This window comes from Tachyglossus aculeatus, chromosome 21, assembly GCF_015852505.1.
Source record: "Tachyglossus aculeatus isolate mTacAcu1 chromosome 21, mTacAcu1.pri, whole genome shotgun sequence".
Taxonomy (NCBI): domain Eukaryota; kingdom Metazoa; phylum Chordata; class Mammalia; order Monotremata; family Tachyglossidae; genus Tachyglossus; species Tachyglossus aculeatus.
In genome coordinates this window covers 60,226,965-60,484,065 of record NC_052086.1, presented here as the reverse complement: position 1 = coordinate 60,484,065, position 257,101 = coordinate 60,226,965, and the positions used below count along the sequence as shown (strand labels likewise).

At 46.2% G+C, this 257,101-nt stretch overlaps 2 protein-coding genes and 1 non-coding gene across 5 annotated transcripts; 1 reads left to right on the top strand and 2 right to left on the bottom strand.

Annotated features, from left to right (window-relative positions):
- Nucleotides 1-38,880: 38,880 nt before the first annotated feature.
- TTYH3 (tweety family member 3) lies at nucleotides 38,881-159,113 on the bottom strand. 2 transcript variants are annotated; one of them, XM_038763224.1, is made up of 15 exons: nucleotides 158,962-159,113; nucleotides 83,254-83,423; nucleotides 71,599-71,710; nucleotides 70,317-70,537; nucleotides 68,859-68,954; nucleotides 66,207-66,279; nucleotides 65,903-65,978; nucleotides 53,219-53,274; nucleotides 52,802-52,894; nucleotides 51,841-51,933; nucleotides 50,630-50,766; nucleotides 47,625-47,801; nucleotides 47,362-47,437; nucleotides 45,426-45,527; nucleotides 39,883-39,968 (listed from the first exon to the last, which is right to left on the bottom strand). In XM_038763224.1, the coding sequence occupies exons 1-14, from the start codon at nucleotides 159,082-159,084 to the stop codon at nucleotides 45,447-45,449; spliced, it is 1,584 nt and encodes a 527-aa protein (XP_038619152.1). In that variant the 5' UTR covers nucleotides 159,085-159,113; the 3' UTR covers nucleotides 39,883-39,968; nucleotides 45,426-45,446. The 2 variants fall into 2 exon arrangements, with proteins under 2 accessions (XP_038619153.1, XP_038619152.1); XM_038763225.1 differs by lacking the exon at nucleotides 45,426-45,527 and having other exon boundaries at nucleotides 38,881-39,968; nucleotides 158,962-159,111.
- On the top strand, nucleotides 62,672-62,809 carry LOC119943001. The gene has a single exon (XR_005455490.1). It is a non-coding gene; the product is annotated as a small nucleolar RNA SNORA7 (small nucleolar RNA).
- Nucleotides 159,114-185,851: 26,738 nt separating the features above from the next.
- On the bottom strand, nucleotides 185,852-256,641 carry IQCE (IQ motif containing E). Of its 2 annotated transcripts, XM_038763120.1 has the most exons (23): nucleotides 256,612-256,641; nucleotides 247,001-247,048; nucleotides 242,656-242,701; nucleotides 235,401-235,532; nucleotides 235,020-235,154; nucleotides 230,512-230,582; nucleotides 226,543-226,656; nucleotides 226,308-226,358; nucleotides 225,467-225,537; nucleotides 221,957-222,029; nucleotides 221,596-221,645; nucleotides 218,160-218,323; nucleotides 216,891-216,946; nucleotides 216,243-216,442; nucleotides 211,109-211,210; nucleotides 209,909-209,996; nucleotides 201,215-201,370; nucleotides 197,495-197,518; nucleotides 195,179-195,289; nucleotides 194,413-194,534; nucleotides 193,651-193,769; nucleotides 190,072-190,182; nucleotides 185,852-188,236 (listed from the first exon to the last, which is right to left on the bottom strand). In XM_038763120.1, exons 2-23 carry the CDS (start codon nucleotides 247,001-247,003, stop codon nucleotides 188,109-188,111), a joined length of 2,127 nt encoding a protein of 708 aa, XP_038619048.1. In that variant the 5' UTR covers nucleotides 247,004-247,048; nucleotides 256,612-256,641; the 3' UTR covers nucleotides 185,852-188,108. The 2 variants fall into 2 exon arrangements, with proteins under 2 accessions (XP_038619048.1, XP_038619049.1); XM_038763121.1 differs by lacking the exons at nucleotides 242,656-242,701; nucleotides 256,612-256,641 and adding an exon at nucleotides 205,383-205,406.
- Between the last annotated feature and the right edge of the window lie 460 nt (nucleotides 256,642-257,101).

Genomic DNA, 257,101 nt, shown 5'->3' with positions numbered 1-257,101 from the left:
AGCACTGGACTAAGCGCTTGGGAAGTACAAGTTGGCAACATATAGAGGCGGTCCCTACCCAACAGCGGGCTCACAGTCTAGAAGGGGGAGACAGACAACAAAGCAAAACATGTGGATCATCATCATCATCATTATCAATCGTATTTATTGAGCGCTTACTATGTGCAGAGCACTGTACTAAGTGCTTGGGAAGTACAAATTGGCAACATCTAGAGACAGTCCCTACCCAACAGTGGGCTCACAGTCTAAAAGGGGGAGACAGAGAACAAAACCAAACATACTAACAAAATAAAATAAATAGAATAGATATGTAAATAAATAGAATAGATATGTAATATCTATTACATTGGATATTACATTGGATATTACAGTGGATGGGTGTCATCAGAATAAATAGCAATAAAGCTAGATGCACATCATTATCAAAATAAACAGAATAGTAATAGTGCTGGGATAGTTACAAGATAATGTGGGTTGGCCACTGTTCCTATCCTACCTAGGGCTCATAGTCTTAATCCCCATTTTACAGATGAGGGAAATGAGGCACAGAGAAGTGGCTTGCCCACGGTCACAAAGCAGACATGTGGTGGACCCAGGATTAGAACCCAGGTCCTCTGACTCCCAGCCCTGTGCTCTTTCCACTAGACCATACTGTTTCTCATGCTTCTGCTTCTCAGCTACTTAACTTCCTCCGTTGGCACAGCAGTGCAAACACCACCAGGAAGGGGCTCACCCCCACTTTTTGGATGCAACTTAACATGCAAAACCACAATAATTTTTTTGTTCCTCAACTAAATAGTAACTCTGGAACCTCCTCTTCTTCCTGTTTCTCCTCCCGTTGATTTAGATATAATCCTGCTGGAGGCAGAGGGATGTACTAGATGACTTCTCAAGGTTACTTTCACCTCTAGGGCTATTTCAATGCCTCAACAGCAGCACACCCACGCTGGACTCCTTCAGCCTTACAAATAAATCCAGAGAACTTGCCATTTACAAAGGAGTTTTTGTCAGCCCCTCCTTCCTCGACCTCTCCCCTGGTTCCCCAGGGCGCACTACAGAAGCCAGAAGAAAAATAAAATCAAAATGCTTGGCCAGTGGACCCAAGCACCTGGACATGATTGGGAGCCGCCGTGAAGCGGAGAATAAGACAAGGAGCAAGAGTCAGGGCTGCCTCTCCCTCCTTGTGAATAATAATAATAATTATTATTATTATTATTATGGCTCTTGGTAAGCACTATGTTCTAAGCACTGTTCTATGCGCTGGGGTAGATACGAGTCAGTCAGGTGGACTCATTCCCTATCCCACATGGGGCTCATACTCTTAATCCCCATTTTACAGATGAAGTAACTGAGGCCCAGAGAAGTAAAGTGACTTGCCCAAGGTCACACACCAGATACATGGCGGAGCTGGAATGGTACCCAAACCCTTCTTACTCCCAGGCCTATGCTCTATCCACTAAGCCATGCTGCTTCCCACAGGCTCCTTGACTGATCCCGCTGTTAGGTAGGGACTGTCTCTATGTGTTGCCGACTTGTACTTCCCAAGCGCTTAGTACAGTGCTCTGCACACAGTAAGCGCTCAATAAATACGATTGACTTCTGTTTGTTCTGATAACTTGACTCTCCGCCTTTTAGACTGTGAGCCACTGTTGGGTAGGGACCGTCTCTATATGTTGCCAGCTTGTACTTCCCAAGTGCTTAGTACAGTGCTCTGCACACAGTAAGCGCTCAATAAATACGATTGATTGATTGATTGATTGATGCCCTGGGGAAGTTCTATGAGGATAGAACTACTGAGAGCTCACCTCCTCCAGGAGGCCTCCCCAGACTGAGCCCCTTCCTTCCTCTCCCCCCTCCATCCCCCCATCTTACCCCCTTCCCTTCCCCACAGCACCTGTATATATGTATATATGCTTGTACATATTTATTACTCTAGTTATTTATCTATTTATTTTACTCGTACATATCTATTCTATTTATTTTATATTGTTAGTATGTTTGGTTTTGTTCTCTGTCTCCCCTTTTTAGACTGTGAGCCCACTGTCAGGTAGGGACTGTCTCTATATGTTGCCAAATTGTACTTCCCAAGCGCTTAGTACAGTGCTGTGCACACAGTAAGCGCTCAATAAATACAATTGATGATGATGATGATAGGCTTACTTTCCAATAAGGGAGATCTGCATATCTGCAGATCTGCATATTATTACCACTGTGAAGCAGTGTGGCTGAGTGGAAAGAGCCCGGGCTTTGGAGTCAGAGGTCATGGGTTCAAATCCCGGCTCCCCCACTTGTCGGCTGTGTGACTTTGGGCAAGTCACTTCACTTCTCTGCGCCTCAGTTCCCTCATCTGTAAAATGGGGATGAAGACTGTGAGCCCCCCGTGGGACAACCTGATCACCTTGTAAATTCCCCAGCGCTTAGAACAGTGCTTTGCACATAGTAAGTGCTTAATAAATGCTATTATTATTATTTTTTTTATTATATCTCAAGGGGCTTCGAGATTCACAGCCGAAAGGCCTGTTCTTTCCTTACCAGCTGACCTGTTGCAATCCACACTGTTGTCGGCTTTCCCAGGCATACTGTGGGAGCATGGGATTCCAGCTCTGCCTCATTCTCACCCATGAACTCCTCCCTTGGACTCCGTCACGGTGTCTGGGATGGTTCCCAGGAGCCACCCGTGAGGCTCTCTCGCAGCTAGAACGGGCTGTGCTCAGCTGCTGGGGGCAGAGCCATGGGGAGGGGAAAGCAGAGGAAAGGAGGGCCGATGGGGAGCGGGACAAGGAAGAATGGGGCAAGGAATCGCTCCTTGCACTGGTTGAGACGGCAAACAAGACTCAAAAGAGAGGCCTTGAAAAACTCAGGGAACAGCCCCCTTTTTTCCACAATCGCTCAACTGCCTGGAACTGCCCTGGATTGATGGGGAGAGACGGCAGCAGGCACTTCAAAACTTGGACCACGAAAGAAGCCTCCAAATCCTAACCAGGAGTCAGTTCTACTGGCCGGTGAAGCAGAGGGCCAGCCAGAACAGTCCTTGGGAGAATCTCATATTCCCCCTCAACTAGTGAATCAGCCTCTTTCCTGACCTCCCTGCTTCCAGGCTCTCTTCTCTCTGGTTCATACCGTCCTCTCCTTCCTTGATCATTTTTCTAGAAAATCATTCCACTGAGAGCTCACCTCCTCCAAGAGGCCTTCCCAGACTGAGCCCCCTTTTTCCTCTCCTCCTCCCCATCCCCCCACCCTACCTCCTTCCCCTCCCCACAGCACTTGTATATATATTTGTACAGATTTATTACTCTATTTATTTTACTTGTACATATTTACTATTCTATTTTGTTAATGCTGCGCATAGAGCTTTAATTCTATTTGTTCTGATGACTTTGACACCTGCCTATATGTTTTGTTTTGTTGTCTGTCGCCCCCTTCTAGACCGTGAGCCCGCTGTTGGGTAGGGACCGTCTCTACATGTTGCCAACTTGTACTTCCCAAGCGCTTAGTCCAGTGTTCTGCACACAATAAGCGCTCAATAAATACGATTGCATGAATGAATGAATCAGAAAATCCTCGTCACTGGCTTAAATCAGCACTCCCCCTCCCCACCCACTATCTATCTTTGCTCTTCAACCATTACAGTTAAGCTCAGCACGCACTTCGCTCCTCCAACCCCAGCCTGCTTACTGTGGCTAGGCTCTCTCGCCATCGACACCTTTACTCAAACCTTCCCTTCTTAATGTAACTCCCTCCCCCTCGCATCTGACAGACCACGACTACCCATTTTCAAAATCCTACTAAAAATCACACCTCCAGGCAGCCTTCCCTGACAAATTGTTGCCAATTTGTACTTCCCAAGCGCTTAGTACAGTGCTCTGCACATAGTAAGCGCTCAATAAATACGATTGATGATGATGAAAACACTCATCTCCCCCACCCTATTTCCTTCCCTACTGCTTACCCCTAATAATAATAATAATGATGGTATTTGCTAAGCGCTTACTATGTCCAAAGCACTGTTCTAAGCGCTTGGCGGGGGATACAAGGTAATAAACTTGTCCCACGTGGGGCTCACAGGCTTCATCCCCATTTTACAGAGGAGGTAACTGCAGCACAGAGAAATTAAGTGACTCGCCCAAAGTCACACAGCTGACAAGCGGTGGGGCTGGGATTAGAACCCATGACCTCTGACTCCCAAGCCCGGGCTCTTTCCACTGAGCCACGCTGCTTCTCTGTAAGCACTCGGAGACTCACCCCACCTGCCCGCGTAGCATTTATGTATCTACTTTTATACTGGTTGCTTCCCTTCCCTGTAATTTACGTTCACGTCTGTCTCCCTCCACTAGATTGTAAGCTCCTTGAGGGCAAGTATTGTGTCTACTATCGCACACTCTCAACTGTTTAGTCCAGTTCTCTGCACAGAGTAAATGCTCAACAAATGCTACTGAATGACTGATTTCCTCCCCCTTGTCTTTGCCCCCAAATCATCTGGCCCTCTTGCTCTCCCCTGGCAGTTGTCTTCCCCTTGGGGCAACCCAAGTCACCCCCAGCTCTGAGAGGTGCAAATGCCAGTCAAGGACCTTTTATGCCAACTTTGCAAACACATGCCAGGTTTGCCCATCAGTCCCAGGAGCTGTATGGCACCGCAAACAACTTTGTCAAAAGCCTTTAGATCTGCCCAGCATAAATTACACCTGCTCTGAAAGTCTATCAAGCTTTTTTTTCCTTTCAGAGACGGCATTTCTTACTTGAGATGCCATCACCCCCGTGAATCCCATGTGGGATAGGGGTTGTGTCCAACCTGATTGACTTGTATCTCCCTTGGTTCTTAGAACAGTGCTTGGCACACAGTAAGCGTCTAACAAGTACCATTATTATTATTATCCTTTTTCCCTATCTGTAATTAATGCAATGTCTGTCTCTCCCTCTAGTCTGTAAGCTGTTTGGCACATGGTAAGTGTCTAACAAGTACCATTATTATTATTATCCTTTTTCCCTATCTGTAATTAATGCAATGTCTGTCTCTCCCTCTAGTCTGTAAGCTGTTTGGCACACAGTAAGTGTCTAACAAGTACCATTATCATTATTATTACCCTTTTTCCCTTTCTGTAATTAATGTAATGTCTGTCTCTCCCTATAGTCTGTAAGCTGTTTGTGGGCAAGGATCATGTCTTCCAACTCCAATCAATCAGTGGTATATATTGAGCACTTAGTTTATGCCAAGCATTCTATTAAGAGAGAGAGAACAATACAGTCTATTATATTGTATTGGACTAAGCACCCTCTCCCAAGTACTTAGTACAGTGCTCTGCCATTGATTGATTTTCCATTAGCATCAAACACAAACCACTCACACAGACCTATGCTCACAGAAAAGAGGCAGCAAGGAGTAAAAAAGCAACAGGAACAGAACGGCCGAGCAAAGATAATACTAGAAGAAAAGTAGGGAAAGGAAAATGAAATCAGAATAAAAAAAGAGTAAGAAGATATATCGTTTATCTAAACATAGTGAAGGACTGTCAATTTTATTCCACACAAAACAGAAACTCCTTACCATCAGTGCCCCCTCCTACCTCACCTCACTGCTCTCCCACCCAGCCCATACACTTTTTTCCTTCAATGCCAACCTACTCACTGAACCTCGATTTCATCTATCTTACTAACGGCCTAGAAGGTCCTTCCGCCCTCCCTCCTCATATCGGACAATTACTCTCCCCACCTTCAAAGCCTCATTGAAGGCACATCTCCTCATTCATCCAATCATATTTATTGAGCGCTTACTGCGTACAGATCACTGTACTAAGCGCTTGGCCCTCATTTCCTTTTATCCCACTCTCTTCCGAGTCATCCTGATTTGCTCCTTTTATTCACCTCTTCTTCAGCCCCACTGCACTCTCTGCCTCCCCCTCTAAACTGTGAGCTCGCTTTGGGCAAGGAATAGGTTTATCACCTCTGTTATATCGTACTCTCCCAAGCACTTAATGCAGTGCTCTGCACACAGTTAGCGCCCAATACATACGACTGACTGACTGGATTTTAAAATGAAGAGCTATAACTGCAGCCCAATAATTCAGAATTTCAATGTTGGCCCCTAAAAATGATGGAATGATTTTAATATATTTGCCAATATTGCCTGCTAGTTATTAGTCACTGCATGACTTTGGCATATACAAGAAGATCCTGCAATATATTTGCTACATTTATGAAATATATATGAAGAGGTGCATTTTTTGCATAATCCTTTTTACTTTTAAGATTTGGGGAAAGAGTTGGAGTAAGGGGATTCAGAACCCAAGGAGTCTCTCAGCATCTTCTTCCCCTCCCCAACATCCAGCTCATGATCAAGATCAGTAAATCAAGCCTTGGTGAGACTAGCGAAGATAGGTCCCGGGAGCCAAAAGCCTGAGCTCCCGTGGGTCAAAAAACCTCTCCAACTTTCCACCGGCCTGAGTTATCCATGATTCTACTCTTTGGCCCAAAGCAGAGGTGTCCTGCTGTCTGTTGTTCCTAGAGGGGCCCAGATTAGCCTGGTCATTATGGTTATCTGTCTCTCTATGACAGCCCATTTCTTACACAGCAAGTGATATGAACTAGAGGTCTATGCCAAGAGAAGATCTGAATGCACTGCTGGGTTGGATAGCAGCATGGCTTAGTGGATACAGCACAGGCTTGGGAGTCAGAAGGACCCGGGTTCTAATCCCGGCTCCGCCACTTGCCTGCTGTGTGACCTCGGGCAAATCAGTTGATTCCTCTGTGCCTCACTTACCTCATCTGTAAAATAGGGATTGAGACTACGAGTCCCGGATCACAGTGCAGAAATGCTCTGGGCATGTTACTCCCCTCCTCGAAAATCTCCAGTGGCTACCAGTCAACCTACGCATCAGGCAAAAACTCCTCACCCTCGGCTTCAAGGCTGTCCATCACCTCACCCCCTCCTACCTCACCTCCCTTCTTTCCTTCTACAGCCCAGCCCACACCCTCCACTCCTCTGCCACTAACCTCCTCATTGTGCCTCGTTCTTCTCACCTGTCCCACCGTCAACCCCCGGCCCACGTCCTCCCCCTGGCCTGGAATGCCCTCCCTCCACACATCCGCCAAGCTAGCTCTCTTCCTCGCTTCAAAGCCCTACTGAGAGCTCACCTCCTCCAGGAGGCCTTCCCAGACTGAGCCCCCTCCTTCCTCTCCCCCTCCCCATCCCCCCGCCCTACCTCCTTTCCCTCCCCACAGCACCTGTATATATGTTTGTACAGATTTATTACTCTATTTTCCTTGTCCATATTTACTATTCTATTTATTTTATTTTGTTAATATGTTTTGTTTTGTTGTCTGTCTCCCCCTTCTAGACTGTGAGCCCGTTGTTGGGTAGGGACCGCCTCTATATGTTGCCAACTTGTATTTCCCAAGAGCTTAGTACAGTGCTCTGCACACAGTAAGTGCTCAATAAATACGATTGAATGAGTGAATGTGGGACAGGGACTATGTCCAACCTGATTAGCTTGTAACTACCCCAGCGCTTAAAACATCATCATCATCATCATCAATCATATTTATTGAGCGCTTACTGTGTGCAGAGCACTGTACTAAGTGCTTGGGAAGTACAAATTGGCAACATATAGAGACAGTCCCTACCCAACAGTGGGCTCACAGTCTAAAAGGGGGAGACAAAACCAAACATACTAACAAAATAAAATAAATAGAATAGATATGTACAAGTAAAATAAATAGAGTAATAAATATGTACAAACATATATACATATATACAGGTGCTGTGGGGAAGGGAAGGAGGTAAGATGGGGGGATGGAGAGGGGGACAAGGGGGAGAGGAAGGAAGGGGCTCAGTGCTTGACACATAGTAAGTGCTTTAACAAGTATCTTAGAACAGTGCTTTGCACATAGTAAGTGCTTAATAAATGCCATCATTATTAAGTACCATCATCATTATCATCATCATCACATTCTAGACTGTGAGCCCGCTGTTGGGTAGGGACTGTCTCTATGTGTGGCCGACTTGTACTTCCCAAGCCCTTAGTACAGTGCTCTGCACACAGTAAGCGCTCAATAAATACGATTGATTGATTGATTGATTATTATTATTATCCTCAGAGGCAAGGCAGAAGAGTGCTAAACAGAGGAGGCCAGCTAGACCAGTTTTATGGGGTGTGGGCTCCCATTCCAACCCAAAATAACCCTTAGGCTATGCCTGCCTGCTTCCCCTCCCCTTCCTCCCTCTACCTGGACAGGGGACACAGAGGACGTCTCCACCAGCTAAAACTCAATCTCTTTGTAGCTGGAGTCCCTCGCCTGACCCGGCCAGAGCCCTGGGAACAGAAGCTCCCCTTGGGGACATTCCAAGAGAGGAACAAAGGCTTAGTTTTCATTTAACTACTTTCAACTCACAGTGCTCTCAGCTAATGGGGGACTGGACTAGAAAGATTGATTGAAGCCCACCAATAACCCCCAAACCTCATTTCAATCCCTTCCCCATTTTCCCCAGAGTGGTGACTAAGAAGCAAAATGGAATGATTTAAGTTCCAACTCCTTTTAATTTCCTCTATTGTCCCTGGGGGAAGTGACTCATGAGGAGGAGGAGAAGAAGGAGGAAGAGAAGAAGAAGGAGGAGCAAAGGAACCTAAACTGTCTGCATACTGGATAATCAGTCTCTGAAGAGGAAGGTGAATTGGTAAAACAAAATGTAAAATTGAATGGTAGATCCTCTATTCTTATTTTCAAGCCTAGATTAAATCATGTTCATGAGTATAATTCATTCATTCAGTCAGTCGTATTTATTGAGCGCTTACTGTGTGCAGAACACTACCAAGCGCTTGGGAAGTACAAGTCGGCAACATATAGAGACGGTCCCTACCCAACAATGGGCTCACAAAGCTGACCAGTGAATCTAAACTCGTTGTGAGCAGGGAATGTGTCTGATATATTGGACTCTCCCAAGCACTTAGTACAGTGCTCTACATAGTAAGCACTCAATAACACTGATTGGCTCCATTAGAAGAGGGATCCAAGCTTGGGAGAGCTGGAAATGGCGATGCTGAAAAGACCTGGCCCTGAGGAAGCAGACTGCAGAAAATAATGGAGAGTTCCCTTCCCACCATACCCCAGGCCCAATTCCCACTCACTTCTTGGCCTCCACATCCAATTCCCACTCCCTGCCATTATTCAGCTGTTTTTAAAAAATAAAACTGTAGCCCCCAGCTCAGCTCCTTCCTGCCAGCAGTGGGTCCAGGCCCTCTGCACAGATAAAAGCAGCCCAGTTGCAGTGCTTTCAACTGACTCCAACCATCAATGCCCGAGTCCCTTTCATCTCTCCCTCTCCCCTGCTGCAGGACGTCCTGTTTACCAGGCCAGGGCCAATTCAGGCAAAGCAGCTACTGGGGGTAGACCAACAGTTAGCGATACCTTGCAGACTTGCCGGAGCTCCATAAAACTGCGATCCAGGGAAAAAATCAGCTAAAGAGACCCATGCTGTCACTGTTCCGAGACTGGAGGGCTGGCAGAAGGCTGGAGGATGAGGAAAACTGCTCTTTAAGGACTGGTACGCAGAGGATTGACCAGAAATGGACATCTTCTCGGAGAGGGTTGAAACATTTTCTCCCTGTTAGGTCACACAGGGAAAAGTAGTGCAGAAATAATGATACCATTTTGGATTTCTATGATACCGTTCTTTTAAAGAACTCAAAGAACTTCCACAGGTAGTGGAAGTGGCCTGGCTGGTGGAAAAAAGCATGGGCCTGGGAATCAGAAGACCTGGGTTCTAATCCACTTGCTTGCTGGGTGATCTTGGGCAAGTGATTTAGCTCCTTTGTGTTTTCTTATCTGTAAAATGGGGGACTCAATACCTGTTCTCCCTCCTACTTAGACTGTGAACCCCCACCAGTTGATCAATTGTAATGAGGGCTTACTGTGTGCACAACACTTACTAAGCACTTAGGAAAGTACAATAGAGCTCTTAGACATAATCCCTGGCCACAAGAAGTCTGCCAACAGTCACAGGAGAGACAGACATTAAGATAAATTGCAGACTGTGTCTGACCTAATTATCTTGTATCTACCCCAGTACTTGGCACGCAGTGTGCACATTATTATTATTGTTGTTGTTGTTCTTTTGCACTGTACATCACAAACCCCAGTGAGAAGCTCGGAGAGATAGTAGCTTCCTGCTCAAGTCCGCGGGCCCTCAAGGACCTTTCTTCACTTTCATCCTTATGTCTCAAATTTCTTTTAATCTAGAAATTCGACATTGCCAGAGATTCACATATGATAATCCATAGAACTGGGGGACAAAGCTGGGCATCTGGAGTCCATTTCAAAGCCTACAATCCTGCTGCACTGTTATGTATGTTTGCAAGAAGCTGCCCCTTTTTCTAATCTGTTACTCCGTTCATCCATTCACTCATTCATTTGTATTTATTGAGCGCTTACTGTGTGCAGAGCACTGTACTAAACGCTTGGGAAGTACCGTTCTGGGGTGAGACATAACCCTGGGCTTCTCTGGGGCTCCCTCATTTCTCCCTCCACATCTCTGACTCAGTTCCCTCTCTGCTTCCCCTGTTGCCATGTCTCAGACTCAGTTTAGATGGGAAGTAGCCAGAACACAGAGGAACTCGATCAAGAGGACACAGCAGGGGGTGAGGAGCATCTGAAAAATGAGGCGGGGGCTGAACTGGAATTTTCTATGTTTTGACATTAAAAGAATGACCTGCAGAGAGCCTACACATTTATATGCAAATATGCACCGATTATTTTTGAGACAAAACCTTAAGCACAAGAATGTCCTGAACCCCAGTAATGGAAATTTGTTTAGCACTTCTATTATTTCAAAGTACTTTCACATTTATCATCTCATTTTAGCCTACACCCCCCTGTGAGTTAGAAAGAATCAGGCATTATTATCTTCATTTCACAGATGAGGAAACTGAGGCACACAGAGGTTAAATGACTTACCCACTACCGACCATCCAGCAGACCTAGATTAGGGCTACAATCAACCAATCAGCCATATTCATTGAGTGCTTACTGTGTACAGGGTAATAATAATGATGGTATTTGTTAAGCGCTTACTATGTGTCGAGCACTGTTCTAAGCACTGGGGGAGATACAAATGTAGATGACTTTTCTCTCAGTAAGTTAAAAATTGGGAGGCAACTGGACCAAATTTGGCAATTAAAAGTGGAGAATACAAAGGGAGACAACTCTAAACTCACTGCAAACATTCCCTTTCACCCAGGTACACAAAATATAAAACAAATTCCTCTTCTTTTTTAAATGATATTTGTTAAGTGCTGACAATGTGTCAGACACTGTAATAAAAGCCAGGGTACATACAAGTTAGTCAGGTTGGACACAGCTCATGTCCCACCTGGAGCTCACAATTTCAATTCCGATTTTACAGATGAGGGAATTGAGGCACAGAGAAGTGAAGTGACTTGCCCAAGGTCACATAGCAGACAAATTACAGAGCCAGGATTTGAACCCAGGTCTAGCAGCGCAGTCTAGTGGAGAAAGCCTGGGCGTCAGAAGGACCCAAGTTCTAATCCCACGTGGCTCAGTGGAAAGAGCACGGGCTTGGGAGTCAGAGGTCATGGATTCTAATCCTGACACTGCCACTTTTCATTCATTCACTCAATTGTATTTACTGAGCTCTTACTGAGTGCAGGGCACTGTACTAAGCGCTTGGGAAGTACAAGTTGGCAACATAGAGAGACGGTCCCTACCCAACAACAGGCTCACAGTCTAGAAGGGGGAGACAGACAACAAAACAAAACATATTAACAAAATAAAATAAATAGAATAGTAAATATGGACAAGTAAAATAGAGTAATAAATCTGTACTAACATATATACAGGTGCTGTGGGGAGGGGAAGGAGGTAGGGCAGGGGGATGGGGATGGGGAGAGGAAGGAGGGGGCTCAGTCTGGGAAGGCCTCCTGGAGGAGGTGAGCTCTCAGTAGGGCTTCGAAAGGAGGAAGAGAGCTATGTGGAGGGAGGGCATTCCAGGCCAGGGGAAGGATGTGGGCCGGGGGGTCGATGGCGGGACAGGCGAGAACGAGGCACAGTGAGGAGGTTAGCGGCAGAGGATCGGAGGGTGCGGGCTGGGCTGGAGAAGGAAAGAAGGGAGGTGACGTAGGAGGGGGAGAGGTGATGGACAGCCTTGAAGCCAAGAGTCAGGAGTTTTTGCCTGATGCGTAGGTTGACTGGTAGCCACTGGAGATTTTTGAGGAGGGGAGTAACATGCCCAAAGCGTTTCTGCACAAAGATGATCCAGGCAGCAGCGTGAAGTATAGACTGAAGTGGGGAGAGACAGGAGGATGGGAGAGCAGAGAGGAGGCTGATGCAGTAATCCACTCGGGATAGGAGAGATTGAACCAGCAGGGTAGCGGTTTGGATGGAGAGGAAAGGGCGGATCTTGGCGATGTTGTGCAGGTGAGACCGGCAGGTTCTGGTGATGGATTGGATGTGAGGGGTGAATGAGAGAGTGGAGTCGAGGATGACACCAAGGTTGCGGGCTTGTGAGACAGGAAGGATGGTAGTGCTGTCTACAGTGATGGGAAAGTCAGGGAGAGGGCAGGGTTTGGGAGGGAAGATAAGGAGTTCAGTCTTGGACATACTGAGTTTTAGATGGTGGGCAGACATCCAGATGGAGATGTCCTGAAGGCAGGAGGAGATGCGAGCCTGAAGGGAGGGGGAGAGAGCAGGGGCAGAGATGTAGATTTGGGTGTCATCAGCGTACAGATGATAGTTGAAGCCATGGGAGCGAATGAGTTCACCAAGGGAGTGAGTGTAGATAGAGAACAGAAGGGAACCAAGAACTGACCCTTGAGGAACCCCTACAGTAAGGAGATGGGAGGGGGAGGAGGAGCCCACAAAAGAGAGTGAGAATGAACGGCCGGAGAGATAAGCGGAGAACCAGAAGAAGACGGAGTCTGTGAAGCCAAGGTTGGATAGCATGTTGAGGAGAAGGGGGTGGTCCACAGGGGCTCACAGTGTCCACTTGTCAGCTATGTGACTTTGGGCAAGTCACTTAACTTCTCTGTGCCTCAGTTCCCTCATCTGTAAAATGGGATTAAGACTGTGAGCCCCATGTGGGACACCTGATCATCTTGTATCCGCCCCAGCGCTTAGAACAGTGTTTTGCACATAGTAAGCACTTAACAAATGCCATTATTATTATTATTATCCCGGCTCTGCCTCTTGTCTGCTGTGTGACCTTAGGCAAGTTACTTCACTGGGCCTCAGTTCCTTCATCTGTAAAATAGGGATCAAAACAGTGAGCCCCATGTGGGACAGAGACTGCATCCACCCCAGTGCTTAGTACGGTGCCCGGCACATAGTAAGAGTTTAACGAATAGCACAATAATTATTATAGGTCCTCTTGACTTCCATACTCATTCTCTATCCACTAGGCCATACTGCTTCTACCCTTCTCTCTTTCCCAGCCCCCAGCCCCGGACCCAAAGAGTAACCATTTTGTTGTGTTCTATAGAAACAGGGTTGGTTTCGGCCCCCCCACGACTCCCCAGCAAAACAGACACACAAACATGCTACTCCCCCTTCTTCCTCTCCTTCCCCCACCCCTCCCCTCCCTCTTTATCTCCCTATATCCCTCCCCCCATCCCCTTCTCTCCAAATTTCCCTCCCCCACTGGGGCTGGGTTGGGTGGAACTCCCTGCTGCAGTGTGAATACGCCTTGGATTGTACCCAGGAGTCCTGTTCAGTTTGTGCATGTCCTGCCCACTGACTTTATTCACACATCCCGTCTGTCTCTATACGGGCTGAAGAAGAGAAAGGAGCTCCACATAGGCCTGCCCATGGGTCTCTATTGTGAACTCTGGGGGTTGCCATGGAGATGCAGTGAAAGGGAGGACTCTTTTTTTTTTTCTCTAGGCTATTCTCTCATGGAGGTTCTTTTTAAGGCATTCCCAGTGGACTTGTGTGTAAAAGAGTCACTGGGATGTTAATAAGTGACCGGAGAGGTGGCTGGGAGAGGAGATGGTGGGGAGAAGGAGCCTGGGATGGCTAATGGCTGAGGGGCCCTTTCCCCTCTTAACCTTTACCTCCATTTTATTTCCCATAAGCAAAACCCGCATTGAGAGAGCGAGCGAGCGAGAGAAAGAATACGAACGTCATGTGGGACAAGCCGTGGCCATGGAGAACCCCCATCCCCACATACACAATTGGAATATCTACTACCAGGTCAATTTCCCAACCTTGGGAATACTCTGGAAAATGAATCCCGTTGGCCCAGCTCTGCAATGCGGACTAAGTCCTCAGGCTGGGAAGGATCTGCCACTTCACTTCTCTGGGCCCAAGTTACTTCATCTGTAAAATCGGGATTAAGATTGTGAGCCCCATGCGGGACAGGGACTGTGTCCAACCCGATTTGCCCTTATCCACTCTGGTGCTTATTGCAGTGCCTGGCACGTAGTAAGTGCTTAACAAATACCACAGTTATTATTATTAATGCCTCTGTGCCCCTAGGGCCACGTCTAAATCATTCCAGATAAAGAAATATTTCCTAGTTTAAAATAGTTCTATGAAAGGACAGTTCTTCCCGATATTTAACCTAAATTTCTCCTGCTGTAACATAAGCCCATTTCCTCTTTCCTTGAATTCTATGGAAATGGAGAAATTGGTCATCAGCCTCCACAAGCCCTCCAGAATCTTGCAGGCTATTAAACCATGCTGAAGCCTTCTCTTTTGCAGGCTAAATGTCTCTGTCTTCAACGGCAGCTGCTAGTCTGATTTGAAACCTGATTTCCAATCCCCAGAGAGGAAGCACAGACCCAGATCGGGGTGGAAGAGAATAAATAGGATGACCACTATGAATTTCATATTGCTTTCTCGCCAAGAAGCTCAAATTATTTGACATCCTATTTCCTTCCTCCCCACAAAAATAAAAACTGCCTTGGTATCTCTGAGGCCCAGAGATAGGAGGAGCCTTGCCAGAGATACCTCAGTCGGGCTGTGGTGGGAGGGCGGGGGGCAGCGGGCGGGGGTTTAGGGGAATCCAGGTTTCCCAACCCTGCGGTCAACACTCTGGAAAGATTTTCTTCTGGGGATTAGGAGCTGGGCTGAGCAAGGCGGAAAGGCCACCAGGAATCAGGACACTCCACACTCCATTACCTCTACTAGCCTATATTGATATCTGTCCCTCATCCCCCTCTCCATCCCTCCCATCTTACCTCCTTCCCTTCCCCACAGCACCTGTATATATGTATATATGTTTGTACATATTTTTTACTCTATTTATTTATTTATTTTACTTGTACATACCTATTCTATTTATTTTATTTTGTTAGTATGTTTGGTTTTGTTCTCTGTCTCCCCCTTTTAGACTGTGAGCCCACTGTTGGGTAGGGACTGTCTCTATATGTTGCCAGTTTGTACTTCCCAAGCGAATAGTACAGTGCTCTGCACATAGTAAGCGCTCAATAAATACGACTGATGATGATGATGATGATCTGTCTCCCCTTCTAGACTGTAAGCTTGTTGTGGGTAGGGAATGTGTCTGTTATATTGTACTCCCCCAAGCACTTAGTACAGTGCTCTGCACACAGTAAGCACTCCAAAAATGAGATTAACTGACCCCTGAAAGTGCCAATTACCCTATCAGGAAGAGGTGAGCTAAGATCCTGCCTTGCTCATGCCTAATCGGCTAATTTCATTTCCTGTCAGTCAGCTGGATGCTTCAGGGATAACCATTCTATTGCACTCTTCCAAGTGCTTAGCACAGTGCCTGGCGCCCAGTAGATGTTCAGTAAACATCACTGATTGATTCATAATGTGGACTCACCTCAGAAACAACCAGGTTGGGGACCACTAGGCCACTGAAGGGCACTTGAGTGGCATCAACTCCTGGTGCACGTGAGGAGAGCTGGAAGTGGGAAGTTGGTTTTGTTTTTTTTAAATAGTGTTGGTTAATTGCTTATGATGTGTCAAACTGTTCTAAGCCCTGGGGTAGATAGTAGCCAATTAGGTTGGACACAGTCCCTGTTCCACTTGGCTTACAGTCTAAGTAGGAAGGAGAACAGGAGAACTGAGGCACAGTGAATTTAAATGATTTGCCCAAGGACACACAACAAGCAATTAACAGAGCTGGGATTAGAATCCAGGTCTTCTGACTCCTAAGTCCACGCTGCTTCTCCAAGCAAGTTGTCATCATCATCATCAATCGTATTTATTGAGCGCTTACTGTGTACAGAGCACTGTACTAAGCGCTTGGGAAGTACAAGTTGCCTGTAACTTGCCCTGTTCCTGACCCTAGGACTGCTAGTTGGCTCTGTTCACCACCCGGGGGGTCTGGAGGAGGTTTGGAGAAGTTCTCTGAGAACATCAGAGAGAACAGTAAGAAGCATTTAACCTTTTGGCAGTTGATCTGAAACCCCCTCCTCTCCTGGCTGCCTGGCTGGTCCGAGAACATTGGGGAAATGGTGTCAGGAAGAGATATAATAATGACATTGATTAAGCACTTACTCTATGCAAAGCACTGTTCTAAGAGCTGGGGAGGTTACAAGGTGATCAGGTTGTCCCTCGGGGGCTCACGGTCTTAATCCTCATTTTTACAGATGGGGTAACTGAGGCCCAGAGAAGTGAAGTGACTTGCCCAAAGTCACACAGCTGACAATTGGTGGAGCCGGGATTTGAACCCATGACCTCTGACTCCAAAGCCCGGGCTCTTTGGATACACTCAACTCACCTCTGAATCAAAGTCCCTGGAGAAGGGCAGGGAAAGTGGTCAGATGGTTAGGGGGGAGTCCCAAACTCCCGCAGCCTTGCCACCTCCCAGGCTGTTTTCCATCTCAACCCTCTACCTTGTAGCAGCATGGTGTAGTGAATAGAGCATGAGCCTAGGAGTCATAAGGTCATGAGTTCTAATCCTGCCACCTGTGTGCTGTGTAACCTTGGGCAAGTCACTTCACTTCTCTGGGTTTCGTTTCCCTCATCTGTAAAATGGGGATTGAGGCTGTGAGCCCCACGTGGGACAGGGACTGTGTCCAACCCGATTTGCTTGTACCGCTTAGTACAGTGCCTTAGTACAAATGCCATCATTATTGTTGTCATAATTCTAGATGCTAATAGATTCAACATTTGGCATCTCCCTGTGCTGTCCCACTGAGTGGCAATAGTGACGGGGGAAAATGGAGAGGAGTAATCAATCAATCAACGATATCTATTGAGCACTTGTGGTGGGCAGAGCCCTATACTTAGCTTTTTGTCTTGTCTTATGCCGTCAAGTTGTTTCCGACCCATAGCGACACCGCGGACGCATCTCTCCCAGAACGTCCCGCTCTCCATCTGCAATCGTTCTGGTAGTGTATCCATGGAGTTTTCTTGGTAAAAATACGGAAGCGGTTTACCACTGCCACCTTCCGCATCTCCGTCCTCAACTCTCTCCCGTGCCGCTGCTGCCCAGCATGGGTGAGTTTTAACTTGTAGCAGGTTGCCTTCCACTCGCTAGCCACTACCCACGCTAGGAACGGAATGGGTAAGACCTCTGCTTGACTCTCCCCCCTTCCATAGCTGAGCCTGGTAGAGTACTGGCAACTCTCCAGGTGCGACCCTGAGAGGGGATACTTAGCTATTGGGAGACCACAATACAGGTAGAGTTGGTAGGCATGACCTCTGCCCTCAAGGAACTTATAGTCTAGTGTCATCCGAGAAGCAACGTGGCTCAGTGGAAAGAGCCGGGGCTTCGGATTCAGAGATCATGGGTTCTAATGCCGGCTCTGCCACTTATCAGCTGTGTGACTTTGGGCAAATCACTTAACTTCTCTGTACCTCAGTTACCTCATCTGTAAAATGGGGATTGAGACTGTGAGCCCCACGTGGGATAATCTGATTAGAACAGTGCTTTGCACATAGTAAGTGCTTAACAAATACCATTATCATTATTATTATTCTTATTATTCAATCACATTTATTGGGCAATTAACACTTTCTTAAGTGCTTGGGAGGAGTACAATATAACAATTAACAGACACATTCCCTGTCCACCCTATTCTGCCTAAAGGTGGGCCTCCACCCTTAGACCCCAGGGGCTGTGAATGCTGTGAGTAGCATGTTTGCCCTGCCGTCAACCCACTGGAGATGGAGGCCCTCTCCTCCACTAAACCATCACAGCTGTAGGTGAAGATGGGTGCCTTTCCCAGCTGGAAGCAGGAATGGGAGTGGTTCCTGGTTTGCAGCCTGTGGTTGCCCCTCTGGCCCCTGAAGCAGCGTGGCTTAGTGGAAAGGGCCCGGCCTTGGGAGCCACAGGACGTGGGTTCTAATCCCGGCCTCGCCATTTTGTCTGCTGTGTGACCTTGGGCCAGCCACTTAACTTCTCTGTGCCTCAGTTACCTCATCTGCAAATGGGGATTAAGACTGTGAGCCCTACGTGGGAGCTGATTACTTTGTGTCTACCCCAGTGCTTAGAACAGTGCTTGGCACATAGTAAGCGCTTAACAAATACCATCATTTAATATTATGACGTCCCCAGGAAAGATCAAAGATGGCAGCTCTGCTGGAGGGTGGGGAAAGCCCCACAGGAAGAAAGGGCACCAGCTCCGGCAGAATAGCTAGGCTGGCAGGGATCCAGGGGCTTTGCATGGTAAATAGAATGCAAATCAAACCATTGAGTATCAGCAGACAGGCCCGGTGGGGAGCCCCTTCGGCAAACACATGAGTTAGGGAAACACAGGAAGCAGTGTTGACTCAGAGAACTAGCCTAGGACAGGAAGTCTCCTTTCTCTTTGTTATCTGATTATTTTAATAATCGTTTCAAAAAACTCCTCAACTCGGGGCTTAATCACTCCTCATTTTGATCTAGATCTGGCTTAATCTTCCTGCCCTCCTCCTTCCCCCTCCCTCTTCGGTAGCTCATTCAGGCCCAGCTTGGCCTGTGAATGTGGAGGGAAGGGGCTGCCCATCCCAAGCCCCTTTGCTCTCTGCCCCGAGCCCAATCAATCAATCAATCGTATTTATTGAGCGCTTACTGTGTGCAGAGCACTGTACTAAGCGCTTGGGAAGTACAAGTTGGCAACATATAGAGACAGTCCCCACCCAACAGTGGGCTCAGGATCTGACTGAGCTGTGCAGAGGCAGGACTCTGCTCTGGTTTCTCCCTCCCCGCAGCTTGGGCCATAGCCCTTCACGTCCAATGCCCCTACATCTACTTTCCCCCCTTTCCAAGCCTTATTGAAGGCCCATCTCCTCCAAGAGGCCTTCCCCGACTAAGCCCTCCTTTCCTCTTCTCCCATTCCCTTCTGCATCACCCAGCCCCACAGCACTTCTGCGCACACCTGTAATTTTTTATTTTCTATTCATGTTTGTCTCCCCGTTTAATAATAATAGTGATGGCATTTATTAAGCCCTTACTATGGGCAAAACACTGTTCTGTGCGCTGGGGAGGTTACAAGGAGATGAGGTTGTCCCACAGGAGGCTCACAGTCTTCATCCCCATTGTACAGATGAGGGAACTGGGGCCCAGAGAAGTGAAGTGACTTGCCCAAAGTCACACAGCTGACAATTGGCAGAGCCGGGATTTGAACCCATGACCTCTGACTCCAAAGCCTGGGCTCTTTCCACTGAGCCACCCTGCTTCTCAGGCCTTCTGTACTTATTTTGCATATCTTATCGCTTCACCATGAATTTATGTGCATATTCCCTTTTCCTCCTTTCTCCCATCTTCAATTCATTTTAGTATCTATCTCCCCTGCTAAATTGTAATCTCCTCAAGGGCAGAGATCACCTAATTCTATTGTACTGAATTTAGCACAACACTCTGCACAAGGTAGGTGCTTAATGAATATCACTGATTGATCAATCATCCCTGGAGTCCCTGGTAGGACACTGCTCACATTATCTCTGAAGTCAACAGTGATCTTAGAAATCTGGGGAGAACCAAGTTTCCCACGATACTGTATTTTAGTATCTTCAATACCTTACAGAGGCCCTGTGAGGAGCACCCGGCCTATTAGAAATTGCATGGGCTTGGGAGTCGGATGTCCCGGCTTTGCCGCTGATCTGCTATATGTCCTTGGGCAAGTCACTTTACTTCTCTGTGCCTCAGTTACTTCATCTGTAAAATGTGTGAGTTTGTGTTGTCCAACCTGATTGGCTTGGATCCTCCCCAGCACTTAGTATAGTGTCTCACACCTAGTGATTGCTGAACAAATACCATAAAAAAGAGGAAATGTATCCACAGCAGCCTCTCAGAGAGCTCTACTGGCTGAGGTAAACTGAGGCAGATGTGCCTTTAAGTCACTTCCCTCCCCCACAGAGTTAATCATGGAAAGGCAGAAATAACTTGTCCAAAGCTCCCCAAAGAGTGCAATTGCAAAGACCTCTCTACCAGCCAGCCACCTTGTCAACAACCAAGAGCATCATCATGATCATCATCATCATCATCATCAATCGTATTTATTGAGCGCTTACTGTGTGCAGAGCACTGTACGAAGCGCTTGGGAAGTACCAATTGGCAACGTATAGAGACAGTCCCTACCCAACAGTGGGCTCACAGTCTATAAGGGGGAGACAGAGAACAAAACCAAACGTACTAACAAAATAAAATAAATAGAATAGATATGTACAAGTAAAATAGAGTAATAAATATGTACAAACATATATACATATATACAGGTGCTGTGGGGAAGGGAAGGAGGTAAGATGGGGGGATGGAGAGGGGGACGAGGGGGAGAGGAAGGAAGGGGCTCAGTCTGGGAAGGCCTCCTGGAGGAGGTGAGCAGAGCAGAAAGAAAGAGTCTCTGCTTGCATTTTAGGGCCCTCTGTCAACCCCAGCTGAACACCACTCTTCCCTTTTTGGGGGAAGAACCAGATTTCTATTCCCTTCCGGGCTAGACTGGGGAGGGCTTTTGGGTCCTTGCTTCCCAGAGCTCCAGCTGAACGCAAGCTCCAGAGAAGCAGTGTGGCCCAGTGGAAAGAGCATGGGCTTTGGAGTCAGAGGTCATGGGTTCAAATCCCAGCACTTCACAACTTCTCTGTGCCTCAGTTCCCTCATCTGTAAAACGGGGATTAAGACTGTGAGCCCCCCCCGTGGGACAACCTGATCACCTTGTCACCTCCCCAGCGCTTAGAACAGTGCTTTGCACATAGTAAGCGCTTAATAAATGCCATCATCATCATTATTATTATTATTATTAGAAGCAGTGTGGCTCAGTGGAAAGAGCATGGGCTTGGGAGTCGGATGTCATGGGTTCTAATCCCAACTCCACCACTGGTCAGCTGTGTGACTTTGGGCAAGTCACTTAATTTCTCTGTGCCTTGTTCCCTCATCTGTAAAATGGGGATGAAGACTGGGAGCCCCCGTGGGACACCCTGATGACCTTGTATCTTCCCCAGCGCTTAGAAAAGCGCTCGGCACAAAGTAAGCGCTTAACAAATACCACTGTTATTATTATTGTGGTTATTAAAGAAGCAAACTGTTGTGGGTCTGGGGGCAGCGAGGGATGGTCCCCTCCCTCCAAAACTGGGTCACAGACGTCCAGATCGCTCAGAGTGATCCTCTGGCTTCCGAGCGGAGGGCCCACCGGGCCCAGGCTGGGGCCCAGCGGCTGCAGTCTAGAAGTCTACAGGTGTATACCACCTGTATATATGTATATCACCTGTATATATGTCTATATGTTTGCACGTATTTACACTATTTATTTTACTATGTATATATGTTTGCACATATTTATGCTATTTATTGTACTTATACATATTTATTCCATTTATTTTATTTTGTTAATATGGTTTGTTTTGTTGTCTGTCTCCCCCTTCTAGACTGTGAGAATGTTGGGTAGGGACCTGGAATGCCCTTCCTCCGCACATCCGCCAAGCTAGCTCTCTTCCTCCCTTCAAGGCCCTACTGCGAGCTCACCTCTTCCAGGAGGCCTTCCCAGACTGAGCCCACTCCTTCCTCTCCCCCTCGTCCCTCTCCATCCCCGCCATCTTACCTCCTTCCCTTCCCCACAGCACCTGTATATATGTATATATGTTTGTACATATGTATTACTCTATCTTACTTGTACATATCTATTCTATTTATTTTATTTTGTTAATATGTTTGGTTTTGTTCTCCGTCTCCCCCTTCTAGACTGTGAGCCCACTGTTGGGTAGGGGCTGTCTCTATATGTTGCCATCTTGTACTTCCCAAGCGCTTAGTCCAGTGCTCTGCACACAGCAAGCACTCCATAAATACGACTGACTGATTGACCGTCTCTAGATGTTGCCAACTTGGACTTCCCAAGCGCTTAGTCCAGTGCTCTGCACACAGTAAGCGCTCAATAAATATGATTGAATGCCCAGCGGCTGCCTGTGGCAGCCTGGAAGCAGATGCTCTGGTTGGGGCCCCCCCCGCCAATCAATCAATCAATCCATCGTATTTATTGAGCGCTTACTGTGTGCAGAGCACTGGACTAAGCGCTTGGGAAGTACAAGTTGGCAACATATAGAGACGGTCCCTACCCAACAAGGGGCTCACAGTCTAATAAAAGTGGCTTACGGCCACCTCAGCGGGCCGCCAGGGGGCAGCAGCAGCAGCGGCGGCGGCGGCGGCGGCGGTCGCCCCGTGGAGGCGCTCAAACAGACCAACAGCGCCACCTCCTGAGCAAAACCGGTCCCACACCCTCCCCTTTCCCCCTCCACATACGACAGACCACCGCTCTCCCAACTTTGAAAGCACACCTCTCCTCCGAGAGGCCTTCCCCGATTAAGCCTCCGTTTCCTCTCCTCTCCCTTCTGCATCGTCTGGAGACTTTAAGAACTTAAAGGACTCTGTAAGTACTTTAAAACTTTAAGAACTTAGAGGGCTCTTTAAGCACTTACAAACTTAAAGGACTCTTTAAGCACTTACTAACTAAAAGGACTCTTTAAGCACTTTAAAACTTAAAGGACTCCTTAAGTACTTTAAAACTTAAAGGACTCTTTAAGCACTTTAAAACTTAAAGGACTCCTTAAGTACTTTAAAACTTAAAGGACTCCTTAAGTACTTTAAAACTTAAAGGACTCCTTAAGCACTTTAAAACTTAAAGGACTCCTTAAGTACTTTAAAACTTAAAGGACTCCTTAAGTACTTTAAAACTTTAAGGACTCCTTAAGTACTTTTTAAAATTTAAAGGACTCTTTAAGTACTTTAAAACTTAAAGGACTCTTTAAGTACTTTAAAACTTAAAGGACTCTTTAAGTACTTTAAAACTTAAAGGACTCTTTAAGTACTTTAAAACTTAAAGGACTCTTTAAGTACTTTAAAACTTAAAGGACTCTAAGTACTTTTTAAAACTTAAAGGACTCTTTAAGTACTTTAAAACTTAAAGGACTCTAAGTACTTTTTAAAACTTAAAGGACTCTTTAAGTACTTTTTAAAACTTAAAGGACTCTTTAAGTACTTTTTAAAACTTAAAGGACTCTTTAAATACTTTAAAACTTAAAGGACTCTTTAAGTACTTTAAAACTTAAAGGACTCTTTAAGTACTTTAAAACTTAAAGGACTCTTTAAGTACTTTAAAACTTAAAGGACCCTTTAAGTACTTTAAAACTTAAAGGACTCTTTAAGTACTTCAAAACTTAAAGGACGCTTTAAGTACTTTAAAACTTAAAGGACACTTTAAGTACTTTAAAACTTAAAGGACTCTTTAAGCACTTTAAAACTTAAAGGACTCTTTAAGTACTTTTTAAAACTTAAAGGACTCTTTAAGTACTTTTGAAAACTTAAAGGACTTTAAGTACTTTAAAACTTAAAGGACTCTTTAAGTACTTTAAAACTTAAAGGACTCTTTAAGTACTTTAAAACTTAAAGGACTCTTTAAGTACTTTAAAACTTAAAGGACTCTTTAAGTACTTTAAAACTTAGGACTCTTTAAGTACTTTAAAACTTTAAAAGTACTCTTTAAGTACTTTAAAACAAAGTACTCTTTAAGTACTTTAAAACTTTAAGAATTTAAAGGACTCTTTAAGTACTTGAAGACTTTAAGAACTTAAAGGAGCCCCTTCCTTCCTCTCCCCCTCGTCCCCCTCTCCATCCCCCTCATCGTACCTCCTTCCCTTCCCCACAGCACCTGTATATATGTATATATGTTTGTACATATTTATTACTCTATTTATTTATTTTACTTGTCCATATCTAATCTATTTATTTTATTTTGTTAGTATGTTTGGTTTTGTTCTCTGTCTCCCCCTTTTAGACTGTGAGCCCACTGTTGGGTAGGGACTGTCTCTATATGTTGCCAACTTGTACTTCCCAAGCGCTTAGTATGGTGCTCTGCGCACAGTAAGTGCTCAATACGATTGATTGATTGATTGATTTAAAACTTCAAGTACTCTTTAAGTACTTTAAAACAAAGTACTCGTTAAGTACTTTAAAACTTGAAGTACTTAAAAACTTAGTGCTCTGTACACAGTAAGCGCTCAATAAATCCGATTGAATGAAGAACTTGATATTCACCCCACCCTCAACCCCACAGAACTTATGCAAGCAACCATGTGCTCCCTCTGCCCTGAAACTCTGCCCCCCTCTACATAGGACAGACCCCCCACTCTCCCCACTTTCAAAACACACATGTCCTCCAAGAGGCCTTCCCCAATTAAGCCCTCATTTCCCTGACCCTCCTCTCCCTTCTGTACCATCTACGCACTTTAAGAATCTCTGTATGTTGCCAACTTGTACTTCCCAAGCGCTTAGTACAGTGCTCTGCACACGGAAAGCGCTCAATAAATACGATTGAATGAATGAATGAACTTGATATTCACCCCACCCTCAATGCCATGTAAGCAATCGTATTTGTTGAGCACTTAATGTGTGCAGAGCACTGTACTAAGTGCTTGGGAGAATGTAATGCCTGTCTACTTGTTTTGTTGTCTGTCTCCCCCCTTCCAGATTGCAGGCCCGTTGTTGGGTAGGGATTGTCTCCATTTGTTGCCAAATTGTACCTTCCAAGCGCTTAGTACAGTGCTCTGCACACAGTAAGCGCTCAATAAATACATTTGAATGAATAATATAACAGAGCTGGTAGACACGTTCCTTGCCCACAGCGAGCTTACAGTCAGCATGGCTCAGTGGAAAGAGCACGGGCTTGGGAGTCAGAGGTCGTGGGTTCAAATTCCAGCTCCGCTGTCAGCTGGGTGACTTTGGGCAAGTCACTTAACTTCTCTGTGCCTCAGTTACCTCATCTGTAAAATGGGGATGAAGACTGTGAGCCCCACGTGGGACAACCTGATCACCTTATATCCTCCCCAGCGCTTAGAACAGTGCTTTGCACGTATTAAGCGCTTAATAAATGCCATTGTTATTATTACTATAGAGGGGAAGACAGACATTAGTAGAAATAAATAAATGACAGATACAAAAGTGCTGTGGGGACAAGGGAAGGAGGAATAAAGGGAGAAAATCCAAGTATACGGATCTGCAATTTATATTAATGCCAGTTTCCCCCCTGTAGACCGTAAGCTCGCTGTGGGCAGGGACCATGTCTACCCACTCTGTTGTATTACTCTCCCCAGGACTTAGTCCAGTGCTCTGCACACAGTAAGTGCTGGTAAATAAATAGCACTGATTAATGGATTGATCTTGGTGATCAGTGCTTGTCCATGCCCAGAGGTTGGCAGGATGAGGATGGAGGTGCGGGGAGACCTCCCCTACGCCCTGGGAGAAAAGAATGGAGCAAGAGCAGTCAAGGAATATTTCCGGGAATGACGGGAAGATGCAGACTCTAGCCTTGGATGCAAGAAGAGGGTGAGGCCCCAGCTGACAATGCCACCAATCAACCGCATTTATCGAGCGCTTACTATATGCGGAGCGCTGTACTAGGCACTTGGGAGAGCACAATATAATGGACACATTCCCTGCCCACAACAAGCTTTCAGTCCAGAGGTGGAGACAGACTTTAATATAAGCGAGTAAATTATGGCTATGTACATAAGTACCATGGGGCTGAGGGACGAATAAAGGGAGCAAGTCGGAGTGATGCAGAAGGGAGTGGAAGAAGAGGAAAGGAGGGCTTAGTCAGGGAAGGCCTCTTGGAGATGTGCCTTCAATAACATTTGGAAGGTAGGGAGAGTAATTGTCGGAATGTTATGCCTGGAGCCATCTCCATCTCGTGTGACTTTGGGCAAGTCACTTAACTTCTCTGTGCCTCAGTCACCTCATCTGTAAAATGGGGATTAAGACTGTGAGCCCCCCGCGCCCCCCCCCCCCCCCCCCCCCGTGGGACAACCTGATCACCTTGTAACCTCCCCAGCACTTAGTGCTTTGCACATAGTAAGCGCTTAATAAATGCCATCGTTATTATTATTATTATCTCCAGGAGCCAATTCTGTGTTGTCCTGACTTGCTCCCTTTATTCACCACTCCCTCCCAGCCCTACATATCTGTAATTTATTTATTTATATTAATGTCTGTTTCCCCCTCTAGACTGTAAATTCCTTGTGGGCAGGGAACGTTAATATTTATTATTTTATTGTACTCTCCTAAGAGTTTAGTGCAGGGCTCTGCACACAGTAAGCGTTCAGTAAACGTCTGAATGAATGATGAGGGCAGAAAAAGAATCCTCACACCTAACTGCTAGACCTTTCTGGGGAGAAGACAATCCCTTTATTTCAGGGGCTTCCATACAGAAAACCCGTACATCCCTCCTCCACAGGGACAGACTCTCCTCACCTACGAGTGAAGCTTCTAGCGACTGGTCACACTCAGTATGCTTGGTATCACTAGCCTTGGGGTGACCAGCAGACTGCTCCCTATCAATCAATCAATCATTGCATTTATTGAGTGCTTACTGTGTGCAGAGCACTGGACTAAGCGCTTGGGAAGTCCAAGTTGGCAACATATAGAGACAGTCCCTACCCAACAGTGGGCTCACAGTCTAAAAGGGGGAGACAGAGAACAAGACCAAACATACTAACAAAATAAGATAAATAGAATAGATATGTACAAGTAAAATAAATAGAGTAATAAATATGTACAAATATATACACATATATATAGGTGTATATATGTATATACTTCCCTAGTGCTTTGGGGAAGTACAAAAAATGGCAGCTTGCCCCTTCAGCCACTGGATAAATGCCCGAATGTTCTCCCAGGTGGCCCAACCCCATCCTCCCATACGCCTCTGCCAAGGTACTGGCATAAGACCCTAAAATGTTCAGGGAAAATTATGAGGGATCCCTGTTCCTTGGGGAAAGTAGGAGGAAAAGTAGAATCGCTTCAGGAAGGGTCTCTATACACAGTAACACACAAGATGGCATTTTGGAATTATGATGAAAATAAAGAAACTCCAGTGGGAAGAACCTTACCGCCTCTCCAAGGCATCGACAGTATCATAAATAATTACAGTTCAGGCCTCTGCACACCAAATAGTTGATTATAAAAGGATAAAAACTCCTACTTAAACTGTGAGCCCTATGCGGGACAGTGATTGTGTCCAACCTAATTGATTTATATCTGTCCCTGTGCTTCGAACATTTTTTGACACACAGTAAGTGCTTAACAAATACCATTAAAAAAACCAATCTGATGAGACATTATCCAGCCCTGAAAAAACAAGTAAACAAATACGGCCCTTACCCTTCTGGGAATATACAATCAGGTATATAACATCATCAGGGACCAGTGTATAAAAAAAATTTAAGATAACAAAATAGAAACAAAAGAGAAAAACAAACGTACAAAATCTGTCCCTCCTCTCCATCCTAACTAACCTCAACCACGGGGACCCAAGTGCTTGGATTACTACATCAGCCTCCTCTCCGATCTCCCATCCTCCTGTCTCTCCCCACTTCAGTCTATACTTCACGCTGCTGCCTGGATCATCTTTGTGCAGAAACGGTCTGGGCATGTTACTCTCCTCCTCAAAAACCTCCAGTGGCTACCAACCAACCTATGCATCAGGTAAAAACTCCTAACTCTCGGCTTCAAGGCTGCCCATCCCCTCGCCCCCTGCTACCTCACCTCCCTTCTTTCCTTCTCCAGCCCAGCCCGCACCCTCCGCTCCTCTGTCACCACTAACCTCCTCACCGTGCCTCGTTCTCGCCTGTCCTCCATCAACCCCCGGTCCACGTCCTCCCCTGGCCTGGAATGCCCTCTCTCCGCACATCCGCCAAGCTAGCTCTCTTCCTCCCTTCAAAGCCCTACTTAGAGCTCACCTCCTCCAGGAGGCCTTCCCAGACTGAGCACCTTCCTTCCTCTCCCGCTCACCACCGCCTTCCCCTCCCCACAGCACCTGTATATATGTTCGTGGAGATTTATTACTCTGTTTTACTTGTACATATTTACTATTCTATTTATTTTGTTAATATGTGTTGTTTTGTTGTCTCTCTCTCCCCCTTCTAGACAGGTAGGGACCATCTCTATATGTTACCAACTTGTATTTCCCAAGCGCTTAGTACAGTGCTCTGCACAGTAAGTGCTCAATAAATACGATTGAATTAATGAATGATTTATACCCCATCACCTTCCTCTGACCTCCTCTGACCACCCTCTCTCTCCTCTCTCCAGTCCATACTTGAGAAGCAGCATGGCACAGTGGAAAGGGCCCGGGCTTTGGAGCCAGAGGTCATGGGTTCAAATCCCGGCTCCCCCAATTGTCAGCTGTGTGACTTTGGGCAAGTCACTTAACTTCTCTGGGCCTCAGTTCCCTCACCTGTAAAATGGGGATGAAGACTGTGAGCCCCCTGTGGGACAACCTGATCACCTTGTAGCCTCCCCAGCACTTAGAACAGTGCTTTGCACATAGTATGCGCTTAATAAATGCCATCATCATTATTATTATCATTACTCAACTCAGCTGAAGAAATCATTTTCCTAAAAAATGTTCAGTCCTTGGCTACCAATCAACCTATGCATCAGGCAAAAACTCCTCACTCTTGGCTTCAAGGCTGTCCATCACCTCACCCCCTCCTACCTCACCTCCCTTCTCTCCTTCACCAGCCCAGCCCGCACCCTCCGCTCCTCTGCCGCTAATCTCCTCACCGTTAGGCCTCGTTCTCTCCTGTCCCGCCGTCGACCCCCGGCCCACGTCCTCCCCCGGGCCTGGAATGCCCTCCCTCTGCCCATCCGCCAAGCTAGCTCTCTTCCTCCCTTCAAAGCCCTACTGAGAGCTTACCTCCTCCAGGAGGCCTTCCCAGACTGAGCCCCCTCCTCTCCCCCTCCCCACCCCCCTGCCTTACCTCCTTCCCCTCCCCACAGCACCTATATATATGTATATATGTTTGTGCATATTTATTACTCTATTTTACTTGTACATGTTTATTCTATTTATTTTATTTTGTTAATGTTTTGTTTTGTCCGTCTCCCCCTTCTAGACTGTGAACCCACTGTTGGGTAGGGACCATCTCTATATGTTGCCAACTTGGACTTCCCAAGCGCTTAGTACAGTGCTCTGCACACAGTAAGCGCTCAATAAATACGATTGAATGAATGAATGAATGAATGAATCTTTCCTTTCCTCAAAAACCTCCGATGGTTGTCCATCCATCTTTACATTGAAGAGAAACTCTTTACCCTGGGCTTTAGGGCACTCGATCAGCTCTTCCCCTCCTACCTCAATTTACTCATCTACTACAACCCAGCCCCCATATTCCAATCCGCTAAAGCCAACCTATTCACTATATCTCAATCTCTTTGTCACCCCTGACACCTTGTCCATGTTCTCACACTGGTTTGGAACGCCTTCCCCACTTCATATCCAACAGAACACACCTCTCTTCATCTCTTTAGCCCTACTGAAATCACATCTCCTCAAAGATGCCTTCCAGCAACAAAGTCCTCATTTCCTTGTCTCAGCCCTCCCTTCTGCATCAACTATATGCCCTTAGGTCTGTTCCCTTTAAGCACTTTGATCTTCACTTCTCTCCCCAGGCCCACAGTACTTATCAACATATCCACCTATAATTTATTTTAATGACTGTTCCCCCCTCTCATCTGTGTGGGCTAGGATCTTCTATTCCCATTCTTTTGTATTGAATTCCCCCCAAACTGCTGTGCACACTGTAAGTGCTCAATAAATTGATTGAATTTACATGACCTACAAGGAGTGGGGCCAAAGTATTTCAAATACCAGAAATAAAGTAAACTGGGTATTCGGAACTTGTGGGATTGAGGAAATAACCACTTTTCTTCCAGTTGCTCAGCATTTCTGTGGAAAGGGGTGAGCTGCTGGTCACTCTAGGATGGGGTGGGGGGTGGGAAATGGCAAATTAAGGGTTTGAATCCTGGGTAAGGGGCCTGGGCTCACCCCGTGGTCTTGGTAAAGGGTCGTTTGGGGGGAGATTGCCATAGCTTGCCACTCTTGGCTTCCAAGAGAAGGAAAACTGGCCAAAATATTTTAGCCCATGGAGCTTCCTGGGAAGCACTGTCCAGAAGAAGGAAACAGATTAGGCACTGACTCTTGGTCCCCTGATTTAGACCCCCCTCTACCAAGCTGGCTAAACCACTGTGGTGAGAGGCAGAGAGTGAGGCTTTAGAACTTAACTTTTCAAAGATAATTTTACTACAACCACAGTTGCAGCCACAGCACTTTGGGGTTCCACCTATTTAAACTTAAACTAGCACTGAAAAAAATCTGAAAGTGAAGAAATCCTTTAAGCCCCAACTTATTAATTGTGCCTGGAATATAAGACAGCACGTTTATTTTCTTTTCAATTGGGGTTCTGGAGTAAGCACGATCATTAATTCCAATTAGTTTGCATTTTAAGAGAACAAATGGTATTTTCAAAAATGGGACACTCAAACTATCAATACAGAAAACAGGTATTTTATGGGCCTTGTGTTTTTTAGGCAAGAAATACCAAATCAGTGTTTCATTAGAGAAGCAGCATGGCTCGGTGGAAGTCAGAGGTCTTGGGTTCTAATCCCAGCTCCTCCATTTGTCGGCCGTATGACTTTGGGCAAGTCACTTCACTTCTCTGTGCCTCAGTTACCTCATCTGTAAAACGGGGATTACGACTGTGAGCCCCACATGGAACAACCTGATAACCTTGGTATCTACCTCAGTGCTTAGAACAGTGCTTGGCACATAGTAAGCACTTAACAGATACCATTATTATTATCATGATTATGAAACCCTCTTTTGAAAAAAAAAGGCTGAACAATAAGAGATGACAGAGCACCCTAAACTTGAACCTATGCATGTATGTCTGTTTACTGTTGTATCGTACTCTCCCAAGCACTTAGTACAGTGCTCTGCACACAGTAGGGGCTCAATAAATACAATTATTTGAATGAATGCTCCTGAATATGTGACCATCTGAATGCAAGTTTGGTTCTGCATATGCTTGAGTGTGCATTCTTTCCTTCTACAACCCAGCCCGCGCACTTTGCTCCTCTAGCGCTAACCTTCTCACTGTCTCGCCTGTCTTGCCTCCCACCCCTAGCTCATGTCCTGCCTCTGGCCTGGAACACCCTCCCTCCTCAAATCCAACAGGCAATCAGCGCTTAGAACAGTGCTTTGCACATAGTAAGCGCTTAATAAATGCCATCATTATAATTACTCTCCCCCCTTTCAAAGCCTTATTGAAGGCACATCTCAGGCTTATTGAAGGCTCCTTTTAGACTGTGAGCCCACTGTTGGGTAGGGACTGTCTCTATGTGTTGCCAATTTGTACTTCCCAAGCGCTTAGTACAGTGCTCTGCACATAGTAAGCGCTCAATAAATACGATTGATTGATCTCCTCCAAGAGGCCTTCCCCGACGGAGCCCCACTTTTCCTCAACTCCCACGCCCCTCTACATCGCCCTGACTTGCTCCCCTTGCTCTTCCCCTCTCCCAGGTCCACAGCACTTATGTATGTATCGGTAATTTTATTTATTCGTATTGACGTCTGTCTCCCCGCCTCTAGAGTGTAAGCCTACTGTGGCCAGGGAATGTCACTGTTTATTGTTATAGTGTACTTTCCTGAGCACTAAGCACTTAGAACAGTGCTTGGCACATAGTAAGCGCTTAATAAATGCCATTATTATTATTACTGTGCTCTGCACATAGCAAGCACTCAATCAATACGACAATGAATGAATGAATTTATGTGCTCCTGGGTGTAGACAAATGAGCATGGCCTCAACCCCTAGAAGCCTTCTGGAGTGAGGCACTGCCAGCTCAGAGCTGGCAGTGACATGCCACCCCCTCCAGAACTCAGGTACCCCTTCTGACCTATGCAATCCTTCCAAGTGACTCAAGGATCCTGGGTTCTAATCATACTCCACCACCACCTTGCTCAAATTCCTTAGCTTCTCTGTGCCTCATTATCCTTACTTGTAAAAATGGGGATTCAATTCCTGTTCTCCCTCCTACTTAGACTGTGAGCCCTGTGTGGGACAGGGACTGTGTCTGATCCAGTTGTCTTGTAACTACCCCAGTGCTTAGTATAGTGCTGGACACAGAGTGAGAGTTTAATAAAAACCAGTTATTATTATTAGGGAGGAAGTTGCGTACCTACACATCTTCCTCCTTTCATGTGAAGCAGTGCGGCCTGGTGGAAAGAACACAGGCCTGAGAATCAGAAGACGTCCTTGTAATTCTGGATGTGCCACTCGTCTGCTGTTATGCCTTAGTTTCCTCGTCTGTAAAATGGGGATTAAGACATTAAGATTGTGAGCCCTATGTGGGACAAGGACTGTGTCCAACCTGATTATCTTGGATCTACCTCAGCGCTTAGTACAGTGCGGGAATTGTTGAAACGTCTATATTTCAGAGAATCAAACCGTCAGGAGTGGACACTCCATTGGGATACCCTTATATTTACCATTCTTCTGCATCTCAATGGTCAGAGGCTCAGCAGACTCCTCAACCAAATGGTACTATTTCCCATGGGTGGAATGTTCCCTACCTTCAGCCCCCCAAATTAAATCAAACAAATTCTCTGGCACTGCTTTTTGGTATCTGAGTACTGAGCCCCATCACCGAACAAATTGACACAACTTGGTGAGTCAACACAATCCTGTTCACCTTGGTGCCCTTCACAACAAAAATATGGTGCAGTAAATCACATAATACAAGATCAACTCTTGCACGTTCACATCTTACCGATTGCTCTTCTGCGTCCTTACGGTGAGGTAGCCAGGGCTGCAACCTAAGAATGTAAGAAATGTGATTATCCGGAGTGCCTTTGGTTCATCCAATCCACCATTTGGTCCTTCTTAGGCAGTAGCAACAGGTCGCTACGAGCAACTGTGTGATGGGTGCCCTCTTTGTCCTTGGCCTTAATGTTTTGGATGTACCAGCCAACATCCCTAAATTTTCATTTCTTAAGTCAACGAACATGGGAGAGGTTGGAGGAAATTCCGCAGGACAATCCTTCTTGTGAGTTATAAAATTTGAGCTAACTTACCAGCTTGAAAAGCAGTGTGGCCTAATGGAAAGAGCATGAGCCTGGGAGTGAGAGGACCTGGGTTCTAATTCCGGCCCCACCACTCATCTGCTGTGTGACCATGGGCAAGTCACTTAACTTTTCTGCACCTCATCTGTAAAATGGGCATTAAATCCTCCTCCCTCCAATTTAGACTGTGAGCCCTGTGTGGGACAGAGACTACGTCCAACCTCATTATCTTCTATCTACCCCAATGCTTAAAACAGTGTGACACATAGTAATTGTTTAACGAACACCATAAAAATGTGATAGGTGATTTGTCCAAGACCACTCAGCAAACAGACACGTTTGAGAGACACCCGCTTTCCAATTGTGTGAGCTGACGGCAACCAGGAAGACAATATGAGGATGTGCTCTAACTCCAGAAAGCAAACACCAGTTCCCGGGCCACCTCCTTACGGTGAAGGGGAGCAAGGAAGGTGGCTTAAGAAGAATCCAGGAAGAGTTTATTTTTTCCACTTGTTTATTTTAAAACATTAAACCCAAGCTGAATAGAAACCACGGAAATTACATTGAAGAGTTTTCGTTTTTACTAGTTGCAAAACAAAAAAAATTAAAAAAAATCCTAAACAAAAAAACAACCCAAAGAAACCCACAATAAAAAATAGCTACAGTACATCCATGAAACTACTGAAGTTAAAATAAAAAATACAAAACTGGGTTCAAGCCTCAATTTAACCCTCGTGATTTAAAAACTACGTTGGGGCAAGCGCAGGGACTTGCAAAAGGAACTAGAAGGTCCAAAGTCTCTTAAAAAAATTATATATATTTATATATTATATATAATGTATATAAAGTGGTATGATATACAACCATTATGGTTAGAGACAAAACAGAAAGAAGTACAAAAGGCCCAAGGGCAGGTTTACAGGTCAGTTTCCCTGGACACCCAAGCTGAGAGACCCCATTCTCCAAGGAGATTCCAGGAGTGGAGGGCAGATCCAGGCCGCGGGAGAAGGCCCTCCCCAGGCCTCTACAGTAGGAAATAAAATACCATTCGGAATTGCATAGTGAGGCGTGGGTACGGAGAGTCCAGGGAGCCTCCAGGACCACTCCAAAAGGGATACCTTTATCCATTCCCTAGGAACCCTCTCTCCGGTCCAGCTCCACAATCCTAGGAGAATCCCCTTTCCCGTTAATCGGCCAACTAATCAGTCCTAGGCCAGTGGGGTCCCAGAAGAGTGGGCTGCTGGGACCATCAAGAATGTCTCATTTGCTACTCCTCCTCAGGGAGCTTGGCCGGGACAAAAACCAAAGACCAAATACATACGTGTGTGTGCATGTGCGTGCATCCATGTGCATACAAGTGAACCCTAGCCAAGTCTGTGTCCCGGGAGGCTTCCTCCTTCGTAGATCTGGATTAGAGAAAGTGTCAATCTGGGGTCAGGAAGAGAGCATCGAAGATAATACACACATAAATCCACTCACTCCTGGCTGGAGAGGAGAGGCTCGTGGGAGGGGATTTTGGAACAAAAAACTACACAACTTGAGTGACGTGAAGGCAAGAGTCAGCTGATTTTCTGGGAACTAAAGCGTCTCATGTTTGACTACAGGCTTCCTGAGCCAAGAAAAGGAGTGAGCGGGAAGGGGGCTGGTGATCCGCCTCTCTGGGGGAAGTGACAAGTCTCTATGTTAGCTCTCAGCCCATAGGAGACCCAGGGGGAAAATTTCTCCCTGCTGGTCCACAAATGAGGACAAGAGTAAGAATCCTCTCTCTCTTCCTGGAGCTGGGAAGGCAAGCTCCCTGGAATAGAGCATAGGGCATGGTCTGGGAGTTAGGTTCTGGCTCCTGGGAGCCACGGTTCTGAGCTGTTCTGGATTCTTTGAGCCGGCCAGGACACAGTATGTGCACTTGGAAGTCACTCCGAACCAACCTATCCCAACCTTGCCCGTGATACCCCGAGTCACTCCAGACAGCATTTCTCCGTGGCCCTCCAGCCTGTTTGGAACCACATTCAGGTGGGATCGGGAGCTCTCCTCCTCCTGTCTTGTCTAAGCCCTCACCCCCGAGTCAGGAAACGTAAGACCAGGAGTTCTGGGAGCTACTACTGAGCTTATGATGCAACATGAGTCGATTGGACCTCTTCCTCTGGGAAAAACGGTGACTTCCCAGAAACCTTCCTCTCGGGTGGCCACCATTTCTCTCCTGCACTAGGCCGTGTCCGGAGTATCCCTGTGAGGGTGCCAGCTGCATGTGGGGACATTTGAGCACTTTCTAAAATGGGGAAACAGTCAGGGGGCTGGAAGGCAATTTGGGGGAAGAAAAAAAGAAAGAAAAAAAAACACACCCAAAATAAAACCAAAGGAGCAACCCATCCCCCTTTCTCAGGTTGGGCTGGACATATATTGAGAAAACCTCACTCCAAATGCTCAGATTTACATTTGAACCCTTTTTTTTTTTATCAATAAGTAAAATGAACGGTGTTAAAAGATTACAGACAGGATACAAACACTATAGTTAAGATTCCCAAGACAGCACGAGAGATTCACAGCCAAGTCTGGAGTTGGATTTCCTTTACAAGTACGATGCAGTCTTGAACACTGGACGTGAGAGCCCAACATGCTATTTACATTTCACATTGTGGACATGTTCATGTGCTTGCAAGAGATAGCAGTTCCTTCCCCAAATCAGAGGGCTTTTTTGTTTATCCTCTGTGTTCTCCATTTTTTGCTCATGAGGGTGAAGTGGAGCAAGAACTGAACATACCAGACAAAGCTGAGGACCGTGTTTGTGCTTCTAACAGAATGACACGCAGGCCCGAGGCTCAACCACAGAGAGCGTCCAAAATGCAGTGCGTGGCAGTGGGACTGGAGGAGGTGAGGGGAGCGGGGAGGCTGTAAAAATATTTGCTTGTGGATGCGATGACAAAGATCCTTCCTGACACTCCCTCTCAGCTTCGCTGGGCTTGGGAGCCGATGGGGGGGAATGGGGAGGGGAGGAGGGGGAGAGGGAGAGCCCCAGAGTCTTGGCACCTCAGGCGCTGGTGTCTCAGGCGGGGCCGTGAAAATGGGAGACAGATGCACAGAGAAGGAAATGCCCCTTGGCTCCCTCACTGACGGGTTCAGGGAGGAGTTTGAAAAAGCTCCTCCAGGCAGGGGGAGGTCGATTGGTTTAATATCTGAGGGCCCATGGTGGGCTAGGAGCTGAGAACTCACAAAAGTCATGAGCCCTGTCCTAAGAGAGCTCCAAACAAGGAGCTTGCAGTCTGAAGAGATGGTCCTCTGAGGTCACCGGGATTGCGGCTTTTGACCAAAGCCTGCGGCCGCCCAGCTGATCCCGACAGACTCGTCCTTCCTACGACTGTCCAGCTGGGCCCAAGTCCCAGATTCACTCACCTTTGCAGTCACTCTTTGCCAGTCCCTCTGCCCGGTGGTTAACAGCGTGGTCCAATAAATAAAAACGGTCTGGCCTTCCGTTTACAGTGTCGACGTTTTCCAGGTCAGGTTGCAGCCAGGCAGCTGGTCTTCAGACCGAGGGTGAACTCCTTATCAGGAACAGCCTTGGTTCCAGATGCCACCGACCCACCTTGCACCAGAGGTTTGGCTGGCCTGGTCAGGCCAGATGGTGACCGGAGACAGTTCACCTGCTGCCCCACCCCAACTCTCGAGACACCCGAGAGCCAAGATGGGGTTGGGGGGGTCCAGCGCTCATCAGTACACTTTGAGGTCAACGCTTGGGCTGGGATGACGGGCGACTAAGCCCGAGCAGGGGCCGGGTGCGGTTGCAGGACTCGAGACCGCAAGGATGTGCAGGACCCTTGCTTCCCTTCTGGGGCGGATGGGGCTGATTCCCCCTGCTCCATGCCCAGGGGCAACCTTTCTGCCCTCGATTCTCTCCCCTTAAAATGGCCCGTTCCCTGAAATGAGGGTGAGACTGAAGTTTGGGGTGGGATTCTCTCTTGCCTCATCCTTCATGTCCCAACCCTACGAGACAAGAAATTAGGGCAGCACCGGGAAGAGACTTGGATGGGGTTTTTTTAACCGACAATGAACAATTGACAGGGTGGGGCTTTACTGAGGGGAAAGGCTGGGTGGAGGGAAATTTATAATTGCTCAAAAAGATGGAACTGGGCTGGTCATTTCTGGGACAAATGGGAACGTGTTTGTTCATTAGCATCGATTATTCTCTTAGAAAGAGCTACAGTATCTATATCTATCTGTAAACTACTTGGGTCAATTTTACCCAGATGCCTTTACCTTGCTCTACTGCGAAGGACAGGGGACTGACAGATTCAGTGTTTCTGACGATCCTCACTGCCAGCGGGGCCTCCTCCTCTTTCTCTCACCTCAAGGTCAGCGGCCAACCCAAGACTAAAGTGGTTTGGTCAGACTCGGGGTTATTTAAGTTGAAGGGCCCTGCTTCTCTGGGAGAATCAGCTTCTCGTCAGTTAAATAAGCTCGAGGGCGGGGGAGTTGGCGGAAGGAGATCAGCAGCGAAGCTGGAAGTGGAATAAAAAAGAGCACTCTGCACTGAGACAGGGCTTTTCATTGCAGGACCCTTCCAGAGCACCTCAAAAGTAAATCCTGTCCCTTCCCTAGCCCACCTCACCCAAGTGAGGGAGGTGAAATAGAGAGGCCAGAGACACGTGCAATACGTCAGCGTGACCAGAACCAGAATGGATCCCACAGCCCTGACCGCTGTCCATCAGGTTGCCCATGGTAGCTTCGGCCAGCCCAAGAGCTGCACAGCAACAGTGCTAAGGAAATAGGGCAGCCTAGCTGAGCTGCTGGCACTTGTCAGGGGCAGACTAACTGCCTAGAGACCAAACTCAGGTCTCCATCTCCCTTTCCTGGGCAACTGGCTAAGTTGTGTGAACAGGGGACAGGTGAATTCCCCACCTAGATCCAGTGACTCCTCTGTCCTCAAATTTCTGGCGAGGATGAATCCTCCACTGAGGATAGTTAGTCAAGCCACCTCAATGGGGGATAGAGTAAGGAAGGAGATTCTGCTGCCCCATCCGTAAGCTGGGCCCCGTCGAATGAACCTAGGATAAGTGTGCAGCACCAGGAGGATAAAAAGGAGCAGCAGCAGGAGGGAGAAACAGCTAACTCCATTATTCACAGCTATGTTATGAACCTTGGCTCTTGTGTTTGTGTGTTTTTTTTTTATCCCAGAGTGTGTGTGGCCCTAGAGCAGAGACCGCTTGGATGCTGGGACCTCTCTAAGGCCGATACTTCTATTCCTAGATAGAAACTTAACTGAAAAAGGAACAAATAAATAAATAAATTCCAGCAGCTGATAGGTAGGAATCAGACACTGACTCCTTATGGTGGCCAGTGTTGACTGAGCCCTGTAATTTTAATTCGAGACGAAGGTTCCAGGTGCTTTCCCTAGATGTGGGAGAGGGAGGGGGGGTGAGAGAGAGAGAGGGGGAGGGAGAGAGGGAGGGAGGGAGGGAGGGAGGGAGGGAGAGAGGGAGGGAGAGAGGGAGAGAGGGAGGGAGGGAGGGAGGGAGGGAGGGAGAGAAGGAGGGAGAGAGGGAGAGAGGGAGGGAGGGAGAGGGAGAGGGAGGGGGGGGGAGAGGGAGAGGGAGGGGGGGGGAGAGAGAGAGAGAGAGAGAGAGAGAGAGAGAGAGAGAGAGAGAGAGAAAAGAAAAAAGCTGCTGAGTTTCGGGGAGGAATTTGGCACCTGGGAAGCTGCCACTCCTGTGGTCCTTGGAGGATCAGACTGGGCTCAGAAAGGTGATGCTGGAAAGGAGGCTGGAGGCAGGGGTGGAGCGGCACAGAGAAGTGGACCTCAAAGACCGAAGTGAGACACCCAGTAGGGGCAAGGGTCAACTGAGGGCCACTCACCCATGCTGAGATCCTGCCTTGCTTCTCCTGGAGAAGTCCAAGCCTGTTATCGAGATCACTTTCAAGGGCTGGTAAGGTAGAAGAGAAAACATCAGCTCAGTCTAGCCACAAGCCTGGGTCCGAGCCCTAGGGAAGACTCAACTTTTGGAAGATTGGAACCAAAGTAGCTGGGTGCCTGCGGGGGCCGGGGAGGGAAGATCACCGTTCCCGTGGACAGCCCGGGGGGGCCTGTTTTCTGAGGCTGTCTTCCTGCCGTGGATGTAAATGCAGGGGACTCAAAGCTCCTCCATCTTCAAGCTGATCCGGAACAAATTAGAGAAGCACCATAAGGGATAACTTGAGATTGGAGTCCTAGAGCAACTTACATCCAGTCCCTCTGCAGGAAGGATGTGGTGGAGGGAGAGGATGAGGATATGGGCTTGCAGTTATCCTGTTCCCTTTTCAGAACGAACACGCAATTGGGTGTTGGCCGAGGGGCCCCAACAGGCCGGTGAGCACTCTCTCTCTCTCTCTCTTGGCCATCTGACTGGAGCACTGCTCTTTCCCCAGGCTGCACCCAACATTCCCGACTCCATCTGCAGTGGGGCTGCCTCTCAGACTCCCAGTGGATGAGTCCCGAGAGTGAGACGGAGGACAGTTAGGTAGAAGCAGGAAGAGCGGGGCTGGCATGAAGGGGTGGGGGAAGAGGGAAGTTCTGCAGGCACAGGATGGGGAGAGACAGGCGCAGAGTTGGCACGTTCGCAATCGGGTCAGTGGGTGTTGGTGTTTTTAATGCACACTGCCAGAGTCGGGGCGCGGCTGGTTGGTAGCGAGGTATTTAGCTCTCATGCTGGAGGTGTACTGGAGGAAGACAAAAAAAAAAGAACAAAGCAATCAAGGGTTATGACGGGTCGACTGGAAGCGACTCCATGGCCTGAACAATCATGCCGTCTCCATTTAGACAGTTTCTCTGGCTCGGGTTGCCGTAGGGGGCCCTAACCCAGGCCCCGTGCCCAGGAGGACATCCAGTTACCATTCGAGCCTGGTCAAATGTCAGCACACCCACCGCGGTCACCGCCTTCCTCCTTGCTGCATCCGTGCCCAGTAGCCCCCTGCTCTCCCAGAGCCCTCGGGAGCCCTAAGGGTGCAAGGGAAGAAAGGCAAGAGGAAAACGCCCACACGACCAATGCTTTCACTCTGAAAATGCCTACAGACCACAACACAGTGCCTCCCACTCCCTATCCCTCCACCTGCACCGAGTCTCACAAAACATAGAGGACAAAAATCTTGATATTCATGGCCTAAAGAGGGGCAGGGACATAGGCACGACCTTGGCCCATATGCCTTCTCACTGCCTCATCAAGGCAGGATTGACGGATAACCAACCACCTATACAGGACACGCTCCAGAGACCAATGTTAATCTGCCTACGTCAAGGAAGTGAGCTTCTCCCTCCTCTTCACTTCAGGCAGGTTCCCGGATCCTGCCCAGAAACCCTAATCCCACAAGGAGTTTTTGGCAGACCAATAAATCTGGACTAGCCTTCAGCATTCCTTTCACCTGGGCTGGTCTTCTCAAGCCAGCAACTGAGTCAGGAGGGTAGGCAGAATCTTTCCCGTCTTTTTGCACCTCCAACTCAGAGTGGTATTAGAGTGTTTGACCTTGAGTGAGATCGAGGCTACTCTGGAGGACCCTTGGGTGGGGAGGGGAACACAAAATGGGAGCAAGACCCTCTGGGAATCTGCTGCCTCTAAGAAACCCTCCCTTCCCCGGACAACAGGGGAAAAACGAGCAGTCCATGAGGATAAGTCTGCATCTCTGGACCGAGTTCCAACCATGGAAGAAGGGATTCTCATAACCCTCCTGTGTCCTTTCCCTTAAGTTTTCACATGGGAAAGAAAGCCCAGAGATTAGGTGAGAGGAGACGTGTCTAACCCACTCAGGAGACAGAGATCAGTTTAAAATACGAAATCTGTTTGGAAACAGAGCTCAGCAGCTGTTCCCAGTCCATCCCTTCCTGAACAGGGTCTTGACTTTGGTTTCTAAGGCAAAAACCCAAAGCTCAAGTGGAACATTCCCATTGGCCCAGGGCACCAAAATGGCTTCAAATAAGCTCCAAGCTTGTTCCGGGACAAAGAGCCTGGAAATTCCCCAGTCAGACGCACATGGGTTGGCAATGGGGTTTGGAAAACCGCATGCCCTAAGACAGGCCCAATTTGTTCAGTCCAAGGAGGAGAAAACGAAGGTTGGGACAATTCAAGCTACCATGGGGTTACTGGATTTCAAGGGGAGAGGAGAGGGAGAAGAGAGGATGGCAGCTACTGGAGAAGGTAGCTATGGAAGAGAAGGTCCACTGCTTAATGTCGCCTTAGAGACCTAGAACAAGCACACAGGAGGTGAAAGGTTGGCATTGGGAAACACTTCTCAAAATCGACAGCTCACCATTAGTAGAGAAGGGGGACCTCCCTGTGGAAGCAGCATAGCCTAGGGGAAAGAGCATTAATCCCAGCTCTGCCAATTGCTTGCTGTGTGACTGTGGGCAAGTCACTTAACTCCTCTATGCCTCAGTTTCCTCAACCGTAAAATGGGGATAAAGCACCTGTTCTCCCTCCTAGACAGTACCCATATTCATTCATTCAAACATATTTATTGAGTGCTTACTGTGAGCAGAGCACTGTACTAAGCGCTTGGAAAGTACAATCGGCAACATATAGAGACGGTCCCTACCGAACAATAGGCTCACATTCTAGAAGACCTGGACAGGGACTGTATCCTAATTAACCTGTACCTTCCCCGTGCTTAGAACAGTATTTGGCAGGTGGTATGTGCTTAACAAATACCATTTTAAAAAAAGGATCTGTTAGACACTCTAACGGGGCTGGGTGAGAAGATCTCTCCTCTCCTCTTTGTGACTTGACTAAACAGTGCTGTGATGTGAGATTTCAGGTGTGCCTTGTGCATTTTGCCACACCACCAACTTGGATTTTACTGCATACTTGTGGGTAAAATACAGTGCCTCTGCACGCAGTAAGGGCTCAATAAATACAAATGATTGATTGAAATAAAAGAGGTTGACCTGTGTGGCCAGAAACTCTGAACTGAGGACCTGTGTTTCTGAGCACCTGTTCCAACAGAAGGGCTATCAGAGGGGAGTGGGACCTTTACAATAGTAATAATAATCGCATTTGTTAAGCGCTTACTGAGCACTGTTCTAAGCGCTGGGGCGGATACAAGCTCATCAGGTTGTCCCACGTGGGGCTCACAGTCTTAATCCCCATTTTACAGTGGGGAAGTCCTGGAAGGGCTTTAGGCTCTTGTGAGGGAGGGAGTTTCTTCAAATACTACATGGGTGGGGCAGAGGGTGAAGGGAGAAGAGACAGAGGGTGAATTCAGGAAGGAGGGCTCTTGGCCCCATCTCTCCCAGAGGCTCTCATTCCCCTGTGTTCGGTTTCGGCTCCAGAAATGGGAAAGGAGCCTGGTTGAATGGGGACCGGGAGGACCAGAGGGAGCAAACAGTAAGCTCCAGGTGCTCCAGCCCCTTCCTGGACAAGTCTGAGGGGTAGAGGTGCCCCAGATCGGAGAGAAAACAGGGTGGAATGAGAAGTCTATGAAACACCAACTCACAAATATCAGCTTTTAAAGAACGACATCTGGTTCTGCCAATTCAAGCCATCAGTCCGATGCCTCCCCTTTTTTTTGTTGGTGGGGGGAGGGGGAGCGGTTCTTAGTTAAAACTATCCCTCACCCTGAAGAAAGAAAAATTTGTCATCTTGTACGAAAGACATTACCTTCAATCCTCTAGTAACTTCCTGAGCTAAACCCAAGTTCTGGTTAAGGGCTTCTGCCAGGCTTGTGACAAGATAGACATCCTGCAAAACCCCGAATTACAGGATCTCTTTCTGGGAAGGGGTGGATTCTTCTGTTCCCTGAGGGAGAAGCCTAATAACTCTACTTTCTTCTCTAAAAGACAGTAAGCTCCAACTTTCACACAGCCACCTCTCAATCAACCAGGGGCCAATTACCACTGTGTGCAATGACTACCAAAGTCTCTGACAGCACCAGGTCCTGCGGAGGCCTGGCTTTTGGCCATTCCGCTGTTTGCCTGAATCTCTGCTAAAGGGTTTGCAAGGAACAGGAGAGGAAGCAGCTATTCATACTACCCCTGTGCCGCTTGTCCGTAGATAATCACGAGAGCGGGCTGCGATATCTATCTGCAAGACCAAATCATTTCACCTGTGGGGTGACCCCAGGCTGTACAACTGCCATCGTCTGCTTTCTATGCCAAGAGGCCAGGAGGCGGAGGAACCGGTTTCAAGTATCCAGACCCAACCACAATAAAGTTTGTAGACCTAAGGGGGCCATCAAGGCCTCCCACTTGCAAGCAGCTGCCCCACCTGACTGCCCGGGAGAGAGAAACTCCAGTTAGAGACACGCCATCCCCGTGTCTCTCCACACCCCGTCGTGGCTCATGCCCCACACTTGGCTTTCAGGTTAGAATGCTTCCTTCCTTAGAAAAACAATGACAGATAAAATGGACTCAGTCTTCAACATAAAGCAGTGTGAGAGTGTGTGTGTGTGTGTGTGTGTGTGTGTGTGAGAGAGAGAGAGAGTTGAAAGCTCCTTTGACAATGAGATACTCAACATTCCCCACAGACTGAGATTTGGATGGCTAAGCAGAGGCCCAGAAGCGGCAGGAGACCCTAGGAAGGGCCCTACTGAGACCTGAGGCTCGTAGCGAGAGTGGGAACACACACGGAACTGGAGATGGCACTGCCCGGAGACCTGTAGGGGGTAAGGAAGCGGCAAGAAGCACTCACAGTGAATGGTCAAGGGAGTGGGAAAGCGATGACATTCCGGAGAGCCTCAATGTCATGCAGCGGGCGGGCCGGACCCCGGTGCCCCACTCATGCACTGCCGGCGGTGCCACGGAGGTGAGGGGGAGGGAGCGCTGCCCAGCCAAGCGCCCCTCGCAGCAGAGCCAACCCACAGTGCAACCCAAGCAAGTGACACGAGACAGTGACATCCAGAGGGGAGCGAGAAGGGGGAGGGAGAGATGTGAAGGAACGGGTCTGATCTCTCGACACGTGATGGGAAACATGACGCAGACGACAGCTTGGTGTGGATGGACTGACCCTGCCCGGAGGGGGCCCTCAGAGCCTGCCCGCGCTCGGCTCCCGGGTCTTTCAGTTCACACTCAACTGACTCAAACCGAATCATGAGCTGCAGCGGCAGTGCCTGGAACAGAACCAGGTCCAGAACCAGAACCCTTTCTCTATTTCCCTGTATGGGAGGGTCGGGGCGGGGGGCAGGGGTGGGGAGTGGAGCTTGCCGGGGCCAAAGAAGCCAGGAGTCAGACAGGAGCACTGAGGTCTCTGGACCCTTTGCCGGGGCAACGCTCGGACGGACGAGCCTGCCGGGGTTCGGCCAGGAGGGAGGAGGGTGGGGAGGAGGGCGAGGGGGTGGATGGGGAAATCTTCCCCTGGCAGGGCCCAAGGACCTGGATGAAGAGTTTCTCTCCCTGGATGTACTGTAGGAGGAAAACCCAGTAGCCGCTGGATCGGCACATAGGCCTGGGCTGAACAAGTGGTGTACGTAGGAGGGTGTTCACGGAGCTGAGCGGTGTCCAGGTCTGGGAATAGGGGACTATGGATGGAGAGAGGGCGTTGTTTCCTTGGAAAAAGACACCGAGTTGCCAGTCAGGGCACGGGGCAGGTTGACATGTAGAAGGGCCACTGGGGGAAGGCGCCTGGGTTCCTGGCACATACAGAGATGCAGGAGTCCAGTAAAAGCCATCTGGGGGTGGTGGTGGCCTGAGGGAAGCCAATGGGCCCTGGCGACCAGCCGGCCCCTGCCCGATCCCTAAAGGGCAGCAAGTGGACTTCCCGGAAGAGGCTTAGCTCTGGAAGCAGGGGGAGTCATTGGCTGCGAGGCATTCACAAGGCCCGTGCACCTCTGGAGCCCAGAAGTCAAGACTTGGCCTGGGACTGGAGGGTGAGGAGGGAGGCGGTGAGGAGAGCCCCCATTCACAGGCTTCTTGGGGTGCCCTCAGAGGCCGTGGCCAGGCGGGCCTGGAGCAAGAGGTTGATGCTGTCTCCTTAGATGACAGCAGGAGAGGACCGGTTAGGTGTTCACCCTTGGTGGGAAGAGGCAGAGGAGGGAAGTGCAAGGGGAGGCTGAGGGAGAGGGGGTGGGGGGGTGGGGGAAGGGAAGTGAAGAATAAAGGCGCCGGCTGGGGGAGACGGGGCAGAAGTAGTGCAGGGATGGAGAGGGTTGGAGAGGTGGAGAAGGGGTGGAGCGAGACGGACCTTATTTCAGTACCTGTTCCATTTGAGGGCGCTGTTACCAGTACGTCCTTGAACTGTCCGAGGGCTTAAACTGCCAGCTCATATGGCTGCTACTGTCCATGGCAGCCAAATACAACTGTGACGTTGCAGGAAAGAGAGAGAAAAAGAGAGTGCAGCCTCAACGTGCATGAAAAACACAGTGCGAGCGACTGAACCGCTGCGGTGGTGTGGTGTGGAGGTGTCCATGACGGGGGGAGGGGGAGTGAAAGGGAGTGGAGGGCATGACCACACTACAGGAACAGCCCTGGGATGAGAAAGGAAGACAGGAGGACAGGAATGATGCGGGTGGAGAGATCAAGGAGGAAAAACAGGATGAACTGATTGTCCAGAGAAGGCAAGGAGCTCTCCTGCAGCAACTGTCTCTGCTCCCCACACGCTCAACCTTCTCTGGGAGAAGGCAGCGGGGATTCAATGGTTTGGCCCTGTCCCACTGTCTTCTCTCTTGGGCTCCTGAAGGGTGGTTTCTTTCCAGTCTCCCTCTCCCCGCCAAAGGAGAGCAGAGGGCCACCAAGCTTCTTCCTGGGCTACAGAAGGGAGGGAAGGTCACACGCGATCTCTGTCCTCCTCTTTTACAAACGGCATAACGGCTTCCCCCACCAAACCCAACCCTCGCCACCCTCCCCCGGCCCTGCCTCAGGCTCCTCCCGGCCCCGTTCCCCGAATACTGCCCAAGTAAAGGAGATGCCCAAGCCTCTGGCTGAGGCTAAGAGGTGACTGGCCTTTGTCTACACCTCTCCCTGCTGAAGGGGGCTTCTCTAAAGAGACGGTGGGCGTCCCCCTCTGTTCCACTGGGCTTTCTCTGTTCCGTGGGCAACGGTCTCCTTCAGGCTAATTCAGGCTCCCAGGCGTCACACACTTACCAACAACTCTTTAGCTCTCTCTCCCCCTTCCTCAGAGATCAGAAAAGAGGCAGGATTGCATCTGAACTGCTATCGTGTATCTACCCAAGCACACAGTAAGCCCTCTCTAAATACCATAATGATGATGATGGAGATTCACCTTCATATGGGTCTTGGTGCTGCTACATACTCTGGCCCCATCTCCTGTGGCTCTTCTGCCTCAGGAAAAGAAGTTCTCTTTTCCTGAATCAGAAGGACCCAGGAGTGGGGCGTACCGCCTGCTTAAGGGCCAACGATGAGCAGACCCGGGAGATGCCGAAGGGGCAGCTTCCTACCACACCGCAGTGCTCACACCAGCTGCGGAGCACCAAATCAGCTCTCAAAACCAAGAACAGAGTCTCCTTTGAATGCTTCCTTTAGCTGGCTGCCCGGTGACAAGCAAACCCAGCTAAAAGGACTGAGAATCCTGGTCGGCGCGGTCTGCTCTGAGGTCTCTGGTCACGGTGGGGAAAAGACAGCCCATTTCTGATTTTTAAAATACTGAGTCGCCGCGCGCTAATGGTGGTGCTGGGGGGAGGTTTGGGGAGCAGAGGGAGGAGGCAGGACCCCGGCCGTCACACGCTATCGTCACGGAGGGTGGCGTCTCGTAAGAGTCAGAGGCCTAAGGAAAAGCCAGATGGGTCTGTCTGCCTGCTGCTGCAGACCCTGGGTGCTGAGACCAACAGAAACCAAAGGAAATCAAGTCCACCACAATGAATTCAATTTGCTCCACCCTCTGCAACTGGCCCTGTCGATGGATTTTTGGAAGCATTTGGAAAATTCAATATTCAAATAACACTGTTCAAGACACACAAGTCACATGTAACATGACAAGATACCCAAAAGAAACTCTCCATCACAGGCAGGGCCTCCTTGTAGGCTACGGGTTCCCTCGCAGACCGCGGCCCGGTCCACCTGAAAGCCTGGCATACCTCAGCCAAAGGCGTGCCCCACGGCTGCCGCCGCGGGCCCATGCTGAGATGACAGTGGTTCGGCTTCACCTCCTAACCCTGTGGGCTTTGTTAGACTTACTGAAGGAGGTGGGGACTCTCGACCAATCAGAGGGGTGTTTTCACAGCGAGGGTTCTGGAAGTTGGCATTCTGGCTCCTGCAGAAAGAAGCGCAGGTGAGTGCCGTCTACACTGACCCATCATGTCCCTCCACTGCCTCCCCTACACCTTCCTGCCCACTGCTCCCGCCCTGATTTCCCCCCTCATACCGAAGGGACCCACAGGTAATCTCGTCCCCTAGCATGGGTTCAAGAGGAAGGAAGCGATGCGTTTCCCCCAACTCACATGTACTCCGTTACAGGAGCATTGCTGACGGTGTGGGCGGCTGCTGGGATACTGGTCTCGCTGCCATAGCTGCTCCCACAGCTGTACAGGCTGGGCATGTGGACCCTGTACAGGTTGTCATGAGTCTGCCTGTTGCTTTGAGTTGCCAGCTCTTCTTCCCCATCGTCATCTGAGCCCCTGGGGAAGACAAGGCGGGGAAGTGGGAAATCCACCAATCAACTGTATTGATTGAGTGCTTACTGCGTGCAGGGCATTGTATTAAGCGCTTGGGAGAATATGGCGTGACCGTATAAGAGGCACATACCTTGCCCACAGTGAGGTTACAGTCTTGGGGGCGAGACAGAAATTAATATAAATAAATAAATTATGGGTCGGTGCATAAGTGCTGTGGGGTTGGGCAGGGATGTTGAATAAACGGAGTAAGTCAGGGTGATGCAGAAGGGAGTGAGAAAAGAGGAAATGAGGGCTTAGTCAGGGAAAGCCCTTTGGAGCAGAGGTGCCTTCAATAAAGCTTTGAAGGTGGGAAGAGTAATTGTCTGCTGGTTACGAGGAGGGTGGGCGCTCCACGCCAGAGGCAGGATGTGGGTGAGAAGTACAGTTGGTAGGTTGGCAGTGGAGGAGTGAAGTGTGCAGGCTGGTTGTAGCTGGAGAGTAGCGAGACAGGGCTGGGTGGGGGCGGTGGGGGGGGGGGCAAGGTGACTGAGTTGTTTAAAGCTGAGGGTAAGGAGATTCTGTTTGAAGGGGAGGTGGATCAATCAATCAATCAATCGTATTTATTGAGCGCTTACTGTGTGCAGAGCGCTGTACTAAGCACTTGGGAAGTACAAGTTGGCAACATAGAGAGACAGTCCCTACCCAACAGTGGGCTCACAGTCTAAAAGTGGACAACCACAGGAGGTTCTTGAGTAGGGGGGGAACTTGGACTGACTGTTTTTGAAGAAAAATGATCTGGGCAGTAGAGTGAAATATGGACTGAACTGGGGAGAAACAAGAGGCAGGGAGGTCAGCAAAGCAATCAAGGAGGGGTAGGATAAGTGATTGGATTAATGTAGTAGCAGCTTGGATTGGAAAGGAACGAACTGGAATAAGGTTATTGGGAGCGAAGGAATGGCTCCGGGGACCTAGGGGGAGGCTGGATATTTGGACCCTGAGATCTGGCCCTAGCTACACAACCACAGTTCACAGGCTCCTTTGTGGAAGGGAGGCAGGAAAGGTGATCACCTTGTATCCTCCCCAGCGCTTAGATCAGTGCTATGCACATAGTAAGCGCTTAACAAATGCCATCATGATTATTATTATTGAACCCGAGTCAGGATTCTCAGCACTGGGCTCTTTCTGCTGGGTCAACGGGCAGGCCTAGTTCACAATGGAGCCGCCAGGTGGCCTCAGAATTCCAGCATGTATAGAATCCCTAATGGAAGACGCTGGGAAGCATATCCCAATCCATAAACTTCTCTGGATGGAGCTTTGGAGAGGGAATAAAAAGGGCTGAGGTCTTCAGCAAAGCGTCCTTCTGGATAGGTCAGTTCTGCTCCTGATACCTGCAGCGGGCTTAGGTGCGTAGGGATGGTGACCGTGGAAGGGGATGGGTACTGTCTTCTGCTTCCCACTCTGCTCTGGTTAAGGGAGGATGCCTACCATGGGACCTCTAGTTTACCCTATTAGTGGTAATACAGTGCTCTGCACACAGTAAGCGCTCAATAAATACGACTGAATGAGTGAATAGTGGAAACACACCAATGGACTTAACAAACCCAATATTCTGTTCTTTTCCAGGACATCACCAAACCAAGTGGGAAGCAGCATGGCACAGTGGATAGAGCATGGGCCTGCAGGTCAGAAGTTCATAGGTTCTAATCCCAGTCTGCCAACTTGTCTGCTGTGTGACCTTGAACAAGGCACTTAACTTCTCTGTGCCTCAGTTACCTCATCTGTAAAGTGGGACAGGGACTGTGTCCAACTCAATTTCCTTGTCTCCACCCCAGTGCTTAGTACAGTGCCTGACACATAGTAAGCACTTACCAAATACCAGCGTCATTATTGTTGTTATTACCAGCCGGGCAGAGTGTTGAGCAGGACACCCGATGCTTGGAGGGTGGACCGGGATGGGCGGAGAGGGGGGGACATCAAAAATTCGGGTTATGCTATCATCCAGGAAGGAGACCCGTGGGCAGGTGCTGGCTTCAGGAGGCAGTGTACAGGGTCGGGGACCAGCGAGATCCCCGTTTTAATCCTTGCTGCTTCTCTGATTTCCCTCTAGACTGTAAACTCCTTGTGGGCACAGAACACATCTACCAACTCTGTTATATTGTACTCTCCCAAGTCATTAGTACAGTGCCCTGCACCCAGGAAACAATGATTACCACTGACTAAAACACCCAGGGACCTGAAGTCACCCTCTGTCTCCAGGGTACAGTTTTCCAGCTCTAATAAAGGATTTTGCTTTTGTCCCTTTTCTCAACTCTGAGGGGAATCTGAACAGCTACATTCCTTATGAATACAAAGTGCTATTCAGGCTCCTTAACTGCCCCCCAAGAAGTTCTTTCCTACATTCATACAAAGGCAGCTTGTGAGGATGGGGGTCAGGTCACCATCTAACCCACAGTGATTACACTCCATAGACACTAAGACAGGAAGGGCAGTGAACACAGAAACCCCAAGTCATTCAAACCTCTGACTAACCAACGGCTTCAATCTTCTTTCCCATTTTTTGTTATCAAAAAATTGAAGGATATGAGATTCTCCTCTTGTATTCTCCCTGCCCCTTTCCAACGGAGGTGGTAAGGTGCCCTGAAATGGCCAAGGAGCAAGCAGCATGGAAAGTTGTTGATGGGCACAACCAAGTCCAAGCCCATGGTTCATTTGAGGAGCTGTGGAGGAGAGGCAGGAAAATCCCCTTTGCCTTTAGATCTTAGTTCTTCCTTGACCCTGAAGCAGATGCCATCATTGGCTTGGAGAAGGCAGGACCCCCCGCCATCCCCGGATCTGGCCCTCTCCTCAGTTACCTCTTCTGCTGCCAGGTATGAGGGACGCTGCACACGATGGAGCTGAACATGAGCGCCGTGACGAAGGAGAACAGCACCAGGTAGATGAGCCCCTCGACCCCGTCATAGCAGAAGCCAGTCAGTGCCTGGATGTAGTCCTGGGGAGCAGAACAGGTTGGGCTTTGAAGTCAATCACGGAACCCACCTTCTCCAAGTCCTCACAATCCCCAGGGCCACAAACTCAGGTTCGCAGACTTCACGTTAGATTTTGATTTTTTTGTTTCCCCCATAGGCGCCTATCACAGCTGGAGCTCACACCCTGGTGACTGCTCTCTCACACTATCAGCAACAACCCACTTTAAACAATCTCAAATAAAGGCCTTAATAGTGCAGATTTTCAAAGGGCTGCCTCTCTATCAGAAGATAAATTTCCAAACAGGAGAGAAAAAATGCCAAGCTGCCACTGCGAAACTGACATGAAACACAGACATTCAATGGGGACACAGTGTCAGGACTCAGGAAAGCTATGAAAGGAGCACAAATGCTCTTTCATCTAAGCCCCATGCAGGGGTCCAGACATCGTGAGCTAAATTCAGGTGATGGGCCAAACTCAAGCCCAGTTTAGTCTATAGGCAAGCGTGGCCTAGTGGAAAGAGTGGCACTTAGTAAATGATTAACAAATACCATTATTAGTTAGCACAGGACAGAGTCAAGAGACCTAGGTTCTAGTCTCGGCTCCACCCCTTGCCTGCTGCGTGACCTTAGGTAAGTCACTTCCCTTCTCTTGGCCTGTTTTCCCATCTGTAAGATGGTGATAAAATGCCTCCCTCTCAGACTGGGAGTCCCAGGTGGGACCGGGACTGTGCCTGATGTGATTATCTTGAATCTATCCCAGCACTTGGAACAATGCTTTGAATATAGTAAGTGCTTAATACATACCACCGTTACCACAAATCACTCTAATCATCCAATCGGGTTACAAGTGCCGACTCCCCACCCGACCAGCTCCTGTAACTCTGTTTCCCACAGTTTTTAGGAGGACCAAGAGGCTGAGTGTCCAACTATTAGACCCATCATTCTGCCAACAGCGACTTTTCTGGTGACTTCCCTCCAGAGAGCAACTGCTCATGATGTAGCACTAACGTATCCCCAGCCGCAGGGAACCCAGCTCTCCTGCCCATCTGCCGGGAGATCGGTCCCCGGCTCTGACCTCCCGCCACCAGAGTCCTCACCAAGTGCAGACTCCGGCAATCCACCAGGGCCGTCAGGTGCTGCAAGTTGATCTCAGTGGAGTTCAGAATTTCCTGGATCCGAATCAGATGATCCTGTGAGCAAAAGAAGGAGGCGCAGGTTAACGGGGGCCAAAGGGGAAAAGCGGACTCCTAGGAGCTCTTTGTTGGGGTGGGTAGGGAAGGGATGGTCAGTCGGTCAGATATTTTGGAACGCCCATAAACCCCACGTTAGACATCAGGTCTTGCACCTGCTCTGAAGGAGCTTACAGTCTTTAAGGGAGATGAGATTAGCATACACATATTTTCAAACATATACTGAAGCTGAGAACAGCTGTGAATGGAGCAAATGCCTTTAATTCCACCCTGACAATACGTGCTATTCATAGCACGTGAGACCCAACTCAACTATCCTTCCCTGCTCCTCTGAAGCCCCCCAGGTTACCCAACTGGGTTATGGTGAATTCCCTCAGACTTCCCCATCACCAGACCATGCGTCTCAGCACCTCCAAAGCCTGTGAAGACCAAGAGGCCCAGACTTATAAATGTATGTACACCTAAATGTGGATGTACATATGTGATAAGACTGGCAGGATGAATTCAAGGAGAGCAGGAGGTCACAGATCACGCTCGTGGGTTGGAGAGTGAGAAGTTTAATCGGAGAAGTTTCCTGCAGGCGGTGGGCCTTGATCTGCCCTTCAAAATGGAGGGGAAGAATGTCCATTTGAGTGGCAAAAGCAGTCAGGTGGTTCTTGGGTGTGGGCTCTGAGATGGGAAAGAAGAGGTCGGGACTCTGGGGAACCACAAAAAGGCTGGCTCAGCTGGAATGTAGTGGGCAAGCTGGGTTAACAAGCGTTAAGAGAGTGGACAAGGAGGGTGAAGCTGGCTGGGAAAGAGAGATTTCCCTCACACATTCCCTCCTTCCCTTTCGCCCTCGAAGGGTTCTCCTCACAACAGCTTTTACCTTGGAGGCGGGGAAGTCTCGGAGGGCTGACCTCAGGAGCTCTAAGACATCATCCTGCATCTCCACTAAGGCTTTGTGACTTCCAGACAGCTTCTGTTAATCAAGAACAAGCATTTCAGGACCATGCGTAGTACGCAGTGAGTGCTTAACAAACCCCCAAATTACTATTACTTCAGTCAAAGCTAGCCAACACAGACATGCTCTAACTGTACATCAGTAACTCCTCCCATAGTCTAAGGCTTCCCCCAAAACAGGACCTGGGGTCAGAGGTTCCAATCTGGGTACCACTTTCAATACAGCTCTCATAACATAGATGGGGATACAAGCTCAGCACCTTCTCGGAGGCAGAAATCCAGAAATTATCTGGCTGGAAACAAGAGGTGTGGCTCAGTAGGATAAATTGGACAAGTCACTCACCTGCTGAAAGGGGTTTGTGTAACCGGCAGTACAGACAAGGTAGTAACGAAGGATCTCTGCCAAAAGAAGAAAAAATTAGGAAGAGCCGATCTGTCATTTCACATATTTCCTTATCACAGTTATTAATTCGAGTTCAGGTTTGTCCCTCCTGCCTTTCAGTTAGTTGGCATGAGACAGAACAAAGTTGATAAACTTTCTGTGTTCATCAACTCAACAGTCTTCAAACTGAGGCCAATGTGCCAAGAAACAAGTAAATTTCCTTCCTCTTTCTGGCTAGATTTTATTTTTTAAATCAAGTCAACCAAAGAAAAGAGTGTCAAGCTTTTACATGAAAACCTTGTGTTTAAAAAAACCATCATGTAGCCTAAAAAAGCAACAAGATCTTACAGTACGATGGACAGCAGAAGCCCCGAGGAGTAGAGTGAATTTAAACTGCTTCTGGGGTTACTGGACAAATGCAAATCATTGTTCTAAGGCTAATAACTGATTCTCTTCTCATAACATGTCTAGGCTTTTAAAAAAATTGTTTTCCTTTTACTGAGAGCTCATTCTGATTCATGGATTGTACATTCACTTGGTATCCTGATAGAGGAGTGTCCTAGAACCAATAGGGTCATCATTCAATCAAAAGCACTTATTGAGCATTTACTGTGTGCAGAGCACTCTATTAAGTGCTTGGGAGAGTACAATAGACATGATTACTACCCTCAAGGACTTTACAGTCTGGTCGTGGAGGCAGACATTAAAACAGATTACATATCCAGTAAACAACTCTATCTTAAAGTATGCATATAAGTGCTGTGGGGGTGGAGTGAGTAGCTAAATGCTTAAAAGGGTAAGGATAAGTGAACAGGTGATGCAGGAAGAAGGAGAAATAGGGTGTAGAGATGAGAAGTAGTCAGGCGAGGCTTCCTGGAGATGTAACTTTAGGAACTTTGGAAATGGGGAGAGTAGTGGATATGAAGGAGGTAATGGGTGTAGATGTGAAGGAGCTACAGGTAGGAGGAGGACATGAACAAGGAGCTGGTGGAGAGAGAGATGAGAATGGGGCACAGTAAGCAGGATGATACTGAAGGGGTGAAATGTACAGGCTGGGTTGTAGTGGGAGAGGAAGGAGGATAAGTAGGAGGCAGGGAGCTGTTTGAGTGCCTTGAGGCCCACCGTGAGGAGTTTCTGCTGGGTGTGGAGACGGATGGGCAGCATCAGAGGTTTCTGAGGAGAGATGTGTGCAAAATAACTTTTTGGAAAGTCAAGCCAGGAAGCAAAGTGAAATGTAGACCGGAGGAAAGGGGGTCAGTGAGGAGGCCTTTAGCTCACTGCAGGCAGGGAACGTGTCTTCCAGCCCCCCCCCTCCCACCACCCCAAGCATTAAATACAATCTCTGCAGACAGTAAGCACTCAATAAATACCATTGATTGATTGTGGCTCATGCAGTACTTGAGGAGGGATATGATAAATGCAGTTTGGATCAAGATGAAGGGGAAGTTTCTGGAGCTGTGAAGATAGGATTTGGCAACTGGCTGAAAATGTGGGTTGAAAGAGGCGAGTCAAGGATAACATCAAGGCTGCGCGCTTGTGATATGTGGAGAACTGTGGTGTTGTCGAGAGTGATGACAAAGTTGAAGAGAGGGATTGGGAGGGGAGATGAAGAGGGTAGGTAAAACTTAGACAACATCATGCTTGCTTAGGCCTATCTGTGAACCTTTGACCTAGAGCCAGAGCATACTATTAATAGCACTATTATTATAGTTCCTCTTTGCTCTTGTCATAGAGCATTAAATCCCAAAGAACACGTGCTGATTTACAGATTAGTATCAGCACTGGAAACCAGAGAGGATGCCAGTATCATTTGCCCCATTCTACATATGGGAAAAATGTTCAAGAAACATTTAGTAACTTATTCAGGATATCACGACAGGAGCCAAGAGGAGAAACCTAGTTTCTAGATTCTCCCCCAGTGCTCTCCCCATTCAACCACTACATACCCTCCCACTCTCTGATACGCTTCCCTAGCATAACAATAAAATGGATTCCAGCCTCCACTTTTCCCATCGCTGTGTGCTGGAAGGCGGGGCTGGAGGTAAGAGAGCTGCGAGCTGCTAACCAAAGAAAAAGATAAAAGCCCAAGTCCCACGGCAGTAATAATGATCATCCGTCTAGATTGTGCGATGCCTCCAGTGAAGAGCGCAAAGCACTTTAACTAAAAACATCATCAATCATGAATAGGCGGCTTTCCCAAACGAGGCCAAGAGCTTGAGCTGAGTGGCAACCATACAGGCTTCGGCCATTGGCTTCAAATAATCAGCAATATACACCTGCCTCCTCCCCACGCACGCTTCTGAAGAAACAAAGTAAATGGTTGGGGAGGGCAGCCAATAGCAAACCTGGTGTCCTACAGAACAAAGAAGCCCAAGACTCCGTCTCTCCCCTTTCTGGATGATGCCGATGAGTGATCAGCAGTTTCCCTTCTTTGTGAATCTGATAGGTTCACAGAAGGGCCCGGGGAGCAGAAGCCCCTTAGGAGAGCACTCTTAATGCTTTACTTTGGGTCCCAAGAGCAAGTCCCTGTGATGGCCGTTGGACAAGGCACCCAGAAGTAAAGGGTAGCTTCCTGGGGGATTCTGGAGAGAACCCAAGCTACTCAGGACCCTCGAGTTTATGATGTCAAAGAGGCAGAATTGGCAGAAGGGGCTTCAGACCTCTGAGGCGAAGTTGCCCAATGAAGTTGGAACTCGGGGAAGGAAGAAGCAGTGGAGAAGGGGGCAGGATAAGGAATGAGTCTGCTGCAAGTGGCTAAGTATCCCCTTGAAGGAAAAACCAGGAGACTGGGAGATTCAGGAGAAAGGAAGGAGGGGCTGCCTGGAACAGGCTATGTCCCTCTAGGGTGAAGATGAAGATGAATCAGAGTCTAAAAATGGCCCATCCTCCCTTCTGCCAACATCTGCACTCCACTAATTAAAGCCCAGCTCAGTGCCTGAATTTTAACAAGCCCACTTCATTCTTTCACACTTCTTTGCTGTTCCTTGCAGGGTTTTTCCCCCCTCTATTCTGAGCTGGTGGAGCAAAAGCCACGGTTTACCCACTGAGGACTCCGGAGAGTAGGAGGTGCCCACTTCCAAGGAGATTCCCCACCTCCCTGAAAAGCCAAAAATCAGGATACAGACTCGTTACTACTTCCTAGAGTTACCCAGTCAGCCCAGGATTCTAGTGACTACCTCAAACAATAAGGAAGCCAGCACCAAAGGGCTTCCGGGGCACATGGCCATGAGAACCAGATCAATTTGGCCTATTTCTTTTCCCTATAAGAGACCTAATAAAAGGGATCAACGATAGGCTGAGGGGCTTGGAGATCTGGCATTCGAGGCTGAAGGCAGGGGTGGTGAGGAGCCACCAGATCTGCTTAAACATGATTTTAGCTGAGCTTTTTAAATCCCAACAGATCTGAAAACCACACTGCCTTCTCCTGTCTCTTGCTTCTGCAACCTGGAGAGAGCTCAAAGGTTAAAAGCAGAGGCCAAGTCCCAATCTGGCCAGAGATGATAAGGAACTTCACGGGGAGTGGGACTGGCGAGTCATCATCGATAATATTATTATTACCCTACAATAATAACAATAATAATAGTGGTGTTTGTTAAGTGCTTACTATGTGCCAAGTACCGCACTGGATTAAGGCTGGAGTAGATACAAGATAATCAAGTCGGACCCACAGGCCCTGTCCCACATGGGGCTCAAAGTCAGAGAAGCAGCGTGGCTCAGTGGAAAGAGCCCGGGCTTAGAGGTCATGGGTTCGAATCCCGACTCCACCACGTCTGCTGTGTGACCTTGGGCAAGTCACTTAACTTCTCTGAGCCTCAGTTACCTCATCTGTAAAATGGGGATTAAGACTGTGAGCCCCACGTGGGACAACTTGTTCACTTTGTATCCCCCCCCCCTCAGCGCTTAGAACAGTGCTCTGCACACCGTAAGCACTTAACAAATGTCATCATCATTATTATTAAGTGGGAGGGAGAACAGGTACCGAATCATTTTACAGATGAGGAAACTGAGGCCCAGAGAAGTGAAGTGGCTCACTCAAGGTCACAAAGCTGGCAAGTGCCAGAGTCGGGGGATTAGAACACAGGCCCTCTCACTATCAGGCCCATGCTCTTTCCCCTAGGCCACGCTGTCTTTGAGTGAGATGGGCAAAGTTCTCTGGGTGCCATTGTCATGAATCCTGCCTGCTCCTCTCTGGGTCATCCTGCTCGCTGGAGGGAGGGGGAAGCAGCATGGCCTCTCAGGTCCTCCGTGAAGGGAATAGGACCTGACAGCTGTTATTTATAATTCATTAGCCTGCTCTGGGGCTGCTCTTGCCAGCTGCTCCAGCTCTCCCTTCCCGAATCTCTCTCTCTCTGGGACAACTTATGTCTACAGCTCAGCACAGCCATTAAATTACAATTAGCAGAAGCTGAGCAAGGAGCATAGCGGTGCAGGCAAATGGGGAGGTCACCTGGGCGAGAGGAGCCTGGCACTGTGGGGAGGAGACTGGCATCCTCCCCAAAAGACATTTATGAAGCACACCCTTGTCCCTGGTGCTGTGATAAAAAGGAAATTAAACAGACCAGGTCACTGCCCTCTGGGCACTTAAAGCGAAGACTGGCTATTAATTTATCCTTGTTCCTGACCAATCTAAGACTGGATGCGCACACACACAACCAACTTCCTGAACTCTCTAAAGTCAAGTCTTGGCCAGAGCTCTGGAGAGGGGCAGGCAGTGATGTGGCCTTGGAGAGTAGTAGAGAAAGTCTATGGTTTGAGGACAGGTAGAATGGAGGGAAGGGGACTCTGTGTCTCGATCTTTTGGACAACTAGATCCTAACATAGGAATGAGAGGAGGCAAGAACACTGTAACCCTTGGAATAAGCAAAGGATCTGAGCGCGAGACGGCCCAGAAAAGTGGTTAGGATTTAAGGGATTCGAATGCCATGTTCACAGAAAAGCAAACGAGAGCAGACTGACTTAAAAATACAGTGAGAGACTTAGAGACAAGAATTCCTTGACTGTCAGGGTGGTGAAATACTGGGAGATGCTAGAAGTTTCATTTCAGCCCTCCATATCCTCCGATTATTTCCTGGGGATTGTCGGGGTGACTGCGGGTGGGTGTGTCTTCCCTTCTGGCCTAGCCAGTGTGAGAGGAGGGAATTAAAGCAGAAAGGGAGAAGCTGGAACAAACTTCAGTTAGATGTTCCCAAGTGCCTAGGAAGGTGGTCCTGCACCCATGAGGGCATCTGCAAAAGCTGCTCTTGACTAAACAACTAGGGGAACGATGATGTATTCTGGAAGCTTCCGAGGCTCCCACTATACCTACTCTTCATGACAGATGGCCCAGCCACAGCACTTTTGGGGCACAGACTTCCCCTTCATATTAAGAATGCCCTCCCCTCCCCACAAAGGCCAGCTGCACTAGTCCTTGGAACAGGTAATGTGAGAAGATGTGAAATATTCATGCCTGCTACACTTTTTTAAAAAGGATGTACGAGAAGCAGCGTGGCCTGGTGGAAAGAACATGGGCCGGGAATCAGAGGACCTGAATTCCAAGCCCGCTCTGCCTTCTGTCTTCTCTGAGACCTTGGGCAAGTAACTGAACTTCTCTGTGCCTCAGTTACTTCATTTGTAAAACGGGGACTAAGACTGAGAGCCCCGTTGGGTAGGGACTGTGTCCAATCCGATTTATCTTCTATCTACCCCAGGACTTGGTTCAGTTCCTGGCACATGATAAGCAGTTAAACCCCATTATTATTATTATTACTGGAAGGTTTAGGCATTTGCATGCTTGATGGGAGAGGGGGGGCTCATTGGGTCTTTCCCAGCTCTCCCAGTGACTTGACGTACATTTCTGCAGACATACTCAAGCTGGGGAAGCTGTTCCTGAAGAAAAAGAAGCACCACTCAGAGGGTGCTTGGCGAAAGCACGATGGGTTGTGCTACTAAGGATCTTGTGTGAGCCGGCCGGTGCCCGGGCTATGGGTTTACACTGCACCAGGCTGTTCACACCAGGGAGATACTCTGGCTCTGCAGCAGTTGCGGTTTAAGTGTCTCACCTTGCTTCGGTGCTGCGTTCATCACACACAATAATGATGGCCCAGTATTTTCCTTCTAAAAAGGAAAATCCATCCTGCTAATCGTGGAAGCAGAAGGTAAGAAAAACTACTCGGATTTTACAACTGTAATCGATTGCATGCATTTTTTTTGCTTCAATCTACAGCTTTTGCACATCACAACTGGAGGACTGAAGATTGAGTTTTACACTGTTCCGGGAAGAGCTCTACAGACAGCTGGCAACATACGCAGGCCTTCTATTGAGTCTCAGGCCTGGAGGCAAAAACATCAGGCAAAAACTCCTCACTCTCGGCTTCAAGGCTGTCCATCACCTCGCCCCCTCCTACCTCACCTCCCTTCTTTCCTTCTCCAGCCCAGCCCGCACCCTCCGCTCCTCTGCCGCTAACCTTCTCACTGTGCCTCATTGTCGCCTGTCCCGCCGTCGACCCCTGGCCCACGTCCTCCCCCTGGCCTGGAATGCCCTCCCTCTGCCCATCCACCAAGCTAGCTCTCTTCCTCCCTTCAAAGCCCTACTGAGAGCTCACCTCCTCCAGAAGGCCTTCCCAGACTGAGCCCCCTCCTTCCTCTCCCCCCCCGCCCTACCACCTTCCCCTCCCCACAGCACCTGTATATATGTTTGTACAGATTTATTACTCTATTTTCCTTGTACATATTTACATATTCTATTTTATTTTGTTAATATGTTTTGTTGTCTGTCTCCCCCTTCTAGACGGTGAGCCCGCTGTTGGGTAGGGACCGTCTCTATATGTTGCCAACTTGTACTTCCCAAGCGCTTAGTACAGTGCTCTGCACACAGTAAGTGCTCAATAAATACGTTTGAATGAATGGAGGGATATAGGATGAGGTGAGTTCATAAAGGGGCTGTTCGGTCAATCTCCTTACTCGGGAGCTACCGAGTGTACCTACTCACCATCCCCACAGCCCAAGTGCCAGTTCCTGAGACAAGGTTGTCTAGCGTTTAAGAAATACCGTCATTATTATTATTATTATCACAGGGTCAGACTCTAGGTCAAGCTTACATCTTGTTACTGTATCTTCTTCACCTTCAGGCAAACTCAGGGTTTTGACGTTTTCCCTTCTCCCTCTTCAGTCACCAACTCCTGCTGTTTTCGCTTCGAAATGCCTTCCCCAGTTATTACACCTCACCCCCCTGGGCTTTCTCTACTTTCTTCCTTTCCCTACAGCATTTTCCGGCCCCCACCTCGAGGCCGCAAACGACTGAGGGTGCTAATTTGGGTGAACCTCTGCTCGGAATTTCAGTCTTCTCAACGGGAGGGCTCTCAGGCTTTCTGACAACCGGACAACATGGCTCAGTGGAGAGAGCCCATGCTTTGGAGGCAGAGGTCATGGGTTCAAATCCCGGCACCACCAATTATCAGCTGCGTGACTTTGGGCAAGTCACTTAACCTCTCTGTGCCTCAGTTACCTCATTTGTAAAATGGGGATTAAGACTGTGAGCCCCCCGTGGGACAACCTGATCACCTTGTAACCTCCCCAGTGCTTAGAACAGTGCTTTGTACATAGTGACTTCAACCGAATCCCTTCCCTGTGCCACATCCTTACTTCTGGTGACTAGCAGAGGGAAATCTCTCTGGTTAAAGGGACTTAAATGAGAGTTGGTGGGGGGAGAAGAGCAAAGCAAGGCAGGGTGGGAGGGTACTGACAGAGAAAGGCAGGGTGTAAACACACTTCTCACTCAGGGGCAAGCCTCGCTCATTCAGAGGGGCCTTGAAAAGCGATTCCCATCTGCTTTCTCCTGGAGGGGCTCATCTCCAGTCCGTCGGGCCAGCTGGTCGTGAATGAGGCGGGGACGGGGCCAGCACCATGCAAACCAAAGGTTCAATGGGAACAAACCAGGGCTTGTTCGGAGATAGGCGCTTTCTCCGGGGCCAAGATTGGGCAGAGCCAATGCAAAGTAAGGCTTTTCACTCCAGCACAAAACCGAAGCAGCAAGCGGCAACAGAGCCCCAAACAGATATCAGGTCATCGCTTTGTTGCTCTGAGACTGCATGCAGCCTGTGATTCAATTTGGCTGAAACAAATCGTCTGATAAAATAGCCACGGCCTATGGAAGAGACTGACGAGTCTAGAAAACAAGTCTCCCGTCTCGAAAAATAAACGCTCTCTGCGCTTGGCATTTAACAGTAAGAGACCATTACGTAAGGCGATGTTGGCACCACTGATACCATCTCCGCGGGTGAATTCTGAGTGAGATGGAGGTTCACATGCCTGGCGAGGGGGAGGACAGAACCAATTGGAGGTTTCCTCCTTGTGCTGTTTGTGCCCATTTGAGGAGCAGACCGAAACAGAGACCTAGAGGGGCCTGGATTATCACCAAAGCATGTAATTAGATTTAATCAACCCATCAATTGGTATTTATTGAGCACTTACTCTGTACAGAGCACTATACTAAGCTCTTGGGAGGCTACAGTAGAGTTAGTTCACATGATCCCTGCTCACAAGAGAGGCAGCACGGTATAGTGGATAGAGCTAGGGCCTGGGACTCAGGTCATGGGTTCTAATCCCGGCTCTGCCACTTGTCTGCTGTGTGGCCTTGGGTAAGCCGCTTCACTTCTCTGTTCCTCAGTTACTTCATCTGTAAAATGGGGACTGAGAGTGTGAGGCCCGACGTGAGACAAGGACTGTGTCCAACCCAATTTGCTTGTATCCACCCCAGCGCTTAGTACAGTGCTTGGCATATAGTAAGTGCTTAACAAATAAAGTTATTATTATTATTGTTATTACAGCCTATTGGGCTGTCAAAATAATTCTTCCTCTTGTTATAACTCTGCCTTCTCCCCTGCCCAGAAAAACTTCTCCTCCCTTACTGACTCCCGTGCCTACTGCCCACACTGACTATTCCTGACTTGAAATTTTCTCAAGCTTCCAGGGGCACCACACCCTTCCCTTGTTCCTAATGACTTTGCCAACTACTCTGTTGGCAAAATGGAAACCATCAGGTATAAACTATTGAAAAATCTTCCCCTCTTCCCCACAGCTTTTCTCCTGCCTCACCAGACACCTCTCAAAAGGAGAATTCCTGCTGGCTTATGAAATCTAACCCCTCCACCTGCTCCTTCAACTCTATCCCATCACACCCTATAAAAGCAATTGTGCTACTAGTTTTCCTTCCTTGCCTGCCATCTTCAACCGCTCATTTGCTGATGTCTCTATCCCCTCTGCTTTCAAACATGCCCAGATGTCTACTCTCCTAAAAAAAGTCCCCTCTCAACCATTACTGGAGAGTGTCGAGATATCTCCAACAGGTTATTTACACTTGCTGCTTCCATTTTCTCTCCTCCAACTTTCTCCTCGATCCTCTACAATCTGTCTTCTTCCACCTCCGCTCCATTCAACCCTCTTTCAGGATCGCACCTGGAGAGTTGCCAGTACTCTACCAGTCTTGGCTACGGAAGGGAGAGTCAAGCAGAGGTCTACCCATTTCATTCCTAGCTTGGGCAGCGGCTAGCGAGCGGAAGGCAGTCTGTTACAAGTCAAAACTCACCGGTGCTGGACAGCAGCGGCATGGGAGTGAGTTGAGAGCGGAGACTTGAGTTTTTCATGGGAAAGAAGGCAATGGAAAACCACTTCCGTATTTTTACCACGATAACTCTATGAATACACTACTGGAATGATTACAGGTGGAGGTGGGGCATTCTGGAAGAGATGTGTCAATGGAGTCGCTGTGAGTTGGAAGCGACTCCACAAAGCAGACAAAGCAAGACTCCATTGAAACTGCTCTCTACGGTCACCAATGACCCCCCTCAATCAATAAATGAATCATATTTATTAGGTGCTCTGCACACAGTAAGCGCTCAATAAATATGATTGAATGAATGAATGAGTAGGACCTGACGCGCCAACACTGCCCAAAGTCCTGGGCCCCCTCTCCTGCCCAGCGACAGAGAAGGTTAGCACCACGGAGCTGGGCTTTTAGGAGTCACTCCTCAGCTTCCCAATGTCCCCCAACACAGCACTGGGAGAAGGGTACGCCAGCACAACCGTTTTGGGAATCCACATGGCCTAATGGAAAGAGCAAGGGCCCGGGAGCCAGAGGACCTGGGTTCTAATCCCAGCTCTGCCACTTACTGCTCTGTGACCTTGAGCAAGTCACTTCACTTCTCTGTGTCTCAGTTACCTCATCTGTAAAATGGAGATTCAGTACCTGTTCTCTCAGACTGTGACCCCCACGTGGGACCTGATTATATTCTACCACAGTGCTTAGTACAGTGCTTGGCATATAGTAAGCGCTCAACAAATTCCACAGTTATTATTCTGCGCTTGGCAGTGGGAGCAGTCCCTGGGCATAGTCATTGGGAAAACGCGATCAGGACAGACTGGCGGACTGGGCAGAGCAACCAGGCCATCCCCTTCAGTTTCATCATTACTGCCTGCAATCCCTATTCAGCTTACAGCATTGGCTGTTGCCCTTTGGAAGTGAAATCAGCAAACCTTGCTCACCAACAATCAAGACATTCAAGAGAGTGACCCACTTGGACCCCTCAAACCAGAAGTCAAAGCAAGGTTTATAGTCAGAGACACTTCAGATCCCCTGCAGACAGACAGACACCATCACCTCCCAAGCTCCATTTCCTAAGCAAATATTTCTCAACTACTCAACACTGAACTCCAGGTGAAAGCTCTCCTTGATAAGAAGCCACCAATGGGCACCTCCAACCCATTTATACCAAATATTAGAGAGAACTAATGAAAAATATAATAACGCATTACAATAACATGATAAAAGGCTTCCCCCAAAAGCCTGCAGGAATAAATGGCTTCAGTCACAAATATTGATTTACCCTGAATTCCTCTTCCTGCAAATGCCTCGCTGCTTCCACGCCCGACAAATGATCCCGAGAGCAGCCAGATTCTCTTCCTCTGGAGGAGCCCAGAGGATACTGGGGACAGAATCAGCTAAACCCACTGGCAGAATTCTTGGCACTGTTTTGAAGTTGGGGGTTCCAGTCAGCAAATACAAGCTGAGAATCATTGCTATTGAAAGAATCCCTTTCCTCTGCTCCAGTGAATGCTCTCTGTCCTTTCCCATGCCAGTGGGAGTGCAGCCCAGACTGATTTTACAGTGGAAATACAGTCATTCAATCTGACCAGCTGTCTCCGGCTGATCTCCAGACATTTTGCGTCTTCACGAGTCTCTTCCAGTAGTGTTTCTCCAAGTCCAGCAAGCCCTGGTCTTCAGGGGTTGGAGAATTCATGAGGCTCTTCAGCCAATTTAGTCTTACAGGCATCAGCTAAGCCTTACTCTTCCAGGAGGGAAAGAGAACCTGCGATCCAGGCGACCACTGAGTCATGACCTGATGCTGCTGCATCATCCCCTGGGAAAGGGGCCAACATTCTCTGAGGATCAGAGCTGGGGCTGGGGGACGAACAACATGGAGTGAAAAGCAGCGTGGTCTAGTGGATGGAGCAAGGCCTGGGAATCGGAAAGACCTGGGTTCTAATATCGGCTCTGCCACCTGTCTGCTGTGCGACTCTGGACAAGTCACTTAACGTCTCTGTGCCTCTGCTACCTCATCCGTAAAAGGGGATTAAGAGTGTGAGCCCCATGTGGGGCAGGGACTGTGTCCAACCTAATTAGCTTGTATCTACTCCAGTGCTTAGTACAGTACCCAGCACTTAGTAAGCGCTTAAATGCCATTAAAAAAAGGTTAACAAAACACAGCGAAATGAGAAGTCATTTCATAAAAATAAAGGTCAGGGAGAGTGCTTAAACATGAAAAGAAGCTATTTGGGATCATGCCTGATTTGATATTTAAGGGGACAAGGAAGAGAGAGAGGGTTATTCAGTAAAATTCACTATACTGTTAAAAGGACCCGCTCCAGCAGGTTTTATAAGAAGGCTGGAGCGTTCTCATCTAAGCAGGTCAGGAAGAAATCAGCCAAAACTACCTCAATCCATTCAACTAGCTGAACAGAGACAGGCCCAGCAGCCACCATGACGCTAGCCAAGCTTCTCCTTTCAATTCCATTACTAGATTCCCCAGGATACTCTCTTCCTATCACTATCAGTATTTACTGAGCATCTAATTTGCTCAGAGCACTCTACTACATGCTGTGGGGAATAACAGGGACAGTTCGTGCCCTCAAGGAGTTTATGCACTAATGGAAGACAGGCCTCAGAACCAAGGATCCTGACAAAAAGATGGGAACCGGGAAGCAGAGTGCTTGGGAGCTAACAGAAGAAGAGAAGCAACGTAACCAAGGGAAAGATCCCAGGCATGGAAGTCGGAGGACCTGGGTTCTAATCCCCGCTCCACCTCTTGTCTGGTGTGTAACTTTGGGCAAGTCACTTCACTTCTCAGGGCTTCAGCTAGCTCATCTGTAAAATGGGGATTAAGACCGTGAGCCCCACGTGGAACATGGATTATGTTCAACCTGATTAGTGTATATCTACCCCAGCACTTAGAACAATGCTTAACAAATACCATTAAAAAAGAAGAGGGGAAAAAAACGGTTACTGTTCTCAAGTTGCTAACAATGGTCTTTGCAGAAGAGTGTGTCAGAACCTAAGATTACACAGTAATAAAAACTGATCCATGTCTTAAAAAGCTCCTAGGTGTGACTCACCTGAACTGAGCACTGAGTGATCTTCCACCATTTTAGTCACATAGGTGTCAGGGTCAACGCAAAAGTCGCTAGAGCCCTTTGAGAGAGAGAAAGAAGCAAAAGGCAAATGAGAGGTAGCAATAATTTGTAGGAGCCCAGTTGCTTTTCCAAGAGAGCTAGACCCCCTAGAGGACCAGGAGCCTTCCTGGAATCAGAAGGCCCCGATGAGACTTCCGTGAATCAGCCTGGGTAGGGAAAGAGCTGGCTTCCTGTGTGCGGGAAAACTAGCTGCACTGAGTGTGATGCCGGATTCCGGGTGACTCACCACCGCAACGGCAAGCTCCAGCCCCAGCGCTCCCCAGCTGATGATCAAGGCGAGCACCCCCAGCAAACACACCCTGTGGACAGAAGAGATGGTGAGGAGGGGTGGGGGGCTGCCCAGCTCCGCCTCTGATTCCCACGTCCATTCTAAAGGCGGAGGGGACCGAGAGGGAGATTATCCAAGTCCAGAAATAACTGAATTAGGAAATGCAATCTGATTCCTGGCAGGGACCCAGGAAACAGGAAAGCGCATATTTATTAGCTGCTTCGATGGTGGCCAATTGCACCTCTGTTGAGAATTCTGATGCAGCTCCAGCTGCAGAGGTCAGATCTGGAAATCTTGCCTGGGAACCAAGTTTCCCTCTGCCCACTCCCTGTCTCATCCAGCCAGGCTACTGCTTGCTCGCCTCGCTCGCTGGGTGGGAGAATGACCTAACTCGGCTCCGGGGTGCAGATTCCAGCTGTTGAGAGCTGGGCCAGGAGATGACTCAGTCTCGGTATAAAAGTTGGAAGGCAGACATTTCCATTCTTCTCCCCTCCTGACCTCAGGAGTTAACCCTCAAAACGTCTGCCTGCTCCATGTGGACCTTTCCAACTGCTTAAAGAGCTTACAACTAACCCCAGACGGACGTACTGCAAACCCAAACCCGAGCCCCACCGCACACCCGGGCAAATCAAGGTTTCTCAAGCCACCACCACTTGTGTTCACCTAAGAGACCATCCAAACAGACGAGAGAATGAGGGAGGCCCTAGAACCAAAGCTAAACAGTATCTGGTACTAGCCTGGTTGCAGTAGGAACTAGGTACTGGGGGAGTTTTCCCTAAGCTAAATGCCACAATCAACAGCAGAATTAGAACTATATCTACCATTTCCATTTCTGTTTTCGGGTTTCTCTTCACTATATAATAATAATAACAATTACTGTATTTGTTAAGCGCTTCCTATGTGCCAGGCACTGTACTGAGAACCGAAGTAGATAAAAGGTAATTGGTTTGGACACAGTCCCTGTTTCACATGGGGCTCACAGTCTTAATCCCCATTTTATGATGAGGAAACTGAGGCACAGAGAAATGAAATGATTTGTCCGAAGCCACGCAGCAGACAGGTGGCAGAGCTGGGATTAGAACCCAGGTCCTCTGACTCCAGGCCTGTGTTTTTTGTTTTTTTTAATGGTATTTGTTAAGCGCTTACTATGTGCAAAGCACTGTTCTAAGCGCTGGGGAGGTTACAAGGTGATCAGGTTGTCCCACGGGGGGCTCACAACTTTATTCATTCATTAATTTTTTTTTTTTAATGGTATTTGTTAAGCGCTTACTATGTTCTTTCCACTAGGCCATGCTGCTTCTCAGGTAGTTCCTAACCCATCAGGGTTCCCACTCCTTGGCTTAGCCAGAGCCCTAACTCCCACTAGCCTTCACTAAAGTGTACCTGAAACTAGTTTTCAAGGACACTATACTGAATGGGAAGGAAGAAGGAGGGCTGAGAGTGAGGATAACCTGGAATAACTGAGGACAGTCAAGTCTCCAACCCCAAGTCCCAAGATTAGGAATGAGGCTATCCTGCTTCAGCCAGCTATACTTGACATCAGGGCCAAGCAAAATCAGAATGAAAAATAAAACCCTTAATCAACCAGGCCAAGCTTTGTAATGTCTTTTTCCTTACAGGAAATAAAGGTTGCTGGGGGCAGTCTCCACCTTGGTAGATTTGAACCTGAATGCACAAGTTCTGGGCATTTAAAAGGCCCGAAGCCCAGGCTACTAAGTCACCCTTGCCACTGGCAGTACTGCAGTCACCTTTGAGAGGTGCATTCCTTTATGACTGGAGGTGAAAGGTATCACAGAAGGCTAGTTAGTTGTTAACACTTGGGCAGTAGCTTGCCCCCACCTGACTTCTGCAGAGGAAAACGTTCCCTAAGTGACCACCCTCAGTTGCTCTCTGCAGTCCTCTGCTCATTCCCATTGATTCTCGCCTGTTCCGCCATCAACCCCCGGCCCACGTCATCCCCCTGGCCTGGAATGCCCTCCCTCTGCCCATCCGCCAAGCTAGCTCTCTTCCTCCCTTCAAGGCCCTACTGAGAGCTCACCTCCTCCAGGAGGCCTTCCCAGACTGAGCCCCTTCCTTCCTCTCCCCCTCGTCCCCCTCTCCATCCCCCCCATCTTACCTCCTTCCCTTCCCCACAGCACCTGTATATATGTATATATGTTTGTACATATTTATTACTCTATTTATTTTACTTGTACCTATCTACTCTATTTATTTTATTTTGTTAGTATGTTTGGTTTTGTTCTCTGTCTCCCCCTTTTAGACTGTGAGCCCACTGTTGGGTAGGGACTGTCTCTATATGTTGCCAATTTGTACTTCCCAAGTGCTTAGTACAGTGCTCTGCACACAGTAAGCGCTCAATAAATACGATTGACGATGATGATGATGAGGAGGACCATTCTTCTGCTCCCGTACACTTGGGCTGTATATGTTTTGAATTCCCAAAAAGCAGCACAGTCTTTCTCCCGCCTGTGGCTCTCTAAAAGGGCTTGTAAAGCCACAATCCTTTTGGCTTGAAGCCCAACCACTCATTCCCACCAGAGCCCAGTCCAGTTGAAACTGCTGGCAGCATTCTACCCTTGGCACTGTTCCATCCCCCAGCCCAGCACTTACCCCACTAGAATCGCCTTGGAGTTGCGGATGAGCCCAAACAGCACAAGCAAACATATGAGGACATTGAACAGGAGCAGGCCTAGGTACCCCAGCCACCTGAAGAGAGACGGGAGAGCAACTGGACTCAGATCTTTTTAAGGTAACAGTCCCTTACAGGGTAGGGACTATGTTGGTTTAACTCCTTTTGTACGGCTCCCAGCTGAGTGCCACCCAAGTAGGTGCCCGATAAATTTGATGATGATCTGGAAGTGAGGAGCCAAATTCAACTGTGAGACCTAATGTTCCCTTGGCTTCTTCAACTAGTAATAATAATAACGATGGAATTTTAAAGCGCTTACTATGTGCCAAGCACTGTTCTAAGCACTGGGGGGATATAAGGTAATCAGGTGGTCCCACATGGGGCTCACCATTTTACAGATGAGGTAACAGGCACAGAGAAGTTAAGCGACTTGCCCTAAGTCACACAGCTGACAACTGGCGGAGCCAGGATTAAAACCCATGACCTCTGACTCCCAAGCCCGGGCTCCTTCCACTGAGCCACGCTGCTTCTCTATACTGACAATAATTATAATAATAATTATGGTGCCTGTTAAGCTCTTAGGATTTGCCAAGCACTGTTCTAAGCACTGGGGTAGATGCAAGTTAATCAGGTTGGGCACAGTGGGGCCCACACTCTTAATCCCCATTTGACAGATGAGGTAACTGGGGCCCAGAGAAGTTAAGTGGCTTGCCCAAGGTCATAAGGCAGACGTGGCGGAGCTGGGATTAGAACCCAAATCCTTCTGACTTTCAGGCCGGTGCCCTCACAAGTCCTTCCCTACTGAGGTTGATCAACAGGCCCTGTCCCCGACATCTTTGGAGAGCCCAGTTCTCGAGTAACAGCTCTGTGAGAGGAAATGTATGCAATCCAACTAACCCAACCCCACACCCTAGGAAAGACCCCCGACAGCCTCAAAGAGACATCCACCTTTGTATCTAAATGCTGCAGAGAAGTAGGCCTGAGGGTGAGGGAGTTTATTCAATTATCAGCTGTGGGAAAGCAGTCATATTCTCCAAATAAAAATGGGAAAGCATCCAAGGGACTCAAGTCTTAGAGCTTGAGAACTCTGAACACACAAGGGTCAAGGAGACAGAGGCTTCAGGACCACTGGGGTGAACAAGCCAGGGGTTTGGTAGATTTCCTCAAAGTACGACAGCTGGCAAATCAACCGAGTGTCCTGATGAGATTCAGATCTAGGTGGATTCTGCAGTCAAAACAGGCCCAATCCCCAAGGCCCATGTCCCGCGATAGAATCCTGGCTGGTTTGCGGTGTCTTTTGGCAAAAAAACAACAGAAGGCCCAGTCAAACATCCAGGGGCTGGGCCTGCTGACCCAACCGAGCTGGGAGCTTTACTCTACCTGGAGACTAACCTGCCCTTGGGTAGACCAGAGAGGGACAGACCCTAGGAATGGCTCACCTGTACCAGTCATACAGGTCAATTTGAATGGCTACTTCCTCCAGGGAGATCTCCTTGTTCTTCCAGAAGGGAATATCGGCGGTTTGCCGGACCAGCTCATCCAGGAGGCCTTGGAGTTTCTGGACCACGTGAAGGTAGTCCGTCTGCTTCGAAAACAGTTTCCCCAAAGTCTGCAGGCTGGACTCAACGGTCTGGTTCACAGCTACGGTTGTGTCGGCCACCTGGGGAGAGCGGGAGATGGCACAGTCAGCTGACACGGCAGTCCCCGCTTGGGACTCAGACCTCCCAAGTCGGTGTAGGGTGAGATCCGTCAGTGGACCTGGAGCCAGTAAGCCCGGGCTCCCTCCTGGCTAAAACCCTCCCCTAACCACTCAGAGCCGGTCTGGTCAGCCCAGAACCTTTCACCTCTCTCTGAAAAGACCGACCGAGGGAAGAGGGCTTGGGGAGGAGCTTATTTGGATCAGCAGGATTCACTTTGCTGGCGAAATCCCGTGACTCGGCAGAGACTCTCTCCCCTGTGAAAACCCAGGTGGAACTAAACACGCACCAAGACGGCAGGAGCTGCAGTGCTGAGCACACTAGCTGGGGGTGGTGACGACTAATAAAAAGTATCTGAGACGAAAAAAACTCTGGGATAATAAGAGCCACCCGTCCATGAACAGTCCCTGGAGCACCCCACACCCAACCCAAAGGCCACTTGCTGCACAAAGGCTGGGGAGCAGCTATTGGATGCCTGTCAAATGGGCATGGCTACAACTCAGAGTAACAATAGTGCTCTGTTCCTGCCACTTTTTCATAGGGAGTGTTAATGGGAAGCTGGTGTACACACTGCCCTTACACACAAACAGACTCAAGACGTTGGGGAAGGGCTGGGAGAAAAGGATTAGGCAAAGCCTCTCCCTATAAATAGTAATAATAACAATAATGATAATGGCATTTATTAAGCGCTTATTATGTGCAAAGCACTGTTCTAAGTGCTGGGGAGGTTAAAAGGTGATCAGATTGTCCCACAGGCGGCTCACAGTCTTAATCCCCATTTTACAGATGAGGTAACTGAGGCCCAGAGCAGTTAGGTGACTTGCCCAAAATCACACAGCTGACAGTTGGCAGACCTGGGATTTGAACCCATGACCTCTGACTCCAAAGCCCCTGCTCTTTCCACTGAGCCACGCTGCTTCTCAAAGGCCACAGCAGCCCCGTCCCCTTGCATCTGGGCTACGGTAGAAAGAGAGGAGGAGCTGAGGGATTCTCCGAAGGGTTGTTATCCCCTCCCTGCACTCACCCGATCCTGGACTCCTGCCACTGTGCGGTTGGCATGTCGGAGTGAATATGTGAGTCGGTGGATCCCATCACTGGTCTCCCCATTGCCATAAAATCCGACGGCGATGCCAGCGCTGGGAGAGAAGGAGAGACAGAGAGAGAGAAAAAAAAAGAGTTGGTGAGTGGGTAGTGGGCAGGTTAGGGGAAAGCTCACAAGTCATCATCATCATCATCAATCGTATTTATTGAGCGCTTACTATGTGCAGAGCACTGTACTAAGCGCTTGGGAAGTACAAATTGGCAACATATAGAGACAGTCCCTACCCACCAGTGGGCTCACAGTCTAAAAGGGGGAGACAGAGAACAAAACCAAACATACTAACAAAATAAAATAAATAGAACAGATATGTACAAATAAAATAGAGTAATAAATATGTACAAACATATATACATATATACAGGTGCTGTGGGGAAGGGAAGGAGCTACAGCCCACTAAGATTGGATCCAGGCTAGGCCCACAGAAATCCAGCCAGGCTCAAGCTGAGCCTAGATGCTCTTCAACGCCTCTGCCAACCTCTGCCTCTTCCATTTAAGGCCCGATGGGCCTCAGTCCAACAACGGGACCACTGGGTAACTGAACATAAAGCACAAGCCCAGCAACGCTTCCTTCCTCTTCCCCAAATGGAGGTCTCAGCCTGCCTCCAGTCCCAGTGAGAGTCAGGAGAGGTTCTGGAACACGGCTTGGGCCGAGAAGGCCCGGATCGGAACAAGGGCTTATTTTGATGGGTCATACCTTTATCTGGTCTCTTCTCCCTTTTCTCTCTGAAAGGAGATGAGTGACCTGTGCTGAGGAGAGGAGTAGGTGGGGAAGGAGGGGTGGAAGTTTGACTGACTGACTGATTGGTAAGCCTGCCCAGCCACATCGGTGTCACACTGGAACAACAGACCTAGCCCTAAAAAGGTTTGATTTCCTACTAAACGGATGCATTGACTCTTCACATTTCCCTCTGCCTCCTGGATCCATTTCACCCACTGACTCAAGGCATGGTTAAATATCCATTCTCCCTCCTCCTCAGACTCGGAACCCCTTGTGGGACAAAGACTCTATCCAACCTGATTATCTTGTATCTGCTCAGCGCTTAGTACAGCGCCTGATTATCTTGTATCTGCTCAGTGCTTAGTACAGCGCCTGGCACAAAGTAAACCTTTAAATAAATACCATCATTATGATGGTTATCAACTTGCTTTCTATGGGATTTGCCCAAGGCTGGAGTTGCAAGCTATGAATCCTGTGTGGCAACATGAGCCTAAAGGGCAAATGCCCTCTCACCGAGCTGCCCCTGCAATTTATTCTCTCACTTCCCCATTCCGCCCCCTCCCCGACCCCATTTTCTCTCCTACTCGCCCCTTTCTCTGGGAACCTGTCAACCCATGGCTTTCACTCCAAGCACTGGACCCCTAGAAATGACCAAAGCTCGAGGCTGTGAAATGCCTGAGCTGAAACACTCCCCACAGCAGGAGTGCTGACCCACATTTTGGCTGCACAGGAAGGAGGGGGGAGGTTTACGATTCTAATGACACTGACAGCACGGAGCAATAGCTACTGGTCCCCGAGAACACATATTCCCGGGAATAGGAGGAGATTTATTCCATGATGCCAGGGTTCTTCCATCTTTCTTGCAATTAACACTAAGCCCAACTGGCTTGAAGAGAAAATGCTTTTTTCTTTATTTTATATAGAAACCAGCGGGGACTGAAGGACTGACTTCCATCTGGGTCACAAAATGAAGCTCTCAGCAGGGTTCTTGCCATTAGGCGTGTGAACTGCAAGAATTTACGTCAGAGAAGAACATAGGATTCATGCCCTCTCCCAGAAGGATAAAGGGGACCCCAATTCCCTAACCAAACTATCAAACACCTCCCCGGAACTAGCATGTGCAGAATGAGGCAGCATAGCTGGGGCAACCACAAGGCAGTTCTTCAGGGAAAGACAGCTGCAGAGCAGACTTCTTCAGGCCCAGTGCTGATGCTAGCAGATAAAAGCCCTTCCCCCTGCTTTCTTCAATATCAGAACAAAAGTAACAGCAGCCAACTGGGGAATAAATCCAAGCCAGAGGCCTGAACCCAAGCCCCAGCTCCCTCCCTCCCTCCTCATATTCCACAGGCAATTACTCTCCCCCTCAACCCCCCTACTTCAAAGCCTCACCGAAGGCACATCTCCTCCAAGATGCCTTCCCTGACTAGACCTCCTTTTCTCTTCTTCCACTCCTTTCTGTGTCACCCTGACTTGCTCCCTTTATTCAGCCTCCCTCCCAGCACTTCTGTACATATCTGTAATGTATTTATATTAATGTCTGTCTCCCCCTGTAGAGAGTAAGCTCCCTGTGGGCAGGGAATGAGTCTGTTTATTGTTGTAGCGTAGTCTCCCAAGTGCTTATAAGAGTGAATAATGAATGAACTCTCCTACTTCTATGCTCTGCTCCCACTGGCACCCAAGAGCTTGGAATGTTTTAGCGGCAATTGGGCAGTCTTCATTCATAGCCCTTTGGGCTTGTTCCCTCTCTCCTGGGATCAAGAGGCCCAGGTTTACAACATTCCTGCCCCCCCAGAGGAGAAAATGAAGCCGATGGGGAGATGGGAACATTTTGGCCTTGAAGAGCAATCCATTAAGACCAGGAAGCATGAAGAACAGGCCTTGGACAGTTCTGTTTCTGCTCACTGCTGTCATCAAATCAAATAAAGCTTTCATATTATTATCATATATAATCATATAATGTTTCATATTTATTATTAGAGAAGCAGCGTGGCTCAAGGGAAAGAGTGTAGGCTTTGGAGTTGGAGGTCATGGGTTCAAATCCTGGCTCCGCCAATTATCAGCTGTGTGACCTTAGGCAAGTCACAACTTCTCTGTGCCTCAGTTACCCATCTGTAAAATGGGGATTTAGACTTTGAGCCCCCCCCGTGGGACAACCTGATCACCTTGTAACCTCCCCAGCGCTTAGAACAGTGCTTTGCACATAGTAAGCACTTAATAAATGCCATTATTATTATTATCTTTACTAACAAGGGAGGGTGAAGCAGATCCACAACTCTATCACTTTAGAGACAGAAAACCTCCAAGTACAGTGATCTTCCAGGGTCACCAGAAGGGAAGTCACTACTCCTGACCCATGGACAGAAAGATTAAATAGCTCTAGTCATATCTGGTACCTCAAAGTCTCAAATCCTTGGGTCCTGACCCCTCCCCTAGGCACTGGACTCTTCTCCCTGACCTGCTGCTTTGTTACTCCTGGCCTGGGATAGAGGTGTGCAGACCAGAGCCAGGCGAACCAGAGTTTCTGGCTCCAGATTGGGGGAGTGGCATCGGGTGCTCCCAAATAAAGGCCCCTGGGCAATGGCACCTGAAAGCAGACATCAGGCTCATGAAATCGGTGTTTCTTCACCGTCCCAGTTTTCCTTGTGTTCTCGAGCTCGGCTGTAGGGCGAGATCGTCCCCTAAGGCTTCGAAATCAGGAGACGGAACCCACCACCTTGGAAAGAAAGTGCTGAGCACACAGAAATGCTCCTGTCCTCCTCAGCATCTCTCCCAGGAGTTACTTCCACCCAGGTCAAGGGCCGTGGCGGGCCTGTTCGCCCTCTCCCTGACTTCCTCCAGTCCTCACCCATGCCCTAAATATGTTGCCCTCCCACAGTTCAACCATCACATCACTGCCTCCTGGCAACCCTTCCTGAGCGGAGGCATTTCCGGGGATCTGCGGATTAAAGAACCCAGGAAAGGCCTGGGTGGCTCCTCCTCTCTGCAGAGACAGAGAAGTGAGAAGAGCCTGCACGGTGATTTCTCCTCGGGGTCTTAACACACTGCAGAAGAGGTACACCTTCTAATCCCGGCATCTTTTGACACGAAGAAGAATCCAACCACACCAACTCATCCTTAATTACAGGACCTTTAAAGCAGAGGCCTTCAGAAGCCCTGCAATTCTCAGGAGGAGTGTTAGCTTAATTTGCTTGTGTAATTACCACAGGCACTTCAGGACTGACGGAGAAATGCTATTTCGGGAGGCAAATCTCCCTGCCCTGCTTACCTCCCACCCTCCCTCTCCTCTAGTCTGGCGACTTAGCCTGCCCTGGGCACTGGATTTCCTCAATGCGACACTCTGCCAGAGACCCCTGGGACAGCAGGGAGGAGTGAAAGAAGGTGGAGACGGAGGACAGGGTGGAGAGGAACTGCTCCTAACAGTCATTCCCCCCTTGACTGGAGGTGTGCCACGCCAGCGGGTGGGTCACAGGTGTCTCCCCAAATTCAGGTGTGATGCTGCATTCTCTGAGACTGTTCTTTACTGCATCCTTAGACTTTTTGGTTGGCTCATCTCTACTCTGTTTGGGGTTTTCTACTGTCAAGGAAGCAGTGTGGTCTAGTGGTAAGTGCACAGGCCTGAGGGGCAGAGGACCTGGGTTCTAATATCGGCTCCATTTGTCAGCTGTGTGAGTTAATTAAATACCACCGCCCAAAATAAAAAAAGTTAAGCACTTCCTATGCTCCAGGCACTGTACTAAGTGCTGGGGTTCTCAGTGGCTCGGTTACCAGACCGGTAAAAATGGGGATTCAATAACTGTTCCCACTCCTCCATACACTGTGAGCTCTGTGTTGGACATGGTCAGCCTCCAACTAAATGTGCTCCATCTGCCCCAGTGCTTAGCAGAGTGCTTGACATGGAATAAGTGTATAGTGTAGAGAAGCAGCGTGGCTTAATGGGAAGAGCTCGGGCTTGGGAGTCAGAGGTCATGGGTTCAAATCCCGGCTCCGCCAACCGTCAGCTGTGTGACCTTGGGCAAGTCACAACTTCTCAGTGCCTCAGTTACCTCATCTGTAAATGGGGATGAAGACTGTGAGCCCCACGTGGGACAATCTGATTACCTTGTGTCTACCCCAGTGCTTAGAACAGAGCTTTGCACATAGTAAGCACTTAACAAATGCCGTCATTATTACATGCAATACTATTATGAAATTCATTCTCTTTCAAATCCCATCCAGAGAAATGACGCTGAAGATACACGAGACATTGATGGACCTGCTCAAAGCACTAGATGTGATTAGTTGAGCTCTCACAGCATGGAGAACACTATTGCTTTGTGGATCTTCAGCGTGGCCTGAAGCCGGATGCCACGTGCTACCTAACGGCATCCTGAAGGATATTCTTGCCTTCTTGACATTTTCTACTTTTTTGTCTTCTGTTGCACTGGTGGAGAAAGTACTAAGTTCGACGATGATGCTTAGTTTGAATGGTCGATGGAGATCTTTGATCCTGGGTAGGGTTCTTCCAACCCAGTTTTCTTCAAACCTATTGTTAGTCCACCCTGCCACTTTTTCCCTGCAGAGCCAGTTGCCTTGAATGTTTGCCTCTAAGGTCCAGCCAACTGAGCACAGTAACTTTTGAGGATGCTTGGAGCCTTTTGAGGCGGAAGCCTTCCCAGAGAGCTGGAAGTTAATTCCATCCCTGGCACCCAAGTCTCTTGTTGGCCCCTCCATTACGGCTGTATAAAATTCAACGAGTAGGACTGGACGTGCTCAATGCAGCCCTGCTTTACCGCACTGGCAATGAGAAATAGAACTGATAGCTTTGTTACAACTAGCTATGCCAGCATGGAGCAATCTTAGAATCGTGAGGAACGTCTCAGAACTGTTAAGTTTACTACTTTTAATACAACCAGGTCGTAAATTATCAGAAACTACTGCACAAACATGGGGAGTTTCAGCAAAACAGCTGGTTCCCCCCTGCCTCTCCTTTTCCAACTTCCACCATGCTGGCTCTCTACTGCTTGGCTTTCCCACGACACTTGCATGACTCCCTCGCTGTGGGTTATATAGAAGCCTGCTGCCCCGAGGGACAGTCCAACCCTTCCAGGAATCAGTACAGAGGCCTCTCAAGCCCTACACATTTTTTAAATGGCATTTGTTAAGCGCTTACTATGTGCCAGGCACTGTACTAAGTACCGTGGTAGATACAAGGTTGTCAGGCTGGACACAGTCCCTGTCCAACACAAGGCTCACAGTCTTAATCTCCATTTTACCGATGAGGTAACTGAGGCACAGAGAAGTGAAGTGACTTGCCCAAGGTCACACAACAGATGAGTGGCAGAGCCAGGATTAGAATCCAGGTCCTTCTGATTCCCAGGCCTGTGCTCTATCCACCAAGCCACGCTCCTTCTGCTTGTGTTTCTTGAGTACTTTCCGTGTGCAGAGCGCTGTACTAAGCGCTTGGGAGAGTACGAACTAACGAGTTTGTAGTTATGTTCCCTGTCCATAACGAGCTGACAGGCTAAGTCCCTAAAAGCCAGACTGCAATATTTAGTGATAGTGGGGCTGTAAGACTTCCTCCAGAAGCAGGTCTCAATGCACACAGAGCATGCAGCAACAGGAAGCAAGATATCCTGGAGAAAAGGAAAGGGACTAATTGTGGCATTTCTTAAGCACTCACTATGTGTCAGGCAATGTACTAAGGGCTCAGGTGCCAACAAGCAAATTGGGTTGGACACAGTCCCCGTCCCTTTAGGGGCTCACAGTCTCAATCCCCATTTTACAGATGGGGAAACTGAAGGCCAGAGAAGTGAAGTGCCTTGCCCAAGGTCACAGTGGCAGAGACAGGATTAGAACCCATGACCTTCGGACTCTCAGGCCTGTGCTCCATCCACCACACCATGCTGGATTCCATCCAGAGACTGAGCAAAGGGGAGCAGCTCCAGGTATAGAGCTGGGGCTGGTGTTCTCTTTCCATGGGGGGAGTTGAGTGGTTAACTGAGGACAGGTGTGAGCTGCCGAGAAACTGTCTTTGCATTACTAGACTGGAGAGCAGGCAGCACTGCAGTGCGGAAAGACCCAGAGGTTACCCATCGAACACGATGAGTGGCTACCTCGTTGCCTCCCCACTCCTGCTGGCAGACAAATGGGATGTCTTCTTGCCGACACAAAGGGACGGCAAACCCCTGGGTCTGGGGCGGAAGGAGTGGGCCCAGAGGCCCCATTCATCTCTAACTGAGCAAATCAAAAGTGCGCTGACATCTACCCTGGATGCACTTAAGAATTAGTAATGTTCCCCCGATGGCTAATAGGGAAGCAGACCACTGGAGGACATCATTGATGAGGGGGAGAGATGTGAAGGAAGGTTGAAGACTGGCATGTCAGAGCTGAGGGGACGGGAAGTTAGGAAGCATCACGTCTGAGCCAGCTGCAGGTGTGGATATCGTTCTGGCTTAATCAGGGGAAAAAGGGGTCGGGGGAGAGCTGTGGGTGAATTTGAAATTAACCTTCCAGGTGAGTTAGGAAGAAGTTAGGCACTGAACTCCAAGCAAGATTGTCAGGCTAAGAAGAATGCAAAGGGCAGAGACACGGATTCCAAACGGTCACCCTGAGACCTGTCTGCAATTTAGAAATGTAGTCTATTCCAGCTCAACAGAGTAACTCAAGCCCACTCTATCCCTGCGTGTTTCCCACCCTCTGGGTCTGCCTGGTGGGCTACACTTCTCTCCCTCATTCATTTGATCATATTTATTGAGCACTTTTTGTGTGCAAAGCACTGTACTAAGTGCCTGGGAGAGTACAGTACAACAACAGACAGACATACTCCCTTCCCACAATGAGCTCACAGTCTGTCCTTTATCCCGTCTCCCCATCTAGTCCGTAAGTTCTAGTTGTGGGCAGGGAACGGGCCTACCAACTCTTTTATATTATACTCTCCCAAGCACTTAGTAGAGTGTTCTGCATATAATAAGCACTCAATAAATACAAGATTCATTTGTATTCCTGGTCTCCCTGGCTGGTGGGCCAATGCGGCTCATCTTCTGGGAGCCATTTAGTAGATGGGAACAAATTCTTCTGCAGACTCCTAGGCCCTTTCTCCAGGTTCCTCCACTTTTCAGGAGCATTTCTTCAAACTGGACAAATTTTTTAGTACCTAGCCTGGGCATTGCCTGAAACTGACCAGGCCTGCCAGCCAAGCAGCAGTGCAAAAGTCCTTATGGGGCAGTTATAAGTGTCCTGGGCCAGACACGCAATCAGTGACACCGAAAATCAATCAATGGTATTTATTGAGCGCTGTGTGAAGAACACTGAATTCCAGAGGAGTCCTGCTTGGTGCCAGCCAGGGAAAGATCTTAATAATCTTTATTCATTCATTCATTCAATCGGATTTATTGAGCGCTTACTGTGTGTAGAGCACTGTACTAAGCACTTGGGAAGTACAAGTTGGCAACATATAGAGACGGTCCCTACCCAACAGCGGGCTTACAGTCTAGAAGGGGGAGACAGACAACAAAACGAAACATATTAACAAAATAAAATAAATGGAATAAATATGTACAAGTAAAATAGAGTAATAAATACGTACAAACATATATACAGGTGGTATACATATACACAGGTGACATACATATATACATATTATTGAGCACTTACTGTGTGCAGAACACTGTACTAGATGCTTGGGAGAGTACAATATAACAGGGTTAGTAGATACGTTCCTTGCCCACCATGGGCTGATCTTGGACTTTCATTAGGGCACCTGCCTACATCACACCTGGCACAGCCAGCTCTGGGTAACAAGGGTTGAAGGGCTTGTTCAAAGAAGGCTGGAAGGGACCACACAAAGGGATCTATTTTCTCATCCAAGCAATCTCCTCTATCTCTCCAAAAAGGTCACCCATACCCTTTTAATATGGCCAATTCCCCTTCAAACAGTCCACCTCCTTTTACAGATGATATGGCAAACATACAAACACACCTGCACCACCCCCACACCCCCAAAAAGAACAAAACCAATAACTGCTAGTAGCAGTGGCAAAATTATAAATAACAGCCAGTCAAGCTCCTCTAAAGAAAAGGTTAGGAACTGGGTTCTTTCAGGGGATTGGGGATGTGCAGGTGAAGCTTTTGGAAATTTAGTCGGGGAGACTTGTTGAGGGTGGAGGGGTTCAGGGCTCTTCTGTTTCTGACAGTTCATCTTCACAAATGCCTGTAACGCACCAGACAAGCCCCCGGACAACTGCGCTGAAATCACCGTTCCCCAAAAGGTTCCAGGAGCTTCAGTCTTCGCCTGGCTCTCTGCCTTTAGAGACAGATCCATGCCCAGCTTTTTGCACTCACAAGTCAATGTGCCACTCTGTGCCTCAGCAACTGTTCCTGCCCTCCAGCAGGCTCTCTAGCCCTCCTGCCAAGGCCCTGCAAATATAGACGCTGAAAATACCTTATTATAAGAGTTAACCCTAAGCAGGGCAGCCAGTATCTTCCCTAATGAGGATTTGTTGAGACTCTAAATGACCCGCTTGTGACAAGGAATGATTGAGGGGGTTTCCACTCTTCTAAATCAGGGGCGTCCTGGAGTTACAGGGCCAAAGGGCAGGGGAGAGGCAGGACAACTGCCCCATGCTACCTGCCCTAAGCAAGATCACGTGCTGACTTAGGGATCCCCAGTTCCATGGAGTCCCACCTCTCGGCCCTGCATCAGTGCTGCCGTCTCAGCCTCCATAGACCACCCCGACCAAGGCAGGCAATCCAGTCTGAGTCAGCGCTGGTGTGGGAAGTGGGCAGAACAGAGGCGAGCACGTAGGCTTATCCTGGTTTCTGGGACTGTAGAGCGTCCCAGCAGGAAACCTGGCCTGAGCCGTCTGCCAGAGCTGCAGTGGGCAGGGCGCTGAGTGACACCTCTCCCTGTTCTTGCTGAAGAGAAACAAGGAGGGGGTAGTCCTGGGATGGCCTAGGAGTGGTCCCCCAACACTTTGGCCCAGCTGGGGTTTCCATCATTACTGTCTGCCTCCCACCACCACCATCATCATCATCATCAATCGTATTTATTGAGCGCTTACTATGTGCAGAGCACTGCACTAAGCGCTTGGGAAGTACAAATTGGCAACATATAGAGACAGTCCCTACCCAACAGTGGGCTCACAGTCTAAAAGGGGGAGACAGAGAACAAAACCAAACATACTAACAAAATAAAATAAATAGAATAGATATGTACAAGTAAAATAGAGTAATAAATATGTACAAACATATATACATATATACAGGTGCTGTGGGGAAGGGAAGGAGGTAAGAAGGGGGGGATGGAGAGGGGGACGAGGGGGAGGGGAAGGAAGGGGCTCAGTCTGGGAAGGCCTCCTGGAGGAGGTGAGCTCTCATTAGGGCCTTGAAGGGAGGAAGAGAGCTAGCTTGGCGGATGGGCAGAGGGAGGGCTCCTCCACAGTGGCCATCCACACCATCCACAGTGGCATCTCAAGCCTTGCTCAGAGCCTCCTTTAGGTTTTTCTAAATGATATTTGTTAATGTGCCAGGTACTGTACAGTCCTCCAGACTGTACGCCCACTGTGGGCAGGGAATGTGTCTGGTATACTGTACTCTCCTAAGTGCTTTGTACAGTGCTCTCCATACAGTAAGTGCTCAGTAAATATGAACACCTGACTAACTCAATGTCTTGAACAGAGTTCGTAGGCAGAGTTAGCAGAGCTAACCATCTAGCCAGTGGACACGCAACCCAGTGGAGGAGCTACCATTCAGACTGGCTTCACACTTGAAGTCACAGGCAAACTGGGCTTCAGCTACAGAAAGAGAGGGATGAGAGGTCAGGAGATGCCACTCACTGGCTTCCTGAGAGGAGCAAACCTTAGCCACCCCAACTGGGTGAGAGTGTGTCTCATTACTGAAGTCTTTCAGGGAAGATTCCACATGCCCCCTTAATCACAGCATGGTCTAGTGGATAGAGCATGGGCCTGGGAATCAGAAGGACCTGGGTTCGATCCGACCTCTGTCACTTGTCCGCTGTGTGCACTTGGGCAAGTCACTTCACTTCTCTGTGCCCCAGTTTTCTCTGTGCCTCAGATTAAGACATCTTAGAGCCTCACATGGGACACTGAATGAGTCCAATCTGATTACCTTGTACCTACTCCAGTGCTCAGAACAGTGCTTGGCACATAGTAAGCACTTTACAAATACCATTAAAAAAAAAGACACCAGCCAGTGAAGACTTTTATACCAGGAGAAGATGGCATTGTAAGTTCCCGAAATAGGGAAATGGAAAACAGGGTAGACCGAAGAAACACCATGAGGCAAAGTCTCACATGATATAGCATAGACGCTGGGAGACAGCAGCCAAAGACAGGCCAGCCAGCTGAACTGCCATTAGGAATGGGGTAACTTTCTTGGAATAGAGGCTTTGGGAAGACCATGACACCAAGAGACAGAAACAAAATGAATGCCAGTCAGGTGGGTAACCAATGCACTACCTGCACACAGTTTGGAAGAGATTGCCAGTCATGCGGTGGTCCTATCCTATCCACAACACTTGCACCTGCCCACAAGTACTGTCATCTTGGAACCCAAAAGACAGGTACAGATGTGTATATACACATACAAACATATATGGACACACATACACATACACACACTGCAGCCAACCTCAAGCAGTTGTGCTGAAGTTTAAAGGCATTTCTCTTTACTCTCACAGAACAAGAAAGCTGTCTAATTATCCTTTCACAGACTTGAAACCCTTGGGGTTCAATAAAACCTTAAGCCTCTTAGGCCGTCCCAATCAAGAGGCTGTGCCAGCACAGAAAACGTCAAGCACAACAGGTGCCCACCCCCATCCAGAGGTAGTGAGGGTTGGGTGGGGGGCAGAAGGAGACTCTTACCTGCAGACCAAGGTGGCGATGATGACGCACCAGGCAGTACAGCAGCAGTCAGCATTGAGGTGCTCCTCGCTCTTCCGGCGACGACAGCACAGCCAGAAAGAGTAGAAGAGGAGAAAGAGGAGATCCAGAGCGAGGCAGGACAAGGCCACACCACCTAGCAGCAGCAAGCCCTGCAGGAAAAAGAAAGAGTAAACCCTGTTATGTTGGGGCCGGGGGTGGAGGGGAGGGTGGTGAGGTCAGGGGAGAATGCCAGAATAGGCACCCACAACTGCCACCTGCATCCCAGCCAGGAGACAGAACTATTGAGAGCTGGAAACACATTGGGTTAGGGAAATGTTGAGAGGAAATGTGAGTCGGGCATATTCTATTCATCCGGCTTCTCCCATTTGCCTACTTAACCCAGAGCTGTTCCAGGAGAATTCTACAACCTATCTTTGTGAAAAGTGCTTGGGAGTCTTCTATTGATACTATTCCTTTCCCTCTTCCTCCTGCAGTCTGCCTATCCTCACTCTTTCTTAGCTAAAGATTAAGAGCAATATCCAGAGAAGCTCTGCTCCAAAACCTGCATGAAACATAAAATATGGCCCGCTTCCTGAAATGGTCCCATATCATTTTCCCCACCTTGACTGATGCCGTCTCTCCGTGGTGTGTATGTATCATGTACCCTTTCTCTGTGTGCCTCACCCTCACCCATTTTTCCCAGCTTCCCTCCCTTGAACTCTCTCTGCCAAGGCTCTAGAGGCTGTCTTGGCAAATTCATCCCTCTCTCTGCCATGGCATCTTCAATCAGTGAATCAATCGTGTTTATTGCGTGCTTACTGTGTGCAGAGCATTGTGCTAAGCACTTGTGACAGAGAGAATTGGTAAACATGTTCCTTGCCCACAATGAGCTTACAGTCTAGAGGGGGAGACGGACATTAACATAAATGTCCTCCCTTCAAGGCCCTACTGAGAGCTCACCTCCTCCAGGAGGCCTTCCCAGACTGAGCCCCTTCCTTCCTCTCCCCCTCCTCCCCTTCTCCATCTCCCCATCTTACCTCCTTCCCTTCCCCACAGCACCTGTATATATGTTTGTACATATTTATTACTCTATTTATTTATTTTACTTGTACATATCTATTCTATTTATTTTATTTTGTTAGTATGTTTGGTTTTGTTCTCTGCCTCCCCCTTTTAGACTGTGAGCCCACTGTTGGGTAGGGACTGTCTCTATATGTTGCTAATTTGTACTTCCCCAAGCGCTTAGTACAGTGCTCTGCACACAGTAAGCGCTCAATAAATACGATTGATGATGATGATGATAAATGAATAAATTACAGGTATGTACACAAATGCTGTGGGGCTGAGGGAAGGGTGAATAAAGGGTGCAAATCCAAGTGTGAGGGTGAGTTTCAGAGTTTCTCTACCTCTTCCTTCTGCAGGGCTTCAGTCTGTTTGGTACAGTAGGAGTACCAAAAGCACATACTTTGGGAAGTAAAGCACATACCTTAGAGCAGAGGGGTCAGTGGGTGAAAACGGGTAAGAGCTCCCCAGACTTGGGGCATTCATCACCAAGCCTCTGTTCATGGTGCCACGACCCGCTAGAACAGAGATCCCAGAGCACGCTATTCAGGGAAGAAGACGGCTCACCCCAGGAGACTCCAAACACTCCAGTCCCTCTCCTTTGTCCCCTTAAGGGTGGGATGACTGCCACAAAGATACGAGGGAGTGCAGGCCAGGCCAGGCCTGGTCCCTGGAAAGCCTCCCTCTTCCCATCAGACACTGTGGGAATGGAGTCTCAGGAAATCAGGGGCTGGGCGGCAGTTGCCTTCCTGAGTTTTGGAATGGAGAAAGTTGTGGAGTTTCTCACTATAGTAAGTTTTGAGAGCGGTGAAAACTCCAAGACTAACACCCCCTCTCCCTCATATTCACTTCACCCTGTTCTCTTTGTAGCTTGGATTATATTCCTATATTGACTATTATACTGGACTTTCCTCCTCAGTCAATGGCATTTATTGAGCACTTACTGTGTGCAGAGCACTAAGCTAAGTGCTTGGGAGAGTACGAAAGAGTAGGAAGAGATGGTCTTTGTACTCAAGCTCACCATCTTCCCTCTTAGTATCTGACCCCATCATGGACCACGAGTGAATTGAGCCCTGTCACAAACAACAGTATGTACTGAGCATCTACAGCATGCAGAATAGTGAACCGAGCATACAAATGGGATAAAAGACATGATCCTAGCTCTCAAGGAGCTTACAACTTAATGGGGGAGACAGACACAGAATATGTTATCCACAGGAGTAGAAAGAGGATGTCAAGATAAATAGGTGCCTACTAAAGGTGGATTGTATCTACCAGCTCTACTGTATCCCCTCAAGTGCTTAGTATAGCGTTCTGCACAAAGTTGCTGCTCAACAAAGAGTACTGATCGACTGATAGGTGAATAAATATACACTCAGGTCTGCCCAAATATTTGCTTTCTAGAAGGCTGTTAGGGAAATTTAAAAAATGTTCTTTTGACAGGGTGTATCTATTTGGGCCCAGCCTGTTGCATTAGTGGAAGAAAGCTCGTGACCCTGACAGTAAGCACGTATGACTTCACGCGGCACCGGATCAGAGGAGAGCTACAGGGAGTGTTTCGCTTAATGCAGAGTTTGGCACTGATGCAGCCCTCACATTATAGGAGAACTGGGAATGTAGACATATTTCATCCTTCATGCCTGAACAAGGCACTTGAGAATGAAGTTCCCCTATGGTGCATGTGCAGATGAAAAGGCCAACACGGTGGCACCCACAGTCCTGAATGCATTGTATAAACTCAGTGACTGTCCCTTACTGTGTCGTGATATTTGCTGTTTGGAAGGCTTGGTGCCCTTTTCGCTTTTGCCTCCTCGTCTCAATCTTTATGAAGTTTCTACTCAAACAGACCCACTTCTTTCTCAATTGTAGTGTGCCACACTGGTCTATCTGGCAATTGGGTCCCTGTTTTCATCTGGTATAAAGCATTGCCAGGGGCTCTGATTTACTGTATCCTAAAAGCACGTTCTTGGCCTTCCTTGTTTTATTCCCAATTTTTCAGCTAACCAAGCTGCATCTGCCTGGGTTTCCCATTGTCATTCATTCTCTTTGTCATTCATTCTCTTCACACATTTCCGACCTGGCACGGTTGGGTTGAGGTCAGCACACTGATTTTGTTTTAGAATGTCTTGGCGACTCCGCCTTGCTGTTTGATGACGAATGTAATCTATAAGTGAAGCTGATGGAACTGCAGAGGTGTCAGATGGGGCAACTGGGGACAGATTGGGTCTCCCAGCCACAGAAAAGGTTGGATGGCATTATGACCCTGCAGTGCTTTAATCTTAAGCCCATTAAGAGGAAAACTCTTTTTCTCTCACTTCTCTCCCTGCATCCTGCACCAAATGACTCAGGGCCCTGGAAGCAAGGAGATAGTTAATAGGGTGGTTTTCCCGGTTGAGGCACATTCAGAAGTCTCACAGCCTCCTTTCACTGCTGAGGCTTAATTGTGCAGAGCAAGAGGGCCAGTTTAGAAGGAAGATCTCATTATGATTACAAAATCCACTCCATCGCATTAACTCACTCTTCAGTATCGTCATAAATAATTAACACCTGATAATCTAACTCATCTGTAGCCCAAATTAACAAGGACTCACTGTAACTGAGCCCTTCTGAGCAGGGTCTCCATTTCAAGACAACACATCTCAGTTCCCACTTCCCAACCATGGCCCAGATCCACTAATCTTGGGCTGGCCTCTGGAAATGGCTCTTGGAAATGACAGTCTCCTCCAGGCCTTGGGCCGAAAGAAGGCATGAATTGACGATTGGCCTCAGGGAATTTGTAGGAGGCAGGGGATGGGGTGGTTTGAGTGGGGGAAGGAAGAGAAAACAACCTGAGTTTGATTCCTAGTCACCCTGGTACTTTTCACTCTGAGTCCCACAGCCCTCAACCGGCTGCCGCTCTTCAAAATGCATCTGGCTCGTTTTTCCTGTTGACAAGTCAAATTAGTTCGACTGGCAGAGGCGAAGATGGTGTACGCACACACATAAACATCCCTTACCCGCCACCGTGCGGTTTGGGGATTCTGGATTCCGTGGTCAGTGACTTTTACGGGGTAGGTTCCCCATCCCTAAACACGGTGAATCATGTTTACTTGCCTGTAAAAAGCTTCAGGAACTTTGATAAGAGCCCCCAGGAACTGCCTGCAGTCACCCAGCACAAACTTGCTCAACACTAGTACAGGGATGGCCGTCTCACTCCCAAGGATGAGTTAATTAGGGCATTTATTATTTCCAAAGTGATGAGCACCGTACTAAGCTATGGGGAGGACGCAAAATGGAGTCGAGAGAGCTAAAGCCTCACCGGCTTCACCCTGACCCTGTGCTCCCAGGGGGATTCCCAAGTCCATCATCAGACTCGGCCCTATTGTCCCTATAATTTGAGGGATAAATGGGGAGCCATCCCACTCTCCAGGTTGTGACCCAACAGGCCTGCTACTTGGCAGATGGAGCAAATGATAAATGAAGCTGAACTCCAACAGCCTTACTGGACAACAGGACCCAAGCTGTTAATTCCTCTGGTCCCTGAAGATTCGATTTAAGACCCAGAAAGCAGACGGTTGTAGGAGTAAACAGCAGGATCTGGGCAAGGACAGAGACTGATCAAAGCAAATGCTTTTATTTTCCAACACGAACTCTGGGGCTTGGTTATCTGAGGCCTCTGGGTTCTCAGGCAATGAAGGAACCCACACATAACACGGGCCTGCGGCTACAGATGAATACAAATTGAGATTCAGCTCCCCAGATGTTCACTGGGGCCTCAGACCACTATGAAAATTGCTGCTTAAAACCATGAGATGGAAGGATGCTGTCTCTCTCCGTGACGTGCAGGACACCGACAAAAACAGAGTTCAAACAGTGCCTGTCACTTCTCAGAGCTTACCCAGCAGGTCTGGTTAGGTGGGAATGTGGTAGGGAGCTCTTTCTAGGGTAAACAAATGGGGCCGAAACAGAGTCAATAATAATAATAATAATAATAATGGCATGTATTAAGCGCTTACTAGGTGCAAAGCACTGTTCAAAAAGGACAATGGAAAATCCCAACATTTCCCAGGTGGTCCTTAGGGGAATCCACCCACTGCCAATTCTGGAGAATCGGGATTAGAGAAGCAGCGTGGCTCAGTGGGAAGAGCACGGGCTTGGGAGTCAGAGGTCGTGGGTTCTAATCACAGCTCCGCCACTCGTCTCCTGTGTGACCCCGGGCAAGTCACTTCACTTCTCTGTGCCTCAGTTACCTCATATGTAAAATAGGGATTAGAAGTGTGAGCCTACGTGGGACAACCTGATTACTCGGTACCCACCCCAGTGCTTAGAACAGTGCTTGGTACATAGTAAGCACTTAAATACCACAATTATTATTTCTTTCTTATTTCTTATTTCTTATTATTATTTCTTCTTATTATTATTTCCAAGATCCGCCCTTTCCTCTCCATCCAAACCGCTACCCTGCTCATTCAAGCTCTCATCCTATCCCGTCTGGACTACTGCACTAGCCTTCTCTCTGATCTCCCATCCTCGTGTCTCTCTCCACTTCAATCCATACTTCATGCTGCTGCCCGGATTATCTTTGTCCAGAAACGCTCTGGACATATTACTCCCCTCCTCAAAAACCTCCAATGGCTACCGATCAATCTGCGCATCAGGCAGAAACTCCTCACCCTGGGCTTCAAGGCTGTCCATCACCTCGCCCCCTCCTACCTCACCTCCCTTCTCTCCTTCTCCAGCCCAGCCCGCACCCTCCGCTCCTCCACCACTAATCTCCTCACCGTACCTCGCTCTCGCCTGTCCCGCCATCGACCCCCGGCCCACGTCATCCCCCGGGGCCTGGAATGCCCTCCCTCTGCCCATCCGCCAAGCTAGCTCTCTTCCTCCCTTCAAGGCCCTGCTGAGAGCTCACCTCCTCCAGGAGGCCTTCCCAGACTGAGCCCCTTCTTTCCTCTCCCCCTCGTCCCCCTCTCCATCCCCCCGTCTTACCTCCTTCCCTTCCCCACAGCACCTGTATATATGTATATATGGTTGTACATATTTATTACTCTATTTATTTATTTATTTTACTTGTACATTTCTATCCTACTTATTTTATTTTGTTGGTATGTTTGGTTCTGTTCTCTGTCTCCCCCTTTTAGACTGTGAACCCACTGTTGGGTAGGGACTGTCTCTATGTGATGCCAATTTGTACTTCCCAAGCGCTTAGTACAGTGCTCTGCACATAGTAAGCGCTCAATAAATACGATTGATTGATTGATTGATTGATTTCTACTGTCTGACTACTCACATGGACTCTATGCACTTTTGCTGTCCATGCAAGACGTTGCTTACATACTTTTTACTTCAGGTGAAATGCAGCAGGCCCTAATGGAAAGAACACAGGCCTTGGAGTCCGAAGACCTGAGTTCTAGTCCGGCTCTGCTACGCACCTGCTGTGTATCCTTGAGCGGGTCACTTAACATCTCTGTGCCTCAGTTCCTTCACCAGGAAAGTGGGGATTCAAAAACCTGTTCTCTCTCCTACTTAGACTCCAGGCCCCGTGTGGGACCTGGTTATCTTCTATTTATCCCAGTGCTTAGAACAGTGCCTGGCACATAATAAGCACTTAATGATTAGCAGGGTCACAACTTGTCTGTGCCTCAGTTACCTCATCTTTCAAATGTAGATTAAATCCTAATCCCAACTAAACACACTGTGTCCCACGTGGAACGCAGTCTATGTCCAAACCTGATTAACTTGTATCTACCCCAGGGCTTAGAACAGTGCTTGGTAGATATTGTTCACCTATAGAGTAATAATAAGAATTTATTATCAATAACAATATCACCAGTAAAAAAGGCCAAATTTCATTTTGCCATTCCCTTTCAACTCTTACAATTACCTGGGCAGTTTCACCATTCTGCTGGACCTTAAGCGATCCAGCAAATGTCCAGGTCTCTGTGAGAGTGCTAAAGCACCGCAGCAAGGGACTTTTTTTTTACTTGTTTTTTGTCCAAATCTTTTAGTATCCTTAAAATAATCACCAAGGTAAGAAACCTAGTTTAAGACTGAATTTATCCCTCTTCCTTTCCCAACCCCTGGAAAAATGTCATTGTCATTTTCACCACAGAGATAGCTGGGGTTGTTTCAGAAATTGTCTTGCCAATTCCCAGTTTAGAGAGGAACACACAGAATCAGCAACATGAAGACCTCAAACCCAAGAAATAAAAAACTCACTTCTTGGTGATGGTAGGAGTGAGTAAAGTGGCCCTCTCCCTCCCTGCCACTCTAATATGCCAACAGTTCCCTGAACTCACAAGTCACCAAAAGGAATAATAATAATAATGGCATTTGTTAAGCACTTACTATGTGCAAAGCACTGTTCTAAGCGCTGGGGGGGATACAAGATAATTAGGTGTTCCCACATGGGGCTCATAGTCTTAATCTCCATTTTACAGATGAGGTAACTGAGGCACAGAGAAGTTAAGTAACTTGCCCAAAGTTACACAGCTCACAAGTGGCAGAGCCGGGATTAGAACCCATGACCTCTGACTCCCAAGCCTGGGTTCTTTCCACTGAACCATGCCGCTTATTCCTTCCACCCAGTCTATCTTTCCCCACTTCCTCTACCTCATCATTTTCTAAGCCAAAACATAAGCCCACTTAGCCAGATAGCCATACATCTCAATTGTATTTATTGAGTGCTTACTGTGTGCAGAGCACTGTATTGAACACTTGGGAGAGTACAATATAATAAAGTTGGTAGGCAAGTTCTCTGCCCTCAAGGAGTTTACAGTTTAGAGAGGGAGTAACACAGTAATATAAATAAATAAATTACAGACAGGTACATTAGAAACATATATATATAATGTTTTTAAGAGTTTAAACATTTGAATGGAAATCAGATAAATGGAAGAAGTAAATTTCTTTTCTTGCCACCCTATTCCTCTACAGCCCCGTCTTCAGAGGAGGAAGACAAGTCACCAGGGCGAAGAGATGCTAGATAACCGGGTGAAGTATTTGAGTAGGAGGGCCACCATATCATCCCTTATTATCCCTCCATTATGTTGCCAACTTGTACTTCCCAAGCGCTTAGTACAGTGCTCTGCACACAGTAAGCGCTCAATAAATACGATTGATTGATCCCTCTGCAGTCAATGGTATTGACTAAGCATTTGTTATGTGCATAGCCCTGTCTTGGATTACACAGAGAAAGAACTCAATCCTGGTACTCACTGAGTTTCCCATCTAACGGGACAGTCTGAACAATTCAAGCATCGGTGGAGAAATAATTCACAAACTGTAAACTCGTTGTGGGCAAGGCATGTGCCTACCAACTCTGTTGTACTGGACCCCCCCCCCAAGCGCTTAGTACAGTGTTCTGCACAGAGTAAGTGCTCAATAAATAAAACTGATTGATTGACAGAGGAAAGGCCTGGGACGGTGAATCCAGAAGAAGGCTGCTGTAGTAATGAATGTATGGCCCCAACAAAAGGTGGTTGCCTTGCAAGGACCCTGAGGGTTTCCCACTCCTGGGTTCTGGCCTCTTTATTTATTTATTATGCTACCTGTTAAGTGCTTACTATATGTCAAGCACTGGTCTAAGCGCTGGGGTAGATACATGTTAATCTGATTGGACCCAGTCCCTGTCCCATAGGAGGCTCATGGTTTAAGTAGGGGGGAGAACAGCTATCAAATCCTTATTTTAAAGTTGAGGAAATTGAGGCAAAGAGAATTTAAGTGGCTTGTCCAAGGTCCCAAACCATACAACTGGCAGTGTCGGGATTAGAACTCAAGTCCTTTGACTCCGAAGCCCATGCCCTCTCCACTAGGCCACACTGCTCTCCTAAGAAGGGTACTCTGTGTCACAGTCACTTTACATATCCTGCAATAATAGAGGCAGAGCCATGGGGCAAAACAGTGCCCCATTTCTAAACAGGCCCCATTTAAAGCAAAGTGGCTTTAATATGGCATTTTAAAGGCGCCTGCTAGAAAACCAAACAATGCTTTTCCCCCAGTCAAGGGTCAACTTTGTTCTGACACTTGGGTATCTGGAAAGGCAGGCTATCCAAGAGGGCAGATAAGGGTGGGTTTGCTTTAAAGTTGCTTTGGAAAATTGAGCCAAAAGTCACCGAAGGATTGGGGTCAGACAGTGACCACTGGAGATAAGAACAGGAAGGAGAAAGGCTCATATAAAGACCACAGATACAAAAAAAAAGACATGTGGTCCTCAGGAAGAGGCCCTGTTTATGAAGATGGGCCAAGAGGTTCTACGGCTTCAGGATTTCAGCAAAACTCTCTTCTTTGGGTTTGCCAAGTTTCCTCTGTCCAGATGGCTTTGGGAGGCGAGCCCCTGACAGTTAACAATCCCAGCTGCAATGACCCTTTCTCTCCATCCCCCACTCCCTGTCCTCAAATCCCCTCTATCCCGTGAAAGGAAAATGAGCTCCGAATTGGTGGTGGAGAGGGATGGATGAGGGCCTCTCTGGGACTCGGGCAAAATGTCCTAGCCTATTCCATGATCAGTCCACGTCTTCCCACTCCTCAAGAATCTCCACTGGTTGCCTAAACACCTCCGCATGAAAAAGAAACTCCTTACCAGTGGCTTTAAAGCAATCACCTTGCACTCTCCTGCCATACTTCACTGCTCTCTAACAACCCAGCCCACACACTTCGCTCCTCTAATGCCAACCTACTCACTGTACCTCGATCTCGTCTGTCTCGCCGCCGGCCACTTGCCCATGTTCCACTTCTGGCCTGGAACATCCTCCCTCTTCATATGGATTCTCCCACCATCAGTCTTACTAAAGGCACATCACCTCTATGAAACCTTCCCTGACTAAACCCTCCTTTCCCCTTCTCCCACCACCTTCTACGTCACTCTTGCACTTAGATTTGCTTCCTTTATTCACACCACCCTCAGCTCCACAACATTTATAGTATATATAATATATATATATATATATACACGCATAGATGTATATATCCATAATTTATTTATAGCAGTGTGTGTCTCCCTCTCTAGACTAAGCTCGTTGTGGGCAAGGAACGTATCTGTTTATTGTTATAATGCACTCTCCCAAGTACTTAGTACAGTGTTCTGCACACAATAAGTGCTTAATAAACACGACTAATTGATTGATTTTATATCTCTCTAAATGCCGTGGGACTTCTTATTGATGTTTCCACTCTGGACATCTGGATTCTGTAATTTTATTTATTTATATTGATGTCTGTTTATTTGTATTGATGTCTGTCTCCCTGCCCCCCATCCTCCCGTCCCCCACCAGACTGTGAGCTCATTGTGGGCAGGGATTGTTCCTCTTTATTGCTGTACTGTACTTTCCCAAGTGCTTAGTATAGGGCTCTATACACAGTAAGCACTTAATACAATTGAATGAATGAGTGAATTCACTATGGGGATATGGAATTATCACCACAGAAGGGCTGAAGAAGTCCCGGGCTTATGACAGAGCCACAGTGAGGGAAAGGAAATCACCTGGAATGACCACTTAGGGAAAGTGTTTAAAAGGAGAACGGCCCCAAGTGCGTTTTAGCAGGTGCCAGAGGATCCTCCTCCAATTTAAGCCCTGAAGAGGAGTGACATTTCAACAGAGATGCTGGTAAGCGGGACATACCATTAGTTGATTGATTGATTGATCAATCAGTCGTATTTACTGAGTGCTTACTGTGTGCAGGGCACTGTACTAAGGGCTTGGGAGAGTATAACACAACAATATAACAGACACATTCCCTGCTCACAACACATTGATTCTGAGATGTCATGGCTAGAGGCAGAATGCTAGGAGGGATGGACCATCAGTCTGACCTAATATGGTACTATTCATATAGAATCTCTCCAGAAGATTCAGAAATATTCATTTTCAAATAATTATTCCAATCCATGGAGTGCTGTTTCAGACCATTTAAAATCAACCGGATTAAAAACACTCCCCTATACATATAAATATATACACACACGAGAAGCAGTGTGACCTAGTGGAAAGAGCATTTGTCTGCTGTGTGACTCTCGGCAAGTCACTTCTCTAGGCCTCAGTTATCTCAACTGTAACATGGGGGTTAAGACTGTGGGCCCCATGTAGGACAGGGACTGTGTCCAACCTGATTTGCTGGGATCCCCCCAAGGGCTTAGTACAGTCTCTGACATGTAGTAAGCGCTTAACAGATACCATAAAGATAGAGAGACAGATTGACAAAATGCTTCACTGAGAATGACATCTGTTTAAGCTAGTCGAATTAGCTCAGTAGGAGACCAGTTTGGGAATAACACTAGTAACGAGCCAATCAGTTGGATTCCTCAATTTTTAGAGAATGCTATTTTATAATGTCAGGGTCTTTCCCTTCAGAGCAACCATCTGTCTCAGTTACACTGACCTAATATGTCCCTAACCACATATGATGAAGAAACCTGAAACCTCAAACATAAGCAATGCTGCAAGACAAAGCTTTTCCACTGAGTGCTCAGTCCTCGAGGAACGAGAAAGCTTTCACTGAATGCTCGGTCCTCCAGGAACAAGAGACAGAGAGTATCAGACACTGAGACCTGGAAGAGTCACCTGATGCAACGTGACCTCCAAATGATGGCAGAGCTGGTTTCCTCCAGGGAAATCCCAGTGTCCAAAATTAAAAAGGGAACGCCAAGATCATTTTTCAAAAGGTAAGCTTTGGGTTAGGGCTCAAATATCTAGTAGTTTCAATGCAAAAATCAGTTTTTTGGGGTGATATTTGCTGAGCATTCATTCATTCAATCGTATTTATTGAGTGCTTACTGTGTGCGGAGCACTGTACTAAGCGCTTGGGAAGTACAAGTCGGCAACAGATAGAGACGGTCCTTACCCAACAACGGGCTCACAGTCTAGGGGGAGATAGACAACAAAACAAAACATGTGGACAGGTCAAAATCGTCAGAACAAATTGAGTTAAAGCTATATGCACATCATTAACCAAATAAATAGAATGGTAAATATGTACAAGTAAAATAGAGTAATAAATCTGTACAAATTGCTGTGGGGAGGGGAAGGAGGTAGGGCGGGGGGATGGGGAGTAGGAGAGGAAAAAGGGGGCTCAGTCTGGGAAGGCCTCTTGGAGGAGGTGAGCTCTCAGTAGGGCTTTGAAGGAAGAGAGCTAGCTTGGCGGATGTGTGGAGGGAGGGCATTCCATTTACTGAGTGCTTACTGTGTGCAGAGCACTGTACTAAGCGCTTGGGAAGTACAATGCAGCAAGAAAGAGAGACGACCCCTGCCCACAACGGGCTCACAGTCTAGAAGGGGGGAGGCAGACATCAAAACAAGTAAACAGGCATCAGTAGCATCTTTAGAAATAAACAGAACTGTGGATATATACACATCATTAATAAAAATAGAATAGTAAATATGTACATGTAAAATAGAGTAGTAAATCTGTATAAACATATATACAGGTGCTGTGGGGAAGGGAAGGGGGTAGGGCCGGGGGGATGGGGAGGGGGAGAGGAAAAACGGGGCTCAGTCTGGGATTCATCCCCAGCTCCTTCTGTCACAGACTGATCGCAGAGACACCACCACCCCTATCCTCATCAGCTGGCCACTAGGCTGGCTGCCTACCGGGTGGAGAGCGCTGTGCTGGACACCTACTATGCGCAGAGCCCTGTGCTTGCCCTGTACATATTTACTATTCTGTTTATTTGGCTAATGAGGTGCATATAGAGAAGCAGCGTGGCTCAGTGGAAAGAGCCCAGGCTTGGGAGTCAGAGTTCAGGGGTTCAAATCCCAGCTCCACCACTTGTCAGCCGTATGACCTTGAGCAAGTCACTTTATCATCATCATCAATCATATTTATTGAGCGCTTACTATGTGCAGAGCACTGGACTAAGCGCTTGGGAAGTACAAATTGGCAACCTATAGAGACAGTCCCTACCCAACAGTGGGCTCACAGTCTAAAAGGGGGAGACAGAGAACAAAACCAAACACACTAACAAAATAAAATAAATAGAATAGATATGTACAAGTAAAATAAATAGAGTAATAAATATGTACAAACATATATACAGGTGCTGTGGGGAAGGGAAGGAGGTAAGATGGGGGGATGGAGAAGGGGACGAGGGGGAGAGGAAGGAAGGGGCTCAGTTTGGGAAGGCCTCCTGGAGGAGGTGAGCTCTCAGCAGGGCCTCTTCACTTCTCTGGGCCTCAGTTCCCTCATCTGGAAAATGGGGATTAAGACTGTGAGCCCCACGTGGGACAACTTAATCACCTTGTATCCTCCCCGGTGCTTTGCACATAGTAAGCGCTTAAACGCCACCATTATTATATAACTATAATTCTACTTATTCTGACGGTTTTGACACCTGTCTGAGCACTTACTATGTGCTTGGCACTGTACTAAGCACTAGGGTAGGCAACACACGTTTATCACATTGGACACAGTCCATTTTCCCCCTGAGGCACGTTCTAAATCCTAAACTCTAAAAATTCTAAATTTTACAGAGAACAGACACAGAGGAGTTAAGTGACATGCCCAAGGTCACACAGCAGACACATGGCGGAGCCAATATTAGAACCCAGATCCTTCAGATTCCCAGGCCTGTGCTCTATCCACTGGGCCATGCTGCTTCTCAATCCTTGAACTTGTGACTTTATATAAATCAATCCATGGAATTTATTGAGCACTTACTACCGGCAGAGGACTGTCTTAAGCACTCCAGAGAGTACAGAGGGGTACTCTTTCTCACCGTACCTCGTTCTCGCCTGTCCCGCCATCGACCCCCGGCCCACGTCATCCCCGGGGCCTGGAATGCCCTCCCTCTGCCCATCCGCCAAGCTCGCTCTCTTCCTCCCTTCAAGGCCCTATTGAGAGCTCACCTCCTCCAGGAGGCCTTCCCAGACTGAGCCCCTTCCTTCCTCTCCCCCTCGTCCCCCTCTCCATCCCCCCCTTCTTACCTCCATCCCTTCCCCACAGCACCTATATATATGTATATATGTTTGTACATATTTATTACTCTATTTATTTTACTTGTACATATCTATTCTATTTATTTTATTTTGTTAGTATGTTTGGTTTTGTTCTCTGTCTCCCCCTTTTAGACTGTGAGCCCACTGTTGGGTAGGGACTGTCTCTATAGGTTGCCAATTTGTACTTCCCAAGCGCTTAGTACAGTGCTCTGCACACAGTAAGCGCTCAACAAATACGACTGATGATGATGATGAAGTAGCCATATCCCTACCCTCAAGAAGTTTACCATCTAATAGGGGAGACAAGCACTAAAATAAATGACAGGTGCTATAAATGTATGCACATCAGTGCTGTGGGGAAACCTAAGTATTTAGGGGCTACGGACTTATTGCATATTACGGACCCGGCAGGGAGGGAAAAGAGGATGGGGAGGTGAGAGAAGAGTCAGGAAAGGCATCCGGGAGGAGAGGTAGTTTTAGAAGGGCTTTGAAGATGGGGAGAGTAGGGGTCTGACAGATGACTGGGAGCAACTGGGGATGGGGGATGGCTGCTTGAAAGCCCCGCACTGGTTTGGATTGGCCAGTGGGCCTCAGTCTGGCCCAGCTACACAGTCTTCCCAGCTGGGAAGATTAAGCAAAAGCAGGTGAATCCAGGGCGGTTCTGGATTAAGAGTCTGGGGCAGCGCTTCACGCCTGCTATAAGCAGTTCACGACCGTTTCTCTTGACTGTTGAGGAAAGACAGGGGGACGGCATGACAAGCAGCGTGGCTCAGTGGGAAGAGCACGGACTCTGGACTCAGAAGTCACGGGTTCAAATCCCGACTCCGCCAACTGTCAGCTGTGTGACTTTGGGCAAGTCACTTAACTTCTCTGGGCCTCAGTTCCCTCATCTGGAAAACGGGGGGGATGAAGACTGTGAGCGCCCCGCGGGACAACCTGATCACCTTGTAACCTCCCTGGTGCTTAGAACAGTGCTTTGCACATAGTAAGCACTTAATACATGCCATTATCAAAAGCCATTATCATGATGAACTCGCTCCTGAGTTTCAAAGGAGGAGACAATCTTCAAGGTGGGGGCAACATTCAAGGTGGGAAAGAGAGGGGGCCCAGTGGAAAGAACACAGGCGTGGGAGTCAGGAGACCTGAGTTCTAACCCCAGTTCCACCATCGGCCTGCTGTGTGACCTTAGGCAAGTCACACCTTTTCTGCACCTCAGTTTTCTCATCTGTAAAATGGGCATTCCATTCCTCCTCTTTAGACCGAGTCCCGCGGGGAACAGACTGCCTAATCTGACTACTGTGGGAAGCAGCATGGCCTAGTAACAAGAGCATGGGCTTGGGAGTCAGAGGACCCGGATTCTAATCCTGGCTCTGCCACTTGTCTGCTGTGTGACCTTGGACAAGTCACTTCACATTTCTGTGCCTGTTCCCTCCCAACTTGTACTTCCCAAGCGCTTAGTACAGTGCTCTGCACACAGTAAGCACTCAATAAATACGACTGAATGAATGAAGACTGTGAGCTCCATGTGGGACAGGGACTGTGTCCAACCTGGTTTCCTTGTAATAATAATAATAGCATTTGTTAAACGCTTACTTTGTGCAAAGCATTGCTCTCAGCGCTGGGAGGATACAAGGTGATCAGGTTGTCCCATGTGGGACTCACAATTTTAATCCCCATTTTACAGATGAGGGAACTGAGGCACAGAGAAGTGAAGTGACTTGCCCAAAGTCACACAGCTGACAAGTGGCGGAACCGGGATTAGAACCCACAACCCTCTAACTCCCAAGACAAGGCTCTTTCCACTGAGCCACGCTGCTTCTCTTGTATTCATTCACTCAATCACATGTATTGAGTGCTACTGTGTGCAGAGCACTGTACTAAGTGCTTGGGAAGTACAAATCGGAAACATACAGAGACGGTCTCTACCCAACAACGACTCACAGTCTAGAAATCTATCCATTATCTACTCCAGATTTTAGAACAGTGCTTTGCACATAGTAAGTGCCTAACAAATACCATAATTATTATCATCTACCCCAGTAGACGGTACACAGAAAGTACTTCACAAGTACCACAGTTATTATTACCGAGGCTCTGCCATGCAGAAGCAGCGTGGCTCAGAGAAGCAGCATGGCTCAGTGGGAAGAGCCCAGGCTTTGGAGCCAGAGGTCATGGGTTCAAATCCCAGCTCTGCCAACTGTCAGCTGTGTGACTTTGGGCACGTCACTTAGCTTCTCTGTGCCTCAGTTACCTCATTTGTAAAATGGGGATTAAAACTGTAAGCGCCCCGTGGGACAACCTGATCACCTTGTAACCTCCCCAGCACTTAGAACAGTGCTTTGCACATAGTAAGCGCTTAACAAATACCATTATTATTATTATTATGAAGCAATGCCTATAGGACCGAGTGTTCCAACAACCCAGAGGGTCCACTGAGTCCACATACATCCCCCCGGCCCCGAAACATGCCTCGCCAGGAAGGAAGGTTTGGGCCCCTCTGCCAGGATCAGGCCCCACAATCCTGAGGTTTGGCTGGGAGCCAATGTTTCTCTGCCCATTTCGGGTTCTGGATATTCTCCCAGACTCCGGAGGTGAATTCGGAGAAATCTCTAGGAGGCCCAGTTGAGAAGACAACAGAAGCCGAGGCCAACACACCGGATGAGATCCTGCAGCAAACTCTAACCCCACTATTCTGGCCTGCTCTCATTTTTCTGGGATCATCAGCTGGAATTTCCTTTCTAAAGTTACACTCCTCATCCTCCACCTTCAAAGCCTTATTGAAGGAAAACCTCCCCAAGAGGCCTTCCCTGATTAAGCCCTTATTTCCTGTTCTCCCTCTCTCTTCTGCATCACCCTGGCTCACTCCCTTTATTCACCCCACCGTTCCAGCACCTCAGCATTTATGTACATATCTGTAACTTATTTATATTGTCTGTCTTCCCCTCTAGATTGTACATCTGCTGTGGGCAGGGAATGTGTCTGTTATACTGTTAATAATAATTATGGTACTTGTTAAGTGCTTACTATGTTGCAAGCACTGTTCTAAGCCCTGGGGTAGATACAAGTTAATCGGGTTGGACACAGTTTCTGTCCCATGTGGGGTTCTCACTCAAACCCCCATTTTACAGATGAGGTAACTGAGGCCCATCCAAGTGAAATGACTTCCCCAAGACCACATAATGGACAAGTGGCAGAACCAGGATTAGAACCCAGGTCCTTCTGACTCCCAGAGCCATGCTCTATCCACTAAGCCACACAAATCTCCCAAATTCTTAGGAGTGTGCTCACGGCCTAGTGGATAGAGCACAGGCCTCGGAGTCAGAAGGACCTGGGTTCTAGTCCTGGCTCCGCCACTTGTCTGCTAGGTGAGTTTGGGCAAGTCACTTCAATTCTCTGTTCCTCAGTTACCTCATCTGTAAAATGGGGATTACAACTGTGAACCCCATGTGAGACATGGTCTGTGCCCAGCCTGATTACCTTGTATCTACCCCAGTGCTTAGAACAGTGCCTGGCACATAGTAAGCACTTAACAAATACTGTAAAAAAAATAAATAAATCCAATTGATTGACTGATTGATTAAAAAGCCAATTTGGCAGAGACATCACCTGCCCTAACTGGTACCATGGTTTAACCTCCTAGCACGGAGATTGGCAAATGGCAATCTGTAATCCATGGCATGATGTCCTCTAAATTAAGGTGCAAATTTGTCTTCTACATTAAACTCACACAGAGATGAAAACGGTGAAAATATTTGCAAAGCCCACTGAAATCTTTTTTCCCTTCCATTTTCCTTGGTGTTTGTCTTGTATTAAATTGCAGGAAGGCCAAATCTACTTTTCGTTGAATTATGTTCAACACCTAAAACAATATGCTGTGCAGATGGACTTTATATGTATTGCTCTATTCTACCACTATCCATTAGCTGAGGTTCTTCTACATCCAAGAGGCCATACAGACTCGATGCTCTTTGTCCTGATCTCCCTCTCTAATTCCGCTTGACAGTCTCAGTGAACCAGAACGGTGAAAAGAATGAGGCTCACTGCTCCTCTGTCCTTTCCCTCTTCTCCCACAGTTTCTCAGAGTGACTCTCTCTTTCCCTCTCCCCAAACTCAGCTTCCACTGACAGGCCCCCACAGACTAAATCTTTATTAAATGAGGCTTAACAGAGAACTGGCAGCTTGTCAAATAAGTGGTCTCAATGAAAAAACGGATTTCCTTCCTGGGGCTTTTGCAGTTCCTGTTCAGGATTTGAACAAAATGAAGGCTCTGACGGTCACAGACATCTTCCATTTCATCTCCCCTTTTTGGACAACTTGGATCAGAAGGTGATGAACGGCAAAACTTCTTAAAATATTTCCTTCCCAACCTTCGGTGGAGACTGCTATTATTTGGAAGAGACAAACGTCCTCAATCAATCGTTATTTATTGAGAGCTTACTGTGTGCAGAGCACTGTACTATGCACTTGGGAGAATACAATAACAGAGTTGGTAGACACATTTTTCAGACCAAGGAGCTTCAGAGCCCTTCAACAGAAAGACTCTCTCCAAACACCCAATGTGACTGTGCTACAACTTTGATGGGAGGGAGAATAAAGTCGGGAAGAGTACTTTCCAACCCCATTTCTATAATCCTACAAAACCATTCCTCTGGTTTCCAAAGCAAATCAAGTTAAACATCAAAATCACCATCTTTACGCATCTCTTTTCATCAAGAACGTGAATCAATTGTTCTCGGTGAATGCCAATGCCAGGGCTGGTTTTGGCTGATGTTTGAGGCTCCTGAGGACTCAGATTCCCACTAATTCTTCTAACTGATTTTCCCAACCAAACTCCTGCTATTCCCCTTACACCTGGCTCTCAATGGATGCAGCTATGCTATCTTCTGGGCTATAGGGAAGAGGCCCCTTCCTCCTCCAGGTGAGATCGATTTTGCCTTCATGTCTCAAGTACAATTAAACTCTTTTCCGTCGACTGCTTTTGGGTTTTTCCAAGATGGTCTCTAGACTGCAGGCTCCTTGAGGGCAGGGAATGTGTCAACCAGCTTGGACTCTCCCAAGTGCTTAGTTATCAACGGTATTTGTTGAGCTTTACTATGTGCAGAGCTTGGGAGAGTACAACACAACAGAATTAGCAGGCACGTTCCCCGCCCATAAGGAGCCTACAGTCTAATATAGGGCTCTGCACACTGCAGGCGCTCGATACCATTGATTTATTCATCCATGGCCAATAGCACGGAATCATGAGCTTGTCATTATATCGCTAAGCATTTAGAGAACCCATCAACCACTGAGAGCTTCTTGGCTGCAAGCCCTCTGGCTGCATTTCCCTCTGCACCATGGGGAAAAAAAAAAAAGGGAGACTGAGGCCCAGGAAAGGACCCCGACAACCAGCTGCCCTTCACACAAAGCTGGAAATCTAAACCGTCCCTGAGTACTGGGTCAAGAGCACTCAGTGGAGAGGACTGGATGGCAGCCACGTCGAGATCGAGGAGAAAGTAATGAGGGCAGGCAGCCAGCTACCAGCTGGGGATGGGAAACACTAACATCTTTGCCAGGAAGGGGGAAGAAACCCAGTGCAAGAGGAGAAGCGCTTCCACCAAATCCAACAGGCAGAGGCACTAACCCCAGCTGGATTTACTTCCTTTGGTGCAATTGTGGGCCGGGCTTCTGAGCTGTAGGACAACCCACCTTCTAGGTGGATACAAAGACCTTCTGCCCCTGGATGGAGAGCAACAGTTCAGCCAGGAAGTGAGGTCCTGGAGAAGGCTCAGAAGATGACACATGAGCGAAACCAAAATAAAGGATATGATATCACCGTCTTGGCAGAAGAAGGAATAACTCCAACAAGGGAACAGCCATGGTTTTCCACGGTGTCATGCTCAGAGAGTTTGAGTGGGCCAGGACTCAAACAGCCAAGGGAAAGGACAAGGAGAACAAAATCCATGAGCTCTTGCTCTAACCCTTGGAACACATTTCCTCCCTCTGAAACCACCCTCGACATAAAGGTCTAAGACCAACACTGGAACCTGATAATACGGTAAGCGGACAAAGAGAACACAGGGTCTGTCTTCAGGGTAGGGAAGGGGAGAAGAGTGACAGGGGTGGTGTTGAAGATGCTCACTGCAGACCAAAAAAAATATTTTTCCCATCTCTTCTAATGTGTTACGTCTGGGAAGCAGGAATATGAGTTCTTCCTGCTAATACAATTGGATGAATGAATAATTACAAGCGAAGGGCTTCCAAATTTCCATGAAAAGGAAGTTTACTGTCCAGACTAGAAAGACTGGCATGACGCTCCCCATGCACTTGGAAGGAAGGGTTATAGCTGTCAGTTCAATCATATTTACTGAGCGCTTATGTGTGCACAGCACTGTACTAAGCACTTGGGAGAGTACAATGTAAGAGCAAAATGAGCTTATACTCTAGAGCTGAACTTCAGACATGCCAGCTGGCTGATAAGGAATTCTGTAGAGAGGTAAGGATCCCTGGGTTCTCACTTTAAACAAGCAACCTTCCCAACCTCAAGTCACTAAGGCAAGTCACAACTTCTCTGTCTCAGTTACCTCATCTGTAAAATGGGGAGTAAGACTGTGAGTCTCATGTGGAAAATGGACTGTGTCCAACCTCATTAGTTTGTATCTACTCCAGTGCTTAGAACACTGCTAGGCACATAGTAAGTGCTTCACAGATACCATTAAGAACAAAGCAAACAAAAAACCTCAAGACTTCAATCTCCCCATCCCCAAAATAGGGGCACAACCATTTACCTTTCTGTATCCTTCACAAAGGCACTCTGCAGTCACAAAGTAACACTTCTCTAGCCCTGCTGACCTATGGAGGAAAATCCTGGATCAACATACTCCTAGGCTCTAAGACATCATGAAAGAGGACCCGCTACTGTTATAATTTAACATTAGAAACAGCATGGCCTAATGGAAAGAACAGGGACCTGGGTTCTAATCCTGGGTCCTGCCAAATACTTTCTGTCACTTGACTTCTGTGTGCTTCAGTTCTCCCTCCTACTTGGACCATGAGCCACATGCAGGACAGGGACTGTGTCCCACCTAATTTGCTTGTATCTCCCCCAGCGCTTAGTAAATACTGTAATACAAACATGTCGAAGGGTCTCAGGCTCAGCCCAAGTGTATCTCTGCAGGGACTCACCAGTGATAATACAGAGAGGAGCAGCAGTTCGAACTAGAATGCAAGCCCTAGAGGAAAGGCCAGGTTAGTCAAGGGGGTTCATGACTGAGGGAAAGGGAAAAGTTTCCTTTACCGCTGGCTTCTTTAAACCCGGCAATCGGAGAAGGAAACAGGAAAGTCATGAATCATCTAGTGAAGAAATGGAAATGAAATGGCCCACCAACTCTGAAATAAAATACCCCGCTGGCCCGCACACTTGGATCAGACAAAAATGCACGGTTTCTCTCCAAAAGTCTCGCGTCCAAGGATGGGGGGAGGAGTGGGTGTGGGGGGGAGTGGAAGGGGAGGGCAGGGGAAGCTTCAGAGCAGGATGCTGAAGTACTTTGTTACCTTAGGGAAGAACAAGCAGAAACCCGAAACTGGGGGCCGGTTCTAGCAGTGACCCCCCCGGGCCCCAACCTCACCCATGGCTTTCCGCTTAAGCCTCCAGATAAGGACACTGGATAGTGCAGTTATATATCCAGAACAAGTTTACTTATTGCCTAGGACCTACAGGGAGCACAGTATGAGCATTAAAAAAAAAAGAAAAGAAGAGAAAAGGAAAGGAAAGAAAATCAGGGGAAGCCAAGACCTACCACAGTCACAGCTGGAGCTTGTATTTCTGCCTCAGTGACAGGGTGAGCTTCATTAACTGCTTCCCTTCTTAATATCTAAACAAGGATGAAATCTCTGCTGAGGCTCCTCATGGACAGGATGAAAGGCCTCCAGCCAGGTAAACTGGGGCTTATGCTGACCCAAAGGCTGGATCGGTTAAAGTCGGAGGGTGACCTTTCCTACTATGGATAGCTTGGTTTGGGGAGCTAGGAAAGGGCCTGGGTCTTGGGTCCGCACTTAGTGTAGTGCTCTAAGCGCTTAGTACAGTGCTCTGCACACAGTAAGCGCTCCATAAATACGATTGAATGAATATCTGTTTGGTCTCGGACCAATCTGCAGACCCTCTCAGACCTTTACACCCTGTGTCAATCCTTAGCCTATTTTCACTCCTTGATCTTTTCTCCTTCCCTTCTTCACCACTATAAGTAAAGTGCTCCCTTTTTTGTATCAGTAAAGGGTAGGGCAAAGTATTTAAGTGTCTGAGTGATACTCAAGATGAGATCAAGATCAAGATGAGCTCAAATCTCCTGGTGCTATTCCTTGCCCAACCTCTGGTAGATGGCTTGGAGAGAAAAGGGGTGACGCCATTGTTTTAAACGAGAAGTGGGATATCTTGGCTGCTGTCGCACCATCAGTTTAGCATCTTCTTTGAGCCAAAGAACAACTTTATTCCTAGGAGATATAAGGCCACACTTGTTTAAAAACTAACAAATGAACCCCAAAGTAGAGCAGGAGCAACTTTGGTTAAGACTCCCAGGTGTGTTTGCAGGTCTAGTGGCCTATAGGTGATGCCATCACCGAAGGCAGATGATCACCTATCCCCGGTTAGACTGTAAACTCCTTAAGGGCAAGTATTGTTTCTACATGCTCTATTGTGCTCTCCCAAGCCTAAGTACAGTGCTCTGCACAGAAAAAGTGCTCAATACATACCATCGACTGACTAATGGCAGAGTCCAGAGAGCCCACGAGGGAAAGGAAGCTGATCAGAGGTGGACCCACACTGGCAGAGGACAATTCAGGGTGAGTGCCACATCGGGTATTTTAGCACTAGAAGCACCCACGTGTTTAAAGCCCTGAGACAACAAAAGCAAACTGGAATTACTTTCCACTTCTGCCCAATGAAGATGCACCTTGACCCAGAGCGGGCTGGCAGTCTGCTGTAGGAAACCCATAAAGGTAACCTGGACATTTAAAATTTCTGCAGCTCAGGGCCCTTGCCCATCCTGCTCACGGCTGAGACACAAGCGGCTGGAACACAACATTATCTCCAGGTGTTTTAAAACCATCCCCTACCCCAATCATGCTTCCAGATGGCCTGGAAGACCGCTATTCCCTGGACTCCTCCCGATCATCCAGTCTTGGCAGAAACTGTGCTACTGAAGAAATCTGCTCATCCCAGTCTCCAAAATCATATGGAGGAAGGAGTCTCTGGGGGTGCCAAGCCTTTGCACTGGGGAACTAATCAGCCAGTTGTCGGAGGCTTTACAGCCCAACAGAACAGATGGGGAGGGAGATACAGAAGGACACTTACCAGTGTCCTCCACCTGAACCTTGAAGGTCTAACTCCAGTCTTAGAAAAATGAATTCAGCAAAGGGGGAAATTAGGGCTGAAACCCACGGTCCCTACAAGCCACTAATGATAATGATGATTGTGATATTTGTTACGCACTTATACTCTACTAAGTGCAGGGGAGGCGGTAGATACTCGTCATCAGGTTGAATACAGTGCCTGTCTCACCTGAGGGTCACAGTCTAAGAAGGCGGGTGAACAGGTAATGGATCACTGAGGAAACGGAGTAGTTAGACTTATCTAAGGTCACAAAGCGGGAAATTGGTGGAGCCAGGTCTAGAACTCAGTTTCTCTGACGTCCAGCTGCGTGCTCTTTCTCCTAGTCCATGTCTCTTTCCAGAAAGCAGTGCTAAAACTAGATGCAGGGTCCATAAGTCATCCAAACCACGGCCACTCTATTTTCTCTTTCCTAGCAAGTCCGGTACATCCATTTCAATTATTCAGGGGTTGGCTCAATCTTTTACCGCTTATTGGATTACCCAGGCCCTCTGCTTTCCTTCATACTCCTTTTGGTCATTTTGTTGCTCATCGGCATCTCACCAGAGGTCTGGCAATCCAGAGATCGAGCTTAAATCAAGATGAGCTCAAATCTCCTGGTGCTGTTCCTTGCCCAACCTCTGGTAGATGGCTTGGAAAGAAAAGGGGTGACGCTATTTGAATCATCTGTGGATTTCAAGGGCCTGGGCCTGGGCCCCGTGCCCTTCTGGGCTCAGACAGCTCAAAAAGGAAGGTCCAGAAAGGACTTCAGCAGTAAAGGAGTCTGGCCCTTCAGTCAGACGCACCGCCAACTTAGTGCTACCTTCGCGGCTGGTTGAATTGCCTCCCGTGTGTGGTTGTGCGGATTGGCTGCTCGGTTTCAAGGCTGCACGGCAACAGGCAATCTAAATGATGTGGGAGGACAGATGGATCGGGCCGCGGGAACCCCCTCCCCCGCCTCCCTCTCCTTATGCCAGACAGGTCATCCACTCCTTCACCCCTCTGCTAACAGATATCGATCCATCTCCTGCCCGAGGATCAGGACAAAAGCCAGAACCGGCAGTGCCCTTTCAATCTGGCGTGGTGCGGACTGGCTCAGAAAGCCAAGCAGTTTGCTCTGCTCATCAGTTTCTTTCCTTCTCTGCCTCCAAAGCAAAGAGGCGGCAGTGATTACCGCTTTCCTGCTCTGCCTCTGGGAAACCAAAAGCTTCGATGGAAAATGAGAGTCACCCTCACTGTCTCATTCCCCCTTCCCCTCCATGCCACTCCCACAGCACTTGACACTGCCAAGGCAGGGCCAAACCCTGAGAGACCCCAGTGAGAAGATTCCCAGGGAGCAAGAGAACTCATTCTTTTTTGATCGGTAGAGATACCACTGATACGTCCTTAGACTGTGTGCAAAGGACCGCTTCCTTATCAACACTTCCATCTTCTATCCACAGCACGGAACCCAAAAAAGCCCCATGAAACATTTTGTTCCAATCAGAAGACTATGGGGACCCCCAACTACCTTGCGAATGCCCTCGGACTCCTATTTGGCTAATACCAAGCATCAACAATCCAGGGCCTTGTCGTCACCCTGGAACCTAAAAAGGGAAGAGTGAAAGGGCAAAGTTTCTCCAAGTTTCCTTCCCGGACACAAAAGTCAGTGAATAGGTCCCAAGTCAGCAGATGGGCAGCGTTCTCCCCCACTGGCCTCCAGCTCCCTTGCTTGCTGGTCAGCTCAGGGTGGGTTGGCAGTACCCCAATAATGCCTGGCGACAGAGGTCAGGGCCCAGAGGAAATGGCTGGAGGTAAAAGATATGAAGCTGAACCTGCCATTTGGGTATCCAACAGTGTCCCTAACCTGCAGGCAGGGAAGGGCATGGAAGAAGGCCACACAGCCTAGCCTCTGGGGCCTCACCTAGGTTCGGTAAAGGGATGGTCTGGCCATCAAGAGGCAGGGCAGACAAGCCATCCTCACCCTGTCCAATGCATGATCAGAAAGACCAGGGTTCTGCATACTAGCCTGTCTGGGCTAGGGAAGGAGGCCTTTCTGTCTCCTCTCAAGACCTCATAATAGTAGTGGTAATAATAATAATAATGATAAATAATATTAATAGCAATTACAGTACTTGTTAAATGTTTACTATGTGCCAAGCACTGTACTAAGCGCTGGGGTAGATACAAGATTCTCAGGTTCCACTTGGGGCTCACAGTTTAAATAACAGGGAGAAAAGCCACTGACTCTCCACTTTGCAGATGAAGGACCTGAGGCACAGAGAAGTGAAGTGACCTACCCAAAGTTACGCAGCAGACAGGTTTTGGAGCCAAGATTAGAACCCAGGTCCTCTGACTCCCAAGCCTGGTCCCTTTCCACTAGGTCAAACTGCTTCTCTGTCCTCAGCCTTCCTGGGGAAGCCGTCCATGACCAAGTTCCCCTCCCTAACAAAACTGATAGCTCAGCACTTTGAACCTGAAAGTTCCAGCCCTTTTTCACCAGCCCCAGAAATAGTACCAAGTCCAATTACGGAGAGAAAATGCATTGTGATGAATACAGGGTCAGAGGGGGCCCCTCCTGCAGAATAAGAAGCAGTATGGTCTAGTGGAAAGAGCACGGGCTTGGGAGTTAGGAGATCTGGATTCTAATCCTGGCTCTCCAACTTGCCTACTGTGTGTCCTTGGGCAAGTTACTTGACTTCTCTGTGTCTCAGTTTCCTCATCTGCAAAATGGGGACTCAACACCTCTTCTCCCTCCTATGTAGACTGTGAGTCCCGAGTGTGACAGGGACAGGCTCCTACCCGATAATGCTGTATCTCCCCCAGAGTTTAGAACATAGTAAGGACATAATACAATAATAATAGTAACTATTACTTACTATTATCACTATTGTTAATAGTGAGGACACCATTCTCCTTACACAAAGTCCTCAGAGGCCCTCAAGAGGTCACTCCTTTCCCAAAGCGCTAAGCACACCTGCTGTAAGCACCCAGAGAAGGAGGTAGTCCGTGCTGCTGAAGCTGTCCCAGGACTTCCAACCACAGGGCCTCCACAGCTACCTCAAAATACAAAAATCCACAAAGGCAAGGGTCTCCTGCCCACTTGGTTCACCACAGGCTCCTGACTGGCATGAATAACTGAGGAGAAAGGAGAGGAGAACCCAGCCCGTTTCAGCAGCCTGTTAAGAACAACAATACCAAAAATGCTTGCCAGTTTAATAAAGCCTTTCATCAGGACACCTCAAAGCACTCTTCAACCATTAATTACACCCATTAGCTAAGCCTCTAACACCCCCACTATTATTAGCCATCCCCTTCTCCTTTTTCCAGATGAGAAATTGGAAGCATGGAGTGATTAGCATCAGAGATGGAGGAAAGACTAGAATCCAGGAAGCCAATCCCCAGTGCTTTGGTGGAGTCATTCAATTAGCCACCTCGCTAATTCCACAGTCCTCTGCACGGAGCACCACAGCCAGTGAACCCCAGGGGGTTGGGGTTGAGCCATGGCAGTGAAATCTTGGAGACAGGTAGGATCTGCCGAGTGGAGACTTTTTAACCTCAAACGACCCACAAACAAGGAGAAATCTCCCACAAATGAGATCAGTGAGATGGCCTGTCCCTAGATGAAGTAGGTGGGATTTTCAGGAGTTCAGAGTGGAACGGGGAAGAGGACTCTTGGGGTTGGGGCCAAGAAGATGGAAAGAAACAGAAAGAGGCCAAGAGGGGCAGGTGGGAGAGCAGGCCCAAGAAGCATGGGAGGATGGGGAAACCAGAGCAGCAGGCATCCACACACACAGATACCCAATTGCCAGGGCAGTCCAACTTCACCACTGAGGCTGTCACCATTGGACACAGATGCCAAAATACACTGCGGACAGTTTCACAAAGGTTTCTGTCTTGACCCCCGCCCCTAATCCAGTTCAACTCTGCCAGTGAGCCCCAGTGACCTCTAGGAAACGGTGGCCAGAAACACCCAGTTTTTGCCTCTCTTCCTTCCATTGCCCCCCTCCGCTGCTGCCCCTGTGCTGTGCCACCTCCAGCCAAATATGCCTCCTTGAGGAGTCCAGCTGCTTATGGTTCAGCAAGTGGGATGCGACTCAAAGATGATAATAATAATAATAGTTTGTCAAGTGCCTTCTATGTGACAAGCACTGCACTGAGCATTAGGGTAAATGAGATAATCAGGTTCCACATGGGGCTCCTGGTCTAAGTTAAAGGGAGAACAGGTACCGAAGCTCCAGTCTGTAGATGAGGGAATTGAGGCACAGAAAAGTTAAATGACTTGCCCAAGGTCATTCTTCAGGTGAATGGTGGTCGGAATTAGAACCCAGGTCCTCTAACTCCCAAGCCCATGTTCTTTCCGCTAGACCAAGCTGCTTCTCTACCACTGATTGACAGCCACACCCTGCTTATAATGGGAGAGTTGATCACTTTAAGCTAGAACTAACTCAATGGCTCCAGAACCTGAACCACTGTGGCTCAGGCTAAATCTCACGGTGGCAACCATCTCCCCTCCAACCTTTTTACAGGTCCAAGTCTCAGTCCCTGCTCACATGAAGAAAAATCAGACTCCAGCTCATATGTGAAGGAGGGAGGAGGAAATAAAAAGTCTACTTTTAAATAGCTAGGGAAGAAAATCCATGAGTGAAGACAAGGAAAATAACCAGAGGCCACAGGTCATCAAAAGGGGTTCCATTTGAAAATGCATCAAAACCATGAGGTAGCATTTTGAATAGGAAAGAGCCTGAACAGTTTCATCTTAATGAGGGACATCCTGTGACCTGAGCTTGGGACTAAAAATGAACATTTTCTAAACTGTGCCTTGGCAGCATGGAGGGATTTGGTGGAAGGGGAAGAGGTGGGGAGAAAAATATTGAAACCTAAAATGGGTTCTCACCAGAGAAGCCCATTTCTGAACACATAGGTTCCAGTAGTTTAACTTCTCTGAAAGCAGCATGGCGTAGTGGATACGGCATGGGTCTGCGCATTAGAAGGTCATGGGTCTTAATCCCGGCTCTGTCACTTGTCTGCAGCGTGACTTTGAGCAAGTCACTTCACTGTACCTCAGTTCCCTCATCTGTAAAATGAGGATGGAGACTATGAGCCCCCCGTGGGACGGGGACTGTATCCAACCCGATTTGCTTATATCCACCCCCGTGCTTGGTACAGTGTCTGGCACATAGGACGTGCTTAACAAATACCATCATCGTCACCATCAGAAGAAGGAGAAAAACACGTCATTTCCCTTCTCAGTGTTTTTTTTCTCCCACCTGTAAATTGGGACGGATACTCACCCTGCCCAGGAGATTGGGCCGGAAAACCCAAAAAGAAAAATACTGGGCAGGCCGGGGCATGCACACATGTACGTAAGCACACACAGACACGGTCGAAATATTTAATCACCTTTTCTTGCCCTCAGGGCCACCCCCGCCCACCACCTTCCTTCCTGTCTTCACAGTCTGGAGCCCAGCCTCCTGCAGGAGGGCAGGGCAGACGGAGGAGAGGAGCGACCAAGAGACCATTTTTGGAGGCTGTGGAGATTTGGTCCAGGCATGGCCCCGCCTGGAACAGTGAGGAGCCCAAGACTACTCTCTCCCAGCTCTAACGTACTTCCTTTACCATGACTTCTGCATTCTTTCTCGGTGTTTGCTCCCTCCCTTTTCTCCACTAGCTTGTCAGTCCTCTGTAGGCCAAGGACCATTTCTGAATCAACGTCCATTATTTCTCTCCGGTGACAGTACCGCAAGACTGCTGCTTTCTGGAGATCCCGGAAACCTAAACCCCAATGTCGGCATCTCATTCAGCCTTCTAGATCCCTTTGGGGTAGGCTAGGCAAGCCAAGCCGATCCCTGAGCTCCTGCTCCTAGCCACACATAGGACCCCTCAAATACCCCCAGTGAAATCTGATTCGTAAAAGCTGATTATGAAAGCTACCGCGACGTGGGCGAGTGGCAGTCGATCTTGCCATGACGTACACTGCTGCTGGGGATCCCTTTGAAGTGTCACCAGCCTGCTCCAGCTGAAAGGGGAGCCTTAGTCGCTTGCCAGCGGGAGCCCGGGGCCGCTCCTGGATGCCGCCGCTGGCCAAGGGCATCGGCTCTAATTAGGCTGTGAACAACTTGAAAGCAACTCATATGCAACCCTCTCATCAAACCTGTTATTCTTTTCCCCCTCTTGTCCTGGAAACCTGAAAGCCCCATCACTCAAACTACTAGAGAGGATAACAGGCTGGCTGGAATTGCGTTGCCCGACCTGGGCAAAAGAAGCAACCCACCCATCTTCTCCAAGCTCTCAGGGGGCTGCAGTATCCTCTCACGGTCACTCCCCCGTACAGTGGTCTTAGCACTCAGCCCCCACATAAGAGTTGAAGTTAACAGGTCAACTTCAGTGTCTCCCTCCTGGCTCTGAAGCATATTGACCACTGTAGAGAAACACTACACCCCGATTCTGCACATGTATGAATTCCAAGTCAATAGAGCACGGGTCTCAGTTACCTTATCTGTAAAATGGGGATTAAGACTGTGAGCCGCCTGTGGGACAGGGACTGTCCAACCCGATTTGCCTGTATCCACCTCAGCGCTTAGTACAGTGCCTGGAACATAGGAAGCGCTTAACAAGTACCATTACTATTATTACTATTATTATTAATACACAGTTGTCCTGCTAGAGTTTCCTTGAATGTGACCTTGGCCTGAGAGGGTCCCTACAGCTATCAAAGGACAGCAGGACCAATCGTAAGACCAATAAATCAACGGTATCTGTTGTAAACTCATCATAGGCATGGAGACTGCCTGCAAACTGTTGAATTGCAGTCTTCCAAGCGCTTACTACAGTGTTCTGCACACAGTAAATGCTCTATAAATACCACTGATTCACCACATACTGTGGACAGAGAACTATAGGTGCTGACAGGTTATTAAAGGCATTTCTCTAAATTGTCTGTGTAGGCAGGGATCAAGTCTTCCTAACTATTGTACTCTCCCAAATGTTTGGTGCAGAGCTCTGCAGAGTGCTCAACAAATGCTGCTGATCATCTAGTCTGAAGAACAATGCTTTGCACATCGTAAGCGCTTAATAAATGCCATTAAAAAAAAAAGCCAAATACTACTGTTCTATGAGAGGAAGGGAGCGGGAGAAAGAGTGAGGAGACAGGCACCGGAGATTTCACCTTTGGAGGCTGAGGAGCAGGAATTGCTGAGCTCAGCTACTTACTATCCTGACACTCCAGACTTCCTGAGCCCCTTACAGGAGAGTGATTATGAATTTTAATTGTTCCAGCCAGAGAGGAAAATCGCCGGAAGTTCCTGCAGATCAACAACAGGGGCTGAGACGTCTCTATAGCAACCACCACGTTCTCAACATGGCCTTCCTCCCACCACACTGAGGTGCAAGGCTCCATAGGGACTGAATCCAGCCACGAGTCCAGTCCTGGATGGCGAGCTTCTGCCTCTGATCCGACCAGCAGAGCTTCTGATCAGATGTGTTGCCTGCAGCTATCACCGCAACCCCAAACCCTTCCTGCTGGAAGGACAAGTCCAAGGCTCCGACTTGCTGCCCGCACAAGGGAAGGAAGCAGCATCTTGTAATTTCAGGAGCACCCTCCCCATATGTCTGCAGGGTGACAAATGCCAGATTATCCAGGGAGAGCCAAACTCGTTCAGAGTAGGGAATCTTGGCCTCCTCATCTCCTCCTGCTGTTTCCTCAGTGGAAAAGCTTTGGCATCCATGGGAACTTAGCCTTTGGAGAATCCTCCTTTTCAGGACCTGAAATCTAAAGATTCCGTACTACATTACTGCTGACCCTGCCCTCCTTTTCCCACCACCTCTGACTTTTATTATTTACACAGCTTGTTTATAAACAGAAAGGAGAGTGTTTGATCAGCACTGGACAGCCTGTGACTAAGTGGAATTTTCCATCTGTGGTTGAGTGGATGTAACTTTCCTGCAGTCTGGGAAGGCGAGATATCAAGCCCCCAAAAGCTGAAATGGAAAAACCTAAAAACTGCAGTTTCTTCTTTGGAGAACTCCAAATCCTCCACATATCTACTTTCTTCTTGCTATCTGTAGATTATTATAGTGTCTGTCTTCCCTGTTAGAGTGTAAACTACTTAAAGGTGGGGAATATATATAATAATCAGTGGTGTTTGTTGAGCGCTTACTGGGGGCAGAGCACTGTAATACTACTACTACTACTACTACTACTACTAATAATAATAATGCTAATTAAGTGCTTACTACGTGCTAGGCACTGTACTAAGTGCTGGTGTGAATACAAGCAAATGTGCTTGGAATGCTAAATACAACAGTTGGTAGATACGTTCCTTCTCACAATGAGCTTACAGTCTAGAAGCCTCTATTGTACTCAACCAAGTGCTTAGCGGAGTGCTCAGAGCCGATGCCTAATTAAAACTACTGATGGACTGCTTACCTTCTCTCCACACCGTGTGCCTTCCATCACGTATCTGGAATCAACTCTTCATTTCTATGGGTCCAACCTCTTGAATCCCTCCTTCAAATCCTTTTTAAACTTTATTCTGCCAACCTGGGAATTTATCCTATGTTCCAATTCACGCTGACACCCAAATAATTCTAGCATCTATCCCACAAGTCTTCAATGTTTAGTGCTCCAGGGCAGTAACCTCTCAGTCTGAGTATTAATGTTTAGTGACAACCACACCTCCAGCAGGATAATATAAACACACCCAGCAATATCTGCAGCCACCTCCTCCTCAAGGCACCTTTACCGGAAAAGCTAAAAACCATATTCTCTTGAAAAGGGGATTCTATTTCTCATTAAAAGCTCCCAGATGAGGCAGCCAGAGCATTCTCTCTCTCTCTCGCTCTCTCTCTCTCACACAATCAGCCCCATTACTCAAGAGGAACAGTTTGATCTCCAGGAAGGTCAGGTCAGAAACCGTCTCGACTAAGAAATTTCAGACAAATGACAAACAGCAGGGACTGCTGACAACTGCGTAATGTGTTTCTTGTTTTCACTGCAGACTAAAGTCACTCCAGGACACTAGGACTCCCCATTAACTAGTCTCTCCCCAACCCCCTTCAGGGAGAGTGCTCATTTCAAGACTGCCTCTAAATGACACTGCTGCTGTCCTTGTACTGGGCCTGCCTGATCCATCAAGCCAGCCCTTGGGTGAGAAGGCCGGGCAATGTTGACTGAAGCCACTAAGATGGGTTTTTCTTTTCAGAATTATTATGATGGAGGTAAAGGGATTCCCTGGAAAACCACAGTTCTCTCCGGATATCATAAGTTCCCCAGACCAGTGGAAAGAACAGATCGTGCTGCTCCATTTCACCAAGACGAAAGGCATACCTAGGAGCACTGAATTGACACAAAACAAGCAACTGAGGCCACTTGGAAGAGTCACTTACCTAGAGTGAATAACCAGGCTAGTTCAGACTCCCGATGCCCATCACTTCACACCGGTGTGAGGAGAGTTGGGTGGAGGGGACGGAGGCAGGTAACAATTTGCGTGGACTGGAAAACAACTCTTTTCTTCACCTAAAAGGACTTTAGGAGAAGCAGCGTGGCCCAGTGGGAAAAGAACGAGCCTCAGAGTCAGGGGACCTGGGGCCTAATCCCAGCTATGCCCAGTACCTGCTGTGTGACCTTGGGCAAGTCACTTAACATCTCTGTGCCATAGTTTTCTCATCTCTCAGATGAGCAGTCAACACCAGTTCTCCTTCCTACATAGACTGCCCCAAGCTAAACAGAGACTGTGTCCCACCTGATAATTGTGTCTATTCCAGTGCTTGGCACAAAAGTGCTTAACTACTACCATGGTTTTTGATATTACTACTACTACTACTAATAATAATAATGGTATTTGTTAAGCACTTACTATGTGGAAACCACTGTTCTAAGTGCTGGGGGGGGGATACAAGGTTATCAGGTTGTTCCATGTGGGGCTCACAGTTTTAATCCCCATTTTACAGTTGAGTGACTTACCCAAAGTCACACAGCTGACAATTGGCAAAGCCCCTCCCTAACTTACACCTACCCCAAAAGGGACTACAACAGAAAGGGCTGCTGTCCCTCTAGACTGTAAGCTTCTTGTGGGCAGGGACACCAACTCTGTTATATTGCATTCTGCCCAACTCTTAGTACAGTGATCTGCACACGGTAGGTGCTCAATAAATACAATTGATTTTCTCCAGCACAAGAGGAACAAGAGCCATCCAAGGCTTTGTCTTGAAGCTTCAGTAAAAGATAGGCCTGGAAAAGCGTGGCAAAGTTGCCAGTTCCAAATCCCTCTCCCCCAACAGCCCAGTCAGGAAAGGAAGCAGTGCTGCAGCTGCTTCAGCAGATAAACTGGACTGCCTCCCTAATGTTGTAGAAGTGTTAGAAAAAAAATGGGTTCTACCCCTCACGCTCAGATCCAACCAAGCTCAAACAATACTTCAGCTCAAGTGCTTCTCTGTACCCCAACCCCAAACCAAAGGCTTCCAGCCTTTTACATAGCAATATTTCTTTCCTAAATTTGGCTGGGGAGAGAGGGAAAATGGGAGGTTGGGGCCAGAAGTGTTTATCAGGTCTGACATCCTATCAAGCAGTCACAGCAAAAAACAATTCTACTGATGAATGGGCAGACTGGAAGGACTGGCCCGGCCCCACAGCTTCTATTTCAAACTCATTAATCCTAATCGGAGGGAGTCTGAGGGTAAAGTGACCTGAAACCTGATCACCCTGGACGGTGGATGGGCAGAGAAGAGGGAGAGGAAGAAAAAGAAGGGAAGGATGGGGAAAATGGAAGAGAACAAGAGAGGAATCAGAGAGGGAGCAAAGCAGCAGAGTGACCCAGTGCGTAGAGTACCGGGGCTGGAAGTCAGAATCCCAGGACTAATCCCAGCTCCGCCACTTGTCTGCTATGTGTCCTTGGGCAAGTCACTAAACTTCTCTGTGCCTCAGTTACCTCACCGGTGAAATGGGGATTAAGAGTGTGAGCCCCACACTGGATGTAGATTGCATCCAAACTGATTAACTCCAGAGCTTAGTACAGTGACTGGTAATAATAATAATAATAATAATAATAATGGCATTTATTAAGCATTTACTATGTGCAAAGTGCTGTTCTAAGCACTGGGGAGGTTACAAGGTGATCAGATTGTCCCACGGGGAGCTCACAGCATTCACCCCCATTTTACAGATGAGGGAACTGAGGCACAGAGAAGTACTCCCCCTTCTAGACTGTGAGCCCACCGTTGGGTAAGGACCGTCTCTATATGTTGCCAACTTGTACTTCCCAAGCGCTTAGTCCAGTGCTCTGCACACAGTAAGCGCTCAATACGACTGATTGATTGATCAAGTGACTTGCCCAAAGTCACACAGCTGACAAGCAGCGGAGCTGGGATTAGAACCCATGACCTCTGGCTCCCAAGCCCGTGCTCTTTCCACTGCGCCACTCTACCAAGTGCTTAACAAGCACCATAAAACAAACAAACAAGGGGAGATGGGAAGCCCTCATTTGTTTCCTTCAGGACTGCCTCCCTCGTGGCTTCAGCTTAGGCCGCAGTGTTCTGGCCTCACAGTCTGGTCCCTCAGCTGCATGAGTGTGCCCCAGGCACGGAAGTGCATCCACTACTTTGTCCCCGCTGCCCAGGGCTGGGTGGAGGCCACAGAGTGAAGATAAGACTGAGGTGGCACGGCAGTAAGCTCTGATTCACTGGGCACCTCCCACGCCTATACCTACTGTGCATGGAGAACTAAACGACGTACTTGGGAGAGTGGCCCCCCGGACCCCATCTCTGATGTTTCAAATGCCTGGGCCAACTGGGAAAAAAAAAATTTCTACTTCACCCCTGAGCAGCCCCTGTGAGTGGTTGTCTCTGGGGGCTTCTGGGGGCTGATTGAGCCACCTCACTATTCACGCCATGGTCTGCCTGGCAAGGCTTTTACCCCCCTGCCTCTGCTGAAGGAGCTAAGGAAAAGCAAATGGCCCCAAAGCAGGCAGCTGGAGGGAGAAGCATGAGCAAAACGTCTGGATAATTCATTCATTAATTCCTTCCTTCCTCTCCCCCTCGTCCCCGTCTCCATGCCCCCCATCTTACCTCCTTCCCTTCCGCACAGCACCTGTATATATGTTTGTACATATTTATTACTCTATTTATTTATTTATTTTACTTGTACCTATCTATTCTATTTATTTTATTTTGTTAGTATGTTTGGTTTTGTTCTCTGTCTCCCCCTTTTAGACTGTGAGCCCACTGTTGGGTAGGGACCGTCTCTATATGTTGCCAATTTGTACTTCCCAAGCGCTTAGTACAGTGCTCTGCACATAGTAAGCGCTCAATAAATACGATTGATGATTGATGATTAATTCATTCAATCGTATTTATTGGCCGCTTACTGTGTGCAGAGCACTGGACTAAGCGCTTGGGAAGTACAAGTTGGCAACATATAGAGACGGTCCCTAACCAACAACGGGCTCACAGTCTAGAAGGGGGAGACAGACAACAAAACAAAATATACTAACAAAATAAATAGAGTAGTAAATGTGTACAAGTAAAATAGAGTAATAAATCTGTACAAGCATAAATACAGGTGCTGTGGGGAGGGGAAGGAGGTAGGGCCGGGGGGGATGGGGAAGGGGAGAGGAATGGGGGGCTCAGTGTGGGAAGGCCTCCTGGAGGAGGTGAGCTCTCAGTAGGGCTTTGAAGGGAGGAAGAGAGCTAGCTCGGCGGATGTGCGGAGGGAGGGCATTCCAGGCCAGGGGGAGGACGTGGGCTGGGGATTTACGGTGGGACAGGCGAGAACGAGGCCCAGTGAGGAGGTTAGCGGCAGCAGAGGAGCAGAGGGTGCGGGCTGGGCCTCACACGAGATGACACCTTTCCAAAGACAACTTTCCGAGGTTGGGACATCGGGACGGCGTGTGTGACGATGTAGAGGGCCAAAATGGTTCTCCCAGATATTCCGTCGTCACCCACCAGTGCGGCTTACTAAGCGTCTGTGTGCAGAGTGCAGGAGAAGCGGCAAGGCCTAGCTGGTAGAGCCTAAGGCCCGGAAGTCAAAAGAATGTGAGTTCAGATTCCAGCTTTGTCTCCGGTCTGCTGGGTGACCTTGGGTAAGTCTCTTCACTTCTCCGGGCCTCAATCACTTCAACCAACAGTTGGCCTCGTGGAAGGAATGCAGGCCAATCTACCTACCAAATAATTAGCCAATCTACCGGCCAATCTACCTACCAAATAATGATAATCTATCAAAGGGATAATTAGCCTCAAACGGAGAGTCAATTGTTCTATCCCCTGCTGATTTGCCCTCCCAAGATCCTCTAGGAGAAAGCTGCTACACAATGGGAGAAACAGGAGAGATGAAAGAGGCAGACTGCCATGGTTACACTACCCCTTGCATGTTTAGACATTTGTCCTGGGCCAAGAGGACAGAGAAGCTGGAACCCCCTTCGACTGTTAAGCTTATTGTGGGCAGGGAATCGCTCTGTTATATTGTTCTATTGTACTCTCCCAAGCACTTAGTACAGTGCTCTGCACACAGTAAGCGCTCAATAAATACGATTGACTGACTGACTCTGTCTAGCTGCTAGAGAAAACATGCCAGATCCCCAGAAGCCCTCTTATTAATTATGGTACTTGTTAAGTGCCAAGTACTGTTCTAAGCACTGGGGTAGATACAGGTTAATCAGGTTGGACATAGTCCCTATCCTACATGGAGCTCACACTCTTAATCCCCCTGAGGGCCAGACAAGTCAAGTGACTTCCCCAAGGTCACTCAGCAGACAAATGGCAGAGCGTAGATTACAACCTAGGTCCTTCTGATTCCCAGGCCCATGCTCTATTCACTAGGCCACGCTGCCTGGAAGGCAATAGATTGTAAGCTCCTTGATGGCAGGGACCTGGTCTATCTTTACTACAGTTTCCCAAGTTCCGAGTACACGCTCTGCCCCCAGCAGATGCTCACTGAGTACCGATGATGCTAGTGATGACACCCCAGGACACCGTCCAACTTGCTGACTGCAGGTAATTCGACTCTGTGACTTCTCCAAGTTTAGTCGGAGTTGGTTAACCAGGATCACAGAAGCTGCTCCAGACACCTCCTAATCCTGGCTGAAAGTCCAGGCCTAAAAAGAGTGGTTGGCATGGAAGTGGGAGCCAAAGCCTGGGAGCCAGCCTCGCCCCAACACACTGGCCAATGTGACAGGTTCTGGTCCTTTGGCTAGTGAACAACACAGCAGGCTCAGAACCCCGAATTTCCTCCAACGGCAGAAAACGATTTTATTGTTCCTAATGCGAGATCTTGTACTTCCCAAGCGCTTAGTACAGTGCTCTGCACACAGTAAGCGCTCAATAAATACGATTGATGATGATGATGAAGATCGCCTCTGGCCACAAAATGGTTTCCAGTTTCCCCAGTTAGGTGAACTCTGATGGGTCTAGAAATAGAGGTTTTCACAGAGAAGGGGAAAAATATTCCTAGGTGGATGGTAAACGTCCTTGGAAAGTTTGACCACAATACAGTGTCTGTGCTGATGGTACCTAATTCACCCCCAAATAGGTTTATGGCTAAATACACTGTTGTGTGGAACCGCAGCTGTAAGACAGATTGTGGATGGTATTTAGGGGCAGGAAACCACAAAAACCACATCAGTGGCCGTTGGGAGGGGAAACTCAGGCAGGAATCTCCCTTCCCTGGAATCCCCCTGACTTGAGAGTTCCCTAAAGGAGGAAAGGAGATGTTCTCTAGGAGGCTCTTCCAGATCCATCACTCCATCAGTGGCATTTATTGAGTTCTTACTATGTGCAGAGCATTATGCACTTGGAAGAGTACAGTACAACAGAGTGACTTGCCCCCAATGAACTTACAGTCTAGATCCCCAAACTTCCCAGCTTCGGCAAAGCCCAGGCCATCTGCCTCAAATCTGCCCTCGCTTGGAGCCCCTACGGGAGGAGTTTTCAATCCACCCGGCTCGACTCTATTTCCCATTTTCCCTTTGCCACTCTGCTGCGGCTTCTCTGCCTGGAAGAATTCGCCCTAAGTATTTTTCTCCTCATCTCTCTTTCTCCCTATGCCCCTATTTCTTCCAGCGCTCTTTTATTTCACCTAAAACCTCAGGGTCTCAAAGGCAAAGACCCTTACTTCTGGCCAGCCAGAGGGAAAATCTAGAAGTAGGAGACTGAAAGGGTCGGGGGAAGAAGCCAGTCCTTCCCTTAGAGGAGGGAAATGTCATGACATTGGAAGAAACAGGCATGGGAGCCAGAGGAGCTGGGCTCTAATCCCAGCTCCACCACTAGTCTGCTGTGTGACCTTGGGCAAGTCACTTAACTTCTCTGTGCCTCCGGTTCCTTATCTGCACAATGGGAAGTCAGTACTTGTTCTCCCTTCCTTTAGGCTGTGAGCCCCATCTAGGACAAGGACTGTGCCCAACCTGATTACCTTGTATGTACCCAAGCACTTAATAAAGTGTTTGGTGCCTAGTAACAAATAAAATTATTATTATTATTATTATTATTATTATTATTATTATTATTATGGCTCTGTTAAATAGAACAGTACGGAATGGAAGTAGGAAAAGACACACTCCTTCCCTCTTCCCCCTGACACTGCAAATAGAATTGGGAACCTGACACGGATACACCCATTAAAAATGAAAAAAATCACTGCATCAGCTCTAGCTGGTTGGCATAGCTGATTTTGTATTTTGCTGCTTGGTATTTTCCAATCCTTGCACCATTCAAAGATGAAGTAAATTTGGAGCAGAAATTAAAAACCAAAAATACAAATGAACTAAAAACAAAATCCAGGCAACCCTCACTTCTACCCATGCCCACAGGAGACGAGGCCCAAGTCCCCAGGCTGGCTTGTTCCTGCTTCTCTATTCCCCACACATTCCAGGCCCAGGTGAACACAGCACAACTAGAAGTCTCTTTCAAAGAGCCACCCAAGATGTGGCCCAGTTGACAATTCATTTGCTCTGACAGGGGCTTGGAAGTGAGAGCTTCTGAGCTACTGAGAGCTCACCTCCTCCAGGAGGCCTTCCCAGACTGAGCCCCTTCCTTCCTCTCTCCCACGCCCCCCTCTCCATCCCCCCATCTTACCCCCTTCCCTTCCCCACAGCACCTGTATATATGCATATATGTTTGTACATATTTGTTACTCTATTTCACTTGTACATATCTATTCTATTTATTTTATTTTGTTAGTATGTTTGGTTTTGTTCTCTGTCTCCCCCTTTTAGACTGTGAGCCCACTGTTGGGTAGGGACTGTCTCTATATGTTGCCAACTTGTACTTCCCAAGCGCTTAGTACAGTGCTCTGCACACAGTAAGCGCTCAATAAATACGATTGATGATGATGATGAACGGAGCGTCTACTCCCACATCTTTTGTCACAGGCCTGTTTCCTGCACGACTGGGCTTTTTGTCCCTCCCCTCTTACCATTCCCTCACACAGCCCCTGTTTCATTCTCCTCCACTTCCTAAGAGAAGTCATGTCCCTCTGTGCACAGAGGGTCTGGGGTTTGTCCTCTATTCTGTGATTACAAATTCATTCAATCATATTTATTGAGCTCTTACTGTGTGCAGAGCACTGTACTAAACATTTGGGAGAGTAATAATAATAATAATAATGGTGGCATTTATTAAGTGCTTACGACTGGGCTTTTGGTCCCTCCCCTCTTACCATTCCCTCACACAGCCCCTGTTTCATTCTCCTCCACTTCCTAAGAGAAGTCATGTCCCTCTGTGAACAGAGGGTCTGGGGTTTGTCCTCTATTCTGTGATTACAAATTCATTCAATCATATTTATTGAGCTCTTACTGTGTGCAGAGCACTGTACTAAACATTTGGGAGAGTAATAATAATAATAATGACGGCATTTATTAAGTGCTTACTATGTGCAAAGCACTGTTCTAAGCGCTGGGGAGGTTACAAGGTGATCAGGCTGTCCCACTGGGGGCTCTCTGTCTTAATCCCCATTTTACAGATGAGGGATTAAGCGAAGTGACTTGCCCAAAGTCACACAGCTGACAAGCAGCGGAGCTGGGCTTTGAACCCATGACCTCTGACTCCAAAGCCCGGGCTCTTTCCACTGAGCCACGCTGCAATAAAACATGTGGCTTAGTGGAAAAACCACAGGTTGGGGAGTCAGAGGATGTGGGTTCTAATCCCGGCTTCACCACTTGTCTGCTGTGTGACTTTGGGCAAGTCACTTCCCTTCTCTGTGCCTCAGTTACCTCATCTGTAAAATGGGGATTAAGACCGTGAGCCCCACGTGGCACAACCTGATTACCTTATATCTACCCCAGTGCTTAGAACAATGTTTGACACAGAGTAAGCACTTAAATGCCATCATCATTATTATTATTCCCTGCCCATTGGCTTTAAAAGCACTCAATCATCTTGCCCCCTCCTACCTCACCTTGCTACCCTCCTGCTACAATCCAGCCGGCTTTGCTCCACTAATGCTAACCTTCTCACTGTACCCCAACCTGCCTCAGGCTTTGGAATGTCCCACCTCCTCATATCCGACAATGACTCTCCACTGCTTCAAAGCCTTATTGAAGGACCATCTCCTCCAGAAGGCCTTCCCTGACTAAGCCCTCATTTCCTCTTCTCCACTCCCTTCTGCATCACCCTTAACTTGCTCCCTTGATTCATCCTCCCCTCCCAGCCCCACAGCACTTATGTACATATGTGTAATCATTTATATGAATGTCTGTCTCCCCCCCGGGACTGTAAGCTCATTGAGGGCTGGGAATGAGTCCATTTGTATTGTCCCTTCCCAAGTGCTTAGTACAGTGCTCTGCACACAGTAAGAGCTCAATAAATATGACTGACTGACTGACAAGGGAAGAGGGAAAGACAAGGACTGGGGAAGAGATGAAAGGAAGTAGGATGCTCCCAATCTCTCCTTTTCACTGGTTATATTTGGAATTAGAATGTCAGAAAGTTACTTTATACTTCACAAAAAACACACAAGTGTGTTTGAATCCATACACAGTCACACGAGAAATGGCCAGGGAGCACAGAATCCTAGCACTCAGTAATATCCCCTTCTTCCAATAGTGCAAAATTTACAAGTAGTTTTGATTTAATTTCTAGAGCTCAAGGTCTCAGGCACTGTTGAGTTTAAACACTTCTGCACCCTGAAGGAAAATGACATCTGCATGAAAAAAATGGGACCTTTGTTTCCAGCTAATCTGCTTCACTCACCTTCTCTCCCTAGGTCATAATCCCGCTTGTGACATCACAATTATGCATCCTGGAAGTGTCCACAGGTGATGCTTAGGAAAAGAAATAACAAAGAAGAAAGAAGCAAGGAAGGCCACGACTGGCACTTCTCTGCCAATTTTTCGGGGGAAAGCTAAAGTGCCAACTTTTCCTTTTGTGTCCACGCAATTTAGAGAGAGAAAGGGACTGAAACAGAGGGAAGGAGAGAGAAAGTTTTGACATGTAGTCCAAGGAAAGCAGCATGGTCTAGTGGAAAGAACATGGGCCTGGGCGTCATAGGATGTGGGTTGTAACCCGGCAGCTGCCATGTGTGCTGTGTAACCTTGGACATGTCACTTCACTTCTCTGTGCCTCGGTTACCTCATCTGTAAAACGGGGATTAAGACTGTGAGCCCCATGTGCGCATGGTAAGCGCTCAATAAGCGCGACTGAATGAATGAGTAAATCATCAATTGTATTTATTGAGTGCTTACTGTGTGCAGAGCACTGTACTAAGCGCTTAATACATATACATGTATATCTGCATGTATGTATATCACATGTATATATGTTTGCACGTATTTATTACTTTATTTATTTTACTTGTACATATTTATTCCATGTATTTTATTTTGTTAATATATTTTGTTTTGTTCTCTGTCTCCCCCTTCTAGACTGTGAGCCCACTGTTGGGTAGGGACCGTCTCTGTATGTTGCCAACTTGGACTTCCCAAGCGCTTAGTACAGTGCTCTGCACACAGTAAGCGCTCAATAAATATGAATGAATGAATGTGGGACAGGGACTGTGTCCAACCTGATTACCTTGTAGGTACCCCAGTGCTTACAACAGCGCTTGGCACATGGTAGGCACTTCACAAATACCACATTATTATTATTATTATCATCATCATCAGTCGGGCTGCCCTCTCACCTGAATGGGAGAAAGACTAGCGGTTTGCTCAGCCCTACAGCCGGGAAGACGGAAGTCCCTGTCCAGTCCGAGCACCTAGTAGGCAGGAATCAGTCAATTGCTAGTAGTTACAGAGAGCTTCCCATGTGCAGAGCACTGTACTAAACAATTGGGACAGTACAAGACAGTGGGTGGACCCAGTCCCTATCCCATCCCAGCCCTGGAGGGAGAATCAAGCCCTCTCCATCTGGCTTCAAGATCCAGTGGGGGTGAGCTAAGCCTCTTGCCCAGTCCTGGAGGCACACTGAAAGGGCAAGAGGCTTGCCCTTCCATCCCCCCAATCTTACCTCCTTCCCTTCCCCACAGTACCTGTATATATGTTTGTACATATTTGTTACTCTATTTATTTTACTTGTACATATCTATTCTATTTATTTTATTTTGTTAGCATGTTTGGTTTTTGTTCTCTGTCTCCCCCTTTTAGACTGTGAGCCCACTGTTGGGTAGGGACTGTCTCTGTATGTTGCCAACTTGGACTTCCCAAGCGCTTAGTCCAGTGCTCTGCACACAGTAAGCGCTCAATAAATACGATTGATGATAAAAGGGCAGCCAGCTATCTTGCAACTCTATCTTCTGCTGACCTCCCCCCAAGCTCCAAGGGGCAGGTCGGACCTTGCCCCAAAAGCTGTGGGGGCGAAGCTAATGGTTTCACCTGAGCAATTTTAATTCCAGGGCGAGGTTGGAGAGATGGGGAGGGAGATCATCTCCTTTCCCCAACTGGAGTTAGCAGGAGGTGGGAAGGGGAATTAAACTACAACAACAACAACAACAACAACAACAAAACCCGCTTCAATAGGCACATCTGCCCTAGAATAACCCTCAATTGTTCTTTGCTCTAGCACCAACCATGGCGTCACCTAGGGCTGTGAGGGGCAACAAACCAAGCTCCCTGGCCTAGCTGGGGTCTTAATAGCTCCTTAGCCTGATGGAATGAAGCAACTTAGGTCAGGTGGCAAGAGAGGGAAAAAAACTCCAATCTAGAGGCACTGGGCTCCTGTCCCTTTCATCTTCCCCTTGTTCGATTAGCCGTCTCTGCGGGGCCAGGGGTGGGGGAGAAACCGACAGCTTCAGAGCTGACTGACAGGCCGGGAAACGCTTGACTAGCCCAGATTGCAGGAGCAGAGGTCTACGTGCCCTGAATACTGTGTGGCAAAGAAGCTTATTTACAGCAGGCACAGACTGACGGAGATCTCCGGGGATCCGGGGGGGAAATCAAACCGAGCACTACAGGGGCTCCTGCCTGGCCGCAGAGCCATCCCTCAGTCGCCTACGGAAAGCTCCGATGGAGCCGTGGACTATTCCCTTGCCCCGGGTGACAGGGGAAGCTGAAATGAGGAATGGAGTGGGCTAGTAAAGCCTGCTGTGGCAATCCCACCTGGACCTCGGGGGGTCTCAATAATAACTGTGGTACTGCTCTTAGCTCCGGGGTAGATACAAGTTACCTGTCCCACATTGGACTCAAACTCTTAATCCCTATTTTTTAACAGATGGGTAACTGAGGCCCAGAGAAGTTAAGTCACTTACACAAGGTCACACAGCAAAGAAGCGAGAACCCTTGACCTTCTGACTCCCAAGACCATGCTCTACCCACAGCACCATGCTGCTGCTTCTGAATGGGTGGGGGTTGGCAGACTGCTGCATTCATTAATGTGGGCTTCATAAATCCTTACAAGGCAGTGTTGGGAGATGCCCCTCCTCAATCAGCAGCATTTACTGAGCACTTACAGTGTTCAGAGCCCGACGCTTGGGAGTGTACAACAGAATTGGTAGACACGATCCCTGTCCACAATGAACTTACAGTCTAGAGGGGGAAGACAGACACTAATATACATAAATAATTTACAGATATGTTCATAAGTGCCGTAGGGCTGAAGGCAGGGTGAGTACCAAATGCTCAAAGGGGACAGATGCAACTGTAAGTACAGACTCGAGTGTACCTCCTGGTTACGCGAGGGCTTTGGGTAACAGATTCAGAAATCCTCTCTCCTATATTAGGAAGAGGACAAGGGGAGAGGGTAGTGGCTTCCCATATTCTGCAGTAAGGCTTTTTCATTCTGGGTATCACTCAGCTAACTTGTCTACCACCGCTTAGAACAGTGCTTTGCACATAGTAAGCACTTAATAAATGCCGTTATTATTATTACCACCACTGGCCTCATCATGAGAAGAAACAAAGCCTTCCCCCATCAAAATGACAGCAAGTCCCTTTTATCCTCCCACCTCTTGAGGTTTTTGGTACCTTTTTCCTCTACTGCCTTTGCTCAGAAAGGTTCCACTCTTACTCCCAGACCTCCTTCTCTGGCTTTGCTGAGGAAGGAGTCTGTCAAGGGCCTTGGACTTGGGTGATGGAGGTGCTAAGCAGGACCTGCTCAGGGTCCCATGTTTGGCCATTGAATTTCAACTACGATAAAATGGGGATTTGGGAAAACCAAAATTATTTCTAACTCCATCTACTTCACAGGCCCGTCAGCCAATAAGCTACACTGGCTCTCCCACCATCAAAATTCACAAAACAAAAAAACCAAAACCCTTGAAGGATGGGATGCCACGTGAAGGTTTAAAAGCCCTGGCCTTGGGTCTCTGGGGGTTGCTGGAACGGGCTTCACAGGGATAACCACCTCTCTGGGGTAGCAAGGTTACACCTTGAGGTGCTGTTGGGAGCTGGATCAGACCCCAGATTTTCTATCCATGCAGGGCTTTCTACTAACCCACTTCTCTAGGTTTCACCACATTCTCTCCTCTTTGCTTTATGGAAAATTTTGGAAATTCTCCCCTTGCTACCTCAATTTACTCCCCCCACCCACCCACCCAGCAGCAGTGGGAGCACCCTCAACCACCCCATTTTGTTTTTTCAAAAAGGAATAAAGATCTGCTAAGGAATAAGACAAAGCCTCCTTAGTGCTCCCAGCCCTCATGGCTCGGTAAAGGGAAACCAAAGGCTCAAAGCCAACTGACCCTTGCCTAAAGATAGGGCAGCCCCTTGCTTTTATCAGTCAGATTTCCCATTCGATCAAAGGTGTCTCCCACTACCTCTACTGTCCTTCTCAACCTTTATCAGTTGCTTTTCTCATTTTTTGGCAACCCTTCCCAAGTGGTTGACTACCAGTATGCTCACTGTGCAATCTGTGTTTCACTGTGCTGCTCTTGCTCTCTCCATGGAGATTACAGTGCTCTGCACATAGTAAGCGCTCAATAAATACGATTGATTGATTTCTTTTCTCACTATGACATTTGAGCACACAGGATAATAGAGAATAGATCCACTTCTAGGATCCATACCAGAGCACTGCTGGGTTGAGCACAGGACTGGGAGTCGGGAGACCCGGGTTCAACTCCTGGCTCCACCACCGGCTTGCTGTAAGACCTTGGGTAAGTCACAACTTCTTTGTGGCTCAGTTTCCTCATCAGTAAAATGGGGATGAATATCTCATCGGCCTCTCTTTTTAAAAAAACTGTGCAGTCCACCTCACCACACTCCTCAGGAACCTCCAATGGTTGCCCATCCATGTCCACATCAAAGACAGACACTCCCTACCATCGGCTTCAAAGCATTCATTCATTCATTCAATCGTATTTATTGAGAGCTTACTGTGTGCAGAGCACTGTACTAAGCGCTTGGGAAGTACAAGTTGGCAACATACAGAGACGGTCCCTACCCAACAGTGGGCTCACAGTCTAGAAGGGGGAGACAGAGAACAAAACAAAACATATTAACAAAATAAAATAGAGTAAATATGTACAAGTAGAGTAACAAATATGCACAAACATATATACATATATGCAGGCAATCCTTGGAATTGTTTGAATTAATAATAATAATAGTATTTGCTAAGCACTTACTATGTGCCAAACACTGTACTAAGTGCTGGGGTGAATACAAGCAGATTGGGTTGGACACACTCCCTGTCCCATGTGGGGCTCACAGTCTCAACCCCCATTTTACATAAGAGGGAACTGAGGCACAGTGAAGCGACTTGCCCAAGGTCACACAGCAGACACGTGGCAGAACTGGGATTAGAACCCATGACTTTCCACCTCCCAGGGCTGTGCTCTATCCACTTCGCCACGCTGCTTCTCATCTATGAGGGACTTCTAACTAGGACCAACTAATGTGTCATATAATAATGATAAATAACAATGATGATATTTGTTAAGCGCTGTGTGCAAAGCACCGTTCTATGCATTGGGGGGATACAAGGTGATCAGGTTGTCCAACGTGGGGCTCACAGTCTTAATCCCCATTTTACAGATGAGGTAACTGAGGCCCAGAGAAGTTAAGTGGCTTTGCCAAGGTCACACAGCTGACAAGCGGTGGACAGGCACTCAGGCAGCTCGCCCTCTCCCACCTCACCAACTCCCTAATACAACCTGGCCCACACACTTTCATTCCTCTAATGCCAATCAATTCCCTGTATCTTGAGCTCATCTATGTTGCCACTGTTCCTCGGCCCATATCCTCCCTCTAGCCTGGAATTCCCTCTACCTTAATGTTGGACAGACCAGGAGAAGCAGCGTGGCTTAGTGGAAAGGGCGAGAGCCTGGGAGTCAGCGGTCGTGGGTTCTAATCCCGCCTCGGCCACTTGTCAGCTGTGTGACTTTGGGCAAATCACTGAACTTCTCTGTGCCTCAGTTACCTCAGCTGCAAAATGGGGATTAAGACTGTGAGCCCCACCTGGGACAACCTGATAACCTTGTATCTCCCCCAGTGCTTAGAACAGTGCTTGGCACATAGTAAGCGCTTAACAAATACCATTTTTATTATCATTACCACCACTCTCCCCACCTTCAGATCATCATTAAAATCACATCTCCTCCAAGGCCTTTCCCAACTAAATCCCTATTCCCCTACTCCCTCCCGCTTCTGCACTGCCCATGCACTTGAATCATCATCAATCGTATTTATTGAGCGCTTACTATGTGCACAGCACTGTACTAAGCGCTTGGGAAGTACAAATTGGCAACATATAGAGACAGTCCCTACCCAAATCTTAAAGCATTTGAGAATCACCCCAGCCTCACAGCACTTACGGATTTATCCATAATTTATTCTAATGTCTCTCCCTCTAGTCTGTAAGCTCCTTGTGGGCAGGAAATGCTTCTAGCAGTTCTGTTGTACTGTGCTGTGCTCTACCAAGCATTTAGTACAGTGCTCTAAACACAGTAAGGCCTCAATAAATACCACTGATTGACTGATTTTAGTCTGGGACAGGGATTGTGTCTGATGTGATTATCTGATATCTGCCCTAGGGCTTAGCCCATTGCTTGGTTGACAGTAAGCACATAGTAAATGCCACATTATTATTATTTATTATTTAACAGAGAAGCAGCGTGGCTCAGTGGAAAGAGCCCGGGCTTTGGAGTCAGAGGTCATGGGTTCGAATCCCAGCTCCGCCACAAGTCTGCTGTGTGACCTTGGGCAAGTCACTTCTCTGAGCCTCAGTTCCCTCATCTGTAAAAATGGGGATTAAGACTGTGAGCCCCACGTGGGACAACTTGATCACATTGTATCCCCCCACAGCGCTTAGAACAGTGCTTTGCACATAGTAAGCACTTAAATGCCATTATTATTATTATTATTATTTACATAGCTCATTGTGGGCAGGGAATGTGACTACCAACTCTGTGATACTGTACTCTCCCAAGTGCTTAGTACAGTGCTTGGCACACAGTAAGCGCTCAATAAATAGGATTGACTGATTCAATAATACCAATGACGATGATGATCACAAAGCTCTTGGTTTGACCACAGCTCAGTGTTTCTTACAGAGCTTTGCTCAGGCTCAGGAAATTGGCTGGGTCGCACGGGATCTGTTGCCAATTTGTATTTCCCAAGCGCTTAGTACAGTGCTCTGCACATAGTAAGCGCTCAATAAATACGATTGATGATGATCTGAGCCCACAGGTCACACAAGCTGGCCCAGGTGCTCCAGAGTCCCACTTCAGCAGAAACGCCACTGCTTCACTACAGCCTAAGTAGCCCAACCAGACCAAGGGTGACCAGAATCTCAGGCCATGGCAGGAGCAAAGTTACCCCATGGAGGCTTCCAGTAGCGAGTTTCTGGCCCTTTCCAGCCAGTTCCAGCTCAGCTCATTTGGCACCACTGTGACTGCTACTTGGAAAGCCTTGGGGATTTCCTGCCAGGCGGCAATCTACTCTCCAAAGACCAAAAAAGAATAAAAATCCAGGCAGAGAAGAACCACTGAGATACTAGGATCCTTTCCTTCCAGGGCTCTTCTCATGGACTGAAAAAAGAACGGCTGTTGGACTAGTGATAGTAACCTCCTGATTGCAGGAGGGCTAGAGATGAGAAATCATAAACTAGACTTTAGGAAAGGAGGAAATTCAAATGGAGAGGAGGGAGGAGGAGGGAAAGGGAAGTGAAATGAGAACAAAGGGCTGACTGATGCAGTCTAATTGGGTTTCGTCACCAATGCATAGGGTGGAGAGGTTCTAAAGTGACCAAAACAGTCATCCTAAAAAATACAGCAATACAATCTGCAAAAAAAATACGGTGTTTTAGAAAGGTGCAATAGGAATGTGTGTAAGATAAAATATGCCCCTCATTTACCTAATCTCCTTCGCCTTTCCTTTTTCTCCCATTGCTACCTCAGCTCTCTACTGAGAGGCAACGAAAGGGGGAGAGGAGGAGAGGGAGCTGGTCAGAGGGGATTTGGGACACCCCTCCCCCTGACCTCTTCCTCTCATTTACGGTCACAAAAGGGCTGGCAAGTGTGCCACATGCCACTAGAAGCTCGGCATGGTTTTCAGGTTCTCTCAACAATGCCCCTATTTCAAAAGAGAGAGTGTGTGTGAGCGCGTACATGCATGCTTACGCACAGTATAAGCTTTATCCCTGAAATGTGTAGCACCCAACAGGACTGATGGAAATTTAAGACTCTCAAAGTCAGCTTCCTTAGCTTACAATTCAGAATTGTTGCCATTAGCCTCTGCAGGGAACATGTGACACCCAGCAAAGAAGACTTCTCTTGAATAAAGGACTTTTTGGTTGCTAGCTGGAGTGCAGGATTCCAAGCCTGAGTACCCTACTACTGACAGAGAGCAGCAGGAGTCGGGGGAAGGAGGAAAGAGGGAGGGAGAAGGAGGAAAAGGGTCTAACCCTGAGTCCGGGCTCTAGCGCTGCATCTTCCTGAGAAGCTGGCCAAGTCATTCAGCTAGAAATAATGGGGGAAATAGAGTTTCCATGTGAATCTGGCTACCATGGCTTAAGCGCTAAATAAACTCCACTGATTGATCGAAAGGGACCTACATTCACCACCTGGACTTTGAGAAAGAAACACTGGCTTCATCTTTCAGAAGTCAGGGAGAAAAGCCACACGGAGACCTAAGGAAAACCGAAAGGCTGAACAGCACGGTGGCTTGCAGGGCCGCTGCAGCCAATAACCCTCCCAACCCCCTAAAACTGCAAGGGGAGGTGGCCGTCATCTGCCTCGAAAGCAGCTCAAGAGACTACAAGTGGTCTGTGCACAGAAATGCTGGCCGTCATCCACGCTGGGAAATGTGGGTAACCTCACCATAACTCTGAGTTAATATTTAAAGGATTGCTCCACACTGAAATGATCAAGATTAAAGTGCCATCGTCCAACTGTATTTATGAAGCACTCACAGGCGCAGGGCTTTGTGCTGGGCCAAGTCCAGTCCCAGATCTCTTTCCCCAAAAGGCTCTGTAGCGTCATCTGGTCTCAAGATCACTCTCAGAATGAATCTCGTCAGGTCGGGCCATTCTCAATCTATCGTATTTATTGAGCGCTTACTGTGCGCAGAGCACTGTATTAAGCGCTGTGAGAGTACAATACAAAAAAAAAAAGGACACACTCCTTGCCCGTACAGAGCAGCGTTCAACACTTAAATAAAACCCCAGCATCAGGATCTGATTCTTCAGAAAGCAAAGTCTAGTTCATGGACAGAGCGGGGTGACTAGATGCCCCACTTCAGGAAGGAGGAGTGAGGTGAGCTGGTTTCCGGACTGGCCTCGGTTTTCCCATCAGTAAAGCAGGAAGGAAATTCTTGGTGTGTTGGCTTGCACGCCCCAATGTGAATTCAGAGATACACGTTCAAATGGCTCGGCTGACATTCTTCAGTTTCACAATCCGAAAACAGCCCTTCCGCAAGCAGCCAGTGACGTCCCAGTAAAGGTATATGAAGGGGACCAAGTGTCGAAGCCCGAGAGTTTGGGTGGGACTTTATAAAGATGGGTGTCACACACATTTCTTTGAATTTGAATTCCAGGAAGTACAAGGCAAAGGGTTGATCTCCAATCTCAAAACAAACAGAAGGAGCTTCACTCCCAGGTCTCTGAGCAGAAGGTGGCAGGAGCGGAGGGTGGGCAGAGAAGGACAGTCACATTTATAAACTTGAGAAGGTTGGACACTTAATGTTTAATGGATCTGAGGAGTGGGAGGTCAGGGTTGTGGGGGGAGGAGGGGAGAGGAATCATCAGGTTGTTCTAAGCACCTTGCCAGCCACACGTGCTTAACTGTTCAATTGTCTATTTGTGTCTTTTCCTTATGATTGGGCGTGCCCTGAGGACAGGTGATGGAGCCTTCTGCCAAATCACAGATGAGCCTCCTGTCTTTTCAGCCGAGAACCCACACAAGGAATTGATTACAGTGACGGTGGTTTGCACGGTGCCATCCACATTCTCCCATCCCTGCCAGCCATGTAGTTGCTATGGCACACAGCGCGGGAAGCCAGTAGGTGGGCACTACCTTTTATTCTATCTTTCTGTGAATTTCCCCCAGCCTCAAGAAATGGGCATTGTTCAACTGTTTCAGATGATGATGATGATGAATTCCAAGACTGAGAATCCTGCCTGGAATCTACTACTCTATACTACTGCTCTGCCTTGTCCTCTCCCAAGCTTTCAAGTAAGGGACTACCCATGTTTAGGTATCAGAATTAGGAGATGGTACATTCATTTCCCCTGTCTTCCCTCCACAACCTTAATCACGGAAAGTTGACAGGCACTCTGCATTACCTTGGCAAACTAGATTCCCCAATCTTAGCCTTGGTTCCCTCAACTATAAAAATGGAAAGCACGTGCCCTCTGCCCACTTTAAGGTGGGCACAGTGAGGATAAATGACACGAAGCCGACGTACACCCAAAGCTCTCTAGAAGGACTCACGTAGAAGCAGTGGGCTTTATTACTCCTTCTAGAAGTGTGTGACCTAACAACAAATTCCGAATTTGTAATGCAAGGCTTCTCCATAGATGTGGGCGACTGCCCAGATAGGTAGGAAGGTTCCATCCCAGAACTGTTTCTCACAGACTCTGGGAAAAGGGCTCCCACTGTCCTTTGGGAGCTCCATTCAGAAGCGCTTCTTCCCAGGCCCAAAGCAGGATACCAGACTCCTGCCCAAGGTGACCAGGACAACTTGAAGAGCTAAATCAAGAGGTACAAAAGAGCCAGCACTTTATAGTCACCCAAAACACCTAAACTGCCCAGCCTTGAGCCTGGCAGAGCCAAGCAGCCAAGACAGTCAGCTGTCGCGGGGTGGAAGACGTTCTTCCGAACACTGACTCTGTGGCTGGTGTTCGCTCAGCCCTCTTCCCTTCCTTACCCCTGGCACCTAACAATTACGGTTCAGGCCGAGGCTCCCAGAGAACGGTCAGCAATTGAAAACAGATTTCCACTAAACCGGGGCTTTGATTTCATGAATTCCATTACCGTGAGCTCTCTTGGAATTTTCTGGAGCGGATTCCACCGTAGAGGGGAAAGAAATAAGGGGAAAAAGAAAGCAAAAAATGGAGCTGACACAGTCTCTAACAGCCAACCACACTTCTTCCTTCCCCAGCTTCTAGAGGCTGGGGCCCAGGGATTCCAGAGCCAATGCTTTTTGCCTGTCTGCTCTGCCCCGGGATCACTGCCAGCCAATCATTCAGAGATCAGCTGGGAACAGACTGGCAGAAGGGTTTTTCTAGTTTCAAATCGAATGCAAGCCCTCATTTCCCCTTCTGCATTGCCTATGCAACTGGATCCGTTCCTCCCCCAACCCTCAGCATTTATGTACTTCTCCTTATTCTCTCCTATTTCCCTATCTGTAATTTACTTTAATGCCTGCCTCCCCATCTAGTCTGTAAGCTCCCCGACGGGAGGGATCATTTCTACCAACAATATTGCACTGTACTCTCGGGCACTTAGGACAGTGCTCTGCACATAGTAAGTGCTTGGTAAATACTACAGATCAAGTGCACGCTCGCTGAGAGCAAACAAGGGGGCTAAATTTGGTTGGAAAACCCAAAAGCCTTGAGTGAGATACAATGACGATAGAGCGTGGCCATCTAGATCTATTCCAGGTTGAAGATTCCAGCCAGAACACACTCCTTTCCACTCAGTGGACAGTCCCAATACGCGGAGAAGGTCTTAGGGATGTCCAGTTCAACTGATTACCCTACTGCCTTTTCAGTGCCAGCTGTATGACAGGACACCTGGAAGTGAGCAGGTACTTACATGTTCAAGGGTTGAGTTGTTGCCCAGACGGGAAGCAACTCAGTACCAACAGTTCCAGGGAATGTGTCTGTTATATTGGACTCTCCCAAGAGCTTAGCATGGTGCTCTGCACACAGTAAGTGCTCAATAAATGATTGATTGAGTGATTCCAACCGGCAATTTCCCCTTCGATTCCAAGCTCATCAGGTGAGAGAGACTGGCCGAGAAACAGTCGGGAAGGCTTTTTCCACTTGGTGTGCGTTTGAATGCATCTATTTTAGTCTCTGCTTTTTAAGGGGTCTCCTGGTGTAAGAATACCTTAAAATACTTTTTCATTTTGAAGCAAGGTTGCAAAAGACTGGCCATCACCCTCCGCTTCTGCGCTGTTCCTACGGATGGCCCAGGTGACATCTACTGGCATTACTCAGCTCAGCGAACAGGGGATGGGGTGGGGAAGAGATCCCTTCTCTCACCCTAGTCTCCAGCCCCTACTCCAGGCTGCATTGTAAAACCTGTTTTCTTTCTTTCTCTAACGCCGGAAAGTTTCTACCTGAACTTTGCCCTGGCTTTGCAGGTTCAACTCATGACCTGGAATTTACCCACCAGAGCTGATTCTATCTGCAGGGACCGGTGGGACAACACAACCAGAAGACACTATTTAGAGTCGATACTACTTTAGCACCTTCCCTCCGAGGATTTCAGAAGACTTTCCAACACAAACAACCCCTGAGCCCCACAGCACTTAAATATCTTTAAATTATAGACAATTTTGTTTTATATTAATGTCATCTTCCCATCTAGCCTGTAAGCTTGTTGGGGACAGGGAACATGTCTAGTACAGTGCTCTGCACAGAGTAAGTGCTCAGTAAATACCATCCATCATGGATGATGAGTTACCATTCATTCATTCGTATTTATTGGGCGCTTACTGTGTGCAGAGCACTGTACTACGTGCTTGTGAAGTACAAGTCGGGAAGGTCCCTACCCAAAAACGGGCTCACAGTCTAGAAGTCATCATTAAAAAATATTTACTAAGCACTCAGCCTCTAGTAAGGCACCAAATATCATCAACCCAATGATATAAAGGGAAAGCAGAGGCACCTACGTTACCCACCCCCATATACCCAATGAGTCAGGGGCACACCTAGGAAAAATACTCATGACTAATAATAATAACAATGATGATGTTGATGATGGTGGTGTTCGTTAAGCGCTTATTATGTGCCAGGCACTGTACTACGTGCTGGGGTGGATACAAGCAAATCAAGTTGGACACAGTCCCTATCCCATGTCGGGCTCACAGGCTCAATACCCATTTTACAGATGAGGGAAAATGAGGCACAGAGAAGTGAAGTGACTTACCCAGGGTCGCAGAGCCAGGATTAGAACCCATGACCTTCCGACTCCCAGGCCCACGCTCTATTCACTCTACCATGCTGCTTCTCATTTAGGCGCTTACTATGTGGCAGGCACTGTACTGAGCGCTGGGGTGGATACAAGCAAATCAGGTTGGACACAGTCCCTGTCCCACATGGGGCTCACAGTCTTCATCCCCATTTTACAGATGAAGCAACTAATAATAATAATAATAATGGTATTTGCTAAGGGCTTACTATATGCCAAGCACTGTTCTAAGCGCTGGGGTAGATACAAGGCACAGAGGACTGAAGTGACTTGTCCAAGGCCACACAGCAAACAAGCGGCATAGCCAGGATTAGAACCCATGACCTTCCGACTCCCAGTGCTCTATTCACTATTCCGTGACTACTCGCTCCAGCTCTGAGATCACCAGAAGGCCCACGGTCCCGTAAGGGCCTTTATCTGCCCTGAGCAATACCTCCTCAGTGGTTCCGGCAGTGACGCTGACATTTTCGGTGGTTTCTGCACCCACAGGCACTCATCTCACTCAGCATCGCCTCTCCCACTTTTCAGACAAAAAGTGCACAGTTTTCCAGGAGATTGAGGGAAGGCGGAGAGGGGGAAAAAAAAGGAACTCACAACATCGATTAAGGATGAAGATGAATCTACTCAGCGTACACTACCTTGGTTGCAAAGGTTGCCTAGGTTCTGGGAACTGTCCAGTTCCACCCGGAGGGAGAGAATATTTCCCCGGAATGTCTGATCCTTGGTTTAAAACCACCTTCCAGAAAGCTGCACGAGAGCTCCGGTCAGATGAGTGGAATCCAGGCCCACTGCCTCGGCCGGCACCTCTCAGAATGGCCATACAACCAATCCGCTCTCCTTCCGCCTTCGTCCCCCTCTCCATCCCCCCATCTTACCTCCCTCCCTTCCCCACAGCACCTGTATATATGTATATATGTTTGTACATTTTTTTTACTCTATTTATTTATTTAATTTATTTGTACATATCTATTCTATTTTATTTTGTTAGTATGTTTGGTTTTGTTCTCTGTCCCCCCCTTTTAGACTGTGAGCCCACTGTTGGGTAGGGACTGTCTCTATATGTTGCCAATTTGTACTTCCCAAGCGCTTAGTACAGTGCTCTGCACATAGTAAGCGCTCAATAAATACGATTGATGATGATGATCTGCAGAACAAATTCCTCCCCCAAGCCCTGGGAACTTAGGCCATGTCTAGGGATTCTCTTCCTAGGGTTCTGCCCAGCCCTAGGCCAGCAGGAACAACCAGTCGGAATCAATCTGGTGGCACCAGCACACAGTTCTCCCATCAGCTATGAGAATGTTCCTGTTCGGATGAACGGTCGTATGGAAACCGTGTTTAACCTTTCCTCTACGACCAGGAAAGGAGAACAGGAGTATCCACAATTCCATGGCTCATTCCATTCCTCATTAAACACTGTAGGCTTAAGGAAAAAAAAAATAATATGCTCTTTTGCTGGCACAGTCAGAGTCACTTTCCAAATATCCAGATGGTGGGACCAATGTGCCATTTTGATCAGAAGCACAACGCAAGCCAGCATGTGGCATCACCATATCCCTGAAGTGCCAAGTTGGGAGCTGTTTGTTTCTCAGCAAATGGAAACTGATTCTGCTGGCAGCCTAGAAAAAAACAGCTGAGAACACTTCGCTTTCACCCTGGCAAGGTGAGTTACAGCTCAACTATAAACACATAAACCTAAGCCAGTCAAAACAGAACCACCCCCTACCCCCACAACACCAAATAAAAGTACACACTCACACACATTTACCTCTCCTGCCAAGCTCTGCAGAAAGCTGCAGGAGTGTGGTACTGACCAGAAAGGGCAGTATCACTGCATTCCGCTCCACTCCACCTCCTGAAAAGGGGCTAGGGGGTAGAAGAGACCTATAATCATCTTTTAAATACCAGTCCCTGAAGCAGCAGCACATCAGCCTATTGACAGGGCCAGGGGAGGTTTCTCAACAGATCAAACCAGCCCGCATCTCCATGGAAAAGAAAAATCCATCCTCCCACATTTCCACAGAAAATAAAATTGATCCTGTGGTACCAATGAACGAGTCGCTATCAGGCTCAAGCCACAAGATCCACCTCTTTGCTACAAACAATCAATCAATCGTATTTATTGAGCGCTTACTATGTGCAGAGCACTGTACTAAGCGCTTGGGAAGTACAAATTGGCAACACATAGAGACAGTCCCTACCCAACAGTGGGCTCACAGTCTAAAAGGGGGAGACAGAGAACAGAACCAAACATACCAACAAAATAAAATAAATAGGATAGAAATGTACAAGTAAAATAAATAAATAAATAAATAAATAGAGTAATAAATATGTACAACCACATATACATATATACAGGTGCTGTGGGGAAGGGAAGGAGATAAGATGGGGGGATGGAGAGGAGGACGAGGGGGAGAGGAAGGAAGGGGCTCAGTCTGGGAAGGCCTCCTGGAGGAGGTGAGCTCTCAGCAGGGCCTTGAAGGGAGGAAGAGAGCTAGCTTGGCGGAGGGGCAGAGGGAGGGCATTCCAGGCCCGGGGGATGACGTGGGCCGGGGGTCGACGGCGGGACAGGCGAGAACGAGGCACAGTGAGGAGATTAGCGGTGGAGGAGCGGAGGGTGCGGGCTGGGCAGTAGAAGGAGAGAAGGGAGGTGAGGTAGGAGGGGGCGAGGTGATGGACAGCCTTGAAGCCCAGGGTGAGGAGTTTCTGCCTGATGCGCAGATTGATTGGTAGCCACTGGACATTTTTGAGGAGGGGAGTAATATGCCCAGAGCGTTTCTGGACAAAGATAATCTGGGCAGCAGCATGAAGTATGGACTGAAGTGGAGAGAGACACGAGGATGGGAGATCAGAGAGAAGGCTGGTGCAGTAGTCCAGACGGGATAGGATGAGAGCTTGAATGAGAAGGGTAGCAGTTTGGATGGAGAGGAAAGGGCGGATCTTGGCAATGTTGCGGAGCTGAGACCAGCAGGTTTTGTTGACGGCTTGGATGTGAGGGGTAAATGAGAGAGCGGAGTCGAGGATGACACCAAGGTTGCGGGCTTGCGAGACGGGAAGGATGGTAGTGCCGTCAACAGAGATGGGAAAGTCAGGGAGAGGACAAGGTTTGGGAGGAAAGACAAGGAGCTCAGTCTTCCCTCTGAAACAGGTGTGACCATTTCCAGTTTGATGCTGATGAGATCAAGAGTTCACTGTTTTCCAGGAAAATAGCTCACGCATGCGGTCACCAGCCTTCTGGAGTTCCCAATGCATGAATTTGGTCAAAATCTACACTCCCTGTCCCAGTCTCCGAAGAGTCCTGCCTCATTCTGTGCCCTAGTCCCTCATTTCCCAGTTGCACAATCTGCCTGATTTTCCCTTCTCCCTAGAGAAAAGATCTTTGGGCTCCAGACGGACCTAAAAACAAAAAGGACATCATCCTCTGGGCCCACGTGAAACTCTACAAGGGTCTCTGGGTCTAAAGTGACCCGAACCCACAGTTCATTTCCATCACCACTGAGAGGTCCCCTGAGGTTCCAGGGATGCTGTTTATGCAAACAGTGAAGGTGTGGAATGTCGAACAAATGCCTGAGGAATTTACTGGAGCTGCAGTGACATCTCCCCTGCAAGGCAAGTGACTGCAAGTAAGTAAATTCTAAAATGAACTGGTCCCAGAAAAGAGCACACTAAGGAATATGTTAATACGTTTTGTTTTGTTGTCTGTCTCCCCCTTCTAGACCGTGAGCCCGCTGTTGGGTAGGGACCGTCTCTATATGTTGCCAACTTGTACTTCCCAAGCGCTTAGTACAGTGCTCTGCACCCAGTAAGCGCTCAATAAATATGACTGAATGAATGAATAACTCAAACAAGACTTTTTAAAATTAAGCTCTTTACGCCCATAAATACAAGTCAAAGACTTTAACTCCCTATTTTCCCTAAAATGCTATCTGCCAAGTCCCTTGAATGATGCCAAGAATCCCATGGTTCTGAGTTCGACAGTCACCAGCCACTGGGCCCACTCAGTGATGAAGGTTCCTGAGAATTAAAGGAACACCGTTGCAAAGCAACATGTAATTAGTTCTCTTTACCTGACCCAAGCCAAGTCGGTCATAAGCTTTAGTTCCTCATAGAACCGAATCTGTGTTGGCTCAATTCAGCTCTTATCCAGTCATAACCTTCTTAAGCCCAAGTCTTTTTTTGGCTCTGACTTTATCTTTTTATAGAGTAGCAGAAATGCCCAAGTTCACATCAGAGCACAATTGCTACAGTGTAGGTGGCCAGGGCTGATCATGGACAATGATGAGAGTTTGAAGATTCCCAATCTCCAAGTATGTCTAGACCTTGCTGATCTCACCCACACACTAACCACACAGGAGACACCCTTCCTATGACACCTGAAGAAAAGCCCAGAGAAGACGGCTCCTGTCCTTCATCTGTTATACTGTACTCTCCCAATTAATGATAGCATTTATTAAACACTTACTAGGTGCAAAGCACTGTTCCAAGTGCTGGGGAGGTTACAAGGTAATCAGGTTATCCCATGGGGGGCTCACAGCCTTAATCCTCATTTTACAGATGAGGTAACTGAGGCATAGAGTGACTTGTCCAAAGTCAAACAGCTGGCACCTGGCCAAGCCAGGATTTGAACCCATGGCTTCTGACTCCAAAGCCTGTGCTCTTTCCACTGAGCAACGCTGCTTCTCTAAGTGCTCCCAAGTGCTTAGTGCTGTGCTTTGCAAACAAGAAGCGCTCAATAAATACTATTACATGAATGAACAGGGAAGTCTGGCCAAGGGACAGAGTAACTCAACATAGAATGAGGTACTCTACAGTTTATTCTAGAAATCGCTTCATGAAGACTAACTTCCTGATAAGTTTCCTTAATGATGTGTTAAAATAATGATGTTTTAGACTGTGAGCCCACTGTTGGGTAGGGACTGTCTCTGTATGTTGCCAACTTGTACTTCCCAAGCGCTTAGTACAGTGCTCTGCACACAGTAAGCGCTTAATACGATTGATTGATTGTTACTCAACTATTCTCCCTCTTCATCTGACCCACTCCAAACCTTCTCTCTCCTCCCTCATCTGCTCTATTCCAAAACTACTTATTTCTTCAGATATGCACATGCGCACACACGTCCCCCCCCCACACAATGAATGCCAGGGCAAACTCTAAAAGCAGGGAGAACATAATTGTAACAGACAAGCTAGCAACTTGATTCTAGTGGCCACCTGGATTGGCAAATGAGACGAGTGAACCATCCAATAAGTGAAATTCCTTTTAGTTTTGACAGGAAGCCAAAGTAAGGAGGAAAGGAAGAAATGTGAAAATAGATCATGAGGCTTCAGTTAACTAAATGCCCTGACTAGAGGGACTCTTGCTAAGTCACCCATAACCACCTCTGCCATAAGGCAGGGGTGTCCAACAAGTGACCCCCTGAGGTGTTAGGCCAATTTTTTTTTTTACTTAATTGGTTAGCACACATATAAGTGTGAGGCCAGTACGACCAAGTCAGAATTGAGAAGAGCCCAGACTGAATACACCTTACAGTTCTCGAGAAGACTGTACCAGTCTTCTCACTGACTCAAAATCGATCACTGGTTAGCATTAGGCTTTGAGCAGCCCGCTTGTGTACTAACAAGTGGCCTGAGTTGTTTTTAAACTTTTTTACTACTGCTAAAAAAAATCCATCATTTTGAATAGTTAACAGGCTATATACGCCACTATTTTAATCAATAAAAACTTCACCGGACCTGTACGCGAAGCATGACTTGGTGGGTAGCACACGGGCATGGGAGTCGGGAGGACCTGGGTTCTAATCCTGGCTCTGTCACATGTCTGCTATGTGACCTTGGGTAAGTCACAACCTCTTTGGGCCTAACTTACCTCATCTGTAAATGGGGATTAAGAGAGTGAGCCCCATGTAGGACAAGGACTGTGTCCAACCTAGTTAACTTGTATCTACCCCAGAGCTTAAAATAGTGCTTGGCACATAGTAAGTGCTTAACAAGTACCATTATTATTACTGTATATTCATTTCTGATCATGTGAGCCCATTACTTTAAAAAAAAACTTGCACGCTCTTGGTCTAAGGAATCTCAGGAGGTCCTTTTAAATGATACTGGTTTCATAATCTGCCTCAAACGTTTCCCTGGGTCTCCAAAATTACTCCAGCTCTTTGGGCATTATTGTCACCAAGGAAAACTGCTATGTACTTTGCTGAGTTTTCAGGCTCCTTGGAGGAAAATACTTGAGAGAATTGTTCAGGAAGCCAAGCTATGGGAAACCCTGATTGGGGCAAATAAAAGATCCTTCGTGGCTTCATGCTGCAGGCAGATTCTGCTGGGTCTCAATTGTACTCTCCCCTTCCCCATTATTCTCTCTGGTCTGCAGTATCAAAAAATCCCTCAAATTCACACTGGATGTGGTGAGGGGAACAACCGTGGTACCATAAGCTGTTGTAATGCTGTGGGAGAATTTTCACTGGGTATTTCACAAACAGTCATGGCAGGCAGAGGAATTTTGTTTTTCGCACTTTCTCAAAAGAGGAACTTGAAACTCAACAAGAGGGGCAAATGAGTGGCAAGGTTCCCAGGCCTCCCATCACCAGATCGTTTAGACATGTAACCAGGTTTTCTTGATTACATCTAGGCTATGAGCCCCTTGTGGGCAGGGAATGTGTCTACCAACTCTGTTATATTGTTCATTCCTAAGCACTTAGTAAGAGCTCTGCAATTATTCCATCTCTGTACACAGTCAATGCTCAATAAATATGAATGACTCTCTCCCTCCCTCAATTACAAATATTCTGCACTTTAACCTTGTGACTTTAGCCCCTCTACTACCTCTTCAAAATCCAGATAGGTGTTAAAAAGAGGGAAAACAAGGAATCTGCGGAGAAATGAAGAGTTCCTTTTCCACAGCAACCTCAGATGAAGCCCTATACTTCTTCATAGCAAAGGCCAAAGGGATATGCTCTGTCCTGCAAATCTATACTGGCCTATTAAAGGCATCAGACCACGTCACGAAGAATTTAGGTGTTGGGCAAATGTGCACTTTCACAAAAATGGAGAATCCAACTTACCACTATTCTATTGCTTACTTTCATGCTACACAGATACCAGCAGATCTAGGGCATTGAAGAGCACTGCTCTGGGAATCTCCCACCTACTTTCAAAATCCATCCATCTCCTCTAAAACCAGACGTCAGTGGGAGACTCCATCACCCCCAGCGTGAAGTGTAGGCAGAGCCGAGAAACAGTGTCCCGGCTGCTAGATCCTTCTCAACCTTCCTGCAAGGCTGATGTCAACTCTTTAAAGAAGGCTGATTGTGCAAACTATCACTCCCAATTCCGAGGAGAAAATTTTTCCTTCAGGCCAAGTCATTTTTTCCTGTGCATAGAATTAGCCTCCACCCGACAGGCAGCTGCTCGTCTTCCCAAAAGACAGCATTTAACCCTCCCCCAAAATAGAACTTTTCAGCACCCAAACAACCCTCGTCCAGAAACCTGAAGGTCTCTTAGCCCACCACAGCCATCTGTCATACCACAAACATAGAGATTCCTAGCAGTTCTAGTCTCTGAAAAAAGGAAGTGATGGCAGAAAAGGAAGCAATGCATTAAAAGGAACATCTGAAAATGCTTCCTCAGGAGTCTGGTTAGGAACAGTTGTCCCAAGGAATAACTTAATAGTGCACACAGTGCCAAGTTTAATCAAATTATTTTACCTCCCTTTGACTTTGACCTCTTGGGACAAAAAAACAAAACAGAGGTCTGCATTAAAGTTTCAAAACCAACAGAACGATTTATTGGACAGTGGCTGGTACAGACAAAATATCATGACTAAGATGACTCTCTTATAAGTGCCTATCCTTGTCACATACATAAGATTTGTGTGTTTGAACAGGTCAGTTCACTGTTACCAAAGCACACCTGGTGATTATCCACACTAGTCAATTTGGGGTTGGGTGTACGGGAAGTAAGCATCAGAGATGGAAAAACAGCTTCCATCTACCAGTGCTGACAGATGGATACGCATAGGAGCAGCTTACTGAATTCCCACCCTTTCCCCCAATCTTTATTTCCATGACAAAGATAACAAGGCAAAGAAACAGAATCTGAGGTACAATCCATCAATGCACAAACAGGACATGAACATAAAGCTTAGAAAGCAGTGGGAACCAGGAGACTCCTCTATGGACAACACACCTCTCACAACCCTCAGTCATACTCATTAGCCGCAGGTGCTGAAAATCAAAACGGCCATCTCCTAGGGCAAAGTCTAACTCCTGTATAGCTTTGTGAGGGGCACAATTTCTGTGAAATTGATGGCACAGCAGCTTTTTAGTGGCATTTGTTAAGTGCTTACTATGTGACAGGCACTGTACTAAGCTCTGGGGTGGATATAGGTTAGATACAACTCCTGCCCCACATGGTGCTCACAGTCTTAATCGCCATTTTACAGATGAGGTAACTGAGGCAAAGACTTTACCAAGGTCACATAACAGGCAAGTGGTGAAGTCAGGCTTGGAACCCAGGCCCTTAATTCCCAGGCCTGTGCCTTTTCCTCTAGGCCATGTTGTTTCCTCAGCTATTCTGAAGGAAGGCCTCGGTATGCATCCATATGTTCACACACTCCCTCTGAAGGGAGGGATTTCAAACGGGAGGCAACACCTTTAAAAGTTTACATCTACGGAATGAAAGAGTTCTGGAGACGTAAACTTCAAGTTTAAGCTTACCTTTCTAGGACCAGGAGTTAACTGCCCAGGGAGGTTTGCACAGTTGGAAAACCCTTCAAAGTTGCAACTCTGGCACCAAAGAACGGGGTGAAAGACAGGCACCTTGAGGCAGAGTTCCTTACACACATTTCAGGGTTATGGACTAGTCAATGTAAAGCTGTCTAGATTCCCACCACTAATTTCTACTGTCACATCTAATGGGGTACAGTGGCATGTAGGGAAACTGTTTATGGATTACTTTAAAAAAACAAACCCACCTTTAAAATACTGACATTCAACTGTTTCTCTCCCCCCACTACTAAATGATAAGCTCCTTGAGGGCAAAGATTGTGTCTACTTACTCCACTGAACTGTGCAAAGCGCTTAGTACAGTGCTCGGCCCAGAGTGCTCAATAAATACAACCGATTGATCTGTTCCCCTGTTCATCTTCTGAATCAAAATTAACATTTTTGAACAATAATTTGCATCTGACAACAGAATGAAGATCTGCCACACTAGGTTTTCCAAACTGGATAGAAGGCTGGATGGAAGAAAGGAAGATGGCAGATCATCATCATCAATTCCAACCGAACAGACTCCCAGATGCTCTATGATAATCCAACTGGAGCCTGTGGCCACTAGCCCAAGGAGACAAATGTCCTGATGGCGCCATGACTGCAACAGAGTCGTGATTCTCAACGGAACTGTTACATTTGATTGAGCTGAAATCAGTGGCACCCAATAGCCCTGCAGAGCCTGTGATTTTGATTTGATTTTGTTCTCTCCAGAGGACCAGAGGCAATTCCATGAGGCTCTGGGGCGTCTCTCTCGCCCACCCTTAAGGTCTGGGTCAGAGAACAACTGAGACCATTTTTCAGGCCTCAAATAGGATTGCAAAAGCCACGCAGTTCCCAACCTTATCTCTTCTTCAAAAAGGTGCAGCAATGTCACAATTCCCAAGTGCTTGCCATCACGGGAAATAGGGTGATGACTGCTTCAAATGTAAAGTGCTAGGTCTGGGCCACCTGAATGTCCCCAGGTCTGTTTTAGAGCTTTGTACAGTGCTCTGCACATAGTAAGCGCTCAATAAATACGACTGAATGAATGAATGAATCTCCCAGCTCTGGAAGATTCCCAAATGTCAGGTCAGAGGTAAGGCCTCCTCTGCCGATTCAGCCAGGTGTACAAATGGAAAGTTCAAAAGCCAAGACACCTACAAGTCGCAAAGCAAGCCCTGGTATGCGGGGGACAGCTTCACAATCCCATGTTTGCATCCTCCTATAATGTTAGAGGGGAATTTATAACAAAACAAAGCTATTCCCCGGCCACGACTCTCTAAACTCCCGGGCCGCACAACCTGACGACGGAGGCTCTGAGAAATGGTCCCTCACTAGTAGGAGATGGTTTCATCTTTCAAGCAACAACGCCGATTAGATGCTTAATGCCTTTAACTCTAGTTCTTTATTCTGGGTGACACCACCTGGTAACCATATACTCAATGGATCATTCTAGAGAGCTGGAGCAAAGTGGCCTTGGGGGAAAAAGACACAGAAATCCATCCCAGGAGGCGGCGACTATTCTGTTGACTCCACTTGCACATAGTTAGCGCTTAATAAATGCCATAATTATTATTATTATTATTATTATTACTTCACCTTTAGCCAGCCAGAGGGATGAAGGATGAAGCTTTTGCACCAAAGTAACCTATCCCCTTCCTTTCAGCCAACTCAGCTGTCTCAATGGTAATGGTTCCACGGCAGAGATGCCAGAGAGGGTGCTTCTCGATTAATAGTGATGATATTTGTTAAGCGCTTTCTCCGTGTCAAGCACTGTTCTAAGCCCTGGGGTAGACACCAGCTGATCAGGTTGGATGCCGTCCCTGTCCCACATGGGGCTCACAGTCTTAATCCCCATTTTACAGATGAGGTACCAGATCCAGAAGTGAAGTGACTTGCCCAAAGTCACACAGCAGACACTCGGCGGAGCCGGAATTAAAACCCAGACCCTTCTGACGTCCAGGCCCGTGTTCTATCCACTAGGTCATGCTTAAGATCAGACGCCAAGCAGCAAGATCAGAGCAGGGGCCGGGGCAGAGCTCCCTGTTCCTCAGCAGGAGTGCAGGCCCCGCCATTACAGCCCCCACCCCTTGCACACCCGCCCCCAACATCCTCACGTCCCCCAAAATGTCTGCATTTCAGATTGCTGCGGAGTAACAACTGGGCAGTAGCCAACTGTTCTTTTTCTCCCCAATGAGTGCTGTGGCCACCAGCCAGAAAGGCCCACATGTTGGCAGCTGCCTTGCAACACCACCAGCAGGGAAAAAAAAAAAAAGTCAGAGTAGCCAGCACTAATTTCCTTCCCTAAGGTTCCAGAATCAACCCAGCACACGCAGCTTAGTGGCTAAAGCCCAGGAATGGGTATCCAGAGTTGGAGGTTAAGTCTGCCGTGCTCCGTGACCTTGTATATGTGTTTGGGGGGAAGGGATTATCGCAACAGCGGAGGCCTCCTGTCCCTGAAGACACTCTGTCCCACAAAGAAAATACAAATGCTGCTTAAAGAACCATTCGAGTGGGCTGGGAAAAGAACTTTTAGGTAAAGAAAGAGCTCCCGGCTCCTTTAAAATCCACCAAAGCTTCCCTGCCCTGGAGCCAGTTGGGAGCAGGACAAAAACACGTCATCCTGAACTGCCTGGACACACGTGTTTCTAATTTTCGGGCTAGCAGAGCCTGGCCCACAGGGCTGGGAGGCAAGCGTCAGTACGGCCGAGGGAATCCTGAGCCGCGCGGCTCTCGTGCAAAGGCCCCGGCTGATGCCTCCTGCGTATCAGCTCTTTGGCCACCCTCTCTCCCCACAACGGCAAACCGCCTCATATGGCCAGACATCGGGTCTGACTTCATCACTCGACTCCTGGCCTTTTCCCTGAGCGAGTCCAACTGGCCTCTAGTCAGGAGCTCTAACCCTGATTCTGTTTATTCAGCACAGGCACTGCCCCAAGTCTGCAAACACACGGTGAAACATGAATAGAATTTACATGGGGCCAGAACCCTCCTCTCTTCAAATCAGTTTAGTTGGACGCAGGGCTACAATCGTATTTACTGAGTGCTTACTGTGTGCAGAGCACTGTACTAAGCACTCGAGAGAGTACAATATAAGAGAGTTTTCCTGCCCACAATGAGCTTACAGTCTAGAGGGGGATACAGATATTATATAAACTGTGAGCCTATGTACGACAGGGACTTTGTCCAACCTGATTAGCTCATATCTACTGCAGAACTCGGCACAGTGCCTGACATCATAAGCACTTACGTACCATTACAAAATAAAGAGATAAAAATTCACATCTGGGATGAAGGGCACAGGTAGAACAATGGGGGATAAGACTGGCCTATATCAGACCTCCTCACGGAACCAAAAGTTCAGGACAGCTCCAGGCCTAGAACTCATTCCACCACACACCACCCTTTGGAAGCCAGGCTCTCCTTGCAAGGAACACGTCCATACCAACTGGCCCCCTGTTTGACCCTCATTAGGAATCTCATTAGGAAATCCTAGATTAAAACAAATAATTGAACTCAATTGAAAACCACTGAGCTTTTAGGCACCCCAGAACATTCAGGGGCCATAAACACTTGGAATACACAAGGCTCAGGCCGCCCCCTGACCTGTTCTCTGGGAATTTCCCTCTAAGACCACACGATCTGGGAAAAGATTCTGGCTGAATTAGGGATTCTGGTGCTCTGCCATCACACTTTTAGCAACTGCTGCGGGAGTACAGAACATCACGGAAAGGGCTCCCTGTCTAGAATAAGCAGCTTGAGACTTCTGACCATGCAGTTCATCATCATCAATTGTATTTACTGAGCCCTTACTGTGTGCAGAGCATTGTACTAAGCGCTTGGGAAGTACAAATTGGCAACATACAGAGACAGTCCCTACCCAACAGTGGGCTCACAGTCTAAAAGGAGGACTTTTAGAACAACCCCTTAGCGTTTGCTTGGGTCATATCCAAGCAGCACCCAGGCCCTGAAGGAAAGCTTCCTGCCAGATCCACTACCGTGGGAAGATAACCGGGGATGCCCATAAAAAAAAAGAAAAAAAAAAAAAGATTCTCACCTACGAGTGGAAAGAGCAAGAAGGCTTAGCTGGTGCTATCAAAGACTGAGTCTGCTGACTTCCTCTTTTCCCCCCTCCTTTCCCCTCCCTTGCTTCAGCTTATCTCTGCCTGAACAATAAGACCTCTCTTTGCTGAACACTGCAGTATGACTCAGATGAGGCTAGAGAGACTGTTCACATCTCCAGATTCAACTCTTTTCTGCCAGTAATTCACCCAGGAGGAAGAAGCATCGCTGAAAAAAGCTCGACAGAGAAGCTCTAGAAAACCTGGGCCTCAACCCTGAGCAGGGTTAGGACGCGGGCAACCACTCCAATCACCTTCCTTTGCACTCAAAAATTTACTTCTGGTTCCCAACCACTGCTCTCCACCTTCCCCTTTATCAGAGCCTCCTGACTCTCATATAGCTGCACAAGACTTTCCACGGTGACACGAAGGACAAGTAGTGGCACACACCATCATCACTGGGCTGCAACCAAGTTGTCCTTGCCTTCTGCCTTATAGGGGGCTGGTCTTTAATTCTGGCAGGATGCCAGGCCGTGGAAATTGAAATGAGTACGATGGGATACAGGTGTACGTGCAGACACACACACACACACACACACACACACACACACACACACACACACACACACACACACAGAGCAAGGAAGACAGGGGGCAATAAAGTGATAAACCACTTACGACATACACACATATTTCCAAAGCCTAGTGCCCGCAACAGGGTTTAAAAACCACACAGTGTGGATGGCCTTGGATTTTGGGGGGTAGGGACGGGAGAGTCAATGTCACAAGGAACACCAGTTGCTTCAAAGGAATCCACCCCAGTGGGAGGAGTCCACAATGGGCAAAACTGTCTCAAGACAGAGGAGGAAAGGAGGTGCTCAATAAAGCCTCCCCACCCACTCAAAGGTCACACAATCTAACCAATCACATACAGTATGACAGGTGCTTCCCTTGCACGGCTAAGTGTCCAGTACTCCGTCTCCTCCGTCAAGAGCCCACGTTACTTCCAGGAAGGCTGCCTACATTTTATGTGAAATGACTCCAAGTCAGGCAAGGGCAAAGTCTTCCCACTCCGCAGGGCGTCTAGTTTCCTGGGGCCCCCAGGACTTTCTTTCTGAGCCAACTAGGGGTTTCGCATGACAGTTCCCAGCTTTAGAAAGCAGAAGTCTGAACTTTCCCACAGGTCTCATCCGGAAGCAGGATGCTACTTTTTCCCCCAACCCAGATGGCCAACCGGGACAATTTGGCCTCCACCCCAGTCATCCGCTGGCAAGTTTTCAGTCGGCAAGAATGAAGGAGTCATGTCCTAAAATGAGTGATGTGAGGATAACTCCCTTACCTCTTCTGCTGATAACTAACCCACTGAAGAGCCTCACGGGAGCTGATGTTAGGTCTTCACCACCCCCATCTTTCCTACAACCCAACAAAGATCACTGAGGCAATCCTTCATGCCTGAAATTACAGCCAACAGCCCCAAAGGGGAGAAGGGGGAGGGAGGGAGGGATAGAGAGAGAAAGAGAGAGAGAAAAAGAGAGAGAGTGTGAGAGAACTAAGCTTCTGCCTTCTCCATCCACTGCTGCTTCCACCCACCTCGGGAGGATACCGGGGGAAACCTTTCAGTTTGTGAATTTGGAATAGGAGCAGACACTCATTTCAAAAGTTTAAATTATTCAGTGCCTAATTTTACAGACAAGAGACTACGAGAACCCTGGCTGCAAGGGGAATAGGGAGGAGGAAACGATGTAGAAGCTGATCTCAAATCCCGACGGGAACTCTTTCTTTTCTTCTCAACTTCTTTTCCAGGACCTATGAAATTCAGTTCACTAAGGGGAGGGAGAACAGCTGGGAAATCAATGGTCAAAGCAAAACCACCAACTTAACTTCCTTCGCAACATACCACGGGCGGCCCACGAAGAGAAGCGCTAATACAAGCCCCCTACCCTGCTGCTGTCCGCCATTCTGCCAGGAATCATTGGATTCCCCGACAGCCCAAGGCTGAGGAGACTGAACATGAATCGACAGAATAACAATATCAAATAACCAACGGAGCAATTAAAAAGCATTTTTTTAGACCTCCGGTAAACAACTTTCTTTCAACCAAGACAAATCCATCCATTCCTTTAATAAACAAATAAAACCGCAACAAAGGCAAGATGGGACTGGGGCAATAACCCCAGCAAGAAATGAACAGAAGGGGCCTGACCTCAAGACAAAGAACAATGGATAGAAAAAAAAAATCTAAGGAGACCAACAGGATCATGCATTATTGGGGAGGGGTCAACCTGTTGGTAAATAGGCATTGGTCTTGCGAAAAGTAATCCCAATCAATCAATCAATCGTATTTATTGAGCGCTTACTATGTGCAGAGCACTGTACTAAGCGCTTGGGAAGTACAAATTGGCATCACATAGAGACAGTCCCTACCCAACAGTGGGCTCACAGTCTAAAAGAATCCCAGCAACCAGGTCCCCTACTGTTGTTTACTACATCACAGAAGCAGCGTGGCTCAGTGGAAAGAGCACGGGCTTTGGAGTCGGAGGTCATGGGTTCGAATCCCGACTCAGCCGCATCTGCTGCGTGACCTTGGGCAAGTCACTTAACTTCTCTGAGCCTCACTTACCTCATCTGTAAAATGGGGATTAAGATTGTGAGCCCCACGTGGGACAACCTGATCACCTTGCATCCTCCCCGGCGCTTAGAACAGTGCTCTGCACATAGTAAGCGCTTAATAAATGCCAACATTATTATTATTAGAAGACAAAACTGTCCCACAGCTCACAGCTCGGCATAAAGTCAGTGTAGATCTTGGAGAGGGTCACTTACAAACCCTGGATTCTTCACGATGAAATAAAGAAAAAAAATCAAGTACCACGGCCAAAGGAACTGCAGCAAAATGGGCTTCAGTGTGAAATCCCTAATGGGCCCATTTCCAACAACCCACACTTCCTCTTTTTTATTCTATTTTTCTTAAAGGAAGCGAAAAGTCTCTCTGTGGTTAATCTGTCATCATACCCAACGTCACCTGCAAGCAATCCTCTGTACACAATTCCACTGGGTCTTACGACAGCAGAAACTAGGAGGGCAAAATAGTGATTGCCAAGGTAAGGACCTCGGCTACGTGAGCCAGCAGAGCCACTGCAGCAGGGCCTTCCCCTCGCTAGAAAGCTACAGGGGACCCCCACAGCCCCCCTAGGGTCCTTTACATGAGACGGTAGGTTAGACAATTCGAGGGATGGAATATTAAGCACGGAACAAGGCTGGCAAATATCGGAGCTGTTTCTCTGCAGCCACCAGGCTCCGAACAGCCACTTAAATGTCACTGTCCCTCTCTTTTATCACGCGACAGCATTTTGTTCACACACTGATTACAGGCTGTCCAACCACAGTCCTGAGGACACAGATTTACAGAAGGGGAAACAGGAGACCGAGTGGTAATTACTCAGCCACAGCGGAGCGGAGCCGAGGCTGTTTACTGATCGCTTTTGGGCACAGCATCACACTAAAACGCTTGGGAGGGTGCGATACAGTTGGTAGACATGAAGCCTGCTCTCAGGGAGCTTAAGTCCTGCTAACGCCCGGACGGAAGCCCACCTGTAGGAGCTCAGGATAGCCAGGTAGCTCCCTCTAAGTCTTTCAATCGTTCATTCAATTGTATTTATTACTCTATTTATTACTCTATTATTTATTTATTATTTATTTATACTCTATTACTCTATTTATTTATTATTACTCTATTTACTATTACTCTATTTATTTATTTATTATTACTCTACTATTACTCTATTTATTTACTATTACTCTATTTATTTATTATTACTCTAGTTATTATTACTCTATTTATTTACTATTACTCTATTTATTTACTATTACTCTATTTATTTATTATTACTCTATTTATTTATTATTACTCTAGTTATTATTACTCTATTTATTTATTATTACTCTATTTATTTACTATTACTCTATTTAGTTATTATTACTCTATTTATTTAGTTATTATTACTCTATTTATTTAGTTATTATTACTCTACTTATTTATTTTACCTGCACCTACCTATTCCATTTATTTTATTTTGTTAGTCTGTTTGGTTTTGTTCTCTGTCTCCCCCTTTTAGACTGTGAGCCCACTGTTGGGTAGGGACCGTCGCTATGTGTTGCCAACTTGTGCTTCCCAAGCGCTTAGTACAGTGCTCTGCACATAGTAAGCGCTCAATAAATACGATTGATGATGATTTATTGAGCGCTTACTGTGTGGGCAGATCACTGTACTAAGCGCTTGGGAAGTACAAATCGGGCTGTCAATTACTACATGCTGAGTCCCGTCCTGAGCGCTTGGAAGAGTAACACAGAGGAAGCCCCTTAGAAATGGGTTTTCCCTCACTTGCACGTCCTGGTGAATTCCCGCTACCGCTCCCGGGGCATAAGGGCAACAGTTGGGTCCCTAAATAAAGACAATGAGGGGGGGTCAACTGGCTCACAAGGCACTGTATTTTGTACCCTCTGGTTTTGCATCCTGCACAACCAAGGCCTGAAAAGCCACCCAGTAGCCCTCCTTTCCTCTCCCTTCCAAAATCTCAGGAGGTGAAGTTTCCCTCGAAGGCGGGCGAGAGGAGAATGGGGGCGGTTGTCAGAAGGAGGCTTCTACAAGAAGGAGCACTAGTCGAGCCCCTGGCTAGTGAACGGGATTCACTGCGGCCCCCCTGGCTCTGATCCCTTATTTTCTGTGCTGGGGTGAGGCTTTGGCACTGGGTCGGTCATCATCAATCATATTTATTGAGCGCTTACTGTGTGCCGAGCACTGGACTAAGTGCTTGGGAAGCACAAGTTGGCAACATATAGCGACGGTCCCTACCCAACAGTGGGCTCACGGTCTAAAAGGGGGAGACAGAGAACGAAACCAAACATACTAACAAAATAAAATAAATAGATATGTACAAGTAAAATAGAGTAATAAATATGTACAAACATATATACATATATGCAGGTGCTGTGGGGAAGGGAAGGAGGTAAGATGGGGGGGATGGAGAGGGGGACGAGGGGGAGAGGAAGGAAGGGGCTCAGTCGGGGAAGGCCTCCTGGAGGAGGTGAGCTCTCAGTAGGGCCTTCCGGTCATCCGGTCTCTCCCAGCCTTTGTGAGGATCCAGGAGGGCCACCGGCCTTGCCATCTCTCCCTCACGCTCACCTGTTGTGAGAAGCATTGTGGCTTAGTGGAAAGAGCATGGGCTCGGGAATCTATAATTCTATTTATTTTGAGGGTACTGACACCTGTCTACTTGTTTCGCTGCCCGTCTCCCCCTTCTAGACTGTGAGCGGCGTGGCTCAGTGGCAAGAGCACGGATTTGGGAGTCAGAGGTCATGGGTTCTAATCCTGACTCCGCCACTTGTCAGCAGTGTGACCTTGAGCAAGTCACTTAACTTCTCTGAGCCTCAGTGACCTCAGCTGTAAAATGGGGATGAAGACTGTGAGCCCCACGTGGGACAACCTGATCACCCTGTATCTCCCCAGCGCTTAGAACAGTGCTTTGCACATAGTAAGCGCTTAACAAATACCATCATTATTATTATTAATTGGCAGAGCCGGAATTTGAACCCACGACCTCTGACTCCAAAGCCCGGGCTCTTTCCACTAAGCCACGCTGTTTCTCAAATACCATCCTTATTCATTCATTCAATCATATTTATTGAGCACTTACTATGTGCAGAGCACTGTACTAAGCGCTTGGGAAGTACAAGTTGGCAACATACAGTCGGTCCCTACCCAACAGTGGGCTCACAGTCTAGAAGGGGGAGATCCACAACAAAACAAAACCTATTAACAAAATAAAATAGAATAAATATGTACAAGTAAAATAAGTAGAGCAATAAATACATGCAAACAAATACAGGTGGTATACATACATACAGGTGGTATAAATAGATACGTATTATTCATTCAATCAATCGTATTTATTGAATGCTTACTGTGTGCAGAGCACTGTACTAAGTGCTTGGGAAGTACAAGCTGGCAACACATAGAGACGGTCCCTACCCAACAGCGGGCTCACAGTCTAGAAGGGGGAGATGGACAACAAAACAAAACATTAACAAAATAAAATAAATATGTACAAAATAGAGTAATACATACAAACATATACACAGGTAGTGTGTATATATATACACATATATATACACACACACACACACACACACACACACACACACACAGGTGATATACATATATAAAGGTGGAATACACATATACATATTAGGAGTAGTAGTATTACCTGCAGGTAGTTTTGTTGTCTGTCTCCCTCTCCCTTCTAGACTGTGAGCCCACTGTTGCGTAGGGACCATCTCTATATGCTGCCAACTTGTACTTCCCAAGCGCTTAGTACAGTGCTCTGTACACAGTGAGTGCTCAATAAATACAATTGATTGATTATTATTAGTAGTAGTAATATTACCTGCTGGTAGTCCATGTCTTGGGGGTGGAACTGGCTAATATACATATATACAGGTGATATACACATACACAGGTGGTACACATGTATACATATTATTATTAGTAGTAGTAGTAGTAGTATTACCTGCTGGTAGTCTGTGTCCTTGGGGTGGAACTGGCTGATATACATATATACAGGTGGTATACATATATACATACTATTAGTAGTAGTAGTAGTAGTAGTAGCATTACCTGCTGTTAGTCTGGGTCCTCGGGGTGGACCTGGCTGATATACATATATACAGGTGGCATACATATATACAGATTAGTAGTATTACCTGCTGGTAGTCTGTGTACTCGGGGCAGAACTGGCTGAGTTACATATATACAGGTGGTATACATATATACAGATTAGTAGTAGTAGTAGTATTACCTGCTGGTAGTCCGTGTCCTCGGGGTGGAATTGGCTGATATACATATATACAGGTGGTATACATATATGCAGATTATTATTACTAGTAGTAGTAGTAGTAGTGCCTGCTGGTAGTCTGTGTCCTCAGGGTGGAATTGGCTGATATACATATATACAGATTATTAGTAGTAGTAGTAGCAGCAGTATTACCTGCTGGTAGTCCGTGTCCTCGGGGTGGAATTGCTTGATATACATATATACAGGTGGTATACACATATACAGATTATTAGTAGTAGTAGTATTACCTGCTGGTAGTCCGTGTCCTCGGGGCGGAATTGGCTGATATGCATTTATACAGGTGGTATACATATATACAGATTATTATTAGTAGTATTGACTTCTCTGAGCCTCAGTTCCCTCATCTGTAAAATGGGGATGAAGACTGTGAGCCCCACGTGGGGCCACCTGATCGCCTCCCCGGTGCTTAGAACGGTGGTTGGCACGTAGTAAGCGCTTCCCTAAATGCCATCATCATCATCATCATCGTCATCATCATTCTTCTTCTTCTTCTTACCTGCTGGTAGTCCGTGTCCTCGGGGCGGCACTGGCTGATATACATATATACGGGTGGTATACATATATGCAGATTATTAGTAGTAGTATTACCTGCTGGTAGTCCGTGTCCTCGGGGCGGAACTGGCTGATATACATATATACGGGTGGTATACATATATGCAGATTATTAGTAGTAGTATTACCTGCTGGTAGTCCGTGTCCTCGGGGCGGCACTGGCTGATATACATATATACGGGTGGTATACATATATGCAGATTATTAGTAGTAGTATTACCTGCTGGTAGTCCGTGTCCTCGGGGCGGCACTGGCTGATATACATATATACGGGTGGTATACATATATGCAGATTATTAGTAGTAGTATTACCTGCTGGTAGTCCGTGTCCTCGGGGCGGCACTGGCTGATATACATATATACGGGTGGTATACATGTATGCAGATTATTATTAGTAGTATTACCTGCTGGTAGTCCGTGTCCTTGGGGCGGAACTGGCTGATATACATATATACGGGTGGTATACATATATACAGATTATTATTAGTAGTATTACCTGCTGGTAGTCCGTGTCCTCGGGGCGGAACTGGCTGATAATACATATATACGGGTGGTATACATATATACAGATTATTAGTAGTAGTATTACCTGCTGGTAGTCCGTGTCCTCGGGGCGGCACTGGCTGATATACATATATACGGGTGGTATACATATATGCAGATTATTATTAGTAGTATTACCTGCTGGTAGTCCGTGTCCTCGGGGCGGAACTGGCTGATAATACATATATACGGGTGGTATACATATATACAGATTATTAGTAGTAGTATTACCTGCTGGTAGTCCGTGTCCTCGGGGCGGAACTGGCTGATAATACATATATACGGGTGGTATACATATATACAGATTATTATTAGTAGTATTACCTGCTGGTAGTCCGTGTCCTCGGGGCGGAACTGGCTGATAATACATATATACGGGTGGTATACATATATACAGATTATTATTAGTAGTAGTAGTAGTGTTAACTTCTCTGAGCCTCAGTTTCCTCATCTGTAAAATGGGGATGAAGACTGTGAGCCCCACGTGGGGCCACCTGATCGTCTCCCCGGCGCTTAGAACGGTGGTCGGCACGTAGTAAGCGCTTCCCAAATGCCATCATCATCATCATCATCGTCATCACCATCCTTCTTCTTCTTCTTACCTGCTGGTAGTCCGTGTCCTCGGGGCGGAAGTGGGTGTCGGTGGGCTCCCACTGGAGGTTGAAACGAGGCAGCCTGTGCAGCAGGTTCACCCACCAGGGCGGGGAGTAGGTGACGGCGGCCATGGGGCCCGGCCGGGGGAGCCGGGGGCGGGGAGCGGCCCTCCGGCACTACTGCTGCAGCCGCCGCCGCCGCCGCCTCGGTCAGAGGCCGGCGCCCATGTGCGGGGGCGGGGGCCGGTGGTCGGGGTCGCTGCTCAGCGGGGCGGGCCCCCTCGCCGCCCGCCCGCCGCCGCTTCGCCCCCCGGGCCCCGCATCCCCCCTTCCCTCCCGCGGGCGCCCCGGCCCCCTCGTGCTCCGCTCCGGCCGCCGCTCCACCTCTTTGTTCGCCTTGGCCGCCGCTCTCCGGAGAGCCCGCCCACCGCGGGCCACGCCCCTCCCTCCCCATTGGCCAGCCTACCCTTAAGCCACGCCCCCATTGGACCGACCGCGCCCAAACCACGCCCCCTCCCACCCCCATTGGCCCGCTGCCCTGAAACACGCCCCTCCCGCCCCCATTGGCCCGCTGTCATGAAACCACGCCCCCCACCCATTGGCCCGCGGCCCTGAAGCCACGCCCCTCCCACCCCATTGTTCCGCTGCCTTGAAGCCACGCCCCTCCCATCCCCATTGGCCCGCTGTCGTGAAGCCACGCCCCCATCCATTTTCCGGTGCCCTGAAGCCACGCCTCTCCCATCCCATTGGCCCGCTGCCCCCCCCAAACCACGCCCCTCCCACCCCATTGGCCGCTGTCCTGAAGCCACGCCCCTCCCACCCCCATCGGCCCGCTGTTATGAAGCCACGCCCCCACCCGATTGGACCGCTGTCCTGAAGCCACGCCCCTCCCACCCCCATTGGCCCCCCTGCCCCCAAACCACGCCCCCTCCCATCCCATTGGCCTGCTGCCCCCAAACCACGCCCCCTCAGCCTTCCCCCCGTGGCCACTCGCCTCCCTCCTCAGCCCCGTGGACTGGTTTCGACGCCTCCAGAAGGCGCACCTCCTCCACGAGGCCTTCCCAATCCATCAATCAATCAATCGTATTTATTGAGCGCTTACTGTGTGCAGGGCACTGTACTACTACTAATAACAATGATGGCATTTGTTACGCACTTACTATGTGCCAAGCACTGTTCTAAGTGCTGGGGGGGGGATACAAGGTGATCAAGTTGTCCCACGTGGGGCTCACAGTCTTCATCCCCATTTTACTGATGAGGGAACTGAGGCTCTGAGAAGTTAAGTGACTTGCCCAAGGTCACACAGCAGACATGTGGTGGAGCCAGGATTCGAACCCATGACCTCTGACTCCAAAGCCCGGGCTCTTTCCACTGAGCCACGCTACTAAGTGCTTGGGAAGTACAAGTTGGCAACATAGTGAGAAGGTCCCTACCCAACAGTGGGCTCACAATCAATCAATCGTATTTATTGAGCGCTTACTGTGTGCAGAGCACTGTAGTAAGAGCTTGGGAAGTACAAGTTGGCTACATATAGAGACGGTCCCTACCCAACAGTGGGCTCACAATCAATCAATCGTATTTATTGAGCGCTTACTGTGTGCAGAGCACTGTACTAAGCACTTGGGAAGTACAAGTTGGCTACATATAGAGACGGTCCCTACCCAACGGTGGGTGCACAGTCTAAAAGGGGGAGACAGAGAACAAAACCAAACATACTAACAAAATAGAATAGATATGTACAAGTAAAATAGAGTAATAAATATGTACAAACATATATACAGGTGCTGTGGGGAAGGGAAGGAGGTAAGATGGGGGGATGGAGAGGGGGATGAGGGGGAGAGGAAGGAAGGGGCTCAGTCTGGGAAGGCCTCCTGGAGGAGGTGAGCTCTCAGCAGGGCCTTGAAGGGAGGAAGAGAGCTAGCTTGGCGGAGGGGCAGAGGGAGGGCATTCCAGGCCCGGGGGATGACGTGGGCCGGGGGTCGACGGCGGGACAGGCGAGAACGAGGTACGGTGAGGAGGTGAGCGGTGGCAGAGGAGCGGAGGGTGCGGGCTGGGCTGGAGAAGGAGAGAAGGGAGGTGAGGTAGGAGGGGGCGAGGGGATGGACGGCCTTGAAGCCCAGGGTGAGGAGCTTCTGCCTGATGCATAGGTTGATTGGTAGCCACTGGAGATTTTTGAGGAGGGGAGTAGCATGCACAGAGCGTTTCTGGACAAAGACGATCCAGGCATCGGCGTGAAGTGGGGAGAGACAGGAGGATGGGAGATCAGAGAGGAGGCTGATGCAGTAGTCCAGACAGGATAGGATGAGAGCTTGAATGAGCAGGGTAGCGGTTTCGATGGAGAGGAAAGGGCGGATCTTGGCAATGTTGCAGAGCTGAGACTGGCAGGTTTTGGTGACGGCTTGGATGTGAGGGGTGAACGAGAGAGCGGAGTCGAGGATGACACCAAGTTTGCGGGCTTGTGAGACGGGAAGGATGGTGGTGCCGTCAACAGTGATGGGAAAGTCAGGGAGAGGGCAGGGTTTGGGAGGGAAGACAAGGAGTTCAGTCTTGGACAGGTTGAGTTTTAGGTGGCGGGCAGACATCCAGATGGAGATGTCCTGAAGGCAGGAGGAGATGCGAGCCTGGAGGGAGGGAGAGAGAGCAGGGGCAGAGATGTAGATTTGGGTGTCATCAGCGTAGCGATGATAGTTGAAGCCGTGGGAGCAAATGAGGTCACCAAGGGAGTGAGTGTAGATCGAGAACAGAAGGGGACCCAGAACTGACCCTTGAGGAACCCCTACAGTAAGGGGATGGGAGGGGGAGGAGGAGCCCGCAAAAGAGACTGAGAATGAACGGCCGGAGAGATAAGAGGAGAACCAGGAGAGGATGGAGTCTGTCAAGCCAAGGTCAGATAGCGTGTTGAGGAGAAGAGAGTGGCCCACAGTGTCGAAGGCAGCTGAGAGGTCGAGGAGGATTAGGATAGAGTAGGAGCCGTTGGATTTGGCAAGCAGGAGGTCATTGGTGACCTTTGAGAGGGCAGTTTCCGTGGAATGTAGGGGACAGAAGCCAGATTGGAGGGGGTCGAGGAGAGAGTTGGCATTAAGGAATTCGAGGCAGCGTGTGTAGATGACTCATTCCCTGCCCACAGTGAGTTTACAGTCTAGAGGGAGAGACAGACATTAATATAAATAACAGATATGTATAGTAATGGAAGGGGTGAGTAACGGGTGCAAATCCAACTACAAAGGCAACACAGAAGGGCATTGGAGAAGAGGAAATCAGGGCTTAGCTGGGGAAGGTCTCTTGCCGGAGATGTGTTTTTATTAAGGATTTGATGGCGGAAGGAGCTTTTGTCCACTGGATATGAAGGACTTTAGGCCATGGGAAAAGCAGAAGAACAGTATCAAAACCTCTAAAAAAAATTTTCAAAGACCTTACAAAAGCATTTGATCCGATCAGTAACAGTAACATTTATTAAGTGCCTTCTGTGTGCAGAGCAATACATAGGTGGGAATTAGAGATGGTTAATCAATGATATTTGAGTGCTTAATATGTGCAAAGCACTGTAGTAAGTGCTGCCCCTGTCCCTGGGAGGGCTCACAGTGGATCTGGTCTCTGGAAATTACTTAATTTAACAGGCCCGAAAAGTTTGCTCAGATTCTGAAACTACATCATGGTGGGATGGCTTGACAGCATCAGAGCCATCCGCCAAGCTAGCTCTCTTCCTCCCTTCAAGGCCCTGCTGAGAGCTCACCTCCTCCAGGAGGCCTTCCCAGACTGAGCCCCTTCCTTCCTCCCCCCCTCGTCCCCCTCTCCATCCCCCCATCTTACCTCCTTCCCTTCCCCACAGCACCTGTATATATGTATATATGTTTGTACATATTTATTACTCTATTTATTTATTCTACTTGTACATATCTATCCTATTTTATTTTGTTAGTATGTTTGGTTTTGTTCTCTGTCTCCCCCTTTTAGACTGTGAGCCCACTGTTGGGTAGGGACTGTCTCTATATGTTGCCAATTTGTACTTCCCAAGCGCTTAGTACAGTGCTCTGCACATAGCAAGCGCTCAATAAATACGATTGATGATGACTGATGATGAACTATCAGATATGATCCATGGCCCATCACCAATACGCCAAAGCAAGGGTACATAGCTGGAAGATGCAACAAGAGACATGGGTGCAGGTATGAAAATACATCCCTGCTCCTCTGGGAGACTCTTTCAACTCTTCAAATTTGGAGTAACATCCGAAGCCCTGGAGACAGCTATTCAAGAATTGCTGCACGCACATACTGTACTTCCCCAAGCACTTAGTACAGTGCTCTGCACACAGTAAGTGCTCAATAAATACGACTGAATGAATGAATGACTGCATCCTAGGGACACCCCCCCCCCAAACTGAGAGTCAGGTGGGGCGGATAGACCAGCGTGGCACATTGCAACTAAGAAAGGAGTGGCTCTTGTCGAGCAGAAGCTTCAGAAGCATCGTGAGATAAGGAGGCCGAAAGCAGCACCAGTGTGAACAAGCATGTCAACACAACCAGGGACACTATTTATACACAAGGCAGTCAGACCTATAAGGTCTCACACTGGTCTTTTCAGCCACAAACACCCTCCACCCCCATTAGTTGCACCTTCTTCAGGCATGACAGCCATAAAGAGTTAACCGCGTGCCTGTCACCAAGGTTTTTGTGAAGACAAAAAGTCACAGATTGACTTTTGCCATTAAAAATGTTTCAGATCTGAGATTCTGCCCAGTTTCAGCCCAGCTTGTCACCGTCACGAGCACAAGATCTTACAGAGAAGCTCTTGCCCTTGATTCTTGCTCCCTGTCACGACTTCCCAAGCGTTTAGTACAGTGCTCTGCACACAGTAAGCTCTCAATAAATACAATTTATTGATTGATTGACTCTTCCTCCCTTCAAAGCCCTACTGAGAGCTCACCTCCTCCAGGAGGCCTTCCCAGACTGAGCCCCCTCTTTCCTCTCCCCCTCCTCCCCATCCCCCCCGCCTTACCTCCTTCCCCTCCCCACAGCACCTCTATATATGTAGTTTGTACGTATTTATTACTCTATTTTACTTGTACATCTTTATTCTATTTTATTTTGTTAATATGTTTTGTTGTCTGTCTCCCCCTTCTAGACTGTGAGCCCGCTGTTGGGTAGGGACCGTCTCTCTAGGTTGCCAACTTGGACTTCCCAAGCGCTTAGTATAGTGCTCTGCACACAGTAAGCGCTCAATAAACACGATTGATTGATTGATTGATACATTCAGAACCTATAAATTCAGAGTTGCACAAGAGACATAAGAACTCACAGAAGGTTGGGGAAACAATTCAGACCCAGCAGGCATTCATTAAACATCGACGATTAAGGCATTCATTAAGCACAAACTCTTGACCAATGGCTTTAAGACACCCTACCAGCTCTTTTTCTTTTACTCTCTTACATTTCATCCCAGCTAACTCTTTGCTCCTCTCCTGCCGGCCTATCCACTGTGCCTTGTTCCATCCCTCCTACCTGCAACTTTTTATTTTATTTTGTTAGTATGTTTGGTTTTGTTCTCCGTCTCCCCCTTTTAGACTGTGAGCCCACTGTTGGGTAGGGACCATCTCCATATGTTGCCAATTTGTACTTCCCAAGTGCTTAGTACAGTGCTCTGCACATAGTAAGCGCTCAATAAATACGATTGATGATGATGATGCAACTCCCTACCCCTTCACATTTGCCAAACCGCAGCTCACACCATTTTCAAAGCCCTTCTGAAAGAAATATTCCTTTCAGGGGAACTTGCTGGGTTATTTTTTCTTCTCCCCAGGTGATTTCTCCTGTCACTCCTGCACCAATTACGTCCTGCACTTAGGCCCCCTCACCCACCTGTAGCAATTCCCTATATAATGACTTGCACACCATTCTACTTAAGCACAATTACCTACATCATCATCATCATCAATCGTATTTATTGAGCGCTTACTATGTGCAGAGCACTTTACTAAGCGCTTGGGAAATGCAAATTGGCAACACATAGAGACGGTCCCTACCCAACAGTGGGCTCACAGTATAAAAGGGATATGTACAAGTAAAATAAATAAATAAATAGAGTAACAAATATGTACAAACATATATACATATATACAGGTATACATATATACAGGTAGACATGGATGTGGGGAGGGAGGGCATTCCAGGCCAGGGGGAGGATGTTGGCCGGGGGTCGACGGCATTTTCCTTTCTCTTTTATCTGCAAATTATTTTGTGTTCGCCTCCCCCACTAGACAGATGCAAAATGAAGGCAGAAATCATGAAGTGCAACCATTTTATGTGCCCAAGCACTTAGTTACTGTTATGTACCCAGTAGGCGTGCAATAGATATCACTGATTGACAGACCTAACCTCTCCAGATTCAATGTTTTCTGTAACTTGGGACTCTCTTTTGCACTAGATTTCAGGCTCCCTGTCCTGGGCAACAGTGAAATCCTCAGCCAGCAGGAAGAGGAAGAGAGGACCCTTCACATTGGACTTCCCACTGCCAAACTCGGTCCTGAGGGTTGTCTATGGTGGGATTTTGTAAAATGCTACATACCTCCCTAGTCTCCCGCTACTCAAATCCACTGCCCTACTTTTATCCACCCACCTCCTGAATGGTGTCTTCAAATTGTGACTCATAGCTCTTCACTTTAGACTTTAGGCTTTGAAGGTTATTCTTCCAAATCGCGTGGCGTTGAGCTTTTATAAAAAGGGCATTTTGGGTAATCATCATCATCATCATCAATCGTATTTATTGAGCGCTTACCACGTGCAGAGCACTGTACTAAGTGCTTGGGAAGTACAAATTGGCAACATATAGAGACAGTCCCTACCCAACAGTGGGCTCACAGTCTAAAAGGGGGAGACAGAGAACAAAACCAAACATACCAACAAAATAAAATAAATAGAATAGATATGTACAAGTAAAATAACTAGAGTAATAAATATGTACAAACATATATACATATATACAGGTGCTGTGGGGAAGTGAAGGAGGTAAGATGGGGGGATGGAGAGGGGGACGAGGGGAAGAGGAAGGAAGGGGCTCAGTCTGGTAATGAAAACTTATGACCATTCTCTTCGTGCCACTTTCCTCCTTGGTTAATTACCTATACTGGTCCACCCTTGATGGTCCACTCTGTTCAATTTGTCACCCTGCTTAGAAGCAGCGTGGCTCAGTGGAAAGAGCCCGGGCTTTGAAGTCAGAGGTCATGGGTTCAAATCCCGGCTCCGTCAACTGTCAGCTGTGTGACTTTGGGCAAGTCACTTAACTTCTCTGTGCCTCAGTTACCTCATCTGTAAAATGAGGATGAAGACTGTGAGCCCCCCGTGGGACAACCTGATCACCTTGTAACCTCCCCAGCGCTTAGAACAGTGCTTTGCACATAGTAAGCGCTTAATAAATGCCATCATCATTATTATTATTACCTTGCATCCCCCCCTCCACAGGGCTTAGAACAGTGCTTGGCACATAGTACGTGCTTACACCAACATTATTATTATTGTCTGTGCCTCATTTACCTCATCTGGAAAATGGGGAGGAAGACTGTGAGCCCCAAGTGGGACAACCTGATCACCTTGTAACCTTCCCAGCGCTTAGAACAGTGCTTTGCAAATAGTAAGCGCTTAATAAATGCCATCATTATTATTATTATTACCTTGCATCCCCCTCCAGCGCTTAGAACAATGCTTGGCACATAGTAAGCGCTTATACCAACATTATTATTATTATTATTGTCTGTGCCTCACTTATCTGGAAAATGGCAATGAAGAGTGTGAGCCCCAAGTGGGACAACATGATCACCTTGTAACCTCCCCAGTGCTTAGAACAGTGCTTTGCACATAGTAAGCGCTTAATAAATGCCATCATTATTATTATTATTACTTATCAGTCACTCACTGTGCCAGCACCCTAAGTCTTTAAACTTGGGAGACATCACTTTCATTATCTGCTTCCTACCTTCTCTAACCTCTCTGTTTCAGTATCCAGTCCTTTTTTCTTTCTTGTAGAAGAATTTAGACATCTCCTACCTTTTCTTTAATCTGGTATGTCCTTCTCCTTAGTAATAATGGCATTTATTAAGTGCTTACTATGTGCACAGAACTGAATCTCTCTCAAACCTGCCCTCAATTTCCCTACCCATTTCTCTTGGAAACAAGGTCTGTTGGTTTTTCTCTTCTTTGCCAGTGGAGTACAGGAGAATCAAAAGATAGAAAATCAAAAGAGCAGTTTATTAAAATAGTCTCTAAAAGATTTATATATACTTCTGTAACAGTTACCCACACAAAATGTTCAAGGAAAGAAGGCCAAGAGAGGTCTAGTGGCAGAGAAAGTGAAATTCAGTGGATTAGTAAGTAGCCAGAGCCACTGAAACAGCAGTGACCAGTAGCACTGGGAAGAGCTGAGTTGGTAAAAGTTGAGTATTTTAGACTGTCTTTTAGTCCTTTAGACAGTCTTTTAGACTGTGAGCCCACTGTTGGGTAGGGACTGTCTCCATATGTTGCCAACTTGTACTTCCCAAGCGCTTAGTACAGTGCTCTGCACACAGTAAGCGCTCAATAAATATGATTGATTGATTGATTGAGGAGAGTTCCAAGCCTTTAGTGTCTAGCCAAACTTGAACCTCAACCCATAAGGTCGTTTCTGAATGGCGGGAGCAGGTGGACAACTGCTGATGCCAAGCCCAAAGAAAGCTCCCATTAAACCAAATTACTGGACAATCAACAAATGTAAATAGGAACACCATAATCGAGTAAATAAAGCAAGGCTTTTTTAAAAAAAAATACTCAAAAGTAGCAAACAAAAGCCAAGTCAAATAAACAGGTCTTACAATGAGAGGGGAAGCCCTTGTAACACAGCCTAGCCGCCAAAAGGTGCAAAGTTCAAAGGGCGAGAAGTGTCTTTCCAGGGAAAGAGTCTCTTCCTGGCATGGGAAAGGCAAGTCCTGGAAGTTGAGGACAAGAGTGGCCTTGAAGATCATGAGGGTCATTTGAATTAAAATCCTGTGGGATTTCAAAAGTGGTTTTTTGTAAATTATTTTTGGGGGGGATTTTGTGGGGGGGGTTTTCAAGCCAGCACTGATTTTTGTAGTCAGTAATGACCTGAGAAGGCAGCCAAGCCTAACTTTGGAGCTTCTTCTTCTCCAATGCCCAGCCTCATACTAGAAATGTGCCTCGTGAAGTCATTCCTTAATCATACCATTAAAACCCAAGATAGCATGTAATCTGAGAACCTAAGCCTCACAGGGATGGAAGACTTTAAAGTTGGACAAAGGTACGCTGACCTCGCTCATGCATGTTGACTGGTACTTCAATTTTGGGGTTCATATCCTCACCTCTAGACTGTAAGCTCATTGTGGGCAGGAAATGTGTCTGTTTATTGTTGGACTGCACTCTCCCAAGTGCTTAATACAGGGCTCTGCACACAGTAAGTACTCAATAAATACAATTGAATGAATCTCTCTCCATATACACATGTGTATATATGTATATGGAGAGAGATTCATATATATTCATTCATTCATTCAATCATATTTATTGAGCATATATATATATATATATATGTATATATATATAAAACATATGTAAACACTTACTAACAACCAAGCACTGTGCTAAATGCTGGGGTAGATACAAGATAATCGGATCAAACACAGTCCCTCTCCCACATGGGACTCACAGTTCTACAATTATCCACGGGAAAAGCCTCTTAGGATGAACACAAAAGTTTAGGCTTTTCCAAAGACCTAGAGCATTTTATGATGGCACAGGAACAGGGACAGGATTTTTAGACTGTGAGCCCACTTTTTAGACTGTGAGCCCACTGTTGGGTAGGGACTGTCTCTATATGTTGCCAACTTGTACTTCCCAAGCGCTTAGTACAGTGCTCTGCACACAGTAAGCGCTCAATAAATACGATTGATGATGATGATGATAGGCATTTTACTAGCAAACATTTATTATGGATCCACAGACCAAATGGCCCTCTGTAAAGAACAGAGATGAGACTCCAGGAATTTAGAACTTAAAAGGAGATCCAAAAGCCAAGATAAGAGTAAAACAATTTCCTGTGATCTTCCAACCATTTCTGCAAATGGAGTAAACAAGGATACCCCCCCTCATTGATTTCAGTTCTGTAGAACTAATCAAATACTCCCTCTGACCCCAAGAATATTTGTTGTCCTCAAGGAAGTGATGGCTACCCTGTTTGACAACCTCTGGATTGGTTTTGTATTTCAGCCCTATTATTAATAAATAACAATAGGAAATACCTTTGGATTTCTAGAGCACCCTTCATGAGTGAGTCTTCATGCTAGGCCAATGAGGTTACGGCAAATATTCTTCTTTTCATCATACAGATGAGGAAATTGGGAAAGAGAGGTTTTGCAGCTTGCCCTATGCCACCAAGTCCTAAATGTTGGAAATGAAACAGAACCAACATTGTTTAGGTGAATTATCCTAGATGCTAAAATTTTCAGAAGTCTATGTGGCTTAATGCAAATTGAAATTTGGGGGTTTATAATAAAAAGTTCATCCTAATAGAGGTTGCATGATAATGAAGAAAAGAATAGCCTACAAGTCAGTAGAATTGGGTTATAATACTCTACTGTGGACTTACTGGGTGGCATAGGGCAAGCTGCAAAACCTCTCTTTCCCAATTTCCTCATTTGTACGATGGAAAGAAGAATATTTGCCTTTGCCACATGGCCTAGCATGAAGATTCACTCATGAAGGGTGCTCTAGAAATCCAAAGGTATTTCCTATTGTTATTTATTAATAATAGGGCAGAAATAGGAAACCAATCCAGAGGTTGTCAAACAGGGTAGCCATCACTTCCTTGAGGACAACAAATATTCTTGGGGTCAGAGGGAGTAAGGAGGGATTGAGTTGGGGAGATTGCCTTGGTGTAGCAGAGATCTCAGTGAAAAATGCATTACTAGAGAAGGCAAAGATTATATTTTCAAAGGCAGTGAAGCTTATGGGAATAAGAAAAGCAGTATAGTCTAGTGGAAAGAGCATGGGCCTGGGCGTTGGAGGACCTAGGTTCTAATCCCCGCTCCGCCACTTCAATCAATCAATCAATCGTATTTATTGAACGCTTACTGTGTGCAGAGCATTGTACTAAGCGCTTGGGGAAGTACAAGTTGGCAACATATAGAGACGGTCCCCACCCGACAGCGGGCTCACAGTCTAGAAGGGCGAGACAGACAACAAAACAAAACATATTAACAAAATAAATAGAATTGTAAATATGTACAAGTAAAATAGAGTAATAAATCTGTACAAATATATATACAGGTGCTGTGGGGAGGGGAAGGAGGTAGGGCGGGGGGGAGGGGGAGAGGAAGGAGGGGGCTCAATCTGGGAGGAAGGAGGGGGCTCAGTCTGGGTATTGGTATTGACCAAGAGGCCTTGGGCGAGTCATCTAAGTTCTCTGTGCCTATCACCTTATCATCATCATCATCATCAATCGTATTTATTGAGCGCTTACTGTGTGCAGAGCACTGTACTAAGCGCTTGGGAAGTACAAGTTGGCAACATATAGAGCCAGTCCCTACCCAACAGTGGGCTCACAGTCTAAAAGGGGGAGACAGAGAACAAAACCAAACATACTAACAAAATAAAATAAATAGAATAGATATGTACAAGTAAAATAGAGTAATAAATATGTACAAACATATATACATATATACAGGTGCTGTGGGGAAGGGAAGGAGGTAAGATGGGGGGATGGAGAGGGGGATGAGGGGGAGAGGAAGGAAGGGGCTCAGTCTGGGAAGGCCTCCTGGAGGAGGTGAGCTCTCAGTAGGGCCTTGAAGGGAGGAAGAGAGCTAGCTTGGCGCATGGGCAGAGGGAGGGCATTCCAGGCCAGGGGGATGACGTGGGCCGGGGGTCGACGGTGGGACAGGCGAGAACGAAGCACGGTGAGGAGATTAGCGGCAGAGGAGCGGAGGGTGCGGGCTGGGCTGGAGAAGGAGAGAAGGGAGGTGAGGTAGGAGGGGGCGAGGGGATGGACGGCCTTGAAGCCCAGGGTGAGGAGTTTCTGCCTGATGTGCAGATTGATTGGTAGCCACTGGAGATTTTTGAGGAGGGGAGTAATATGCCCAGAGCGTTTCTGGACAAAGATAATCCGGGCAGCAGCCACTTGCCTGCTACATTCACGCATTCATTCAATAGTATTTATTGAGCGCTTACTATGTGCAGAGCACTGTACTAAGCGCTTGGGAAGTACAAATCGGCAACATATTGAGACGGTCCCTACCCAACAACGGGCTCACAGTTTATGTGGCCTTGGGCAAGTCATTTAACTTCTCTGGGCCTTAGTTAACTCATCTGTAGAATGGGGATTAAGCCTGTGAGCCCTATGTGGGACAGGGACTATGTTCAACCCAATTGTCTCGTAGCTACTCCAGAGCTTAGGACAGTGCCTGGCACGTAGAAGCACTTAACAAAATACCATTAAACAAACAGACAGAAATAAAAAACAAGGAGGGAATTCCAGAGAGAACATTTCCGTGCAAGCATAGGAAGGAGTTATTCAGGCTGGTGCTGTAAATCCATGGTAACAAAATGATCATCAAAGGCAGCACTCCTTTTCCCAAGCTTTGCCCAGTCCCAAGAAACACAGGAGCACCAAGACTATAAAATAATGCTGGAAAGCAAGACAGAACAAGAAACAAAATGGTCAGAACTCTGATGGCAGAAACCAGAACAATGGAAATTTTAAATACATCACATCTGGACTCATTCCAAAGTGTTTCACATTTTCCATGGAGATTAAACCTGTAAAAAAACAAAAAAGCTTCTGGATGTTTTCACTACACAGGCATGCATATAGGTAATGGGCTTGGTCAATCCATATGCAGTAATGTTTAGATTACTAACTAGTAATGTTTGCAGTATAGTCTAGCTATAACTTTTCCCCCAGACCTAAATGTTGAACACTGACCTTGATTTGTTGGCAACAGTATATGCTGAGCGCTTAGGACTCCACTCCATCCTAATCCTCCTTGTCCTCTCAACTGCCTTTGACAATGTGGACCGCCCTCTTCTCCTGTAAACACTATCCAACCTTGGCTTCACTAACACCGTCCTCTCTTGGTTTTCTTCCTATTTCTCTGGCCGCTTCTTCTAGAAGCAGCGTGGCTCAGTGGAAAGAGGCCGGGCTTTGGAGTCAGAGGTCATGGGTTCGAATCCCGGCTCCACCATATGTCTGCTGTGTGATCTTGGGCAAGTCACTTCACTTCTCGGAGCCTCAGTTCCCTCATCTGTAAAATGGGGATGATGACTGTGAGCCCCACGCGGGACAACCTGATCACCTTGTATCCCCCCAGTACTTAGAACAGTGCTTTGCACATAGTGCTTAATAAATGTCATTATTATTATTATTATTATTATTCTCAGTCTCTCACCAGCTCCTCTGCCTCCCACTCTTGTGTGGTTTCCTCACATTCAGTTTGAGATCCCCCTTTTTTTCCCTCTACACCCACTCCCTTGGAGAATTCATTTGCTCCCACACCTTCAACTACCACCTCTACGCAACCTCAAATTTACCTCTTCGGCCTCAATTCCTCTCCTTCTCGGGCAGTCTTGCATTTCCTCCTGCTTTCAGGACATCTCTAATTGGATATCTGGCCAACACTTCAAACTTGACATGTCCAAAACAGAGGTCCTCCTCTTCCCATCCAAACTCTCTCACCCCCTCACCTTTCTCATCAAGGTATAATAATAATAATAATAATGGTGTTTGTTAAGTGCTTACTATGTGTCAAGCACTGTTCTAAGTGCTGGGGGAGATACAAGGTAATCAGGTTGTCCTACGTGGGGCTCATAGTCTTCATCCCCATTTTACAGATGAGGTAATTGAGGTACAGAGAAGTTAAGGGCCTTGCCCAAGGTCACACAGCTGACCAGTGGTGGAGCCGGAATTAGAACCCGTGACCTCCGACTCCCAAGCCCAGGCTCTTTCCACTGCCATCCTTCCCTTTTCACAAGCCAATAACTTCGACATTATCCTCTGATTCATCTCATTCAACCCGCACATGCAGCCCGTCACCAAATCCTGTTGGTTCTACTTACACGACATCTCTAGAATCCATCCCTTTCCTTTCCATCCAAACTGCTACCATGCTGGTCCAAGTGCTCGTCATATCCCTTGTCGACTACTGCCTCTAGCTTCTCCCCACTCCAGTCCATACTTCATTCTGCTGCCCAGACCATTTTTCCAAAAAAAATTCTGAATTTGTCTCCCCACACCTCAAAAATCTTTAAAGATTGCCCATCCATCTCCGCATCAAACAGAAACTGCTTGCTATCAGGTTTAAGGCGCTCATTCAGCTCTCCCCTTACCTAATTTCACTACTCTCCCACTACAACCCAGCCCACAAACTTGGTTCTTCTAACACCAACCTGTTTACTGTGCCTCGATCTCATCTCGTTCACCTTGGACAACTTGCTCACGTCCTCCCTCATGCCTGGAACTCCCTTCCACTTCATATCTGACAGACCGCCCACATCTTCAAAGCCCTACCAAAATCATCCGTCCTCCTAGAAACCACTTAAACTGGAATCCCGCTCTCCTCATTCCCCAAACAATGCTCTAGCTATTGGTCCATCAGCAGGAATGTATGCTCAGAAAATTTGAAATCACACTGATGCCCAGTTCCAAACAGCTTAAGGACCATTTCAGTGTATAGGCAGCAATCTCAGCAGTGAAACCCCAGGTGTGAAGGCCCTTGGAGAAACAAATAAACTCTATGTAACTAGTTCTACTCAACTTGCTTACTTTGAAACAAACAGCAACAAAATTTTGTTAAAGAGCCAAGAACCCCTAGAGCTTTACATTTCCTAATGGCTCCGTGCAGCCGGCAAAGAGTCGGAAAAGCTACAAGGAGCCTGGGCTGAGAGACTGAGCTGCTGAAATCTCTAGAATACACCATGGCGGGGATGGGGCCAAAAATCTGAAGTTTAGATCTCACTTTAAAACTTTTAAAAATAACTAAGCGTTTTTTTCCCCTTTGAAAGCGAAGCAAAATAAAGATGTCTAAGAATAAGTGCTTTCAGGTCTAAAGATGCACAACACAGAGGGAAACTAAACTCCACCTTCAGAATCATGCTGTACAGGCGAAGCCACTGCTCAGTGAACACTTGATAACCTAATGATGAACAGTGGATGCAACAACTTTTCCCTCCATTTCAACACATCAAAATTGTAACGGATCCCTTTGAGGTTGGGGCACGGATTTAAATTTAGATTGGAAGTTCAATTGTCTCCTCTTATTGCACTCGTCTCTCCCAGAGTATCCCAGCTCATTTCCAAGTAAACCGTCTGCAACTCCCACGGAGAAAGGATGACAAGCTTCTTTGTGAGCCAAAAATACCCTTCTACTGGGCACCAGGGAGAGGGTCGGTGCCCTGAAGTAATTAGGAGCTCAGCCATACTTGGATGGAGTCCACACCCCAGATGTTTCTGCTTCAGCAGACCCCTAGAAGAAGAAGAAAAAAAATGCCTCCAGTCTCTATTGAGGTTTTTCGGTCCCTCGGCCTTTGTCGGCAATAAGCTGATTTTGGAGTGGAGACAGCTGCAGTGAACACTTGGCAATGACACTGAGACCTATCTTGATAGCCCTGATCTAAATTACCACAGTAAAGTTTTTCAATCTGTTTGTAAAGCAAAAAAACCCAATGCTCTCACAAAGGTATAAATGTCACCTCATCCACCCGAGGATTTTGAACCTCTCACAGACTAAGGGAATGAGTTTAAGCAGACCCCGGTCGTTGGCTTCCTAACCGATCCTGCTCCCCGCTGCTGAATCAGCTATTGAAATTAGAAAGAAAGGATTTGGAGAGAAAATAAGAAACCCTATGGTAATGCGTGGAATCAGGCCAGCAGATCTAAATCCCGGGAAGACAGAGTTGACAGAGCCATCCAGTTTAAGCAGCGGTATTTCCTGAAGCTTGCTCCTGCGCCAATCCTCACTCACTCAATCAACAGTATTTGCTGAGCTCCTAGTGGATTTCAGAGCCTTGTATCTTAGTGCTGGAGAGAGTACAATAGTAGTAGAAGACACTATCCCTCCTAAAGGGGCAGTTGGATGGACGTGATCTGCTGAAGAGAAAAATGAATTGGGGAAAGTCCCCGGAAGGAGCGGGGGAAGCAATGTGGCACTGGAGAAAAAGCACAGGACGAGAGTCAGTAATAATAATAATAATAACAATAATAATAATGGCATTTATTAAGCGCTTACTATGTGCAAAGCACTGTTCTAAGCACTGGGGAGGTTACAAGGTGATCAGGTTGTCCCAAGGGGGCTCACAGTCTTAATCCCCATTTTACAGATGAGGTAATTGAGGCCCAAGATTTGCACCCTTTATTCACCCCTCCCATTACTATACATATCTGTTATTTATATTAATCCCCATTTTACAGATGAGGTAACTGAGCTGAGCTGAGCTGGTCACACAGCTGACAAGCAGCAGAGCCTGGATTTGAACCCGTGACCTCTGACTCCAAAGCCCGTGCTCTTTCCATTGAGCCATGCTGCTTCTCTTAGACCTCACTTTTAATTCCGGTTCAGCCACTTGCCTGCTATGTGACTTTGGGCAAGTCAATAACTTCTCTGTTCCTAGGTTTCCTTTTCTATCGAATAGGGATAAAATATCTGTTCTCCCTTCCCCTTACATGTGCAGCTCCATATGAGTCAGGGATTGTGCTGGATCTGATTTGAGAGACACTACTCCAGTGCTTTGCACAATGCTTGGCCCACTGTACGGGCTTAGCAAATATTTAAGTTATTATTATCAGTATTACTATTACCTCGAAACACCTTGGAAGATGAAGAGAACTATGCTCCGGCGGCTTTGAAGGGGGAGTTCCCAAGTTTTCACAATGCAAAAACAGACCAGGTTCACCTTACTTTCTCCACCTGCAAATGATACTTCATAAGGAAAAGGTAAGGTTTATCATCAAGCTAATCAAATTAAGAAAGGTCCAGAAAAAAATGCCCGCTACACACCCAAATGTATTTCATTGATGCATTAAAAACCAACCACAACGTTCACTTAACTTGTTCCTTAACCCTGGCACTCTCTAGCTGCAAGACTGTTTTAGTTAGGTTACGGTCCATATCAATATTTAATATTGCATTCAAGTTAGCCAAAGAAAGTGTCCAGCAATTTATTTTTATGAGGTGGATCGGCAGAAAGATGAGGCTGACTCTAGGTTCCGGTTTCTATATTCTGAGACACAGTTGTTCGGGGGTTGGGTCCAGAACGATTGCAGATGAGGGCGGATCGTCCTGGGAGAGATGTGTCCATGGCGTCGCTATAGTTCGGAGAGGACTAGACAGCTTAAGACAAGACCACCTGACCAAGTCGTTTAACTCGCAGCAATTACACCTCCTTTTCTTGCATTTGTCTACCTTAGAAATTCAAATTTACATTATTGAAGTTGAGAGGATGATAACTAAGGAATCAGGCTACACATTTAGAGGAAAAAGCTCGTTAGTTTCCCATCTGATGCTGGACTCATCTTCTATCTCTGAATTTGGTAGCCTGTTCTGACAGCTCTAGGGTTCTCCCTTTCTCCTACCCACAACAATGGTCTTTTTTTTTGCTTCCTGCAGGCACTGAGAAACTGACTTATTCTTTCCAGTCTTCTCAGTGCTGTGGCTGAGCGGGCTCTCCCAGTTCCTTGGCTCATTGGTCCACCGGGCCTCGCCACCTGGTTTGGCCTAATGAGAGCATTTGTTCCCTTTTCATCCCCTTGGTAGCAAGAACTAGGAAGGAAGAGGAAAAGCTCTAAGGGCTGGATGTGGCTAATTCATGGCATCATTCTTGGATTCTGAGCAGCATTTCATGTGGTTGGCCTGAATTTCCTCTGGTCTTTCCTTTGAACTTCCTGCTATTATGCTACTGAATTAATGAATGGGTCGTAACCCTTTATGCAGAATAGCACCATGGAAACAAGGAAAACTAAAAGACCTAAGCTTCTCTCCAATTTATTAGGTCAATATTACTTAATTTGTACCCCACTCAGGGTTTAAATCAAGGAGTATGCTATGGAATATCTAAGCAGCTATTTTTATCTTTTGGGGGAGGTACCCTAAAACCGGCAAGGAAAGAGAACATTAAATGCCTGCGTCCCTTTTACTTCCCCTGCTGTTAAAACTCTGACTCCCATTAGAAACACTGTAAAGAACATAAGGAATGGGAAATTTGGACTTTCAAAGAATTTATATATTAAAAAGCTCTGAAATGGCTATTCTGGGCTACACCTAAAGACTTTGACAGATCTTTGAAATAGCCATTTTTTGTTTCGCTTGCATCAGATTGTATTTTTCTTTTCAGTCTATACAGACACTGGAACATCATTAAAAACCAGCAGTAAGAACAGAATGGATTTACCCTGGGAATCTGAGCAGAGTCCATTCAATCATGGCCTGCAATTAAACAGTTATTTTTACATGCTTTAGGAACTAAGAAGCCCTAGAAAACCCATTCTTTATCAGAAGGAAGCAGGTAAAAGGATCCAGAATTTCACTTTTTGATAAAAAGAACTGAGAGGTGGGGATTTACTGTGCTCCCATTTAGAATACTAAAATGGAGCTCCTCTAGCATGCTAAACAGAGTACAAAATATACATACAAACAATGCATCTCTGCTTTTTACATCTACAGAGGAGGGAAATTAATTGTGATCACATACTAACCAGGAAGGCAGCAAAGCCTGGGAACACCAGGTTGTCAGGAGACTCGGCTCTTCTCCTCTCTAGTGGAATGACAAGTCAATCGTCCTCTTCTAACCTCAACTGCTTCATCTGTGAAATGGACATTGCACCTGCCCTCAGCAGCAGACTTACTTTTCTGCTGTCCTCTAGATCAGCAAGATGCCATTCCGTTCTTGGTCCTCTTCCTAAGTAGGGTGAGAGTGAAGGTGGGTAGGAGATGAAGGGGTGAGAGGTGATGGGGCAGGTACCACTGGGGAACGGCAAGGTGACAGAGATTTAATCCACAATCCCATGATGTAGACTGACCTCATTTCCTTAAACTGCAGCCTGATGGAAGTGATGGTGATCCCTAACTTTCGGGTGACACCACCTGAACACTTTTGCACTGTATCAAAAAGACAACCTTTACTGAACTACAAGAACCCATCAGATAGAATTTCCAAATGGGAAGGCCTTGCGAAAAACTAGATTTGAAGCTCGAAACTGAATGCCTGATAAAGCTTCCCGTCGATCAGTTTCGCAAGATTCCTCAGAATCCGCCTCGAGAAAATTATAAAAGCAATGATATTGCCTAGGCTGCAATTTACCTGGGAACAATTTAGAAGCTAACCTATGAGGGTCTGAACCAAATACGGTTAGAGATTTAAAGGGTTCAACAGAAGCAGCTTAATGGAAAGGGAAAACAACAGGTTTTTGACTAAAACTGCCTTCTGGAAGCCGTTCTCTGAAATCGAATAGTAGATAAAGCAAGAAGTCAAAATCCATCATCCACTTTTTTCATTTCTATTCACACTCTGCTTGATTCCTAAGGTGATGTTTTCTTTTCCATCCTGAAATAAGTAGTTAGGTAGAATTTATAGAAATCTCATTCTTTGTGTTTCAGTTTCATTTCATTTATGTGCATAGAAGACAACATTAAAAAAAGAACAATGTGTCAACACACGCATCACGACTCTTTCACTGCCAGGAAGATGAACTAACGTCCTGCCTGGATTTAAGTGCATCTGTAATAAGAACAAAACAATAGAAACCCTGGAATATAAAAAAAAAATCTAAAAGGAGGCCAAGTGAAGCATCTGGACAGGAGGAGTAGAAGTAACAGTACACCTGGAGGTAATTTTAAATGACTAGCTTTTAGGGCAATCAAAACAATCACTCTGCCAAACAACTGTTATTTATAGAGTTCACAGTAAAAGGCGCTGAAGTGAAATAAAACTCCCTTCAGTCCAAAAGGCTCTTGGGTAAATTATGTATTAAAAGTTTTAAATAAAAAACATACAAGACCGTAAAATGCAATATTCTCCCTAGTGACCCAAGTGAACAGTTTTCACTTCTTCCTTTAAAAACATGTCTACCAGTGGTGGTAACTTTAACTTCACCGTGGGCAGAATAAAATTGGAAAAGGAATGTACCACATTTACCAAGACAAAGGCACTTGAGATTCAACCCAGTTATGAGGAAAGTGAAGTCCCAGATGCGGGCCAAGAACATATACATCACCATCGTTCATGTGTACAGACTCTTGTTTTCTCAAGTCTAATGTGAATCCCTAAAGATTAAGGAAAACAAGCAATGTTAGAGTAGACGGTGCCTCCGCAACAACAGAATGGAAGCCTGGCAATTAGATTAGACAAGCTGTAATGCCGTTTAATTTTCACTCAGACCTTGAAGCCTTTACAAGGTTATCAGAGGGTTCTGCAGGGTATATTGATTTCTCAGAAATGGAATAGGGCTGTATCAGGCCTGTTTCGAAAGATCTGAACTCTACTGGTATATCCTTTCCAAAAGTCAAACGGGATTTTTGCAAGAAGTGAGGGAAAAGAGGAGAGAGCTTTTCATCTCAGTGTAGATTACATACCCATTTCTTCATCCTAACCTGTTTTCCTATTCAGAAAAATCCTGGGCTTGGGTCGAATGAAATGCAAGCAGCCACAGTTTTAATCAGGGTCATTAATATCTTTTGTTGGGTTCCACTTTATTGTGGAAAAAAATTAGGATCACCAACACTTTGAGGTCCTTTTCCCTGATCATCGTGAGTCAATAAGGGAATTAATGCAGCTAGAATAGTCCCATCTTGGAAAAATGAACTTGAGGTTTGATCTGAAAGGAAAACTTGAAATTTTGAGTAGCTGAATGGCACACTTTACAGTAATACAACCCATGAACTTAGTGCTTTCACCACTTTCAGAGAGACGTCTCTCAACCCTCTATCATCAACTGTCAAGGAGAGAATCTAACTTTATCCTTCATGCAGTAGCATTGCCTTACTCAGATTAATCTACTTACTGCTCTTCAGTGGAAAAAAATGACTGCATCTCTGCGATAGATTCCTAATATGTGCTTAATAGTTTTTAATTACCATTTACTTCAATGACAGAGTCCCCTTTCTACTCCATGTGTCAGCCAAGCATTTCCTGGCAGAAGCAAGGCTGGGAAGCCACTCCATTTCTGCCTTGGTACCAGGATACACCATTTATTCTGTACTATCCCTTTCTTCCCACAGTATCCCTTCTCTAAGTCAAATGGTCCACTAATTCATAATTTCTCACACTTATTTCAGAGAGCATCGCCCCCTCCTACCTCACCTCCCTTCTCTCCTGCTCCAGCCCAGCCCGCATCCTCCGCTCCTCTGCTGCTAACTTCCTCACTGTACCTCGTTCTCGCCTGTCCCGCCGTCGACCCCCGGCCCACGTCCTTCCCCGGCATGGAATGCCCTCCCTCCCCACATCCGCCAAGCTAGCTCTCTTCCTCCCTTCAAAGCACTGAGAGCTCACCTCCTCCAAGAGGCCTTCCCAGACTGAGCCCCCTTTTCCTCTCCTCCTCCCCCCTGCCCTGCCTCCTTCCCCTCCCCATAGCACCTGCATATGTTTGTACAGATTTTTTGCTCTATTTTTCTTGTACATATTTACTATTCTATTTATTTTATTAATGATACGCATATAGCTATAATTCTATTTATTCTGATGGTATTGGCACCTGTCCACTTGTTTTGTTTTGTTGTTTGTCTCCCCGTTCTAGACTGTGAGCCCACTGTTGGGTAGGGACCGTATCTATATGTTGCCAACTTGTACTTTCCAAGCCCTTAGTACAGTGCTCTGCACACAGTAAGCGCTCAATAAATACGATTGAATGAATGAATGAATGTGAAGCTAAAGGAAAAGCTTATCCTCAATTAGAAGCTAAAGGAACAGCCGATCCCCAATAATTCCAACAGTGCTGTTTTTCTGTCTCGTGCGCAGACAACAGCTCAGCATCCAGATGCAAAGAGGAAGAGCCAATACTAATGCCAATCCCAGTACGAGTCGCAGTGGGTGTGGAGGGCTTCCGGGAATATCCTCGGGAAATCGTGGAGAAAGGGCTTCCATTGAAGAGGTTAAATAAAAACATTGCCCTACAGTCACCCACTTACTGCTTTGGCTAAGAATACCAGCATGAACCATGATAAGATACAGAACCATCTCAGGCTCCTGAAATCAGGGAGGCCACTGAATTATCAGGATCCAACATAACAAAAACGGCTGATATCAATTTAAAGGAAAAGGGTTGTAATGATCATAAAAACCCTCAATCTCCCAAACTTCACCTAGAATTAAGCTTTTCAGCTCTAACTGGCTTAGAGGATATCTAAATACCCAAGAAAGCTAATCAAATCCTTCTAAAGTCAGTCTACTTACTGCACCTCGATCTCACCTATCTCACCGCTGACCTCTCCCCCACATCCTGCCTCTGGCCTGGAAAGCCCTCCCTCTTCATTTCTGACAAATGATTCCTCTCCCTACCTTTAAAACCTTATTAAAAGAACATCTCCTTCAAGAGCCCTTCCCTGATTAAGCCCTAATTCCTTTTTCTCCCACTCCCTTCTGCATTGCCCTTGCACCCCTTATTCACCCCTATGGCATTTACGTATATATCTGTAATTCATTTATATTAATGTCTGCCTCCCCCTCTAGACTGTAAGTTCATTGTGGACAGGGAACGTGTCTACCAATTCTGTTATATTGGACTCTACCAAACACAGTACAGTGTTCTTCACACAGTAAACACTCGATAAATGATTGTTTGATTCTAAAATGAACCACTCTGCAGATCAGGAGAAACAAAGTGGCCTATTTAAAGAGCACAGGCTTGGGAGTCAGGGGCCCTGGGTTTTAATCCTGGCCTCACCGCTCACCTGCTGTGTGACTGGGCAAGTCACTTCTCTGTGCCTCAGTTCTCTCACCTGCAAAACTGGGATTCAATAGTCTGTGAGACTCCTGTCACTTGATTATCTGTATCAACCCTGGCATTTAGTTCCATGTTGGGCATACGGTAAGCGCTAAACAAATACCACAATTATTTTATTCAAGGGGAGTTGAATAAATTCATGGAAGAACCATCTGCAAAGAGAAAGTTAGAGATGAAGAAGTGAAAAGTTGAACCCCCTTTCTCCTCTCCTCCTCCCCATCCCCCCAGCCCTACCTCCTTCCCCTCTCCACAACACCTGCATATATGTTTGTACAGATTTACTACTCTATTTTACTTGTACGTATTTACTATTCTATTCATTTTGTTAATGATGTGCATCTAGCTTTACTTCTATTTATTCTGATGACTTGACACCTATCCACATGTTTTGTTTTGCTGTCTGTCTCCCCCTTCTAGACTGTGAGCCCGTTGTTGGGTAGGGACCGTCTCTATAGTTGCCACCTTGTACTTCCCAATCGCTTAGTACAGTGTTCTGCACACAGTAAGCGCTCAATAAATACAATTGAATGAATGAATGAATGAAAAAAGTTAGGCACACTAGGGCAACCATCTTTGTTTCTCCAAGTAGTCTACTGTCATAGCAAAGAATGAATCCTGGGCTGGATGGAGTATTAGTTTGACCCAATAACAGCATTTCTTATGCTTTTATACACTTTATACTTTGAGGAGATTGATGCGAGCTGCAGCGATGCCTGCCTCATGGGGGTAATGTGGGGTGAATCTATACCCCCTCTGATGTGTGTCCTGGACTCCTACCCTTGTTTTAGCCCAGCTTTCCAATCAGGCCTAATAAAACCAAAAATGGTGGCCTTCTGCCCTGTGGGCATTTCTGAAGTCTGTCTTCTCAATAAATCAGTGGCATTTATTGAGCATTTACTATGCGCAGGGCACTGAACTAAGTACATTGGAGAGTAGCCCTTTAACTAAAACTCCTTGCATTCAAAATGAAAAGTTGACACTTATGGTAACAATATGACCCCATGTCATCCTGCACATCAACCCTTGTCTGGATAATCTATCTTTTTGAGAAAATAAGCAGTTTGGGTCACTCCTTGCCCAGCACAGCTACCAACATCAGACAATTAACTTGTCCTTTAGAGACTTCATCTTTCAGACCTGACAATTCAGTTCCCTGACAGGGATTCTTTAGCCCCTCAAATCTTCTCCTTAATCCAGATGATGTTGAAAAGATCTTCTACTCCCTAGAGATTTCCATAAGTGCATATGTTAAGACAGGTAGCCTTCTTGGGGAAAAGAAAAAAGCACGGGCACCTCTAGAGTATGTAATTATACGATTCAAGGGATTATTTTAGGGAGCGGTAACAGTAAGGAACATTCCGCCTCAATAAAAGGGGGAAAAAAAAAACCTAGTTAAGTGCCTTCTTCTTCAAGATCCACAACTCGCGCTTCGGTCTGTTTCAATCTCCTTTCTAGCCCTGAATTTGCTTCTTTCCTTCAATTCTGCCTGTACTCAGCGAAAGGAACTATGCAAGAAACACGATTTCAAACCTCCCATCTGTCCTGCAATCCCACAACCCCGCTTGCCACCTTGACATCTTCATTTAGAAATCCCATTAGCACCTCAACAGAACTAATCGCCTTTACTCTCCTAACTTTCCCATCTCAGGTGATAGCATCAGCACCCTCCCAGAAGCCTAAAACTTTGGTGTTATCTGACTCCTTGCTGCCTCTCAACTCTCACATTGAAGTTACTGACTGCCACTTCTTCCTTCACATTTCCCAGACCCTCCCCTTCCTCTCCACCCAAAGAGCTCTTCTTTTGGCACAACCTCTGGTCACAGCGCAGCATCCTTGTCTCCCCGCCTTAAAATCTCTACAACATGCTGCTGCACGGATCGTCTTCTTGAAGTGTCGCTCGGCCCTCAGGTTTCCCCTTCTCAAAATCCTCTCCTGGCTTCCTGTGTTGCCACAACTCGAACAAAAACTCTGCACAATCTGCTTCAAGGCTCTCCATTAACTCACCCCATCTTTACCTTCAGTTATTCCCTAACCCACTCTTTTTCTTCCTCTGAAACTAACCCTTTCATTCCTCACACACAATTCTCCTGCCTTCGCCCCCTCGCTCACACTATTCCCCCTGCTTGGAACTCCCTCCCCAAATCTGTCGGGTTACAGCTCTCCGCGTGTTCAAAACCCTTCCCGATTAATTCCCAGGACTCGAAGTCAAATAAATCTATTAGTCATTTCTCATACTTATGTACCTTATCGTAAAAATGATAATAACAATAGTGGTATTTGTTAAGCACTTACTATGTGTGAAGCACTGTACTAAGTGCTGGGGTAGGTACAAGATGATCAGGCCCCACAAGGGGCTCACAGTCTAAGTAGGAGGAAGGTACTGAATCCCCATTTTGCAGATAGGGAACCGAGGCACAGAGAAGTGACTTGTCCAAGGTTACATAGCAGGAAAGTAGTGGAGCCAGGGATAGGACATACGTTCTCTGACTCCCAAGCCCGTGCTCTTTCCACTAGGCCAAGCTGTTTCTTATATTCATTCATTCACTCATTCGTATTTACTGAGTGCTTACTGTGTGCAGAGCACTGTACTAAGTGCTTGGGAGGTACAAGTTGGCAACTATAGAGACGGTCCCTACAAAACAACAGGCTCACAGGCTAGAAGTGGGAGACAGACAACAAAACAAAACATGTGGACAGGTGTCAAGTCGTCAGAACAAATAGAATTAAAGCTAAATGCACATCATTAACAAAATAAATAGAATAGTAAATATGTACGAGTAAAATAGAGTGATAAATCCGTACAAACATGTATAAAGGTGCTGTGGGGAGGGGAAGGAGGTAGGGTGGTGGGGGATGGGGAGGAGAGGAAAGAGGGGGCTCAGTCTTGGAAGGCCTCTTGGAGGAGGTGAGCTCTCAGTAGGAGTTATATCCACCCCCAGCACTTCTGTCTGTCACTTGGACATTCAATTATTTATTTTGATACTCTATATGCACGTATTTTTATGTTTTTGTATTTTTTTTCATGGCATTTGTTAAGTGCTTACTATGTATCAGTCACTATACTAAGTGCTGGGGATGATACATGCTAATCGGGTTGGACACAATCCGTATTCCACATGGGGCTCACAGACTTAATCCTCATTTTACAGATGAGGTAACTGAGGCACAGAGAAGTTAAGTGACTTGCCCAAGGTCCCACAGCACACAAATGGAGGAGCTGGGATTAGAACCCAGGTCCTTCTGACTCCCAAGCCCGTGGTCTATCCATGCTGCTTCTCAGGGGGTTTAGTTCCCCCATTAGACTGAAAGCTCACTGTGAAAAAGGAATGTGGCACTTGTTTGTTCCACACTTACCAAGCACTTAGTATATGGCATTGCACCTAGAGAGTGATCAAAAAATACTACTACTACTAACAATATACTACTCTGTATTCAACGCTAGATATTCACTCCATCAAATTGGTTACATGAAATTATATGGGTACTTCAAATAACCATAAGAGTGCCTATTATGCTGAATCAAAAAGGATGTTCTTGATATGACAAAAATAAAAAAAGTAACTTTTTCACTTTGAATTCTAACATATAGAGCTGAGGTTCTGTAATTAATTTACAACAAACTGAATTTACACAGTCCCTACAACACCTTCAAAGCTGTGTTGAAATTTCAAGTAATGAAGCTATTTTTACATACAGTACTTAAGATATTTAGTGGCGCTAGCCTGCTAAACATGTTCAGAAAATATGCTATCAAATTAGAAATGTCGATGAAAACTGCATTTCCTTTCCCCAATCTATTAGTTCTTCAAGCTAATGAAGAGCCTTTGAAGAGGTAGGTCATTTACAAACCTCTTCCGACTTCATTGTTTAGATACCTAGAAATAATGAAATATATTTGACAGAACATTTTTCCAATCTAACAGCTACTTGTTGTTCCTGTCACCATCCACATTTTCATTGTGACCAGACACTTTGGATTCTAAAGGCGGCCCAGACATCTTAATGTTGGGAGGAAAGCTCTCTCCCTATAAATCAAAAATAATCTCCCTGCCATTGAGGTTTTCAGAGTGAAAAAGCAGATGTAGAAAGAAGTTGGACAAAATAGTCTTTGAAACAAGGAAGAAAAAAGTTCCAGGGAAGGGGAAAGAAGCAATACCTTGGGATGGTGATTTAGATGGGGTACTTAAGATTTAATTGAATCCTCAGAGTTTCATTTGGATCGGTTTGGGTTTTTCATTTCAGTTCCTACTGGCTGGAGGAAGGAGGAGGAAGACCAAACCAAGGAGATATGGATGAATAAGTAAAACTCATAAAGAAAGAGGTAAGGGGGTGGGGGTGGGGGCTTTGTGTGTGTGTGCATGCACGCGAGAGGTACTGGAATGTGAGGCAGTGAGAGGGTAGATGACAAAACAGAATAATAATAAAACCAGTATTTATTCAGTGCTTACAATGTGCCAAAGCATCATGTTAATTATTGGGCTAGATAAAAGATAATCCAATTGGACGTGGTTCCCATACCACTCGACCTCTGGATCCTGCCTGGGTTTTAATCTTGGCTCACTGGTTGTGGTCACACTTCTGTGGAGGGGAAGGAAAGGAGAATGAAAGACAAAGAGCAAATTAGCATCTCATTCACGAGGCCTACCATTAGGAAGGAGAAAAATAAAAAGAACACACCTTTATCTACTTCGAGCCAGAAGGAAATGTTCATTTGCAAGGAGTTTATAGTAAAATTCTTACCATCATGCCTAAGCAGCTGGAGGAAAAGTGAGGCTTTAATAACGTTTTGCTTGTGTCGTAAAGTAGGCACAGCTAACCATTAAAAAATGTAGTTCATTTTAGAGAATGACATAACAGGTCCTGATGTCGTAGCTGTTCTCACCAAGTAGGAAAACCCTTTTCAGATCAGACGACTGGATTTCAAAGCAATCTGACAGACTCAGCTGGCTGCAGTCAGTAGCGCTCACACACCCCAGTGCTGCTTAAGGTTAAATGGCAACTTTCACTGTGAAGCAGGAGCAAAATGATTCACCGCGAGAAGTCAAGGGCACTGTTTATGGCAACATGGAGAAGACACTGTTTTCATGCACATGACCTACGCCTGCTTTCAAGAAAAATGATTTTCTCAACAGCAGCTCCCGTTCAGATGGTCAAACCGAAAGCAGTGTTTAGCGGGCCTGCTCGTACCACGCTATGCCCATCTAAAGCCTTAAAAAAGAACAGCTGGAGTGCAGCTTTTATGGTTGATAATTTTTTTAAGGCCAAATGATCATTTCCTCTAGTAACGAATCCCACTCAAACTCAACTATTGGGAGTCCTATCCTTTCAGTGCCGTATCCTGGGGCAGATAATTGGTGGTGCAAACACCCGTAACTGCTGAGTATGAATAGATTTGTACTATCCCTCTGGATTCAACTCTGCCAAATTCTATTTATTTCTTTGGATGAGGACATTGCACACCTGATTCACCTTTACTTGTCCCCCAGTCTTCCTGTCACAGGTACTTCTGGGCTTCCTGGGCAGGGGCTGGTTGCTTTGAAAGGGGTGGGGTGTGGAAGTTCCAGTTAAATGGAGGGAGGTTTGTTATGAATGTAGGAATTGATAGTTCTAGGCTAGGTACCTAGTAGTAGTAATGGTGCACGCCCAGGGTGATGCCCTGTACTTGGAGCTTGGAAAATACAACAAGAATACAAGAAGAACAGGAGATGGTCCTTACCCACAAGAGGCTTACAATCTATGCACACAGGTCTCATTAAATGTCATCTGATGGGGATGATGCTAAATCCAGTTACTAACAATGTAAAGGAAAAAGGAAGACCAGTGAAGATGCCCTTTGCATAAGCCAATCACCCTACATAACTACATATTTTAAAGAACTGTCCGTGTGTGTGCCCAACAGCAAAGCAGTAGATCATTAGTTCTGGAATGAAACAGAGTTTTAATGTAATTTATGGCAAACAAATAAAGTCCTTCCTGCTTTCCCGTAGAGTCTAGGCAGGCAAAATTTGTATAGTAAAAATCAGTGCAGATTAATGTACTCTTCTTTTCCTACCACGTTAAATTATTTTTCCAGGTTTGGAAATTTCAGAGAATGAATTTTCCAAATTGTACTTGGTTCTCTTCACACTAACCTCATATGGAATGAAAATACATTTTTTAATTGGTGAAAATAAGTTGCAGGTGGAAGAGTCGGAATCTAAGAGTGGGGATGCTTTTTCTTCATAGGCAGATGTGGAGAGATGATAATATCATCTGAATCGTCTGAATGTACTTCGTCCACGGGTGGAGAGGCCACAGGCTGCAATCGGGAGTGGAGGGAAACGGCTGAAATAACCACAAAGAAAACAATATTCAAAAATACCAAATATGCCTCTGTGATACATACAATTCTCTTCTGGGCCACTGAGTTTCCAGAATGGCTTTCTCACATGTTTCTGACATACCGTCATCAATATCTTTCTCTTTACAGATAAGAATGAGAGTAATGACAAACCCCTCATTGGCCATACTTAACTGGTTTTATCATCTTGAAATCTCAAGGGATCACAAGTAACCAAATAAAGCAAGCTGGAGTTACAGCAACTCATACTGAAAATAAGATTGATTAGCAGGCCTATCTCAAATGGAAGAAATGACCTAGTTAAGGATCAGGCTGGCCATCAGCCAGTGGGAATGGGGATGAGATAATTTCTCATAATGACTCCTATGTGGTTCAAAGTGCTCTTTGACAATCTCAATTTCAGTAGCTTTTTATTCATCATCATCATCAATCGTATTTATTGAGCGCTTACTATGTGCAGAGCACTGTATTAAGCGCTTGGGAAGTACAAATTGGCAACATATAGAGACAGTCCCTACCCAACAGTGGGCTCACAGTCTAAAAGACACTCCCATTCCCAAATGCTGCAGTTCTGAAAATTTTCACCTGTGCTTAAAAGACTATGCTCCAGCAAGCTTGCTGGGAATAAAGATGATTGAAATGTTAAGCAAGTAAACCACACAGGGGGTGTCTGCAAATCAGCAGTTTATGCTGCTATAGATGGGTCTTGGGAGGGTGTACTTTCACCCTCAGACTTAGTAAAAGATGTTATCCTAATTGGGACAAAAAAATCCAGGCAAGTGAGAGACAACTTCTTCTGAACAAGAGAGAAAGGAAATCATTCAGCTGGGCTTCAGGTGCTGTCGTCAACCTTTTCTCTTTAATTTTCAGGCAAGTTTAAGGCATAGGATTAAAGTGGATTCTATTGAAATTCAATATATCAGACTTCAAGACATCAGGTTGGGTGTTTTAGACTTTCGCAATCACTTCCACAACCAGATTTAATGAAACCTTGAATATTACCCCCATTTTTATGTTGTTCACAGACACATCTCATAGGGTGGAGATGTTGTAATCATGGATCCTCAACCTAAAGGTGAAGAGACATTATCTGCTTTAAATCTATTCTCATTTAAACAAAGAGTAAAGGGAAACACAAACACAGACAGTGTTAGATGACGCAGGGATGAAATTGAAAATTGATCGAAAATCTGAATCTCCAAATACAAAGTCTAACAGAGTTAACAAGGAGAAGGTAGGTTTGGTGAACAATTACTCAAAGCTATTAAAGTTCCACAAGTTATAGTCAGGTCTCTGAGGCTATATTATGAAGATGAAAGTCAGTTCAGACTTCAGGCCTTGAGCCTCAGCATTATTTTTTTCTTAATTCCCCAAGCCTTGCAAATCAATAGATATGACAGGAGCTAAGAGCTTCAAGACACAACTTTGAAAGGACTAGGACACTGGTTCAAACGGAAGAAAGGCTGGCAAAAGACGAAAATTTTCAGACGGCACATGCGCTTAGGACAGTGCTGAGCACATAGCAAGCACTTAACAAATACCCTTATTATTAGAGATTAGGTTATTCACGCTTTTTTCTTCAGGGCTCATAGCTGAGTGGATCAGATACTCAAGAACTGAAGGAATGATAACCAAGAAGGGAAAGGCACAGCATAATGCCCAGGGGTGACCAGTTAATTCATCCATGTATCCTGGAATTCACCCTCTACCCAATGACCAATTGAACGATATCACACTCCAGGAAACTCTGGAAAAAATCCGCTCTATCCTTGACAGTAGCTAAAGGAGCATATCCATTGTCCATTACTCTGATACTCACTGGAAAAGGACTGTACAGACGGTGGCTTCACTTTTGTTGGTCTTATTTTCTTCTCCTCTGCAGCTGATTCCTTTACAATCTCTTCACCTCTCAGTTTACTATCTTCTTTACCTAGAATATATTGTAAGACCAAAGCTTTGGAGCTAAACAATGAGGGAAAAATGTGATAACCCACTAGAAGTGCTATGCCCCTTATCTCTTCTCCACAATCCGAAGCTAGATGGTCTAAGCTTCTTAAATAGATAACTAAAATCCTTTAGATTAGAAACAAACTACACAAAACACCTTACTATCCTCCTGGAGTTTACTCTTTAAATATTTGGAACCTACTTGGTACAAACAACTTACTTTAGAGCATTCCTGTATAAAATCTTTCTGAATCTCCATTCCCTGACATCATCATCATCATACTGAAGCAGCAGGGCTCAGTGGAAAGAGCCCGGGCTTGGGAGTCAGAGGTCATGGGTTCTAATCCCAGCTCCGCCACTTGTCAGCTGTGTGACTCTGGGCAAGTCACTTAACTTCTCTGTGCCTCAGTTCCCTCATCTGGAAAATGGGGATTAAGACTGTGAGCCCCATGTGGGACAACCTGATCACCTTGTATTCCCCCCCAGTGCTTAGAACAGTGCTTTGCACATAGTAAGCGCTTAACAAATGCCATTATTATCATCACAGTATTTATTGACTACCTCCCATAGGCATTCCTTCTATCCTGCATGCAAATAGAACCCTTGAAGTTAGAGTTCCTGATCCAACAGTACCACAAAATCCAACACTTTCCCAGAAAAAATGAAAAGGTTCATCACTGTTCAGCTTTAGGTCTGCTCTCCTGTTCACACCAAGTCACTAGAGTGCCTTTAAGACCAACATTGCTGTTTAATGTATTTTTAAGAAGTCAAATCCACAGGTGAAAGTTCTAAAATTACCGAATGTCACTGGGGAGAAGAGAGAATTCCCGTTCATTCCAAGATGTAAATTTGGCATTGCTGTCAAACTCCATAATGTAGTCTACAGATTTTGGGCATAGACAGTAATGAAAGGGGAGAGGATGATGACATTTTACTTAAAAACAGGAAAGCCATAAATCCAAAGTTGGGAGGGGGAGGGAATATCAACCAGGACTAAAAATAAAAATGCAAAATGGAATGAAGGCTGACACCGCTGGATGAGACAAGCTGTAAGTATCTGCCCCTCTTAATAATAATAATAATGATGGCATTTGTTCTATTTATTTTACGGCATTCTATTATTTATTCTTATTATTATTTATTATTATTTATATTATTATATTATTTATATGTTGCCATCTTGTACCTCCCAAGTACTCAGTACAGTGCTCTGCACACAGTAAGCGCTCAATAAATACGACTGATTGATTGACTGATTTGTTAAGCGCTCACTATGTGCGAAGCACTGTTCTAAGCGCTGGGGGGAACACAAGGTGATCAGGTTGCCCCACGTAGGTCTCACTGTCTTAATCCCCATTTTACAGGTGAGGTAACTGAGGCTCACAGAAGTGACTTGCCAAAGGTCACACAGCAGACATGTGGCGGAGCCGGGATTAGAACCCATGACCTCTGACTCCCAAGCCCGGGCTCCTTCCACTGAGCCATGCATAAGTGATGTTAATGGAATGGACTTTCACAATATTATAACCTGTAGAGATTTCGGAATATAATGGGACTCTTTTCTTTTCCCTCCAGTGAAAATTCAAAAGAAGGTGCAGATTGAATTGTAATGGCCTGGAGCCATGCTCGGGAAGAGCTTCACATGAGATTTGCTGCTTTAAAGAATTTAAGAAAACTCTCAATTTTGTGAGCACAGGTCATCCAGGTTGTTGAGGAGCTGTGCCCTTCCCAATACATGTGGGGAGGAGAGAGGCACTAGAACGTGCCCGACAATAATAATAATTGTGGTATTTGTTAAGCGCTTACTAGGTATCAGGCACTGTATCAATCAACTGTATTTATTGAGTGCTTACTTTCTGCAGAGCACTGTACTAAGCGCTTGGGAAGTACAAGTTGGCAACATATAGAGACAGTCCCTACCCAACAGTGGGCTCACAGTCTAAGAGGGGGAGACAGAGAACAAAACCAAACATACCAACAAAATAAAATAGAATAGATATGTACAAGCAAAATAAATAAATAGAGTAATAAATATGTACAAACATATATACAGGTGCTGTGGGGAAGGGAAGGGAAGGAGGTAAGATGGGGGGATGGAGGGGGGACGAGGGGGAGAGCACTGTACTAAGCCCTGGGGTGGATACAGAGAAATCAGCTTGGACACGGTCCCTGTCCCAAGTCAATCAATCAATCAATCAATCGTATTTATTGAGCGCTTACTATGTGCAGAGCACTGTACTAAGCGCTTGGGAAGTACAAATTGGCAACACATAGAGACAGTCCCTACACAACAGTGGGCTCACAGTCTAAAAGGGGGAGACAGAGAACAGAACCAAACATACCAACAAAATAAAATAAATAGGATAGAAATGTACAAGTAAAATAAATAAATAAATAAATAAATAAATAAATAGAGTAATAAATATGTACAACCATATATACATATATACAGGTGCTGTGGGGAGGGGAAGGAGGTAAGATGGGGGGATGGAGAGAGGGACGAGGGAGAGAGGAAGGAAGGGGCTCAGTGTGGGAAGGCCTCCTGGAGGAGGTGAGCTCTCAGCAGGGCCTTGAAGGGAGGAAGAGAGCTAGCTTGGCGGAGGGGCAGAGGGAGGGCATTCCAGGCCCGGGGGATGACGTGGGCCGGGGGATGACGTGGGCCAAGTGAGGCTCATAGTCTCAATTCCCATTTTACAGATGAGGTAACTGAGGCACTGAGAAGTGCAGTGACTTACCTAAGGTCACGCAGCAGACAAGTGGCAGAGCTGGGATTAGAACCCATGACCTTCTGACTCCCGGGCTCGTGGTCTACCCACTAGGCCACGCTGCTTCTCAACAGGCTATTTGCCTTCACTGGAAGAGTCGTGGCTTTCAGAAGGGCTTGGGCAGCCACCAGTGCTTGAAATGCCTAGTTCTATGCAACACTATAGGCTTTGCCGTTTATTGGCTCTGGCACACCACGTTGTCTACTGTTTGGGCAGTGTGCCCTGGCATGCTAACCTTCACCTCAAGAGTCACGGGGTAAAGGCTAAAGAAATCCCTCAGCATTTAAATTGAGTTGGAAAAGCTGAGAGTTGACTGTCTTCTGGATTCATTCATTCATTTAATCGTATTTATTGAGTGCTTACTATGTGCAGAGCACTGCACTAAGCGCTTGGGAAGTACAAGTTGGCAACATATAGAGACGGTCCCTACCCAACAGTGGGCTCACAGTCTAGAAGGGGGAGACAGAGAACAAAACAAAACCTATTAACAAAATAAAATAAATAGAAAATGTACAAATAAAATAGAGTAATAAATACATAGAAACATATATATACAGGTGATTCCCCTCCCAATATGTCCGTCCAAATTCTAGACATATAGTTCTGAGTTCACTTTGAAAGTGGGCACTATTCTAGTTTCCAGCTAATATATCAAAGCTCCAGATGATGGAGGGAAATCAGATTACCAGGAGATGCTGTTGTGAAAGTTGAAGAGGATGGTTTCAGGTAGACAGGTGCAGAGGCCTTCTCCTTACTGGAATTCACAGAACTTATTCTTTCACTTGCATGACTGGAAACAGAAGGCCTTCAGAGGACAAATTGTTCATTAGTCTGTGATTCAGAGAAGAGCTCTCACTAGCCTGTCTGTGTGGGAAGACAGCAAGTCTGCTGACGAAGATGCAGTTATTCAAGAGGGACAACTCAAACTGCAGCAGACAGAGATTTCTGAGGGTGGGCTGTATACCTCATCCTTCTCCACCTCCTCCTATAGTCTTTTCTAATGCAGTGAGGCTTTTAAACTTTTGGGGGCACGGATCAAATTCAGGGATTGCTACTGAAAAAATTCAACGCACTGCATATGGGAGTCAGCTCTAGGGTTTTGTTGGTGTTAAGCAACAGAAACAGCATTGGCATCCAAAAGGCACAGGTCTGCCCTCAAGAAACTTACATTTAAAACACATTATTACTAATAATAATTGCATTTGATCTGCTAGGACACGAGACAAGGACATTGAGTAAGACAAAGAACCAAGCCCTTCGGCATATAACCTTCAGCTTATTCTTCTGGCCTGATACTGTATGTGCTGACATTTGTTCATTTTCACTTCCAACAGAAACAGCTTCCCCTTTGCCATCTGTGGGTCTCCACCTTCTGACAGACATAGAACTAGCTCTTTGCCAAAATAAACCTTAGCCTTTCTGGTGAATAGTATCTGCTTAAGGCTTACCTCTGCCCAGTGCGGGCTAAATGAGCCCTGAAAATTGACTGGATAACTATAACAGCCTCTTCGTTCTCCGTGCAGGCAGCAGCCAAGCTGGAAGAACTATAACCGTGGGACGTACAGGAGCCCTGAAATGTAGTCATATAAAAGAAGGAAAAAGAGTGTAAATACATATTTGCCAGGCTGCCACTGAGCTGTATCACCTGGGTGTTAGAAAATGGAGCACAATCAATATTCCCTTCGTACAATGGACTGTTAGGTGGTCTGGGCCTAAATGCCATCCGGTTTATTGTTTGTGTCTGGTTCCAAGTGAGGGCAGATTCCCCTTTACTGACAATGAGTCCCATTACTCTCTATTGGCTCTCAGTTACCTCTAGACAAAATACATCTTGGCCTTTCTAGTGGGAAGCAACTGCTTCTGACTTAGCAATACTTGAGACTTTAAGACTTGAAAGGAATGAAGTAAAAGCCCTATATTTAATACAGATGGAACTGGAGACAGGTAGGGGAAATGGGAGGTTTTATCTATCAGCAGCAAGAAGACGGGCAGTTTTAATCTCCAGACCCCACGTGCAACTTAACCTCCAAACTACCTAAGTTTTAGGTCCACACCTGAGGCAAAATATGTTGCAGGTTGCAGCCAAAGAGCCTCCTGGGTGTCATAAGAGGGAAACGTGAAAAATGTCCAGTTCGTCCCCCAGTGATGAAATGTATGAAAAGAAGAAATGGAGAGACAGATGTAGGGTCTGTGTCCCACAGTCTTGATGGTTACCTTATTTGGAAGTCCACACACAGTGGGAGATTTTGGAACAAGTGTATTATTTGATAACAGCCTCTGCCGTACTAAATGTCCCCTGAAAGCTGCCTGAAGCACTTCAGCCGCCTAGCAGGGAGAGAGAGAAATGAATGTTAATTCCCTGAAAAGCTGGCAGCTACAAATTAAAGCAGACTCCTGCCGGGAGAAGTAGCCCAGCAGAAACAATGACTTCTCACAGTACTGCACAATCGGTGAAGTGTTTAAGAGACACCTTCTTTGCCTTATTCAAACATATATTGTAAAAGAAAGGTTCCAGTACACACTGTAGAAGAAACCCAAAGATGTTCAACCCCTAAAATTAACTGAATGCAGGAATCTGGGAATTTGAACAGGATGGCAATTAAAAATTCTAGCTGCTAAAATAGCTCATATTTTTCAGATATCCATATGCTCATGTTTTTAAGTTAGAGTTCAGTTCCCAAAAGCCTTAACTAACTTCTTCACATACATTTCTTACAATTAAGAGGTCTTTAAGGATGGGCAAAATACAGTCCATCTTCCTCTATTCTGATGACTAGGTTCATGACAAACCCTGGAATAAGGAAAACCTGCATTTTGATTCTCACACCTTGACCAGTGCCACATGTATTTTCACAATCATTTTTTTCTGAAAACATAGCCTGCTGTATCCAGACCCAAACTGTCAGAGAATGAACCCTAATTCTGCCATCACGTCCTATCCAAAATGGGAAATGAAACGTGTTTTGGAGAAGTCATTGTATGTACTCTTTCCTTAAATTTTTTTAAAGTTATTTTTATTAGAATTGTGTAAGGGAATTTCACAAGCCCTGTAATCATATCATGAAGCACATCAAGAACAGAAAGTGGGTAAGTGTAACACTGCCTTGACTAATTGATTGTTAAATCCCTAGTTCTCCTCTACATTTAGAAGATGACATTTCTGACAGTGATATTTAACCGTGGACGAATTGCCAATCTGTTTTTATTGTCTGTTGCAAAATTCTCAGAGTTTCAAGAGGGACCTGCAGACTACCCTCACTTTGAAAGAATAACAGACAGTGAGACGCAACCAAGCCACAGACTCAGCGTCGAATTAGAGGTCTAGACATCTGTCACAGCTGTCATGTAAAAAGGAAGGATTTTAAGTAAAAACAAATAAAAGAAAGGTGAGAGAACTCCCAAGTAAAAGGGAACATGAGAGCTGAAAAAGCGCAAGAGGATCAGCCCACTATGGTCAAAGAGATGAACAGAATAGGAGGTGTAAGCACGATCATCAAGAGCCACAAATATTGGGTTTCTACAGATCACAGTACAAGGTATTAAGCATTCACTGGTACTTTAAGAGCGACCTGTCTCTATTTGCAAAGAGCTCGCAATCTAATAGAAGTGATGAAACACACAAACCACATAAATGTATATAGGTGTACACACACATATACATACAAGCACAAGTATGTGAAAGTGATGTGCAAAATTAGAAATATTTAAAGGTTGTTTCAAACATTTCAAATGTACGATGTAAGCTTTACGTTCAGTGATGAGGAAGAATGTAGTTAAATAAGCATCATCTACCTATCTACACCTATAGATAGATGATGGATAGATTAATTATAGATAGGTATCAATGAGATGACGGTAAAATGGGCACCATGGATTGAGCTGGCAGATAGGAAAGTGGATTGGTAAATCAGGGAAAGTTTCACGGAGGTGTTGAAGCTGAAGATTTAGCAGCATTTCAGTGACTCGGGACAGATGGCAATCCCAAGTGGATTCCAGCCTCTGATTGTAGCCAGCAGCCTGACTATTACAACTCTAGAGCAAAAAATAGCCGTGTATTTGGGGTTGAAACAAGATACCTTTCCAAATTATACGAAATGGTAGAACCACCCTGGTTGACTCTAAGATGAATTCTGCCAAGATCTCCTCAACAGAGGTGGAAGCAAGAAAAAATGGGGGAAAATGAGGGGAAACCCAAAGCTCTTAAAGAACAGGAAATAAGCCCTTTTCCTCTCTCCTCCTAGAAAAAGGGGTCTGGTGCTATATAAAGAGGCCATCTGGGCCAGCTACATTGTCAGAACAACTACTTTCATTCTTCCTCATCATTAAACATAAAACTTACATCACGCATATGAAATGTTTGAAACAACCTTTATATGTTTCTGATTTTACATGTCACTTTCTCATTTTAAATGTAATGATGGGATCAGTTTTAAATTAAAAGTGAGAGGACAATAAGACCTCCTTAAAACTCTCCAAATTAATAAAAAAGACCTGTCACTTCATGATATTGCTGCAATAACCCACACTTACCTCATCCAGCTCAACCTCCTTTTTCTGAAATTGACCAAAAAAAATCTAAATTAACATCAGTATGTCTTATGAACTTATAAAATCACAATTTCCCCAGCAGCTTCCATATTTTTTCTTATCACTAAAAAATCAACAAGAGGTTTGAAAAACTCAACTTCAGAATCAAAATAAACTGACAATATGCACAACATCATTTTTTTTCCCTAGAAGCTCAAAGCCTTTCACATATATTATCTCATATATCTTCACAATATCCTTTTGGGGCAGGGATAGAGTACTGGCAGATATTATTATTTCCACCTTGTAGATGGGGAAACTGAAAAGGTAAAAGATTTGCTCAAATGAAAGAGCCAGAAATATACCTTTAGTCTAATGCTCTTTTCATTTCTTTGGCTATCTTATGAGAGGCTTGAGCTTTATTAATAGTATATGCAAAAAACTTCACATATTTGGATAAAAGCCCAAAGAAGTCACAAAGTAAAATTTTTTCACTAAATAACTGTAAGCAACTATCAGCTTAACATGATTATGGCACGTCTCATGAGAAAAACATCAAAATGATTTAATCTGATTTACTCTTTAGGTAATCTTTATTTGCAATCAGGTGCATTGTGAGGGAGCTATTTATGCTTAATTCTATTTTATAAAAACGAGGAATTAGTGCCTGGTGACTCTGAAGCAACCTGGCAACTTCTATACCCCAACCTTTTAATATTATAGAGCCACAACCAGAGGCTTTGTGATACACTCTTGGAGATGCTGTTGAAGGTAGTTTTCAAATTTCTAATTTTATAAGATACATAAAAAATGCTGAAATGAAAACATTTTCAAATATTACCCTTGCTTAGAGTCCTAACTGACTTTATGGGTAAAAATTTTGAGGTGAATTTGTACGCGCCATATCTTGTGGTACAAACTTGAGGGTTGTTTTGAAAGAAACTTTCCCTACTTCATACCTGAAAAGAATAACTTTTTCAAACTCTACCATTTGTATGCAATAGATCTTCAGTTTTATATGAGTTTTAGTTGATGATTCGTTCTCTTGTTTTTAGCGGGAGCCTCAGAGCCTACCGAGGATTTAGCAACAAGTGATTTTTTTTTTAAGTGACATACATGCCAACTCTATGGGGATATTAGGGGCAACTGCACCTGCAGTTTTATAGTGAGGTAGTGTTGCCTAGTGGAAGGAGCACAGGATCAAGAGCCAGAAGACCTGGTTATAGTCCCAGTTCTGCCACTTGCCTACTACATATGACCTTGGACACGGCAATTAACTCTGTGCTTCACTTTCCATAAAATGGGGATAAAATACTTGTTCTCCCTCTTAGACCATGTATCCCACGTGGGACAGGGACTGTGACTGATCTGTTTGTCTTGTACCTACTCCAGTACTTAGCAAAGTGCTTGGTACAAGATAAGCCTTTAATAAATGCCATTACTGTTACATTTGTTGAGCTGGATTCCCGAACTTGTTGAGATGAGCTGAGAATTTTTAAAGCGGCCTGAAAAGTCCCCAAATGATGGCTTTCTGGTCTGTCGGCTTTTTAAAACCTGTCTCCTCTCCCAGTCCCATCCTCACCACTGCACTCTACATTTAAACTTGGTACCCAGATTCAGGAATCCAACCACCACTCAAAGAACAGGCTATTTCAAATTTACCACCTCATTTATTTTCTGTTTACTCCACTAAATCACAAGCTATCAGAACTTGAATTTTTTTAATGCAGCTACATAACCAAATGGGGGAAAAAACAAAAGCAAAAAATCCTGCCCCACACCTCCTTGCCATTCATCCACTCACTTCTGTTCCAGGCCCGTAATGGAAATAAAAGGGGAACAGGGGGGAAGTGAAAGGTCAAGACACTGATAAAGATTCTGGGGGTATGTAAATGCAAGAGATAAAGGAACTGCTACTAGTGTCAGGAATGGCAAATGGATAGCAAATAGGCTAACAAGGATGCGAGGCATTTCCTGACCCTTTCTTCCCCTTCCTTTTATGGGCCAGGAGGCTTCTCTACACTCTCAGAGGTGACTATAAGCTCGATGTGGGCAGGGAATGTGTCTCTTTATTGCTGTATTGGTCTCTCCCAAGCACTTAGTAAAGTTTTCTGCACACAGCAAGCTCTGCACACAGCAAGCACTCAATAAATACAATTGACTGAATGAATGAATGATGACAGATAACCCCTGAAGACCTGCCCAGGAAAACAAATTAATTCCACTTTATTTCCAAGGTTCTTTTGTCCCAAACTCAGGCACCAAAAAGGCTACCTGACTAAGACCTCATTTTCTCTAGCCACTCTCCCCTCTGCGTTGCCTATGCACTTGGCTGTGTATCCCTTTAGCCCTTTGATACCTCAGCCCCGAAGCCCTCATGTACATATCCTTATACATTACTATCTCCCCTACCTGCAATTTATTTTACTCTGTCTCCCCCTTAAGATGGTAAGCTTCTTTCTGAAAGGGACTGTCTACTATCTCTATGCAGATGATTCCCAAATCTACATCTCTAGCCTTGACCTCTCTCCTTGCCCGTAATCTCGCATATCCTCCTGCCTTCAAGACCTAACTACTTGGATGTCCTGGTGACACGGCAAATCAAAAATGTCTAAAACTGAACTCCTCATCTTCCCACACAAGCCCTGTCTTTCCCCTGTCTTTTCCATCACTGTACACACCACGATCCTATCTCACACGGCAGGGAATGTGTCTGCTAACTCTATTGTATTGTACTTAGAAAGGTGCTCTGCCCATAGTAAGCGCTCAATAAATACCACTGATTGATTGATCACACGTTACATTATGGCTGAATTCCACTTTCCCCATGTGGTAAATATGTGACACTTAAAGGTCTGCTTTGCTTTCCTAGTATTTACACTGTACACAAACTTTAACAGCTAAGCAGCATCTCTAGTGTCTACTTAATTACCCTATGGGCATATTTTGGACTCTCCTGTTCTCTCTCCTCTACGTTAAATTATTGTGCACTAATCCAGTTAAGCGATACTTACCAAATAACAAAACCTGTCCCTATTGCAGAACAGCAAAGGTAAAGTTCCCACCTCTCAAGTGTAAAATGCAGTTTGTTTATTATCTAGGGGCCTAAAGAAATATTCAAATGGAAGGCTATTTGTCCAGGAATTAAATAAAGATTCTTTATTTCAAGTGTTTATTATTTATTAAGGTATTCATTATTTATTTAAGTAATTCTTTTTTGCAACGTTTCTCTCTCTCACCAACAACTTTTTCCACATGCACTCTCTTCTGCCTGGAACTACCTTTCCCTTCACAACTGGCAGACCACTGCTATTCCCATCTTCAAGGACTTTCTAAAATCACATCTTCTTCTGAGGCCTTCTCTGGATAACCTCATCTCCCCACCATTTTCCCCTCCCCGACTGCCACTTTGGCATTTCCACATTATCTGCATCCCTGGGTATTCACACCTCTCTGCTACTCTTCAGTACTAATCTGAATGCCCTATTGCTTCTTCCTACCTGCAATTTATTTCTGTGTCTGTCTCCAAACTCCTTGAGAATAGGGATTAGGTCTGCTAACTCTACTGTACTCTCCCAAGTGCTAAATTTACAATTCTCTAACAAAGTAAGCACTCAGTAAATACTACTGATTTTTTTTTGCCGTCGGGTAACTTCAGAACACCCTAAAACAGAGTGGCTAGATGATTCATAGGATCCCTTAGTTCTTTTAGAGAAGTTTCACCTTGCTCCTGTATGCCTTCCAGTGAGCCTGAAGGATTCTGGCAGCTTTATCCCTTCTTGGATCTTCATTTTCCTCTTCAGAGCACTCAGATGTGGGCAGAGAGGGCAGATCACTTGAATTTTCTGCAGGACCTTCTTTTGTAAATTCTTCTTGGACCTGTAAGAATTTAAGGCTTACAAAAATGGGCCTTGGGGATAAGTGGGTTGGGGAGGGAAAGGACCAGAAAAAAAGGACAGATCAGCATCAGGCCTGCTGGCAAGCCATTACTTGGCCCGGTTGGCAGGACATTTCTGTCTTGCTTTCTAATGGAATGAGGAGCTGTATCCACACTGTTCAGTTGAACACTTGAAAAAAATATTTGGTGAGAGGCATAGGAAAGAGCGTAAATTGGATCTGAAATTAAATTTCATTAAAATGTCTCAATTCTCTTCTGGCAGTAACCTTTCTGTTGGAAAAAAAAAATTACATCATCTGAGACATTGCCAGCATAATAATAATGCTTTACGGTTGTGTCTTTTTTTGTCACATCTCAAAGTGGCTTCCTGACATTATCTAATTTGTTCTTCCTACACCCCCAAGGAGATAAGTAGATGGCAAATTGGAAGCTTAAACACCAAGAGGTTAATCAGTTTGCTGAGTTCACATAGTAAGTTAGCAGCATTAATAGGAACAGAATTTAGAATGTCTGCTTTCCAATCAGCTGTCCTGTCTGATCAACACAATATTCTTACTTAATTTCAAACTCTGGGCCAGATCTTGACAGGTGAGCTAGATTATTCCTGAGTGAAAAATGGGAAACAAAGAATGTAAATTGCATCCTTCACACCACATGTAACTTGCATTCTGGTCTCCTTGTACTCCCCAAATACATCACACCTTTGGCATGATTTTCCAGCAAAATTCCATTCCCTGTGTTTTAAATAGCAGGAAAAAAACCCCCCAGAAATGCTTGTACATATCTATTCTATTTATTTTATTTTGTTCGTATGTTTGGTTTTGTTCTCTGTCTCCCCCTTTTAGACTGTGAGCCCACTGTTGGGTAGGGACTGTCTCTATATGTTGCCAATTTGTACTTCCCAAGCGCTTAGTACAGTGCTCTGCACATAGTAAGCGCCCAATAAATACGATTGATGATGATGATAATGATGATGGGGTTGCAAATAGGGTTAAAGTCCCATATTCTTTTTTCATTTTACCTTAACCTGGTAGTCATAAGAAAATTAAAAAGATAAAATAACACACAACTCATTGGGTTACAGAGAGAACAGCCCAAGTTTGCATCCAGTGAGTCAAGCATTAAGTATCATCATTCCCCTAACATGGGAATCCTGTCTTCATTTTTATAGTGCTTAACTTCATACAAGTAATGACCATAAAAAAGAACCTTGCATCTCATATTATAAATACAAATCACTAAGTTCAGCGGAAATACAAAATGTTAGAAAAAGACCTCAGAGGGGAAGCGCTCCAAGAGCTATTAAAAAAAAAATTTTACCACCAGGCAAAGCGCCTAAGCCAGACAGTTTGACGACTGACTTTAACAAACCTCTGCCCAGAAGTGATTAGTCGGCTGTTATTAGATATGTGCGACCATCACACATTATTACCTTCCAAATTCTCTTAACTGGCCCTCGGTATTCCTACTCCGTCACTCCCTCTTGGCGCTAGAGTTAACGCTGACTTCTGCCCTACTGAATAAGGAAACAAATGCCTAGTCCATTTGCTGCCAGTGAGATTAAAGCAGATAATCACAGTCACAACTGATTAAAAATCGGGATGGTTTTACCCACCAGACTCTCATGTGGAAACTTAAGTTTATTTAATATGCTCCTCAACCTTGAGCTGGAGGAGAGAATGGAATGTTTACTCACACTAACCCGGGCATAGTTCTATTCATTTTGACACACTGTATATATTTCAAGGCCTCGAGGCGATGGCTTTAGATCTGACAAATGGGTCACTTCGCTCTACTCAACTCACATAGTATTACTAAAAGCTAACTAGAAACACTCGAGAAGCATTTCTTGTGCCTAGAGGAATGTGCTGGTTCTAGCCACTGATCCCACCTGTCCTTCAATACTATGTCAAAAATTATTAGTTCTTCATTTTAGAAGTAATTAGAAGCTGTTAAAATTCGTCACTTTAAAAAAAAAAAAAAAGCCCTTGGAAAATGTAATTGCTAGAATGTAGTTCATAGAAGGTAAATCTTACAAACTGAAAGAATGCTCTGAACCCTGAAGGAAGAAAAATTAAACTGCCCCTGACACAAGCCAACGGATCTGAATATCTGAAATTAGGGTTCACTGCTATCTCCTCTGATGCAGTTGCAGTCTGTTAAGCATAAGGTGGGAGATGCCAACATCTTCCCCGGATTTTCCTCTCTTTCAGAAGTTGGAATGCATTTCAACCACTGGAGAGATCGGGTTTGTGGGATATGGAAAAAAAGCCAAAAGAAAAATGAAGGCTTTTTAAATCTAAAAATACCAATCACATTTCCCAAACTAATCAATTCAGTCCTGCTTGCTGATTTCAGGATTCCCTGAGAACAAGATAAATCAAGAAGATGAACTGCTAGGAATCCCTGCTGATATGGAAATTTAACTGAGTAAATGGTGGTCTTAATTCCCAAATTACTAAAGTAAACATAAACTTAAAACATAAACATTAAAACAAAAAACTTTTGGGGAGACTTCAATGAAAATTGAGCTCACATCTAGAGATGTTCTTGTACTAGTAATGTTGGCAGGCCTATTCCTAGGCAAACACTCTGCCTTTTAAGTAGCTCCACTGTATTTTGAGTCTCCCCTCTTTTGACTATAATCTACTTTATGGTATTCATACTACACCTAAAACTGAGTAGGGTGTGTGGATATAAATAAGCCTGAAGGAGGTATACTACTGGCCCCTGAAAGAGCTTAGAATAAAGAAGAAAATAAATTCCTGCCTCTATTTGGATCCAGCACATAGGAATAACAGTGGAAATTCATAGCTCTAAGTATATAATTTACTACTGAGAGAAGACAGTCTATCTCTTCTTTATCCACCTAAATAAGCATGCTGACAAGGCAAGAAAACAAGACAGACTTGTTTGTCTCTACCTCTACTGAAGACTTACGGAAAGTCTTAGGGGAAAGAATTTAAGAAGTCTGCAAAATACCAGGACAAACTTTGATCTAAACTACAAATCGCAAGTAAAAGACATCTCCAGTTATGTTGTGCTTTGAAAAACGATGGTTTCCTATTAGGCAAAAAGAACACGGAATTTTTAGTGAAATGATGAAATGAACACTTGTTGTGCCTAATAGGTTTTTGGGTGGCCTAAAATAACTAACAACTCAACTGGTTAACAACTTGGCAGGCCAAGACTTATGCTATGATAAACCATGTTGTTATTCAACCATAGAAAGTAATGACTCATGTTAAACTCACTCACAATTCCAATAGTTAATTGCTCCTTTACTGACTTCCCCGCGCACTCTAGCATCTCACCGCGATGAAAATTTAGCTCACATCTAGAGATGTTCTTGTACTAGTAATGTTGGCAGGCCTATTCCTAGTCAAACACTCTGCCTTTTAAGTAGCTCCACTGTATTTTGAGTCTCCCCTCTTTTGACTATAATCTACTTTATGGTATTCATACTACACCTAAAACTGAGTAGGGTGCGCAGATATAAATTAATCTGATCTGAAATGTGAAAAATATGGAATAGTTTTTATTCTACCATTCATGTTATGAGGTGCCCTGGGGTTTCCTCTTTGCCACCAATCCAATATTTGGGGCTCTCTCCTAATACTGGGGAATAATTCAGAGCAAATGTCAGATGCAAGCCTCTAGCAAACAGGGATTTCGGGAAAATGATAACAGACATACAGAAAACAGCTAATTACCCCTAATCACTGGAAAAGCCACTGAGCATTATTCAGGTTGCAATATAACATACTTAAAAAACAACCACAAAAACATACCTTGGGGATTAGAACATATAACGTTCCTTATTTAATATGAAAAATGTTTTCAAGAAGGGATGAGAAAAGAATTACTTTGCTTAAACAGGTACTTCTGCATTTACTTGGAAAAAATGGAGTAAAATTCGAACTAGAATTGAGGTAATAAGGCTTTCCAAATTCTCTAATTTTTTGCCCCTGTTTTTTAAATATCCATTTCCACCTGAGGAACTCGGCGATTCCATGTCTGTAACAGAAAGGAGAAGGAATCCTAATATAAGTAAATAAATCTACCTGACTAGGAGAAAAGAAAATTAGTCACTGCCAACTGACAATTCAATAAGAAAATCTTCAGCCTTGTTAAAAAAGAAATGTATTTTCATTTACATGGGGTGTGCTGCTATAGTAACTGAATAGCTTCTTCAAAAATAATTGAAATCTAATGACTGTGGCACAAGAACTCATGGAATTCTTTTTTTCCTCCAAGTGTTGTGCTTCAAATATCTGTGTTCTCAGACCTACTTTTCAACATCATTAAAAGTATCGTTTTGCAAAAACACTCGTACTTAAAATGACCAGATGTTTCACATTAGGTGGGATGGACCAGAAATTTTCCCTGCAGACCTTCCATCCAAAATCCATAAGGTTCTGCTTTCACTATGCTGGCGGCAATGGCTGAGGCTGAGGTTGCAGTATAGAGAGACAGCAGAAGATGCATCAGAGTTTTTCTCTTTGTTGGTTTTCCTTTCCCGCCATTTGGGCCTTACCCTCTAGACACCCCCACTGTTTGTCACCCACGATACCTCCCAAAAATCTGATCACCTTTCACGTATTTCTTCCACTGGTACAGTGGATATAGCGTGCTGGGAGTCAAAAGGCCGTGGGTTCTAATCCTGGCTCTGCCACTTGTCTGCTGTGAGGCCTTGGGCAAGTCACTTCTCTCTGGGCCTCAGTTACCTCATCTGTAATATGGGGATTGAGACTGTGAACCCCATATGGGACAGGGACATATGGGACACGTCCCATACGGAAATCCCAGGGTTTAGTACAGTGCCTGGCACATAGTAAGTGCTTAACAAATACCACAATTATTAATATTATTATTATTAGAGAAATGAATTTCTCTTTTAACCCATGTATTCACTCAGTCACTAAATAATCTTCTCGATTCTATCAACACATCTCCAGAATTCAATCTTTTCTCTCCACACACACTGCTTCCACACTGATTCACTCCCTTGTCACAGCCCATCTTAATACTGTATTAGTCTCCTCACTTGACACCCCCAAGCCTCACATCTCTCCAGTCCCTTCCTCTCTCTGCTACCTGAATCATTTTTCTAAATATTATTTTGTGCACTTCGTCCTCCTCCTCAAGTGTCTCCAATGGTTGCCCATCCCTCTCAACATCCATCAGAAACTCAACGCACTCAATCAGCTCTTTCCCCCTTACTTATTCTTGATCCTCTCCCGCTTACAACAGTCTTTGTTTCACTCCTCTGATACCACCTCACTCACTGTCTCTTACTCTCATCTCACCCACCAACGGTCCCTTGCTCATACCCTGCCTCCTGCCTGAAACTCCCTCCCACTTCCCATCTGCCAGATCATCATTCTCCTCATCTAAAATCCTATCTCCTCCAGAAGCCTTGGTTGACTTAGATCTCATCCCCCGCACCCCAATTTTCCACTAGATTCTAAGCGCCTTGAGGTCAGAGATCATGTCTACCAACTCCACTGTATTATACTCGCCCAAGTGCTCTGCATACAATAAGCCCTCAGTAAATACCACTGCTTGATTGACTGATTTTCCCTCCTACTGTCTCACCTGTGCATTAAGACCCACCCCTTGAGCACTTGGTATACACCCCATCCCAACAGCATTTACTTATAGTATGAATATTTACCTCTATTTCCGTATCGCACAAGCCGGTAACCTTGGCATTGTCCTTGATGTACCTCTCTTACTCAACCCACATATATACAGTCTGTCAGCAAATCCTGTCAGTTCTACCTTCACAACACGGCTAAAATCTGCCCTTTCCTCTCCACTGAAACTGCTACTACCCTGATCCAAGCACTTATCCTACCTCTCCTTGACTACTTCATTTGACTCCTGGCTAACCTCTCTACCTCCTGTCTCTCCCCACTCCAGTACACACTTCATTCTGCTGCCTGGATCAGTTTTCTTAAAAAAGTTCCATCCACGTCTCCCTACTCAAGAACATCCAATGGTTGCCCATCCACCTCCACTTCAAGCAGAAGCTCCTTACCATCGACTTTAAAAGCACTCAAATCAGCTTGCCCCCGCCTACCTTACCTCACTGATTTCCTACTTCAGCCTAGCCCATTCACTTCGCTCCTCCAGCGTCAGTTTGCTTACTGTTCCCTGATCTCGTCCATCTTACGGCCAAACCCTTTTCCACATCCTCCCTCTGCCCTGGAACTCCCTCCCCATCCATATATGCCAGACCATCACTGTCCCCACCTTCAAAACCTTATTAAGCTCACCTCCTCTGGGAAGCCTTCCCCATTAAGTCCTCTTTCCCCCTATTTCCTCTCCCTTCTTTGTCGCCTATGCACTTAGATCTGTACCCTTTTAGCACTTAACATTCACCTCACCCTCAGCCCCACAGCACTTAAAAACACATCTGTAATTTACTTACTTATTTTAACGTCTGTCTTCCCCTCTAGACCATAAGCTCGTTGTGGACAGGGAACTTATCTACCAAGTCCTGTACTGCACTCCCCTAAGCATTTAGTACAGTGCTCTGCACTCCAGCGCTTAGAAGTGCTCATAGTAAGCGCTTAACAAATGCCATCATTATTATTATTATTATTATAAATACCACTGACTGTTGCAGGATTTGGTGAAAAACAACTCCAAGCTGACCCCCTTCGTAATTTGGAAAACTCCAATCATGTTTCCTCTCAACTTTCATCTTTACAGACTGCAGAAACCTAAAAGCATCTCCTTCCTCTGACCATTTTATTTGCTACACTTCACCTCTTGGCTCCAGCTCAAATGTGACTGCATTCATTCTCCTCCAGTCTAGACTGATAGTGTTGCCCAAGATCATATTCTCGGAACATCAGTCAGGACACGTCTCACCCACTGGCTTCTTGTATCCCTCCAAATCCAACAAAAATTCCCCACACTCGGTGTCAGTTCTCTCAACCAATTTGTCTCACCTTACGTACGTGTTCTCTGTATCATCATCAATGGTATTTATTGAGCACCTATGTGCAGCTCACTGAATTAAGCACTTGGCAGAGTGCAATACAACAGAATTGGTAAGAATGTTCTTTGCCCTCAGTGACTTTACCTTAATTCCCCAGGTCGCACTTTTCACTCCTCTCGAACTAACTCTGTAACTATGCCTTGCTCTTGCCTCTCCACCCTTCATCCCCTTGCCCATGCTGGTCTCCCAGGCTGCAACTCCATCCTTCCACAAATTCAGCACTACTCGAATTTGATGCTCTTCCAGAATCCCAACACCTACAACATATTTTTCCCAACTAGTTCCCAGAACTCCTAATCACACAAACCCACCAGCAATCTCCGGCACTTAAGCACTTATTTATATCCACTCTGAGCACTTTTATATACATGCTGTTTACTGTATATTCAATTATTTCCTTGAATTACTTCATTTGTAAATGTTTTTCATATATGCCTCCCCCATTAGAGTATAAGCTTCTAATGGGCACTTGTTTGTTTATACTTTCCAAGTACTTAACATAATCGTTGTGGGCAGGGACCGTGTCTGCTAACTCTGTTGTAGTGAACTCTTCCAAGTGCTTAGCACAATGTTCTGCACATAGTAAGTGCTCAATAAATGCCACTGATTGATTATGCATTGACCCAATGGGTGCTCAATAAATAATAATAATGGTATTTGTTAAGCGCTATGTGCGAAGCATTGTTCTAAGCACTGGGGGGATACAAGGTGATCAGGTTGTCCCATGTGGGGCTCACAGTCTTAATCCCCATTTTACAGATGAGGGAACTGAGGCACAGAGAAGTTAAGTGACTTGCCCAAAGTCACACAGCTGACAATTGGCGGAGTCGGGATTTGAACCCATGAACTCTGACTCCAAAGCCCGTGCTCTTTCCACTGAGCCACGCTGCTTCTCTAATAATATGCTATGACTACTACTACAACTAATACTACTACTATGACTAGTAAAATTGTGCCTTTCATTTTGTTTTTTATGCGTTCCCTGATGAGAACCAGTACTTTGCTGGCTTTCTGACTGTCAGCAATTTACTCTCCCAGAAAGAAGTGCAGCAAATCAATGGTCTAGAAAATACACGGTGAAAAGTTATAAAAAGGGATGCAGATTTTGCAGCTAAAGTAGAAATTCTGCAAGCCCGATGACTTTAAGACCTACATGTAGAGTTGTGCTAAATCTTTATGAAATTAACTCTTTACTTTTCTGTACAATTCTTTACATTCAAGAGGAGAAAACCCATTTTTTCTTATGCTTTTTGCCAGGGATCTGCTCATAGTAACTGCACATGGTGTTGTGTTTTTTTTTCAAAAAACCAAAACATAAAGCTTAAAATGCTATGTATACCAAAACATAGAGACTGTTCTGTGGGACTGTCAAAGAAATTGGTTTTCTGGCCATGGATATTAGATTAATGTAACATAAATGGATTTGGGTTTATAAATCAAGGGTTAAGGATGCTGGAGAGCATCTCGGTGTCTGAATGAGGTGAGTGAGGGGAAAACAGAGTTATACCTCAAGGGCTCTTTCCATGGAGTCATCTGCAACTGTTCTGCTTTCTTTGAGCTCTGGCATCTTCATGGTAAGACTCTGGGCTTCATCTCTAAAGGGAGAAGGCACAAAACAACTGTAGCTCAAGATCAGAATTTTTCTTTTGGCCTGTGACATTGAAAGAATGGTTCAAAGCAACAAACACTTATTGTCTTGAATGAAAGCACTGGGGATGACCTAAGATGAGTAGAATCTAAATGGCTTTAATGATATGTTGAAGCTGACATAATAGCTTGGTGTCCAGAGCAAAATGATATAGCAGCGGGATGTTTTGGCTGGTGTAGGGCCAGACTCAAATGTTCATTTTAGCAAGTTTGAAGCAAAAAGGAATGGAAATTGGGCTCAACTGCTATGTCCCACTCTGTGACAGGAAATGCAACTTGTTCATCATGTTGTCCCTCATAATGTGACAATGACAATGGTGACACTGCCTTAAACACACAGCTCCCTTATTTGATCTTGTCTATAAAGAAGTGACTCAGTTCTGGTTTTCACTATATCAGACTAAACTATTTATCATCATCATCATCATCATCAATCGTATTTATTGAGCGCCTACTATGTGCAGAGCACTGTACTAAGCGCTTGGGAAGTACAAATTGGCAACATACAGAGACAGTCCCTACCCAACAGTGGGCTCACAGTCTAAAAGGGGAGACAGAGAACAAAACCAAACATACTAACAAAATAAAATAAATAGAATAGATATGTACAAGCAAAATAAATAAATAAATAAATAAATAGAATAATAAATATGTACAAACATATATACATATATACAGGTGTTGTGGGGAAGGGAAGGAGGTACGATGGGGGGGGGTGGAGAGGGGGACGAGGGGGAGAGGAAGGAAGGGGCTACACAGCAGACGGGCGGCGGGGCGGGATTAGAACCCAGGTCCTTCTGACTCTCAGGCCCGGCCAGGTCAGAGTTGGGTGTGAAGGAGGAGGGCAGAGGCGGGGAAGCGGGGAGACGGCTCCCCCCTGTTTATCCCCTGTTCTTGTGAACTAAATATTAGCAGGAACCCATGTCCTTCTAATGATGCTAAACGCAAAACACTGTTCAAATTCCCTATTAAATATCAGACCACCCTCTTTTATGGATTAAGACTTCAAGGATATCAACATCAACTTGGTACGCTAAGAATGTTGATCATTTTAGCTTACCTTAACGACTCTTCATTTCTTCTCTCTTTCTCTGTTTTGTTCTCCTTTTTCAGCTCCTTCTCCATGACGGCTTTTGCCTCCAGTAACATCTTTATCTCCAAACTGAATGTTCAAAATCAGAAAAATCCCAGTGCTTTTACAACAGATGCTCAGTTATAGTTTTCTAATTTAATCACTTATCATCTCCCACCTTGACACATCAGCTTCCCCACTGATCTCCCTGCCTCCTGTCTCTCCCCACTCCAATTCTTGTTCTACTCTGCAGCCCAGATCATTTTTCTAAAAAAGGGTTCAGTCCATGTTTCCCGTTCCTCAAAAACCTCCGGTGGTTGTCCATCTACCTCTGCATCAAACAGAGCCCTCTGTCAGCTCACCCCCTCCTACCTTTTCTTGCTGATTTCCTACCTCAACCCAGCCTACTCCTCTGAAGCCAATTTACTCAATGTAGCTCGATTTTCTCTACCTTGGCACTGACGCTGTGCCCACCCTCTAACCCGGAACCTCCTCTCCCTTCATATATGACAGACCACCACGCTCCCCACTTTTGAAACATTATTAAAGTCGCATCTCCTCCAGAGGTCTTCCCCGATTAAGCCCCCCTCTCCCCTTGTGGAAGCACCACGGTCAAGGCCCTGAATCTGTCCCCCCTTTTTCTCTGACCTTTCCCCTCTGAATTGCTTCGGCCCCAGGTCTGCTTGACCACTCTGGGTGTGCCTGATGACTTGGTTTACTCAAGCCAAGCCTAGTTGATTGATTGACTCAAATAGCTTGGCTATTTGATTGACGCAAAGCGAGTAGCCAAGCTCAACCTGAGCCAAACACATTACGACACATCCTAAACATGATGAAACGACCCCTCTGAACTAATCAAGACCCCGGGCCACGCTCATCAGTAGTATCAGACCACCTAGAACAAAGCAAGTCCGGGGCTGAACAGAAAATGCCCGAGGGATTTACTGCTTTCTATCCTATGTATTCTTCTGATCATTATGAATGCTTTACAATGGTATGTAAAGAAGCTCTGTATTACTTGAAATTGAGCTGGCCTTGTCTAGCAGGAGTATATATGTTTGTACGTATTTACTACTTTATTTCTTGTGCATATTTATTCTATTTATTTTATTTCGTTAATATGTTTTGTTTTGTTCTCTGTCTCCCCCTTCTAGACTGTGAGCCCACTGTTGGGTAGGGACTGTCTTTATATGTTCCCAACTTGTACTTCCCAAGCGCTTAATACAGTGCTCTGCACACAGTAAGCACTCAATACGATTGAATGAATGAATGAAAAGGAGAATCTCTGCCGCCTCTCCCTACTAGAGCTGGAAGAAGTGCTAGTAATAATAAACTTGTTTCTGACATACCCTTTTAAACATAACGCACAGGCTGTGAGGTTTTTCCTCCACACCCTTCTGCGTCACCTATGTATTTAGATCTGTAACCTTTCAGCATTTCAAATTCACCTCACCCTCAGCCCCCTACCACTTATATAAATATTCATAATTTACTTATTTATTTATATTGTCTGCCTCCCCCTCTAGACTGTAAGTTCCTTATGGCCAGGGAACAGGCTTACTAACTCTGTTACATTGCACTCTCCCAGGAGGTTGGTACACTGCTCTGCACACAGTAAGCACTCAATAAATACCAATTATTGATAAGCTAATGACCCTAGGTACTATTTGCTACTTCAATGTGACTTTATGCCCAAATAGCTGACAATCCATTCAGGTATGCAGAGCAAGGTGGAAAGTTCATTAGGCAAGTGGGAGCTGGAGGGAAAATGAGGTGAGTTGCTATTAACAACAGTTGATGGAAATGAGTTCGGCCAAACCCAGCCAACTACCCTGGTAGGCAAAGAACAGGCAAGCAATAGGAAAGTATTGTGTTAGGCATGGCTTCACGTCCTCCAACAACGACAGCTAGCATATGCACGAACACACATTTACAGCTAACACACACAGCTAAAACTTGCACACAGCTAACATTCACACAAATGTCTCTAAAAAACAAAGAATCAGTACCCATCCACATACTGTTCATATGCTTAAGGAGATCTGAATCTGGTAAAGGGAGGGTGTGGAAAAAGCCAGGATGACAATACTACTACTATTAATAGTGATATTTGTTGAGCACTTAATTTGTATGAACTGCTGAGATGGATAAAATATAATCAGTTCGGACACTGTCCCTGCCCTCCATGCAGCCCAAGGTCTAAGGATAAAGGGGATATGGAATGGGGGGATGCGGGGAAGGGGATGTCTCCCACTTTTGCTACTGGCTAGTGTTGGATCAGGAGCGCTTCAGACCCCCTCGCCTCTCACATCTTACGAGTGCTAGACCCTCTGCTCCCTGAGGATGGTATAGCCATCCTCTGCACTTAAGTCAGTTCATTTACTCAGTTATACATTTAATTATTTACTTTAATTACTCTATTCAAAAATGCCTTTCTGCCTCCCTCATCAGTATGTAAGGTCCTCGGAGGCAGGAATGAGTCACTTGCTTGCTCTGTTTTCCAAGTGCTTAGTATAGTGCATTACATCCAGTGGGTGCTTAATAAATGCTAGCTCTAATTACCACAACTACTACTACTACACTACACTACTACACTACTACTACTACAGTGCTTTGCACATAGTAAGCACTTAATAAATGCCATCATTATTATAATTATTACTACCAAAATGGCTGCTGCCGTGGCAGGATTGAAAATAGAAGATAAAAATGCTCAAAGCCCCTGAATTTTTGAGGGCAAACCTCGCAGTGGGATCGGGAATAAGGACCTGACCCAGAATCTTGACTGTCCAACACCAAAATGGTTACCAGCTGTAGGGTACCAGAAAAGTGGAACTTAAAACTCTCTGTTCTCTGCCTCTCCATGCCAAAGGGATGGCCACTTTAGCTTCAGCTCCGCTGATTCTGCTTCACTACGGGCATATCCCTGCATCCCTACAGCTATCAAACCTCAAGCTCTACAGGCAGATGGATTTTGTTGTTTGCACGCGGGAACTTACTATTTGCGAGAGTGGGGACGCTGGGGTGTGTGTGTGTCTGTATGCGTGCACGCACGTGTGCCATATGTACGGCGTTTGTGTGAGTCAAGTGTTCAGGGGGGGTGTGGAGAAGATGACTGTCTGCAGTTGGCTGTTGCTATGAGTGCTGCAGTACGTGGGTGTGTTTCTGCGCTGGATCTAGTACTAGATATGGAAGAGGGTGTGTGACTGCCGGGTGGGATGGTGGGGCTAGTGGGAAGGTACAAAACTAGAAAAGCAGAAAGAGAAGGATGGAGTCAGGAGAGAAACAGAGGAAATGGGGAGAAAGCCAGTAATGAGAAAAAGAACATATGATCAATCAATCAATCAATCGTATTTATTGAGCGCTTACTATGTGCAGAGCACTGTACTGAGCGCTTGGGAAGTACAAATTGGCAACCTATAGAGACAGTCCCTACCCAACAGTGGGCTCACAGTCTAAAAGGGGGAGACAGAGAACAAAACCATACATACTAACAAAATAAAATAAATAGAATAGATATGTACAAGTAAAATAAATAGAGTAATAAATATGTACAAACATATATACATATATACAGGTGCTGTGGGGAAGGGAAGGAGGTAAGATGGGGGATGGAGGGGGGACGAGGGGGAGAGGAAGGAAGGGGCTCAGTCTGAGAAGGCCTCCTGGAGGAGGTGAGCTCTCAGTAGGGCCTTGAAGGGAGGAAGAGAGCTAGCTTGGCGCATGGGCAGAGGGAGGGCATTCCAGGCCCGGCGGATGACGTGGGCCGGGGGTCGATGGCGGGACAGGCGAGAGCGAGGTACGGTGAGGAGATTAGCGGCGGAGGAGCGGAGGGTGCGGGCTGGGCTGGAGAAGGAGAGAAGGGAGGTGAGGTAGGAGGGGGCGAGGGGATGGACAGCCTTGAAGCCCAGGGTAAGGAGTTTCTGCCTGATGCGCAGATTGATTGGTAGCCACTGGAGATTTTTGAGGAGGGGAGTGATATGCCCAGAGCGTTTCTGGACAAAGACAATCCGGGCAGCAGCAGGAAGTATGGATTGAAGTGGAGAGAGACACGAGGATGGGAGATCAGAGAGAAGGCTGATGCAGTAGTCCAGACGGGATAGGATGAGAGCTTGAATGAGCAGGGTAGCGGTTGGGATGGAGGAAAGGGCGGATCTTGGCAATGTTGTGGAGCTGAGACCGGCAGGTTTTGGTGACGGCTGGCCCTCTGCTCTGGCCCAGCAGCCCTGGGGGCTGCAGCATATGGAAGTTACTGATTGTGTGCTTGGTGAGATTACCCAAAAGGTAAACTACTTCTCCCATTAACTGAGTTTCAGCCTGGAGCCACGCCACAGGCCTACAAAAATTACCTGGGCCCTCTCCTGCACACCGATGTTATTGAATGAGTTTTTAATGCAATTCTGCTAATATTACATTTTCCCCAATAAAGTGCTTTGCACATAGTAAGCGCTTAACAAATGCCATTAGTATTATTATTAATCATTTCCATAGTTCAAGAGAACCTTAGCAAAGCCCTGCATAATAACAATGGTCCTAGTTAAGCACTTACTAGGTGCCAAGCACTGTTCCAAGTAGTGGGGTAGATAGAAAAAAAAATGATGTGCATCTAGCTTTATTTCTATTTGATGATGACACCTGTCCACGTGTTTTGTTTTGCTGTCTGTCTCCCCCTTCTAGACTGTGAGCCCGTTGTTGGGCAGGGACTGGCTCTATATGTTGCCAACTTGTACTTCCCAAGCGCTTAGTCCAGTGCTCTGCACACAGTAAACGCTCAATAAATACGATTGAATGAATGAATAAAAATCAGATTGGACACAGTCCCTGTCCCACTTGGGGCTCACACTCTTAATTCCCATTTTCAGATGAGATAACTGAGGGGTAGAGAAGCTGTGTGACTTGACCAAGGTCACACAGCACACACGGGGCGAGGCCGGGATTTGAACCCAAGTCCACCTGACTCTCAGGCCATGCTGCTTCCCCTTTGTCCGGTAAATGGAAGCGCAAGCTTAAGAAGCTTCAATACTAAGGTGACTTTTTCCCGATCCAGCAGAACCCCTTAATTCGGCAGAATTCCCTTACAGGCAGTATGAAAGTTCCCTCTCTGACGGACAGACAGACCTACTTTTTCTCAGCAAGCTGAGTCTGCAATGCCTTCCTTTCTCCTTTCAGTTTTTTCACGAGCCCTCGGAGGCGCTGACCCTCTTCAAAGGGCTCAGGTCCCCTCTGCTCTGGTCGCGCTGTGGTTGGAGTAGACTGAACCAGGGGAGCTGATGTGGCCCGAAACACAGACTGCAATCTTGTGTTCTCTTGCTCACCCACTTTCTGGAAGCAAAGACACCCATTTTTTTGTTATTATTTCCCCTTTTATTCTTACCCTTTTGAAGAAGCCTCGGGTAGGACGAAGTGAAATGAGGAAATCTGCCTCAAGGAGACGGGGAGAAAGGTTTGAGGCAACATTCTGATTAGCTACTTAAAAAACTGGGAGTTTTGAGTCAAAGTCGTGGTCCCGTAACCTCAGACCGTATACTTTTTTTCTGATTGTTCACCTGACCGGTAATACCCAGCACTTGAACTTATTCCTACTTTTAGTTATGTTCCCGATCACTGTTTTTCACTCTGGGTCCTTTCTTGGGTTTGATTGTTCCCTTTATGAAACGGGCCCTAACTACATGATGTACTTTGACCATCATGCAAATGTGGACTTTAAAACGGCTTTTTTTATACCGATGGCAATGACGATGATGGTGATGTCATAAGGCGGGTCACTTACTTTTTCCAATTCTGAGATCCGTCGCACTAGCCTCTGTTTGCTCCAGTCACGGTAACCTAAAAGAAACAAAGGGGGTCCATGAAGAGTACCAATGGGAAAACATCTATACAGAATTCTCCATGACCCTAAACTTTTCTTCAGAAGCTTCTTTAGGGTGGGACCATTTCCAAATACTGAAGCTCTCCCTCGAACCATTCCGGAACACCAGGATGATTAAAGGCAAAGATCTGATCTTGCGGTTGTGAGGTTACATTTAGTATGTTCTTCTCGACTCATATAACGCTGTAAAATCTGTATTAGATTAGCTCTTTCATCCGGTACCTGGGACCTGTTGAACCTACACTGTAGGGTAGACACTGTTCATAATGTTCATTGTATTTTATTCTGCATCTCCCTCTCCCCCAATACGTCATATGCTCCTTGAGGGTAGGGGCTGTGTCTTTTACTTCTAAAAATACTGTAGTATTTATTGAGCATCTACAGTGTAAACAAGAAGGAAAAGGTTTGGTCCCTGTCCTCAAAGAGCTTACAGACAAAAGGGGAGATGACCGACATAAATTAATTACAAATAAAGGAAAACCTAAATACAACTAGTAATAATCAATCCACGGTATTTATTGAGTGCTTACTATGTGCAAAGTACTATGCTAAGTGGTTGGGAGAGAACACTATAGTAAGTAGATACAATCCTTGCCCTCAAGGAGCTTAAAAATCTAGCTGGGGAGATAGACATTAAAATAAATTACAGGTAGGGGAAGCAACAGAGTACAAGGATATGTGCATAAGTGCTATAGCAAGAGTATGGAAAAAGTACCTGCAACAAATATTAAAATTTTTCAGATTATGAGCCTCCTTGAGGGATAGGGGACCATGTCTAATTCTCATCTGGGTATTTTATTTTATTACTACAGAGTTCAGCATACGGCAAGTGCTTAATAAATACATACCATTACAACTACTTAGAGTTGAGGAGCAGTGTGGCCTATTGGATAAAGCCCGGGCTTGGAAATGAGGAGGACCAGGGTTCTAATTCTGACTCTGCCACTTGTCTACCGTGTGATCTTGGGTGAGTCATTTAACTTCTCTGTGCCTCAGTTACCTCATCTGTAAAATGGGGATTAAGACTGTGAGGCCCATGTGGGACAGGGACTCTGTCCACCCAATATGCTTGTCTCCACCTCAGCACCTAGTACAGTGCCTGGCACATAGTAAGAGCTTAACACATATTATTATTATTTTCCCTCTCTTGATGCCTTTTTGAGACTATACCTTTAGCTTTGCTGGAAATAGGAGAATTGCTCAGCACTTTGTCCAGATCTTCTTTCAAGCTCTGGTTCTCATCTTGCAATTCTCTAACATTCCTGGCTAAATGCATGACGGCGGCCTTCATCGTCTTCTGCTGTTTCTGTGTGGTTGATTTTTCTGGAGAGGACCTAGGGGAGAGAAAAATCAAAGCAAATAAAACAAACACTAAACGGGGGTTATTCTACAAATATAAATATTCGGCAAATATTCCACAAATATAAATCGACAGGGAGACTGGAGAAGGAGTAAGATCAGAAAATGCCTTTGTAAACGAGGCAATCATTTAAGGGAAAATTCAGTAATTGGATGACCTTCTGGCCATGGAAGTTTAACGTTTAATCCAGGAATTTTGATCAAAAGCTGCAGACAACTTTTTTGGACCTATTTCCGGGCAGGGATCGAGAGACACCCGGCAGAGAGTGAAACTGAACGCTGAAGCCAGAAGTGGTCAGAATTCTGTTTTGTCGCGAGGGAAGGTGCAGAGTCCAGAGGACTTGAATTGGATACTATAATTTTCCCTTCATCATCATCATCAATCGTATTTATTGAGCACTTACTATGTGCAGAGCACTGTACTAAGCGTTTGGGAAGTACAAATTGGCAACATATAGAGACAGTCCCTACCCAACAGTGGGCTCACAGTCTAAAAGGGGGTGACAGAGAACAAAACCAAACATACTAACAAAATAAAATAAATAGAATAGATATGTACAAGTAAAATAAATAGAGTAATAAATATGTACAAACATATATACATATATACAGGTGCTGTGGGGAAGGGAAGGAGGTAAGATGGGGGGATGGAGAGGGGGACGAGGGGGAAAGGAAGGAAGGGGCTCAGTCTAGGAAGGCCTCCTGGAGGAGGTGAGCTCTCAGTAGGGCCTTGAAGGGAGGAAGAGAGCTAGCTTGGCGGATGGGCAGAGGGAGGGCATTCCAGGCCCGGGGGATGACGTGGGCCAGGGGTCGACGGCGGGACAGGCGAGAACGAGGTACGGTGAGGAGATTAGCGGCAGAGGAGCGGAGGGTGCGGGCTGGGCTGGAGAAGGAGAGAAGGGAGGTGAGGTAGGAGGGGGCGAGGAGATGGACAGCCTTGAAGCCCAGGGTGAGGAGTTTCTGCCTGATGCGCAGATTGATTGGTAGCTGCTGGAGATTTTTGAGGAGACTGGAGATTTTTGAGATTTTTATTTTGAGATTTTTATTATTGAACTTGACCTTCCCGTTCACGCATCCATAAGGTCCATGAAAATGCTCTCGGGAAGCACAGCAGGGACAGCAATCACCATTTTATGTGCTTGTTTCAGCCACAGAATCACTACACCCCACCAACTCCACTACATCCTCAAAATGCCTCTAAAGCAAGTGAAAGTGTTCCGGAGAGAATGGGACAGTGGCACTGCCAGTCCCCAAGGCCACTGCAAAAAATGGGCTACGTTACCTTGGATGCCCACCCTTTGCAAGGATAAGGTATATGAATTGTTGGCAAGGAGAAAATACATTTTTCCTCTACTTTTATGTCTGGGCTCGCGTTCCTTTGTGGAGTTCAGATGTGGATCTCTATGTAGGCACAGAATTGGGCTCATTATTCATCCGGTATGCTTGGAAAGATCTTATGAGATTATAATAATAATTATGGTATTTGTTATACGCTAGGTGTCAAACACCGTTCCAAGCACCGGGGTACACACAAGTTCATCAGGTTGGACACGGTCCCTGCCCTACAAGGGGCTCACAGTCTTAAACCCCATTATACAGATGAGGTAACCGAGGCCCAGAGAAGTAAAGTGACTTGCCCCAGGTCACACAGCAAACACGTGTTGGAGCTGGGATTAGAACCCATGACCTTCTGATTCCCAGGCCTGTGCTCTATCCACTAAGCGACACTGTTTCGCAATGCTTTGGACGGTTCAAGGTTTGCATGAAAAAAACCTTAAAAAGGAAAATAGGAAAAACTGCAGAGGAGAAACAGTAACCAGGCAAAGGACTTGCCATTCTCAGTGGCTTTACTCTTGTTATAACTTGCTGGTTAATTCTCTGGACCAATCACAAAGGTAATTTACCAGTGGCAGCGGGGAAGAAAGTAGTGAATAAAAAGTTATCCTGGGCTGATTTATTTCTATTTTGGAGAAACTAAAATGAAAAAATAAAACTGTCCAATGGTGGCTTAAATTTCTTTAATATGACAGGTCTGATTATGGAATGACAGCTTACAATTCCGAAATAACACTGAAGCAAGCACTGTACTAAGAGCTGGGGTAGATACAAGATAATCAGGTTGGACACAGTCCCTTTTTCCCCCATGTGGTTCAGAGGCTACCTAAGAGGAAGAGGAGTGAATCCCCATTTTACAGATGAGAAACTGAGACACAGAGAAGTTAAGTCCCCTGCCCCAGGTTACAAAGTAGGCAAATGGCAGAGCAGGGATTAGAAACCAGATTCTCTGATTCCCAGGCCCATGCTCTTTCCACGACACCTTCTGCTTCACCTATGCACTCAGATCTGTACTCCTTGAGCACTTGTTATTCACCCCACCCTAAGCCCCACAGCACTTGTGTACATATTCATAATTTATTTACTTATATTAATGCCCGTCTTCCTCACTAGACTAGAGTTCCTTGTGGGAAGGGACCATATCTATCAACATTTTTGTATTGTGCTCTCCCAAATGTTTAGTACAGTGCTCTGCACTCAGTGAGTACTCCATAAACGCCACTGACTGACTGATTGGTGCTCTTCTGGTCTCACATAATGTTCAAGACACAACCAGCAATCGGCGAGCAATTATGGAGACTACACCTAACTTGGGAAGAATCTAGATACGATATTCTAGTTGTTATCATTAATAATGATTATGGCCTTATGAAAGTTAGGGACTCACCATCAGTTTCCATGGTATTTTCCTACAGAAAATGATCGATCAATATTACCTGGATGTGTGTTTTCCCTATGTCCTCTTAAAAGGACGCAGTGCTAGAATTAGGAAACGCTTCTGATGTCTTTCTGGGTACTGAGCAAAAGGGTGTTACAAGAAACATTTGGGTGCCTGTATGGGTTTCTGAATTCAGAGTGGTACTACAATGCAACTCAAATTGATTTTCTTTAACATAAGGTTCAGCAAGAACACAATTCCCACACCACAGGAGATCAAGCGCTTTAGTACAGTGCTCTGCACACAGTAAGCGCTCCATAAATACGACTGAATGAATGAATCTGAATAAATAAGACTGACTGACTGAATGAATCTGAATGCACTTACTGAGTGCCCACTGTGTACAGAGCACTGTATTAAAAGCTTGGGGATCAAAAGTAAGCAGTGCAGGTCCTGTTTCCTTCCAGTTCAAGTATTTTAGGCACCATGGACCAATGTGTACACGTAAATGTGCCATTAAAAAGATTTACATACCTCCTTCCTGCAGCTTCAGAATTTGCCAGAAGAATCCGAAGACGACGGATCTATAAAATATCAAAATCAGAATATTAAGAATTGCTAAAAACAGATCAAACTACAGAACTAGCGTGGGAAAAAATCTCCTTGGAGAAAGTCCATTGTGACAGAATCTTGAGCACTGCTTAGTTTCAGGAAGTAACGGACAAGTTCCCGCAACTAATTCTCACCTCCTGCCAAAGGAAACTAGAATGGTACAATCTCCATTACAATGGAGACTCGGTCCTTTCTTATTTACTAGGATTAGAATCAGAACCTCTTTCAAACTCCATAATTTCTGCCTCCTGTTGCATTAGACAAAGGCGCATATTAGACCTACCTCTTCGTGGTAAGTCTCCAGAGTAATCCGCATCTCTTCCAAGTTAGTTGTCTTTACATCTGTCTGGAGTTTGCTAAAAAATCCAAGGGAAAAGCAATTACCTCCACAGTACTGATTATGCAGAACCGAGCCCAGTACTCCCATGGGCTTTGTAATAGAAACAGCACAGACAGATTCATAGATGCCATTTGATATTAAGTGAAGGGATGAAATCCTATCCACTGTCGAGGGGGTAGGTCTCTTCTTGAAAGAGGGCCAAGAAAAATAAGGGTGGACAAGGGGGTGAATGTAGCTACGGAGAGGAGAGGTAGATTTGGAGGAGCTGACACCTAATAGCTTTAATTTGGTCAAAAAAGTAGCTTAGGAAGGTCAGTGGGGTGACGGGGGAGAAGGGGACACTGGAAGTTTCAGGAGGGACTAGTTGTGATGGAGGGCAAAGGGTATAAGAGTCAGCGAGGGAGGAGAAGTATTACTCCTGGGTGGAAAAGAGGGCAGTCGTATTTATTGAGCACTTACTATGCTTTATCTTACTGATTGAGCGCTTGGGAGGCCCTAATATAAGTCGGTTGACTGGTTCCCTGCCCCCAAAGAGCTTCCAGTCTATCAATCAATCAATCGTATTTATTGAGCGCTTACTGTGTGCAAAGCACTGTACTAAGCGCTTGGGACGTACAAGTTGGCAACATATAGAGACAGTCCCTACCCAACAGTGGGCTCACAGTCTAAAAGTCTTGGAGAAGCAGCGTGGCTCACTGGAAAGAGCCCGGGCTTTGGAGTCAGAGGTCATGGGTTCGAATCCCAGCTCCGCCAACTGTCAGCTGGGTGACTTTGGGCAAGTCACTTCGCTTCTCTGCGCCTCAGTTCCCTCATCTGTAAAATGGGGATTAAGACTGGGAGCCCCCCGTGGGACAACCTGATCACCTTGTAACCTCCCCAGCTCTTAGAGCAGTGCATTGCACATAGTAAGCGCTTAATAAATGCTATCATTATTATTATTATTAAAAGGGGGAGACAGAGAACAAAACTAAACATACTAACAAAATAAAATAGAATAGATATGTGCAAGCAAAATAGAGTAATATGTACAAACATATTTATTATGTTTATTATTATGTTATTATGTTTAGTCTAGGGAGAAGTAGTGGCTGAACTCAGATTTCTGCCAGCAATGCCCTACAGCATAAGAGCAGCATGGCGCAGAGGATAGAGCATGGGCCTGGGAATCAGAAGGTCATGGATTCGAGTGACCTTGGGCAAGTCACTTCACTTCTCTATGCCTTGAGACCTTGAGCCCCATGTGGGACAGGGGCTGTGTCCAACCCCATTTGCTTAGTACGGTGCCCTGCACACAGTAAATGCATAACAAATACGCACTATTTGTTAAGAAGAAGAGAAGCCGCGTGGCTCAGTGGAAAGAGCCTGGGCTTGGGAGTCAGAGGTCCTGGGTTCTAATCCCGGCTCCGCCACTTGTCTGCTGTGTGACCTTGGGCAAGTCACTTCACTTCTCTGGGCTTCAGTTCCCTCATTTGGGGGATTAAGACTGTGAGCCCCACGTGGGACAACCTAATCACCTCGAATCCCCCCCAGTGCTTAGAACAGTGCTTTGCACATAGTAAGTGCTTAACAAATGCCATCATCATTATTATTATTAAATATCATAATCATTATTAATGATTATTATTATAAGAGCAGGAGGGTGGCAACGTGCAGTGGAGGTTTGATGCCCTCTGATGAGCAGAGGGTGGGCTGGGAGCCCGTTAAGTAGGGATTGTCTCTGTTGCTGAATTGTACTTTCCAAGTGCTTAGTACAGTGCTCTGCACACAGTAAGTGCCCAATAAATACGGCTGAATAAACGAAGTCCTGCAGGTTCCAATCCTGGATCCTGAGTGGCTGCAGCTTTGCAGTTCCTGGTCCCACATCAATTTGGGATTGTGGTAGAGGCCAAAGTGGTCCTCTGCAGGGGAGGAGTCCGGGATCAGTATTACTTAACATTTTCATCAATCGCTTAGATCACGCAGGTAACATTAAGCTCAGAGTGCATGAGGTGGTGGACAGTACTTTTTCTACGGAATCAAAATTCAAAATGAAATCGGTAAACTTCAATAAGGATAAATAAGGATACTCTTTTTATTTATTTATTTTACTCGTACATATCTATTCTATTTATTTTATTTTGTTAGTCTGTTTGGTGTTGTTCTCTGTCTCCCCCTTTTAGACTGTGAGCCCACTGTTGGGTAGGGACTGTCTCTGTATGTTGCCAACTTGTACTTCCCAAGCGCTTAGTACAGTGCTCTGCACACAGTAAGCGCTCAATAAATACGATTGATGATGATGATGATAAATACAGCGTCATGCAAATGGGGAAGAAAAACACAATCTACAGATACAACCTGAATAACTGCCTCTACATAAGAGAAAGATCTAAGGTTCTCCCTGGATAATAAGACGATGTGAGTTGGAAATATAGAATTGTGGTTTGAAATGTCAGCACAATTCCAAGGAGGACAAATAATAGGAAGTACATCTTGGAGGAATTGAGACCATTTTTCTGTTATACTCAGTGATGATCAGACCATTACTAGAGTACTGGATCCACTTTAAGGATCAACACAACTCAAGAGGAATGTGGGGAACTTCAAGAGTGCATAGAAGAGAGCAATAAAGATGACTACAGGGTTGGAAAATCAAACCTAAATGCAAAAGAAAAAGGAATTAGGATGATTCAGTCTTGAAAAGAGAAAACTAAAGGGCAGTCTAGTAAAGACTCTGACATCGAGATTGGAGCTATCTCAGGGAACAAAACAAAGAGAGTGAAGCAAGAAGGAATTAAGGTAGCTATAAAGAAGAATTTCCTGGCTAAGGAGAGAGGTTATGTAACCAATCGACAAATCAATGGTATTAAGTGAGCACTTATTGTGTGCAAAGCGCTGCACTAAGTGCTTGGAAGGTACAATACAGCAGAGATGGTAGGTTCTCTACAAGGAGCTTACAAGTCTAGATGGGGAGACAGACATTAAAATAAATGACAGCTATGTACATAAGTGCCCTGGGACTGAGGGTGCAGAGAATATCAAATGCTTCTGGGGACACAGCCAAGTGCATAAGCAATGCAGATGGGAGAAGGAGTGAGGAAAATGAGGGCTTAGTGGAGGGAGGCCTCTTGGATGAGATGTGATTCTGATGAGGCTGGGGTTGTGAAACAAGTAACCCTCTTCTGAAGTTTTTAAAAACAGCCCAAGATAGGCGAGATTGTCCAATTGTCTGTATTTTATTTACCTTTCCTCTGTGTCCGTCCTTCCCAAACTAGACTGCAAACCCCATGTGAAACAGGATCGTGTCTGAACTGTTTTGTTTTAATCCCCAGTGCTTAGCACAGTGCCCTGGCAGCAGAGTTCCCACTTAGAAAATACCATAAATGTGGTTTAGATGATTCCTTCCCACCACTATGATTCATTTCTAAGGCTCTTTCTTCCCTCCTCCACAAAATTTACGAGTCAAACTTTTCATACTTGATAACATTATCCTTTTCCTTGCATTGTTGCTCCAATTTGAGAATCCTCTGTTTCAGTCCGTTGATGACCTGCAAAAACAATGTAAATCAACTGACGGTGCCTTACATTTCTATCCCACCTATGTCTCTTGGGAACTCAGGCACCCTCTCTTCCCCTGATGTTCCAGTAATCAGTCAATCAGTGGTATTTATAGAGTGCTTACTCTGTGCAGAGCACTGTACTAAGCTTCCATCTAATCAGACACACTGCAATTAGCCAGTCATGTACTGAAACAAAATTAAACATGGGCGTCACACTGACCACAAGATTATACAAGAATACGACATCTGATTTTAGGGTAAAGTTAGCATAAAGAAAGCAGTTTCTCTCTATACAGCAGTCTCTACAGACTAACAGGATAAAGGGTTAACAGTCTCCACTTTGCCACACCTTGACTTTACATGTGTGAAGTAGTTCTTAAACCAAGCTGAGATGATGGAAAGCTACTAACGACTAATTTAATTCTCCTTAGGAGGTTCTTACACACCCCACCCCGGGGGGAAACTTGTGACGTTTGATAAGGGCACAGACAACAGCCAAGAAATTTCTTGGCTCCTACTGCTATGACGACAGCTTTAGGGAATTTTCTCTAAGGAATACGGAAAGAAAATAATTTAAACAACTCGGTGGAAGTTCATTCCCAACTGCCCCTCATTCTGGAAAGCTTTATGCCCTTCCCTTAACTCATCACACCCCTTCTTACATTCTATTTAAAGGAAAACTTTCTCCTTCTTGGAATGGTAGCTTTTGAGAAGGTTTCAATGGGGAAGGCACCGGTCTCTCTGGAGAGCACACTTACCCAGCTAGTTTCCGATCTTTTCTCTGCCAGAGTCCGGGCAAATTCTGAGCCCTGCAGCACAGTAATAGAACAACAAAACGAAGACACAATTCATCTTCTGATCCTTTTTCAGGTCTCTTTTCAGCATATTTTCTGTGACTTTAGATGTAGACTTTTACATCCCCTGAAAATGTGAGGTTGGCATAATGACACCGGAAAACTACCAGTCCCTCCGGTACAGGACTACGCAACTTGCCCGGGATGGATCCAAAAGCTGCTCAATCTGCCGATCCTTCCTGTTATTTTCCTCCTCTAATCTCCGGAGCTTTGTTTTCACCATGTCCACGTTGTTTTTCTCAGAGTGCAACATCTGTAGAGGAAAAAAAAAAAGCTCTCTGGTGAGTGGGTGTTGTTTTTTTTAAAGTAACTAGTCAAAAACCAAGGGCAATTTTGAGTTTTTACTCTTAATCACAGTTTAGGAAAGTTGGGAAAAGATGGTCATCAAGCTGGAAAGGATCAACAGGAGGGGGTGATTAGAGAAAATGATTTTTTTTTAAAAGGGCTAAGAGTGGGGAAAAAAGATGGAAGGACAGGAAGCAGAACTTCTCTGATACTTAAGTTCCCTGAATCGGCAGAGTAACCAAGTTACAAGTCTATTTTCTTTGAAATCAAATGCTTTGCTGTGGCTACTACTGCAATCTCCAAATTTCTGCGGTCGTGCCCTTTTAAAATTAGGCCGACCATGAGATAAGATTTTACTCTGACGGTACCTAGGCAAATAAGAATTTAATGAAAAACATGTAAAATATAAATTGCCCAAAGGGATCATTACTCTTTCGATTATTTTGCTGGGGTCAACAAGTGGGCAACCTGTGGAACCGCACATGAAAACTACTGGTCAGGAGTGATTTTCTCCAGGAATCCAGGATGCTTAGTCCAGGGGAGCTCAATTATCCGGTATTTTGAAGAGTCTGAAAATTCAGCTCAGTGAGAGGGACCTCTGTCTTGCACTGGAAACTGCTGCTACATTCTAGTTCGCAACACCTTTGCCCTACACAGTCCCACAGAGCCAGATTTTTCAGAGCATGAGAATGTAGGGGAAGCAGGTACAGAGTTCACACAGTCAACCTAGGGGACACTAAACCAGAAAAGCTGCCCTGGAAGTCCATCATCATCATCACCATCAATCGTATTTACTGAGCGCTTACTATGTGCAGAGCACTGTACTAAGCGCTTGGGAAGTACAAATTGGCAACATATAGAGACAGTCCCTACCCAACAGTGGGCTCACAGTCTAAAAGTTCAAATACCATCATTATTTGATTATTATGATCTATAGAAAATTGGGGTGGGAAAGGGAACTATTGCTTGCTTTGCCACTGTTTGTTTGGAAAGCTAATGAAGAAATCTTCCTTCTACGGTACTCTTGTCAGCATATACCACTTTCCTCCCTTGACATCATTACTTTGTCTTGGTTAACCTCCAGTTAATCTTCTTCATTTGGACCATTTATTGTCCTGCATTACACCTCTCAGTGCCTCATGGGACCTCTCAGGTTTCCTGAGGATTCAGCTTGGGTCCTTGCTTTCACTAGACATGTTGCAACCAGATCTGGAAATTAAACACCATTTTAATTTAATCTAATTTAATTAAAATTGAATTTTGCTATGTATGAGCTGTTGTTCTCTACTCTACTGTACAGCCCAGATAGAGAAGCAGCGTGGCTCAGTGGAAAGAGGCCGGGCTTTGGAGTCAGAGGTCATGGGTTCAAATCCCGGTCCGCCAATTATAATAATAATAATGGCATTTATTAAGTACACCATTCCCTCACCAAAAGTCCCCATGGTTAACTAAAGCCTGGTCATCTAAAAGCTGGGAGAAATGGAGTTAGGCACTCAACAGTTTCTGTTATACTGGGTGGATAGTTTTCAGAGAATTGGTACTCCGCACCAGTACGCCTTCCTACAGATACTAATAATAACGATTGTGGTATTTGTTAAGCACTGTACAAAGCGCTGGGGTGGATACAAGCAAATCGGGTTTGCAGTCCCTGTGGGGCTCACAGTCTCAATTCCCATTTTACAGATGAGGTGACTGAGGTCTACAGAAGTGATCACCCAGCAGACAGGTGTGCCACACCCTTTCCCACCTCTCCACTTTCTTTTCAGTGAAAATCCTGTCCCTTCCCTTTTCACAAATTGCTAACTTCATTTCCCCTTTGTGGCCCTGACTCTTAGAATGTGAGCCCCATGAGGGACAGGGACCATGCCTGATCCCCATCTATGTATTCTCTTCCAGCACTTAATACAGTGGTCTGCACGCAGGAAATGCTTAATAAATGCTATTACTACTACTGACTAAATAGTAATCAGGAGAAAAATATGAAGACTGGGTGTTAACGGCACACAGCACTTTGTGATGAGGCCAGGGTGACAAATGTCGGAAGGGGCCCACAAATCCTTTGGTTACTTAAAACTGCACACAGGTTTCCTTTACCCATCACGGACGATGGGCAAAGTATTCCCAGCTGGCACACCACATTTGATAAGGCCAAAGGTTTATGGGATTTGAGGAGTTAGGCAGGACCAAGGGTTAGTTACACTGAACGAAATCCAAGATGACTTTTGTAAAATAAACAAAAACAGCTGTTTCAAGTGGGCTGCTCTGATTTGTATCTCCACCACTCAATGACTTAATATTACCAAGGGAATTTAATTGTAACTTCACAATTTACCTATGCACCGGTGTCTTTAGGACTTGAACAAGACACAGTCTTTTAGACTGCGAGCCCACTGTTGGGTAGGGACTGTCTCTATAGGTTGCCAACTTGTACTTCCCAAGCGCTTAGTACAGTGCTCTGCACACAGTAAGCGCTCAATAAATACGATTGATGACAATAAACTTATGGTAACGGTGAAATCTGAGCAGCTACGACTAAGTGCCCAAGGAAATACTGAGGAATTACTTATACTGCTTCAGAGAAGGAGGGGCATCCCAGACTCAGATGACTTGAAGCATTTAGGTCATCCAAAGTCAAAGAGAACCCTAGTGACTCAATACTGTAGACTGTGGTGGCCCTATCGAATGTACAAAAGTGAGTGCAAATCCCAAAAGTGCAGTTGGGGAAACTGCGGTGGGAAGTGACTTACGATGCAGTTGGCTACTTACAAGTGAGGCTGGTGAGGGGAAACCCACACAAGCATCCAAACCCAGAAATCTCTTCACTGAACAGAAAATCTGGCTCAGAATTTATACTAACTTTAAGACGCGTGTATGTCAATAATTGATAAACAGAATTATTTAGTATCCACAAACCCATTACACCATGCCCAGGAGGCACATTCAAATCTTCAACCGATAAGTCCTTCTATCATTTCCATGCTCACGAGGCTATTCAACTAGTCAGGATTTAGTCAGTTATGCACAGGGCAGTCCAAACAGCAAATTGAGAAAAATTCATAGAACGTGCAGATGCCTTACTGGCACTGAAAATACCTGACCTCACTAGTTAAGGTTAACTAATATTTTGGTATTCGTATTTTTTGCTTCAGTTCAGCTCAGTATGCCTTTATAATATTAATCTGAGCTAGTACAGCCTGGATAATTTTGTGTGATTGTATCCTCATGCAGGCCTTCTGCTGGCCTGGGAATCCTCCTGATTCATTCATTCATTCATTCAATCGTATTTATTGAGCGCTTACTGTGTGCAGAGCACTGTATTAAGCGCCTGGGAAGTACAAGTTGGCAACATATAGAGACGGTCCCGACCCAACAGTGGGCTCACAGGCTAGAAGGGGGAGACAGACAACAAAACTACCAGCAGGTAATACCTGAACCCAGTCTCCAACTGATTAGCATCCCCTGTCCAGAGGTGATTATGGCATAGAGAGGCTGAAATAATAATAATAATAATGGTATTTATTAAGCATTACTATGTGCAAAACACTGTTCTAATCACGCAGACATGTTGACAAATGGGAAACCCAGGGAGGGCTTGGAGGTAGGGTTGGTGTAATGCATTTCCAAAACTGTTTATCTTGCTGCGTGGCACAAGGCCAACTAATTTTTGTTCTCTTTTTTTTTTTCCTCCCAGTGCAGATTTTCTACAGAAAAATCTCATTAAGAAAGTGTCTTTCAGCCTTGGCCAGATGCACCCACTGACTTTCATCCTTTGATATGGAAGGTTTTCACTGTTCACGATCAGTAAAGACAAGAGAGACATTACCTTCTTCAATTCAATGATCTCATCATACATATCTTCTTTCTCTTTGTACATGGGGGTTCCAGGTATATGACCTAGAGAAAGACACACCAAGGACAAGAAAAACCCTTCATGGCAAGAATTGGTGGGAAGGGTGTGGGAAATAACTGGATTTTTAAAAATCCACAATCGTATGCTAATAAAATAATTCATAACAGAAGGGAAAAGAATAAATCACTGTAAAAATATTTTTCTATATAGCTTTAAGTGCTACACACATTTTGCAGAGAATTGATATTCTTCTCACAATAGTTACGGGAATTTAATTTTTATAGATGCAGCAAGAGAAATGATAAAACTAGTGTTAGAGAAAGATAAAAATTTAATAAAAACGAAGGTGAAAACACGCAGTGCAATTACAGTTGAGGGAGAAGAGGAGGAAAGTGCAATAAGAGATGTGGAAGATTGGGTTTAAAAGTTTTTAAATATAATAAAATCCCTCAAACAAAGGCTGAACCTTGCTTCCTATATGATGCCACATACCTAACAGCTACTAAACATTTAAATCTAAAACAGAACTACCAACATCACTAAGAGGTTCATAAATGGGGGAAAACTATTTTTCCAAGGGGATTATGAGAAGACAATGACAAATGCATTTAATTTGAATTAGCCAGATTACTTGCATATGGATACACAGATGAAAAGGCAGATAAAAGATGAGATGAATAGGAATAGAGAAGTTAAACAATATTAGGAAAGGAAGTTTCTCTGCTCTTTTATCCACAGAGGAGAGGGAATGGTGCTGTGGGGTGGGATTTGGGGGAAAGGAGACAGACCTGGACCAGAGAAACTAGTGTAGGGGGTGGGGACGGGGGAATCAATCAATCGTATTTATTGAGCGCTTACTGTGTGCAGAGCACTGTACTAAGCGCTTGGGAAGTACAAGTTGGCAACGTATATTGGGGGGGGCATCCAATGGCAGGTGGCAGTCTCCCCCCTCCTCCTGTCTGACAATCAGGAGTGCAGCTGGCCTGTCTAATCTCTAGAGCCTTTCATTCACTCATTCAATCGTATTTACTGAGCGCTTACTGTGTGCAGAGCACTGTACTAAGCGCTTGAACCTTGGAAAGGGTCCAGGAGTTTGGAATCCATCAACCAATCAATAGTACTTATTAAGCATCTACTGTGTGCAGAGCCCTGTACTAAACACTTGGGAGAGCACAGTAGATGTGATCAAGGATCTTATAATCTAGCAGGGTAAACGGACCCTAAAGAAAATTACTGACGGGGGGATGTGTTACAGTAAATGTAGTGAAAATTACTGACAGGGGGATGTGCTAGAGGAAATGTAGTGAAGTGTAAGCTTGCTGTGGGCAGGGAATGTGTCTGTTGCATTGTTATACTGTACTCTCCCAACCACTTAGTACAGTGCTCTGCACACAGTAAGTGCTCAATAAAGACGATTGATTGACTGACTGTCTGCTTTGGGGGGCCGTGAACTCTTCGGTGGTTAGGAGGTGTGGTTGTGTTGATATGGGAGTCAGAATTAAACAGGAAAGGCCTCCTAAAGGAGATGAAATTTGAAAAAGGTTTCGAAGATGTGGGGAGCTGAGATCTGTTGGATATAAAGGTGAGCCCACTCTTTTAGACTGTGAGCCCACTGTTGGGTAGGGACTGCCTCTATATGTTGCCAATTTGTACTTCCCAAGCGCTTAGTACAGTGCTCTGCACATAGTAAGCGCTCAATAAATACGATTGATGATGATGATGATGAAAGGGAGCTATAATATTTACTGAGTATCCACTGAGCATAATGCAACGTAAAATGTGTTTAAGAAAGTACACATCCCTTGCCCTCAAGGAGATTTCACTCTAACCAAAGGGCTAGACATAAAAGTATTTACAATTAGAGAAGTCAAAATAAATAATTGAAATATACGGGGAGGTATTGAGACTCCTTTAGGAAGCGCTATACAAGTGAGTATCCCAATAGCTGAAAAATGCACCCCTCCTCCTCTCACTGCAGCTCTGCTCCCTTGTAGTCTCCGTAAGCGCATTTATTGGGCGTTTACTTTGTGCAAAGGAATGTACTAAGCACTTGGGAGAGTACAATACAGTAGGCAGCTACAACCCCTGCCCTCATGGAGCTTACAGAGATGGTTTCAGAGCCCAGTGGGTGGACATTGGTGGGCCCTCATCCGCTGGACCCCAAGGTCAGGCGGGGCAAACAAAATCTTGGAGGACAAAGGGAGAAGTATGGGTACAGCTCCCAAAGGACGGTAGAGCAGCAAACTCCACTGGGGAGTTGGTTCGACTGAGTGTCAGATCTGCTTCAGAGAAGCTCTGAAGATCAGAGTGTCAGATGAGAGAAGCAGCGTGGCTCAGTGGAAAGAGCCCGGGCTTTGGAGTCAGAGGTCATGGGTTCAAATCCCAGCTCCGCCAACTGTCAGCTGTGTGACTTTGGGCAAGTCACTTAACTTCTCTGGGCCTCAGTTACCTCATCTGTAAAATGGGGATTAAGACTGTGAGCCCCCCCATGGGACAACCCGATCACCTTGTAACCTCCTCAGCGCTTAGTACAGTGCTTTGCACATAGTAAGCACTTAATAAATACCATTATTATTATTATTATTATTATTATTATTATTATTATTATTATTATTATTATCTGCTCCAGGTGAGATGCAAAGATTGTTTGCCTGGCATGATGAGAAACCTGTATACACTGTCCCCTACTACAGTTACTTATTTTAGTGCTCCTCATTTTGTTTCATCTTTATTAGGCTCGCATTTATTCTTATTGTTCTATGTATGTCTTCCCCTACGTAAGACTGAAAGCCCCTTGTGGGCCTCAGTTACCTCATCTGTAAAATGGGGATTAGGACTGTGAGCCCCCCCATGGGACAACCTGATCACCTTGTAACCTCCCCAGCGCTTAGTACAGTGCTTTGCACATAGTAAGCACTTAATAAATACTATTATTATTATGCTTATGCTTATGCTTATTATTATTATTATTATTATTATCTGTTCCAGGTGAGATGCAAAGATTGTTTGCCTGGCATGATGAGAAACCTGTATACACTGTCCCCTACTATAGTTACTTATTTTAGTGTTCCTCATTTTGTTTCATCTTTATTAGGCTCGCATTTATTCTTATTGTTCTATGTATGTCTTCCCCTACGTAAGACTGAAAGCCCCTTGTGGGCCTCAGTTACCTCATCTGCAAAATGGGGATTAAGACTGTGAGCCCCCCCATGGGACAACCTGATCACCTTGTAACCTCCCCAGCGCTTAGTACAGTGCTTTGCACATAGTAAGCACTTAATAAATACCATTATTATTATTAATATTATTATTATCATTATCTGCTCCAGGTGAGTTGCAAAGATTGTTTGCCTGGCATGATGAGAAACCTGTATACACTGTCCCCTACTATAGTTACTTATTTTAGTGTTCCTAATTTTGTTTCATCTTTATTAGGCTCGCATTTATTCTTATTGTTCTATTTATGTCTTCCCCTACATAGGACTGAAAGCCCCTTGTGGACAGGGACTTAACTATAAAATCTCACATTTAATCAATCATATTTACTGAGCACTTGCTGTGTGCACAGCACTGTACTAAGAGCTTCGGAGAGTACAATATAACAAGAGTTGGTACTGATAGTATGAACTCAATAAATACCCCAAGCGCTTAGTACAGTGCTCTGCACACAGTAAGCGCTCAATAAGTATGACTGACTGACTGAATGAAATACCAAGGTAATAATTGTAGTACTAACAGTAAGGCTAACATTAACTTGCGAAGCAGCGTGGTCTAGTGGAAAGAGTATGGGCCTGGGAATCAGAAGGATCTCTAATCCTGGCTCCACCACGTGTCTGCTGTGTGACCTTGGACAGGTCACTTCACTTCTCTGTGCCTCAGTTACCTCATCTGGAAAATGGGGATTAAGACTGTGAGCTCCATGTGGGACACGGCTGTGGCCAACCTGATCAGCTTGGATCTATCTCAGTGTTTAGTTCAGTGCCTGGCGCACAGTAAGCCTCTAAAAACAGAGTGGAAAGGTTCATAAACAGCTAATTCTATTCTATTTCCTTTACAACACTCTGCTGCCAAATCATCATCATCATCAATCGTATTTATTGAGCGCTTACTGTGTGCAGAGCACTGGACTAAGCGCTTGGGAAGTACAAATTGGCAACATAGAGAGACAGTCCCTACCCAACAGTGGGCCCACAGTCTAAAAGGGGGAGACAGAGAACAAAACCAAACATACTAACAAAATAAAATAAATAGAATAGATATGTACAAGTAAAATCAATCAATAAAGTAATAAATATGTACAAACATATATACAGATATACAGGTGCTGTGGGGAAGGGAAGGAGGTAAAATGGGGGGATGGAGAGGGGGGCGAGGGGGAGAAGTCAGAGGACTCATCTTACCAAACACGGCTTTTGAAATCAAGGGGGTTTCTGTTATTGTTTTTTACTCTAAAGAGGTTTTGTAACCCCCAAAATGCTCACCATTGCTAGCAGAACGGCTATGCTTTGGCTTCTTCATCCCTAGAGCTTCCTTCAAATATTCGGGTGTGCTGCTCGAAGGGCTGGTCCACGTATACCCCAAGTCAAGGTCTGATTTTAAAGGCTGAGTTAAACTAGCTGAGAAAGAGATAACATAAACAGACCTACTTGAAATTCCAAAGACCAACCACCCACCTTCCTGGCTGCACACAGTTTAGGTGCTTAGTACAGTGCTCTGCACACGGTAAGCGCTCAATAAATATGATTGATTGATTGTTCCAGTCAACAGGCTTAGGGACGAAGCTCCCGGACCACATCCCCCATCTTCGGAAAATGGCCCGCCCAACGAGAAGGGAACAATGGAGGGAAGGAAAAAAGTAATGCCTTGTTTCGAAGTTCCAGGCCACAGTTGCCGTGAGGATTTAGCCGTCGTCGTGTTTCCCAGAGGCATGCTCCCTGCTGATTTCAAAGACCTCCAGGCTGCAACCATTTTAGGTTTACAGAGGTATGGAGATTCTAGAAAGCAAATAGATGGTTATAAGTGTTATAAATTACCTTGGCCATTCAACAACTTTGCTTCTACAAGAGTATGTATCAAACTGGTTTTGAGTATCACAGCTACACTCGGAATGAAAGCACACTGATCAGTTAGATACATGATATATATAGATATGTATTTCCTTTGGTATATAATGAATTATCTATATTTGAAGCATAGTTAGATAGTATATGATCAGTGAACGTACCCCCTGTGATGGTGTAATTATATCTATGTACTCTCCCAAATCCACTATCATTCAGTGCCCACATAAAGACATGTTCATACATGATGACATTGTCATACCTGGTGGTCAGACATGGTGTATTTATGAAAAATCAAATGTACTACTCATGGAAACCAGTAAGTAAGAGAAGACCCAAATGAACAAAAATATGACACTTGCCTGCTGTGGGTGACTCTGGGCAAGTCGGTTAACTTTTCTCTGCCTCAGTTTCCTCATTTATAAAATGGGGATTAAATACCTGTTTTTCCTCCCCCACTACACTGTGGGGCAGAGACTGTGTCTGATCTGATTCTCCTGTATCTACCCTGGTCCTGGTGCTGCTTAAATACTACAATTACTATTGTTATTACTATTATAACCTTTAATATGTCCTAAGGGGATTTATTGAAGAAAATTCCAAAAAAGGCTCTGTGATATTAGCATTTGCGATATTAACATATAGGAAAGAGAGGGCAACTGCGGCCTTGCTTAACTTTATTTGACAGGTGCTATTAGAAATGGAATGACTTGAACTCTTCTGATGGAATGAAATGGGTTTTCCTTTAGGTAGTTATCTAGCAACTAATAAAGAGAGAAGAACAGATATCTCAGTGCCTTTAATTGTTCCTCAGATTTCTCAGCTCTTTCAGAAGGGAAAGGGCAACTGACAAAAATCCTTGTTCTAGACAAGCAAAAATTGATTTTCCCCAATCCAAACAACAGTTCTCGTGGAGTGGAAGAAAAGCAAAAGAGTTATCTTCCTGTTTGACAGCTATGCCCACAGGTTCTTTAAGAAAAATCAGATTTTCTTCTGGTCTTGGGTAGGCAAATCCCAGGATACCCTGCCTTCAGATGGAAAACTTTTTTTCCATTAGAAAATTTCTCAGGAAGAAACCCAAACAACAAAATGCTTTTACAGTCAGAATCATGACTAGCTTAAACAAGCTGAGGTATAAAATGTAGACAAAGGGATAAGAAGTAATAGGGGGTAGTGATAGTCATTCATTCATTCGATCGCATTTATTGAGCGCTTACTGTTTGCAGAGCACTGTACTAAGCGCTTGGGAAGTACAAGTCCGCAGCCAAGGGCTCACAGTCTAGAAGGGGGATATAAACCATGGGTTGAGGCAGTGGTGAGATAAGCTGTAGCAACTTGATGGGGGAATGCAGAAACCACTGCCTAGAGACCATGGAAACTAACAAAACCCAGCAGGATTTACTGACTGACTGAATCTAGTCGGCAGAGATGAAGAGAAACACTCCCTCCTTGTCTCCTTCCATTCATGGGAAGTTGGTTAAATTGGCTCTCTCGCTTTTTCCCTTATCCATTGAAGATGTTGGGATGTCATGGGAGGGAGCTGGAGGAAGAAGGAGAGAGGAGAAACCTAAAGCTGGGGTGATCCTGGCAACTCTTGCAGACATCGGACAACGAGAAGGATATACCATGTTGCCAATTTGTACTTCCCAAGCGCTTAGTACAGTGCTCTGCACATAGTAAGCGCTCAATAAATACGATTGAAGATGATGATGATCACGTGCGTTAAGCCAGGCATCAGTCAATCAATCAATCGTATTGATTGAGCGCTTACTGTGTGCGGGGCACTGTACTAAGCGCTTGGGAAGTACAAGTTGGCAACACAGACAGTCCCGACCCAACAGCGGGCTCACAGTCTAAAAGGGGGAGACGGAGAACAAAACCAAACATACTAACAAAATAAAATAAATAGAATAGATATGTATAAGTAAAACAAATAAATAGAGTAACAGGCATGCAGGGTAACCTAAGGAAGTCATTTGCTCCCCTCTGAGGAAGGACATTTGACTTCTCCCAGACCAACCGCATTTCTCTGGGCCCACCCCGCAATTGCTGCAGAAGTGTTGAGTTAACCTTCCAGGTTCCTCTGAACATGAAGACCATGTCCAAGCTTCAGAACTTCATTCATTCATTCAATCGTATTTATTGAGCTCTTACTGTGTGCACAGCACTGTACTAAGCGCTTGGGAAGTTCAGGTTTGCACCATATAGAGACAGTCCCTACCCAACAGCGGGCTCACAGTCTAGAAGGGGGAGACAGACAACAAAACAAAACATATAAACCAAATAAAATAAATAGAATAAATATGTACAAGTAAAATAGAGTAATAAATACGTACAAACATATATACATATATACAGGTGCTGTGGGGAGGGGAAGGAGGTAAGGCGGGGGGATGGGGAGGGGGAAGGAGGAGGAGAGGAAGGAGGGGGCTCAGTCTGGGAACTTGCTAGCATGAGCTAAGGTGGAGAAAGGTTAAGTGTTCAAAATAAAAATACTGGACATAAAGGCATCCAGTGCTGAATCCACACCAAGCAGGGACGGACATTTTTTTAAGGGTATTTGTTAAGCACTTACTACGTGCCTGGCACTGAACTAAGCACTGGGGTAGATACCAGCTACAGGCTAATCAAGTTGGACACAACTCCATGTCCCACATGGGCATCAAAGTATTAATTCCCATTTTACAGATGAGGCAACGGAGGCACAGGGCAATTAAGGTCACATAGCAGACAAGTGGTGGAGCCAGGATTCGAATCCAGGTTCTTCTGAAAACCATACCACTGGCCACTCTACCCAAAGGCCAAGGTGAAAAATTTCTCCAGAACACAAAAATACCTGATTACACAACACTAGTCTGGGATTCATCTCTCGCTCAACCCCTACAATAAATCGGTCACTAAATCCGATCATTTAAACCTTCTCAACATTGCCAAAATCTGCCCTTGCCACTCCATCCAGACTGCTATCAAGTTGGGCCGAGCACTGATCCTATCCCACCGTAATTACTGCACTGTAGACCCCTCAGCCTCCTGTCTCTCCCTACTCCCATGCTTACTTCACTCTGATGCCCAAATCATTTTTCTATAAAACCATTCAGTCTGTTTCCCCACTCTTCAAGAACCTCCAGTGGTTGCCCATCCATCTCCACATCAAACAGAAGCTCCTTACCCTCACCTTTAAAGCACTCAATCACGTTGTCCCCTCCTACTTTTTCCCCGATTTAATAATAATAATAATAATAATAATAATGGCATTTATTAAGTGCTATGTGCAAACATCATCATCATCATCATCAATCAATCAATCAATCAACCAATCGTATTTATTGAGCGCTTACTATGTGCAGAGCACTGTATTAAGCGCTTGGGAAGTACAAATTGGCATCACATAGAGACAGTCCCTACCCAACAGTGGGCTCACAGTCTAAAAGGGGGAGACAATCGTATTTATTGAGCGCTTACTATGTGCAGAGCACTGTACTAAGCGCTTGGGAAGTACAAATTGGCAACACATAGAGACAGTCCCTACCCAACAGTGGGCTCACAGTCTAAAAGGGGGAGACAAAGAACAAAACCAAACATACCAACAAAATAAAATAAATGGGATAGATATGTACAAGTAAAGTAAATAAATAGAGTAATAAATATGTACAACCATATATACAGGTAAATGCTTTATATACATAAAGCACTGTTCTAAGCGCTGGGGAGGTTACAAGGTGATCAGGTTGCCCCCTGGGGGGGCTCACAGTCTTAATCCCCATTTTACAGATGAGGTAACTGAGGCACAGAGAAGTGAAGTGACTTGTCCACAGCTGACAATTGGCAGAGCTGGTATTTTTGAACCCAAGACCTCTGACTGCAAAGCCCGGGCTCTTTCCACTGAGCCACGTTGCTTCTTTGTACACTCTGCTCCTCTAACGCCAACCTACTCACTACACCTTGATCTCATCTATCTCGCCGCCGACCCCTCACCTACACTGCCCCTGATCTGGAACCTTCTCCCTCTTCACATCCAAAAGACTCCCCACATTCAAAGCCTTATTAAAAGCACATCTCATTAAAAGATGTGCTTTTAATAAGGCTTTAAGTGTGGGAAGAGTTTTTCCCCCACCAAGCCCTCATTTCCTCTTCTCCCTCTCCCTTCTGTGTCACCCTTGCATTTGCACCCTTTATTCAACCCTCCCTCGGCCCCAGAGAACTTATGGACATATCTGTAATGCATTTATGTCTATTTATGTCTTATTAAAAGCACATCTCTTATTAAAAGATGTGCTTTTAATAAGGCTTTAAGTGTGGGAAGAGTTTTTCCCCCACCAAGCCCTCATTTCCTCTCTTCCCTCTCCCTTCTGTGTCACCCTTGCATTTGCACCCTTTATTCAACCCTCCCTCAGCCCCAGAGCACTTATGGACATACCTGTAATGCATTTATTTCTATTTATGTCTGCCCCCTGCCATCTGCACTCTAAGGCTGTGGGGAATGTGTCTACCATTATTCATTCATTCAATCATATTTATTGAGCGCTTACTGTGCGCAGAGCACTGTACTAACCGCTTGGGAAGTACACGTCGGCAACATACGAGGACGGTTCCTACCCCGCAACGGGCTCACAATCTAGAAGGGGGAGACAGGCAACAGAACAAAACACGTAGACAGGTGTCAGAATCGTCAGACCAAATAGAATTATTGCTATATGCACATCATTAACAAAATAAATAGAACAGTAAATATGTACAAGTAAAATAGAGTAGTAACTGTACAAATATATACAAGTAATGATGGCATTTATTAAGCACTTACTATGTGCAAAGTACTGTTCTAAGCACTGGGGAGGTTACGATAATAATAATAATAATAATGATGGCATTTATTAAGCACTTACTATGTGCAAAGTACTGTTCTAAGCACTGGGGAGGTTACGATAATAATAATAATAATAATGATGGCATTTATTAAGCACTTACTATGCTTTGTTGTGTTGTGCTCTCCCAAGCACTTAGTACTGTGTTCTTCCACTGATTTCTACTTAAACTTCAATATTATTCCCTGAGTTTCCTCATCCTCTACTCCAGCCTAATCCTTGCCAACCTCTCAGCTGCCTTCAACACCGTGGACCACCCCGTCTTCTGGAAACATTATCTAGCCTAGTCTACACCGACGCTGTCCTCTTTTGGTTCTCTTCCCATCACTCTGACCACTCTTTCTCCATCTCTTTTGCAAGCTCTTTCTCTGCCTCCCACCCTCTGACGGTGGGGGTCCCTCAGGCCCAGTTTTGGAACCCTTCTATTTTCCATCTACACCTCTCCCTTGGAGAATTCATTCACTCCCATGGCTTCCATTACTATCTTCACACAGGTGATTCCTAAATTTACCTCTCCAGTCCTGACCTCTCTCCTTCTCTGCAGTCTCACATTTCTTCCTGCCTCAGTACATCTCTTCTGCCAACACCTCAAACTAAACACATCCAAAACAGAACTCCTATCTCCCAGCCAACCATGTCCTCCCATCTTTCCCATGAATACCACTATCCTCCCTCTCTCACAAACCCGTAACTATGGCATTATCCTTGACTCATCAATCTCACACAATCCGTATTCAATATATCCCCAAATCCTGGCAGGTCTACCTTCACAAAATCACTAAAATCTGCCCTTTCCTCTCCACCCAAACCGCTACCATGCTGATCCAAGCACTTCTTAGATCCCACCCTGCTGCACCTGCCTCCTCGTTGGCCTCCCTGTCTTCTGTCTCTCCCCACTCCAGTCCAAACTTCATTTTGCTACCCAGTTCATGTTTCTAAAAAAAGGTTCAGCACACATCTTCCAAGTCCTCAAGAACCTCCTGTGGTTGCCCATCCACCTCCACATCAAACAGAAACTCCTTACCGTTGGCTTTAAAAAACTCAGTTTGCCCCCTTCTAGCTTACCTCAATGACCTACTACAGCCCAGCCTGCACACTTTGCTCCTCAACTACCAGCTTGCTCACTGTGTGCCTCAATTTTCCCTCTTTCCCACATCCTCCCTCTGGCCTGGAACTCTTTCCCCCACCATATACGCCAGACCATCACTCTCCCCACCTTCAAAGCCTTACTAAGGTTACATCTCCTTTATGAGATGTATTAAGGTCTCTTTTCCCGACTCCCTCTCCTTTCTGCATCATTTATGCACTTGGATCTGCACCCTTCAAGAACATATTGATATTCACCCGACCCTCAGCTCCACAGACCTTATTTGTATATCCATAGCACTTATTTATGGTTTTTGTTAAGCACTGATTGCGTGCCAACTACTATACTAGGCACTGGTATCTACATACAAGATAAGCAGGTCCCACATAGGGCTCACAGTCTAAGGAGGAAGGAGAACAGTACTGAATCCCCATTCTGCAGATGAGGAAACCGAGGCATAGAGAAGTTAAACGACTTGCCAAAAATGTCACAGCAGCCAAGTGACAGAGCTGGGATTAGAACCCAGGTCCTCTGGCCCTTTCCTCTAGGCTATGTTGCTTCTCTAATGTCAGTCTCCCCCTCTAGACTGTAAGCTCCCTGTAGACAAGAGAACATGTTTATCAACTCTGCTGTACTGAACTCTCCCAAGCACTTAGTACAGTGCTCTGCACACAGTAAGATGATGATGATGGCATTTATTAAGCGCTTTCTATGTGCAAAGCACTGTTCTAAGCGCTGGGGAGGTTACAAGGTGATCAGGTTGTCTCACGAGGGGCTCACAGTCTTCATCCCCATTTTACAGATGAGGTCACTGAGGCACAGAGGAGTTAAGTGACTTGCCCAAAGTCACACAGCTGATGGTTGGCGGAGCTGGGATTTGAACCCCTGACCTTTGACTCCAAAACTCAGGCTCTTTCCACTGAGCCACGCTGCTTCTCATAAGTAAGCACTCAATAAATTCCATTGATGCATTGATATTTAGAAAGAAGAGATTAATTCAGTACTACTTCTTAGCACTTTTGAAAAAGAGCAAAAAAATGACTCTCTTTGGAATAAATTCCATATAGGGGTTATGAATTGTTATAAAGGAACACTAGGGAATACTTACTTGGTGATCGTGGTGGAAGTTTGTGTCGAGTTTTTTTCTTCAATTTCTGAAAGGCAGGAGGGAAGAACTGAATTTTTTTTGTCGTACTGCAAACATGTTCCCGAAACACAATGTTCGAACTGTAAATGTAGTTCAGAGTCAGTTCTAGGGGATGACTCAGATGGGGGTCTGACAGCAACAATACAGGGAATTAACTCATCTGAGGGGAGGAGGAAAATGTAGCACCATGATCCACACAACCTAAAATAACATCTGATGGATCTGATTAGACTCAGGGTTCAGCAGAGTTACAATGTCAACATGCCCAGTTACCAACACGTGGAGGCAAGAGGGATACCAAATCAGGGCAGATCAAACCAACCAAGATTTCTTCTGCAGCAAAAAACTGCTCATCCACAATCCAACTGAGTAGCTTTTGTGATGGAAAGCAGTATGGTCTAGTGGGAGTCGGAGGACCTGGGCTCCAGGCCCGGCTCCGCCCCTAATCTGCTGTGTTACCTTAGGCAAGTCACTTCATTTCTCTGTGCCTCAGTTTCCTCAGCTGTAAAATGGGGAGTCAGTACCTGCTCTCCCTCCTACTTAGACTGCGAGTCCCATTTGGGACTGGGACTGTGTCCCCCTCATTATCTTGTATCTACCCCAACACTTAGTACAGTGCCTGGCCCATATTACGTGTTTGGCAAGTATCATTATTATTATTATTATTCTAGTCATGGTTTTAGGAAACCAGCTCCACTATTAAACTAGTCAAGCATTATGTTCTACTGATGAACAGAAACCCAAGATAGCAAGTAACACTACAAGCAAGGCTGTCTATTCAAAAGACAAAATAGGTAAATAAATAATACATACAAACATATATACATATATACAGGTGCTGTGGGGAGGAGAAGGAGGTAAGGCAGGGAGGATGGGGAGGGGCAGGAGGGGGAGAGGAAGGAAGGGGCTCGGTCTGGGAAGGCCTCCTGGAGGAGGTGAGCTCTCAGTAGGGCCTTGAAGGGAGGAAGAGAGCTAGCTCGGCGGATGTGGGGAGGGAGGGCATACCAGGCCAGGGGGATGACGTGGGCCGGGGGTCGATGGCGGGACAGGCGAGAACGAGGCACGGTGAGGAGATTAGCGGCAGAGGAGCGGAAGGTGCGGGCTGGGCTGGAGAAGGAGAGAAGGGAGGTGAGGTAGGAGGGGGCGAGGTGATGGACAGCCTTGAAGCCCAGGGTGAGGAGTTTCTGCCTGATGCACAGGTTCATTGGTAGCCACTAGAGATTTTTAAGGAGGGGAGTAACATGCCCAGAGCGTTTCTGGACAAGGACAATCCAGGCAGCGGCGTGAAGTATGGATTGAAGTGGGGAGAGACAGGACGATGGGATATTGGAGAGGAGGCTGATACAGTAATTCAAACAGGATAGGATGAGAGCTTGAATGAGCAGGGTAGCGGTTTGGATGGAGAGGAAAGGGCGGATCTTGGCGATGTTACGGAGGTGAGACCGGCAGGTTTTAGTGACGGCTTGGATGTGAGGGGTGAAAGAGAGAGCGGAGTCGAGGATGACACCAAGGTTGCGGGCTTGTGAGACGGGAAGGATAGTAGTGTCGTCAACAGTGATGGGAAAGTCAGGGAGGGGGCAGGGTTTGGGAGGGAAGACAAGGAGTTCAGTCTTGGACAGGTTGAGTTTTAGGTGGCGGGCAGACATCCAGATGGAGGTGTCCTGAAGGCAGGAGGAGATGTGAGCCTGGAGGGAGGGGAAGAGAGCAGGGGCAGAGATGTAGATCTGGGTGTCATCAGCATAGAGATGATAGTTGAAGCCGTGGAAGCGAATGAGGTCACTAAGGGAGTGAGTGTAGATCGAGAACAGAAAGGGACCAAGAACTGAACCTTGAGGAACCCCTACAGTAAGGGGATGGGAGGGGGAGGAGGAGCCTGCAAAAGAGACTGCGAATGAACGGCCGGAGAGATGAGAGGAGAACCAGGAGAGGATGGAGTCTGTGAAGCCAAGGTCGGATAGCGTGTTGACGAGAAGGCGGTGGTCCACAGTGTCAAAGGCATTTGAGAGGTCGAGGAGGATTAGGACAGAGTATGAGCCGTTGGATTTGGCAAGCAGGAGGTCATTGGTGACCTTTGAGAGGGCAGTTTCCACGGAATGTAGGGGACGGAAGCCAGATTGGAGGGGGTCGAGGAGAGAGTTGACGTTGAGGAATTTGAGGAAGCGAGTGTAGACGACTCGTTCAAGGAGTTTGGAAAGGAATGGTAGGAGGGAGATAGGGCGATAACTAGAAGGTGAGGTGGGGTCAAGAGAGGGTTTTTTTAGGATGGGAGAGACGTGGGAATGTCTCTCCCCTCCCCACCTCCACCCCTTCCCCTCCCCACAGCACCTGTATATATGTATATATGTTTGTATGTATTTATTACTCTATTTATTTGTACATATTTATTCTATTTATTTTATTTTGTTAATATGTTTTGTTTTGTTCTCTGTCGCCCCCTTCTAGACTGTGAGCCCACTGTTGGGTAGGGACCGTCTCTATACGTTGCCAACTTGTACTTCCCAAGCGCTTAGTACAGTGCTCTGCACACAGTAAGCGCTCAATAAATATGACAATGAATGAGTGAATGAATGGTAAATCAATCAACCAATGAATGGCATTCATTGAGGGCTTACTGTGTGCAAAGCAATGCACTAAGCACTTGGGAGGGTACAACACAACAGAGTTAGTAGACATGTTTCCTGCTCACAAGGAGCTTACAGTCTAGAGGGAAAGACAGATCAATCAATCAATCGTATTTATTGAGCGCTTACTGTGTGCAGAGCACTGTACTAAGAGCTTGGGAAGTACAAGCTGGCAACATATAGAGACAGTCCCTACCCAACAGTGGGCTCACAGTCTAGAAGATGTTAGAATCAGAGCTATGCACGTAAATGCTGTGGGGTGAATATCAAGTGATTAAAGGGTACAGATCTGAATGCAGACGGAAGCGGGAGTAGGGAAAATGAGGGCTCAGTCAGAGAAGGCCTCTTGGAGGAGATGTGATTTTTATGAGGCTGCGGTCACATAGTAGCCTTCTACTAGGAACCTTCTTCTTTGGAAATATTTCAACAGGAGAAAGTCTCACCAATTCTCCGATGTACTGTACTCTCCCAAACGCTCACTAAAGGGCTCTCTCTCCCAGCGCTCAGTACTGTAAACACTCAATAAATACCACTGATTGAATATAGTCTTTTTAATTAATTCACATACTAGAGCCGGCGACAACCCAACCCATATAACACTTATGTTTGCATGCTCACTTCATTTATTTGCACATTTGCACATTTAATTATTTACTCCGCTATTTCAACCTATGTCGCCCTGCTTCCACTACCGGTAAATAAATTTTGGCCTCTCTCCCACATTAGTTTGTGAGCTCCACGCGGGTAGGGAGTGCGCGCCAGACTTCTGTTTCACTCTCCCAATCACTTAGTACAATAGTTAACACTCACTAGAACCTCAATAAAATGCCATTAATTGATTGATATAGAAATCAGAATGGCACTACAGAGCCCCTTCTGGAGTGGACTTTGTAAATTCCCATTTTCTTAATAGGTCAGTGACCTTTATAATGCCGTTGAACTCTGCTAAAGAGACTAGTTTAGCTCCTGGAAATGAGAATTTCAATTATGTCCCCAGCAAAATCATTTTACCAATCTTGGGGCACAATTAATTTTTATTTTGGCACTGAACCAATAACGAATGAAGAGTCGGCCAGCGTTGCTTGTAAATACTAGCCTTTCAAGGGATTGGGGCTACCAATTCTTCTGTATTGGACTCTTCTTGCACTTAGTACGGGGCTCTGCCCAAAGTAAGTACTCAATAAATATTATTGACTGATTGATTGATAAGCGATAAAATAGTAGACTCAGTCTGCCTAGCCCCCTGCATTAAGGAAAATTCAAGGTAGAACAAGGCCTTCTTGGATGATGCTCTGCCCACAGCCATAACCATTTCTTCAGACACTGAAATGCCTACTACCCAAACAGATGTGTCATCAAAAGATTCTCTTAACTGTGTTCTATTTATTTTAATGGTATGCATTAAGAGTTTACTATTAATATTTACTATTAATTACTAGTAATTAATTAGTAGAGTAGGCACTCTACTAAGCGCTGGGGTAGATACAAGCTAATCAGGTTGGACAGTCCATGACCTACGTGGGCTCACAGTCTTAACCCCCGTTTTACAAATGAGGTAACTGAGGCACAGAGAAGTTTTAAGTGGCTTGCCCAAGGTCACGCAGCCGACATTTGGAAGCAAGAAGTGAAAACACCCATTAGGGAAGAACTATTTCAAGATGTCAGTGGCTCCTTAATGCACTCACCATTTCCAAATCAGATTCGTAAGTAGTTGCTGAAAGACTGTTATCACCCTAGAAAACGAGAAAAATACACTGTTACTCTGCGCGCTTGATATGGTTTTTAGCACAAACTCACAAATTATAAATAGCACTCCACAAAACTAGCCAAAATAGTAAATTCAATTAAAGAAGGAATAGGATGTTTAGCAGATCTAGGCAGCATCCCCAGATGGCACAGAATCAGTTAGAATGAGTGGAAGCAAAATAAAAAAAACTCTCTGAGGGATGTGTTTCCAAAGACATAAGGAAAACCAAATCATCATCATCATCATCAGTCGTATTTATTGAGCGCTATGTGCAGAGCACTGTACTAAGCACTTGGGAAGTACAAATTGGCAACACACAGAGACAGTCCCTACCCAACAGTGGGCTCACAGTCTAAAAGGGGGAGACAAAGAACAAAACCAAACATACTAACACAATAAAATAAATAGAATAGATAAGTACAAATAAAATAAATAGAGTAATAAACATGTACAAACATAACAAATACTAATGATATGGAGCAGCAGCTTTTGGTGAAGACCCTGAAATTACCTTGTATTTCGGATCCAAAAGATTTAATAAAAACACGTTTAATTTTCAAATTTTCTGTTGTTGTACTCTCTCAAGCGCTTTAAAGCCTTAATTTTCAAAGGCTTTAAAGCGCTTGAGAGAGTACAACGACAGACACATTCCCTGCCCACAACGAGCTTACAGTCTACAGGGTGTCTAGAGGTAGAGTTTACAGTCTACAGTCTAGTCAAGACAGGTTGGGCTGGGGACAGAGGCGGGCAGACAGCTCCTCTTCATGGTACTTCGGGGCAGAGGGGAAGCAGTGTGGCCAAGTGGGTAAACCGAGCCCTGGGAGTCAGAAGGACCTGGGTTCTAAACCCAGCTCCACCACTTGTCTGCTGTGTGACCTAGGGCCAGTTACTTAAATCCTCTGTGCCTTAATTACCTCGTCTCTAAAACGGGGATTAAGATGATGAGCCTCATGGGGGACACGGACTGGGTCCAACCTGATTAGCTTGTATCATCATCATCATCATCAATCGTATTTATTGAGCGCTTACGATGTGCAGAGCACTGGACTAAGCGCTTGGGAAGTACAAATTGGCAACATATAGAGACAGTCCCTACGCAACAGTGGGCTCACAGTCTAAAAGGGGGAGACAGAGAACAAAACCAAACATACTAACAAAATAAAATAAATAGAATAGATATGTACAAATAAATTAGAGTAAAAAAATATGTACAAACATATACACAGGTATCTTCCTCAATGATATTTCTGTGTCTGGCACACAGTGTGCGCTAAACAAATACCATTTAAATAAACTAGGCAAAAAAAACCTCCCGTGCCAGCCCTTGTTCCTGGTGAAGGCAGTGATGGAGGAGAAGCAGCAAGCATGCCATTTTGCTTCCCTTTCCCCTACTCTTCTCCCTCCTCACACATCATTCCCCTTCTCTTCCCCCGATCTTTTTCTCGCTGTTCCCCATTTTCCTCCCTTTGCCCATTATCCCCTCGAGCCCCTGCCCTCCTATCACCTCTAGTCTTACTATTCTGAATTAGCGCCCCTAAATTCACAGTTCGTTTCCTCCCGAAGCAGCTGCATTTACGGTTCTTTCCAGCTCCCTTCCCCACTCAGATTCACATCTAGTTCACTGGGAGATGTGAGAATTTGAAAAATGGACTGAAGTACAGAACGTCACAGGGAGTCAGGGAAGACAGTAAAAAGACCATGTCATCTACTGACATTGCTTTAGATGAAGGAGGCACACATGTCATGTACACTTTCTAATTTCCTGGTGGAATCAATCAATCAATCGTGTTTATTGAGCGCTTACTGTGTGCAGAGCACTGTACAAAGCGCTTGGGAAGTACAAGTTGGCAACATAGAGAGACAGTCCCTACCCAACAGTGGGCTCACAGTCTAAAAGACTTTCTAATTTCCTGGTGGAAGAATTCCTTGCAGTGCACCTCTATTTTTATTACTCAGCTCCTTTATCCAACACACATGCTCCAGCTTTTCAGTTAACTGTTCCCTTCCCCGCCTTGGGATAATATCCAGCATCATCCCTACAGGGAAGTGATGAAGCACTTCCGAGGAGAAAAAAGGACAAGTCGCTGAGAAGCCACAGGGCTTGCTACATCTCTCTTGTTTTAAGGTACCAAGTCCCGGAAACCGTCTCTTTCTTCCCATACCGTGCTTGTCCTAAAAACAACAGCAATAATTTATTATTATTTTATTTGTACATATCTATTCTATTTATTTTATTTTGTGAGTATGTTTGGTTTTGTTCTCTGTCTCCCCCTTTTAGACTGTGAGCCCACTGTTGGGTAGGGACTGTCTCTATATGTTGCCAATTTGTACTTCCCAAGAGCTTAGTACAGTGCTCTGCACATAGTAAGCGCTCAATAAATACGATTGATGATAATAAGAATAATAGTTTTGGCATCTGTGAAGTGCTTGCTCTGTGTCAAGCTCTGGGGAAGATACAATATAAGCAGATTGGATACAGTCCTTGCCTCACCTGGGACTCACTTTCTAAGGGGTAGGGAGGGTGGGCTTTTACTCCCCATTTTCCAGAAGAAAGAACTGAAGCGCAGAGACATTAAGTGATTCATTCAATCATATTTATTGAGTGCTTACTGTGTGCAGAGCACTGTACTAAGCGCTTGGGAAGTACAAGTCAGCAACATATAGAGACGGTCCCTACCCAACAACAGCCTCACAGTCTAGAAGGGGGAGACAGACAGCAAAACGAAACACGTAAATGGGTGTCAGAGTCGTCAGAACAAATAGAATTAAAGCTAGATGCACACCATTAACAAAATAAATGGAATAGTAAATATGTACAAGTAAAATAGAGTAATAAATCTATACAAACATATATACAAGTGCTGTGGGGAGGGAGGCAGGGCTGGGAGGATGGGGAGGAGGAGAGGAAAAAGGGGAAGCAGCGTAGCTCCGTGGAAAGAGCCCGGGCTTTGGAGCCGGGGGTCATGGGTTCAAATTCCGACTCCGCCACTTGTCAGCTGTGTGACTTTGGGCAAGTCACTTAACTTCTCTGGGCCTCATTTACCTCACTGATGTGTGTGATGTGCCAAAGGTCACACAGCAGGCAAGTGGCAGAATTAAGATGAGAACCCAGGTCCCCTGATTGCCAGGCCAGGGCTCTCTATACAAGGCCAAGCTGCTTTTCCGTTGCTGCTGTTTATCCCCATCTGAAGATCAACCGTAATGTCCAAGTCCAGCCATCACTGTTCTGAAATATAATTGTGGGACAACTTCATCAGTCATCGATCCAACTTCAAGATTTGCAGCCCGTCCTGGGACTCAGAGGGTCCCATGGGCTCTACCAGGCTGCATTAAGCGCTTAGTACAGTGCTCTGCACACAGTAAGCGCTCAATAAATACGATTGATGACGATCTCTGCAAATACGGGCAGAGCATCCCTTGATTTCAGGGCTCGAACGAAACGTGCTGAAATGGTAGCTGAGGATGGGTCCCACGCAGCTCCTGGGAGTCCTTATAGGAGGAGGGCTGGAGATCGCCGAGAAGCCGTATAGCGTGGCTGAGAGCCCGGGGTTGGGAGTCAGAGGACGTGGGGTCTAATTCATTCAATCAATCGCATTTATTGAGCGCTTACTGTGTGCGGAGCACTGTACTAAGCGCATCCCACCTCTGCCACTTCTCTGCTGTGTGACCTTGGGCCTCAGCTACCTCATCTGTCAAATGGAGATTCATTCATTCATTCAATCGTATTTATTGAGCACTTACTGCGTGGACAAGTCGGCAACATATAGAGACGGTCCCTACCCAATAACGGGCTCCCAGGCTGGAAGGGGGAGACAAACGACAAAACAAAACATGAAGACTGTGAGCCCCATGCGGGACAACCTGATCAACTTGTATCTCCCCTGGCGCTTGGCACATAGTAAGCGCTTAACAAATATCACTATAATTATTATTACAAGTAAAATAAATGGAGTAATAAATCGGTACAAATACATACAAGTGCCGAGCCCGTTGTTTGGTAGGGACCGTCTCTATCTGTTGCCGACTTGTACTTCCCAAGCGTTTAGTCCAGTGCTCTGCACACAGTCAGCGCTCAACAAATACGATTGAATGAATGAATCTGTTGCCGAACTGTACTTCCCAAGCGCTTAGTCCGGTGCTCCGCAGTCAGCGCTCAATAAATGACTGAATGAATGAATGTGTTGCCGAACTACTTCCCAAGCGCTTAGTACAGTGCTCTGCACACAGTCAGCGCTCAATAGATACGATTGAATGAATGAATCTGTTGCCGAACTGTACTTCCAAGTGCTTAGTCCAGTGCTGTGCACACAGTCAGCCCTCAATAAATACGATTGAATGACTGCATCTGTTGCCAAACTGTACTTCCCAAGCGCTTAGTCCAGTGCTGTGCACACAGTCAGCGCTCAATAAATACGATTGAATGAATGAATCTGTTGCCGAACTGTACTTCCCAAGCGCTTAGTCCAGTGCTGTGCACAGTCAGCCCTCAATAAATACGATTGAATGACTGCATCTGTTGCCAAACTGTACTTCCCAAGCGCTTAGTCCAGTGCTCTGCACAGTCAGCGCTCAATAAATACGATTGAATCAATGAATCTGTTGCCCATTTGTACTTCCCAAGCGCTGCACACAGTCAGCGCTCAATAAATACGATTGAGTGAATGAACGTGGGGAGAGGAAAGGTGTAGGGCAATGGGGAGGGGCGGTAGACTGTGAGCCCAATAATAATAATAATGATGGCATTTACTAAGTGCTTACTATGTACAAAGCACTGTTCTAAGCGCTAGGGAGGTTACAAGGTGATCAGGTTGTCCCACAGTGGGCTTACAGTCTTCATCCCCATTTTACAGATGAGGGAACTGAGGCCCAGAGAAGTGACTTGCCCAAAGTCACACAGCTGACAATTGGCAGAGCAGGGATTTGAACCCATGACCTCTGACTCCAAAGCCCGGGCTCTTTCCACTGAGCCAAGCTGACAGTGCTCTGCACACAGTAAGCGCTCAGTACGATTGGATGAATGAATCTGTTGCCGAACTGTACTTCCCAAGCGTTTAGTCCAGTGCTCTGCACACAGTAAGCGCTCAATACGACTGATTGATTCCCAAGCGCTTAGTCCAGTGCTCTGCACACAGTAAGCGCTCAATACATACGATTGAGTGATTGATTCCCAAGCGCTTAGTCCAGTGCTCTGCACACAGTAAGCGCTCAATACGATTGATTGATTCCCAAGCGCTTAGTCCAGTGCTCTGCACACAGTAAGCGCTCAATACATACGATTGAGTGATTGATTCCCAAGTGCTTAGTCCAGTGCTCTGCACACAGTAAGCGCTCAATACGATTGATTGATTGATTCCCAAGCTCTTAGTCCAGTGCTCTGCACACAGTAAGCGCTCAATAAATACGATTGAGTGATTGATTCCCAAGCGCTTAGTCCAGTGCTCTGCACACAGTAAGCGTTCAATAAACGTGCCAGACTGAGCCCCTTTCTTCCTCTCTCCCTCGTCCCCCTCTCCATCCCCCCCATCTTACCTCCTTCCCTTCCCCACAGCACCTGTGTATATGTATATATGTATGTACATATTTGTTACTCTATTTATTTTACTTGTACATATCTATTCTATTTATTTTATTTTGTTAGTATGTTTGGTTTCGTTCTCTGTCTCCCCCTTCTAGACTGTGAGCCCACTGTTGGGTAGGGACTGTCTCTAGATGTTGCCAACTTGTACTTCCCAAGCGCTTAGTACAGTGCTCTGCACACAGTAAGCGCTCAGTAAATACAATTGATGATGATGATGATGATGATGATGCTCTGCACACAGTCAGCGCTCAATACGATTGAATGAGTGAATGTGGGGAGAGGAAAGGGGCAGGGCGATGGGGAGGGGAGGTAGACTGTGAGCCCGTTATTGGGTAGGGACCGTCTCTATATGTTGCCGACCTGTACTTCCCAAGCGCTTAGTACAGTGCACTGCACACAGTAAGCGCTCAAATACGATTGAATGAATGAATGCTCAGCACACAGTCAGCGCTCAATAAATACGATTAAATGAATGAATGTGGGGAGGGGGAAGGGGTAGGGCGATGGGGAGGGGAGGTAGACTGTGAGCCCGTTATTGGGTAGGGACCATCTCTATATGTTGCCAACTTGTACTTCCCAAGCACTTAGTACAGTGCACTGCACACAGTAAGCGCTCAAATACGATTGAATGAATGAATGCTCAGCACACAGTCAGCGCTCAATAAATACGATTAAATGAATGAATGTGGGGAGGGGAAAGGAGGTAGGGCGGGGGGAGAGGAAGGAGGGGGCTCAATCTGGGAAGGCCTCCTGGAGGAGGTGAGCTCTCACATTATATGGCCGACAGAATCATCTACCAGGAAACTCTTCCAGCTAAACAGACCACAAGCTTCTTTCAAAGTGTCCGAGTCAAGATCCAATAACTTTAATGCTTATGTCTGTGCTCACCCCTCATATGCAAAACATGCAGGTGATTATGGGATATTTATACAGTCAGTACAACACTATGAACTGATACTAAGCCTGAAGAATAATAATGTTATATTCATTCATTCATTCAATCGTATTTACTGAGCGCTTACTGTGTGCAGAGCACTGTACTAAGTGCTTGGGAAGTACAAGTTGGCAACATAGAGAGACGGCCCCTACCCAACAACGGGCTCACAGTCTAGAGGGGGGAGACAGACAACAAAACAAAACATGTGGACGGGTGTCATCAGAATAAACAGAAGTAAAGCTAGATGTGCATCACTGACAAAATAAATAGAATGGTAAAAATGTACAAGTAAAATAAATAGGGTAATAAATCTGTACAAACATATATACAGGTGCTGTGGGGAGGGGAAAGGAGGTAGGGCGGGGGGAGAGGAAGGAGGGGGCTCAATCTGGGAAGGCCTCCTGGAGGAGGTGAGCTATCGCATTATATGGCCGACAGAATCATCTACCAGGAAACTCTTCCACCTAAACAGACTACAAGCTTCTTTCAGTGTCCGAGTCAAGATCCAATAACTTTAATGCTTATGTCTGTACTCACACCTCATATGCAGAATATGCAGGTGATTGTGGGATATTTATAGAGTCAGTACAACACTATGAACGGATACTAAGCCTGGAGAATAATATGGTTATTTTCATTCTTTCATTCATTCAATCGTATTTATTGAGCGTTTACTGTGTGCAGAGCACTGTACTGAGCATTTGGGATGTACAAGTTGGCAACATCTAGAGACGGTCCCTACCCAACAACAGGCTCAAAGTCTAGAGGGGGGAGACAGACAACAAAACAAAACATTCATTCATTCATTCAATCATATTTATTGAGCGCTTACTATGTGCAGAGCACTGTACTGAGCGCTTGGGAAGTACAAGTTGGCAACATATAGAGACGGCCCCTACCCAACAGCGGGCTCACAGTCTAGAAATAATGATGGCATTTATTAAGCGCTACGTGCCAAGCGCTGTTCTAAGCACTGGGGAGGTTCCAAGGTGATCAGGTTGTCCCAGGGGGGCTCACAGTTTTAATCCCCATTTTCCAGATGAGGGAACTGAGGCCCAGAGAAGTGAAGTGACTTGCCCAAAGTCACGCAGCTGATGAGTGGCGGAGCTGGGATTTGAACCCATGACCTCTGACTCCAGAGCCCGGGCTCTTTCCATTGAGCAACATGTGGGCAGGTGTCAATCAATCAACCGTATTTATTGGGGGCTTACTGTGTGCAGAGCACTGTACTAAGCGCTCGGGAAATACAAGTTGGCAACACATAGAGACAGTCCCTACCCAACAGTGGGCTCACAGTCTAGAAGGGAGAGAGTCAAGTTATCAAAACAAACAGAAGTGAAGCTACATTCATTCATTTGCATTTATTGAGCACTTACTGTGAGCAGAGCACTGTACTAAGCGCTTAGGAAGTCCAAGTTGGCAACATATAGAGACAGTCCCTACCCAACAGTGGGCTCACAGTCTAAAAGGGGGAGACAGAGAACAAAACCAAACATACTAACAAAATAAAATAAATAGAATAGATAGGTACAAGTAAAATAAATAAATAGAGTAATAAATCTGTACAAACATATATACATATATATAGGTGCTGTGGGGAAGGGAAGGAGGTAAGATGGGGGGGATGGAGAGGGGGACGAGGGGGGATCACAGTCTAAAAGGGGGAGACAGACAACAAAACAAAACATGTGGACGGGTGTCAAGTCATCAGAACAAATAGAAGTAAAGCTAGATTCATTCATTCATTCAATCGTATTTATTGAGCGCTTACTGTGTGCAGAGCACTGGACTAAGCGCTTGGGAAGTCCAAGTTGGCAACATATAGAGACGGTCCCTACCCAACAGCGGGATCAATCAATCAATCAATGATATTTATTGAGCTATTACTGTGTGCAGAGCACTGGACTAAGCGCTTGGGAAGTACAAATTGGCAACACATAGAGACAGTCCCTACCCAACAGCGGGCTCACAGTCTAAAAGGGGGAGACAGACAACAAAACCAAACATATTAACAAAATAAAATAAATAGAATAGATCTGTACAAGTAAAATAAATAGAGTAATAAATCTGTACAAACATATATACATATATACAGGTGCTGTGGGGAAGGGAAGGAGGTAAGATGGGGGGATGGAGAGGGGGACGAGGGGGGATCACAGTCTAAAAGGGGGAGACAGGCAACAAAACAAAACATATGGACGGGTGTCAAGTCTTCAGAACAAACAGAAGTAAAGCGAGATTCATTCATTCATTCAATCGTATTTATTGAGCACTTACTGTGTGCAGAGCACTGGACTAAGCGCTTAGGAAGTACAAGTTGGCAACATATAGAGACGGTCCCTACCCAACAGCGGGATCAATCAATCAATCAATCATATTTATTGAGCGCTTACTGTGTGCAGAGCACTGTACTAAGCGCTCGGGAAGTACAAATTGGCAACATATAGAGACAGTCAATCAATCAATCAATCAATCGTATTTATTGAGCGCTTACTATGTGCAGAGCACTGTACTAAGCGCTTGGGAAGTACAAATTGGCATCACATAGAGACAGTCCCTACCCAACAGTGGGCTCACAGTCTAAAAGGGGGAGACAGAGAACTGAACCAAACATACCAACAAAATAAAATAAGTAGGATAGAAATGTACAAGTAAAATAAATAAATAAATAAATAAATAAATAGAGTAATAAATATGTACAACCATATATACATATATACAGGTGCTGTGGGGAAGGGAAGGAGGTAAGACAGTCCCTACCCAACAGTGGGCTCACAGTCGAGAAGGGGGAGACGGAGAACAAAACTAAACGTGTTAACAAGATAAAATAAATAGCATTCCAGGCCAGGGGGAGGATGTGGGTCGGGGGGCGACGGCGGGACGGGCGAGAACGAGGCCTAACGGTGAGGAGATTAGCGGCGGAGGAGCGGAGGGTGTGGGCTGGGCTGGAGAAGGACAGAAGGGAGGTGAGGTAGGAGGGGGCGAGGGGATGGATGGACAGCCTTGAAGCCTGAGGGGACCCGGCGTCTCTTACCGCCTCAGAGGCCGCCTCACGGGACCCCTCAGACATGGCGGCGGGCGGGCGGGCGTCCTCCCGCCCACACTTCCGGATTCCCGTCGCCATGGCAACCCGACGGGCGCACACCGCCCCTTCCGGCCTCCCGCCGCCATGGCAACCCAACGGGCGCTCACCGCCACTTCCGGCTTCCCGCCGCCATGGCAACCCGACGGGCCCGCGCCGCCACTTCCGGCCTCGCTCCGCCACTTCCGGCTTCCCGCCGACATTTCCGGCCTCCCGCCGCCATGGCAACCCAACAGGCGCGCGCCGCCCCTTCCAGCCTCCCGCCGCCATGGCAACCCAACGGGCGCGCGCCGCCACTTGCGGCCTCCCGCCGCCATGGCAACCCAACGGGCACGCGCCGCCACTTCCGGCTTCCCGCCGCCATGGCAACCCAACGGGCGCTCGCCGCCACTTCCGGCCTCCCGCCGCCATGGCAACCCAACGGGCGCGCGCCGCCACTTGC

Excerpts from the sequence above, each read along its gene's own strand:
- TTYH3 (XM_038763224.1), bottom strand. The coding sequence starts at position 159,084 with ATGGCCGCCGTCACCTACTCCCCGCCCTGGTGGGTGAACCTGCTGCAC. Across the intron at positions 51,934-52,801 it reads GAGACTTCCCCGCCTCCAAG|GATCATCTGATTCGGATCCA; the intron begins GTAAAAGCTGTT and ends TTTTGCTCACAG. Across the intron at positions 47,802-50,629 it reads CATACCTGGCAGCAGAAGAG|GGGCTCAGATGACGATGGGG; the intron begins GTAACTGAGGAG and ends TGTCTTCCCCAG.
- IQCE (XM_038763120.1), bottom strand. Across the intron at positions 235,533-242,655 it reads ACTTCCACCACGATCACCAA|AATCTCCATACCTCTGTAAA; the intron begins GTAAGTATTCCC and ends TTTGCTTTCTAG. Across the intron at positions 225,538-226,307 it reads AAAGATCGGAAACTAGCTGG|GTCATCAACGGACTGAAACA; the intron begins GTAAGTGTGCTC and ends TTGTTTTTGCAG.